Source organism: Lithobates pipiens, unplaced genomic scaffold (genome assembly GCF_037356315.1).
Source record: "Lithobates pipiens isolate NorthernLeopardFrog02 unplaced genomic scaffold, aLitPip1_a1.2 Scaffold_18, whole genome shotgun sequence".
Taxonomy (NCBI): Eukaryota; Metazoa; Chordata; class Amphibia; order Anura; family Ranidae; genus Lithobates; species Lithobates pipiens.
In genome coordinates this window covers 87,065,262-87,353,619 of record NW_027507758.1, presented here as the reverse complement: position 1 = coordinate 87,353,619, position 288,358 = coordinate 87,065,262, and the positions used below count along the sequence as shown (strand labels likewise).

The 288,358-nt window shown below is 43.3% G+C and overlaps 1 protein-coding gene across 2 annotated transcripts; it reads right to left on the bottom strand.

Annotated features, from left to right (window-relative positions):
- Positions 1–52,070: 52,070 nt before the first annotated feature.
- SNAP25 (synaptosome associated protein 25) lies at positions 52,071–242,776 on the bottom strand. Of its 2 annotated transcripts, none has more exons than XM_077485893.1 (8): positions 242,617–242,776; positions 116,810–116,935; positions 110,724–110,765; positions 92,103–92,151; positions 74,900–75,017; positions 68,277–68,402; positions 54,722–54,866; positions 52,071–53,383 (listed from the first exon to the last, which is right to left on the bottom strand). In XM_077485893.1, the coding sequence occupies exons 2-8, from the start codon at positions 116,879–116,881 to the stop codon at positions 53,315–53,317; spliced, it is 621 nt and encodes a 206-aa protein (XP_077342019.1). In that variant the 5' UTR covers positions 116,882–116,935; positions 242,617–242,776; the 3' UTR covers positions 52,071–53,314. The 2 variants fall into 2 exon arrangements, with proteins under 2 accessions (XP_077342019.1, XP_077342018.1); XM_077485892.1 differs by lacking the exon at positions 74,900–75,017 and adding an exon at positions 74,648–74,765.
- Positions 242,777–288,358: the final 45,582 nt, after the last annotated feature.

Here is a 288,358-nt window from a genome sequence, read left to right as displayed (position 1 = left end):
TGGAGCGTACGGCTTATGGTGTCCTATGTACAGATACTCCAGTCTCTGCTGTGGAACTCTCCAGCTCCTCCAGGGTTACCATAGGTCTCTGCTGCCTCTCTGATTATTGCTCCCCTTGCCTGGTCCGTGAGTTTTGGTGTGCGGCCGTCTATTGGCAGGTTTGCTGTTGTACCATGTTCTTTCCATTTGGTTATGATAGATTTGATGGTGCTCCTAGGGATCATAAAAGATTTGGATATTTTTTTTATAACCTAACCCTGACTTGTACTTCTCAACAACATTGTCCCTTACTTGTTTGGAGAGTTCCTTGGTCTTCATGACAGTGTTTGGTTAGTGGTGCCTCTTGCTCAGGTGTTGCAGCCTCTGGAGCCTTTCAAAAAAGGTGTGTATATGTAGTGAAAGATCATGTGACACTTAGATTGCACACAGGTGGACATCATTTCACCAATTTTGTGACTTCTGAAGGTAATTGCTTGCACCAGAGCTTTTTATGGGCTTCATAACAAAGGGGGTGAATACATACGTGCATGCCAATTGTCAGTTTTTTATTTCTGAAAAATTGTTTTATGTATATATATTTCTAATTTTACTTCACCAACTTAGACTAAAAAAACATTGAACTAAAGGATGTAATGTAACAAAATAGGTAAAATGCCAAGGAGGGTGAATACTTTTGCAAGGCACTGTACATAAAAAAAAAATACAATGTAAAATTAACAAGGGACACCAACATAGTTGTATCTTTGACCTTAAAAATGGCGGGGTAATGGTGTTGTGGTAACTTGCCCAAAAAAACAAAAACAAAAAAGAACAAGCATTATAAAGAATATTCTTTATATCACTAGAAAACAAATGCCTTTTAAAATACCTTTGCCATAACTCCATCAGTATCACCAGCAAAGCAGCTTCATTATTATACCATTAAAGGAGAGTGTGCGCTGCATTTGTTAATGAATAACACGAATGTTAATTCTCCATTACGAACGCTAGTTTACAAGACCGTCCACTTCCGGTGTCTTGTCTAATAACGTCCTCCATCGGATAGTGTCCGCTGTGTACTGCGCATGCGCAGTACACAGCAACACAGATTCTGAAAATTGCCGAGGATGAATGGCGCCTGCGCCGTGAGTCCAGGTTCTATCCCCACTATCCAAGTGGACATAGAGTAGGAATAAAAAAGAGCCGAGCGCAGCGAGGCCGAGCCCGAAGCGTGGCGAGCGAAGCTCGCCCGCGAGGGGCCCTTTAATACTCACAACCCTATGTCCACTTGGATGGTGGGGCTACCACCTCCACTCACGGCGCAGGCGCCGTTTAGCTTCGGAAATTTTCCGAAGCTTCGTCTATGATGGCCGGACACTATACAGCAGAACACCGGCTCGCTCCTTGGTTCTGATCATGCATGTTAGTACTTTCAACTTGTGTGATGGATTTGTGTACTGACCATACGAAAATCTGACGCCAAGCCGCTGTCCGCCGAAAATTTACTAGCTTGTCAGCCAACATTTGTTAGCCAAAAGTTGGACAACAATTGTCAAAAGGAGCGTACTAACGGTAAGATTTTCGGAAAAATCCCCAACAGACAATCCCCTCCCAGCAATCGTACTGTGTGTACGAAGTTTAAGAATGGCAATCAGAGAATGCCATTATAACTGCAATATAGAATTTCATATTTACCAGTGATGTTGATGCATGATGCATGAATTATGTGTGATGGCAAGAGTTATAAAGTCCTCCATGTTCTAGAAAGGTATGAAGAAAGATGTATGCATGTTCTAAATTTAGGGGCATATGCCCCTATGTGGAGAAATAATGCAATGTGTGCTGTAGAGGAGGCACGAGGCCATAGATTTTATAGAGCAAAAACAGGCAATATGAGTATAGGGGATATATGAATAATGCTAGCTATACACTGTGGGCAGAATGAGAGAAATCACTCAACTCCCCTATCTACACTAAGCAGCGTGGATAAAGGAACCTGCACTGCTGACTGTACTCATCTGCACTGCTGTACTGTATTCAGATAGCAGTAGCACCTGCAGCTGTCTGAATACCAAAACAGTGCCTGCATTTGCTTGACAATTTTTTTTTCAAAGTTTGCTAAGCTGGATGGTGCCAATGGGGCCAACCATGGGGGGGGGCTTTAAACTTGAGCCTACTCACTGTGTACATAGTCACATATTCCACAGTCCCTGTACCCGCAAAATATACATTCTAGGTTCTGTGCCACAAGTGAGAGTATAGCACATTAAAAAACCACAGCACACAAAAAAATGAAACTCTTATGCCCCGTACACACGAGCAGACTTTTCGACATCCAAACTCCGACGGACTGAGTCCGGCGGACTATCCGCTCGTGTGTGGGCTGCAACGGACTTTAGCTTCGCAAAAGTCTGACGGACTTTAGAAATGAAGCATGCTTCAAATTTTCCCGACGGAACTCCGCCGGACCCGGTCCCCTTCGAAAAATTCGCTCGTGTGTGTGCTACTCCGACGGACTAAAACCGACGCTAGGGCAGCTATTGGCTACTGTCTATGAACTTCCTACGTCGAATCCAGTCGTACGTCATCACGTTCGACTCCGTTGGAGTTTGGTGTGATGGTGTGTGGTCAAGTCCGTTCGGTCGAAAAGTCCGCCAGAACTCCGGCGGAACTCCGCTAGAACTCCGTCGGAAGTCTGTCAGACTTAATCCCTCTCGTGTGTACGGGGCATTACATGACTGTAGCACCGGCTCCTGAAGAGCACGCGGTATGTGTTTTTCTCTATTTAACATTACTAGAACCGCAGTTTGTTTTTGGGTTTAATTATTCCAAATTATGGTTTCAGAACCAGTCTAGCTGGATTGCACTGTGTTCTGCTTGGCCATAGGTGGCGCTGCCATCACTGGCAGGTGTGAGAATGCAGTTAAGCTGGGCGCATTGAGTACCATTCCATCTTGAAACCAACCCAGTGGGCGTTTCATCCTGCTGTGCATTCTGGGAGAGGGTACTTAAGGTACTGATATCACGTGCTTCTGGGTTCCAGCCCAGAAGAGCTTTCTGTCTGTTTGGTCCTCGTCCTCCTGACCAGCCCCCATGGCCCTCATGGCTTGGGGTGCGGATCCATCCAATTCCGAGTCTCAGGGCTGGCTAGCCCGAGGCAAATTAACAGGAGGGAGGATTTGGAGGTGGTCTGGTACCGTCTCATCTGTGGAGAGGCCCAGCAACTGAAGAAGCAACCAGATGAGGACTCTTTGGGGAAGGCCACGCTGAAGGCTATCTTCTCAGAAAGAGCCTGGAGGCTTAGTTGAAAGACCCCAAGTGAATCTACACTCATATGGTATCGCCGGACCGGCTGCAAGATACTGGTACCATATGAGTTCTCTCTAAATTTACCTACATCCTTCAGTTTACTACAAGTGTTCTACAACAGAGTCTGTGGCAGAGACTTTACTACAAGTGTTCTACAACAGAGTCTGTGGCAGAGACTTTATTCAAACGTTCATATGCAAGTCTGTGGCAGAGGCTTCGCTTTATCTGAGCACTCTATCGGTTGCTAGGCCTAGTGAGAGGAGGTCTATCCGATAGCAGTGAGGATCCAGTTGTGAATGGCTATTCTCTGGATTGTTATAGTGAGAGACTACCTACTTTGAATAAGTTACAAGAGTACCTGAACTTTTTACCTGAAACCCTCTACCCCTTATTGAGAGACTGTGTTTTGTCTACTCCCTTTTTGCAAAATAAAATCCCAAAAGTGGATCCAGTGTCAGTTTCTACAATTCTTTGGGCCATCAACCTCGGGAAACCCCTAGACGCACACATGGTCAAGAAGATAACAGTAAGCCCAATAAAATCAGCAGCTCCTTCGAGGGTCAGTGCTACATGCGGGGGCTCGCCCAGGATTTGCCGTTACCTCTCGCAACAAAAGAACTGTACACGTGGTAACTACAGGGTAGAGGGTTGAATTTTTGGAACTGCGCCATTTTGTAAAAAAATTATTGACATCCACTGTTGGCGCATAAACTGTGGGCGGAGTTGGAAAAAGCCTGTGAATTGCGTGACCAGAGGAGCAAGTGGGAGGAGTCTTGCCTATTTCCTCTCCCTACACAAGGCACTGCGGGAAACTGTCGTAGGTGTGAAAGGAAGGAGGTTGTGCTTTGTAGTGGAAGAGAAAAAGATGTTCAGAGTTCAGGGAACGTTACCCCCCATGGGACCCAGAATGCCATCTGTGGGGATCTCTGCGAGTGTGAGACTCCCAGGAACTGTCTTGATCGATATAGGGATTCCCCTGGCACCTCAAGGGCGTTTCCTCCTGTACACGTCGGGAGACATCGAGGCACTGGGGATGCTATGTGGAAAGTGTGAAGGACTGATCACAAACCCTCAGCCATTTGTCTGCTGTCTTCGCTGTGGAGAATATCTGTTTAAAGTGGAACAGCTCATCGGGCCACCGAAGGCATACCGCGTAGACTGGGCCACGGGCGTGGCTACTGAGGAGTGAGGTCCGGCGCAGCTACGATGCCTATTGCTGTCAGCTTCCCGGAGGGAGATGTGACCACCACTACTGCTACTACTGCTATTGTCGGAGGAACCACTACGGAGGTCATGGACACTGCCTCATCCATCATAACAGCTACAACCATGCCTGCTTTGGAGAAAGTGGGACGAACCAAGTCTTCCTGAGGCCGCAGTCAAGGACCACCCAGGATTTCACCTCAACCAGATCGGAGGAAGGAGATTGCATTGGAGAGGTCCACCAACACTGATGGTGAGAAATCTGGGGCCATTCTGTTGGGAGGGACAGTGAGAAATTATTTGCCAGTGGAGGAGTTCAGGGATTCGGAGCTGGACTCCCTTTCTGACGCTGGGGATGATGACCTTTTTGAGACAATGTCACAAGAGATGCTCTGGGCTAACGCGGATGATGTTGCCGCTACCTGCAGTGTTTCTGGTTGATTGGCCCTGAATTCGGGGAGTGTAACGCCACGGGCGGAAACCCCAACCACTATAGATTAAACTCTACCCAAACCCGTGAACTTGCCCGTACTCAAGAAAAGCTCTGATGCCCTGGTGCGCAAGTCCCCTAACTCTTGTGTGCCTCCCGGGAATGTGAATTCCAGAGCTCTGCCTAAACTTGCACGGTCTCAGCGGCTGCTTAACAAGTGGGTAGTAACTGAGTATGGGTTCGAGTTCCCGTATGTGCCGTATGACGTACATGGGGTCAAGAGGGTAACGGTAAGCCCAATAAAATCAGCAGCTCCTTCAGGGGTCAGTGCTACATGAAATATGCTTTTTTACACACATCCTACTTCATTAACATAGTGACTATGAGTATCCAACAACTATAGTACAATATAGCATAAAGTTCAGCTATCAGGAGTATATTCAGCCCAGAGTACAGTGGTCATAAACATATTAAATACAGCCTGACATACTGAATGCAGTGACCAGTAACATGTTGTATACAGCCTGGTGTAAAAAGTGCAGTGGTCAGAGATATGTCATATATATAGCACAGCGTACAGAGTGTAGTGGCCAGGAACATGTCATATAGAGCCTGGTTAAAAGAGTGCAGTGATCAGAAGTATGTCATATAAAGCCCAGCATACAGAGTGAAATGGTTACGATTAGGTAATATGGCAGCGCAGGGGATCAAATAATTATTTTCCCCACTGTATATAGCCCAGCATAGAGTGCAGTGGTCAGAAGCATATTCTACACAGTGCAGTGTGTAGATTACAGTGTTTAGAAACATGTCATATACAGCCTGGCGTAAAGAATGCAGTGGTCCGGTAAACTAGCCTATTAGAACCGTGTCAGCATATAATGCACTAGGTATAGAGCAATATCAATCTACATGAGATCACATATAAAAATACTGTCCAATAAAATAAATATCAGCTGTAATCTTACCAACAGCAAAACATATGCACGGTACCCGACAGGAAACAAAAGTTGTAAGAACCAGACTGTCCAGACATCTAGGAGAGAAGGGGTTACAGTGCCTGCCTCCAGCACACCCTGCCATCATCCTGCAGTGCTTTCCCCCGGTTCTGTCTCTGGTTAAAAGAAAGTGTCCCCGGTTTCTTTCTAGCTTTAACAATGGCTTCCCTGGCCTGGGCTGCTTGTAGGCAGGTACAGTCTACTTTCTCCATTGCAGATGCCACTCCTCCACAGCGGTACCGCAGCTGAAGGGGAAGTCCAGAGGAGCAAAGTTCCTCTATGGTTTCCTGGGTCAGTGGGCAAGCACCCAATTGGATGCTGCCACCCCATGTGACTCTGACAAGCCATCTTGGGTCAGGTAGAGCTTATTAAAGGCCCTGACTCACAGGATTGGAGTCCTTTTTGAGAGCTGGTAGAGTAGGGACAGGTACCCCACCTATTAGGGATGGTACTAGCAGGCAGACCCTTGTCATCTCCACATTGTTAGAAATCATGAGTGCACCCAGTTGAGCAGGCGTCCTTTTGGGTTGTTTTGAACAGTCGTTGCATTACTTCAATACAAATCCTCTATTGCACCAGTCTGTGTGAGTTATTGCAGTCGAACACGTGGCACCCCTCCTACATGCTGCAGGGTAATCCATCTTAGCAACATTTCTATTGGCCTGGAGCAGGGGGAAAAGAGGTAGGGATGTGTTTACTCCCAGCCATGTCCAGTGTCAAATGCCGATATTATGTGGTCTTCCCTGTCCCTTCCTTTTTGACTTGTGCAGACTTTGTGGTGGGAGGTAAGGATGTGGGTCATCTGCTGCCTTGCCCTTGCTTGTGATGGTGAACTACAGTGCACACCTTAGGCTGCACTCTTCACTCAGAGCAAAGTAGTCTCACTTTTACCATATTTTGGTCACATCCAACATTTAGTGTGACAGACTTCAAATGCTTCTGCCCCCATGTTGTTCCACCCCGTCCCAACCCCAATAAAAGTGGGCACGATCACTAACGTGTCCCAAGATTTCATGTTTTAAATCTGATCTCCTTACCCAAATCCTCCACCCCATTCCCTTATTTTTTCCAGCTTTACAGCTACCCTTTAGAGTGAATATATGAAAAAAATCTAGAGCAACCTCATTTGAAAGTGTAGTTCAGCATCCTTCTGGCATTTTTCTTGGCCTAACAGATCTTCTGGACCATAAAGGACTAACATTCCAGCAGGACTTGATTAGGCAACTTCTCTATAATGCTTTTCAATTTCCTCAGTGTTGTCAGTGTATCACCTCTTTGTGTCAACTTTTAAATGGCCATCCCCTTTAACTGATAACAATATTGTCATAGATAACCCAGTACAATGAGTCAGAGAAAGTGAAATTAGATTTCAGATCCTCTGAGAACATGAAGAAACGCCGATTTATCCTTCACTGCATTCATCGGGTTGTGTAACAAATTTGGGCAGCATGTACTATGTGTATATCAGGCATTCGGTGCGGCTCCTGTGTTCTATTATTCATCATAGTTTTACAGCACAAAGACAAGTGGAAATATCTGCATTGGATGGTATGAAATGAAACACTAATATGTCTGAGGCTCAGAAGGTAGAAGTGGGTCACAAAGTTCTTTCAGATGCTTGAAGTGCTTGACAGAATTCCTCTTACGGCAGAAAATCCACTGAATACCAATGAACATAATCTGAGGGAAAGGAAAATAATGTCAAAACTGACACATGTTTTAAAGTGTAGGCTTACATCATGTAAAACCTTAGCTGCAAGTTATATTGATTAAAATTCATACCAATGTAGAGAAGTCAGATGCTCAGGCCCCAGGTTGTAGTTCTTCTTTTCAAGCCATAGGCATTATCCTGTCAGCCATTTTCAAAGTTTAAAAGGCCTTCCTAGTAGTATACATTACAGGATGCCTTTCTTTTGTATTTGTAGTGCTACCCCCACAGGGTAGGTACCCCCATACTGTTGTAGATTGCAACAGTGTAGAGGCAGCCAGGCACACAGCCACAGCTCACTCACTCACCAGTGCAGTCTAAAGTCCCATACACACTATCAGTTTTTCTGCTGAGTTTTTCCTTCAGATTTACCAAAACCATGTAGTAGAAGGGCCTGCCTGATTGCATACAAATTGAAACTCCTAAGGTTTGACCTCATATTATATGGTTTTGGTAAATCTGAAGGAAAAACTCAGCAGAAAAACTGATAGTGTGTATGGGACTTTAGGGATGTCTTTTTTTATTTATTGCTTCAAACTTGTTTAGTGCTACCCCCTTAGGAGCCAGAGAGTTTTTGGTACCCCTACAATCTGTACAGCCAGGCAACACGCATTTTCCAACTTGCACCCAGACACAGGAAACAGTCCATGTGCTTGTTTTTGTTGGATAGGGTCTAGGGGCTGGGACACCCAACTTTACTTGAAACAAAACTTCCTATTTCTGTACAAAAATACACAAGGATGGATCCTGTACTTTCTACCCCCTTCAGAGTGGCTTCTGTCTCTTAATGGATCAGTAACACAGCACTTAGTCCCCTTTAAATTAACCTCTTCAGATCCAAGTTAGAAACTGCCCATCCAGCTGACTGTCTTGAAAGTATACCAAGGCAAGGAATTCCAGAACAGACTGGCAGCACTGTACCAGGTAGAACTGGTTGTGTATGGCATCTAGCAGCCCTCTCCCTCATAGGCCCAGGGGGGTGTAGAGGTACTCACGCTGTCCTTGTCTTGCAGCTGTAAGTGAAACTGCTTTTAGGCTTTTCCCTGGGATAGTTTCCTCCATGGCTATGCAGGCTATCCTTCCCCAGTGGACTGCAGGACAGTGGAGCTTCCCCTCTTTCAGCTTCCTTCTTCCAGCCCCCAACCTGAAGGCAGATCCCCCCCCCCTCTTCTCTGGGACCCCTTCCATGCTACACACAGCAGCACACCATATTACACCCGACTCTCCCACTGGCCAGGCTTCACAATATTTATTGGCTGGTTCAGCCACCCCGCCAGGCCTCCTGCCTGGGAATTGGCCAGATTCCCATAAATATTCATATCTCTGTCTCCATACCCCCACCCACTAGCTTCTAGACATTTCAATGAAACCTCCACAACCAAGGGGAAGCAATAGAGGCCTGGTCTGCAGAGCCATACATCCTGACCTGATTAACCCAATTAACAGACTCTTGCAACTACCATGAGTCAAGTAGATTTTCCTAAACCTATTCTAGCACTAGAGGATGTTACACTTGTAACTGGGGAAGACAATGGGGTATGGCGTACTGCAAAACATCAAAACACAGATTTTTCAGAAACTTTCCCTAGGTGATAGCAACACAGTCTTTCACTGCCAGCTGTGGACCAGGAGAATATTGGGCACAGAATTCGCAGATGGACCTCTCCACTAAGCTGTAGCAACACATTTTTTCACTCCCAGCTGTAGACCAGGGGAATTTTAGAGCAAGGAGTAGGACATGTAAGTAGACTGGAGCAGTTCTTGCAGCTGAAGACCACAAGATTGATAGCACACTAGGTGTACTGGAGCAGTTTGTGACATCCATAGCTGAAGACCATAGACAAATTGCAGCTCAGGAGATTGGACTCTACTCCCAGTAGATGCAGGTCCATGGGCTCGATCCAAGGGAGCCAGCCAGGAAGGCTTCAGGGCTTAGCAGTCCCCTAAAGCACATGGTTTTGTTTCTGTATGAATATTGAGGTATGTAAATTAGATACTAAACAGTTATATAGTTACATAGTTGGTGAGGTTGAAAAAAAAACCCACCAGTCCATCCAGTTAAACCTATGATATATATGTGTGTTTATGTCAATAGTACACCAGATATCACTGTGGTGCCCGTCTAAGACCCCTTTCAGATTGAGGAGCTTTACAGGCTTTTTTGCACTAAAAATAGCTCCTGTAAAGAGCCTGTAAACTGCCTCTTCTGCAGCCCCAGTGTGAAAGACTGAGTGCTTTCACACTGGAGCGGTGCGCTTGCAGTGCAGGAAAAAAAGTCCTGCAAGCAGTATCTTTGGGGCGGTGCGAGAGCGCCTTATACACCGCTCCTAAACAACCCCTGCCCATTGAAATGAATGGAAATGAAAAGCACTTTGAAAGCAGCACTAATCTACATTCCCCATCTCAACACCTGGTCTGTGTTTTACAGTGAAGGAGTAATCCTGTAGAGCCAAAAACCACCGGTTCACCCATCTACTAGTCTCCTTCTTTTGGGCCATCCATTTCAGGGGGACATGGTCAGTTATTAAATCAAACTGGAACCCTAGCAAATAGTACCTTAGTGCATCCACTGCCCACTTTATGGCTAAACATTCATTTTCAATGACTACATATTTTTATTCATGGTCATTGTGCTTAGGTACACGACAGGGTGTTCTTCCCCATTGTGTACCTGTGACAATACTGCCCCGATACCTACATCAGACGCATCCATCTGAACCAAAAAATCTTTGGAGAAATTAGGGGAGCCTTCAAGACTTGGAAAGATTCCTCTTCTTTGGGGCATTTCACCATTACAGAGTCTTTCCCTTTCATAAGGTCCGTCATTGGGTAGCTATAGTTTCAATATTCAGAATAAGCCTTCTATAATACCCAGCGATCCCAAGAAAGGCCCTGACCTGCCTCTTGTTTGCAGGACGTGGCCACTCCTGCATGGCTTCTATTTTATTCACTTGAGATTTAATGACTCCACAGCGAATAGTGTAGCCCAAATACCTGCCTTCCTCTAAACCAATGGTACTTTTTTTGGATTTGTCGTAAAACCTTCTTTGAAGAGGGAATCAAGGACAGCCTGGACACGGGGCTTTTTGACAGTCATTTTGTGTATATCCTATACAGCAAGGTGAGAGTTTAGTGAGCACAGAGGTGACACATATGGATTCACTTAGGAGCACTGTGATTGATTTGAAGGTGTGGGATTTGGGACCCCAAGAGCACCAAAGAAAATATATATACTATGGCTACACACTCAGATTTATTTCACTACTATATATACTTGTTCAAATTTGTGTACCTACCTACATTTTATTGATGAATTAAAGATATGAATTTTGGATGTGTTTATGTTTTTAGCTATTTATGGTAGTTGTTAGCAGTAACTTTTGTTTTGCACACTGATTTGCAGAGCAGCACACCTTATATTATTTAATCGGCATACTGTGCGAACACGTTTGTGACTGCAGAATCATCATTCATTTATCCTTGTAATTTTTATTTATTTATTAGATTTTTGTCTTCTGTATCGGTTGTTGTGGAAATTTCATAAGATGTATTTTAATGTATTGTCATAAGAGTCTCCCAGTGTTAGCATTCCCACAGGCCACTCTAAAGAGCAGCCTGGGGCAGACTGACACTGGTTGAAGATCCGTTAGGTAGTGGAAAACGTATCAAATCGGCCTAATGTGAATGTGGGCTGAAGAAGGAATAGGAGGAGGACAAGCGACCAGCCACTGAAATAAGAGTATAACTGCAGACACTGACCCACCAATGCCCTTCCCACACCAAGTTTGAAGAGGGGGGCCACAGCAGTGTTGCCAACTGTCAGTACTTACTGGCAGCCAGTAGAAAACAGGCCATTTTCTCCTGACAGTAAATGCCAGTAAAATTAAAAGGCTGCCAGTAAAAACTATGGCTGTGACGCTCAGCTTGGTCCGGAGCCAGCTGAGACCATCCGAGTGCCTGCTATAGTTTGATCGAGCGGCTCTAGCGGAGGCGGTGCCTGAGCATGTTGTGTGATGTCAGTGCAATGGAGCCAAGCAGAGCAGCCAGAGCCTTGTGTATGGGAGCAAGACAGGCTGGGACCATCAGTGCTGTTTATACTGGAGTGGACTGGAGGAAACGCTTGGCTTGGAGAGAGACTGTCATTGTGACTCAGGAGGGGTTGTGTCATGTCAGTGAAGCGTTATCATCTTCTGTGCTGCTACCAGAGCTGGGCTGGTCTACTGGGATAACGGGAAATTTCCCGGTAGGTCGCCTGCCCTGGGACTGCTTTGAGAGGTGACTGCATCGCTTTCCTCCCTCTGTCCTCCTGTGCTCGTATATCACGGAGCTGAGTCTGTGTGCAAGGTCCCGTCCCCCTAGACCGGCTCGTGTGATAGTAGATTGAATCCGTGTTCCGCCTATCACATGAGTCGGTCTAGGGGGTGGAACCTTGTACACAGACCCAGCTCCGTGATATACGAGCGCCAGAGGACAGAGTGAGGAGAGCGCTGTGTTTATCAGAAAATTGTAAGACTGACACTATTGGGCACAGAGGCTGCATTCATTTGCACAGTGAGGCTACATTGGTGGGCACAGCGAGGCTGCAATTGGTGGACACAGAGGCTGCAATTGGTAGGCAGAAAGGCTGCAATTGGTGGGCAGAGAGGATGCAATTGGTGGGCACAGAGGCTGAAATTGGTGGACAAGTGAGGCTGCAATTGGTGGACACAGAGGCTGCAATTGGTGGGCAGAGAGGCTGCAATTGGTGGGCAGAGAGGCTGAAATTATTGGGCACAGAGACTGAAATTGGTGGGCACAGAGAGGCTGCAATTGATGGGCAGAGAGGCTGCAATTGGTGGACAGAGAGGCTGCAGTGGTGGGCATACAGAGGCTGCATTGGTGGGCACAGAGAGGCTGCATTGGTGGGCACAGTGAGGCTGCAATTGATGGGCAGAGAGGCAAAGTGGGCAAAGTGAGACTTCATTCATGGGCACAGTGAGGCTGAATTGGTGGGCACAGCGAGGCTTCATTGGGGGACACAGTGAGGCTGCAATTGATGGGCAGAGAGGCTGCAATTGGTGAGCAGAGAGGCTGCAATGGTGGGCACACAGAGGCTGCAATTGGTGGGCACAGTGAGGCTTCATTCATGGGCACAGCGAGGCTGCATTGGTGGGCACGGTGAGGCTGCATCGATGGGCACAGTGAGGCTGCATTGATGGACACGGTGAGGCTGCAATTTGGGGGCACACAGAGGCTGCAATTGGTGGGCACAGGGGCTGCAATTGGTGGGCACAGAGAGGCTGCAATTGGTCGGCACAGAAAGGCTGAAATTGGTGGACAGAGAGGCTGCAGGGGTGGGCATACAGAGGCTGCATTGGTGGGCACAGAGAGGCTGCATTGGTGGGCACAGTGAGGCTGCAATTGATGGGCAGAGAGGCAAAGTGGGCAAAGTGAGACTTCATTCATGGGCACAGTGAGGCTGAATTGGTGGGCACAGCGAGGCTTCATTGGGGGGCACAGTGAGGCTGCAATTGATGGGCAGAGAGGCTGCAATTGGTGGGCAGAGAGGCTGCAATGGTGGGCACACAGAGGCTGCAATTGGTGGGCACAGTGAGGCTTCATTCATGGGTACAGCGAGGCTGCATTGGTGAGCACGGAGAGGCTGCATTGATGGGCACAGTGAGGCTGCATTGATGGACACGATGAGGCTGCAATTGGTGGGCACACAGAGGCTGCAATTGGTGGGCACAGGGGCTGCAATTGGTGGGCACAGAGAGGCTGCATTGGTTCGGCACAGTGAGGCTGCATTGGTTTGGTACAGTGAGGCTGCATTGATGAGCACAGTGAGGCTGCAATGATGGGCAAAGGGAGGCTGCATTGATGGGCACAGGGAGGCTGCATTGATGGGCACAGGGAGGCTGCACTGATGGGCACAGGGAGGCTGCATTGATGGGCACTGATGAGGCTGCATTGATCTCTTGTATCATGTCTGCAGTCTCTGGCCATCTCTTGTACTATGTCTGCAGTCTCTGACCATCTTTAGTATGATGTCCTCAGTATCTAACCATCTCCTGTACCATGCCCGCAGCCTCTGACACCTCCTGTATCATGTCTGCAGCTTCTGACATCTACTGTATCATGCCTGCAGCCTCTGACCATGTCTTGTATCATGTCCTCAGTCTCTATCCATCTCTTGTATCATGTCCTCAGTCTCTAACCATCTCTTGTATCCTGTCCTCAGTCTACCCATCTCTTGTATCATGTCCTCAGTCTCTAGATATCTCTTGCATCATGTTCTCAGTCTCTAGCCATCTCTTATATCCTGTCGTCAGTCTCTAGCCATCTCTTGTATCCCGTCCTCAGTCTCTAGTCATCTCTTGTATCATGTCCTCAGTCTCTAGCCATCTCTTGTATCATGTCCTCAGTCTCTAGCCATCTCTTGTACCATATCCTCAGTCTCTACCCATCTCTTGTATCATGTCCTCAGTCTCTAGCCATCTCTTGTATTTTGTCCTCAGTCTCTAAACATCGCTTGTATCATGTCCGCAACCTCTGACTATCTCATGTCTTATATCATGTCTGCAGTCTCTGAGGGGGAATCTGGAGAGGAGTTAAGAGTGGGAGTGCCGCCTGGATAGGGGTCATGGGAGAAGTCAGATGTGTGTGGACTGTGGAAAAGAGACTATAGGATAAAACCAGAGCCACAAACCTGGAGCTGTCTAACTGAGCCCCGCACAGTGCACCTGAAAGGAGGTCAGTGACAGCGCCGCCAGGCAAAGTCTGAGGGGGGGTCACTGATGTAAGGGGGGAGTGAATACAATAATATAAGGGGGCACTGATATAAAGGTTTTCCCCTTATATCAGTAAACCCCCCCACATTCTTTCTGTGGAAGGTGGTCTCTGGAAACCAGATGGACCAATTTTACAATGTTTAACTGGAATTTGCTATATATTTATATATATATATATATATATATATATATATATATACATATACATATACATATACATATAAAGCCCTATGTGCTTTCATATCTGCCTTCTATGCATATATATAAAATACACTCTTCAAACGTACTTTAAAATGCATGGTTTTCTCTTTCATAAACAAGGAAACAATGACGCTATGCTGTTGGGCTGGTATAATAATGCTATGGGGCTGGTATGATATTTTTTCCAGGGCTGGTTTTTATTCCCAGTCCGGCCCTGACTGCTGCACACTGCTGTCAGTGTCACTGTGAGAGTCAGTTTTATGTGTGTGTGCCGCCCATTCTAATTTCCTGCCCTCCCGTATTCTGTCCCTGAGCTACTTATTTACTATATTGAAAATAAAATAAGAAATATCTTTTTTGCCTTATTATCTACCTTGAATCATATTGCTAATTGCATATTGTATTTGTTTGTAGCCTAAATACTCTAATTTGCACTTAAAACTGTAATTTCGTAACTTTTGGAAATGACAGTAAAAACTTGGCTGTGCCGGTAAATTTTGGGTGTTGTGTCAGTAAATTTCAATCTGATAGGTTGGCAACACTGGACCACAGGCATGCATAAGGGAGGTATTACCTCCTGCTACTTACTGGGAGTGTGAGCCCAGTCTGGAGGAAGAGGTGGTTAAAGGATAAGTTCACCTTTTAGAAATAAATAATAAATGCACATTTTTTTGCAGTTAACAAAATGTGCATTTATTATTTCTTTCTTTTGAAGCCTGTAAAGCATTGCACCAGGGATCAAAAGATCGCTGTTGCCATGCAAATCCCACAACAGTAATGAAGCTGTGCAAGTTTGTGGGCTAGATTGTATAAAAATTGTTGCTTTCAAACTGAGGTCCTATTTTCTGGGGTTCCTACCATTTAGAAAGACACCCAGTTTGTAGACATGCACCTTTGCCATTTTGGCTGGGTTCACATATATGCGAATTGGATGTGTTTTAAACCAAATCCCAGTCGCATAACATGTGAATGTGACCGGCTCTCAATGGAGCCAGTTCACACGTATCCAAAGCAGTGAACGCAGTCCGGTTCTGAAAAGGGTCATGTGTGTTTCTAGGTCCAGGTCAGGTGCGAATTCAGGCAAAAATTTTCACCTGAACCAGTGAACAGGAACTCTGGACTCCAGACTGCAAGCTGCAACCATACATGTGTGAACCCTTATGTAGGGGTACTTCTGTAAGGGGTTTAATACTATACTAGTGGAAAGGACTTGGGGAATGGAAAGTCTACAGATTAGGTGGGTGCAAATTACTGGCCTTGCCCCGAGAGCTGATAACCCACGCTACGCCACTGGTCCCGGGGACTTATTTATGTTACGTTTTTTAAGTCTATTTCTGATTCTGTCCTCTGTTAGCCATGAGGGTGCTACCTGTCAGGTGTTAAGAAAATTAACATTACAGCCTTGGTTACTATATCCCCCCATTTCCTTTGTGAAGACTGAGGAGAAGAATTTATTCAAAACCTTCGCCTTCTCTCTTCCTTTGTAGCCAAATTCCTTTCATCATCCTTTATGGTGCCAATATGTTCTGACCTCGCTTTCTTACTATTTATATACTTAAAGAATTTCTTGTTTTTTTACTCACCTCTGCTATGTGGCTTTTGTGTTCTATATTAGCCACCCTGATTGCACCCTCACATTTCTTATTGCATTCTTTATAAAGTTGGAATGCTGGCAATGTCCCCTCGGCCTTGTATTTTTTAAAGGCCTTTTTTTTGATTTTATATGCATTTTTAAACGTTATGTGAACACTTTTGCTTCTTGCTTAAAGGGGTATCTCACCTTTATTTAAAAAAACTGCCTGTGGTGACTGGTAGATAAAAAGAAATACCAAAGGTAAATAATGCCTTTGCTATAAGTCTAGCGCATTTTTGTACCTCCTGAAGCATGGCTGAAAACATTTCCAGAGAGGGCATCATCCTGCCCTGCCTTGTTGATAGGACATTGCTAATAAATTCCCAGCTGTTGCTGCTCACCCCCACCATCAAAGGAATGAGCTCCCCAACCCTTGCATGTATGGCCAATCGCCTCTGTCACTCAGAGCTACTGCAACGTTAGAGAAAATAAAAATAAGGGGGTTTGAATCGGTAGAGCGTGTTTTAGCAAAATCCTAGCAATAAGACAGGACAGGGTGATGCCATCTCTGGAAGTTTTTTGGCCAGGCTTCAGGAGGTATACAAATGGCCTACACCTGTAGCAAGAGCATTATTTAACTTGAAAGCTGTACAGTTTTTATGTACAGGCTCCCCTTATCTGCATAAGCAGTTTTTTGGGGGAAAGGTGAACTAACCTTTTAACATCATTTGAGATACGATTTTGGCCACCTAAGGAGTGCATTAAAGCAGTTTTCTCCATAATTAATTGAGGGAACAAAGCACTTGTAGGTTCCATACCATAGATTATACTGCCACTGGGGGGGGGGGGGGGGGTGAACACTAAATAAAAACCAAAATAGGCCAGCTCCTTATAACTTTGTCTCTTCATCATTCCATAGCTAGGATATGCTCTGTATAGCTAGTGCCACCCTAATTTCATTGTGTTTTAGCCTCCATTCACCCCATGTACTGCATACTGCTGGAGCTAGACATACTATGATTTTTTGACCTATCTGATGTTATGATCTGCACGAGTTTTGGATTAAAGCTTTCTACGATCTGCAAGATGGCATTTGGATCTAGTCACTATCTCCCGATTCTACTGAGACTGTAAGTTACAGCTATCTTGCCACAACTGGATCAGTTATAGAGATCACACTTTCAGTACTTAGATTAGAGAGGCTGAGCACAAGTCATAACCCCACCCCTACCAAGCATGCCTATTTTAGCTTAGTAACCTAAGAGGGTAAGATTTCTCTCTACAACTCCTCTAAATCAAGATGACTAACCTTATTTTTTTTTCTTCAGTCAAGTAACTCATAATTGATTCATGCTGGGTCTCTGAAATTCTAAAGTCTTTCCAGTCAGCCAACAAGCACAACGAGCACAACGAGCACAACGTTCATATTCCTCTGTAATGCTGTGCTCAACTTGAGTCTTTTGGTGTCTCTGTTAAAATTTTGATCTGTGCACAAAACTTCATAAAGGACCTTTTTTGTGACTTGGGTTTCCCCCTAGAAATCCATACCAGAACCTTATCTTTAAAGAGGGGGTGGTATATTGTGGACGGATATAATTTCATGTGTTACGGAACTAATATCAGTCCCAATACTGATGACCATTAGGGTTTGTCTCTTGGGTTATTAGATGATGTAGTGCCTACGCGGGCCATGCGAACAATGTTGAATGTACTCTTTTTTTACGGAAGAAAGGCTATTCTGTTGGCCTGGAAAAAAACAGAGGCCCCAAGCATCTCCGCCTGGAAAGGGCTGGTAAATTCAATGTTACCTTACTACAAAGCTACATATGAAGCTAGGGGCTGTCTGAAAAAATTTGACAGAGTATGGAACTCGTGGTTTAACTCCAGCCCCACTGTAGGGTAACGGAAAGGACGTGATGATCACTGGCATGGGACAGCCAAATCCTACCTCTAGGTGACCTAACACCTAACAATGTTTACTCTGAGGGATAATTCCCGCTAAGAAAGATACCGTAGGATATACACAGTAGCACCAGGCATAAATGAGTAAAAGGAAACTGTTGATCCTCATAATTGACGAGCTGTGACTTGTGGGTTTGGGGGGTAGGATAGTAGATAGAAGGTCTCTGTTAGACAGGTTTAGGCCACCTTGGCCTGGTTATGGATGATGTCCTAGCGGACATGTAGCACTGTTGTATGTTATACATATAAAACTCAATAAAAAGATTAAAAAAAAAGAGGGGGTGGTATAGATTTTAAGCGGGTCCCCACACACACAGAAAAAGAAAGGTGTGGACTTCCCCTCAAAATCCATACCAGACTCCTATCTGAGCATGCAACCTGGCTGGCCAGGAAACAAGCAACAAAAAAGGGTAAAAAGGCCCTTGGAGAACCATTCCCTGTCCAGGCAAAAATGAGTTATGAGGACATGTGGTGACCATGTAGCCCAGCATGAGGAAGACCACTACTACTCAACATTACTACTCTATACAGTGAGAGTGACAATGGGGTGCCTGTGCAGTGTTTTGTGCTATAGATAACAGTGTGTGCACAATTCAAGCCACCCTTCAGGGTAAGGCAAGCCATAGATAATGCAATTATCCATGGGTTGCAGGAAAGAACCATGGGTTGCAGGAAAGAAAACCGCTTGATTCAGTCAACACAGTCAGTGTTAATGGAGGAATCCCTCCCGCAGCACTATTGTGTTTTGCCAACAGGGATTACTCCTGGCGGCTATAGCCACTGACGGTAATCACATGCAAAAATCCAACAGGCTAGTTGTACTATTTAATTTATCTATGACTGGGTTAAGATCAGGGACAGACTACCACTCATTCTGTCACTTTTGATGGATTACATCCATTAGATCAGGTGCCCATGACTATGCCTGCAGAGCAATAGACAATGCTGGTGACAGATCCACTCAGTACCAATTCTGTACACCAACCCCAATCCAGATACTTTAACCAGAAATCATAATTCCAGCTCAGATTTTTTTTAAATAAAATCTGCCTAATAAAAGGACTGCCTGTATGTACAGTATAAAAGACTTATTTCAGTTGAACATATCACGGTTTCTTAATTGATGTGAAAAAATATTGCATTAATATTATAATATAATTGTAATTTTGATATTTTAATGACGATGTGTTCTGATAAGAACGATGCATGATTAATTCCTAGCAGCATTATACTGTTATTACAAAATTAAATAATTAGTGCAGCGCAATATAAGTAAAAGAATGTCCATCCAAAAATGTAAAAGAACTACGAGTCCCAGAATGAAGGATGAGACCCCTCGTGAGAGAGTAGAACATCTGTGGAACATCTGCTGTGCTGGAGAATACCATCATCCCATGGTGGATACAAGCGTAATTGACCTTCTGTTTTATCAGGGGTCTACCTTTTCTGGTAAGAGCATTGGTTTTGTGGTAGAGGTCATCTAGAATCACCAGCGGATTGGATGTTTCCACTCTCTCACTAGGGGTCTCATCCTTTGTTCTGGGACTTGTAGTTTTTACATTTTTGAATGGACATTTTTGTACTTATATTGCGCTGCACTAATTATTTTATTTTGTATACCCATTGAAAGCGATGTGATTAACCTATAGTGTTCAGCTTGCATTTTTCTGTTTAATTTTACTTAATTGTTTGCGCTGATTGTTCTTTGTATATTCATATTATACTGTTATTGTTTCCTCTATCTACGCGTGGTTTAGCTGCCCTTAATCTCAAGGTCGAAGAAGCACATGAATCATCATTTGTCAAGTGATAGAACAATGCTCTCTGCTGCTGAGCTATTCCCCAGCCACTGCAGGAGAGATCTGCATCATGTAAGAAGATTGCTTTTGCCAAACTTTTCCCTAACTCAGCAATGAGATTCAGCACAGGGAGCAGACCCTGCTTCTATTATTGTTCATCCTCATCTGCATAATCTTTTGCTGTATTTTCTGTATCATTTTAAGTGAAATAATACAGTACAAGCTAAGAAAACCTATTCCAATATTCAGACTTCTCGTATTCAAAGAGAACCAATCACAACTGGGTTTAGGCACAAAATCGGAATACTTAGTTGTGTTATTATACCTTGTTTACTTAAAAGATTTATATTTGGCCTTATCTAGCTTTATTTATACTGCTTGTGAAAGCATAATTTCTACTAACAAACTGAGATATCGCAGAAATTCATATTATGGGCTAAAACGGGGGTGCTCAACCTGTGGCCTGTGCAAATGCCTATTCTATTACACTACATGAAGTAATTTTAATGGCCCGCAACCGCACTAAAACTGCCATTTGTGAAGTGTTACCATAGACTTGAATGTGAAGCGCTGAAAGACTTCAAACGCCTCCTGACTTGACATGGGGTTTCAATTTTGAAGCGACGCAATATTAATACTTCATGTTTTGATATTGTGAACAGCACGGTGTGCTGTCTATTGTATATTGTGCATAGGCATTTGAGAAGCGTTTTGTTTTTTTTTAAAGCAGAGATAAATAATGTTTTTACCTTGTCCATAGCAGACAGGGCTTCAGGTGACCAAGAAAAGGAGATGTGTGAGTTGGTAAACTGGATTAGAGGATCGTCGATGGTGGAGAAATCTCAAATGAACCTGCTGTGGAAGTTTGCAAACCCCGGAATGCATTGGATCCAACTCTTATCTTGGGAGCTGGCGAAGACCATGACCACTAAGACCTTTTTGTTTTACAAACCATGGCAATGCCCTTGGTGGAAATGATTAAGCCCAAAAATTGGATGGCCATTCTTTCAAACTCACACCTTTATGGCTTGACCTAAAGTTGGTGAGTATAGGAATGGCCTAACATATGTATGTGGCTCCCAGTGTTCCTCCAGGGAAGAAAAAAAGATTAAAATGTTATCTAAGTACAAAACCATGAAGGTGGTTATGAAATCTTTGAACACATTTGGACAAGATGTTGGATAGTGGTAGAGGCCAAAAGGCATCACAGGGTATTCAAAGTGCCAAAATTTGGTACCGAAGATGGTCTTTCATTCATTTCCATCTTGGATTCTTATTAAGTAATAAGCCCCATGTAGCCCGATGTACTGTAGGTCCAAATCTAGTAGTTTGAAGATTTTGAAAGAGATCAGAGACAAGAGGGTAGCAGTTCTTGATGGTGATCATGTTAAAAGCTGAGTAATTGATGATATGTGATACCCACCTCTGCCGGGGATGTGGATAGCCAGATGAAGCTTTTTTTCAAGTTCTCCCCAATATATTCCTTAAGAGTAGCTAGTTCGGGTTTGGATAAGGAAGTGTTTTTTCATACAGCCATAGGTGTAGTATGGAGGGAGAGTATCTGCTACTTTTTTGCCAGACATGCAGAAAGTCATTGTATGCTTGGGGAATATTTTCTTTTCCTGAGGTCCAATTCATGCCAGATAGTAGCACTGGTGTCAGGACTTGTGTCATTACCTGGGTCACCTGCTGGTGGCACTGTTGTCCTGGGAGTCGAAGGGCACAGTTCAGGTGGCCACCAGCAGGTGTCTCCTAGCAGCCAGGCTTTCCAAATAATTAGGCTGCACCTGATATGGGCTTCTGGGAGGTATTTAAGCCCCTCCATAACTGAGGTTTAGTGCTTCAGTGTTTTTCCTGTGATGCCATGTCCCTGCTTGATCCTGGTTCCTGTATGTTTTCCTGTGCCTGATCTTGATCATTGTTTCTTGTTCCTGTGCCTGATTCTGTGACCTGCTTGCTCCCTATACCCTGCTCCCTTGTTTCTTGTCTCAGCCCTGACCTTGCCCTGCTTATGTGTGCTCCCTCAATTTTCTACATTTGACTACAGTTTGATAATCGTTTTGGGTTTCTGAATTGTTGTATTCATTTTGTTACTTCACATTGTTTATGGTTTACTGGTGTTGGGATTGGTGTTGGAAGTGTGTTATTAATAATAGTAAATTAAATTTAACTTCATTCAGCCTGATTCCTTAAGGTACAGCCCACTGATTTGGTCATCCTTGCAGGATACCTCCATGCTGTTTCCCGGCCATCACGGACGTCGGTTTGAATCCCAACCTTGACACTACCTGTCTGGAGTTTGCATATTCTCCCTGTGCCTGAGTACTCCAGTTTCCTCCCACATTCCAAAGACATACTGGTAGGTTAATTGGATCCTGTATTAATTGGCCCTAGTATATGAATGTATGAATGTGAGTTAGGGACCTTAAGATTGTAGGCTCTTTAAGGACAGAGACTGATGAGAATGTACAATATATTTGTAAAGTGCTGTGTAAATTCATGTAAATTAATGGTACTCTCCATCTGTTCTGATGAGACAGTGGTCAAGAGGGGGTTTCTTACGTCACAGGCTCAAACCTAATGGTAGAACCATCAGCCAGTCGGATGGGTGGTAATGAGATGGTCCTAACTAACAGACGAGGGACTCATCCAAAAACCAGGTACATGCGCTTGAATCAATGAAGCCAGAACTTCAAAAGTCACTTCTAGGCCCAGAAGGGACAAGAGTGATGAAGCATGAGTGGAGGAAGTCAACAAGGCCAGGGAAAGCTGGCAGATGACAGTGGCTTCCTTACCGGGTTGCAAAGGAGGCAAAGGTTAGCCTGTCATTGATGAAAGTGCTCCACTGGGATCCAGGCTGGTCAAGCTAGGTCCAGCTACTGCAGTTCAGATATGTCAGTAGATATCGAGGGTGCTGGAGTCAATGACATCTCAGGCGATATAAAGTGGGAAACCCTGGAGAGATAGTAAACCCTCATCTTTATCTACTTCTGCTCTTTGAATGTTGATCTAAGTAGTAAATTGGATAATCTCGTTCAGCATGTTGGGGACTTCAACTCTAGCAAGTATGTCCTTTAACTGTTTCAAGAAGCCGAGACATAACTGATGCTTGAGGACAGTATCATTCCATTAATTGTCAACACTCCATTCTCACAAATAGAGAGGAAACACTGGTCGAAACCTTGCTTTCCTGTTCTATAACATGAAATGTCCAAGCGTGAGGCTCCCCCCCAAAGGAGGAGACTGTGTTGCCCATTCCTATACGATCATCAGTGAAGGTCCTGGGTTGTGGAGAATAGTAGAGTAGACAAGCGCTGCGAAAGACCCTGAACTGAGACAAGCACTGTGAAAGATACTGGCTGCAGTTCTCTGAGCAACAATCTGAAAGAGGTACTTTGAGTTCATGTATGAAAGGGCAAAGATGAGGCAGAATTAACTGAAGGACTGGCAGAGGCTGTAGCTGAACCAGACAGGAAATAAATGCAAACCTTCAAGTGATAATACCCCCTATGGACCTGTTGTACAAAAATCTTGAGTGCAGAATTCTGCTTACAGAATTAAATAGGTTGAGAGCTGCCTCCAGCAGGCCAGCTGCAAGGCTGTGTCTTACTGTTATGGTACCCTTTGGCAGAAGACACAAGCTCACTCAAGGCACAGAATCTAAGTGACAGTTGGTCTTTACCGGAGCACCCTGTAAGTTGCGGTGGGTCCTAAACCATAATGTGCTGCAGTTACCTTTGCTGCATCAGGTTTGGCTCTCAGGATTGCCTCACTTAGGGATTGTAGGACAGAAAGTTTGATAGTCTGAAGGCTGCTCACAAAGCGGCAGACAAAAGAGTAGTCATTTTCAGGTACAGGCAGGCAGCAGGCAAGAGAGTGGTCAGGTCCAGGTAGAGGTCGAAGCACATGGTGAGCAAGAGATAGAAGTTAGGTCCAGGCAGGGGTCGAGAAAGAAAAGAGAATTATCAGGTTAAGCAATCTGGGTTTTCTACAGGCAAGCAATAGCAGATTCATTATTATCCATTCCCGTCTGCCGTACGTTTATAAACATCCTCGGACGGAAAGGGTGATATCTTGGTCATCGCTGTAGCTGCAGTATTGGTTGAGATATTATGTCGTTGGGCCAGTGACTCTGCACAAAGTAAAAGTAAGCCGAGCAGTTAACAAGCCAATGAAATACTTGTACAGGTGGCGGAAGGGGGTCCCACCCCCCTCCTGCCACCTTTACCAGGCTCTCCCATGCGATCAGAGAGCCCAACAAGGTTGCAACCGGCGGCATCCAGCTCTAGCCACACAGCAATAGAAACAGATGTTGTTTCTCCCACTGTGTGATGTCAGAAACAGGCTAGGGAAGCATCCAATCAGACCGATCTCTGTCTGATCGGCTACATTGGAGGCCAGAGGAGAGATTTGGGGTCTAATATACTCCAGATCTCTCCATAAAGAGGACTTGTCACAGCCCATGCTATTGCAAGGGATGTTGATCATCCCTTGTAATAGCAATAAAGTTGAAAAAAAAAAAAAAAACCCCACCTGCCCAGACCATATTTCAGCTTTCAGCATTGTCATTCTTTGAATGACAATTGCGCGGTCATGCAATACTGTACCCAAATTTAATTTTTATCATTTTTTTCACACAAATAGAGCTTTCTTTTGGTGGTATTTAATCACCATTGGGGTTTTTATTTTTTACTAAACAAACAAAAAAAGACAGAAAATTTATGAAAGAAAATTCATGTTTCATAGTTTGTTATAAAAATTTTCAAACAGGTAATTTTTCTCCTTCATTTATATGCGCTGATGAGGCGGAACTGATGGGCACTGATAGGCTGCACTGGTGGGCACTGATAAGCTGCACTGATAGGCATAGATAAGGCGGCACTGATGGGCACAGATAAGGCGGCACTGATGGCCACTGATAAGATGGCCTGATGGGCACTGATAAGTGTTACTGATATTTTCCACTGATAGCACTGATGGGCACTGGGTAGGTGACACTGATGGGCAGCACTGTTGATGAGGCGCTGATAGGTGGCACTGTGGGCACTGATAGATGGCACTGTGGACACTGATGGGTGGCACTGGTGGGCACTGCTAGGCACCACTGTTGTCCACTGGTAGGTGGCACTGGCAAGGGGCACAGGTGGGCACAGATGAACTGGCGGCTGCTTTCCTTGATCGGGACTGATGTCCCTCTGACAGCCGCTGGTGAGCGGCTTTTTTTTTTCTCTCCTCACACTATCAGCACGAGGAGAAAAAATAGCCCATTACAGCTCTGTTTCCATCACATTGGCTGACAGCTGATCACATGGTCGCTATCGATCCCTTACTCCGATTTGTGATCCAGCGAGTTTAATGGACTCGCTGATCACAGAGCGCGCCATGTGTGCCCTGAAGGGGGTGTGCAGGCCACTCGAACAAGGGAGGACGTCTATTGACTCCCTCCCGGCAAAGTAGGTCCACGCTGTAGCCATCATTTGGCTATGGCGCGGATCTGAAGCAGTTAAAGCGCCCCTTCCCCTATGCTCATGCGCAAATGCAAGCGTACACATAGTTCCTGCATGCATATGTAAACTGCGATCACAACACCCCAAACCGCATGAGGTATCGTCGCAAATGTTAGAGCGAGAGTAATCATTTTAGCGCCAGAGCTCCAGTGTAACTCTAAACTGGTAACATGTAAAGTCTTTTAAAGACTTGCCAATGGAGACATTTAGGTTCCATAATTAGGCGCCGTTCTGCAGGCAGATGCAATTTTAAAGCATGACATGTTTGGTATCTATTTACTTGGCGTAACATCATCTTTTATACTCTACCAAACAATTACCGGTAAGTATTATGTTGTGTTTTATTTGTGTTTGAAAAACCCCTGCGCAAATATCGTGTTACATAAAAATATGCAATGCCCACCATTTTATTCTCTAGGGCCTCTGCTAAAAGTCATTTAGGAGTGAGATGCCAGAATTGGCCTGGACGGGAAGTGGTTATAGCAATCTAGCCTTATGGTAACTTTTGTTAAGACTCAGATTGGTGTTTACATACCCTCCTGGTCAGCATCGTCAATGTGCTCCGACACATACTGTTATGCACACAAAGAGGTACCCTGGAAATCCTGAAGATACAGGTTATCCTAGAACTCCTGGACATACTAGAAGAGTAGGTACTATAACATTAGGCCTTTGTAACCAGAGGTTTTTTAGGCAAAGTATTGCATTTGTTAGTATTTTTTTTTTTTGTTTTAACTAAAGCACTGTGATGTACCCTGGCAAGGTACAATGCTTTCTTTCTGTAGACTGCAGAAAATATTTTTTGTGTTCAAAGCAGTAAATAAATTTGCCAGAAACCAGAAAAAGTATTGTAAATATGAAGCAGTCGTGTCATACCGCACATGCGATTGCTGCACAATTTGATTTGTAAATCTGTAGCATATTCCATATACCTTCGTACCAATGTCAGAAATTGGAATATTACTGTATATTATATGTGAATGCTCAGCCAGTTTCATATCTCAGCCAGGCCTTGAATGTCTCCTTGTCAGGCAGGAGGCTCTCTTATGAGCTGCCCTAAATTCCCTGCCTGCCATCAGAATACAAAAAAATCTTTACAATAAGTGATTCAGACTCCCTGGATCAGAAGAAAGGTCATGTTTAGATGTGTGGCAAAATTGCTGAACCTCTGAAAAGTGATTCTTGTTCAGATTGCTTTACAGAGTTGTTTGTCAGGCGGTTAGGAGGAGATATGTCGCTTCCTCACTGCCTATTTTAACCCTGTAAATAAATACTGCATCACTGCACTGCAAAAACATGCATTGCACACAATTGCAGGGCGGTTGCAGAGAGCAGCCCCATTTTCTTGAATGGATCACATTTAATGGCGGTGCTACCTGATGAGTGTGATGAGTGAATAACTTTTGCCACAACTGCAAAGCATCACTGTCAAGGCATGTGAACACTTCCATCTATTGTCTTTGCATCCTAAAGGGAGGACAGTTGGGGGACAGTAAAAACAGAGCTAAACCATGTGTTATTACTAGTAGTATTTATAGATTATCCTCGCGCCACAATGTTTCAAATAAAGGAACAAACAAGGAAAAAGAAAATTGTAGCTGCAGCAAAACACCGACAGGGGTTCAAACCCTCCCCTAAATAGATAGACTGTGTATGTGTTGAATGGTGTTGCGCACCACACTTAATACAAATAGATAAATTAAATAAATATAAATATATATGTCAATATACAATGCGCAAATGATAATATAATAACTGCTATCTCTTTCAAATAGTGAGTAAATGCTCTAAACGCATGCAATCTATCATATAATCCCTCTTACACTAAAGTGCATCTAGTGACAATAAACAATAAAGTGCATCCAGTGCCAGACAATAATACATATAATCAAACTCAAATTCTGTATATATATTAAATACAAGGTATAATTCGATCCATAATGCATATAGTGTAAAACACAGAATTTAAAATTAAATAGTATGAAAAAATGTATGTAATATCAAAAAATAGCCAAACATTTGTTAACATTTGATAGAATAATTTATTCTACTTGATGATTAATGATAAATTATTTCAGATTCTGGAACCTAAGATTACTGGTTTGAGCAATGCTATAGGATTTTAAATACCGTATTTGCCGGCGTATAAGACGACCTTTTACACTAAAAGAAAACGGCCAAAAACCGGGGGTCGTCTTATACGCCGGGTATAAAGCAGGGGTCATTTTCTATGCAAGCCGCCCGCTGGATGGCAGCCTACTGGATGCTCGCAATAAATGCGGTAATACTGTATACAGTATACACCGCTGAGCCAATCCTGGCAAGCGATGTATTCTATTAGTGAATACAAAGCCTGCTCGGATTGGAGTAACCACCTCTGCCAATCCGAGCAGGCCATACGGTAGCCTGCTCCGATTGGCTTTGAGAGAGGCGCGGGCTGATGATGTTACAGCCCCTGCCAATCCGAGCAGGCTTTGTATTCATGAATAGAATACATCGCTCGCCGTGATTGGCTCAGCGAGGTATACTGTATGTATACTGTGGGACAGTGTTAACTGTTACATCGAGCAGGCTGACAGACTGGTCGGAAGGGGGTCGTCTTATACGGCAAGTATAGCACAAACCCAACATTTTAAAAGAAGTTTAGGGGGTCGTCTTATATGCCCAGCCTGCCTTATACGCCGGCAAATACGGTACTATTAAATTTTTTAGGGTTGGCTGTCTCAGTGGCACTAATATTGAAATTAGTAGCTGATTTTATTTATATTATTGTCTATCTGGTTGTTATTGCATATTTTACATTCGAATGGTCGCCGGCGTTCGTTTGGGTATTCTAATCTATTGTACTTGTAATTGGGCGATGGGAAAATGGCCGCGGGTGTGATCTGTGACCATAGGCGTGACAGTGAATGGCGAGCTACAAAATATGGCCGCCATAGATACCGTTGTGTCAATCTATACTATCTACTAAGATATGGCCCTGGGCCTTTCCATGTTTGAATGCAATTAGGCTAGGACGGTGAATGGCGAGCTACAAAATATGGCCGCCATAGATACCGTTGTGTCAATCTATACTATCTACTAAAATATGGCCGTGGGCCCTCCCATGTTTGAATGCAATTAGGCTATGGGAAAATGGCCGCGTGTGGGGTCTATGACCCTCAGCGTGATGTTGAATGACGAGCTATAAAAACATGGCCGCCATTGACGAACCTACATAATGAGATGTTATGGGCTACAGGAAGATGGCCGCTGTTGTCTTGGGCCATATGCAGCGGACTATGGGAAAATGTCCGCTAAGCATATTTTACCATATGGGCCACAGGAAGATGGCCGTTGGTGTTCATTATGTACTTAGTGCTATGGTATTCAGCGGACCACAGGAAAATGGCCGTGATCCGCATCTGGTATTTAAGGGCTAGCTTTCCTCCTATAGTCTATTCCCTGATGAAGTCACATGTCCAAGTGACGATACACGTAGGATTGGACTAGGAGGATACCGGAAGTGACGTCAAGAGTACGAACGTGGTGTCCGTTCGTTTGATGCTGTTGCTTTGTTTATACTCTGCCTATATATTTCATTCTAAATTTGAGTACCCAGGACTATGTCCTTTATAGAATAAAGTTTGATTTTATTACATACTTCACTATTGGAGCTCCTTCTTTTCTCGTATGGATGTGAATAATGGTTTGTGGCTGAGGACCTAGAGGGGACCACCCATATTGCCTATACCATCTATTTGTTGAAAGAAATATCTGCTGTTTACCTTACAGCAGTGAGGTAAGGTAGCCATTGCACCTAGTATGTGGACACCTATTCACGAGATCACCGGTGGAATTATTGTTTGCTCACAGAGTCATCTTATGTCTATGACACAGAGTGGATACACAAAGTGCATGCTTTGATATGGACTGTGAATTTTTCTTTTATAGAAATAGACACTATCACTATTGGATACGAATTACTTCGTTGCACTGATTATCAAATGTTTGGCTATTTTTTGATATTACATACATTTTTTCATACTATTTAATTTTAAATTCTGTGTTTTACACTATATGCATTATGGATCGAATTATACCTTGTATTTAATATATATACAGAATTTGAGTTTGATTATATGTATTATTTTCTGGCACTGGATGCACTTTATTGTTTATTGTCACTAGATGCACTTTAGTGTAAGAGGGATTATATGATAGATTGCATGCATTTAGAGCATTTACTCACTATTTGAAAGAGATAGCAGTTATTATATTATCATTTGCGCATTGTATATTGACATATATATTTATATTTATTTAATTTATCTATTTGTATTAAGTGTGGAGCGCAACACCATTCAACACATACACATGTGTTATTACTGCCCCCAAATGCAAGTTTAACCACTTAAGCTCCGGAAGGTTCACCCCCTCTTCATGACCAGGCCATTTTTTGTGATCCAGCACTGCGTTAATTTAACTGACAATTGTGTGGTTGTGCGACACTGTAACCAAATAAAATTGATGTCCCTTTTTTTCCCCACAAATAGAGCTTTCTTTTGGTGATATTTGACCACCTCTGCAGTTTTTTTCTATTTTTTTTTGCTCAATAAACAAAATAATGCTGACAATTTTGAAAAAAATATATATATTTTTTACTTTCTGCTACAATACATATCCAATAAAAAAATGTAAAAAAATCGAATTTCTTCATAAATTTAGGCCAATAATCTGATACATATTTTTTGGTAAAACAAAATCCCAATAAGCGAACTACAAACTATGGGATATATACTGGAATTTTAATTTTTTTATATTTTTTTTACTAGTAATGGCGCAATCAGCGACTTATAGCGGGGCTGCGATATTGCGGCGGATAAGTCGCAGAATAAGTGACACTTTTTGGAGACCACTGACACTAATACAGTGATCAGTGCGGAAAATATGCACTGTCATTGTACGAATGACACTGGCAGGGAAAGGGTTACCATTAGGGGAAATCAAAGAGTTAAATGTGTTCATAGGAAGTGCTTGCTAACTGTGTGTGTGTGGGGGGGGGGGGGGGAGAGTATGGGAAGACAGAGATCCATGTTCCTGCTTTATATGAACACCGGATCTTAACCTTTCCTCTTCACAGAATGGCGATCTGCCTTGTTTACATAGGCAGACCTCCATTCTGCCTGTGTCCCGAATGATTGGCAGGTCCCGGCGGACATCTCATCCGTTGAACCCGCTGTGTCCTCCCAGACCCTGGAAGTGCAGGATCACGTACCTGTCCAGGGGAGCCACCTTGCCGCTGTATATTTACTGTATACATTCGGCAAATGGTTAAACAAGCTCTCAGGGCCACTAAGACTGGCCATACATTATACAATATTCTTGTTCAACTTTCCTTTAGATTTACCAAATCGATACCTATACTAAGGAAATGTACAAGCATGCCACAGGGCATGGTAGTGTGTTGCATTACGTCTGATTTTTGGCACAGCAGTGTGCATGGGCAACCCATTAATTTCAATAGGCTGCCTTAAGACACAGTAACGTGTGATATAACACGCATTAACACACGTTACTGTACCGTATAAAACGAATTGGTCTCTAAAAGACTGTATAGGAGGAGCTCATTAATAATAGAGATGAAGCAAAATTAGAGTGATATACTTATACCAATATAATTGGAGCATAAACAGTACTCAGCATTGATTTATTAAGGTAATTTAAGGAACAGGCCACAATATGTCTTGCATCAGTTTCAGAGGCTCCCACATCCCAGCCATCCCAGCCCTTCATTTCTTCCCTGAAAGCAGTAAATCAATACACCTGCAAGTAAAAGCCTTATCAGTTACATTAATACGCTTGTATTATTATAGTAAGTGCTTAGCTGGTATATATTGGATTTGTGGCCACAACCATGAATATATTGTGCTACTCTTATGAATAGTCAGCATATACTGAACGCATCTGCCTCTAACAGCAGGGAAATATTCTTCTATGCTCAGCATTTTTATACACTTACTACTTGACACCTGATACTGATATATGTGCCAGGCTATTTGTTCCTTGATTCCTATGATGCCATAAAAATCCTGAGTACAAACATGGCCTAGTAGGGAATGGCCACATAGGGCTCAGCTCTTGTACATTGTAACTTAAAAACATAACAGTAAAATAATCTCATGGACACTGACGCCCAATTAGCCATTTTCCCTCTCCGGTGTCATGTGACTCGGTAGTGTTACAAGGTCTCAGGTGTGAATGGGGAGCAGGAGTATTAAATTTGGTGTTATCACTCTCACTCTTTATACTGGTCACTGGAAGTTCAACATGGCCCCTCATGGCAAAAGACTCTCTGAGGATCTGAAAAAAAGAATTGTTGCTCTACAAAAAGATGGCCTAGGCTATAAGAAGATTGCCAAGACCCTGAAACTGAGCTGCAGCACGATGGTCGAGACCATAAAGAGGTTTAACATCACAGGTTCCATTCAGAACAGGCCTCGCCATGGTTGACCAAAGAGGTTGAGTGCACGTGCTCAGCATCATATCCTGAGGTTGTCTTTGGAAAATAGACGTACGAGTGCTGCCAGCATTGCTGCAGAGGTCTGTATGCCCGCTCACCATGCAAGACTCCATTGCTGAGGAAAAAGCATGTTGAAGCTCGTTTAAAGTTTGCTACACAACATTTAGACAAGCCTGTAAAATTCTGGGATAATATAGTCTGGTCAGATGAGACCAAAATGTAATTCTTTGGATGCCATAATACGCACCATGTTTGGAAGTCAAATGGCACATCACCCCAAAAACACCCCCATACCAACAGGGAAGTTTGGAGGTGGGAACATCATGCTATAGGGGTTTTTGTCAGCATACGGTACTGGCAGACTTCATATCGTTGAAGGAAGGTTGGATGGAAAAATGTACCAAGACATTCTTGATAAAAATCTGCTGCCATCTGCTAGGATGATGAAGATGAAATGAGGGTGGACATCCAAGCAAGACAATGATCCCTAACACAAAGCCAAGGAAACGATCAATAGCTTTCAAAGAAAGAAAATAAAGCTGTTAGAATGGCTCAGCCAATCACTGGACTTGAATCCAATAGAAAATCTATGGAAAGAAATAAAGATCACAGTTTATAGAAGAGGCCCAAAGATCCTTCAAGATTTGAAGGCTGTTTGTGTGGAAGAACGGGCCAAAATCACCCCTGAGCAATGCATGTCACTAGTTTCTCCATAAAAGAGGCTTCTTTAAGCTGTCATTACCAACAAAGGATTTTGTACCAAGTATTAAATAGATTTCAGTTACCGTATTCAATACTTTTTCCCTGTGCCATTCCATTTTATTACACAGAACTTCATTTCTGAACTTATTTCTTTTGGTTTCTTTGTATGTATGGATTGCATGGGTTGTTACTGACATGTGGTGAACTATATATATATATATATATATATATATATATTTATATACATATACTCTTGTAAATACGGTATAGATATGTATATATATATATATACACATATATATATATATATATATATATATATATATATATATATATATATACGCATACTGTATTTCCAGCAGAATTCCTGCCGGGACATAATCATTCATCTCTCTTCTATGCTTTCAGATTATTTTACACTCTGCTACGGTTAGATGATTTCTGCACATAGCACTATTGATTCTCACTTTTCTGAAATTCTCATTTTGTTCATAGAAAACACAATTATTGAGAGCAATAACAAAGCTTTCTGGCATACAATGTTTTGTAACACCCATACAATGTACACTTACCTTTAAGTGCAAATTATATTTTTTTACTTCTATGCAAGTATTTTTCTAAAAAGTAAAAGGAGAAGTGCAGTCTCTATTTTCAGCAGTTTTGACAAATTTAGATGAATCAAACTCAGATTAAAGCCTAAATCCAGCCTGGCGGGGTTGGAGAACACATGGGTGGGGGCAAGAGCAGGGGGGAGCGGGGAGCTCTGGGGGGGAACTTGGGAGCACTGGGGGGGGGCAAAAAGAACACTGAGAGCATGGTAGGCTGAGTGCACTGGGGGGGCTAAGAGTGTGGGGTGACGAAGAGCACTGGGGGGGCAGAAAAACAGGGTTGGAGAGCACGGGGGCTGGAGAGTACTGGGGGGGTACAAAGAGCGGGGGGAGTGGAGAGCAATGGGGGGAGCTTGAGAGCCCCAGTGGGGGCAAGAAAGAACAGAACAGGGGTGGAAAGAACGGGGGACTGGAGAGCACTATGGGGGGTGGAGAGCACAGGCAGAGTTGGAGAGCACATGGGTGGGGGCAAAATGCAGGGGGGAGTTGAGAGTAAAGGGGTAGGGAGTGGAGAGTGCTAGGGGGAGCCAAAAAGAACAGGGGTGGAGAGCACGGGGGGCAGGAGAGCGATGGGTTGGGTTTCAGAGCACCAGGGGGGCAGAAAGAAAAGGGGTGGGGAGATTGGGGGGCTGGAGACATGGTGACCCCGCTACCTTACGATGTCACAGTCCCGGAGGATGCTGGGACTGTCGCCATGTGACATCAACCCATGTGACATGAACCCATGTAATATCCACCGAAGACCCCGCCCCTTGTCCCGATATAAGTCGCCGCGTGCCCGTTCCCTGTCATTGTGAGCGGAGGACTCGGCGAGGCAACATCTGAAGAAGAAGAGAACAACAGAAGAACGGAAGGCGGCGGCGACAGAAGACCGGGCCACCGCCTGTAAAAGAGCTATAAGAAGGCGCGGCGACCCGGCAGAAGAACCGAAGAGGGGGACAAGACCCCCGAAGTTGGAAGAAGAGGACGGCGGCGAGGAAGAAAGCCGGACTCCTCCGCTAGCAAAAGAGCTACAAGAAGATAGCGGAGGAGTCCGGCGAGAAGACCCCCGAAGACGGAAGACCCCCGGAGCTGTGCAATAAAGTATTTTATCTTGTGTGTTGTGTTTTTTTGTACTTTTATTTTACAGGTGAATGGGTAGGGGTACATTGTACCCCATACTCATTCACATAGGGTGGGGGGCCGGTATCCGGGGGCCCCCTTATTAAAGGGGGCTCCCGGATTCCGATAAGCCCCCCGCCCGCAGACCCCGACAACCAACGTCCAGGGTTGTCGGGAAGAAGCCCTTGTCCTCAACATGGGGACAAGGTGCTTTGGGGTGGGGGGCCGCGCGGCCCCCCTTCCCCAAGGCACACCCCATGTTGAGGGCACGCGGCCTGGTACGGCTCAGGAGGGGGGGGGCGCTCGCTCGCCCCCCCTTTCCTGGCCGGCCGGGTAGCGTGCTCGGACAAGGGTCTGTTGGGGACTTGGGGGGGACCCCCACGCCGATTTTTTTCCGGCGTTGGGGTTCCCCTTTAAGTCCATACCAGGCGGCGGGGCCAGCGACGTCTGCTTCGCGGGCCCCGCCTACCTGGAGACCCGCTCGAAATGAGCGGACTTTCCTCTGCGTGTGTGGGCGAGTCCGTTCATTTCAAAAGTAGGGCGGATAGTACGGCGGACTTAGTACACCGTATTAGTCCGCTGAAAAAGTGCTGTGTGTGGGCAAGTAGCCCGTTCGGAAAGTCCGACGGACAGTCTGGCGGGAAGTCCGCCAGACTAAGTACGTCGGACAGACGGCTACGTGTGTACGCGGCTTTAGGCGAAACAAAATTAGGAAAGGCTGGTGTTACATACATATTTATTCATGTGTACTCTTCAGAATGTGAACAATCCATGGATCAAGCCATGCCCATGGGTTCTTGGGAACGGAACCTCTTACTGCAAAAATGTCCCATGATTGGATCTGCAAGATCACAAAAACTTTAGTGTGGTTTCTCTTGCCATGACATTGTATACATAAGTGAAGGAAACATATACATCAAACTAACATTTAAAGTGTATATAAACTCCACCACTAAAATCTCATATACCGTGCCTTGCGAAAGTATTCGGCCCCGTTGAACTTTTCAACCTTTTGCCACATTTCAGGCTTCAAACATAAAGATATAACATTTTTATTTTTTGTGAAGAATCAAAAAATTGCAAAATTATTCGGCCCCCTTGCGTTAATACTTTGTAGAGCCACCTTTTGCTGCGATTACAGCTGCAAGTCGCTTGGGGTATGTCTCTATCAGTTTTGCACATCGAGAGACTGAAATTCTTGCCCATTCTTCCTTGCAAAACAGCTCGAGCTCAGTGAGGTTGGATGGAGAGCGTTTGTGAACAGCAGTTTTCAGCTCTTTCCACAGATTCTCGATTGGATTCAGGTCTGGACTTTGACTTGGCCATTCTAACACCTGGATACGTTTATTTGTGAACCATTCCTTTGTAGATTTTGCTGTATGTTTGGGATCATTGTCTTGTTGGAAGATAAATCTCCGTCCCAGTTTCAGGTCTTTTGCAGACTCCAACAGGTTTTCATCCAGAATGGTCCTGTATTTGGCTGCATCCATTTTCCCCTCAATTTTAACCATCTTCCCTGTCCCTGCTGAAGAAAAGCAGGCCCAAACCATGATGCTGCCACCACCATGTTTGACAGTGGGGATGGTGTGTAGAGGGTGATGAGCTGTGTTGCTTTTACGCCAAACATATCGTTTTGCATTGTGGGCAAAAAGTTTGATTTTGGTTTCATCTGACCAGAGCACTTTCTTCCACATGTTTGGTGTGTCTCCCAGGTGGCTTGTGGCAAACTTTAGACAAGACTTTTTATGGATATCTTTGAGAAATGGCTTTCTTCTTGCCACTCTTCCATAAAGGCCAGATTTGTGCAGTGTACAACTGATTGTTGTCCTATGGACAGACTCTCCCACCTCAGCTGTAGTTCTCTGCAGTTCATCCAGAGTGATCATGGGCCTCTTGGCTGCATCTCTGATCAGTTTTCTCCTTTTCTGAGCTGAAAGTTTAGAGGGACGGCCAGGTCTTGGTAGATTTGCAGTGGTCTGATACTCCTTCCATTTCAAAATGATCGCTTGCACCGTGCTCCTTGGGATGTTTAAAGCTTGGGAAATCTTTTTGTATCCAAATCCGGCTTTAAACTTCTCCACCACCGTATTACGGACCTGCCTGGTGTGTTCCTTGGTCTTCATGATGCTCTCTGCGTTTTCAACAGAACCCTGAGACTATCACAGAACAGGTGCATTTATACAGAGACTTGATTACACAGAGGTGGATTCTATTTATCACCATCAGTCATTTAGGATAACATTGGATCATTCAGAGATCCTCGCCGAACTTCTGGAGTGAGTTTGCTGCACTGAAAGTAAAGGGGCCGAATAATTTTGCACGCACCACTTTTCAGTTTTTTATTTGCTAAAAAAGTTTAAATCATCCAATAGATTTCTTTCCACTTCACAATTGTGTCCCACTTGTTGGTGATTCTTCACAAAAAATTAAAATTTTATATATTTATGTGTGAGGCCGCGTACACACGCGGGGACTGTTCGCCCAACTTTGTCCGTCAAACAGTTTCGGCAAACAGTCCGCTCAAAATTAGCATGGACGGACATGGCCACACACGACGGACGAACAGTTTGCTGAAACCGTGCGCGATGACGTGAACGGCACGTACGACGGGACGAAAAATACGACGTCCTATACACTGCATTATAACTTTCGGCGTGTAAATCCTTTCTGAGCATGCGCGGAACTTAGTTTGACGAACAAGCCTACACACGAGGGGACTGTTCGCTGAAACAAGGTTTCAGCGGACAGTTTTTTGGAATTTCCGAAAAACCTTGTTCAGCGGACTGTTCGCTGAAACTGTCCGCTGAAAGCCCACACACGAGCGGACTGTTTGCCGAAACACTGTTCAGCGGACAAAGTTGGGCGAACAGTCCCCGCGTGTGTACGCGGCCTGAAGCCTTAAATGTGGCAAAAGGTTGAAAAGTTCAAGGGGGCCGAATACTTTCGCAAGGCACTGTAGCTTTACCATGTTAATAATTTCAAAAGTTATTTTCAATCTTTGTAAATCTGCATCTTTCATTAATTAATAGGTTGTAATACTTCCTTGAAGGTATTTGTTCAGGCACTTTTATCCACACTATAGCCAAGAGATGGTTACAGCACAGTACTATAGTTTGGAAACCCTGATCCCTGTAGCATCAGGGTAAAGAGCCAATAACAGCAGCCCTTTACCATGTGGACAGCTGTGTCCAATCACAGCCGATCACATGTAAACAGACTTGTCAGTTATTAGCAGCTCTTCCCTCACGCACTGTATCTGTGTGAGGAAACGCATGCTGATAACCAGCAAAGTTGTCAGCACACTGTTTACACTGATTGTAAGTGCAGCCGCATCAGTGCCAATCAGTGCTCATCGGTGTAGCTTACCAATGCCCAACAGTGCAACTTATCAGTGCCTATCAGTGCAAGTTATCTGTGCCGCCTATCAGTGCCCATCAGTGCCACCTCATCAGTGTCCATTAGTACAGCCTATCAATGCAGCCTCATCAGCGCACATCAGTGAAGATCAAAAGGTACTTATTTGCAAAAAATTTAAAACAGAAACTAAGAAACATTTTTTGTTTTACCAAATTGTTTTTTTTTTTGTTTGTTTAGCAAAAAATAAAAAACCCAGCGATTATTAAATACCATCAAAGGCAAATCAATGAATAAAGTAAGGAGCTAATCTCATATACCAAACAATACTTTGATCTAAAAATGTGTTAACTATAATCATGTTGAACCTCCTGTTCAAGCCATATTCCAAGTGTAAAGCCCCATACACACTATCAGATTTTCTTCTGATTTTTGTCTTCAGATTTATCAAAACCATGTAGTGCAAGGGCCTGCCTGATTGCATAGAAATTGAAACTCCTAAGGTTTGACCTCATATTATATGGTTTTGGTAAATCTGCGGACAAAAATCAGCAGAAAATCTGATAGTGTGTATATGGGGCTTTTAGCCTCTGTGATATAATCAATATTACAATCCAAAATATAAATTCATGTAAAGAAAGAAAAAAAAAACACAAAAAAGAAAAAAAAAAGAAAAAAGGAGAACTTTACAACAATAATATTCTCAAAAATATATATAATATATAGGTGAAATATGTCCCAAGGTCATGTAGTTCTAGAATAAAATCCAATATGGTTTCAGCTTTTCAGTACTTCCCTTCCACCATACTGTGCATGAAAAATCTTGAAAAGAATACATTTTCTTCACGAAACAGTGCTCCACCACGTGAAATAAATGCAAATGCACTCACCAGAACCCTATGGTCAAAATCATTTTTGTTACACCAATACGGTCAGATGTACTAAACTTTCTCCACAATATCCGCACACTTCTCCAATATAGGTATTCTACCCTCAATAGTTATCACCAATCGCCAACCAATTGCCAAGAAGAAAAATAATAGAATGATCGTGCAATACCGTTTATTAAAAACGTACATTTACATTGTAAAGTGCCCAGACCAGCACCAGCTCAATCAGCCTTTATTAGTATTCACTCTCAGTCAGGTAACCCCTACAGCCGCACTGCCGTTACCTTCCGACTGTGTGTTCCACTGTACCAGGATATGATGTCACTTGTTGAGTGATGTCCGGGCATGGAGCGCACGTGGGGACTTGTAAGGTAATGGAGGTGCGGCCGTAGGGGTTACCTGACTGAGAGTGAATTACTACATCTGACCATAGGACTCTGGTGAGTGCATTTGCATTTATTTCACATGGTGGAGTACTTTTTGGTGAAGAAAAAGTATTTTTCCAAGATTTCTCATGCACGGTATGGTGGATGGGATGGACTGAAACGTTGAAACCATATTGAACTTTATTCCAGAACTGCATAACCTATATATTATATACACTCATCAGCCACTTTATTATGTATACCTTGCTAGTACCGCCTTGGACCCCCTTTTGCCTTCAGAACTGGCTTAATTCTTCATGGCAGAGATTTAACAAGGTTTCGGAAACATCCCTCAGACATTTTGGTCCAAATTTACATGATAGCCTCACACAGTTGCTGTAGATGTCGGCTGCACATCCATGATGCAAATTTCCTGTTCCAAACATGTCCCAAAGATTGAGATCTGGTGACTGTGAAGGCCATTGGCATACAGTGAACTCATTGTCATATTCAAGAAACCAATGGTGAAATGATTTGAGGTTTGTGAAATTATCCTGCTGGAAGGAGCCATCAGAAGATGGGGACACTGTAGTCATAAAGGTTTGGACATGGTCAGCAACAATACTCAGGTAGACCATGGCTTTTAAACAATGATCAACTGGTACTAAGGGGACCAAAGTGTGCAAAGAAAGTATCTCCCACACCATTACACCACCATCAGCAGACTGAACCGTTGATACAAGGCAGGATGGATCCATGCTTTCATGTTGTTTACACCAAATTCCAACCCTACCATTTGAATGTCACAGCTGAAATCAAGACTCATCAGACCAGACAACGTTTTTCCAATCTTCTATTGTCCAATTTTGGTGAGCCTGTGTGAATTGTAGCCTCAGTTTCCTATTCTTAATTGACAGGAGTGGCACCCAGTTTGGTCTCTTGCTGCTGTAGCCCATTTGCTTCAAGGTTCCATGTGTTTTGTGTTCAGAGATTGTATTCTGCATACCCTGTTTGTAACGAATGGATATTTGAGTTACTGTTGTCTTTCTATCATCTCACACCAGTCTACCTATTCTCTTCTGACCTTTGACATTAACAATGCATTTTCCTTCACACAACTGCTGCTCACTGGATATTTTCTCTTTTTTGGACCATTCTCTGTAAACCTTAGAGATGGTTGTGTATGAAAATCCTAGTAGATCAGCACTTTTTGAAATACTTAGACCAGCCCGTATGGCACCAACAACCATGACAGGTTCACAGTCACTTAAATCCCCTTTCTTCACCATTCTGATGCTCGGTTTGAACTTCAGTGAGTCATCTTCACCATGTCTAAATGCCTAAATGCATTGAGTTAATGCCATGTAATTGGCTGATTAGCAATTTGTGTTACCAAGCAATTGAACAGGTGTACCTAAAAAAAGTGTCCGGTGAGTTTATATTTTTGAGCATACAATATTATTGATGTGCAAGTTTTCCTTTTTTTCCTTTTTTATATTTTTTTGTGTGCTTTTTCTTTCTATACATGAAATTATATTTTGTATTGTAATATTGATTATATCACGGAGGCTTTACACTTGGAATATGGATTGAACAGGAGGTTCAACACAATTATAGTTAACACATTTTTGGATCACATTATTTTTTGGTATATGAGAATAGCGCCTACTTTATTCATTGCTTCATATTGTAGTGTTATTTACACTTAAAGGGGCATCTGTCTCATTAATGCCTGTAGGCACCCAAGGTTGGCACCCTTTATAATTGGATTTTAGACCACCAAGAGAAAACTCTGTCTGTCTGTAGCAGGCATTCTGTCATTGGCCCACTCAGGACATGCATAGATTATAATGTAAGACTATCTCTTATGCAGTTTCTCCTTTTAGCCACAAGATGGCGATAGGGAGATTCTGCTTTTTCCTTCCTGAACATGATCAGTTACAGAGGACACTGGAAAAAAGGGGGGTTTCAGGAAGTACTGCAGTGTTTTTTTGAAGGAAGAGAGTGAGAGAGAGAGATGGGACATTACTACCAGAGAGAGAGAGAGAGACTGGAGCCCCACGCTGTAACTTGTGAGCCAGGGGACAGAGCGACTGTGAGGATATCACCCCATGCAGTTCAAGTTGCTGGTGTCGCCACAGACTGTGTCGCTGAGAAACGTAGGTGTCCCTGGGAAACACAAGCTGGCCGATCACTGGAAGTCACAGCCTTATATTATCTATAAACAGCTGCCAGGACTACCAGTATACTAGAGCCACCCAGAAGGAAGCACGTGCCCACTAAAGACCTGGCACCGTAATCACCTTCTGCTGTTATCAGAAGCAGTTCATGTGCCTCAACAACCAGCTCCACAGCCTACTCAAACTACCTCTCAGAGATCATGTCCAATAACCAGGTCTCAGTCTGTGCCACTGAACACAGATGAAGAGGACAGTAAGGATGAAGAACTGGGCATGGACTGGCTGTGGCAGTCTATGCGATCAGAAACTAACAATCTTCTTTCTTCTAGAGAAGCCGATACTGGAACCCTCAGAGCCAACAGGGTTAATACCGCAGAGCCAATCATAGACAGGCCAGGAAGATCTTCTGATTTCCCTAACTGAAGAGGACACAGGGACTCTTCAACCATCTATGGTGGAAGAGGCTGCTATATCAGAGCCCAAAGAGCAAAGGGACAAAAAGAACAATTCACCCCCCAAAAAAACTGACTTACAGTATGATACTTTAGGCAAAAGTTCTAAGGAAGCTATCTATACCTCTCAAAGAAATTCACAATACTCCGACCCTTCCCACTACAAGTTTAGGGGAGGGCGACTCCAACTCACTCCCTGGCACATCTAGGTGGGCCACCCAAATATCAGTGGCTTGTGGGCAAGACAACCTCACCTCTTATGACAAATGGTGGGAGATTCCCATGCCAAGTTCATATGTGCATGCCAATTGCTTATTTCCGTACATGTACTAACCTGTTTTTGCCTCCTGTTTGAAAGCATGTAACAGGTTGCAGACATTATATGTTGATGGACTTTATCCCTCATTTGGGGACCAAAGGTTCCTTGGTGGGGGAAGTGTGTAGCAGGCATTCTGTCAGTGGCCCATTCAGGACATTCATACATTATAATGTAACACTATCTTTTATGCAGTTTCTTCTTTTGGCCAAAAGCTGGATACAGGGAGATGCTTACTTTTTCCTTCCTGAACATGATCAGTCACAGAGGACACTGGAAAAAAGGGGAGTTTCAGGAAGTGCTGAGGAGGCTGAGGTTTTTTTTTTGAAGGAAGAGAGAGAGAGAGATGGGCCATTACTACTAGAGCGAGAGACTGGAGCCCCACGCTGTAACCTGTGAGCCAGGGACAGAGCAACTGTGAGGATACCACCCCTGCAGTGCAACTTGTGGGTGTCGCCACAGGCAACCGAGAGTGAGAGGACATCTGTTTGGAGAAATGGTTGGTGCTGTGTCGCTGGAATTGGTGAGAGGCCCTTGCAGCCATTATCTGTGACATTATCTCTGACTGTCACCAGAGACTACACAGTCAGTCACATATTATCTCTAACACCTTAGAGACTGCTTCAAAGAGCTCCAACGTCTTAGCTGGCCGAACAGTCAAGACCAAGGGATGCCCCTAATCTTTTGCCCATTTACTTTGTTTTAAAGAAGTACCACACTTTGCCCCCCCCCCTTTTCCTTAGAGTGCACTCTAAGCCTGTGTAGTTATATATACGTTGTGCTGTTCATAAGGGTTTTTCCAGTTACTTATTGGAATACTCTTTACTCGGGTATAGTGAAATTCTGTATAGCTGATTATTTTTAGCTTGTGTGAGCCTATGTTAACTCAGACAGTCTTTATTTAAAGTGGTTTCAATATACCAACTTGCTTATTACTTAACAAGTGTGTATGCATTTACTATAGTAACATACAGCCAGGTGTGGGGTATTTTCTGATTGTGTCTATATGTGTGGTTGCAGAGGTCTCTCCATTTAACCAGGTGTGTCAGAGGGTCTGAGTTTGTTCTTGGAGCTGAGGCTGAAGACAGAGGACCGAAAACGTAACCAGCGGCTGCTTCGGGAGTGGCGCTATATGTCTAAAAAAAAATTGACAAAAATACAAATACACCACAACACATGACATCACTTCCGATTTTTTTTTCTGTCACACGAGTATTTTTGTAACTTTAGTAACCTATTCAATTTCTACTTGCGACTAGTAAGCTGAAAAAGTCAGACGATCTGTCGTCCGATTTTCAGATCGTGTGTATGGGGCATTAGGCTTTCATTATTTTTATCTGAAACCTGGCAATTAGGTAATCTTTTCTTGCTAAATTATCGACTATGGCATCTCTCTTAAGTCTGAAGTTTAAAGAGGAACTTCAGTCTGCTCATATAATTTGTAATAAAAACACCTTTCTGAAGCTTCCCTCCAACCACTTTGCATATTATTTTATATATACTGTGATTCTACTTGCCAAAGATGCTGCAGAAATCTCCCTCCACTAAGTCTGGCTGCAATCATTTTTAACTGTGGGCAGCTGAAGCTGCTGCCTGTTCACTTCCTGGATTTACACAGACACACAGAGGCACACCTCCAGCTCTGCAGCTCTAATTGGCGCTGTTATGACTCATCCCCACTCCCTTCCAGGCAAAGTCTCATAAAAGCAAGAGAGAGAACTGTGCATTATGTCATAAGCCTAGGCTAAGCCCTTGTACACACGGTCAGACAATCCGAAAATGTCCGATCGGACCGCGTTGTCGGATAATCCGACCGTGTGTGGGCTTCATCAGACTTTTTCCGTCAGAATGTCCAACCAACAAAGTTTGAGACCCCAGATGACGTCTTTTGAGGACGAAACGCGTCGGGACTCCTACTGCAGCTGTGTTTTTTATGAAATAAGCGCTTGATTCATTGCATACATGTAAGTTCATTACTTGTTTTATTAAATTTTCTTTTAAAATGGAATTACACTATTGTGGCCCTCATTTCCTTTCTGTATGAGTTCTACAATGTGAGCTGGATTATATGGCTGAAGATCTTTTCATTATTTGAGTACTGGAATGGAATAGTCTGATCTGAAAGTTCCCTGGAGAGTTTACTTCTGAGAGATCTGCATATGAGTGCATAAAGCCTGTATGATCCTTCGAATATATATTCGCTTGGATCTAATAAGTCTGGTAAGCCTATATTATAATAGGTGATGGAAATACCATGTGGTGTTTGCATGCTGTCTTCATATAAAGAAGGTGGACGGTGATTTTTTTCTTCACGTGTGGATTGGATCTATATCTATAAGAGACTTTTGTGTATTTCTTTTTGGACTTTTTTTTGTATCATTTTATGTTTTTTATTTTTTATTTTTTCGCATTTAAAAATTGTGCACGTAAGGTGTATTCGGATGAATATTATTTTCAAATGAATGTTATATAATCCTGATTTGATATTTATATAATATTGTGAGATCACTGTGTGGTTACATACAAGGTCACTTTTCTTTTTTTTTTTTTGCGCTACACTATAGCTTAATATTAACAAAGTTTGAGAGCTGGATATAAAATTTTCCGACAACATGATCCGATCGGACTTTGTCCGATCGTTTGTAGAGAATTCCAATCGGACAAAGTGCCACGCATGCTCAGATCAAATTCCTAGACCAGAGATATTGGCTACTAGCCTGAATGTAGTCCCATCGCAACTAAATAACGTCAGGTTTTTAAAATACTTTATTAGACAGCTCCGGGGGTCTTCCGTCTTCGGGGGTCTTCTCGCCAGACTCCTCCGCTATCTTCTGCTCTTTTACTAGCTCTTACTAGCCCCATGCTCATTCACATAGGGTAGGGGGCTGGAATCTGGGGGCCCCCTTATTAAAGGGGGCTCCCGGATTCCGATAAGCCCCCCGCCCGCAGCCCCTGACAACCAACGGCCAGAGTTGTCGGGAAGAGGCCTTTGTCCTCATCAACATGGGGACAAGGTGCTTTGGGGTGGGGGGGCCACAGGGCCCCACTTTCCCCAAGGCACCCCCCATGTTGATGGCATGCGGCCTGGTACGGCTCAGGAGGGGGGGGCTCGCTCGTCCCCACTGCCTTTCGTGACCGGCCGGGCTGCGTGCTCGGATAAGGGTCTGCTATGGACTTTGAGGGGACCCCCACGCCATTTTTTCGGCGTAGGGGTTCCCCTTTAAGCCCATACCAGGTGACGGGGCTCGCGAGGTGTCAATCTCGCCGATGGAGGCGGCAACATTGACCTTCTTCGCTAGTTCCGTCTACCTGGAATCACGTTCAAAATGAACTGACTTTTCTCCTTGTGTGGGCAAGTCCATTCATTTCAAAAGTCTGGCGGACTAGCACACAGACGGGAGTATTGTCCGCTGGACTGCCGAGTCCGGCGGCCAATTTTGAGTCAAGACTTCTTTCTAAGTCCGCCAGACTTTTGGGAACAAAAAGTCAGCCGGAGTCCACACACGGGCAGATTGCCCGGCGGACTGTGGTCCGTCGGATAATCCGATAGCGTGTACGCGGCATTACTATTAATTTTCTTTAGAAGCAGCCACAGTAGAAAAGCCTGTCCCTTGCCAGCATGTTGTAGAAAAGGATCCTTGCTCTACGCATGGTAACAGTAGTCTTTGCGCAGAGGTCTGACATCTACTTTCATGGATCAGACCTATAGCTCTGCACATGTTCCCTGCTGATTGAAGTACTCTAGTTCTGATTCAGCAGAGGGGCATGTCAGGCCTCTGCAGAGACCTCTGGGAAAGGACAGCATGGATGGAAGTGTAAGAACACATTAAACCAGGGGTGGCTGCCAACCGCAATTAAATGAAATGGAACTGAATTATTTTTTTTATTTTGAATAGCATAAGGGAGATTGTAAACAACAATCAGGATCAGCATTTTCCATGAGGCCAATCCCCGTTGGATTTTTACCCACTATTAGATCTTGTGGGTGTGGTGCACTTCCTGAAAAAGCATTAAAGCTCTTGCATTCAGAAGTTTTGGTGAGCTTACCCGGAGGATATACAGTGGGGAAAACAATTCTTTGGTACCCTGCAAGTGGATCACTTTCCCACTTACAAAGAAATGAAGGGTCTATAATTTTTTATCATGGGTGTATTTTAAATGATAAAGACAGAATATCAACCAAAAATCCAGAAAAAAACACATTATCCAAATGTTATAAATTGCAGTTCAGTGAGTAAAATAAGTATTTCATCCCCAAGCAAAACATGACTTAGTACTTGGTGGAAAAACCCTTGTTGGCAAGCATGGGGGTAAGACGTTTCTTGTAGTTGATTACCAGGTTTGCACACATCTCAGGAGAGATTTTGGTCCACTCCTCTTTACAGATCTTCTCTAAATCCCTAAAGTGGGAGTAAACTCCTATTCATAATTTGTACCTATAGGTAAGTCTTACCTATAGGCACTGTAAATATTTCCTAAACATACAACGTTTAGGAGATACTTACTGTACATGCTGCCGGTTAAATCACCGTTGCATGCGCTCTGAAGGAACGGCCACCCAGGCCATTCCTTCAGAGTCCTGTGCCATAAATGGTGGCACCCACACGCATGCACAGGAGTGACGTCATCTAGGCTCCGACCACTCACACAATCGCAGTCCACGAATCTGGAAGGAAGATGGGTGAAGATGGAAGCCTCGTCAGCAGTGACAGCTCTCCGCTGGAAGGGCTTCGTGCTAAGGTAAGTTTCACATAATGATGCATACTAGCACATTAAGGCTTTACTTCGCAGGTTCCAGAAAAAAAAAAAAAACACACAGCAGTTTACTACCGCTTAAGGTTTCTTGGCTGTTGCTTGGCAACGCAAAGTTTCAGCTCCCTCCATAAATTTTCTATAGGATTAAGGTCTGGAGACTGACTAGGCCACTCCATGACCTTAATGTGCTTCTTCTTGAGCCACTCCCTGGTTGCCTTGACGACCCATCTTCAGTGTTCTGGCTGAGGAAAGAAACTTCTCTTTCAAGATTTTACAATACATGGCCCTGTCCATTGGCCCCTCAACGCAGAAAGTCGTCAGACTGTACCTTTAGCAGAGAAACAGCCCCAAAGTACAATGTTTCCACCTCCGTCGAGGGATGGTATTCTTAGGGTCATAGTCAGCATTTTTCTTCCTCCAAACATAGCAAGTTGAGTTAATTCCAAAGAGCTCAATTTTGGCCTTATCTGACCACAGCACTTTCTCCCAATCCTTCTCTGAATCATTCAGGCCGCGTACACACGGGCGGACTGTTCGCCCAACCTTGTCCGCTGAACAGTGTTTGGGCGGACAGTCCGCTCGTGTGTGGGCTTTCAGCGGACAGTTTCAGCGGACAGTTGGACGGACAAAGTCTTTCGGAAATTCCGAAAAACTGTCCGCTGAAACTGTGTTTGAGCGAACAGTCCGCCCGTGTGTGGGCCTGTCCGCTGTACTTTCGAAATGAGCGGACTGTTCCCGCTCGGAAAGTCCGCCCATTTCGAGCGCGTGTACAGGTAGGCGGGGCCCGCGAAGGAGACGTCGCGGGCTCCGCCGCCTGGAATGGGCTTAAAGGGGAACCCCAACGCCGAAAAAAATCGGCGTGGGGTTCCCCCCAAGTCCACACCAGACCCTTGTCCGAGCACGCTACCCGGCCGGCCAGGAAAGGGGGGCGAGCGAGCGCGCCCCCCCTCCTGAGCCGTACCAGGCCGCGTGCCCTCAACATGGGGGGTGCCTTGGGGAAGGGGGGGGCCGCGCGGCCCCCCCACCCCAAAGCACCTTGTCCCCATGTTGATGAGGACAAGGGCCTCTTCCCGACAACCCTGGCCGTTGGTTGTCGGGGTCTGCGGGCGGGGGGCTTATCGGAATCCGGGAGCCCCCTTTAAGAAGGGGGCCCCCGGATACCGGCCCCCCACCCTATGTGAATGAGTATGGGGTACCTACCCATTCACCTGTGAAATAAAGTACAAATAAAAACACAACACAGGGGGAAAAAATATTTTATTGCACAGCCGGGGGTCTTCCGTCTTCGGGGGTCTTCTCGCCGGACTCCTCCGCTATGTGTGTGTAGCTCTTTTGCCAGCGGAGGAGTCCGGCTTTCTTCCTCCCCGCCGCCGGCCTCTTCTCCCGACTTCGGGGGTCTTGTCCCCCTCTTCGGTTCTTCTGCCGGGCCACCGCGCCTGGTCCGGTGGCCCGGTCTTCTGTCGCCGTCTTCCGTTCTTCTGTCGCCGCCTTCGGTTCTTCTGCCGGGCCACCGCGCCTTCTTGTAGCTCTTTTACAGGCGGTGGCCCGGTCTTCTGTCGCCGTCGCCGCCTTCCGTTCTTGTTCTTCTTCTTGTTCTTCTTGTTCTTCTCCAGGCGATGTTGACTCGACGAGCTCTCCGGCCGGAATGCCGGGGACGCGCTGTGCGGTCACTTATATAGTGACAATGGGGCAGGGTCACATGGTATATGTCACATGGGTTGGTCACATGGGTTGATGTCACATGGGGACTATGACATCGTAAGGGGGCGGGGTCACCATGTGACATCAACCCATGTGACATATACCATGTGACCCCACCCCATTGTCACTATATAAGTCACAGCGCAGGGCGGCTCTGGCATTCCGGCCGGAGGGAGCGACGTGTCAACATCGCCTGGAGAAGAACAAGAAGAACAAGAAGAAGAACACGAACGGAAGGCGGCGACGGCGACAGAAGACCGGGCCACCGCCTGTAAAAGAGCTACAAGAAGGCGCGGTGGCCCGGCAGAAGAACCGAAGGCGGCGACAGAAGAACGGAAGACGGCGACAGAAGACCGGGCCACCGGACCAGGCGCGGTGGCCCGGCAGAAGAACCGAAGAGGGGGACAAGACCCCCGAAGTCGGGAGAAGAGGCCGGCGGCGGGGAGGAAGAAAGCCGGACTCCTCCGCTGGCAAAAGAGCTACACACACATAGCGGAGGAGTCCGGCGAGAAGACCCCCGAAGACGGAAGACCCCCGGCTGTGCAATAAAATATTTTTTCCCCCTGTGTTGTGTTTTTATTTGTACTTTATTTCACAGGTGAATGGGTAGGGGTACATTGTACCCCATACTCATTCACATAGGGTGGGGGGCCGGTATCCGGGGGCCCCCTTCTTAAAGGGGGCTCCCGGATTCCGATAAGCCCCCCGCCCGCAGACCCCGACAACCAACGGCCAGGGTTGTCGGGAAGAGGCCCTTGTCCTCATCAACATGGGGACAAGGTGCTTTGGGGTGGGGGGGCCGCGCGGCCCCCCCTTCCCCAAGGCACCCCCCCATGTTGAGGGCACGCGGCCTGGTACGGCTCAGGAGGGGGGGGGCGCGCTCGCTCGCCCCCCTTTCCTGGCCGGCCGGGTAGCGTGCTCGGACAAGGGTCTGGTGTGGACTTGGGGGGAACCCCCACGCCGATTTTTTTCGGCGTTGGGGTTCCCCTTTAAGCCCATTCCAGGCGGCGGAGCCCGCGACGTCTCCTTCGCGGGCCCCGCCTACCTGTACACGCGCTCGAAATGGGCGGATTTGCCTCCTCCTTACGTGGGCGAGTCCGTTCATTTCAAAAGTTGAGCGAACTGTTTGCCCAACCTTGTTCGTCAAACAGTCCGCTCGTGTGTGGGCAAGTCCGCTCATGCAAATTTTGAGCGGACTGTTTGACAAACTGTTTGCCGAACAAGGTTGGGCGAACAGTCCGCGCGTGTGTACGCGGCCTCAGATGTTCATTGGCAAACTTCAGACGGGCCTTTATATGTGCCTTCTTGAGGAGGTGGACCTTGCGGGTGCTGCAGGATTTCAATTCATTGCGTCGTATTGTTTGGTTTGTTTTGTGACTGTGGTCCCAACTGCCTTGAAATTATTCACAAGCTCCTCACTTTCCTCATAATTATCTTTACCCCATTAAGCAAAATCTTGCATGGAACTCCAGACCGAAGGCAATTGATGGTTATTTTGTATTTCTTCCATTTGTGAATAATCACTCAAACAGTTGTCTCCTTCCCACCAAGCTTCTTGCTGATGTGCTGATGGTCTTGTAGCCCATTCCAGCTTTGTGCAGTCCTTTGACAGCTCTTTGGTCTTCCCCTTTATGGTGAGGTTTGAATGGAAGAAAGAGATTCCATGGACAGGTGTCTTTAATACACTAGTTGTCATTAGAAGCACCTTCTTAAATTGACAGAGCTAATCTGTGTACCACACAAGGACATACTGTAGCCAGTCTGTGGGAGCCAGAATTATTGTTGGTTGGTAGGGGATCAAATACGTAATTTTACTTACTGAACTGCAACTTGTGTTTTTTTCTGGATTTTTGGTTGATATTCTGTCTCTATCATTTAAAATACACCTATGATAAAAATTATAGACCCTTCATTTCTTTGGGGCTAATTTACAAAATCTGCAGGAGATCAAAGAATTATTTCCCCCGCTTTAATAGAAGTCAATGGCTCAGTGCAGCTAACCTGCAGGAAAGCAGCCCAATAATCCTTTTATTAACCACTTACAGACCGGACCATTTTGCTGGTCAAAGACCAGACCACTTTTTGCGATTCGGCACTGCGTCGCTTTATCTGACAATTGTGCGGTCGTGCGACGTGGCTCCCAAACAAAATTGACGTACTTTTTTCCCACAAATAGATCTTTCTTTTGGTGGTATTTGATCACCCCTGCGGTTTTTATTTTTTGCGCTATAAACAAAAATAGAGCGACAATTTTGAAAAAAATGCATTATTTTTAACTTTTTGTCATAATAAATATCCCCCAAAAATATATAAAAAAAACATTTTTTTCCCTCAGTTTAGGCCGATACGTATTCTTCTACATATTTTTGGTAAAAAAAATGGCAATAAGCGATTATTGATTGGTTTGCGCAAAAGTTATAGCGTTTACAAAATAGGGATAGTTTTATGGCATTTTTATTAATAATTTTTTATTATTTTTTTTTTTACTAGTAATGGCGGTGATCAGTGATTTTTATTGTGACTGCGACATTGCGGCAGACACATCGGACATTTTTGACACATTTTTGGGACCATTGTCATTTATACAGTAATCACTGCTATATAAATGCAGTGATTCCTGTGTAAATGACACTGGCAGTGAAGGGGTTAACTAGTGGGTGGCAGTGTAGGGGTTAAGTGTTCCTAGGGCTCTGTTACTAACTGTGTGGGGGGTTGGGCTTTCATTTAGTGAACACTGATCTCTGCTCCAATCACATGGAGCAGAGATCAACGTCACTAGTTGCTAGGCAGAATGGGGAAATGCTGTTTACAAGGCATTTCCTCCATTCAGCCATCCCGTGAGACTCTGCGGGACCCGCGACTGGACTCACGGGGGTCCAGAGCGGCATGCAAGCGCGCCACCGGCAGCGCGCTCGCGATGGCAGGGCGGCATTGAAGATTGAACGTACCTGTACGCCAATATGCCTGCCCGTGCCATTCTGCCGATGTACATCGGCGTGCGCTGGTCGGGAACTAGTTAAACATGCTCAGATGCCCTTTCCAAATCTATGTGATTTTTAATGAACTAATCGTTTTGTCTTTCAACTTCTGTTGGCATTGCTAGGCTGTTTGAAAGAAAGATTCCTGTCCAAAGCAGAGTGATACCAAATGCACTTCGCCTGGGACAGGGGACATTGATACAGAAGAAGCATCTCATTTGCGGCTCCTTCCGCGCAACCACTTGCTTTCTCACTTGCTTTGACTCCACTCTGATGCTCTGGGATTGCAGGTTGGCTTGCCGATCCGACATCCTAGAGCATGAGGTCTCGGGCCACATCAAATGGCCCTACAGGCCATGGGCCACTGGTAGAGCACCCCTGCATAAACTGCTCCCCTTTCCATAGACTTTTCATAAAGACTTCCGTTAACCTTCCTAGAGAAAGACAATACAAAAAACCTAACGGGCTTTTTTGTATGATCTCCACGGGTGATCTCCATCTATCAGTCTGACTCCTCTGGCACTCTAATTTTTCAAGGGTCCAAGAATCAGAAAGCAAATGGTTGCCCTGCCTTTTAGACCATAGTTCTTTCATTAACACCCATTTTATTTATTATAACGTGGATGAACATTTTACCACATGCACAGAACAAGCAACCCGCCCACTAATTCTACACGTAGGTGGAAACCAGTAACACACAACCAAGACAAGAAAAAATACAGAGACCTTTAGATTTATAATTTTTAATTGGTTTTAAACTAGCTACAAAATGTCAATCACGTCACAAACTGACAGGAGACAGAAGGAATTTTAATAGTACATGCTTGCAATGATTTTGATAATCACAGTTTATCTAGAAGTCATTCATTTAGATTATTGTCTTAATTTAAATCTACTTAAACATCTCAGCAATTTGGTGTGCATAGCTCTAGGTAAGCAACAGAGAACATTACTTTTAAAAGAAAAGTAAAATAAAACCACGTGGGATAAGTGGCTAACCATACCCAGCCTTATAAAAATTACATATCTGTACCATTTTATTGTAGACTGTCATCATTTCCTCACAAAGAGGATCCTCAAAAACAGTATCCAAACCCTATATTACAACCGTATTTGTATTTTTTTTATTTATTTTTTTAACTTTTTTTTAATATATCGCCAGCAATGAAAAAAGCAACATATATTTTTTTTTCTTGCTGGATATGTGCCAAGTCTGTCCTTTATTTGAAATAAAAAAAGCATGATTATGGTTAAATAGAACAATATATTGACAGAAACGTGGCACTACTGCAAACTTGCTGGTATAACATAGTCCCAACAGTGTCCAAATACTCAGCATGCTTTTATTGAATGTGCTACTGCCACGGGGAAAAGGTCTTCTTGTATGTAGGCATCTAAAATGTCTATTTTTTCCATGCATAAATGCATAACTCACATCACTTGTTAGTGCAATGCTTAAGTATAGTATATAGTTTCACGCTCTAATCATGAAATTATAACAGATGGAAGCAACATTGAACCCAGGACAGTTCCACAGCTTAGGTATCATGACACCAAAAAAAGGATATAGGCAGTAGTTCTGTGAAATGTCACAGATTTACAAGAACAATACTGTATAGATCAAGGTCAACAGCACATTAAACATTCCTACACTGTTGTCATTCGGCAAACATCATAAAAAATGATAAACATAAAAAAAAAAGAAGAAGAAAAAAAAAAAAAAAAAAAAAAAGAAAACGTATAGTGAGCTAGCGTAGATCACTATATACAACCTTTGGAAAGGAATATACTTAAAAAAAATAATTACAAGTATATCTTTTTGGAAAGCTGACATACTACACAGGACAACATTTACAATAGGGAAGGGTGATATGTGCATGTGTGCAAACCTAGTATGTAAATACCATGGTAAAAGCATGAAAGTACTGTCTAGCAGGACAGTTTGGAGCAGATAATAAAGTCTTGAGGCGTCTAGCCACTGCCCAGCATCTTTGTGGCACGTGTGTTGGCCTCGTCGATCCTTGCTTTGTTGGAGTCGGCCTAAAAGGAAAATAATGATGTTAACAAAGTACATATTTCTCATTTATTCATTTGTTTCGCTAGCACTAATATCTTGCGGTTACATGGTAAGCTGAATAAATAGGCAGGCCAAGAGTTTCCTCTGCCCAACCAATGACTCCACCCATTCCTGCCTGTTCCAAGGCATTTACCTGGCAGCTGGTATATATAATCCTACTAGTACATTCTGAATCTACTCATGAAGCCTTAACCCAGTTAGGTGTACCAGGTACAACTCCCAAGGGAACTTCGCAGAGGACACTTATCTACATAAGATGCTAAATCCACATTAGCCAGCACCTATTAGTTTGAAGGTATGGTGGCTTTATTATGAGACTCTTCTTCATTAGTCCTAGGCAGAATAATCCTAATGCTTATACAAAGAAACCTAAGCTGTGCCTCTTGCACCAATCCCCTTGTTTTTTTCAGTTATTACAAAATTTAAAAATTATAATTTAAGACAGACATGTAGACTAAACAAAAGCATAAACCTCCCAGAAGTGTTTCTTAGCAGACTTCAGAGGACCGATCCTGGTGATCAGAGTAGCATTCGTTGGGCACCAGGAAAGATGAGTATTTACTGCCTTCTCTTATAGGCAAGAGGGTTTTAAAAAATATATTTGATATGGTGGCTTTAACAGATCTTTGGTTGTTTTGGATTACTGCACTATGCTCATCCTATTGACTCCTATAGCTTCAGAGTCTGTTCCTCCCCTAACATGATTTTAATAGCAGCTGTATAAATGACTGTATAGATCTCCATTCATGCTCCAGTTTTGAGACAAAGGTAAAACAGATGAGACAGTTATGTACATTTTATAAGCATATGCACATAATATGAACTGATGTGATCCTAGCTCCCTTGTTACCTCCTCCCATGCTCGCCTTCAAGACTTCTCCAGAGCCTCTCCCATCCTCTGGAACTCCCTGCCCCAGTCTGTCCGATCAGCCCCTAGCATGTCCACCTTTAGGAGTTCCCTGCAAACTCATTTATTAATGGGAAGCCTATCCCACACCCATCTAACTGTTCCCGAGCCACCCCCATCAAATCATTCTCTACAGCTATTACCTTTTGTACCACCACCTCCTCCCTTTAGAATGTAAGCTCTACGAGCAGGGCCCTCCTGTGCCTTTTGTATTGTACTGTAATTGTGTTGTCCCCCCTATACATTGTAAAGCGCTGCGTAAACTGTTGGCTCTATATAAATTGTGAATAATAATAATAATAATAAATAATAATGTGAACATTTTTGTGAATTTTGTGCCATTATTTTCCACCACACAGTAGTAAAACATCTGTTTATAGTATTCTTCACCCACCTTCTCCATGATCCTGTCGATCTGGCGGTTTTGTGTGTCAATCTCATTGCCCATATCCAGAGCCATGTGACGGAGATTTCCAATAATGCCACTGACTTGCTCAAGGTTCTCGTCCATCTCTGTTTCTCGAGCATCATTTGTTACTCTGAAAAACAAGTAATAAGACAAAAATTTGAAAACTTGTAGCTTGCTGAGGGTGGTAGGATAAGCGCAGATATAGAATATCTCCATACAATAAAATGTGTCCTCCAGATCCTAGGCCAAAAACAACAACAACAAAATATGTAGAATTAAATATTGCAATTCTGTACCCGAGGGAACAGCCGGTATATGTCCTATTAAGCTAAACAAAAGTAATAAATAACCTGGCTATGGCTTAACCTCATGTATCTAAAATAATGAATGGTAAACCAAGTAATTAACCTTTATGTGGGAAACCCAGAGGAAAACTCAACATGTATATGTATGTTTAAAAAGCACAATCCTTATTAGAAATGTACCTTAAACATACAAAAACCAACTACCTCACCCATAAAATCATAACTGGACAATTATAAACAATAGCAGCTGTGGTAAAAAGTATTGTAAGCCTACCCTCTGACGTGTATATAAGAAGATGTACTGGAAATTTGTATCGTCCAATGGAGGTTTAGTCCATGCATGTATAGATCAAATATCCTTATATATATATATATATATATATATATATATATATATATATAAAGAAGATCAAATGAGATTAAATCCTGTATATACACATCCAAAAATATACTATGGCAAGCAAAGATAGTTGATGCCAGAAGACTCCATGGGAGGAGGTGCCCAATGATTGCCCAGTATTAGCATAGTGTATCTTCATATGGCATGGCAACTTCTAGGTTAGGTAAAGTCCCAAGCCATATAAAACCCAATCAAGCAAAGTCATTCTCAGCCATCACATGGATCCAGGAGGTCCCATCTTGGCCAAGAGGGAATGATGATCTGCAAACTTGTGTCTGTGAGTCTATAGTTCCTTCAGTAGGAGGAGGTATATGGAGAAGAGGGGTATGCTAAGGAAACCAGAACTAAAACACCTGGCTGGTTTCGCGGGCTGCATCAGACGTAAGTGTATAGCATAAGCTCTTTTTTTCCAACAGCTGCTATTGTTGATAATTGGCCAATATGATTTTATGGGTGAGGTAGTTGTTTTTTGGATGGTTAAGGTACATTTCTAATTAAGGATTGTGTTTTTTTATATATACACATACATGCATGTGTTGAGTTTTCCTCTGGGTTTCCTACATAAGGGTTAATTACTAGGTTTACCATTCATTATTTTGTATACATAAGGTTCAGCCTTAGCCATGTTTTTTTATCACTTTTGTTTAGCTAAGTCCACCTATACCTGATCATTGTTTAAAAAAAAGTATATGTAAAGTTAATTTTCTTTTTATCACTTATTATAATGTTAAAGACCCCGTCAGTTTTTCTTTTTTTAGTTTTTTTTTCGCTGTCTCAGATACACAGCAGGTGGTAGGAAAAGATCTCTCCAAACTGAGGGTTTAGCCTCTCTTAAGCCTAGTATGCATGGCCCGAATGTTGGGCGACATTGGCTGGTTCAATAAAGACTGGCCGACATTTAGCCCATGTGTATGGTAGCCAGTCCGACAGAAGCAGCCGTTTGCCCAGCTTCTGTCAGACGAGTATGCTGGAAAACCAGCGATTGACCAGCTCTCAATCAGCGCTCTCAGCCAATGGCTGAGAGCACTGCCAGGAGTGTTCTGTTGGGGGGGGGGGGGGGGTGTGGCCCCCCTGTCAGAACACAATCAAACAGCAGGAGAGATCACTGCACTGATGTTGGATTGTTAGTACAGCTACTTTGAAACGCAAGAAGAACTAGTGGCGTGTACCAGGCTTTAGACACCACAGAACAGGTTGCTCCATTGGAAGATTTCCCCTTTCTTGCTGTTCTGGTGACAACTCAAAATTTAGCATTTAGAGAGGTGAAGCCCCCCAGCTGGGACATACTGTAGAAAGCTGGAAAACACCTGACAGTTCTAACCATTTAACATTCTATCCAAATTTAAAAAAGAAAAAGTATGGTTTTACACACACTTGAAGGAGGTGTGAGGAAATTGGTTGGCTTGGATGTATGCATCAATAGAACCAAGCTTGTAGTGGAAGCCTGCTCTGTGAAGTTGGGGGGGGGGGGGGGGGTAACAGGAGTAAAAGAGTACAGGGTAGGCATCACTAGTAACAGGACTTTCATTAATATTAACATAAACAGGTCATGAAGTCTACACTTAAAATAATTAGATGTTACTGTCCACAATGTTCTACCTGGACCTCTTTATTCAATGTGTTAAAACTGATCTCCAGGAAATGAGCCAAATACACCAGAAAAATAAATATATAGATGCTGCTGTGCCTACCAAAGGATTTGGCATTTTGTCCATTTGAACCTGAAATTTACATAGCTGTGCCAGATAGCATGGTCATCTGACCCCCTTCGTTGTCTGCTCATGCTCCATATTCCATATATATGCCCCAACCAATGGCTGAGCTGGCAACCTCCTCTAGCGGTGACCCCTACACTTACCCTCTACTACAGCTTTCTTCACATGATGGTAATCAACTGCAAATAAGCATGAATTTCTTCATAAATCCTAATAGTGAAGCCAGCTTGCAGGTTTTTAGGTCCCTCAAACAAGTAAGGATTGAGCTCTGTCGTCTATAATGCAATTTAATGGTTGGTTACATGAAGTAACAAGCAAAACAGTTGACGCGTTTTGTCAACAGCCTTAGTCATAGGTTCCCCACTTTAGCCTGTGATTGGGCTATTAAGAAGCATGAGTAGACTGATGAGGTCATCTTTCTACACTGCCAGTGTGCTCCTTGCCAGCTTATAAGCATGTGACAAAATGTGATTAGCCTCTTTCTCTCTAAATAAACTAATAAACTAATCTAGGCTGGTATTAAGTGACACTAAAATCTGAATGAAAGAAAAAGACATTTATATAAAATTATATATTCTTAACTCAAAAAATTCATGTCTATTGGCATCAGCCTCCTCTAAATCTCCATATATTTGTTCTCCAAGGTCCCACGTATGTGTGAATGTAGTCACACTCTTTTGCTCACTCATGAGATGAATTGGGACTATGGAGTATGGGATGTGTAGTGTGCATGATCACAACTAATGTGCACTGCTTGTTCCAAATAAATGGAAGTTAGGAAGAAATGTACAGGTTCAGGAGCTCACAGTGGACGTTACAAGGTGGCAGAAGAACACAGTAAGGAACAATTTAATGAAAAAAAACTGTTTACAGGGCCATTATATTGTAGATGTATATGGTAGACATGGGCCCTGTAAAAAAATCTGTTTTGTTTTGTTCCATGCGAAAAAAAAATAGTATTTTGTAATTCCTGTACGAAATTCAATTCGGATTCGTACGAAATACGAATTTTCGTTAGATTCATAAACTTTTCATTAAAATAACGAAAGTTTGTTATGATGAATTTATCATTATGAGGGGCTCCCACCATCCCTGTGCTGTGCTGACTTCCTGGGTTTTTAACTTTTAGTTTTGTGAACTTTTCGTAAAAATAACAAAAGTTTGTTATGATGAATTTATTATTATGAGGGGTTCCCACCATCCCTGTGCTGTGCTGACTTCCTGGGTTTTTAACTTTGAGGTTTGTTAATTTTTCATAAAAATTAGGAATGTTTTTTATGATGAATTTATCATTATGAGGGGTTCCCACCATCCCTGTGCTGAGTTCCCGGGTCTGAGAGTACACCCGCTGTGCCCATTATGAGGGGTTCCCACCATCCCTGCCCTGTGCTGACTTCCTCTGGTGAACAAAACACCAGTCATATTTCTGGTAATTTGTATCCGAAATTCGTTAACGGAATTTCGTATTTGGTATGGAATTCGTAAGCATAGAAATTCCCATAGGGTTCCCACCATCCCTGAGCTGAGTTCCTAGGTCTGTACACCTGCTGTGTGTCCATTATGAGGGGTTCCCACCATCCCTGTGCTGATTTCCCAGGTCTGAGTGTACACCCGCTGTGCCCATTATGAGGGGTTCCCACCATTCCTGTGCTGTGCCGACTTCCTCTGATTGGTGAACAAAACACCAGTCACAATTCTGTTAATTTGGATCCAAAATTCGTTAATGAAATTTCGTATGAAATTCGTAAGCATAAAAATTCCCATAGGGCTCCCACCATCCCTGCGCTGACTTCCTGGGGTTTTAACTTTTAGGTTCGTTAACTTTTCGTAACAAATACAAATTTTCGTTTAGATGAATTTATCATTATGAGGGGTTCCCACCATCCATGTACTGTGCTGACTTCCTGGGTTTTTAACTTTTAGGTTCGTTAACTTTTCGTAACAATTACGAATTTTCCTTATGAATTTGGATCTGAAATTCATAAACGAAATTTCGTATTTTGTATGAAATTCGTATGCATAAAAATTTGTATTTCGGATTCATACGAATTTCCGTAAATTCGTATGAATTTTTGTTTCGTACGAAACTAATCGCACATGTCTAGTATACGGATTGTTTTTGAGAATATGAATATTGTGTAGTGTCACTTAAAATCTGTCAGATCTGGGCTCAGCCCTTCCTCTTCTGAGCTGGCCGCTCAGCTGTCAGTTAATTGGCAGCTCCTATCTCTCCACAGTGACTCACCTGTTGATGATATCCTGCTGGTCAGTCCTGCTTACTTAAGCCGCCAAGCCGAGATCTTCTCTGCCTTCGCCTAGTCAACATCACAGACTCTCTCTCCTACATGCCTGTTAAAGACTTGCTTGGCTGACATCCCTTCTGGTTCCAGATCCTGCTTGCTGTTCCACTACGCCGATCACTGGCTTCCTGGCTTGTCTGACTATCCGTTCCAGTTACTGAACTTTGGCTATGTTTTGACTACATTTGTTCTATTTACTTTTATTATTATTAAACAAGTGTGATTTAACTGTACATCGTCACATGATGTCACAGACTTTGAATGGTGATATCTGAATGATGCCTGCAGTTACAGGTTAGTTGTGGAAACTAACTAGTGTTGGGTGTTTGTATATAGTGTATACCACATTTTCCACTGACTAATGCAGAGTCAGCTAAAAGTAGTTGGATCTGTATGTGCGTTATAATTAATCGAAATTAGTTGATTAATCGATTAAAAAAAACGATTAATCGAACACGAAAATTTTAATCAGTAGCAGCCCTAATTTAAAGCATTTGTACTTTAAATGATCAGCAAACGCGTAGCAATGCAGTTTAAATTCTCTTGCATATCTGCAGTTGTGGTCCAGCAGTTACTGGGATTTCCAGGCTACCAGTAATTGTGTGGTGCAAATCATATTTGACCTTTAACTAGAGACATCTCATTGTGATGCATAATGCCATTTTTGGTCATTACAGAACAGCAGAGACTATTTTATGTCAGAAAAGATTAACTGACCTGCACATCATTCTCTATTGCTGCTGAAAACAGTAAACAGGCAGCTCATTGTGATAGGTAGACAAGCAGATGTAGATACAGAGAAGCACTTCTTATTTAACTATTTAGATATATAAACCGTTTAACTTGTTGATGTATTTGGGGCATATACAGTACCTTGAAAAGGTATACAATTTTCCACATTTTGTCATGTTACAACCAAAAACATAAATGTATTTTATTGGGATTTTATGTGATAGACCAACACAACAAGGAACATAATTGTGAAGTGGAAGGAAAATGATAAATGGTTTAAGTTTTTTTTTTTTTTTTTTTTTTTACAAATAAATATGTGAAAAGTGTGGTATGGATTTGTATTCAGCCTACTTTACTCTGATACCCCTAACTAAAATCTAGTGGAACCAATTGCATTCACAAGTCACCTAATTAGTAAATAGAGTCCACATGTGTGTAATTTAATCTCGGTATAAATACAGCTGTTCTGGGAAGACCGCAGAGGTTTGTTAGAGAGTTTGTAAGAACCTTAGTGAACAAACCGCATCACAAAGGCCACAGAACACACCAGACAGGTCAGGGATAAAGTTTTGGAGAATTTTAAAGCAGGGTTAGGTTATACAAAAATATCCCAAACATCTCACAGAGCACTGTTCAATCCATCATCTGAAAATAGAAAGAGTATGGCATAACTGCAAACCTACTAAGACATGGCTGTCCACCTAAACTGACAGGCCGGGGGGAAGGAGAGCATTAATCAGAGAAGCAGCCAAGAGGCCCATGGTAATTCTGGAGGAGCTGAAGAGATCCACACAGCTCAGGTGGGAGAATCTGTCCACAGGACAATTATTAGTTGTCACTCCACAAATCTGGCCTTTATGGAAGAGTGGCCAGAAAAAAGTCATTTTTGAAAGAAAGCCCTAAAAAGTCCTGTTTGCAGTTTGTAAGAAGCCATGTGGGGGACACAGCAAACGTGGAAGAAGGATGAGACCAAAATGTAACTTTTTGGTCTAAAAGTAAAATGCTATGTGTGGTAGAAATAACACTGCACATCACCCTGAACACACCATCCCCACCGTGAAACATGGTGGTGGCACAGCATCATGTTGTGGGGATGCTTTTCTTCAGCAGGGACAGGGAAGCTGTTCAGAGTTAATAGGAATGTGGATGGAGCTTTAGCGCTGACATCCTTGCTTATTGATGTGGTTATGTATACTTCAATGTAAGGTTAATGGACATTACGGTGGTTCCATAACAGAGCCTTCTAGTGACCAAATATGGGTAACGCACCTGTATATTATTACCTAGAACAACCTAAAGACTTGGACAGGAAGTGACTGTTGTTTTGATTGAGAAAGTTTAATTTGTTACCCAGGAGTCTGTGTGACCTACCCAAGAACACTCGCTTACGCAGTGCATGCTGGGTAGGATATAAAAAGGACAGGAGCGGACATCTTAGGGCTCTTGGGATCGCATTGCCTGCCTGTGCGGATCTGTGGGGAGGCTTCCCAGAGACAGCGGCCTGTAGCCATCGCGGAACATCAGCCTGTTTGGTTGTGAAGTGACCTGATGGAGCCGGAGAGACGGAGACTGGACTGAGTCAAGGAGACTGAGTCAAGTTAGTGGGGTTTCTCGGTAGAGTACAGGCCCAATTCAAATCAGCAGCTCCTTCGGGGGTCAGTGCTACAGGGCTAAATACAGGGCAATCTTAGAAGAAAACCTGTTAAGAGTCTGAAAAAGACTTGAGACTAGGGCAGAGGTTCACCTTCCAGCAGGACAATGACCCTAAACATACAGCCAGAGCTACAATGGAATGGTTTAGATCAAACCACATTCATGTGTTTGAACGGTCCAGATCGAAATCCAATTGAGAATATGTGGCAAGACTTGAAAATTGCTGTTCGCAGACGCTCCCCATCCAATCTGACAGAGCTTGAGCTATTTTGCAAAGAAAAATAGGCAAAAATGTCACTCTGTAGATGTGCAAAGCTGGTAGAGACATACCCAAAAAGACTTGCAGCTGTAATTGCAGAAAAAGGGGGTTCTACAAAAGTATTGACTCAGGGGGACTGAATACAAATGCGTGACACACTTTTCATTTATTTTGTAAAACAATTGAAGAACCATTTATCATTCCACTTCCTTCCACTTCATGTGCCACTTTGTGTTGGTCTATCACATAAAGTCCCAATAAAATACATTTACGTTTTTGGTTGTAACATAACAAAATGTGGAAAATTTCAAGGGGTATAAATACTTTTTCCAAGGCACTAGATGTGCTGACTCACATAGGAAGCATAAGAGCTACAAGCATCCATGTTTCTTCTACTACAGCATTTCTAATGGCATTCCAGCAGGCAGTCGTGAGAACACTCCTTACATGCATCCATGAACATATACGAAAGTTTGCTTGTGATTATACTGACCTACTTCACAATGACAGAACAAACCGAGAGTGAATGACAAAGAACTAGTAAAAGCCTTTTGAAAATGTCAACTGCTTAATGCCTAAATGCAGCAAAAATCAGACAGAAGGTCAGCATGAGGGACATAACTTACAGTCAGTGTGATGTGCTGATCACTCTTCTGTTAGTGAAAATCTTCCTCCAACCTCCTCCACCCACCCCTGTAATCTTCTGGTGTGGCAGGGGTTAATACAACTAACAGGCTGCCATATGCTCTCATCAAGAGTGCCCAACTATGCCCACCCTTTCCACCTGGATCTACCATTCACAGAAACTGTACTACTTCTATGAATGCAAAGGATCTATGAATGGAGGACGGACAGGTGATTGATAGAAGCTGTACTACATCTGTGAAAGGAGGGGGAGGAGCTATCAATCATCTGTCCATCCTCCATTCATAGATCCCTTCCATTCATAGAAGAGTTTCTGTAAATGTCAGATCCAGGCAGAAAGGGTGGGCATAGTCAGACTCTCTTTATAACAGCCTGTGATAGCCTGTTACTGTGTTACTGCCAGTTTAAAGCCATATAGTTTTGTGTGCGTTACTGACAGTTTACCGCCATATAGTTTTGTGCGTTACTGCAAGTTTAACGCCATTTACTTCTGTGTGCGTTACTGCCAGTTTAATGCCATATAGTTCTGTGTGCATTACTGCCAGTTTAACGGCATATAGTTCTGTGTGCGTTACTGCCAGTTTAACACCATATAGTTTTGTGCGTTACTGCAAGTTTAACGCCATTTACTTCTGTGTGCATTACTGCAAGTTTAATGCCATATAGTTCTGTGCACCACTGTATGTTTGGTGCATTATATTGCAGTATATTATAGTGTATCCCTGAAATGTTGCTATCTGCAAACTGTGTCTCAGGCACATCAAACGTGTCAAAAACATCAGCCATTTGGTTACCACATGCTTAACAAGGCATTTAACGTCCAACCACTCAGCCCATTGGCAAGAGCACCTAAAAGCCACACAAAAGGGGCACAAATCTGTCCTTCCTCTTCCTTACCCACTTCAGTCTGAGCCTGCTATACCGATTCATTACCTCTCAGTAGCCTCCACTGACAGGGATAATGGTATAGCAGAGGGTGTCCCAGGTCCTAGCAGCACACCACCAGCTGTAGACTGTAGCCAGCAAATTTCTCTGCCCCATCTGCTGCAGCGGAAAAAAAACAACAGTCCCTGCCACCCACATGCCCAACATCTAAATGCAAGCTTGTCAAAGCTGTTGGCTCTCCAGCTTCTGCTCTTCAGCCTGGTGGATTCTGCCCCTTCCGTGAATTCACACAATGTGCTGTACCACAATGACAGGTTCCCAGTCAATACTACTTTTCACATAAGGCCATTTCATCTCTCTATCCTCATATGGAAGGGAATGTTCTGGCATCGTTGGGAAAGACAGTCAGCCATAAAATACACATTACTGATGACACATGGTCCAACAAGCATGGGCAGGGACAATCTATTTCATTCACAGCACACTGGGTAACTTGCAACTCCAAAGGATGCAGGACAGGAACCACTCCGGAGCAGAGATTCTTGCAGCTCTGCAGGGACAGGCCCAGAGGTGGTTCACACCACGGCAGCCGGAGCCAGGAATGGTGGTGTGCTATAATGGCTCAAACCTTCTGTCTGCCCTTAGACAGGGAAAGTTGACACATGTGCCATGCCTGGCACATGATCTCAATTTGGTGGTGCAGCGTTTCCTAAATATGCACCCAGGGTTGCAAGATGTGCTAAAGCTGGCCAGAAGAGTCTGTAACCATTTCAGGTGGTCATACACAGCCAGTGCTCGGTTGGCTGAAATTCAGCAGGAATTCCACCTGCCCGTAAACCCCCTGATTTGTGACATGCCCATCAGGTGAATCTCGACTTTGGCAATGCTGTAGCAGCTATACATGCAGCAGAGGGCCATCAATGAGCATCTGCGCGAGTATGGCACGACGACAGTCTCAGGCCTGATGCCAATGTCACTGATAGAAGTCTTTTTAGGATGTGGAATCTCTGCAGGACTTCGAGGCTGCCTAGCTTTGAGGGTGTTCAATCATTTCATCTGGAAGAATGTTTTTGGTATAGGTTTCATAGGCAAAATTAACACCCAAAGACCAATTTTTCTGCACCTGTTTGACAGGTGCATATTATTGCAATTTTTTTTGCCTTCATCAAGAGCACCTCTATAGGATTATGGTGGGAAGGCGCCCCCGACACCCAAAGAGTTATTTTTGTTCACCTGTTTGACAGGTGTATATCGTTACAATTTTTTACAGCAAGGCCAATTCTTGCTTTCATTAAGAGTACCTCTATAGGCTTACAGAGGGAAGACGCCACCGACACTCACAGACCAATTTTTCTGCACCTGTTTGACAGGTGTATATCATTGCAATTTTTTACAGCAAGGCCAATTCTTGCTTTCATCAAGAGTACTATAGAGTTACAGAGGGAAGGCGCCACTGACACCCAAAGACCAATTTTCTGCACCTGTTTAACAGGTGCATATTATTGCAGTTTTTTACAGAAAGGCAAATGCTTGCTTTCATCAAGAGTACCTCTATAGGGTCACAGTGGGAAGGCTCCACAGACACACAAAGACCAATTTTTATGCACCCGTTACTTCTATCCAAAGTCAAAGGGACACCAGAATGTATCCAAAAAATCTCTAATCTTGTTCCCAGTCCACTGTGGCCTACACACTGGCTCCCCAGCTGTTGCTGAGCAAAATAAAGGCAGCTTGCAGGGAAAATGTCATTTTTTTGGCTTTATAAATGCAATTATTTCTGCAGCAGATTCTAGACATGGTACAGATCTGACACTTTACAGGTAGACTAAGGGGACCCCCAGGCACTATATTGGAAGGAATTTTTCATTTTTACGCTTTTACTGTTTTTTTTATTGATACATGCCCCCCAGGGCAGGACCTGGACCCCTATAACCATTGTATGCCCAATTACTTGCATATAAGCCTTCAAAATGGGCACTTTTGATTTTTGACATTCGGGTCCCAATGACTTTAATGGGGTTTGTTATTTGGGTCCGAACTATTGCTGTGTTCGAAATTTCTGCTGTGAACTGAACAGAGGTCCGTTTGGCCCATCCCTACTCGCTGCCAGTTTTAACCCCACTTTACCAACAAATGCACTGTAACTGCATGCATTGCACGTGGTTGCGAGGAGTTTGCGGAGCTTCCCCTTGACATGAATATATAGTGTTCAGCGGACAGCATCACTACAAGTTGGGTCAACTTTGCAGAGGACTCAAAGCGTCACAGCATCAGCACCGTGCCCATTGCCTATCACAGCTTAAAGAGGAAGTATACTTCCTCTGCTGACAGTTACCTATAGGTAATGGCACACGTTTAGGAGTAATCTACATTACATGCACCCAGTGACATCACTGGAGCATGCGCTGTGAAGGAATGGCCACCGGTGCCATTCCTTCCAAGCCCTGTGACATCATCGCGGCTTCGGCCAGTCACAGAGGCAGAGCCCACGAACTTCGGAAGCAAGACGGGTGAAAATGGAAGCGGCTGAAAGGTTGACATCCTGGCGCTGGAACAGCTTTGTTTTAGGGTGTTTCACATAATGTGCTAGTAGTATGCAATGCATACTAGCACATTATGTCTTTACCTTGCAGGTAGAAAAAAAACAAAAAAAGTCAAGCGGTATACATTTGGCACTTTTTGGGGGGGGACCTGGTTTTCCCAGATACCTGCTTCCACTTCTGGGTAAGATCGCCATGGCGATCTGTGAAGCTGTTTGGCACCTCCTGTTAAGAGAAGTAAAACTTTTTTTGTCCATTTTAAAAGTGACTGGCGCCCATCTTTCCATCTTGCACTACACACACCATGCCTAGTAACCGGCACCCTGAGGAGGAATGTCAGCCCTTCCGGCCTCTGGGGGTCACCACCAGGCCCTTGGAGGTTGGGGAGACCACTACAAACAGAACACCAATGCATCTGCATGCGGGAAAACATGGCCCTTCATGGGCATATACTATAGCACACCCCATTGAATGAGTAACTCAATTTTGATTTTCACCATTTCGCAAAAAGGCGCACTTTAAAAATCAACAAATATTTGTTATTTATTAACTCAATATAGGTTAAGCGTTTATGTTTAGCAGGAATTTTGTAAAATTTGCTGTGTTTTTATCTGCTAACAATGATTTTAGTGTGTTTTTATCAAAAATATCATTTTGATAAACATTTGCGCAAATATCACGGAGCCTTAAAAATCAGTAGCACCTTTTTTTATTCTATTGGTCATGTGCTTTCAAAAATATATCGTCTGGGGGTTCTTTTACAAACCCTGGAAGGGAAAAATGAGAAAATCCAGATTTTTTGAAAATTTGGACATTTACATTTTTCTGTTTGTATCTGCTAACAATTTTAGTGTGTTTTTAGTGAAAATATTGTTTTGATAAACATTTGCGCAAATATTGCAGAGCCTTAAAAATCAGTAGCACCTTCTTTTTACTCTACAGGCCATGTCCTTTCAGAAAATATATGGTTTGGGATTTCTTTTACAAACTCTTAAAACTGTAAGTGAAAAATTAAAACCTCCAGATTTTTAGGGAAATGTGGATATTTACATTTTTGTGTATGTTCGATTTTAACCGTTTTACAAAAAGACACTATTTAAAATGTACAAATATTTGTTATTTATTAATGCAACACAGATTAAAGGAGAAGTACAGCCAAAGCTCGTTTGGCTGTACTTTTCCTGTGGATCACAGGAGTGCAGTTCGTTCTGAACTCCAGTGACCATTTTTCAGCAGACAGCGGGGTGAAGTCCGCTGTCTGCTGACATCATAGATCTGGTCCAGGCTCGGGCAAGATCACGACAATGGAGTCAGGATCTGCCCATATGCCTGGACCAGCACCTGGCTCAGTACCTCAGTAAGCTGCTGAAAATCCGAGCCAGCTGCTCCCACCCCCTCCACAGCCCAACACTATAGCGAGTGTGGGGTGGCAGAGCAGAGAGCCGGTGACTGACAGTCACCAGATTTCTGCTCAGGGAGCTGTGAGAACCAAACAATCTGCAGTGATTGCTGGGTTCTCAGTCTTAGAGGTGCTGGGGGACAGATACAGCATTGGACCAATGCTGCATCCAGCTAGGTAGGTATGATCCTGGAAAAAAACATAACCCCATACTTAACTATAAGCTTTTATATTTAGCAGGAATTTTGCAGGAAGTTAGTAAAATTTGCTGTGTTTTTATCTGCTAATAATGATTTTAGTGTATTTTTAGCGAAAATGTTGTTTTGATAAACATTTTTGCAAATATTGCGGAGCATTACAATTTAGTAGCACCATTTTTTTATTCTACAGTATGATTTCAGAAAATATATGGTTTGGGGGTCTTTTACAAACTCTGAATCTGTAATGGAAAAATAATAAAGCAATGGAAAAATTGCAAAAATGGTCCAGCCAGCTTAGTTTAAAAGTGGTGCACAGGGCCTGGCAGCGAAAAGGTTAAATACTACATTTTCATAGAGGTCTATACATCAGGCAAAAAAAGAGGGACAGGGGATGTGCTTTTAAAAAAAGGGACAGTTCCTGCAAATGAAAGACAATTGGGAGTTATACAAAAAGTGTCTGTTTTAATTTTCATAAAGACATTGGAAATACATAAGAAAATGACTTACCTACGAACAAAGCCACCGCTAATAGCCATCTGTTCACGTTCATCCACGACACGGGCGGGCTGACTTGCTACCACTCCATCTTGATTATTACCCCAAGCTTTTTTGTAAGCATCACTTGATTTAAGCCTATAGAAAACACATTGTCAATGACCTCTAAAAACATGGCAAATATCAGTGAGAAATGAAATGCCACACACGCCATGGCACAGAGCCAATAAGAGCTGATTCAGGCAAATGAGCGACCAACAGAGCATCAGCTTATACCGATATATATCATATACCCAATTACCTAGCACTGAAGTTCATCAGCTGTGAAATCCTGAAATTGTATTAATTCATTCAGAACTTCGCCTAACTGGTATAACATATATTTCATTTTTTTTTTCATCCAGTAAATAGGAAAACAATCTTTCTTTGACATAAAACACACATAGAAAGACAAACCGGCAGACAAACATAAAACAAAACTGCCAAGTATAGTGTGTACATCACATCACATGGACATTGGCGTCACATAAATTCACCTACATAGTAGATTGGCACTATGCAATGGATTAGGTTGCATAGTATATTTGAATAATAAATATCTTAATATAGGATGAGTGAAAACAGCTATTTCAGAATACCTTGATTATTCTGATCTCTATTTTGTTTTTGGATAATATATCGGTACTATAACCATACATCGAGAGTTGATGTACAAACCTTCGTCAACAAAGACAAAAATTAAAAAAAATAAAAATAAAAAAATAAATAAGTAGAGTGGAATGAATGCAGCAGCAAACAAAACAAGCGTTGTAGCATCAATGTCCAATATACCTTGTTCATGCACAAGCTGGTGGCATGAATAGGATGTGAAACACTCTTCAACTAAGCACAACTGCTCCCATGGTTCACTATTGCATTAATGCACCATCAGTAACAGCTGTCACAGAGCCCAAACCAGTCAAAAGTGGACTTCTTGCCTTCTCTGTTTTAAAAAGCGTAATGGTTAAAAGGGTTTTCCATCTTTTCATGACTTTTTAGACATCTCTTTGCCTTGTACACCATGTTCTCTCAGAGGTCCGTTCCCAGCCATTTTTTTTTCATTCCTGTTATGCTGTTCCCTAGCTTCCTGACTTTCTGGCTTGTCTGACTATGCATTCTGGTTACCAAACTTTGACTATGTTTTGACTAGGTTTGTTCTATTTAATTGTATTATTAAACAAGTGTGATTTAACTATACTTCTGTCTCAGTCTGAATCGTGGTTTCTGACACCTTTTCACTTCTCTGTTTTCCCAATGATGGGTGTCCCACAGAAAAGGAGGTTAAGGAGACAGCAGTAAAGACAAATTTTAAAACAAAGATACACTCACTCTTTCCCCATCTACTGTGTATCACCACTGCGCTGAACAAAAACTTTAAACTAAGCCCCCACTTTATAAAAACAAAATGTGTACAATAATCTTTATCTAAACGATAGAATAAGCAGCGCTAAATATAATATAAATCCACACCAGTGAATTAAAAAATATTAAATACTATAGATCCACTCCAGTGAACATGAATTACTAAATGTTACTTCACATCATGGATTAAGTCAATTGTGTGACGAAACATGTCGGATCATGGATCAAGTCAATTGTATGATGAAACATGTCAGATTTTGGCTACTAGGCGAAAGAGAGAGGTACATATAGGATGCTGAACATCTTACATTGATCTTTGCAAAGTGGCGGTACAGTTAAGGAGCGGTGAGAGACTATCCATCATTCCCGCATATCCTGGGTCCGCCGTGACCACCTATGCTTCAGTATGAGCTATTCAAGAGTGCTGTGACTTTTTATATTTGGCGTGTTTACTCATCCTTTGAAGTGAGTGCAATGTGAGAGGTTTTTTATGTGTGATTAAAAAGTTTTATACTGTATCACGCTATGGAAGCAATTTTTTTCTTTGTTGCATGAGAGCATCTATGGGAACAGCCATGGCATCTATGGGAACAGCCGTGGCATCTATGAGAACAGCCGTGGCATCTATGAGAACAGCCGTGTCACCAGCCCTGTATTCTGAATTGGAAATTTGGATATCCCATTTAAACCCTGTAAAGGGGAAAAGCGTATCCAGCCAAACACGAAAGTGTGAGGCATACACAGCGGGTGAGTGTAACCACATAAGGGGAGAGGAGTCACATCTAGAGCGTCTAGAGTGTGGTGGAGGAGTGTAGATGTAATCTGCTTTTTATTCAAGAGACACTGGTTAAAGTTTTTTTTCATTATTTCTTCACTATTTCATTATTCGGATTATGATCCGAAGATTCAACATATGGACTATGATTTCACTGGGTTACATTATATTATGTTCTCAGGAAGTTTCACAGTGGTGATTGTAACAATTTGTTTAGGACGTGGACACTGTCTGATAGAACTTGAAACAATTCACTTGATTCGCGTTCTCTGTTTATTTATTTTCAGTGTTGAACAATATTTAGTCACAGGGTGATTTGTTTCAATAGATTGTATGTATTTGCCATACTATTCATTTGGTGACATGAAATATATAATAATTTGTGTTAATTGATTTTGATACAAGTTATATATATTATTTTTTTATAAATAATATTTTTTATTTTTTTCTCGTTCTGTATGCACAGGGCAGGGTTTGCACAGTGAAGTAACATTTAGTAATTCATGTTCACTGGAGTGGATCTATAGTATTTAATATTTTTTAATTCACTGGTGTGGATTTATATTATATTTGGCGCTGCTTATTCTATCATTTAGATAAGGATTATTAAAGACAAATTGCCTAGTAAACTGAGGAAGGTTTAGAACCTCTGTCAAAAATGGGTTGTCTGTGCCTCATAAAAAAAGTCACCTCACTTCCTGTCCACGTGACTTGTGTAAAACAGAACAGGAAGTGAGGGGAAATCCTCCAAATCAGAGATAACAAGAAAAAAAATTGCATGTCCTAGTAAAGTAAGGAAGGTTTAGCACCTCGTCCAGAATGTTGTACGTATACCCAATATAGTATATTGTACCTCTCTTCCTGATGGGTGTCAAACAGAACGGGAAGAAAAGATAAATGTCTTCTATAGGGACACAGACAGCATTTGAAATCTCAAAAAATCTCTTCCATAAGGATATATCAGCACATAAATCCTGACAGAGGTTCTAACCCTTCTCCAGTTTATCCAAAAGTGAAATAAAACAGTTCTGGCTGGAGTTAAGCTTGCATTGGCTCTTCTGATTTTCATTTTCAGGCTGGTGTTTTTATAAGCAAGCAGCATTGTTTAAAGTGGATGTAAACCCTTACATATACCCAGTGACGCGACTGGTGATACACAGAGATGAAGCAAATTTGTATACAGTGCTCCTACACTGCCCCAAAGATGCTGCTTGCAGGAATTTCTTTTCCCATCCCGCAAGCTTTCACACTGGGGAGGCATGAGAGATGCTTTTCAGGTGCTTTACAGGTGCTATTTTAGCTCTAAAACGCCTGTTAAGCGCCTCAGTGTGAAAGGGGTCTTACAGATGCTTGTGCTCTCAGTCAAAATGTCAAGCCATCAAATGGCGGGTGTCATAACTGATCAAATGTACAGCATCATGGCAAACAGAGCCTAAGATGTCAGCTTCCTTGGCTGTAAAGAAACATAGGGTTTGGTTCCACTTTAAAGTCTGTGTACATGGTTCAATAGTATTGGTTTTGTCTCAGTGGAACATTGCCCAGCGACTGGTAAATGCTTTATTGCTGGCACTGCACATAGGGTTCTATAAATTTAATAAAGGAAGTGCAATGCAACATGTGGTAAAATAAAGAACCAAGGTAAAAAAAGATAGCACCCCATGGGTACAGAACTTCATATGTCCTGCAGGAGTTCTGCTGACTTCAATGTCTGCCCCACACATATAGTAAGCCCAGCCATGGTTTGGGAGGGGGGGGGGGGGTCAGGTGACCTTAACTGACCTATCCTAGAGGACCCACTAGAACATTCCCAATTAGCTGACCTTTTTTGATGTATCACAACCCCCCCCCATTAAAATCAATCAATGGGGGGCTTCAAACTCCTACCTTCACAATCCCATGAGGGCAAGGGGGTATTAAAACATGCCTTCCCCTTTTCCTTACATTCTTTTGCTTCTGTTGTGTGATGAGACACCTAGCTAGCAAGTGGAAAGATTCACTTTCCTCATTCACTGTGTGTGCTACTAGTAATATGGTCATGTCATAGCTTACTGAGTTTCAAAGAGAGAAAATTGTTGGTGCCCTCTTAGCTAGTGCAGTGACTGAAGTTACCAATTTATTTGCAGTGTCATGAGGTAAAATATCAAAGGTTATGACGGCATATACAGTTTCTGTGAAAACGCTGTCTGATAAGCAAAAGGACAGTTGACATCTGAAAGAGATGTCAACTGACTGAAAGAAACAAAAAGGGCATTGCGCAGGACTTTGACCCGGAATAATATTTGTCAATTCCCAGGAGAATTCAGGCCATCTTGGATGCCAAAGGCGGTCCAACACCATATTAGGTAACAATTTAATTATTTTACCTTGTGTTTCCAAATTTTTATCCAATCCCTGTAGAAAAGCTCTATCCCTGCATTGGTGCTTTCATACATGCCCTGCAGCACTCTATATCCACACTATTGGAAGGAAGTAGATTGACATTTTCCTTGGACAACCCCAGAGCGGATATTCCTTCGGTGTCATACAGAAGTAATTTTCTTTTACATTGTGTAAACTGACACAGTAGTTAGTTGGTCTTCTGCTTTCCTCATAAGAATACATAAGATACTGTATATATATTTATTTATATTTATTTCTAGCTTTTCTGTATCTATCCAGTGTTCAGCAAAATGCAGCTCAAAATGAAATAAACTATACCGTGTTGCCTTGGGATACAAATATATTTTCAATGAAGAAACCATTGTGACACCCAATAATTAAATCTGCTTGCTAAAACCACCAGCTGTAAAATAATGCATAAAAAAGTAAAATACATAGAAAGAGAAGATGATGTAAAGGCAAATAAATTAAGGTCACTCAAAAGTGGATCACCCCTTTAACATGACCGTCCCCACTCCCGTTACCCCAAAGCCATTTTTGACTGGGTTGCCGTAGCAAGAACCATTAAAATCTAGGCATGCCTGCAGTGGCAGATGTTAAAATGTGCAGCATTATCTGGGATTCTCTTCATATTAATCTAGTCAGGACATCATTTACTCAGTTGACAGATTAAGAAGCCTTCAATAATATTAATAATATCCGCAATAATCCGCAGTAGCTCTTGGGTTATATCACCTTGGACTTTGGCAGATCCACCAAAAATTTCTACTATATACGATCATGAAGATCCTTTTACACGTGTGGTTTTTCAGGGCTTCATCTTGAATAATTGTTGAATGTCCCTGGTTTCATATTTATATATATTAAAAACATTACATTGATAATGACGAAAATTAGGCAGGAAGGTGATAGTATTATTAAGAGGTTCCGCTGATCTAGTAATGGTGCCTGAGACTGTAGCACACATTTGGTACAGTTTCGCCAAATAAACTACCCACTATGCTGCACATGACCTACTAATTACATAACTGTGTCAAACCCCATTACATGCTGGAAACAATCTCCATTGTACTCTAGACTAAAATAGACTAGTTTGTATGACTGCAGAGTGTCAGATTTGCATACTGTAAAAATTTGGCTTTATCAGCGCAACAGCTGTGGCAGATGGTATTAACAGTGTCATCTAGGTCACCAAGACCACATTTACACAATTACTAACAGCCTCTGCCTTAGAGAGAGCAAAGATAAAACTTATCATTGAGAAATTTTTATTGACTGAATTTGGCATAAATCTCTGCAATACAAGGTAGTCTATTCTGCGTCTGAAAGAGGCATAGAATTCATTTCTAGTATCATTTCACTAATGAATGAAAATATCCAGTGAACCATTTAGAAAACTTTCAGGAAGCCCAGCAAGCTTCTAGGGAAAATTATCTACATGCAACAATCGAAAATTTCAACATTTCCGTCAAGAGCATCATAAAAATAAAAATTTTTGCATTTAAAAAAATATCAACTTATTTGACAAATTTTTTTTTTATGCTAATAATTCTGCTTTTTGTGTTTTTGTAGTTTATCATTGAACGATTTTTTTTTATGTAACGGAAATGTTGAGGTTAATGTTATCGTGAAGGGAAATGCAGTGCAACCTTCACTGCAGAATGCCCGATTTTAATACGTCTACTTCCCACTGTCTATTCTATGAGATGAATATTGATCTCTCTGCATGCCACATGCTTTTTCCTGCCCATGTGTCTAGCAGCGATGATCTCTGCAAGGCTCAAAGACCAGCCTTGGGTGCTCAAAGACTTAGGCAGGCAGAACCTACTTGTTACATGGACAGACACATAGACCACAGAATTTTCCTAGGTCCGTCAAATTCTTTTCTGCTTCTTTCATGTCCTTATTGATTTGCTCCATCCCTTCCTCGATGCGTTCCAGTTGTTCTGATTAAATATAAGCATTATATCCCCACAGAATGAAGCAGATGGAAAAGGACAAAAAGAAAGACAAAAACTTCAGACATTCACTGTGACAAAAAAACGGACACCACAGAGCAGAGTCGGTACTCAGTACCTACTTGTTACAAGGACATATGAAAAGGCCACAGCATTTCCCTAAATCTTTTAAATTTTTCTCGGCCTCCTTCATGTCTTGGTTGATATGGTTCATGCCTTCTTCAACACGATCAAGTTGTTCTGGTCAGGACAAAGGGATGACAGTATGGAATGAAATTTTATTTTGTCTTAAACAGAACATGATAAAGGACTATGTCAATGGAAAGTGCAAAGTTACTTCAATGCATTACGGAGATGGATGCATTGAGGCTGAGCAGATGCTGATCACTGAAGCCAATTTTTTTTTCTTCTGTAAAATGGAATAAAATAACACTGACTATGAAATATTAGAAGTGAATACATGATCTGATTTGTTTAAACAGATAATGGCATGGGACATTTATATTTCTGTCTGTGAAGGCTCAAGACAATCTATGGACAAGGACTTTTAACAACATCTAGTTAAATAAATAAATGTTAAGGATTAAAAGACCCTAGTTGTCACACAAACCAATGAACAAAGGCATCCTAAAAAAAGAAACGTGTTCGTTAGTGTTGGTTAGCAATTAACAACTAGTTGTAGACAAGAGTTAATCTAACAAGCTGGAAAATAAATCAAGTCAATACATTTTTTATTTTTTTTTGTAATCCCTCAGTTACAACAATATATGAAAAGATAGCATACTTCACATTTAATACATTTAGATGTTAGATACGGTTATCATCAATCTTAATTTTGCAAAACTTATTGTAAGAGCTATACATGTCTATTTAAAAAACATATTTATGGAAAGTTTGGACTTTATTAAATAGCAAATAGTTTACACATATTTAAATTGTTTAAAATGATTTATATATTATTTCAGTGTTTTATTTTTGAATGTGTGTGCATACTGTGAAATTCCAAGGCTGCTTAAAAGCAGAATAAAAGAAAAAATAAACCTGACCACACTGTAAAAGAAGTAGCTTCATAATTAAACTTCACTGTTTTGAAGAGTTCTGGGCACCACTGCCACTGCCACTTTTGGATGTGTCTGATAGTATAACCCCAGCTAAGCTTTGTGAATCCTCCCAACAACTCCCACATCATTGCAGGACATTTTAATGGCCACCTGTCACGTGGTTCAGAAAAGTAAAATAAAATAAGTCTGCAACAGCCACTCTCCACTACTGCAATGCAAAGCTCACCCTGCTTCATTTATTCTGTAAGTTGGTGGTTCATCCTCCTCTCCTATGGGTTCCTGGTCATTACCCTTCAGTTATCAGATCACCATTTAGGGGAGCAGTTTTGATACGAGGAATCAAAACCATGCCTCTACCAAAATGGCCTACTCCACGAGAAACACAGTGTGGAAAAATGCATAAGTCAGTAATAGGGAAAGATCAGCTGCAGGGACTACAGGCTGGTGATTAGTCCATAGCACTTTGCTTGCCTCCTTTAGACATAACTTCCACGGTAAGTCTTCTTTAAACTACTGCTTCCCTTACATGACAGTAAGTTTGTACCATTTGCAGACTAAAGCAGGTTGTAGAACACCAAAGCTCTCTGTATTGGAACGTATATCATGTTCCAATAACAAAAAATATTTCATTAGATTAAGCATGTCAAATATATATTATAGTCATCCTAAAATGACTACAGTGAAGGAAAAAAGTATTTGATCCGCTGCTGATTTTGTATGTTTGCCCACTGACAAAGAAATGATCAGTCTATATTAATGGTAGGTTTATTTTAACAGCGAGAGACAGAATAACAAAAATAGCGAGAAAAACTAATTTAAAAGAAGTTATAGATTGATTTGCATTTTATTGCGCAAAATAAGTATTTGACCCCATCGTAAAACATGATGGTGGCAAAACTCGTGTTGCCAATCACAGAGGTCAGATGTTTCTTGTAGTTAGTTGGCCACCGGGTCTGCACATATCTCAGGAGGTATTTTGTCCCACTCCTCACTGCAGATCCTCTCCAAGTCTTTAAGGTTTTGAGGCTGATGTTTGGTAACTCAAACCTTCAGCTCCCTCCACATATTTTCTATGGGATTAAGGTTTAGAGACTGGCTAGGCTACTCCAGGATCTTAATGTGCTTCTTCTTGAGCCACTCCTTTGTTACCTTGGCTGTGTGTTTTGGGTCATTGTCATGCTGGAATACCCATCCACGACCCATTTTCAATGCCCTGGCTGAGGGAAGGAGGTTGTCAACCAAGATTTAATGGTGCATGGCCCCGTCCATCGTCCCTTTGATGTGGTAAAGTTGTCCTGTCCCCTTAGCAGAAAAACACTGCAAAGCATAATGTTTCCACTTCTATGTTTGACAATGGGGATGGTGTTGTTGGGGTCATAGGCAGCATTCCTCCAATCACGACGAGTTGATGCCAAAGAACTTGATTTTGGTCTCATCTGACCACAACACTTTCACCCAGTTCTCCTCTTAATCATTCAGATGTTCATTAGCAAACTCCAGATGGGCCTTTCTTGAGCAGGGGGATCTTGTGGGTGCTGCAGGATTTCAGTCCTTCACGGTGTAGTTTGTTACCAATTGTTTTCTTGGTGACTATTGTCCCAGCTGCCTTGAGATCAAGATCAAGATCAAGATTCTCCCATGTAGTTCCGGGCTGATTCTTCATCATTCTCATGATCACTCCACGAGGTGAGATCTTGCATGGAAACCCCAGACCGAGGGAGATTGACAGTTAATTTATGTTTCTTCCATCTACGAATAATCGCACCAACTGTTGTCACCCTCTCACCAAGCTGCTTGGCGATAGTCTTATAGCCCATTCCAGCCTTGTCTAGGTGTACAATCTTGTCCCTGACATCCTTGGACAGCTTTTTGGTCTCGGCCATGATGGAGTATATGGAATCTGATTGATTGCTTCTGTGGACAGGTGTATTTTATATAGGTAACAAGCTGCGATTAGGAGCACTCCCTTTAGAACACACTTGGGAGCCAGAAATCTTGCTGATTGATAGGGGATCAAATACTTATTTCACTTATTAAAATGCATATCAATTTATAACTTTTTTTAAATGCTTTTTTCAGAATTTTTTTGTTGTTCTGTCTCTCACTGATAAAATAAACCTACCATTAAAATTATAGACTGATCACTTTTTTGTCAGTGGGAAAACATACAAAATCACCAGGGGATCAAATACTTTTTTCCCTCACTGTATAATATTTTTAGATTTATAAGTAATTATGTATGCATGTGTGTTGACCTCATTGTATGTTTGTAAGTCCATTAAGTTTAGGTTTAAAAAAAAAAAAAAAGTTCTAACTAGCAAATTAGTTCCAGACTGCTGTTGGTTACTTATTTTTTGAATAAGTCTGAATTTTAATTCAATGTTTTTTTTCTGCCAGATATAGGGTCGGCTAAGGCTAGTGCTCATGTTATTTCCCATAGGAAAAGGTTTTTTTGTATCTTGCTACATTATTTATGGTGCATATTTTATCCAGCAAAAGCCACAGCATCACCATGTGCCAACATTGTATTACAAGTGCAAAGAGAAGGATGAGAAATGCAGGAAGGGGAGGGCAGCACAATGTCCAGGAAGAGTCCTGCTTGATTTTCACAAAAATATAGTATCTAGGTAAAATAGGTGCCATACAAAATGTAATACTGCAGGCAGGGAATGGTGATGCTTGCACACACACATCATGTACTTGCAGCTAGAGCAGCCACAGGTGCCCAGTAACTTGACCAACTCAAAGTGTTAATCATTTTTGGGTAAAGGGAAATTGTAGTCATTCCCCATGTTTTCCAAAGGTTCATAACGATTCTGTTTATTCACTAAATGCAAACCATTATACCCTGAATTATTAGGGGAGTTCATGGGCTGGGAAAAAACATTATTCCTGCCTCTGGGGCGTTGTTTGTTGCCCCTCCCTCTGTTATTCTGGGTTGTCGGCATTGGTCTAGCATCTCTGTTTAGAGCCTTTACAGGGGGTGCTGTTATATTAGATCTATTCCCATTATTGACCAAATCTATTTTATTCCCCACTATAGTGGAGCTACCCTTTAAGTCCAAAAAATGACTGTCTATAATATAAGTGAAAACACTTTAAAGGCAAAAAAACACCAAAAATACATATAAGTAATCAAAACTTAATAGCATCCCAAAATACACATTGTAAATACAGTAAAGGTTCCTATACACTGACTGAAACTTGGGAAATTGCTTACTACTCTAGTATGTACTGGGTAATTACTATGTGTCTAGGGTACAAGGGTAAAGCCTCATATACACTATCAGATTTTCTGATGCTTTTTGTTGATTTACCAAAACCATATCATATGAGGTCAAACCTTAGGAGTTTCAATGTGTATGCAATCAGGCAGGCCCTTGCACTACATGGTTGTGGTAAATCTGAAGACAAATATCAGCAGAAAATCTGATAGTGTGTATGGGGCTTAAGGTATCAAGGCCAAAATTTACAAAGTATGAATATATTTTCTCTCTTCTAGTCATTTCTGTCGTGGATACCTTTAGCAAAGTAACTATTTGGAAGGTACACCCAGGGGATGTTTAGAAGACCACTATGGTTCAAGAAACATAAATCCATCTCTCCTTTCTATTGTTTGTTGGTCTGTATGGTGAAAATTGACTTGTGCATATAAAGCAGGCGGTGTGATGTCTTCAATGGTTCTAGTATACGAATATTAGTTTTCACTACAATAATTGCATGATACAAGCTTATATAAAAGGATGTTTTGGGGGTAGCAAGGTGTCTAACTACAGCTCCTGCTGGAGAAAGCTAGCCATGTGCAGGAACATGCTCTATTGACATTGAAGGTTGCTAGACTCCAACAAATTTTAAATATATTTCTTTAAGTGATATTATAAGTCACTTTTCATTTTATGTTTCCGGGTATTAAAACGACACTGTATTGTTTAGATTCTGCTGTGAATCGTATTTTAAATACCACAATACAGAGCAAGCTGAAAACTGACTTTCTCTGTATTCTGATGATATAATGACTTCTTTCGAATTCTGAATAATTTAACAGAAAGGAAGAATGAAGCTTTTAGTGATGCTGCTAAGTGCTTCATTGTATTGACCAGTGTCAATTAAACTGAGGGTTTACTATATATTTACTCATCTCTGGACAGTCAGATGAACAAGCATCAATTACTCACTTGGCTTTATTACCAGCTACATCTTTTATTTATGTATGGTGTACACTACCGCAATGCCACCTATCAGAAGGTATAGTATTTTTCAGAACAGAAACAATTAATATTATTTATAATTTTATAATGTTAATATTATTTATAATATAATTTATAAACATGTAATTTAGGTTAAAGATCTAATAATTGCCCAGTACACTCCACTGCTGGTAATGCACTGAATACACAAGATGGCTTCTGCGCTGTCATCTGGAACAGCATGTGACATGATACGATAATGCTAAGGGTAGAGAATAAACAGTGTGAATTATTGCCAATTTGTGTAATTGTATTCTGTGATAAGTGAGACAAACCCCTCTGTTAGCCATGGGTATGATTCATTCTCTCCAGCAATTATACAAATAATGACCATTTGCATATTCATTGGCAATTTACTTGTTCTGAATATAAATACATTGTTTACTTTGTAACAGATTACGAGGGTTTACAGTTGGGTGATTGTGTAACATTTGCTAGTTTATTATGATTTTTAGTAAATATATATATATTTTAAATAAAAAATAAAAAGATACATTACAGAGTTCCATTAGTTTTGCTTTCCAGTATTGGAAGTGATAAGTATGGTCAACAGAACGGTCAAGGTTGTAGTAACATCACACATGTTGTATTTTTTAATTTTTATGCTCAAAGTTTTACTGAAACCTGTCAATGTGTTTAGGTGAAAACCTTTGATGGGTAATCATGTAAAATCATGGAATGTAAAAAACATATAATCCAGGTCATCCTGGAATCCAGACATACATAAAAAATGCAACCTAATGCAGTTATGTATTCTTTTAAAGAGGAGTTCCAGGTATGGATATTTTACATATAGTAGTTACTTTGGTCCAGCTTGGTGCAATGTAACTATGTATATACCATACTTGGCTGATGACCCTGCAATCTGGAAATTACAGAAGCAGACACCACTATTCCAAAAAATCGTGATTCTCATTTTAGCCAGAATCGTGCAGCTCTAGAAGGTAGTGGAGTTACTACCTTCTAGAGCTGCACGATTCTGGCTAAAATGAGAATCACAATTTTTTTGCTTAGAAGATAGATCTCGATTCTCTCACGATTCTCGTGGTGTAACATCATCTTTCACATTAAAACAAAAAAATGTTGCTAACTTTACTGTTTTTTTTTATTTTTTTATTATTGAAGTGTATTTTTTCCCAAACAATTGCATTTGAAAGACTGCTGGCCAAACACAGTGTGACATAAAATATTGCAGCAATTGCCATTTTATTCCCTAGGGTCTCTCCTAAAATTATATATATATATATATATATATATATATATATTATAATTATTATTTTTTTTATTAATGTTTGGGGGTTCCAAGTAATTTTCTAGCAAAAAATATTGATTTTAACTTAAGAAAGAAGTGTCAGAAAAAGATTTAGACTTTAAGTGGTTAAACTTCCTGCATTTACACGTGGTTGAAAGCTTGGCAGACTGCCCAGATTATTTGTTTACACAAGAAGTTCTATGCCTTTGATCTAAGAAGTTAGTTACAATGTTTCATGCAAGTTCTAAATTTGGCAGATTGGGATGCTTTATTTTGACAGCTGAGTGAGCAGATAATCTCTCCATATATGAAAGAATCGCCTATTCTCAGTGGGAGAGATCGTCAAAGGATAGAATCGAGATTGCGTTTTTTTAACGATTAATCGCGCAGCTATACTACCTTCCAGGTCCAGTGCTAATCAGCTTGCCTTCTGTATTCTGAACATAGGAGGGTGGTGGCTCAGCATGGGCACCATTAGGAGAAAGCTTTGCATTTTCTGAAAGAATGCAAAGCGTTCTCTGATTGGATGAGGTGGAGAGGTGGGACGGTGATGTCATAATCCACACCTTGTCCAATCATAGAATGCTATCCATTTATTTAGAAATTGCAAAGTATTCCCTGACTGGCATCTGTCCTGCACCTCCTGTGTTCACAATGCAGCAGGGCAGCCACTTGGCACAAGTAGGGATCCATGGAATAGCAGTGTCTATTTCCAGCTTCCAGTGGCATCAACCAGGTATGGTATATACATACATTGGTCAAAGCTAAGACAGTGTAGCTTTGTATTAAATATCCATACCTAGAATTCCTCTTTAACTCTAATCTTCTAGGCAGCAGTCCCTACCACTGCTCAGAAATGAAACCTGCAGTAGATAACTTTTCAAAGGGGGAAGTAGAGCAGAAGCTTTCAGAGGGTGTTACTTCCAGCCAAAGCTGGATCTTGTATTGAGATACCATGCCACACCCACAAGCGAAGCATTCGACTTCAACAGGCAAATTTAACAAGCCAAGTTCTCATTGTGCCTGTGAAGCCAAATGCCATGGTTGTGGCATGTGTAAGACCCCCTTTAGCTACGGGTTATATTTTAGGTGGAAGGTCAGGGGACGGTAAAATTGTGGGTCATCCACCTGTTTTTATGGAATGGGTTGTTATGTGTGTTTTACTGATTACAAAATGAATGAAAGACTCTAGGGGAGCTGCACCAGTGCTGTAAATGGTTCCTTTTCGCTGATTTTACTGCCCCCTCGCTGCCTGTGTAAATGAGGCCTAACAGAGCAAGTGGTTTCACCCTCCTGGCTGTGCTGTCTGTAGAAATGTATAAACCACAGCATTCGTCATCCTTTGGCAGATGGAGTTCAGCTTGAAGCAACTGGATCAGCACAACAGCTATTAAGCTAAGTCTTTATTTAGACCATAAAACTGGCTTAAATTACAAATACTTATGTTACAAATAAAAAAGCAAACATGTTGCATAGCAATCAGATGTCAATGCAGAAGATAAAAATTAAATTAAACAATCAATTTTCCAAACATGACACATACTGAGGTTCCTACTCCTATTCAAGGCTTTTAACAGTGGCAATCGCTCCATTAGGGGTGCAGGAGCGCTGTCCCCTAATCTACATGCAGGGCGCATGGATTTCAATGTTTTTTTTTTTTTGAAGCACATGATTGGAGCCTGATTATCTTGATCGTGAGGAAGGAGGCGTGACCTTGCCTCCCAAATGCATTCTGATTGGCCAACACAGAGGTAGTCGGTACCCATGTTGACAGTTCCTGAACACCTCCATGCCAAGAGACCCTGCTTATGTCTTCCCAAGTCTCCCTGAGGCTTCAGCTCCTGCTGACATGCGGTGCTCAGGGATGACATCCAAGGATCCCCCGGCGGCTTCTTCTGTTGCTGTACCTGACATGTCTTCATCTATTGAGCACATGTGAGTGCATTTTACTTTGTCTGGCCTGGTGCTTCTTTCATTTTTTCCCTGCCCTTTTGTTTCCACGTCTCTGGGTTGAAGCAGCCTCACCATCATTAGCAGCTCTACACCAGAGACTTTGTGAACTGGTTTAGCCCCTTATGCCGCGTACACACGAGAGGACTTATGTCCGACAGACCTCCAAAGGAGTTCCGCCGGAGTTCCGACGGAGTTCCGCCGGAGTTCCGACGGACTTTTCGACCGAACGGACTTGGACACACACCATCACACCAAACTCCGACGGAGTCGAACGTGATGACGTACGACTGGATTCGAATAAGGAAGTTCATAGCCAGTAGCCAATAGCTGCCCTAGCGTCGGTTTTAGTCCGTCGGAGTAGCATACACACGAGCGGATTTTTCGAAGGGGACCGGGTCCGGCGGAGTTCCGTCGGGAAAATTTGAAGCATGCTTCATTTCTAAAGTCCGTCAGACTTTGGCGAATCAAAAGTCCGTTGCAGCCCACACACGATCGAATAGTCTGACGGACTCAGTCCGTCGGAGTTTGGATGTTGAAAAGTCCGCTCGTGTGTACGGGGCATTAGACTTTTACCATAAGTGACTTTTATTCATCTTTTAAGATTGACGTTTAAAAAAAAAATGTATATAAATAATCAACAATATCTATGGACTTTATAAACTACTTTGTAGTTCTTAGGTCCTAGTGCTGAGTTCCACATTGGCTTTGTGTGCATCTGTTGCCTGAGTATAGGCATTAGAAGTAAAAAAATACATTATTCAGGCTACGGGCAGGGGGACTGCAGGAGACGGGCAGGGGGACTGCAGGAGACGGGCAGGGGGACTGCAGGGGACTTGTGTTTGGCCTTCCTCTATTCAAATTTTTGTTTTTGGACTGAAAAAAAAAAAAACTAGGATAGATAAATTGAAAAAGCTGCTGGGGAAGGAAGGTAATAGGAAAACTGTGGAGCATTTGAAGGTTCAAAAATATTAATTAACTGGCACAGGCATTTTGTTTAAAATACACAGAAAATACACTGAAAGAAGGAGTAAGTGGTAGGCTCTAAAGCAGCACTTTTAGGAAAAAAATGAAATTCACCACCTTGTACCCAAGATATCAGCCAGATTCACACTATGCAAACCTAAATAGACTCAAGAGATCTAGAGTAAATTGTATAGGCTGCCCAGCAGACTGGCGCCACCAACGTTGTAGTTAGACCAACTTTACCAACACCTCTGCTGTTCATAGAATATAATCTGGAGCAGGGATTAGATGAACACACCAAAGAACACCGGAGATGACAACAGAGATGTCTTTATAAAATACTTCAAATAAGAAATAAACAAGGAGCATTAACAGACTTTACTGGAGTCATACTGGATCTTGATAAGGCACAATCTAACCCATGTAATAAATCATGGCATGGCACAAAAAACTGGAGTGTTTTGAAGCAAGTGCCTCAAGACTGAGTTCACCTCCGCTCTCCATATTCGTGCTATCGGTAAAAAGTATTGCATCTTGTGGTGCACATACCTCCTAGCCACTTTTGACTTTATTGTTCAGCCATTTTCCTATAGCCTTGGTGGTGTCAGTCTGCTGGGCAGCTTATACAAATTGCTCTGGACTTCCTCTGTCTATTTAGGTTCGCATAGTGTGAATCTGATTTGATTTTAACCTTTTGGTTGGTTCTATTTTTGGGGTCCAAGTCTTCCTTTATAAAGTTGGACCTATTGGTCATTCAGTTTTTGGTTTGCTCAGCACTCTGATACAGCTAATTGTATGGGTAACTGTACAAACTATGGCTTGTTTTAATACGACCTTTCATTGGCACATGTGGCATATCCCAGTAAGTGGTAGAGTCTATTTTAAATATTTTTTAACTTGGCTCTTCACAATCAAAAATTGGTGAAATAAAAATGTTTTGATTTTTTTTTTTAGCTATATGTTGATATTTATTTATAATTCTTGTTTTTTTCTATTACTTGTGACCCAATAATCTTTTATGCTTATATCACCTTTATTTTGTAAACTAAGCAACATTGTAAGACAATGATAACTTGTCATCCAGCCATTCTACATTTGTGCAAAAATCTCCACAAATAGCTGGATGACCATCTACCTGTGGTAAACAAATTCAAGTTAGAGCAATGTCAGGACACAAGATCTTCCTTGTGTATAGACAGAGTTGATGACTGGACCACAGGGCTGGACTGGGACAAAAATTTGGCCCTGGACTTCATCCAGACCGGGCCACTTTAATTTTGTGAACACGCACAAAAACAGTATATATATGCTGTGGGGTGGGGGTGGAGGACACAGTAGAACACCGTGGGGGGGGGGGGGGGGGGTGCAGGACACAGTTGGGCACAGTGGGTGGTGGAGGACATAGGGGGTGGAGGACAAAGGGGGACACAGTGGGGGGTGGAGGACACAGGGGGACACAGTGGGGGGTGGAGGACACATTGTGGGTGGAGGACACAGTGAGGGGTGGAGGACATAGTGGGGGTGGCGGACACAGTGGGGGGTGGAGGACACATTGTGGGTGGAGGACACAGTGAGGGGTGGAGGATATAGTGGGGGTGGAGGACACAGGGGGACACAGTGGGGGGTGGAGGACAGTGTGCTTGAAGGACACAGTGTTAGGTGGTGGACACAGTGGGGGTGGAGGACACAGTGGGGGTGGAGGACAGCGTGGGGGGAATCATGGGGCCTCCTGTGATCCTGTTGGAGCCATTACTTTGGCAGGCTGTCACTCAAAGTGGCCCACTGAGCCATCGGCCCACCGGCAAACTCCCGGTAGTCCCAATGGCCAGTACATGCCTGCTGGACCAGCATTCCCTGTTTATTCCTGATTCAACAGAAGCTCAGTCCAAAGTTTAGCTGCAGTTCCAAAACTGCCATTCTGTCATGTCACCTGAAGAGACATATACTATGGATCAAATACTGTAGATTATTTTAAAAGCTGACATACCTTGAGGGTACAACCAGTCAGAGGCGGCTCTCTAATTAGGCAAATTAGGCGATGGCCTAAGGCCTCACCCTCTCAAGGGCCTCGCCACCGCCTAGTTTGCCTAAAGAGCTGCCTCTACTATCATCCTGCATCAATTCTAGTACAGTCAGCGCAGGGGAGCTTTGTGCCCGCCTCGTTCAGTTTACAAAAAGTCTCCTTCTCTCTGCTCTGTTACACCACGCCCCATGAGATAACTGCCCAGTCTCCATTGGAACAGCAGGCAGAGACTGACAACTGCCCCGCCCCTCACAGTCCCGCCAGCAAAAACTGTCCGTCCCTTGAGCTGATACCTTGTGCAAAGGCTGGGCACAGCTAGCACCTCAGCAGGATTGCGAGTCCACCCTCCTTCCAGGGCGGGGCTTCTGTGGTGGAGGCGGAGCCAATTCCAGTTCTCTCGCTGTAGCCTATCTGTGTGCAGTCGACTGACTACTGAGCTCAGTGAGCTGAGGATGTGCTGACTGAGCTTTGAGGGGACAGAACATCTATGTGTGAGTACATATGACTGGGGGGTGTGCATGTGACGGGGTGACCGTGTGATTGGGGGTGTATTCATGTCACTAGGGGGGTGACCATGTGATTGGGGGTGTGTGCATGTCACTAGGGGGGTGACCATGTGATTGAGGGTGTGTGCATGTCACTAGGGGGGTGACCATGTGATTGGGGGTGTATGCATGTCACTAGAGGGGGTGAACATGTGATTGAGGATGTGTGCATGTGACTGGGGGGGGGTGACCATGTGATTGGGGGTGTGTGCATGTGACTAGGGGGTGACCATGTGATTGGGGGTGTGTGCATGTCACTAGGGGGTGAACATGTGACTGGGGGGTACATGCATGTGACTGGGGTGTGTGCATGTCACTAGGGGGGTGTGTGTGCATGTGATTGGGGGGCTGGGCATGTGACTGGGCAGGTGTGTGCATGTCACTAGGGGGGTGAACATGTGACTGGGGGAGTGTGTGCATGTCACTAGGGGGGTGAACATGTGACTGGGTGGGTGTGTGCATGTGAATGGAGGAGGTGTGTGCATGTCACCGGGGGGTGTGTGCATGTGAATGGGGGAGGTGTGTGCATGTGATTGGGGGAGGTGTGTGCATGTGAATGGGGGTGGTGTGCATGTGAATGGGGGAGGTGTGTGCATGTCACTAGGAGGTGTGTGCATGTCACCGGGGGGTGTGCATGTGATTGGGGGAGGTGTGTGCATGTGATTGGGGAGGTGTGTGCATGTCACTAGGGGGTGTGTGCATGTGATTGGGGGAGGTGTGTGCATGTGATGGGGGAGGTATGTATGTGAATGGGGGAGGTGTGTGCATGTCACCGGGGGGGTGTGTGCATGTCACTAGAGGGGGTGAACATGTGATTGCGGGTGTGTGCATGTGACTGTGGGGGTGTGTACATGTCACTAGAGGGGGGACATGGGATTGGGGGTGTATGCATGTGACTGGGGGGGGGTGTGAATGTGACTGGGGGGGTGTGCATCCCATTGGGGGGGTACATGCGACGGGGGGTGAGCATGCAACGGGAGGTGTGAATGTGTTTGGGGGGGTACATGTAACTGGGGTTTACAGTAAGGTCTGCTCAGTCCTCTGCCAGTGTCCCAATGTGCCTGCCTGTGATTGACCACCCGTGTCCTTCTGACCTGACTCCACCCCACCCTCATCCCCAGCCATCCAGGGCTCCACTGCGGTGGTCGGGAGGTCCCAGCTCAGTCCAGTGTGATCCTCAGCCATGGTGGGCAAGGCGCTCTTCATTCTGCGCTGGCACTGCTCATGATCGGCTTCTCTGTGGCTATCTTCCACCAGGAGCTCTTCCACTGAGGAGTCCGAGGGGACCTACTGCTTCCCAACAGGGATGACGAGAGAGACAGAACACTGACACCAGCACTAGCAGAGTGTACACAGATACCAGCACTGAGAGAGACAGAACACTGACACCAGCACTGAGAGAGACAGAACACTGACATCAGCACTGAGAGAGACAGAGAGCTAACACCAGCACTGAGAGAGACAGAGAACTGACACCAGCACTGAGAGAGACAGAGCACTGACACACTCTCAATGCTGGTGTCAGTGCTCTGTCTCAGTGCTGGTGTCAGTGCTCTGTCTCTCTCAGTGATCTGTCTCTCAGTGCTGGTGTCAGTGTTCTGTTTTGCTCTGTCTCTCAGTGCTGGTGTCAGTGTTCTGTCTCTCTCAGGGCTGGTGTCAGTGTTCTGTCTCTCTCAGTGCTGGTGTCAGTGTTCTGTCTCTCTCAGTGCTGGTGTCAATGTATACTCTGCTAGTGCTGGTGTCAGTGCTGTCTCTCTCAGTGCTGGTGTCAGTGCTGTCTCTCACAGTGCTGGTGTCAGTGCTCTGTCTCTCTTGGTGCTGGTGTTAGTGTGCACTCTGCTAGTGCTGGTGTCAGTGTTCTGTCTCTCTCAATGCTGGTGTCAGTGCTCTGTCTCTCAGTGCTGGTGTCAGTGCCCTGTCTCTCTCAGTGTTGGTGTCAGTGTTCTGTCTCTCTCAGTGCTGGTGTCAGTGCTATCTCTCCCAGTGCTGGTGTCAGTGCTATCTCTCCCAGTGCTGGTGTCAGTGTGGTGTCTCTATCAGTGCTGATGTCAGTGTTGTGTCTCTCTCGGTGCTGGTGTCAGTGTGCACTCTGCTAGTGCTGGTGTCAGTGCTCTGTCTCTCTCAGTGCTGGTGTCAGTGTTCTGTCTCTCTCAGTGCTGGTGTCAGTGTCCTGTCTCTCTCAGTGTGGTCTCTCGCAGTGCTGGTGTTGGTGCTGTCTCTCTCAGTGCTGGTGTCAGTGCTCTGTCTCTCTCTGTGCTGGTGTTAGTGTGCACTCTGCTAGTGCTGGTGTCAGTGTTCTGTCTCTCTCAGTGCTGGTGCCAGTGCTCTGTCTCTCTCAGTGCTGATGACACCAGCACTGAGAGAGACAGAGCACTGACACCAGCACTAGCAGAGAGACAGAGCACTGACACCAGCACTAGCAGAGAGACAGAGCACTGACACCAGCACTGAGAGAGACAGAGCACTGACACCAGCACTAGCAGAGAGACAGCGCACTGACACCAACACTGAGAGAGAGCATACTGCACTGAGATGGAGTTCCCTGACACCAGTACTGAGAGCATGCCAGCCCTGACACCAGGTTTGAAATAGAGGACACAGACACCAGTACTCTTAATATGCAATTCAATTTTATTGCTTGAATTATTTTTTCCCTTATGGACGTGAGTGGGACCTCATGTCTAAGTTATGCCTAAGGCCTCACAAAGCCTAGAGCCGCCTCTGCAACCAGTCATACATATTAAAATATTACTTGTTTTTTTTAAATTGTGTTTATGATGAATATGCAAAACATAGTGGTGGACATGGGTGGGAATGGTTTCCTTTGGTTTCCTTTGTTAGTGACAAAAAAGTAAATAGACAATTTTGTGAATATCCTATTTAACTGTTTCGGATTGGGTCTTAAAAAAAAATGTAAAGCCATGACTTTGGTACAATTACACAGTATAAAAAAACCTATATACATTTTAAACTTTTGCATTTCTATGACCTTTTTTTTTTTAAAAGTCCTCTCCAATCATCTGTATTTTTCTGGCTGAAATATCTCTTGATTTGCAGTTGTGTTGTTTTTTTCTCAGCTGCCTACTAGCTAAAGCAACAAGGTATAAGTTCCAGAAGAAGGAAGGACTCACCTCTGCTGTTCCATAGGGACAGCTATCAGGGGACGGTGTATTTTTTTTCCAACTGCAAACATGTCTGGGCCTATTATGTGGCAGGTTAAATAGTTTTCAGCATTTGTTTTGAATATTGACCACTTTCTTTCCCAGATTTTCCAAAACGAAAATATTTTCTGGTGGACTGACCCTTTAAAAGGTGAGTCAGCCCTAAACAAAAGTTACTTTGTGATCAGGCCACAAAAATAACAGTCAATACCTTTCTAAGATATCTGAATTCATTTTACATTGATTTGTCTGTTGTACTTGAATAATAGCTGCTATGGAAGGTTTGGGAGAAATGTCACTGTTGCCAGTATTTCTCTAATGGGAAAATGAACAGGAAGTCCGCACCCATCTTTACCATTTCCCATCTTTATTTAACCCCTTGGCGCCGACGGCATGCAAATATGCGGCCTCTCGGCGGGCGGGCCTTGGCGCTGGGCTGCATATTAGCGTTATACATTACGAACACACCTGTGCCAAGATTGCGTGCCCTGCATGCTTCCGGCACAGTTACCGGCAGCTAACAGAATCAATCATGGCGGTCACATAATCATAAACCCCACCCCGTCTCACAGCATCTGAAAATCCTTAAAGGGCCAGGAGGCGCCAGTGCCAGTGGGTTAAAGGTGCTCTCTAGTCAAAGTTCAGTAATAAACATATTAATGTGGTTATATAGGCTTAAGTTTTTTTACCTTCTGTATCCAGCTCCCCCCCAAAACCCCACGCCTTTTACCTACCAGAGCCCCATCGCGATCCAGTGCTGTGCATGAGCCTCTCTCTGCTTTGTCCCTTCTCACATGGCAGATTCAGAGCAGCTGGATCGATTGGCTCCTTCTGCTGTCAATCAAACTCTGTGGGACAGGGACATGTCCTGATGTCTGTGTCAATGGACACAGAAAGCAAGGTTAGGAAGCGTGCCGGCACCAGCAGCGCCCCTATAGGAAGTCGCTTCCGATGGGGACACTGGGTGAAGAGGGGGAGCCAGGAGTGCCAGCTGGGGACCCGAGAAGAGGAGAATCGGGGTTGCTCTGTGCAAAACCACTGCATAGTGCAGATAAGTATGATTTTTTACCTTTAGAAACACTTTAAATTAGTGTATTTTTTTTTCAGTCTGGTCCGTTCATTATAAAATCAAATATTAACGACAAACAAAATTCTGAAGTGCTCTTGAATGACGTTTGACAAGGTATCAAATGTATTGAGAATTTTCGTACAAATATTCATACCAATTTTTGTTTGAACGTTCATTTGAAAATCTACTTGTGTGTGGCCAGCTTTACTTTATAGCTCTATCTTTATGGCATTTGAGCATGTGATAGTGTCTGCAGACAGGTCAATTTGCTTAGGAAAACATTCACATGTGAACGATAACAACAGAGGAACATGAGTGACCTCATCTCTTATTATTCTGCAAGAAAAGTTTATCTTTTTTTTTACTTTTGTGAGTTTTACATGGCTAAAGTCCTACTTTAAATATATATTCACTTCTGCACTGGGGTACTTGTTTTCTGCACGGAGTTTGCATGTTCTCCCCATGCTTGTGTTGGTTTCCTTCCACATTCTAAAGTAGGAATATGCAATTAGCGGACCTCCAGCTGTTGCAGAACTACAAATCCCATGAGGCATAGCAAGACTCTGACAGCCACAAGCATGAAACCCAGAGGCAGAGGCATGATGGGACTTGTAGTTTTGCAACAGCTGAAGGTCCGCTAATTGCAGATCCCTGCTCTAAAGAAAAGCTGGTAGGTTAATTGGTCCTTGCCTAAATTGTGTACAAATTCTATGCACATTCGTAATGTCAGTCTCAAATCTGTACAAATAGGGAGGGTTGAGAACAAACCTGGCAACCTACCTCAAAAAATCTGCCGAGAAAATTCTATGCAAAAAGCTTTTAAGTGTATCATACATGGTACCCCATGGGCATAGAATTACTGGGAGTGAACGGATAACACACACACACCTAAGCAGTTGCAAATATTATTTTAGAGAAGCATATTGTCCAAGCGGCGTGGGTGTGCAACTCTGGGAAATATAACACTTCTGAATGGTTCATCATATAAAGTCACATATTGAAAGTAAAAGCTTCTTAAAATAAATATTTCTCCTAAGAAAACTGAACTTACCTCCTTGCTCATCCAACATAACCAAAGTCCTGATTCCAGCATCTTTACTCTATATCCCCAAGAAAGGTGGCACAGCAGAGAGAAAGAAGACAGAGAAAAAAAGTCAGAAAGTGAAACCAACATTTAAGGCTAAGCAAATAAGGTTAATAAGATGGAGAGCGAGCTAGAAATTCAGAACGAGGGATGTCAGTTTTGATGTCTAGCTTATAATAACAATATCACTTTCTGCAAGCAGCGTCTGTATAAATCAAATAGTTATATAAGAAACATCCATGGGTAAAATGCATTGGGCTGTTATGTTTTTATATCTTTAAGGATCTGATCTTGAAGGGGAAGATAATTATAGTCAGGGCTGCAAAAAAATAAATTAAAAATATCTAGTTTTTTTTTTAAGTAAATATGAAACATTGCTTACATTTTGAGCTAGCAGGGGCAGCTTTTCCTTTTCCAGGCTATCCCTTTGCTTCTTTGATGTAAAGCCTGTCATTTACAGAATAAAGTAGCTCAATCTGAAATTTGTATGTGAATGACTTATTGCAGTGATTAATCACTTGTAAGATGTCTAGGTCCATAGTTTAAGGGAGAAGTCCAGCCTAAGCTTTTTAGGCTGGGCTTCTCCTATGGGTTACAGGAGTGCAATTTGTTTTGCACTCCAGTGACCCATTTTTAGCAGAGAGTGGTCTGAAGTCCGCTCTCCACTGACATCACTAGAATCAGTTCAGGCAGCACATCATCCTGAGAAAGTCTGGATCTGCCAGGTACCTGGACTGATGGCAGGTGCCTGGGCTGATGGCAGTCTCAGCCTCGCTCCCCACCCCACCACAGCTTAGTGCTCCAATGAGTGTGGAGGGGCTGAGCAGGAGAGATTCTGACTGACAGGCAGCAGCTCTCTGCTGGGGGGGGGTTGTGTGAGAGAACTGAGCCATTGGCGGTGTTCGGTGGCTCGGTTCTCAGTGAAGAGGCGATGGGGGGCAGATGCAGCATCAGTCTGATGCTGCATCCACCTAGGTAAGTATATATCTACAAAAAAATCAAACAAAAAACGTACTTCTCTTTTAAGTGAAAAGAGCAAAGTCACGCAAAGGCAGCACGTCATCCCGAGGAAGTCTGGATCTGCCAGGTACCTGGACTGATGGCAGGTGCCTGGGCTGATGGCAGTCTCAGCCTCGCTCCCCACCCCACCACAGCTTAGTGCGCCAATGAGTGTGGAGGGGCTGAGCAGGAGATATTCTGACTAACAGGCAGCAGCTCTCTGCTGGGGGTTGTGTGAGAGCACTGAGCCATTGGCGGTGTTCGGTGGCTCGGTTCTCAGTGAAGAGGCGATGGAGGGCAGATGCAGCATCACTCTGATGCTGCATCCACCTAGGTAAGTATAAATCTACAAAAAACAAAAACAAAAAAACATACTTCTCTTTTAAGTGAAAAGAGCAAAGTCACAAAGCAGAAACTATGTGTTGTTCTGTCTCTTATAAAACTCATAGTCCTCTTTTAACCATTTTCCTTATATTATATATTTATTTTTAAAACAAAGATTGTATTAAGATAGCAAAAACCAAATTTAAAACAGTTTAAAATATAATTAAATTTTTTTAAAACCCTAGGCCTGGGAACATTAACAAAGTAATGTTGTTGGAAGATCTCACCCATTCCCTATGCAATCAACAAACCCAATGACAAATTCCACTTGGTACTGCTGTGTATACTTCAGAAGCACACTGGAATATCAGTCTCTTTTAACCAAACATTGCGAACCTAAGACTCTCCCCTATTCCCATCTTTCTCTAATATTAATTTTCTCCCCCTATTTTGTTTTTCTAATAACGCCTGCTTCACTTCTCATGCCCCTTTAGAGCCCAAGCTTACACCCTCCCTTGTTTTTAACTTCCACTCACTTCCACTTTGTCACAGTCAGGGGTCAGGCTTGAAGACCATTAGCTATAGCAGTAGAGAGGCTCCCACCAACTAGCTGAATAAGTGCAGCAGCAGGTCACCATGGTATGATATGGGCTCACCCAAGGTGGGAAGTCTATACACTAACCAGTGTTCACCAGAGCAGAGCTCCGGATGGTGGAGATGGGTTTTGTTGTGAGTGAATACCAGGTCAAGGTGCCCATGATTGCCTCACCAGGAGGTGAGCAAGCCAGTATCAAACATCAGATATAGCAGGTTGGGATCAAGCAGAAACATAGTTGAGGAACAAGCCAAAGATCAGTAATGAGTGATAACAGAGATACAGACAGCAGCAGGAGTGACAAGAGTGAGATAAGGCTGTAGACAGCACAGTAATCTGGCAACCAGATTAACAAAGGCTAGCAGGTTTATGGCAGGAGCAAAGGGTTTAAATTTCAAAGAAACAAGGTTTGAGGCAGCGTCATTCAAGAAATTGTCCAGGGAGCTGTCCAGCATCCCAGGTGGCTCAGCAAGATGAGACATCACCAGACACAGCAGAAGTGGCGGGTTCAGACCTGGGTCCTACTCTTCTTGGTAGATTATTGTTAACCAAGATTTTATATAAACTGTTTGGATTCCCACATACCTATACTGATACTTATGTGCATATGTCAAAATGGCTGATTTGGTGCATAGACAATGGTGTTGATTTACTAAAGGCAAATATACTGTGCCCTGCAAGGGCACTTGATCCAGAGCTTAGTAAATGAGGTAAAGCTTAATTTTGCAAAGAATACCCAATCACATGCATGGAAAATAAAAAACAAAAAAACAGCATTTTAGTTTGCACATGATTGGATAATAGAAATCAACAGAGCTTCCCCTCATTTCACACTCAGACATCTGAGGATTACATGTTTTCAGCAATTATTCAGTTCTGTGAACATGCTAGAATCTTTTTATATCCACAACAAGGAACTGTTCAAGTAAATGGCAAAATCTGATTTCCTCACTAAATGTCTTTTTGTACCAGTTTTTTTTTGTAAATGTACAGTTTTCTTGCCAACACATCACTCACATCCACATCCCTGCACTCATCAGCCTAATGCAGCGTAATTTAACATTGAGCAATAGCCTTTCTGATCAAGCCTGAAGCTACATCGACCCATATATATATATATATATATATATATATATATATATATATATATATATATATATATATATATATATATATATATATATATATATATATATATATAAATATAAAACACCCCTATTAAAATGTCAGGTTTCTGTGATGTAAAAAAATGAGACAAAGATAAACCATTTTAGAACTTTTTCCACCTTAATGTGACCTATAAACTGTACAACTCAGTTGAAAAACAAAAAAACAAACTGAAACAAACTGAAACAAAACTAAAATAATGGGGTTGCATAAGTGTGCACACCGTCTTATAACTGGGGATGTAGCTGTGTTCAGAATTAAGCAATCACATTCAAACTCATGTTAAATAGGAGTCATTACACACCTCCCCTCTTTTAAAGTTCCTCTAATTAACCCCAAATAAAGTTCAGCTGTACTAGTAGGTCTTTCCTGACATTTTCTTAGTCGAATCCTACAGCAAAAGCCATGGTCCGCAGAGAGCTTCCAAAGCATCAGAGGGATCTCAGTGTTAAAAGGTATTAGTGAGGAGAAGGGTACAAAAGAGTTTCCAAGGCATTAGATATACCATGGAACACAGTGAAGACAGTCATCATATGGCACAACAGTGACATTACTAAGAACTGGACGTCCCTCCAAAAGTTATGAAAAGATGAGAAGAAAACTAGTCAGGGAGGCTGCCAAGAGGCCTACAGCAACATTAAAGGAGCTGCAGGAATATCTGGCAAGTATTGGCTGTGTGGTACATGTGACAACAATCTCCCGTATTCTTCATATGTCTGGGCTATGGGGTAGAGTGGCAAGATGGAAGCCTTTTCTTATGAAGAAAAACATCCAAGCCCAGATAAATTTTGCAACAACACATCTGAACTCTCCCAAAAGCATGTGGGAAAATGTGTTATGGTCTGATGAAACCAAGGCTGAACTTTTTGGCCACAATTCCAAAATATATGTTTGGTGCAAAAACAACACTGCACATCACCAGCAGCGTCATGCTTTGGGGCTGTTTTTCTTCAGCTGGAACAGGGGCCTTAGTCACGGTAGTGGGAATTATGAACAGTTTCAAATACCAGTCAAAATTGGCACAAAACCTTCAGGCTCCTACTAGAAAGCTGAACATGAAGAGGAACTTCATCTTTCAGCATGACAATGATCCAAAGCATACATCCAAATCAACAAAGGAATGGCTTCACCAGAAGGAGATTAAAGTTTTGGAATGGCCCAGCCATAGCCCAGACCTAAATCCCATTGAAAATCTGTGGGGTGACCGGAAGAGGGCTGTGCACAGGAGATGCCCTCACAATCTGACAGATTTGGAAAGTTTTGCAAAGAAGAGTGGGCCATGCTGATAGACTCATACCCAAAAAGACTGAGTGCTGTAATAAAATCAAAAGGTGCTTCAACAAAGTATTAATTTAAGGGTGGGCACACTATGCAACAATCATATTTTAGTCTTCTATTTTTTACTTCCCTCCACCTAAAAGATTTCAGTTTGTTTTTCAACGGAGTTATACAGTTTATAGGATACATTAAAAGTGGAAAATGTTATGTAATGATTATCTTTTTACATCACAGAAACCTGACAGGGCTTTTAACAGGGGTGTGTCGACTTGTTATATATCCACTGTGTGTGTGTATATATATATATATATATATATATATATATATATATATATATATATATAGATCTACATATATATATTTTCCTCTTTGAAGATGAAAGAAGGCAAGATAACATATGTGTCCAAATCCACTAACATGTCACATAAAGTGAGAGTACAATGGATCATAAGTGTGAAATCAAAGACATTCTTTGTGTAGAAACATAAGCAGCAGGTTGTATATGTCTACAACCCATGCAATGGATGAGCAGGAACCGCACACCAAATATCTTTTCCTTCTTTATTGAAACATCTATAGTATGGCTGCTTTCATGATGTTCCTGCCCAGGTGGTTGCATTTACCAAAAGACACTTGCTACTTAAAATAAAAGTAAAATAAAGTTGTCAATTTATGCTTTTTTGCATATTAGAGTGGCCTTTTATTGTGCCCAGCCTAAGGCACACCTGTGAAATAATCATGCTGTCTAATCAGCATCTGGATATGCCACACCTGTGAGGTGGATGGATTATCTCGGCAAAGGAGAAGTGCTCACTAATACAGATTTAGACAGATTTGTGAACAATATTTGAGAGAAATAGGCCTTTTGTGTACTTAGAAAATGTCGTAGATCTTTAAGTTCAGCTCATGATAAATAGGGGCAAACACAAAAGTGTTGCGTTTTTAATTTTGCTCAGTGAAGTTATCCCATCTCTTCTGTAGGCTATTGATAGACTATGCATTTTGAAAGGGACTCAGAATATAAAAAAGGAACACAACATGCTCCATACAATAGTGATTTCTGTTTCTGATAATGATCCAGTTTCATGGCTGGTAACAAGGGCAAAAAAATTACCAACATTCATATGGACTTGAGGCAGCATGTTGGCAAGTGACTTTATAAAGCAATGTTTAGAAGAATGATGAATATAAAATTGTACAAATCCTTCCCTGACCTGGTGGGTGCTATAGAAATGTATCATAAGCTGCTTATTCCTGCAGCTGTAAAAGTCTTTAAATCAGAAATATCCACTTTTAAGGAGCTTATTTTAGGCAAGACTGATTGCTTGACAGCACAAAATATAGGTGATGACATCATCAGTCAGGTCATTTTTAGATATGTTAAAGAGCAGCAGCATAGTCAGGAACAACGAGGTAATCTGCTTACTCCCAACACCAGGGGAAAATAAAAATCCTCCTTTGCAGTGGGATTGCCCCACACTGCAAGGCTGAAATGGTTGTTAAAGAGGAAGTAAACTCTCCCAATCTGATGCTTCTTTTCTTTTAGTCCATTGTAATAAGTAATTATCAAACCATAGCCACTGTAATCCAGCCCAAATTACATATTACTTACTGTTTAAAGAAACTTAAAAAAAAACTTGTTTCCAGGGGTTAGGCAGCGCCATCTTAAGTATTGTTTTCTGAGTCCACAGTGGAGTGTATTTCCGCCCTTACATTGAGCACTTCCTGTACTGTTAACCAAGCCTCCTTCTCAATCCAACAATTCTATGGCAACCCTGCTTCCCTGTTCTTAGCTGACTTGTTTTATTTCATAGTATTTACTTGTGCCGATTGTCTGTTTGCCTTTGTCAGTCTTATCAGCTTCAGCTGATAAGACTGCAGTAATGACCAGGTTTACACTGCATGTGAGGTCGCATGGTCACACTGTGTGTAGGAGGAAGCTCTGAATGATTCTGCAGCCTCCTGGGATATCAGTGGTGTGCCGTAGGAAGTCCTGATAACAGACAAGCACATAGAGAGTAAATCAGGGGAGATCTGGGCATGCTCAGTGAAGTCATTCTAAAGAACAAAATGGATTACAACAATACAAAGCAAGTAAGGAGATATCTAAAAGCAGTGTTCATTAGGGTTTTTTTATGTTGATTTACATGGGACAAAGTTGTGGAGGAGAGTTTACAACCACTTTAAGGTCTAGGGGGTTAAAAAAGTAATTGTATTGACCCGATCCCTTGATCTTGCAGCAGCCGGAGCTCCCCTATGCTCCAGCAGTAAATTGTTTCCCGCTGTCCCTACTTCTAATGCAAGGCCATTGGTCCTGCATTTGCCTCGATGATGTCAAAGCACCTGCAACTGCCAGGGCATTGGGGAGAAAAGGCTGCAGGGACTGGTCTTACAGCACACAGGGAACCTACAGGGGCAAAAGTGATGAGTATGTAAAACTGCATTTAACCCTTCGGTGCAAGGGCAGCCTCACTGTAAAGCCCCGTACACACGAGAGGACTTATGTCCGACAGACTTCCGAAGGAGTTCTGCCGGAGTTCTGCCGGAGTTCCGACAGAGTTCTGACTGACTTTTCGACTGAGCGGGCTTGGCCACACACAATCACACTAAACTCAGACGGATTCGAACGTGATGACGTACGACTGGACTCGAATAAGGAAGTTCATAGCCAGTAGCCAATAGCTGCCCTAGCGTCGGTTTTAGTCCGTCGGAATAGCATACATACGAGCGAATTTTTCGGAGGGACCGGGTCCGGCGGAGTCCCGTCGGAAAAATTTTAAGCATGTTCCATATTCTAAAGTCCGTCAGACTTTGGCGAATCAAAAGTCCGTTGCAGCCCACACACGATCGAATAGTCTGACGGAATCATTCCGTCGGACTTTGGATGTTCAAAAGTCCGCTCGTGTGTACGCGGCATAAGGGAGCATTTCTAGCTTCCCTGGGGTTCATTCTAGCTTTTATTTTAAAATGCACCTATTCTTTTATCTTAAAAATAATTATAATGTGCCTACTAATACAATATATCCAAAACTATTGAATCTCTTCACAAAAAATGATAAATATCCTGATGGCTATTTCCTGCAGAATTAAGGTTTCTGGAAAAAAAAATTCTGCCTATAAAGCACAAAAGCATATATACTGCATATGCAAAAAAATGTGCAGTTCTTGTTTTTTCTATAGGAACTTGCAAAACATTGCACCTACAATCGGTGGATTCTGGATACAATGCCATGGTCCTGTAGACTCTCCCTCCAAGCTGTTCATACTGAGGTTCAGGCTTTCAGTTGTAGAGCTAGAGGAAGTCTCCATGAACTAGTACAGTTATTTTCACACTTGTGGTCCACTGATAATAATGAATTTGTATGATGTGTGTTCCTTTTATGTTTGATACATTACCTTTCAACTCTATCCAATTAAAAAAATGTCATTGCTTTTTATCCAATGTTTGTGCAATAAAAGTAAATTTTTGCAAATTCTTATGCCCTGTACACACAACTGGTTTTCCCGTCAGAATAAACTCTGAAGGTTTTTCTGACGGAGTTCCACTGAAACTGTCTTGCGTACACACGATCACACCAAGGTCCGACCGTCAAGAACGCGGTGACATACAGCACGTACCACGGGACTAGAAAAAGGAAGTTCAATAGCCAGTAGCCAATAGCTTCCGTCTCGTACTTGCTTCAGAGCATGTGTCGTTTTTGGTATATCGGAACAGCATACAGACAAGCAATTTTCCCAATAGAAATTGGTTCCGTAGGAAATATTTAGAACATGTTGCATTTCTAGGTCTGTCAGAATTTTCAAAATAAAAAATCCGATGGGGCATACACACGATCGGAATATACAATGAAAAGCTCCCGTCTGACTTTTTCTGTCGGACATTCCACTTGTGTCTACACGGCATTAGTCTTTTCCAACCTATTTTGGGACGTTGGCACATTGCTACTAGTGTATTCATAGTGTCACCCTGTGAGGATACATGTTAAACTCCATTTTTTGTCATCCCTTCAACATACACAGATGACTTGGAGATCAAAGTATAAAGGTAACTTGTTTTTTTTTTTAAAAAGAGTTTAATTTTAAAGCAGTTACTGACTTGAACAAACCAGGCCAGATGTCATATTAGACTTGGCCTATTGGCCTTATGCTTGTTCTAGTTCAGTGACTCAATTAATAGAAAAAGGATGAGAATGAGAACCTCAAAGCCTGTGCTTTTAAAATACAAGTCGGCTCTTATATGTCTATCCTTACATGTCCCCTTTTACGTTCAAAAACTGTCTTCTGGCTGGTTATGTAATATCCCAGGGTCCTACCATTTCTCCTCTCCAGTGGCACCAGTGGGTGGACACAATGACATCAGTGCCCAAGGCAATGTAATGATGTACCCCCTAGAACAGGGGTAGGCAACCTCAGCCCTCCAGCTGTGGTGAAACTACAAATCCCATCATGCCTCTGTCTCTAGAAGTCATGCCTGTGATTGTCAGGGTCTTGCAATGTCTCATTGGACTTGTAGTTTCAAAACAGCTGGAGGGCCGAGGTTGCCTACCCCTGGCCTAGAGGGTGTGTCCATGATGATCTGGGCTCTCATGAAGTGTGTTGAAGGATTCTGGGCATCATTAAATGGGGAAAAGGCCCAGTCGTCAAGCACATACCATTGGGTACTGCAGAGAAATCAGATTTTGTATCTTTCTAAAATATAATGGGCTACTTTTTTTTTTTTTTTTTTAGTTTAAACTGGAATTGTCCATTATGTTATAAGTATGCATACAAAATAAATGTGATGGCTGTGTATCTCTGCTTAAAAATAAAACTTCTAGAGGATTTTGAAAAATATGACTAAGATAAAGATGTGTGCTGACACAATGACATGTCCTACGGTAATGCAAGACCCTGAGAAAAAGTGTTGACAGCCCAGAGACTCATAGACATTATGCAGACAAGACATCGTGGTTTAAAGTCACTGATTAAAAGTGAAAATTCCCAATGACCCAACTGTGTCACCGAGCATTGTGACACAAAAATTCTATTTATAATTCTAGCCAAACATCACGTGATCTCAGCAGAGAAATATAGTTAATATTACAGAAGACAAACACGGGGGTGAGCATCAGGGTAAATGATGTCTAAGTGGTCTATTGCACAAAAAAAAAAATTGACAATGCAAAAGCAAATCAGACCCCCAATATTGTTTTTATTGGCTCTAGGTGACCATATTTGCCACAGGGCCTTATCTGCATAGCCATGGCCACCTTACAAAAATAAGAACATCTGACATCTGTACTAAATGGTCATACAGTAAAGACAGACAAGAAAAGTGGCCTTAAGCACTTGCGGACCACCCACCGAAGATATACTGCAGCACGGTGGCCGCTCTGCACCAGATCACATACCTAGTATGTAATTTGACACATACAGATCTCGCGTGCTGCCTGCGACTGGCTCCCACTGTGATCACACACAGCAGGAGCCCAGCGGCGGGTACCGTGGACTCGATGTCCGCTGGCACCCACAGATTACACAGGCAGAAAGACAATCTGCCTATGTAAACAAGGCAGATCTGTCAGAAGAGAAGGCATTGATCCTGTGTTTCTGCTAAGCAATTGCACAGATCTTCACCTTCCCCTAGTCAAAGTCCCATCCCCTCAGTGAGTCAGCACAACTTAGGCACACGGTTAACCCTTTGATCACCCCTGATGTTAACCCCTTCCCAGCCAGTGTCATTTGTACAGAGACAGTGCATATTTTTAGCACTGATCACTGTATTAGTGTCACTGGTTTCCAAAAAGTGTCAAAAGTGTCCAATTTGTCCTCTGCAATATCACAGTCCCGCTGATCGCCACTATTACTAGTAAAAAATAAATAAACAAACATATCCTATAGTTTGTTGACGCTATAACTTTTGTGCAAACCAATCAATATATGCTTATTCGCAGTGCTTAGTCATTACCCATTTCCACAATCATCTGTTTTTAGTGAACAGGATTGGATCAGTTGTCAGCAAGTGTCAAGGGGAAATGGTTGGTCAGATCGGGTCCGCCTAAAAAACTGACAGGCGGACCCGATGGGTCTGCTCGTGTGAAAGGGGCCTTATGGTTTGCTTTCTACAAAAATCAGCCACCGCTTTAGTCTGTCCTCTGTCAGCTGAAGTGAGACCCTTGCTTTCTGTGGGGATCTTCAAGATCATCCTGAGGCAGTGCAGAAAGCTTTGCAGGGAATCCAGGCTGCAGGTACCAAGTACAGAGACCGATACTAGCTGGGAGCTTTACAGTGTCCAGGGCACAGTGAGTACTAGCCTTAAGGATCCTAGAGACTTTATTTGCCACTTTAGGGAGAGCTCATCACAGTTCATTAAGGACCATACTCCTGCTGGGTGTAGTGTTTTGAGTTGCTCCAACATAGAGATATGTACTACTGTACACTGGACTCCATACAACAATTGGATAGTATCAGGATGGCTTATAATATGATCCGGCATATATTCATTTCAACATATATTTGTTTAGGTTTTTTCCTAATTTTTTGTTATATATATATATATATATATATATATATATATATATATATTTCTTTATATATTTTTTATATTTTTATTTGCCATTTATTATTTATTTTATATATATATATATATATATATATATATATATATATATATATATATATAAAATGTTTTTATACTTTTAATTGTATTTCTATATACATACATTATTTACATTATTTTATTTATGTACAGTATTAATATGCTGTTTCTTGATGTGCTGCAATTAACCTGAGTGGAATGACATAACCTGTTTATATGCGGCCGCTACTTCCGGCTCCATAACCATAAACACCAGGCTAACCATTCTATCTTTAGCTTAACAAAGGAGTGTGCATGCTCATACACAGCATGGTGCATGCTCCGAAATGTGTCACACAGCATCCTAGGACCTGTGACGTCAGCACCCCACATACCATCCATGCTACGCTGCGGTCCATTCTGGGTCCCGGAACTGCTAGAGGGCTTCAGAGGACTTCCTCCATTCACAAGCTCTGTTTTCCTACAGCATGACACATCCGGTCTACCCAGCGCACAAGGAGTACACTGACAGGGGGGCTATAATAAATTGTACCTAATATTACACTTAATGGCGCTTCGTTCTCTTCTTTTTATCTGTTGAGGAGTTTCTACATTGAAGTTGATTTAAAGTGTTTGTAACCCCTTAAAAAAATTGTGTTGCTAGCTCTATAATGTATATTAATGTGCTCTGGGGCTGCTACCTCATCCCTTTAAATGGGAACACATATTAATTATACAGATTCTGTGTCTGATTAAGGTGGCAATTAAACTCACCCAGTGCCTTATCTGCATTAAATTAGCCTCAGAACCTGTGTAATTAATATATGTTTGGGTTTAAAGGAGTTGTAAACCCTTGTTTTAAAAAAAAAAAAATTACAATAATACTTACCTCCACTTGGCAGTCCGTCTTGCACAGAGTGGCCCCGTCCTCCTCTTCTGGGGTCCCTCAGGGGCACTGGTGGCTCCTCCCTGCATCGAGTGTCCTTGTTGGAGAAGTGCTCTCCTTGGTGGACACCCGTGTGCGGTGTGGGCATGCTCCAGAGTCCTGCATCTGTGTCCACTCACACAGAATGAAGGACTTGGCCACGCCCCCCCGGCACCATGTCATTTGATTTGATTGACAGCAGCGGAAGCCAATGGCTGTGCTGCTATTTATCCAATCAGGACACGAGACACCGGCTAGATCTAGAGTGCTCGTTCCCAGATGGTAAGTAAAAGGGGGGCTGGAGCACTGCAGAGGGTTTTTCATCTTAATGCATAGAATGCATAGAATGCATTAAGGTGAAAAACCATGAAGGTTTACAACCCCTTTAAAGGGATGAGGTAGCAACCCTAATGTGCTCCTTAATGTCAACTTTTTTCAGGCTGCCAATGTTGTGTAATACCTGGTTGATCCTGCCTGTGCCCCATCTACTGAGAGTAAACGGACTATGCGAACATGGCTGCCGATCCAAGCTAGCGTGGTCAGATTACGTCTTGTGTCATCCCGCTGTTCAACAGCACAGTGTGCTTGTACCTTCCATAGTCAATACTAAGCTGCCACCCCCCCCCCCCCCCCCAACTCATCACTCCTGGCTTGTGTTACTATGCATTTCCCTCCAGCCGCTCCTCCCCTGACACTTGCCATCAAACGTAATTTCCTGAAATGGCAAACAATGTCCCACAGTGTGCACACCCACCAGCAGGTCTGTGACTTGGTTGGGAGCAGAAAGCAATCACGCGACCTGGTTTTTAAAGAAAGTAAAAAAATAAATAAAAAAACCCCAGATTGGAAACAAGGCTAGATGACTCTAATGAAACATGTTTTCAATTTTCATTAAGGTTACAGCCACTTTAACCTTTACATTCAACAGAATGGTTATACTCTGAAGGAGCAGATCAGCTTTAAGCCTTGTACACACGGTCGGAGAATCCGTCGGAATGTGTCCTATCAGACAGTGTCGTCGGATAATCCGACTGTGTGTGGTATGCATCGGACTGATTCCGTCCGAATCTCCGTCGGACCCAATTTTCCAACATGTTGGAAATATTTCCCGACCAACTGGGCCAGTCGGACCTAATCCGATCATGTGTAGAGCATTTTGATCGGACCAAGTGCCCCGCATGCTCAGATCAAATTCCTACATCAAAGCTATTGGCTACTAGCCTGAATGTAGTCCCATCGTAACGAAATTACGTCATCACGTTCTGAAAGATCGGATTTTTCGCCAACTTTGTCCGACCGTGTGTATGCAACAGTTTCGGACAAGATCCGACGGACAAATTCCGACGGGCAGAATCTGACGGATTTGGTTGTGGAAATCTCCGACCGTGTGTACAGGGGCTTAGTGTGCTCGGTTACACTTCTCATGGTTCTTTTGGGAGTATTCCAAAGCCTACCCTCACCATATCCAAGTTAATCCAGCAAATAAATCTCAAAAAACATGTACAGTCTGTTTCCTGACTTGAGTGACTGTGAGCTTCTGTGTGTCTGGCTACCATGTGCCCATCAGAGAAGAGAACCTGAGACCAAACAGCCAGCCTGGTCTAGGGTCTGTGCTACACAGGAGTTGCCTAAAGATGGCTAAGCATGGACTGGCAGAGATTTGAATCATCTAGGCAGGCTGATTTACCCAAGTCGATCCATCTATCAACTTGGGTACAACCAGTATGTTGGATGTTTACATATGATTATTGCCAGCTAGTATAGCCGCTAGCAAGAATCACTGTGTTCTTCCAGCAGGGACGGCTCCCCACCCCTGCTAGGATAACACAATAGCTCCACGTGGTTCCAGGAAAGAAAATCGCATCATCTATGGCCTGCCTAAACCATTGAACACTTATTCTTTTGATGCACTTGGAATGAATTTAGAAAATTTAAACTGAGAATTCAATTTGGCTTTAAGGTGGTTATAAAGCTCAGACATGAAACATGAACAAAGCATATCCCTCTATAGTGTGTACTTGTCTCAATTAAGAGCACTAAGTGTCATTTCTGTCTGCTGCTTTGTTCCCCTTCTATCAGCATGAATCACTCCTGACAAGTTTTCCTGACACCAAGAGAAAAAAATGTGACAAGGGAGGGATCTTCAGTTGACTGACAGTCTCAGCTCTGTTTCTGTGTGCTGTATGGAGGGGGGGGGGGGGGTCCCTTCCCTCCAATCAGTTCTCATAGAGCTTCTTTTTTTTGACAGCTCAGACAAGGTTTATAAATTCTGGCCTGAACAGATGTGCTGAAGAGAAGACTGTAGATAAACAGGTACACGTTTTGTAGGAGGATTTGTTTCATCTCTCTGGATCACCTGTGGTTAGGTACTTCACTGGGTATATGTAAGGTGTGTGACGTTGGTGGGCGTGTGGTGGCTAGGGTTGAGCCGAATACCCCCCCGGTTCGGTTCGCACCAGAACATTCGAACGGACTGAAAATTCATACGAACTTTAGAACCCTATTAAAGTCTATGTGACTCGAATGTTCAAAATCAAAAGTGCTAATTTAAATTTAAAGGCTAATATGCAAGATATGCAACAGACAACACCAGCAATAAGGGGTATCTACAGGTGTATACTGTGCTGGAGGCACACAACACCCACTAACTCCTGCAGATGGCTGTATTAGAGAACAACAGCAATAAAGGGTAGATACAGATGTATACTGCGCTGGAGGCACACAACACCCACTAACTCCTGCAGATGGCTGAGAAAAGAACACACTGTCCCTGCCTATCTAGCTCTTTCCCTGCACCACACTACACAAGGCCACCACACTGGCGGCCTTATATAGTGTGGGGCGTGTACTAAACCCCCTGAGCTATAATTGGCCACAGGCATCCTGCCTGTGGCCAATTATGGCTCTCCTCGCTGCTGGCACTGTGATTGGCCAAGCATGCGGGGTCACAGTGCATGCTTGGCCAAACATGAGCCAGCAATGCACTGCTATGGCATAGTGCGTTGTGTGCTGTTCGTGCCACACGAATTTGGTGCAAACGGTCCACAAAGTTCTGAATTTGCCGAACAGACAAACGGCCGGCGTTTGAGTCGAACACCGAGCTCATCCCTAGTGGTGGCTATGTCCTTATAGGCTCCATTCATGAGAGATTGAATCAACTTGGTTCTGTCTACTCTCTACGCTTCCCCTTTTTATCACTCTGGACTGGAAGTTTACAGTTCAGTTTCAGGTAATTTTCCTTTCACCATCTTTTTCATTTGGCCCTTTAAGGTATCTGGTCTCGATCCAACTTCTCGCATGACTTTATGTAACCTCTCTGCACCTGCTTGGACTTCACTGACACTTCTTATTATAATAACAATATTATCTGTCCTGCCCTTTATCAAGTACAGGACACTTTGCACAATACACAAATTGTACTATTCTTATAACAGTCCTTGTTTGGTTTCACCACCCATGGCTATTCATGATTACTGTTCACTAGGGCTGCAACGATTAATCGATATTATCGATAATAATCGATAATGAAAATCGTTGTCAACTTCTGCAGAGGGGGGGGAATAAAAGTGCCCCATTGGTGTTTCTGGGGGGGGGGGAATGGTGCTCCATCATTGGTGTCCCTGGGAGGAGTAGCGCCTCCCAGGGACACCAATGATGGGGCACATTCCCCCCCCCCCCGGCTGAAACACCAATGTGGCACTATTATTCCCCCCCGGCTGAAACACCAATGTGGCTCTATTATTCCCCCCCACCCGAAACACCAATGTGGGAGGAATAACGCCCCATCATTGGTGTCAGTGGGGGGGGGATAGTGCCCCATCATTGGTGTCAGTGGGGGGGAATAGTGCCCCATCATTGGTGTCAGTGGGGGGAATAGTGCCCCATCATTGATGTCAGTGGGGGGGAATAGTGCCCCATCATTGGTGTCAGTGGGGGGGGATAGTGCCCCATCATTGATGTCAGTGGGGGGGAATAGTGCCCCATCATTGGTGTCAGTGGGGGGGATAGTGCCCCATCATTGGTGTCAGTGGGGGGGAATAGCGCCCCGTCATTGGTGTCAGTGGGAGGAATAGTGCCCGTCATTGGTTTCCCTGGGAGGAATAGTGCCCCGTCATTGGTGTCCCTGGGGGGAATAGTGCCCCATCATTGGTGTCCCAGTTTTTTCATTATTACTTTTAAATAAACGAAAAAATTGAACATTACGTTTTTTTTGTGATTTTATCCAATTAATCGATTAATCGAAAAAATAATCGGCCGATTAATCGATTATGAAAATAATCGTTAGTTGCAGCCCTACTGTTCACGTCTTGGTAATCTACCCCACTGGATGCTGTCCTTGCTGGGCTTCGGGCTGCTCTACGTCACCTCAGCTCCTAGTAGCGATGGTCTTAGTGGGTCTCCAAATTGTAGTGCCACACTCCTACCATATAGTAACATTTGTAAGTACTTTAGATTGTGGGGACTTTTATGGGTTTAATCTTCATTCATACTTCTTATTATCAACCTCTTTCCTTGGCAGGGTCAGACCATACAGATGTCTCTACTATCATATATTACATAATTTAAGTCACTTGCAAGCTCCTGAAGATTGGATCAATCCATGAAACGCGTAGAGCTATATAATGCCACGTCTCTACCCATTATACACAAATTATACGGTATCAACTGTTTACCCTATGTGATGATCTGTTTTTATTACATGTAAACTTGTGTATATATATATATATATATATTAACTGCATTGATTCCATTACGTATCATGATTTCCATTATGTACCAGAATACTGATACTATTATCATTGTTAAATTATTTTTGTATAGCTATTGTTTCATTTAAAGTCCCATCTCCCTTTTCCCCATTCTTATTTAGACAGGGATGGAGGCACTGGATCTTACCAGGGCACCGCCTCATTTAAAGTTCCAAATTGTTTTCTTCTTTTCTCGGGTATATGTAAGGGTTTACAACCACTTTAAGCTTATATTTTTTACCACTTCAAGACCAGACCATTCTGAAATTTCTCACATACATGTAAAAACCTGCATTTCTTTCCCAGAACAATTATTAGAACTCCCAAACATTATACAGTATACAGTGGAGAAAATAATTATTTGATCCCCCTGCAGACTTTGTAAGTTTGGCCACTTACAAAGAAATGAAGGGTCTATAATTTGTATCATAGGTGTATTTTAAATGATAGAGACAGAATAGCAACAAAAAAATACAGGAAAAAACACATGATACAAATGTTATAAATTGAGTTGCAGTTCAGAGAGCAAAAAAAGTATTTGATCCAAAAGCAAAATATGACTTGGTGGAGAAACCCTTGTTGGCAAGCACAGAGGTCAGATGTTTCTTGTAGTTGGTGACCAGGTTTGCACTCATCTCAGGAGGGATTTTTGTCCATTCTTTTTTACAGATCTTCTCTAAATCCTTAAGATTCCTCCATACATTTTCAGCTCCCTCCATACATTTTTTTTAGGATTAAGGTCTGTAACTGGCTGGGCCACTCCAAGACCTTAATGTGCTTCTTCTTGAGCCACTACTTATTGCCTTGGCGGTATGTTTTGGGTCATTGTCATCCTGAAAGACCCATCCATGACCCATCTTCAGTGTTCTGGCTGAGGGAATGTTCTCATCCAAGATTTTACAATATATGGCCCCATCCATTGGCCCCTCAATGCGGCAAAGACAGTCTGTACCTTTAGCAGAGAAACAGCCCCAAAGCATAATGTTTCCACCTCAGTGCTTGACTGTAGGGATGGTGTTCTTAGGGTCATAGTCAGCATTTTTCTTCCTTCAAACATGGTGATCATCAGACCCAAACACAAACCCAAAAACACAGACACAGACCCAAACACAAACCCAAAACTCTCCTCAAGAAAACACATGTTTATTCACGCCAATGAACATCTAAATTATTCAGAGAAGGATTGGGAGAAAATGCTGTGGTCAGATGAGACCAAAATTTCGCTCTTTGGCATTAACTCAACTGATTGTGTTTGGAGGAAGATAAATGCTGACTATGGCCCTCACACTAATGTATCACAAGTTGTAGATATACCATTTTTTAGCAAGGGTTCCCTGATACCAAAAAGTTACTTTAAGGTTTCCTCTATGTTGTAAAGGTTGAGAAGGGCTGGTCTAGGTCTTCAATCAGCTAATTTCCATGCCTAGCTATTGTTGGTGGGGCCAAGACGTGACCCTCTAATGTATTCCACCACTGTCGTACCCAGTTCAATAAATGTTGCCGGTTTGAAGTATAAAATATAATGCAATAGTCAGAAAAAAAACAAATTACACATTTGTACACACACGTAAATGTGTTCTCAGCTAATACAATTTTATGTAAGCTGAAAAGGAAATGATTATCTAAAGTGGATTATATGTAATACATTAGACCACAGGTTATGTAAAAATAGACGATGTGCGCAAATATGTATAAACATCATGACTCACTAATCGAGAGACTCCAATGACTATTACAAATATATCATCAACTTATAAATGCTAAATGCTATTAGGTGGAATTTCCAAATCTACTCCATGATAAAGATATAAAATAACATTGTGGTGTTTTTAAATGTGTATCCATATTAGGAAGGTTAATGATTAAATGTCTCAGATGACGTGCGCGTTTGCTTGTTTTTTTTTATTTTTATTAGTACACTATTCACTTTTTATCAGAATGCAACTGTGGATTTTAGCTAGTAAATGTCTTCAGAAAATAAAAATACATTTCTTACCCCTTCAACATACTGTAGCATTCGGCGGGTGCTTTCCAGTGACTGAAAAAGAAACAGATAGAAATTATTACCATAAGAAAGATACTGATAGAAATGAATGTTGTTATTATTTTTCTTATTTGTGTGATTTTATTTTAAACCAGTGTAGGTCTAACAAACAGATGGGGAGGGTGGGGGTTGGGGTATGTGGGGGGGGGGGGTCCTCATATGTCTGGATGCGGGGTCCGATTTGTTCCTGTTCACCGGTTCAGGTGCACATCAGGTCCAAATTTTTGCCTGAATTCGCACTTGAATCTGACCCAAACGCGCACAGGACCCTATTTGGAATGCAGACTGTGTCCGCCCCAGGCCTGTGTGAACCGTCTCCATTGGGAACCGGTCACACTCACATGTCATGCGATTTGGATGCAGTGAAACTCACATCCTCTTCGCACTAGAGGTCGACCGATATGGGTTTTTCTCTGGCCGATGCCGATATTTAGAAATCATGGCGGCCGATAGCCGATATATGATGCCGATTTTTTTGGGCCGATATGTTAGGCCAATTTTATTTTATTTATTTATTTTTTTCCTTATTATTTTTTATTTTTTTAATCCCCCTTGATCTAACACACCTTTCCCACTGGGGTGTTTTTCAGGCGCTTTTGGACTAAAAATAGCGCCTGTAAAGTGCCTGCAAAATGGCTCCCCTGCAGTCTGTGTGAAAGACAGAGTGCTTTCACACTGAGGCGATGCGCTGGCAGGATCTTAAAAAAAAAAGTCCTGCAAGCAGCACGTTTGGAGTGGTGTATACCGCTCCTCCACCACTCCTGTCCATTGATATGATTGGGCACCACTGCCGAAGCGCATGCAATGCGATTTGGCAGCAGTGCTTCATGGGCACATTTAACCTCTTCCTTGGCCGCTAGCTGGGTTATATGTGCCCCACTAGCAGGAAAAAAGCACCGCTAAAATGATGGTAAAGAGCCGCTAAAACTTGCGTTTTACCATCAACGCCTGCCCGCTCCAGTGTGAAAGCAGTCTTCATAAGTGATACAGAAAATTTCTTACATTTAAACATTTATTAAACAAAACAAACCTCCAATCAGTTTACTTGTATGTATGATTTAGATAAAAAAAAAAAAAAAAACACCTATATATTAAATAAAAACAGGTAGTCAAAACTTTTGGACGAAAAAAAAAATGGGCTAACTTTACTGTTTTTATTTTATTTTTATTTTTTTAAATAGTGTATTTTTTTCCAAAAAAAATGCATTTGAAAGACCTCTGTGCAAATGCCGTGTGACATAAAATATTGCAACAACCGCTATTTTATTCCCTAGGATCTTTGCTAAAAAATATATATATCATTTTTGGGGGGTCTAAGTGATTTTCTGGCAGAAAATACAGGATTTTTACTTGTAAGCAACAAGTGTCAGAAAAGATTTAGTCTTTAAATGGTTAAACTGAGAACATCTACACACCAGATGATTTCATTCATTCAAGTGTAAACATTGTATCTTTCTGTTCTTTTCTTGGCAGCCTGCCCAGAGAGGAGGAAAGACGTTTCTAGGATGACTCAGGCAACTTAGGGTCCTTTCACACGGGGCGGATCAGTTCTGATCCGCCCCGTGGATGTCCGTTTGCTCAGCGGGGATCACTCCGCCGATCCCCGCTGAGCAGGGAGATGACAGGTCTGTCTCCGCACACTGTGCAGGGACGGACCTGTCACAGCGCCGCTCTCCCCTATGGGAGATCGGATGACGACGGACCGCAGTGCCCGTCGTCATCCGATCCGATCCGCAGACGGATGGAAAAATAGCTTTTTCCTCCGTCACACTTTTTCGGATCGGAGCGGGTCGGATGTCAGCGGACATGTCACCGCTGACATCCGACGCTCCATAGAGCTCTATGGAGCACCCGTTCAGGTCCGCCTGAAAAACTGACAGGCGGGCCTGAACGGGACGTTAGTGTGAAAGGGGCCTTACACTGACTTCTATTACAGAAGTAATTTCAAAGTCCCGCTGTAGTTCTAAATCGGCTTTTTATCAGCACAATCGGCCGATGCCGATTATTTAAAAAACGGCAAATATCGGCCGATATATCGGTCGACCTCTACTTCGCACATATGTGAACCTGGCCTCAATGCTTCTCTGGGCCACTGGAATGGTGGAAGGATAATCATCAACGCTGCACAAGCTTAGGCAATACAGACATAAAGTGTTATTTTTTGTAGCACCTTTGTTTGTCTGATATCAAAGCCCCAAATAAGCAATAGTTTGGTAGATTAAGGCTGGGTTCACACATATACGAAGTGGATGCCGGGTTTCCCCACATCCAATTTGCATGACATGCGAGTGTGACTGGCTCTCAATGAAGCCGGTTCACACACGTCCGGGGCGGCCGTGGTCCGGATTGAAAAAAGGGTCCTGTGCGTGTTTGGGTCTGACCCTGGTGCTAATTCAGGCAAAAATTCGGACCTGATTCGCAACCTGAACCGGCGAACAGACATGCACCGGACCCCAGGTACGAACACATGGCCGCACATGTGTGAAAACGGCATTAAATTGGAAAAATAGGCTAAACATTTATTTTTTTGGATAGAGTAAGGGAGGTTTATAACCCTTGTCAGTTTTCTTTTGCCATCTGTGTCCCATTGGAGAGATGTCCCTTCACTTCCTGTCCCAAAGCCAAAACAGGAAGTGAGAGGAAATCCCTGCACTGTAAGGGAATCCCTTGGGACCATTTAGGTCACCAGAACTAGTGTCCCCATTGGAAGATTTCCCCTCTATTACTTTTCTGGGGAAAACCCAAAAATGTGAGATTTTCTTTTACTTTCAATGATAATGGTAAACAGGACAAACATAGAGGGCAAATTTCTCCAACAGAGGCACAGACAGCAATAAAAACAGGTGTTCTAACTCCTCTCCAGTCTATCCAAAACTAAAAATAAAGTTTTGCTCTTAGTTTGAATTGAATTTTCAGTTCTACAGGAAAGAAAACAATCTATTTCTCTTTCTTGAAGACAGAGCTTCCCAAATACAGGCATACCCCACAAGTACACAATGGGGTTTATTTACTAAAGCTGGAAAGTGCAAAATCAGGCTCACTTCTGCATGGAAACCAATGAGCTTCTAACCCCAGCTTGTTCAGTTAAGCTTTGGTAATAAAACCTGGAAGCTGATTGGTTTCTATGCAGAAGTGAGCCTGATTTTTCAGCTTTAGTAAATAAACCCCATTGCGTACTTAAAAGTGGGGTATGCCTGTATTACAAATAATGCATTTTTTTCTTTCCCCCATAATTCCTGTTACTGCAGATGAGGACCTCTCTTACTATGGGCTACCAAAGCAATTGAGTACTTGAGGAATTGAGTGTTCTTATTACTTTTTTCTCTTTTCACTAACATCCAAATTTTCAATACAAGCTTTTGGGGTGTACCCTCTTCTTCAAGTTCCAAGCAGTACTAATACCGAAGGTTTTAGCAGAATGTTAAAGCGTTAGTTAACCCCACTTGGTCATTTTTACTTACAGGTAAGCCTATAATAAGGTTAACCTGTAGGTAAAAGGAAATTCTCCTAAACGTGAGCCGTTTAGGAGATATTCACCCTGCATGCAGCCAGAGACATCACTGGAGCATGCGCTCTGAGGGTCCGGCTTACCTTGCTGATTGCATATAGATTCAAAGTGTTTAGGTTTGACCTCATATTTTATGGTTTTGGTAACTCTAAAGGAAAATTGTACAAGAAAAATGTATAATATATGGCCAGCCTAACAGAGGTTCTAATCCTTCCTCGCCCATTGTCTGAATGCCTGAACAGTGCATCCGATAGGATGCAGTCACTATTCCACTGACAATTTTCCATCCAGCTCAGCTGATTTTTTGATCGACTTTCGTTGAGCTGGGTAGTACTGATAGGGTCATCCTTGGATCGAATATCGGACAATCCAGCAGAAATCGACTGGAAATCGAGCCATGAATGGCTAGTGTTGATCCCTACCATACTACTGAACTAAGGCCATTCTTTAAAGCAGAGTTCCACTCACTTTTTTAATTTTTTCTTATTCAATCTATTAATGCCAATAATTTACTCATTGATCATTTTTTGTTTTTGTTTTTTTCAGCTTACTTTGTTTCAAAGCTGATCAATTTCACTTCCTCCTTCTCCCACCCACGGCTAATAACGTCATTTCCTGCCGGCGCACTGTCTCCTGGGTACTTAATAATTCCCAGGAGTCAGTGCGTATCACCACCGCTCAGCATCGCAAGATTTCAAAACCGGAAGTGACGCAATGACGCAATAGAAGGCGTTACCAAACCCCATTTTCAATGTGAGCAACCAGTGCATAGAATCTTCGTTGCCATCACAATAGGGTGGGCACTACCGATGCCGCGGCACATTGTGTGGCAACATCAGAAGTTGACGGCGATACGAGCCAAATATACTGTGCATGCGCGAGAACGGGCGGTGCATGCTGGTCGCTCAGCAGCACCGTATCCCGGAAGGTAGCGCTTGTGGGCTTCACATGCCCACAAGTAATATGGAACATGCCAGGAGACAAGAATAAAAGATATATTTTGATTGCAAATTGCCAATCGAGCGGCGATAGAGCCTAAAAACGTGGGTGTTATAATTGTGTTCTAATCCAAAAATATTCATTATAAAATTTTTTTTTTTTAAATGATATACAGTTGGAACTCCGCTTTAAGGAAGAAATAAAAGGATCAAAAGGAACACCTGAAAAGTGAAATAGATGATTAGCAAACACATCCCTGCCTATGTCCACCTGCTTCACCTGTCACATGTATAGAACGTGTTGTATCTATTTACATCAAACAGTTGGGCAGAGACAGATGGGAGAGGAGTCAGCTGAGGGCTCAGAAAAAACGGAATGACACACTGCATACAATAATGAACACTCAGGTAAATGGTAACCAGACAAATACTCACTGCATTGTAAAACGTGCAGATATCAAGACAAGCAGGATGTAACACTTCCATTTTCTGAGTTATAGCATTATTATCTGTTATTGTAAGTAAAATAATTTAAAGGATAAGTTCACTTTCTCAGGAAATCAGACTATTGGGCTGATTCACTACTGCCCCATACACACGGTCGGAAATTCCAACAGAAAAAGTCTGATCGGATTATGTTGTGGGAAAATCCAATCGTGTGTGGGCTCTATCGCACTTTTTCTGTCGGAATTTCCGACGGAAAAAATTTGAGAGCTGGATCTAAAATTTTCAGACAACAAAATCCGATCTGACTTTTTCCGATCGTGGGTAGAGAATTCCAACGCACGAAGTGCCATGCATGCTCAGAAAAAAATTTGAGACGAAAGCTATTGGCTACTGGCCTCTACGTAGTCCCGTCGTACGTTTTGTGCGTCATCTCATTCCGAACGGCTTTTCCGACAACTTTGAGCGACCGTGTGTATGCAAGACAAGTTTTGGGCAAAATCTGACAGATTTTGTGTTCAGAATGTCCGACTGTGTGTATGGGGCATAAGAGTTAAATAACGGAGAAAAAAAAACGGCGTGGCGTGATTTTTGTTTTAAATTTTGGCGTGGAGTCCCCCCAAAATCTCCACACATAATTTTTAATTGCCAGCTTTTTTTTTTTTTTTACAATCAGCTGTAGCAGGGAAGACCGCTGTCAGCTGATGAGTTGTCAGTTGTTAAGGACACGGCGGCCCCCTCCTTAACAGCCAGCTATTTGTCAAGAAACAGCCTGGGGGTTCCCCGACCCTCAGTCTGTTTTTTTGACAAATACTGCAACTTTTTTTTTTTTCTGTAAATACCGCATAAATAGTATTTTTCTTTTTTTTTCTGTGAATTGGACTTACTTTACCACATGCGATAATGTATGCAAACGAGTAATATGGTACCCTTATTGCATGCAGTAAAGCTTTGTGAATTGACCCCATAGTTGCTCCTGGAATGCTGAAAGCGAGATCAGGACTAATGCCGCATACACACGACTGGACTTTCCTTTTTTAGTACCGTCTTACTTCATCACGTTCAAAACGAATGGACAATAATATAGGCAATAATATGAAACCAGTGTATGTACCCAAAGAGGAGTCATAAAAAAACATAACACTCACCTCATCGGCCAGCTGGTCGGCACGCCGTTGCATCTCTTCGAGCTCATTGCGCATGTCAGCGTCCTCAGCCATTGTGATTGGATGTGTGCTTTGGGGTAGGGGAACTTGAAATGTGCAACCTCAGACCTGTAAAGTAACAGAGTTCAAATATTAGACCTTTATGAATCATTTTTTATATTTTAAAATCAACAATCACCTTGATTAGAACGTATTTTTCATTGGGAATAGAGCAATGTATAATAATATACTGTATGTAGGATGTGGTGAAAATCTATCATTAAAGTGATATTAAAGCTTGTTTAAACAAAAAACAAACAAACTCCGATCCTCCTATTTTCAGGACCCCCTGCTGGTGCTCTTGGCTCCTCTCCCTTGAGCAGTGTCCCCAGAGAAAGCCCCTTGCCCTGAGCCCCTGCTCTATGCGTCCACAAGACATATAGAGCCGCAGCTCAGCCCCAACCCCCCACTCTCTCCTCATTGGCTGTGATTAACAGCAGTGGGAGCCAATGGGCTCCTGCTGCTGTCTCAGCCAATGGAGAGGAAGAGTCCCCATACAGCCTAGGCTAACGTGAACATCGCTGGATGGGAGGGGGCTCAGGTAAGGATGTTGTGGGGGGGGCACTGCACAAAAAAGTTTATGCATGAAGGTAAAAAACCTTTAGCCTTTAGAACCACTTTAAAGAGTGTAGTTAAAAAAAATCACATGGCTGTTCTTCTATCAAAACTGCATGCAGATCATGTAAAATGTAAGGTTCTCAGATTATATTCTCTGCAGATCGAATGTTCTTCATTGAAAAAAAGCTGTGTGGATAATGAAAAAAAACACATTATGGCCCCTAGATGAAGCTGATGAGCATACTTGTCCCTCCCCATGATACTTAGCACCATCTAGTGACCATAAGAGAGTATTTTCCCCATTCACACTTTTGTTTGCAATAATATTCGATCTGCAGGAAATATAGCCTGAGAATATCAGATTTTGTCCTATTCACACAGAATGAATTTACATGCAGTTTTGTTTCAATTTTGTTTGATTAAGGTTTTCAAATATAGAAAAAAAAATAGAGCTTAAATTTACAATAGACTAAGAAGTTCCATTATCGAAAAACAGTTGCATACATTTAAGAAAAGGGAGTAACATTTAAATCTTAAAAGGCTGCTTAAAAGCACCAAATTTTAATGAGTAAATATGAGGATTTAGTCACATAATATGGCCATACCATGCGCAGGCGCACTGAGCGCGGCATTCTCAGCGACGGAGCTGCCGCATGTGTCGGCTCCCGTGCGCATGCGCGGGAGTGACGTCATCGCGGCTTTGCCGAATGACAGCGGCGGAGCTGCGAGACCCCACCAACAAGATGGATGCGGCGGAGTACAGGGGACAGCGCCGACTTCGCTGGCTCCTGTGTCAGGTAAGTGACACATAATGGGCTACTATGCGATGCATAGTAGTCAATTATGCTTTGCCTTTGCAGGGAATGAAAGAGGAAGTAAACTCATCAGGGTTTACTTTCTCTTTAAACTGCACTATAAAGGGACTCAGGGGAGTTATTTATGAAAGGCAAATACACTTTGCACTACAAGTGCAAAGTGCACTTGGAAGTGCAGTCGCTGTAAATCTGAGGGGTAGATCTGAAATTAGGGGAAGCTCTGCTGATTTTATTACTCAATCATGTGGAAGCTAAAATGCTGTTTTTTTTATTTTCCTTGCATGTCCCCCTCAGATCTACAGCGACTGCACTTCCAAGTGCACTTTCAGTACAATTTCAATTGCACTTTGCACTTGTAGTGCAAAGTGGATTTGCCTCTTTTTTTTATTCAACAAGGCCTATGATGAAAGGTACACCATTCCTACTGTGAAACATGGAGGTGGATCGCAGGGCCATCTTAATAGCGATATGGGCCCCTGGGCAAAGTATTGCACGGGGCCCCTACAAGAAATTAGATTTTGTTATACTGTTATAAAACAAATCAAATAAAAAAAATCGAATTTCTTCATAAATTTACGCCAAAATGTATTCTGCTACATATCTTTGGTCTACAAATTATGGGATATATACTGAAATTTACACAGCTATGCTGGTGCTAACTGTACCAATGACACTGGCAGGGAAGGGGTTAACTATGTGCCAATCAAGTGTAATGTGTGTTGCTTTTACTTACAGATCTGGTTATTTTTCCCCTTGCTTCCACCCAGCATTTTGAGGGGGTAAAACAGGTGGGGAGGGCCTCCTTACTGTCTGTCAAATACCTCTGAAAAACAATCCATGTGCAGATTGCTTTTCAGAGGAGTGGAACCCACTGGTTTGCAATCAGGGACTCAGAGCGGTGGAGACGAGGGAAGGGCATATGCAACTGTAAAGGTGGGGGATGAGGGGTGTTTGGACACTGGAGTCACGCACCAATTTTGAAGGATCTAGTAGTGTGTTTGTCCTGCAATTTCAAGCCTGCTGCACAGCACATGCACCTTCCATAGTTTCAGCACAGGGATGTCTGTGCATGTCCACATCAGGGGTGGAGCTGCTGGCACAGGCACAGCAGGGATTGGCTACATTACAAGGAGGCGGGACAAAAATGATTGGCCTCTCCAGCACCCAGCGCTGTTCACTATGAAGCCGGTCTTAATATATCACATTTGTGTGAGTGAGATATGGAGTAACAGGATCAACAAAACCAGACACAGAGAGCACTGTGCACTAGTTTCCAGCCAAAAAGAGCACCGTGCACCCGTTCCCAGCCACATAGAGCACTGTGCACCTGTTACCAGCCACAGAGAGCACCGTGCAACCGTTCCCAGCCACATAGAGCACTGTGCACCTGTTACCAGCCACAGAGAGCACCGTGCAACCGTTCCCAGCCACATAGAGCACCGTGCATCCGTTACCAGCCCCAGAGAGCACTGTGCACCTGTTACCAGCCCCAGAGAGCACTGTGCACCTGTTACCAGCCACAGAGAGCACTGTGCACAGTTACCAGCCACAGAGAGCACTGTGCACAGTTACCAGCCACAGAGAGCACTGTGCACCCGTTCCCAGCCACAGTGAGCACTGTGCACCTGTTCCCAGCCACAGAGAGCACTGTGCACCCATTCCCAGCCACAGAGAGCACCGTGCACCCATCCCAAGCCACAGAGAGCACTGTGCACCAGTTCTCAGCCACAGACTTCTGGCTGGGAGGCGGATGGAGCAGTCGACTTTTGGGCAACGATTACAGAGGCTCAGGTGACAGCTTGGAGTCTGAAGATGGCAGACAGATGATGCCACCGCCGGACTGATGCCTTCTTAGCCTGAGCTTTCTGTGGACACATTGGGGGCCGCCAATCTTCTGGGACTATAGTTCTCATGATGCATCCCCAGTGTCTTCTCTGCTGTGGCCAATGGGGAAAGCAGACAGGTAGGTGGGCATCGCAGAGAACCAGATTGGAGCCGCTCTCTCTTCTCCCATTCGACTGACAGTAGAAAGGGGAGGGGGCGAGCGGGGGGGGGGGGGATATACCCGCAGCAAGCCTCTCCTCTGTCACATCACCGTGCAGTGCATGCTGTAACCATGGCACCTGACCTCCATACTGCATCCCCCTAGATCGGAGCCGGCCCTGATGGTGCCCCATGAGCACTTGGGTCCACTCGATAAGACGGCCCTGGTGGGTCGCTGATGTTTTGGGGATGTGTGAGCTATAAAGGCACAGGATATTAGGTCAAAATTGATGGCAAGATGAATGCAGTATGCTATCAAAAAATACTGGAGAAACATTTGCATTCATCAGTCAGGAATCTCCACATGGGACGCACTTGGACATTCCAACATGACAATGATCCAAAACACAAGGCCAAGGTGACCTGTCATTGGCTACAGCAGAATAAAGTGAAGGCTCTGGAGTAGCCATGTCAGTCTCCTGACCTCAATATCATTGAGCCACTATGGGGAGATCTCAAACGTGCAGATCATGCAAGACAGCCCAAGAATTTACAGGAACTGGAGGCTTTTTGCCAAGAGGGATGGGCAGCTTTACCATCTGAGAACATAAAGAGCCTCATCCACAAATACCACAAAAGACTTCAAGCTGTCATTGATTTTAAAGGGGGCAATACACGGTATTAAGAACTGGGGTATGTAAACCTTTGATCAGGGTCATTTGGGTAGCTTATGTTGCCATTATGATTTAAAAAGCGTAAACACAGTTGATTGATAATAAATGGCTTCAGCCAAACACTAACCATGAGTGAAAGAAAAGTTTTGTGTCATTCATATTCTCAGAAAAATGGCCAAGAAATCATACATAACGCCAGGGTATGTAAACTTATGAGCACAACTATATATATATATATATATATATATATATATATATTGTTCAGGACTACTTTTTGTTTCAACGAAATGTGTACTACACCAATCATTGTGTCTAGGAAAGGCCAATTCTCTTTTATCAGGCAGTTACCTACATTACATTATGGGGAATATTTCTGTAAATATTTGAACAAGAAAAAAAATAGGTGATGATGCCGAGTGTGCTTGACAGCTGTGCTGAGGGTAAACATTGGTGAACAATGTATGCGTCTCTAACTGACCTGGGGCTGTATACGGTGCTCTGGAGTATTTCTATTGGATGGACCTACTCTATAAATAATGCAACCCCTCTGTGTGATGATAAAAATAACACTTTAATTATATCTCAGCGAGATCTGCTAGCAATACCTTCAATAATTATGCTTTACAATGCTAAATGAATTTACCTCTATGCAAGGTTCAGTGATAGACATGTTCATCAAACATTTTAATGTTACACACAACTTAGTGGTTGTTAGAGCTGGGAAAAAAAAACTGTGATTTAAAGAAAAAAAACTCGATTCACGATTCGAAACAAGTTTGTTTTTTTATGAACACCGCACCGATCCTGAGGAGCTGCGGGCAGGAGGTTTTAGGCGAGGCCACGGCTTCGGCCTAGTCCGCAGGACCGGACGACGCGGACTAGGACGAAGCCGCAGCCTCGCCTAAAAACGTATTATATTATATATTTTTTGTAGACCCTAGAGAATAAAATGGTGGTTGCTGCAATATTTTATGTCACACTGTATTTGCGCAGCGGTCTTTCAAATGCAATTTTGTTTGTAAAAATTACTTAAATGCATAAAATAAATAAATAAATAAACTAACCAGTAAAGTTAGCTCATTTAAAAAAAAAAAAATTTTGTATAATGTGAAAGATTTTACGTCGCGAGAATCGTAATCTTTTTATCCTAAGCAAAAAAAATCATGATTCTCATTTTGGCCAGAATCGTGCAGCTCTATATCAGAGTAAAAGATGTTTTATGATAGTGCTTCTTTCAGGGCCCATATACACAGTTGCATTTTAATGCTTGCTTTCTGCCTTGCTAAAATGCATGTGTCATGGTTCCTGATAAAAAAGGAAAGTGTCTGCCCCCATCTAAGCATGTTTTAAAAAAAAAGAGGCATATTCAATTTTTTTCTCCAACACATCACAATGCATATAACATGCATTTTGATTCTTTGGCAGTATGTATTAACAGGCCTTGGTCAAGGGCCTATCCTATCTATCAACCCTATCCATTCCAACTTCTAAACTCAAAAATGCACTGAAAACAAACTTCAAAATGCATATTAATGCACAAAGAAAATGCATGTTGGCACATGGTAACACACCCGCCTAATGCTACAAAAAGAAAAGCATACCTCTATGCACAAACATAGATCCAAATGGACCCTTAGGGGTTGATTTACTAAAACTGGACAGTGCAAAATCTGGTGCAGCTGTGCATGGTAGCCAATCAGCTTCTAACTTCAGCTTTTTAAATAAGGCTTTGACAATAAAACGTGGAAGCTGATTGGTTTCTATGAAGAGCTGCATCAGATTTTAGTAAATTACCCCCTAGCATCTCATTTAAAGTGATCCTTCGGACAAACAAAGAGACACAAATCAATGAATTAGTAAGATTCTTTGATGAAACTTCTGTTTTGCGTGTCCCCTTGTGTGTCCCCCTCGGATCTACAGCGATTTTACTACCAAGTGCACTTGCAGTGCAAAGTGGATTTTCCTTTAGTAAATAACCCCCATAGTTTCTATCAATCAGTGAAAAGGGTTGAGCTTGCTGCAAACCTTATTACTGCAGTGGTTTAATGTAATAAAAGCAATATTTTTAAAGGTGGCTTCTGGTTTTGTGGGCCTCCAGGATTTGAAGCCTTCCATTGAATGGTTCTCCGAACAGAGTATGTAATAACTCATCTCAAGAAACTGTAGTAATGGTGTAGTTTGTGGATATAAGTGACTTATGAAGCCTGCCATACTGTCAGTTTTCAAAGCACTAGCAATCTATCAAGATTGCTTTAAAGGAAACATATAGCTGATTGTATGTATTTCTTTATTATGTTCAGGAATAAAAAAAATTTAATGTTTAAAAACTATTTCATATGAAATATAGCATAATAATATGCAATATTCTATCCAACCAGCAAATGGCGCTGCAGTCTCTTTCTCACCTATTCAGCTATTTAAGTTTTCAGCTGTGCTCAAAGAAGCATGTGGTTTGAAAGGAGGAATAAATGAAACGTTTTAGTCAGACAATACTGTCTCTTCAGTAACCCATCATACATTTGGAATCTTGCTTGTCAGTCGTTAAACCTTTTCATATATATATATATATATACATATATACACACACACACACGCACACACAAACAAATATATACATACTCTATTACCAAAAGTATTGGGGCGCCTACCTTTACACGGACATGAACTTCAATGGCATCCCTCTCTTAGTCTGTAGGTGTTTTATCAGGTTGAGGTCAGACCTCAAGTTCCTCCACCCCAAACTGTCTTTATGGACCTTGCTTTGCACACTGATTCAAATCATTTGGTCGAGGGGAGATTATGGTGTGGGGTTATCTTTCAGGGGTTAGGCTTGGCCCCTTAGTTCCAGTGAAGGGACCTCTTAAGGCGTCAGCATACCAAGACATTTTGGACAATTTTGTGCTCCCAAATTTGTAGGCACAGCTTGGGGATGGCAACTTCCTGTTCTAACATGACTGCGCACCAGTGCACAAAGCAAGGTCCATAAAGACATAGATGAGCGAGTTTGGGGTGGAGGAACTTGACTGGCCTGCACAGAGTCCTGACCTCAACCCGATAAAACATCTTTGGGATGAATTAGAGGGCAGACTGCAAGCCAGGCCTTCTAATCCACATCAGTGCCTGACCTCACAAATGCACTTCTGGAAAAATGGTCCAACATTCCCATAGACACACTCCTAAACCTTGTGGACAGCCTTCCCAGAAGAGTTGAAGCTTTTATAGCTGTAAAGGGTGGGCCAACTCAATATTGACCCCTACGGACTAAGACTGGGATGCCATTAAAATTCATGTGCGTGTAAAGGCAGGTGTACCAATACTTTTGGTAATTTAGTATATATACTGTATACTGCACAGCTAGCCAATAGAGACTTTACAAATCCCCTTTAATTTGATACCAATAATATGTTACACAACTACAGAAATCCACCTAATACAGCAGGCAATCATCAGTTGATGGTCTTGCCTTTCCTTATCATCAGTAACCTTGATGTAAACTGCAGGCATGGCCAGGGGCGGACTGACCATTCGGGCATTCGGGCACTGCCCGAGGGCCCAATGCCACTAAGGGGCCCCATCAGGGTTGCCAGCCTCAATAAAACCAGGGAGAGTATGTAAAAATCTGTGTTTTTAAAAAAATCCCAAGGTTATAGCTGCCCCGCCTCTCCAGTACCTTTTCAGTGTGTGTATGTGTATTTTGTGTGTGTATACTGTGTGTGTATATTGTGTGTCTGTGTGTGTATACTGTATGTGTGTGTATACTGTGTGGCCCCATAATCTTTTGCCTGGGGGCCCCATAATCTCCTATTGCCCGGGGGCCCCATGAGTTGTCAGTCCACCCCTGGGCATGGCTCATGGCAGCAAACAACTTTTGAATATTTCTCCCTTGGCATAGCAGACATTTCACAAGATTATTACACTATGGGATATATCTGATAAGGTACACAGCGATGTACAAACTACAGTACCTTAGGGCGACCTATGAGAAGTCATCTTGACAATTCAATTGGCAGCGCCACACATAATTATTTATATAGGTATAGAAAATACATTATATGCAGGCCGTTCTTTTCCACTGTTTCAGCTTCAGGGACTGCAGCAGCAGCAGATCCTCATTTGGTTTGGGGGATAAGCTTCATTCATGCTTTATTTTAGACTTAGTTCAGAGTACTATGCAGCATGGCAAAGATTAAACAGAATGGAAGTAGAGGATTTATGTGACAACTAAAAAAGGATCTGAGATTCCCCGGACCAATCAGCTAAATGTGACCAGCTGGATGATGTAATAAGCACTACGCTTTTCCAGTCACATGACGCAAAGATTAGAGCCCACATTGTGAAATCGCTCTGCCTGACAGTCTTTGCGGGAAGAAAAAGCTTGTTCTCATGCTGCTTAGCAATGACAGCGACTGCGGATTACCTGCAGCAATTACCCTATTTCTAAATGTGAACTGTAATCAATCATATCCAATTCCTACTACGCTCTGCTAATACGTAAAATGTTGGGATACCAGACTAGTGCTACTTAATATTATATTAATATTCATGTGGGAGATTTTATCATTTTTTTTAATCAAATCTTTGCTGCAAAAAAATGTTTGCTGATTTTAAGGCCTCATTTTTTTTACTTTTATTTATTAGAGGTACTCATATAAGGCGTTCCAAAGGAAAAAAACTACACTAATGAAACTTGAAATAAAAAACACAAATACAAAATACAAAAATGAGTGAAAGAAAATCAGTAGTGATCAGTGGCTCACCCCTCCACAGCACGGTCCCCCCGTACTCACCCCTCCACAGCATGGTCCCTCCGCACTCACCCCTCCACAGCACGGTCACCCGGCACTCACCCCTCCACAGCATGGTCCCTCCGCACTCACCCCTCCACAGCATGGTCCCTCCGCACTCACCCCTCCACAGCATGGTCCCTCCGCACTCACCCCTCCACAGCACGGTCACCCGGCACTCACCTCCCCACAGCACAGTCCCCCCGCACTCACCCCTCCACAGTATGGTCCCTCCGCACTCACCCCTCCACAGCATGGTCCCTCCGCACTCACCCCTCCACAGCATGGTCCCTCCGCACTCACCCCTCCACAGCACGGTCACCCGGCACTCACCTCCCCACAGCACAGTCCCCCCGCACTCACCCCTCCACAGCACGGTCACCCCGCACTCACCTACCCACCTCCCCACAGCACGGTCCCCCCGCACTCACCCCTCCACAGTATGGTCCCTCCACACTCACCCCTCCACAGCACGGTCACCCGGCACTCATCTCCCCACAGCACAGTCCCCCCGCACTCACCCCTCCACAGCATGGTCCCTCCGCACTCACCCCTCCACAGCACGGTCATCCGGCACTCACCTCCCCACAGCACAGTCCCCCCGCACTCACCCCTCCACAGCACGGTCACCCCGCACTCACCTACCCACAGCACGGTCACCCCGCACTCACCCCTCCACAGCAAGGTCACCCCGCACTCACCTACCCACCTCCCCACAGCACGGTCCCCCCGCACTCACCCCTCCACAGCACGGTCACCCCGCACTCACCTCTCCACAGCACGGTCACCCTGCACTCACCCCTCCACAGCACGGTCCCCCCGCACTCACCCCTCCGCAGCACGGTCACCCGGCACTCACCTCCCCACAGCACAGTCCCCCCGCACTCACCCCTCCACAGCACGGTCACCCCGCACTCACCCCTCCACAGCACAGTCCCACTGCACTCACCCCTCCACAATACAGTCCCCCCGCACTCACCCCTCCACAGTACAGTCCCCCTGCACTCACCCCTCCACAGCACAGTCCCCCCGCACTCACCCCTCCACAGCATGGTCCCCCGCCCCCTCAACGGCATGGTCCCCCCGCACTCGCCCCTCCCCAGCACGGTCCCCCCGCACTCACCCCTCCACAGCACAGTCCCCCTGCACTCACCCCTCCACAGCACAGTCCCCCCGCACTCACCCCTCTACAGCATGGTCACCCCGCACTCACCTCCCCACAGCACGGTCCCCCCGCACTCACCCCTCCACAGCACGGTGAACCCGCACTCACCTCTCCACAGCACAGTCCCCCTGCACTCACCCCTCCACAGCACGGTGAACCCGCACTCACCTCTCCACAGCACAGTCCCCCTGCACTCACCCCTCCACAGCACAGTCCCCCCGCACTCACCCCTCCACAGCATGGCCCCCCGCCCCCTCCACGGCACGGTCCCCCCGCACTCACCCCTCCAAAGCACAGTCCCCCCGCACTCACCCCTCCAAAGCACAGTCCCCCCGCACTCACCCCTCCACAGCACGGTCCCCCGCCCCCTCCACGGCATGGTCCCCTCGCACTCACCCCTCAACAGCACAGTCCCCCGGCACTCACCCCTCCACAGCGCGGTCCCCCCACACTCACCCCTCCACAACACGGTCCCCCCGCACTCACCCCTCCACAGCGCTGTCCCCCCACACTCACCCCTCCAAAGCACAGTCCCCCCGCACTCAACCCTCCACAGCACGGTCCCCCTCCACGGCATGGTCCCCCTGCACTCACCCCTCAACAGCACAGTCCCCCCGCACTCACCCCTCCACAGCACGTTCCCCCGCACTCACCCCTCCACAGCACGGTCCCCCCGCACTCACCCCTCCACAGCACGTTCCCCCGCACTCACCCCTCCACAGCACGGTCCCCCCACACTCACCCCTCCACAGCACAGTCCCCCCGCACTCACCCCTCCACAGCACAGTCCCCCCGCACTCACCCCTCCACAGCACGGCCCCCCACACTCACCCCTCCACAGCACGGTCCCCGCCCCCCCCACGGCACGGTCTCCCCGCCTCCTCCACGGCACAGTCCCCCCGCACTCACCCCGCTATGGCACGGGCACCCCGTTCACTTCACTAGGTATATGTGAGGGTTTACATCCACTTTAATGGTAGTTTATTTAAAATGTAGAATCACGCCAATGGAGAAATAAAAAGCTAAAGCTGTCTCGCCAGCCAGCATAGAGAAAGCAACCCACACTTCCAGGAACCGAGGTATGCAATAACAGCAGCATGCCGCTCCGCTTCATATGATTTTACTTTTATAACGCCGTCAGTTTATAAAGCACTTTATGCATATTTATTATACATTGACATCAGTCCCTGCTTACAGTCTAAGGTCCCTAACTTACATTCATACTAGAGCCAATTTACCTACCAGCATGTCTTTGGAGTGTGGGAGGAACCCACGCAGGCACAGGGAGAACATGCAAACTCCAGGCAGGTAGCACCATGGTTGGGATTTGAACTGATGACCCCAATGCTGCTAGGCAGAAATGATAAACACTTAGTCACTGTGCTGCCCATGTAGTGTCACAGTTTGCTGCCTATCACAGGATGCTGCGGAAGTGACGTTGTTGCGTACTGCGCATGCGCGATGCGTTCCAAACACTCGCGCCGTGCGTTCCAACATAGTTTCGGCAATACAGTTCAGGGAAACCATCACATAATGTTACGGAAGTGATGTTACACACAACACAAACACTGGGCCGTTCGTTACAACACTAATACTTCCCTTGTTACCTAGTAGGTTTTGCATTGCTGGGACTTGTAGTGCCTATCCTGAGCTACATGCTTCAATGTTCAGTGTCCTCATCCTTATCCCCGAGCTTCAATGTTCAGTGTCCATCCTTATCCCCCAGCTTCAATGTTCAGTGTCCATCCTTATCCCCGTGCTTCAATGTTCAGTGTCCTCATCCCTATCCGCGAGCTTCAATGTTCAGTGTCCTCATCCCTATCCCCCTGCTTCAATGTTCAGTGTCCTCATCCTTATCCCCGAACTTCAATGTTCAGTGTCCATCCTTATCCCCGTGCTTCAATGTTCAGTGTCCTCATCCCTATCCGCGAGCTTCAATGTTCAGTGTCCTCATCCCTATCCCCCTGCTTCAATGTTCAGTGTCCTCATCCTTATCCCCGAACTTCAATGTTCAGTGTCCTCATCCCTATCCCCATGCTTCAATGTTCAGTGTCCTCATCCCTATCCGCAAGCTTCAATGTTCAGTGTCCTCATCCTTATCCCTGTGCTTCAATGTTCAGTGTCCTCATCCCTATCCCCATGCTTCAATGTTCAGTGTCCTCATCCCTATCCGCAAGCTTCAATGTTCAGTGTCCTCATCCTTATCCCCGAGCTTCAATGGTCAGTGTCCTCATCCCTATCCGCAAGCTTCAATGTTCAGTGTCCTCATCCTTATCCCCGAGCTTCAATGTTCAGTGTCCTCATCCCTATCCCCATGCTTCAATGTTCAGTGTCCTCATCCCTATCCGCAAGCTTCAATGTTCAGTGTCCTCATCCTTATCCCTGTGCTTCAATGTTCAGTGTCCTCATCCCTATCCCCGTGCTTCAATGTTCAGTGTCCTCATCCCTATCCGCAAGCTTCAATGTTCAGTGTCCTCATCCTTATCCCCGAGCTTCAATGTTCAGTGTCCTCATCCCTATCCCCGTGCTTCAATGTTCAGTGTCCTCATCCCTATCCCCCTGCTTCAATGTTCAGTGTCCTCATCCCTATCCGCGAGCTTCAATGTTCAGTGTCCTCATCCCTATCCCCATGCTTCAATGTTCAGTGTCCTCATCCTTATCCCCGTGCTTCAATGTTCAGTGTCCTCATCCCTATCCGCAAGCTTCAATGTTCAGTGTCCTCATCCTTATCCCCGAGCTTCAATGTTCAGTGTCCTCATCCCTATCCCCCTGCTTCAATGTTCAGTGTCCTCATCCCTATCCGCGAGCTTCAATGTTCAGTGTCCTCATCCTTATCCCCCTGCTTCGATGAGGACACTGAACATCGAAGCATGGGGATAAGGATGAGGACACTGAACATTGAAGCACAGGGATAAGGATGAGGACACTGAACATTGAAGATCGGGGATAAGGATGAGGACACTGAACATTGAAGCACTGGGATAAGGATGAGGACACTGAACATTGAAGCTCGCGGATAGGGATGAGGACACTGAACATTGAAGCACGGGGATAAGGATGGACACTGAACATTGAAGCTCGGGGATAAGCATGAGGACACTGAACATTGAAGCATGGGGATAGGGATAAGGACACTGAACATTGAAGCACAGGGATAAGGATGAGGACACTGAACATTGAAGCTCGCGGATAGGGATGAGGACACTGAACATTGAAGCACGGGGATAAGGATGGACACTGAACATTGAAGCTCGGGGATAAGGATGAGGACACTGAACATTGAAGCATGGGGATAGGGATGAGGACACTGAACATTGAAGCATGTAGCTCAGGATAGGCACTACAAGTCCCAGCAATGCAAAACCTATTAGGTAACAAGGGAAGTATTAGTGTTGTAACGAACGGCCCAGTGTTTGTGTTGTGTGTAACATCACTTCCGTAACATTATGTGATGGTTTCGCTGAACTGTATTGCCGAAACTATGTTGGAACGCACGGCGCGAGTGTTTGGAACGCATCACGCATGCGCAGTACGCAACAACGTCACTTCCGCAGCATCCTGTGATAGGCAGCAAAATGTGACACTACACCCACACTGGTGATGTCAACCCTGTGTTCATATGTATCTAGAAGACATTTCTAAATGCATATAAATTCATGTAATGATTTGTCAATGGTGTCATTCAAACTTAACACCTAAACACGGGTAAATTAGGTGCAGTCAGTTTAATAGTGTTCAGAGAAGATAGAATTCTGTGCTTCCAGGATCCAATGAGAAACTCTTAATGCTGCTAACTACATCTAAACGCACCAAAATGGGGCTAAATCTGCTTTAAAGCAGGAACATCTAAACACAAGAAAACGTGATCTGGGGTGGAGTTGTTTCAATTTCCCAGATTAACTCTTCTGCGTTTTAAAGAGCTAAACGCAGGAGTGCCAATACAAAGGAGGCGTAAGAGACTGTAAATAAAATAATTTCTGCAGATATAAAGTGCAGGCACCAAATTGCAGCAGCTTTCAAATCCCTGCCATTACAACCAAACCCTGGGCAGTTCTGGCAAGTTTCAAGTCCTGATAGTAACAAAGGATTCCTATTGTCCAGTAAGGCAATCCATCATAGCTATGGGCCAATAGGAATGTGTAGGGATGGGGATGGGAGGGAACGCTCAGCTCTAATGCTGTGTACACACGGTCTGACTTTTCGACAGACGGACTTTAGGTTTAGAACATGTTTCAAATCTTTCCGATGGACTCAAGTCTGGTCAAAAAAAATGGTTGTCTGTATGCTAGTTCGATGGACGAAAACCGACACTAGGGCAGCTATTGGCTAATGGCTATGAACTTCCTTATTCTAGTCCAGTCATACGTCATCACGGGCAAATCCATCAGAGTTTGGTGTGATTGTGTGTAGACAAGTCCGATTAGACGGAAGTCCGTCGAAAAGTCAGACGGAATTCAGTCCAACCAAAAGACCGATCGTGTGTACACGGCATAACACTACCCATGCTTGTCTGAGATTTGGCTGTCCTTGGTTTCTGCTTGATTCTTAATTCCTGTTGAAATTTTAAACCAACACAAGTATGACAAAGCTGACAAACTAAAGCTAGCCTTAGATCAGTAGAATTTCCATTGACATTTTTAATTTTCGGAATGTTTGTTTGCTTTTCTAATGCCGCTTACACACAACTGGTCTTTCCGGCAGAATAGGTCCAACAGAATCATTCCGTCGGATATTCCGATTGTGTGTGAGATAAATTTTCTTTAAAATTTCAGACGGACCTAGAAATAGAACATGTTTCAAATGTGTCCGGCAGACTCAATTCCTATCGGGAAAACCGTTCATCTGTATGCTGGTCCGATGGATCAAATACGACGCAAGGGAAGCTATTAACTGCTGGCTATTGAACTTCCTTTTCTAGTCCCGTCGTACGTCATCATGTTCAAAACGAACGTATTTTAGTCCGTTGGTGTGTGGACAAGTCCATTCCTTCGGAAGTCCATCATAACTCTGTCAAAAGTCTGTCGCGAAGACCGTCAGACCTTTTCTGCCGGAAAGTCCGGTCGTGTGTATGCTGCATAAGAGTTTAATGGGGACAAACTGACAATCATTCTCAAGCAAAAAATTGAAGATGAATGGTGGAAAATTTTCATACATTCTTAGCCGAGCGAACAAAATTCTCGTGTTACATAATTAGTCAGGTTGAAAAAAGATACAAGTCCATCTAGTTTAGTTCATAAATAAAATTAATGTAAATTTAAATGTGGCTCCTAGATGGGAAAAATTGTAAATAATGTAACGCTCATTTGCTTGGAAAACTTTAAATAGGTTTAAATAAATTAATATTACATCACTTTCATGCATCCCGAAATAGAACGTTGTAATTGGACATATTGGCAATCAAACAATTTATCATACAAAATTTGTGAAGTCCATGATGGTACTATAGAGTGCTCTGATGAACAATTTTGCTCAATTTTATGATAAATGTCTGCAAGAGATTCCACTGGTGTATGGCTACCTTAAGGGTGATTTCACACTGGGTGCGTTGGCGGGAAAGCGCTGCTAGTTTTAGCGGCAATTTACCGCTGTTTTAGCTGTGTTTTTAGGTCGCTAGCAGGGAGCTTTTAACCCACGCTAGGAGTTGAAGAAAGGGTTAAATGTGCCCGTGTTGCAGAACTTTTTTTCCCATCCCGCAAGCACACCACCCCAGCGTGAAAACGCTCAAGCTTTCACACTAGGGAGGCATGAGAGGCACTTTTTAGGCGCTTTACAGTCGCTATTTTTAGTGCTATATGCCTGAAAGGCGCCTTAAACCTTCAGATTTACCAAAACCATGTAGTGCAAGGGCCTGCCTGATTGCATACAAATTGAAACTCCTAAGGACTGACCTCATATTATATGGTTTTGGTAAATCTGAAGGAAAAACTCAGCAGAAAAACTGATAGTGTGTATGGGGCTTCAGTGTGAAAGAGGTCTAAAGCTAAAGTTTAGCTAAAAAAAACTCTACAGGTGTCATCACATCACTTACCTGTTGGAAAGTATATTTCAGGTTGTGAAGGCAGCTGGATTCTGGATAAATATTCACTGTAGGAAGCCTGCTCTCTTCCTGCCTCCAGTGGTGGTGTGTCCGTAAGGGCTCACGGGCACCGCCCCCTCTCTTCTGCCACTCCCACTAGCACCAATAGATAGATTCATGCATTGCATGAATCCATCTATGGCCACCGCTGCCACCCCCTATTCAGGCGCCCGACCCCTTTTCAGGTGGCAGGCGTCTGAATAACAGCGGCGGGTGGGGGTGTATTTGAACCACATGATTAGAGCCACAGGCTCTAATAGGCATCAAAAAAGGTGACCTGCAAGCGCCACTCAGCTGTGTTAGAAAATCAAATCAGTATTCGCTTTGCTAACACTAAACCGCCTCTCCACCATTCAGGTGCTCAGATTTGTTACCCGTCATCTGATTGACTGAAACAACAGGTGCTGTGGTTGAACGCCTATTAGGCATCCAATCATAGCAGAGGACGGAAAGAGAGGACGGGAGAAGACATTGAGGAGCATTGAGGAGCTGTCCCACGAGACAGGGTAAGTGCAGATGGCAGGCGGGGGGTACACTGGCAGCATTTGATATGGCACACTGGCAACATTTGATATGGAACAGTGGAAGCATTTGATGGGGCACAGTGGGAGCATTTGATGGGGCACAGTGGCAGCATTTGATGGCACAGTGGGAGCATTTGATATGGCACAGTGGCTGCGTTTGATGACACAGTGGCTGCGTTTGATGTGCACAGCGGCTGGTTTTATGGCATAGTGGCTGCGTTTAATGGAACAATGGCTGCATTTAATAGGCACAGTGGCTGCGTTTGATGGCACAGTGGCTGTGTTTGATGGTACAGTGGCAGCAATTGATGGGCACAGTGGCTGCATTTGATGGGCACAGTGGCTGCGTTTCATGGCACAGTGGCTACAATTGATGGTTACAGTGGCTGCGTTTCATGGCATAGTGACAGCAATTGATGGGTACAGTGGCTGCATTTGATGGCACAGTGGGTGTGTTTGATGGTACAGTGGCGGCAATTGATGGTACAGTGGTGGCACTTGATGGGCAAAGTGGCAGCGTCGATGGCACAGTGGTTGAGTTTGATGGTACAGTGGCTGCGTTAGATGGCACAGTGGCTGCGTTTGATGGCACAGTGGCTGCGTTTGATGGCACAGTGGCGGGAATTGATGGGCACAGTGGCTGTGTTTGATGGTACAGTGGCTGCAATTGATGGGCACAGTGGCTACATTTGATGGGCACAGTGGCTGCGTTTGATGACACAGTGGCTGCATTTGATGGCACAGTGGCAGCAATTGATGGGCACAGTGGCTGGGTTTGATGGCACAGTGGTGGCAATTGATGGGCACAGTGGCTGCGTTTGATGGCATAGTGGCTGTGTTTGATGGTACAGTGGTGGCAATTGATGGGCCCAGTGGCTGCGTTTGATGGTACAGTGGCTGTGTTTGATGGCACAGTGGCGGCAATTGATGGGCGCAGTGGCTGCGTTTGATTATACAGTGGTGGCAAAGGATGGGCACAGTGGCTGTGTTTGATGGTACAGTGAGGCTGCAATTGATGGGGGTTTTTTTTCAGAAGTTTTCAGTTTGTTTGCACCCCCCCCCAAAAAATTTTTTGGAGCACCAGCAACCACTGCCTGCCTTTGAACATCTACTGTAGCAATGGGTAACAGCTTTGGGTCTTCAGGCAGAACAGCAGTACAGATGGGCCAATGGAGACACACACACCCTCTTCCCTCATTAAAAAAAAAATGGTTTGATTAATTACACTGCCTGTAAAACGATCTGCGAATGGGGAAAGTTTGATAAGTCGCAGGATTCTCTCCTCCAATCACAGACTGTGTTACATGCATTGTTATCAGTGGAATTCACTTTTCTTAATGGTGGAGAAGAAAGGAGGGGTTTGTTGGATCATCTGTACTGCTGCTCTGTCTGAAGACCCAAAGCTGTTAACCATAGCAGTGCTGGAAGTTCAGAGATAGGAAGAGGACAGGGTGCAGTGAAGATTTCTACAGAATTATGCTGCCTTCATAATGTGGGTGTAGAGAATAAGTATTTATGGCAATAAAAATAATAAAAATAAATAAATATTAAAAAGCTGCCTTTCCTTGCGGGCTCTGGACAGCGCTGAAAAGTCATATTTCACATGTGACAGCACTTTTACTGTATGTCTTGACCATCAAGTCAACCCATACCCACCTATCATCACATTCTCACTTCCCATTGCCAGCCTGATTTCAGCATACATTCAGAATGCTGCAATTCAATATGAAGCTTATATAGATTTCAGGCCATTACATTCACTCAGAATAGAATACTAAAAATAGAATTTACTAGGAATAAATACTAAAATGTTTTACATATGATTTTTTCCTCCCCCACGTGCCCCTTCCCTTGACCTCTCTGTCAAAATCGATGGCACAACTATCAGCTCATCCCTGCATGCCAAGGTTCTAGGTGTAATCCTGGACTCGAATCTATCACTTGAGCCCCACGTCCAATCACTGTCCAAATTTTGCCCCCTCAACATCTCCAAAACATGCCCCTTTTCTAACCAATGACACCACTAAGCAGGGGCGGACTGATGGGGCCCCTGGGCAATAGGAGATTATGGGGCCCCCGGGCAATAGATAGATTTTTTTTAAAACACAGATTTTTACATACTGTCCCTGGTTTTATTGAGGCTGGCAACCCTGATGGGCCCCTCAGGGGCATGGGGCCCTCAGGCAGTGCCCGAGGGCCTGAATGGTCAGTCCGCCCCTGCCACTAAGCTTTTACTTCACTCGCTGGTCATCTCTCGCCTTGACTACTGCAAGTCCCTTCTCATTGGATTACCTTTACATATTCTATCCTCCCTTCAGTACATCATGAATGCTGCGGCCAGACTCATCCACCTTATCAATCGCTCAGTGTCTGCTACTCTTCTCTATCAATTCCTCCACTGGCTTCCGCTCACCCAACAAATTAAATTCAAAATACTAACAACAACTTAAAGAGCCATCTACAACGCCCCTAGCTACATCACTAACCTTGTTTAAAAATACCAACCCAATGGTTCTCTTCATCCTTTCTATTTGTTCTGTTTACCATTATCATTGAAAGTTAAAGTAAAAGAAAATCTAAAGTTTTGGGTTGTCCCCAGAAAAGCAATAGAGGGGAAATCTTGCAATAAGAACACTAGTCCTGGTGACTTGGGGGTCCCCATGGAATTCTTGTTGCAGGGATTTCCTCTGACTTCTTGTTTAGTTATGGGACAGGGAGTGAAGGGAAATCTCTCCAATAGGACAAAGATGGTGAAAAATAAACTGACAAGGGTTATCACCCCCCCCCCCCCCCTCCTTAGTCTATTCAAAATGAAGAACACTTTTGCCTATAGTTCTACTTTAATGAGTGAATTTGATATATACAGGGTATCTAGAGAGAAGTTCATGCAACACCTCCTTGGATCAAGTCTCCTGCCTTAAAACATCATATATATCTTTAAATTACGCATTGATCAATATTATGCTAATAATGATGACTGATAATCATATATTGCATCATTTGCTTAGGCCTCACCCAGGCAACAGATAAAAAGTCAAGGAGCTGATCATTTTCTTTCTATTCCCTAAAGTGGAGTTCCACTCAAAAGTGGGCGCTCTGCTTATCTGCTTCCTCCCCCCCTCTGGTGCCACATTTAGCACCTTTCAGTGGGGTAGGGGGAACAGGTACCTGTTTTTGACAGGTACCCCATAGCTCCCAACTGTCCCTGATTTTGAGGGATTGTCCCTGGGAGCAATGTCCCCCTGTCCCTCTTTCCTCCTCATTTGTCCCTCATTTTGGTCTGATCTATATAGATTCATATAAAATGCACTTTTTATCTATCAAAAAGTGTTTTCCAGCGCTAAACCTTATATCTGATTTGTAAATTCCAAAAGCCAATATAAAGGAATAGTAGTGGTAAAAAAAGCACTTGTGGGTTTGACCCATCTTATTTTTCTTTTGTACAATTCTCCTTTAAGGGGGCGTGGCAAGGGGTGTGTTCTATGCCTGCATACTTTTGCTGATAGGTGTCCCTCATTCTCATCTCTGAAATTTGGGAGGTATGGGTACCCTTCCCCACTTTCAGGGGAGGTTCAGCCCCCTCCTCCTTTCTCCTTACCATGAATGGCGGTGGCAGCACCCAAGAGCCGATGCGAAAATCAGCTGGGGTGCTGACATTGCAGGAACCCTGGACAGGTAAGTCCTGGCATTAGTAGCTGCTGGCTTTTAATTTTTTTGTGTGTAGGGGGGGGGGGGGGGACGACGACGACTTTTCTTTAATATGTCATATCGAGGGGAGTCCCCCCCCGAAAGGGGATGGTAATTTTTTTACTTTTTGGATTCAATTCTCTTGTGTATACTAATAAGCCTATACACTATTGGTGATACATTTCAACATTAAAATGGCTGTGTCAAAAAAATGCAATAAGGGTCCCCAACCTTTCATAGTCCTTCTATAAACCACAGTGGACCTCCAATTTGATATAGTTAAGCTGGCCATACACTGAACTAAATTTGGTTACTTCAGCTAGACTAGCTATATTTTTGATCAGTGTGTGGTTGCCCTTGCTCATCAAAAGTTGACTGTTTTATCGACTTCTGTTGAAGGGACAGAAGATTTCTCTAAATCATCGGCTGCAGCTGCTATTCAGTGAATACTGATAGCGGCGGGTCCCACTGTCAGAATATAAAAAGTAACCTCCTATGGCCAGCTTTACAGCATGTGATGTAAATATTACTGTGCTGTCCTGACCATAGGTGTGTGCAGTCTATTGCATTAGTCTGTGCACCCCAAAGCTCAAACACATATGCCTTTCTCTGCAGTCTCAGCTGCATTGGACCGTGAATGAATGAAATGTGCTCTGTGCTGAGCAGCTTCCTGTTAATTCACAAACTGAAGCATGGTAAACACAGTTTACTATGCTTTCGCTATGAATGAACACAGCGAGTGACTGCGTTTACTGTGTTCATTTAGAAAAGGAAGGGGCCGGTAAATTACATACTTACCAGCCCCTTTCCCCATTCTCCATCCTGAAATATTCAGTGCAGCAGCCAAGAGGAAAGGAAGGAAGCCAGCAGCACTGTGTGTGTGTGTGTGTGTGTGTGTGTGTGTGGGGGGTCAACACGGGGGGAAGCCCCGGACATTAGGGGAATCGGCACCGCACGTAGTGATTATGGTGTGCCTAGGCACATCTGACACACCCCTTGTGCATGCCTATGGTCCTGAATTATGCAGGATCTCACAAAAGTGAGTACACCCCTTACATTTTTGTAAATATTTCATTATATCTATTCATGTGACAACACTGAAGAAATGACACTTTGCTACAATGTAAGGTAGTGAGTGTAAAGCTTGTATAACAGTGTTAATTTGCAGTACCCTCAAAATAACACCCCGCCATTAATGTCTAAACCGCTGGAAACAAAAGTGAGTACACTCCAAGTGAAAATGTCCAAATTGGGCCAATTAGCTATTTTCCCTCCCCGGTGTCATGTGACTCGTTAGTGTTATAAGGTCTTTGGGGAGCAGGTATGTTAATACTGGTCACTGGAAGTTCAACATGGCACCACATGACTAAGAACTCTCTGAGGATCTGAAAAAAAGAATTTTTGCTCTACATAAAGATGGCCTAGGTTCTAAAACGATTGCCAAGGCCCTGAAACTGAGCTGCAGCACAGTGGACAAGACCATACAATGGTTTAACAGGAAAGGTTCCACTCAGAACAGGCCTCGCCATGGTCAACCAAAGAAGTTGAGTGCACGTGCTCAGTGTCATATCCAGGGTTGGCAGTGGAGGTGAAATTGCTTGATTTCATAATTACTTGACAGGAAGGTGTCTTTTTTATTTGTAGAAACAAAGAATTCATTTGGATTGATCCTTGTATTCCCTATTTAATATATTTAGCATACATAGTATCTCACAAATGTGAGTACACCCCTCACATTTTTGTAAATATTTTATTATATTTTTTCATGTGACAACACTGAAGAGATGACACTTTTCTACAATGTAAAGTAGTGAGTGTACAGTTTGTATAACAGTGTAAATTTTCTGTCCCCTCAAAATAACTCAACACACAACCATTAATGTCTAAACTGCTGGCAACAAATGTGAGTACACCCCTAAGTGAAAATGTCCAAATTGGGCCCAATTAGTCATTTTCCCTTCTTGGTGTCATGTGACTTGTTAGTGCTACAAGGTGGGAATGGGAAGCAGCTGCTTTAAATTTGGTGTTAGCGCTCTCACTCTCCCATACTGGTCACTGGAAGTTCAACATGGCACCTGATGGCAAAGAACTCTCTGAGGATCTAAAAAAATAATTGTTGCTCTACATAAAGGGTCGACAACCCGAGGGCCACACTCGGCCCGCCACCACTAAACGTCTGGCCAGTCAGTACCCATGATTAATTCACGGGCACCCAGCCCACGGCCGGTATCGTCCCCCATCTCCTCTAGTAACGGGAACCCAGTTTTCCCTAAGGACAGAGTCCCCATCTCCAAACCATGCTGGCTGGCATAAAGATGGCCTAGGCTATAAGAATATTGCCAAAACCCTGAAACTGAGCTGCAGCACAGTGGCCAAGACCATAAAGTGGTTTAACAGGACAGGTTCCACTCAGAACAGACCTCACCATAGTCGACCAAAGAAGTTGAATGCATGTGCTCAGTGCCATATGCAGAGGTGTTTTTTGGGAAATAGATGTATGAGTGCTGCCAGCATTGCTGCAGGGGTTGAAGGGGTGGGAGATCAGCCTGTCAGTGCTCAGACCATATGCCACAAACTGCATCAAATTGGTCTGTGTGGCTGTCGTCCCAGAAGGAAGCCTCTTCTAAACATGATGCACAAGAATGCCCACAAACAGCTTGCTAAAGGCAAGCAGACTAAGGATGTGGATTACTGGAACCATGTCCTGTGGCCTGATGAGACCAAGATAAATTGGTTCAGACAGTGTCAAGTGTGTGTGGCGGCAACCAGGTGAGCAGTACAAGGACAAGTGTGTCTTGCCTACAGTCAAGCATGGTGGTGGGAGTGTCATGGTCTGGGGCTGCATGAGTGCTGCCGGCACTGGGGAGCTACAGTTCATTGAGGGAACCATGAATGCCAACATGTACTGTGACATACTGAAGCAGAGCATGATCCCCTCCCTTCAGAGACTGGCCTGCAGGGCAGTATTCCAACAAGATGACCACTGCCTTGCTAAAGAAGCTGAGGGTAATGGTGATGGACTGGTCAAGCATGTCTCCAGACCTAAACCCTATTAAGCATCTGTAAGGGATCCTCAAAAGGAAGGCAGAGGAGCTCAAGGTCTCTAACATCCTCCAGCTCTGTGATGTCGTCATGGAGGAGTGGAAGAGGACTCCAGTGGCAACCTGTGAAGCTCTGGTGAACTCCATGTCCAAGAGGGTTAAGGCAGTGCTGGAAAATAATGGTGGCCACACAAAATATTCACACTGTGGGCCCAATTTGGACATTTTCACTTTCACAGGGGTGTACTCACTTTTGTTGGCAGCGGTTTAGACATTAATGACTGTGTGTTGAGTTATTTTGAGGGGACAGCAAATTTACACTGTTATACAAGCTGTACACTGACTACTTTACATTGCAGCAAAGTGTCATTTCAGTGTTGTCACATGAAAAGATATAAGAAATATTTGCAAAAATGTGAGGGGTGTACTCACTTTTGTGAGATACTGTGTATCAAATATACTTTTCGAAAACAATAAGGCCCCATATAATGACATTTCTTGCTGTTTGAAATTGTAACATGAAAATAGTGAACACCACACATTCTATTATTAGACCAGCTTTTGTTTCTTCAACCCAAGTGCTCTGTATCTCAAGTAGAGCTCAAGGCTAAGTGGAATTCTGAAGTGTTTTTATACTGGTAATCCAGCATTAACTCTGTTGATCTCTCACACAAATCTCAAAAGTGAACACAGTTTGTCACAGCCAAGGAAAAAAAAGACGTTAAAAGTCATGTTAATGACAATAAAAGAGGATACTGATATTATATGACAGAAATTTTTTTTTTTTACTGCCCAGGACAATTTTCAGCTTCCAGCACTGTCGCAATTTGAATGACAATTGCGCGGTCATTCTACCCTGTATTCAAACTACAATTTTATCATTTTCTTCCCACAAATAGAGCTTTCTTTTGGTGGTATTTGATCACCTCTGGGGTTTTCATTTTTGGCTAAAAAAAACTAAAAAACACAGACATTTAAAAAAAAAATGTTTTTCTTTGTTTCTTTTATAAAATGTTGTTTTCTGCTTCACTGATGGGCACTGATGAGGCGGCACTGATGGGTACAGATGAGGTGGCACTGATCAGTTGGCACTGATTAGGGCTGGGTGATTCCCCCCCCCAAAAAAAATCTGTTATTTTTTAATAAAAAACTCGATTTACAATTCGAATCTATTTTTTTTTTCAAATTATATTGATTAAAGTGCATCAACAAACAAAATTTCTCTAACTGAAAAGTCATGGAGCAAGTAAAGCGGCGCATTAATACACATACTACAGGAGAGGGTCAGAGAGTGCAGACATAATGCAGGAGATTACCAGAGACTGTGGACATACTGCACAAGATTATTAGAGACTGTGGTCATACTGCACAAGATTACCAGGGACTGCAGACATACTGCATGAGATTATCAGAGACTGCGGATCAACTGCACAAGATTACCAGAGACTGTGGACATACTGCACGAGATTATCAGATACTGCGGATATACTGCACGAGATTATCAGAGACTGCGGATATGCTGCACAAGATTACCAGAGACTGCAGACATACTGCATGAGATTATCAGAGACTGTGGATATACTGCATGAGATTATCAGAGACTGTGGATATACTGCATGAGATTATCAGAGACTGTGGATATACTGCATGAGATTATCAGAGACTGTGGATATACTGCATGATATTACCTGTGAATTGGGGCCCCGATGACAGCTTTGCAGAAGAGGACACAGGAGGCTGTATTTGCACGCTGGGAGGGGCTGGGAGCTCCATTCATAACAGAGCGTCTGTAGTTAGAGCAGTGATCAGAGTGGGCGTGTCAGTGGAGCTTCTGGAGCTTCCACTGACGCACCCACTCCGATCACTGCTCTAACTACAGCCGTTCTTTTCTGAGCATACAGGCTACATGGGGCAGAGTCAGTGTGTCAGTGGATCTCCCGGCCCCGTCCCCTCACTGTTGGCTAGATAGGGAATACAGCCTCCCGTGTCCTCTGTGCGCTCTGCAAAGTCACTTGTTTTTCCTGTCCTGTTGCAACGGGCCTGCGGACATACCCCCTGCTACGGAAACTCTGAAGGGAAAAAAAAAATTTCCCTAGCCCTGATAAGGTGGCACTGATGAGGAGGTACTGATATGTAGAACTGATGGGCACTGATAGACAGCACAGATATGCAGCACTGATGAGCACCGATAGGTGGCACTGATGGACACTGATAGGCGGCACTGACAGGCGGCATTGATGGGCACTGACAGATGGCATTGATGGGCACTGACAGGTGGCACTGATAGGCGGGCTAGATTGGCACTGACAGATGGCATTGATGGGCACTGATAGATGGCACTGATGGGCAGCACTGATTGGGCATGTACTGACAGGTGTTAATGCTGAGCACTGATTGGCACTATGATGGACACTGATTGGCACTACGGTGGGCACTGATTTGCACTGTGGTGGGGGCTGATTGGCACTTTATTAGGCACTGACAGGAGTTTATGATGGGGCACTGACTGGCAGCTGCTGGGCACTGATTGACTGCTGATGGGTACATTTGATGGGGGCTGTGCTGATAATCAATGTGCTGGATATTAGCACAGACCCCCCCCCCGACAGGGAGAGCTGCCGATCGTCTCTCCCTGTCAGTGTGAACCGAGGAATGACGTTTACTGGCACTTCCTTGTTCACGCGATGATCAGCTGTGATTGGTCACAGCTGATCACGTAAGTTGATCCGCCAGAAGCTCCTTACCATGATCAGAGATGCGGTGTGTCAGACTGACACGCTGCACTGCGTGCTTCTGCAGTCGCGCGCCGGCATGTTATCCTGCTGGACTTCATATGACGCACAGTCAGGATAACAGGACCACCGCCCAGCAGTCAATCTGCTATAGGCCGGGTGGGAAGTGGTTAAATTTCTTGGTAGTTTCTCTTCAGCAAAGAGACTTACATATGCAGTTCTTTAGACCTGCTTAAGCAATTTCGACCAAGTGCAAGTATTCTAATAAAGGCTGTTAAAGCGGAGTTCCACTAGTTTTGTAAGTTTATTAAAAGTCAGCAGCTACAAAAAGTGTGATGAAACCAAAATTTTGCTTTTTGGCCACAACCATAAATGCTACATTTGGAGAGGAGTCAACAAGGCCTATGATGAAAGGTACACCATTCCTATTGTGAAACACGGAGGTGGATCACTGATGTTTTGGGGATGTGTGAGGAATGCAGTATGTTATCAAAAAATACCGGAGGAACATTTGCATTCATCAGCCAGGAAGCTGTGCATGGGACATACATAGACATTCCAACATGACAATGATCCAAAACACAAGGCCAAGTCTATCTGTCATTGGTTACAGCAGAATAAAGTGAAGGTGGCATCTCAGTCTCCTGACCTCAATAACATTAAGCTACTCTGGGGAGATCTCAAACATGCAGTTCATGCAAGACAGCCCAAGAATTTACAGGAAATGGAGGCTTTTTGTCAAGAGAAGATAAAGAGCCTCATCCACAAATACCACAAAAGACTTCAAGCTGTCATTGATGTTAAAGGGGGCAATACACGGTATTAAGAACTGGGGTATGTAAACTTTTGACACACATACACCTACACCGTTTTTAAGGGAAAGAAGTGGAATATTATGCAATGGCCAAGTCAATCACCTGACCTGAATCTGATTGAGCATGCTTTTCACTTGCTAAAGACAAAACTGAAGGGAAAATGCCCCAAGAACAAGCAGGAACTGAAGACAGTTGCAGTAGAGGCCTGGCAGAGCATCACCAGGGATGAAACCCAGCGTCTGGTGATGTCTATGCGTTCCAGACTTCAGGCTGTAATTGACTGCAAAGGACTTGCAACCAAGTATTAAAAAGTGAAAGCTTGATGGATGCTTGTTAATCTGTCCCATTACTTTTGGTCCCTTAAAAAGTGGGAGACACATAAAAACAGTTGTAATTCCTACACAGTTCACCTGATTTGGATGTAAATACCAATTTAAAGCTGAAAGTCTGCAGTTAAAGCACATCTTGTTCGTTTAATTTCAAATCCATTGTGGTGGAGTATAGAGCCAAAAAGATTAGAATTGTGTTGATGTCCCAATATTTATGGACCTGACTGTATTAGTAGAACTCGGTTTGAAAAAAAAAAATTTTCAGAATGTTTCTAATTGCTTCTAAAGGTTAATTGGGACAAACAATTTTGACAATAGGTGAGAAAATGTAAAGACTCAAGATTTATTAATTAAAATTATTGTTTTTTTCTTATCATGAAATGCATGAAATTCCACCTGTTATGTGACCCTCGGTTGGGAAAAAATCATTTGTATTGTATTTCTATACTACAAATATCTTTGAAAATTTAATGTAAACATTCTATACATTGTAGAACTGCACAATTCTGGCCAAAATGAGAATCACAATTTTTATGCTTAGAATTAAAGATCACGGTTCTCGCAGCGTAACATCGTCTTTAACATTATACAAAAAAATTGGGCTAACTTTAATGTTTAGTTCTTTATTAATTCAATAAAGTGTGTTTTTCCCCAAAAATTACGTTTGAAAGAATGCTGTGCAAATACAGTGTAACATAAAATATTGGAGGCGCGAAATCGGCAGGTGCATGCTGGGGATCCAGCTGCACCTAGTCCCGGAAATAGATACCAGGGGGTTTCAGATGCCCACAGTGGATATGGCCCCTGTCAGCTTCCAAGATCAAGGTAGTCTCTTTATTTTAAACTGAAATTCACCAGAATACACTATAGGCACTAGCTAAATGTGGCAGATAAAGTTTAACAAATGGCAAAAAAGTTTAACAAATGGCAAAAAAAAATTTGACTTTGTTAAACTTCCCTCGTTTACAGTCCGAAGTTTATCCCTTTGATCAAAAAAGGATGAATTGTTACAATGGGGGTTATTTACTAAAGAAAAATCCACTTTGCACTGCAAGTGCACTTGAAAGTGCACTAAAAGTGCACTTGGAAGTAAAGTTGCTCTAGATCCCAGGAGGGACATGCAAGGAAAATAAAAAACAGCATTTTAGCTTGCACATGATTGGATGATAAAATCAGCAGAGCTTTCACTCATTTCAGATCTACACCTTAGATTTAGAGTGACTGCACTTCCAAGTGCTCTTACAGTGCACTTTCAAGTGCACTTGCAGTGCAAAGTGGATTTGCCGTTCGGAAATAACCCCCAATGTTTCTCATTATCTCCATCTAATGTTGTCATAAACTTGGCAGGCTGCGTTTTTTTGTTTTTTTTAGACTGTCAACTGTGAGCAGAGAACTCTGCATATAATCTGGAAATTGCTTTGTTAAGATTGTGTGGGGGAAAAATTGCGATGTGATTCTTTAATGATTAATCGCGCAGATCTAATACATTGGCATGACAACCAAACTATGTTTTTAAGACCTTTTGAAGGAAATTCACTGACTCCATGTTGACATCATTGAATTATCTAAACCAGGCATGTCCAAAGTCCGGCCCGCGAGCCATTTGCAACCCACGTTCCGGTTTGATGTGGCCCCCACTTGGAATTTGCATATATATACATCCGTGGCCCCCAAAGCTCGATAGTGTTATGTTTTTTATGCTGTTAATATATCTTCTTTAGCCTGATAAATCCCAAACGCTGCGCTCATTCTTAGTATAAGCCGGGACGTGTGGCTGGGCGTGTTCCCAAGTCTATGTGCCCAAGCCTCTATGAAGCTGACAGCGGGAAGAGCCAATCACAAGCATTGTGACTATTCTCGATCTCTGCATCTGCGGACTGCAAATGCAGAGATTGGGGAAATGTCACAGTGCCTGTGATTGGCAGTGGTGCTGCGTGCTGTCAGCTTCCTTGTGGGCTCGGGCACATAGACTTGTGGACAGGCCGTGCCCCTGCTCATACATAAGAATGAGCTCGGCGCTCGGGATTTGTCAGGCTAAAGAGGATAGATATACCAACAGCATAAAAAAACATAACATGCTTGAGCTTTGGGGCCACAGATGTATATACTTGGGGGCCACATCAAAACAGAACGTGGTTCCTATCCTTTTGAGAGAGAAATAGATAGATAGATAGATAGATAGATAGATAGATAGATAGATAGATAGATAGATAGAGAGAGCTAGAGATTTATATATTTTTTTAAACATAACACGCCTGAGCTCATTGTTACCCTGAGCAGAGAAGAGAAGAGAAGAGATATATATATATATATATATATATATATATATATATATATATATATATATATATATTATATATCATCATATATTGTCATCAATGTTATGAAATGAATAGTATGTCGTTTGCAATAAACTTTGCATAAAATATTTAATTCGCATTTCATTTTAATGGTTCAAAAAATGTCAGGCAAAATGGTCAGCCCTCACGCATGTTCACTTCAAGAAATCTGGCCCTCTTTGAAAAAAGTTTGGACACCCCTGATCTAAACCATTTGAGCCATGTGAGGAGGACATCTGATCAACATAAGCAGAACAAACAACATCTAACCTATGTGAAAAAGAGAACTGAGAGGGACATTTAAATAGAAGGGACACAGTGATGTGAGGAGGATGAGCAAAAAGTTCCTTTCAGCAGAGGAAGTGGCACTTTCCCCATGTCAGGAGGAGGACTAATGCCGCGTACACACGAGCGGACTTTTCAACATCCAAAGTCCGAAGGACCGAGTCCGTCAGACTATCCGATCGTGTGTGCGCTGCAACGAACTTTTGACTCGCCAAAGTCCGAAGGACTTTAGAATATGGAACATGCTTCAAATTTTCCCGAAGGAACTCCGCCGGACCCGGTCCCCTTCGAAAACTCCGCTCGTGTGTATGCTACTCCGACGGACTAAAACCGACGCTAGGGCAGCTATTGGCTACTGGCTATGAACTTCCTTATTCGAGTCGGGTCGTACGTCATCACGTTCGAATCCGTCGGAGTTTAGTGTGATTGTGTGTGGCCAAGTCCGTTCGGCCGAAAAGTCTGTCAGAACTCCGTCGGAATTACAGCAGAACTCCGACGGAACTCCTTTGGAAGTCTGTCGGACATAAGTCCGCTCGTGTGTACGGGGCTTAAGAAGGACATGTCAGGACAAGAAGTGAAGTGACACCTGCCTCATGTGAGGAAAAAGACTAAGAAGGACATGTCAGGAAAAGTGACACCTGCCCCATATGAGGAGAATAAGTGAGGATGACATGCCAGAAAGAGAAATAACACCTGTCACATGTGAGAGGAAGGACTAAGAAGGACATACCAAGAGCAGAATTGACACCTGCCGCATGCATGGAGGAGAACTAAGAAGGACATTTCAGGAGAAGTAACCCCTGTATAATATAAGGAGAAGGACTGAGGATATGTCAGGAGCAGAAAAGAAACCTGCTCCATGCAAGGATGAGAACTAAGACAGACATTTAAGGAGAAGTAACATTTGCTCCATGCAAGGAGAGAACCAAGAAGGACATTTAAGGAGAAGTGACACCTGCCCTATGCGGGGAGGAGAACCAAGAATGACATAAGGAGTAGAAGCGACACCTACCCCGAGCCTGAAGGAGAACTAAGAAGGACATTTTAGGAGGAGAAGTAACACCTGCCTGATACAAGGAGGAGGACTAAGAAGGACATATCAGGAGCAGAAAAGAAACCTGCTCCATGCGAGGAGGAGAACTAAGACAGACATTTAAGGAGAAGTAACATTTGCTCCATGCAAGGAGAGAACCAAGAAGGACATTTAAGGAGAAGTGACACCTGCCCTATGCGGGGAGGAGAACCAAGAATGACATAAGGAGTAGAGGTGACACCTACCCCGAGCCTGAAGGAGAACTAAGAAGGACATTTTAGGAGGAGAAGTAACACCTGCCTGATACAAGGAGGAGGACTAAGAAGGACATATCAGGAGCAGAAAAGAAACCTGCTCCATGCGAGGAGGAGAACTAAGACAGACATTTAAGGAGAAGTAGCATTTGTTCCATGCAAGGAGAGAACCAAGAAGGATATTTAAGAAAGAGAAGTGGTATCTGCCCCATGTGAGGAAGAGGAGTGGGAAGGACATGCCAATGAGAAACTGACGCCTGCCCCATGTAAGGAAGAGAAAAAAAAGAACATGTCAAGCAGAAAAACAATATTGTGTTTGACTAAGAAATGGATAAACACCGACAAGAAGACTTTTGGAGTGGAGGGGTGAGTTCTGGCAGGAATGCAAGGAGTAGACAGAGGTATAATCTAAAATGTGCACCATAATCATATTCTCTTCCTTAGTCAGAGACATGTCTGATGTTATAAAATAATACTGTAAGTCATACATTTTGCATGTACCGAAAAATGTAACTATTTCTGTTGGCAAAGATTTACATATAATTGTAATTACATTTCTATAAGGAAAAGTGTGTTTTAAAGGTTCTTCATACCAAAAACATGGCCGCGCTTATGACTTCCCAACATTCACAGTGTGATATATCTGGCCCTATACTTCACCCTTATTTTCAATCTCAACAGCCTCAAGAATTTGTTAACCAACGTTAAAATTAGCTTTTAGGATCACTTACGGTAATTATTTTAAGCCCTGGTTATAGTAATTGGAAAATGCATGAAAAAGTCCAAACAAGACAATTATCACACTATGAGAGGGAGACATGTTGGCAAGTAGGTGTTTTTTTTCAATTGCCGTTCATGAAAACTCCAGGAAAATGTATTTTAGTTAGAGCAGGGAAGAATTATTATTATTTTTTTTTTCCAATAAAAATTTGTATTAAATAGATAAGCAATTGCAGAGAGAAAATCAAAGGTGCAACATTGTACAGAGCTTGAACGCCATTTTTCAACAAATCCACAGGGATCAGGACTTTACAACAGTGGTCCCCAACCTTTTTGGCACCGGGGATCGGCGCTGTTGAAAAAAATTGTGCCAAGGCCCGGGGGCGTATGCGGCTTTTCGCGGACAATTTATCGGGTCAATGGCTGGCGTTGGCGCTTTAATCATCCTGGCACCATCATTGATATGATGTCAGGATGATTGAAGCGCATTATTTCTATTATTACATTGTAATATATAATGAAATAGTTCAGCTCACCGTAATGCAGAATGTGTCAGAGTGTCACTTTCCACATTGCCTGTCACCAGATGCAGATTGTCACTTTCGACGTCGCCTGCCTTCAGATGCAGCTTGTCACGTCGCTTGTCACCAGATGCATTTTGTCCTTTGCCACGTCATCTGCCACCAGATGTGGATTGTCACTTGCCACGTTGCCTGCCTTCAGAAGCAGCTTATCACTTGCCACGTCGCTTGTCACCAGATGCAGTTTGTCCCTTGCCACGTCACCTACCACCAGATGCGGCTTTTCACTTGCCACATCGCCTGCCTTCATATGCAGCTTGTCCCTTGCAACGTCACCTGCCACCAGATGCATTTTGTCCCTTGCCACGTCACCTGCCACCAGATTTGGATTGTCACTTGCCACGTCACCTGCCATCAAATGCAGCTTGTCATTTGCCACGTCATCTGCCACCAGATTTGGATTGTCACTTGCCACGTCACCTGCCATCAAATGCAGCTTGTCATTTGCCACGTCGCCTGCCACCTGCCAGTGGTGGCAGCACAGGTGTGTGCATTAGTTCAGAGGCAAGCCTGGAGTAGTGGGTAGTAAGGGAGAACAGTGGTAATGGGGGGGGGGGTGGGGGGCGCCGGTAGTGAGAGATTATCTCATCTCTCTGCTCCTTTGCCTCACCTCCAGCATTATAGAGCCCCGCTGTGAGCCTGGAAGAGCGGCGATGCAGGCAGGCGGTGAGAGATGATATCATCTCTCTGCTCGCTTGCCTCAGTATAGCGGCCCTGCTGTGAGCACGGAACAGTGGTGATGCGGTCGGGCGGTGAGAGATGATGTCATCTCTCTGCTCGCTCCGCCGCCGCTTGTCAGAAAGTGCAGCCTTCGCGGCCCGGCTGCATACAGGCTACGGCCCGGCAGTGGGCCGCGGACCGGGGGTTGATGACCCCTGCTTTACAACACAGAAGCGGTAAATGGTATAGAACACATGTGTCAAACACAAGGCCCGCAAGCTGAATCCAGCCCTCCAGGCCATTTCATGTGGCCCTCACATGTCTTCTGCAGCTGCGGCACTCCCCTCGTCTCCATCTCCACCCTGTATCAGCAGTAAGAAGCAGAGAGGACAGATCCTGTTCTTCTCTGTGCAGTTGCAGAGAGGATTGCCTCTGACCCCCTGTCTCAGCAGTTGGCAGCAGAGAGGAGGACAGAACTCCTCCTACAAATCTTGCAACTCTCTGCAGCATATCCTCATCTCCACATCCCCTGGTCTCAGCATTCAGCAGACTCCAGTCCTCCTCTGGTCCTACTTCAGACCCTGCACTTTCTGCTTCCCAGCCCAGCCCCCAGCTTCTTCAGCAGCACAAGGTGTAAGGGAGGTACACTGTGATGTAAGGGAGGGTGGGGGGAAGCTTTACTTCTGATGGCAGGTGGATCATGACATCTGATGTAAGATGGTGTGGATTGCTCTGGACATCTAGTCTTGCAGACACAACCGGACCTTTGAGGGCAACCATATTGCTGATGCGGCCCGCTATAAAATTGAGTTCGACACCCCTGGTATAGAACATACAAACTGTGGTCTAAACAAGTTCTGCCTAAGTACCACAGATTATCCATTGATAAATTATAAGGTGTAAAAAAGAATAAAATAAATTAAAATAATGTAATAAAATGAGACATAAACCAGAATCAGTAAGATTTCTCAGTGAAGTTAACTGAGATCAGTGTGGTCAAGCACCATAGTAGTAGGGCAAAGCTTTATTAACTAGACCAGTCGGTAATAAGTGGGAAAGGGATTGGGCAGAGTTTACTCAATAAAGGAGTGAAAAAAGATGTGACCAGAGTGATACTAAGATTTTAGCCCATATCCAATTGTATATAGCTGTCAGAATTAACGAAACACTAGCCAAGATGACCAAATTTTATGAAACTTTTCAGTGGACTCCTTTGCTATAGCTACCATTTCTTCCTTATTGTAAATTTCGTCTATCATACTGAACCATTCGGAAATTGTGGGTAAAAAAAACATTTTTAACAGCTGTGCATTACTAGGTCCTTTTGGGGAGCTTCCTGTCCCTTAATTCTGGGAAAGCAAGAAAGGGGACATCTCTCCAACCAATGGAGACAAAAGACTAATAATATACCTTTTTACTAGAGTAGAGTAAAAAGGAACTTTGATCAGGTTTGGATGCTGTCTGTATCCTCACGGCAAAGATATTCTCCTCATTTGAGGTTTCTGCGAAATTGGTTCACGTAGGTCTTAAGCGGTCCACTTTAGGCTCAAGTGGAAAACCCGTCAGCCCCCCTCCCCTCATGCTCCAGCAGTCACAAGTCCTCCAATATCATTAAGTCCAATGAAGAGCCCATAGTCCTGCACTGGCATGTGGATGCTCAGGGACAGTCCACTGCTGCAGCATAGAAGAGTAATTAAGAGCACCGGCTGCCAGGGGAGCAGAGGAATGAATGAGTAAAGTAATGAGTACTTATTTTTCGAGTTCCACCCCAAGATCTAAACAAACATTGAACCCTCATAGTGCAGGGGCAGCCCCACTGCAAGGAATCATTTTTCTCTTCTCTGGAGATGGGCTTTAAGCATTATTATTTGGACTGTGTGCACATTATAATGTACACTTGACTCTGTATAGCCCTGCAAATTCTGTGGGTGGTGCTAAATATATAAACCAAATTTTATATACAGTACATGCTGTACACATGCATAATCTGAGTAACACATTTGCAGGAATATCCACCTTGTATTGCCCAGTTTCTCAGATTTTAAATTCGTTATTTTAACCACTTTCAGACCGGACCAATTTGCTGGTCAAAGACCAGACCACTTTTTGCGATTCGGCACTGCGTCGCTTTAACTGACAATTGCGCGGTCGTGCGACGTGGCTCCCAAACAAAATTGACGTCCTTTTTTTCCCACAAATACAGCTTTCTTTTGGTGGTATTTGATCACCCCTGCAGTTTTTATTTTTTGCGCTATAAACAAAAATAGAGCGACAATTTTGAAAAAAACGCATTATTTTTTACTTTTTGTTATAATAAATATCCCCCAAAAATATATAAAAAAACATTTTTTTCCCTCAGTTTAGGCCGACACGTATTCTTTTACATATTTTTTGGTAAAAAAAATCGCAATAAGCGATTATTGATTGGTTTGCGCAAAAGTTATAGCGTTTACAAAATAGGGATAGTTTTATAGCATTTTTATTAATAATTTTTTATTATTTTTTTTTTTACTAGTAATGGCGGCGATCTGCGATTTTTATTGTGAATGCGACATTGTGGGGGACCCATCGGACATTTTTGACACATTTTTGGGACCATTGTCATTTATACAGTAATCACTGCTATATAAATGCAGTGATTCCTGTGTAAATGACACTGGCAGTGAAAGGGTTAACCAGTGGGTGGCAGTGTAGGGGTTAAGTGTTCCTAGGGGAGTGTTACTAACTGTGGGGGGGTTGGGCTTTCATTTAGTGTACACTGATCTCTGCTCCAATCACATGGAGCAGAGATCAGCGTCACTAGTTGCTAGGCAGAATAGACAAATGGTGTTTACACAGCATTTGCTCTATTCGGCCGCTCCGTGAGACGATCGCGGGGATGCCCGCGGCGATCGAGTCCGCGGGTCCCGCGACCGGACTCACGGGGGTCCCGACCAGCGCGGGTGCGCGCCGCCGGCGGCGTGCTCCCGATGGCAGGGCGGCATCGAATATTGGACGTACCTGTACTCCAATATGCCTGCCCGTGCCATTCTGTCGACGTACATCGTCGTGCGCTGGTCGGGAAGTGGTTAAAGAACAAGTTAAAGTAAATTTCCATATGGTGCAACAGATACTGTACCATTTCAACTAAATTAAGGACAATTTAATTTAGTTTTGTATGCATAGAAAAATGTCCATGGGGAAGAACTACCTCTTGTCCTTGCTTTGGTTAAATTGGTAGGCCACTTTTTATGCAAAACCAATAAGTAAAATAATGAACCACATAAGTGGTAAATTCAATAATTAATGAAACAACAAAGCTGCAAGCAAGCTAAGTGATATCTACCTTAGCAAAAAATATCCATAAAAACAATGTGCTGAACTACGATGAAAGAAAGTGTTTCTTGTGCATATACACAGTAAAAAACCTTGAAATGTGTGAAAAAAGACCACTTATAACTTAAAGTCAACTTTTTAAATTGCACTATTCACTCTAGAAACAAAATAAGATGTGCATCCCACACCAGTAAACTAAGCCGTCACCAAGGGTATATTTAAGGCTTACCAGAATTCAGTGACCCCCTAATTTAATAGAAAGGTCATGAACAGCATGAATTAATCTCCCACGCTTCAAGGAAAGCACCAACTTGATTGCAGATCACAAAGCCCACAAAGGAATTCCAATAGTTGTTTTACAGGATGCTTATGATGGTTACCTTCGGTAATAGGCATCCATATGCATACACTCAGAGGAAACACAAGAAGAGACCCTTGCTCCAAATAGTGTAAATCAGTCACCACTACTTTATTAAAAATTAAAAATACACTCACATGTAAAGGTAAAACACAGCACTGTACAAACACATAAATCCCAATCTCTTCTTGGTGGCACTTCCGGTGCGCAATGACGTCAAGTGTGTAGCTCCTCCTGCCACGTTTCATTAGAAATTACATTCTCAAAGGGCCAGAAATGCCAGTACAGTCATCGATTATATATATATATATATATATATATATGTATATATATATAATATATATATATGTATATATATATAATATATATATATGTATATATATATAATATATATATGTATATATATATATATATATATATATATATATATATATATATATATATATATATATATATATATATATATATATATAAATCTCGGATGCTTGGGATGAACATCGGCACTTTTTATGCAGCGTTAATATTGTTTTGTCCTGCAGAACCTTCTTAACACCTTCTATCTCTTTTAGCATACCTCCTAACTTTGGAACATGAGAATGGGGGCACCCTGAACATGCAGCACGCTTTGTACATGTGGTAAAATCGTGTACAGATAAATTTGCAATGAATATTGGTCATGGCTTAAAGGAACATGGTCTAAGAGTCTGACCTAAGAGTCTAATAAAGTTTAGGCTTGCATATAGTATAGACTGCACACTGTCTGCAGTCCTTGTACCCACAACATAATTCATAATTACTGTATTATTAGTGACAGTCTCATTGCATAACCTAAAGGATCAATAAAAAATAGAAATAAGTAAAACTGAATAAACACAGCTCGCTAATGCTTTGTTTGAGCCTACTTTAAAGTTGCAAGCTACACTGGAACAAGCACACCAGCACAGTCCTAATCCATAAACTGGTATTTTGTTACAATCCCATGACAGTGCCATGGATTCTAGGATGGTTGAGGGGTATGGTCTGTGATCCTCCCTTCACCCCCACCAAATCTTCCACCATAGTTGGCACAAATCCAAACTCCATCTCCACTCCAGGAGATTTGGAATAAGATTTGGTAAGGCTATGACATAGGGAAGGAAAGTGTGTGGTACAGGACAAGGCATGATAAGTCAGCAATGGGTAAGGATCAGCTGACTAGCTGCTTCATGTTGTTTAAATTTCATGCATTACTGTACCATATTGTTATTGTACTATAGCAAGGAGGAGGTAAGTAACCATAAAAAGAAACTGTTTGTAGGTTATTTATTGCTTTATTTTCCTAATATTAGTACCCCCATAGAAAAGCCCAGATGATGTCTCATTAGACCAAATGCATCATTGAGTCCTATCCAGGCCATTGCGAACTACATGTTTGACAGATTTATGGATTTTACTTTTTGAGCGCTTAATCGTCTGATGGAATGTAAGTGTTCTGTACTTTTTAAATACATTTTGCTATCTTATGGTTTCATACTATGTGGAGACATTTTGTTTTTTTGGATGTTTGGACCATATAATATTACCAAGAGAATGGTATCTTAGCTACAGCATTGCAATGCGAGACCCCTGTAGCCACCCAATGGATTACTCCAGTGGAGATTTATCTCCTAGTCAGCCTGTCTGACTTAACACTGTAAGGTCCAGGCTTTCTGGTAAGCAAATTTAGTTTTTTCCAGTGGTGGATACCACTACCTTGTTGGTCAACCTGAGGTCTTATATGGAATTGCCTACTATCAGAGGATTATTTACACTCTGAAGATTTATATATTTATGTATGCATCATTTAACACTGGACTGTTTACACTATTCAATTTGGGACCATTATCATTTTTTTTTTGCGTTATATGCACGTTGCACTTTAACCACTTCAGCCCCGAACCATTTTGCTGGCCAAAGACCAGACCACTTTTTGCAATTCAGCACTGCGTCGCTTTAACTGACAATTGCGCGGTCATGCGACGTGGCTCCCAAACAAAATTGACGTCCTTTTTTTCCCACAAATAGAGCTTTCTTTTGGTGGTATTTGATCACCCCTGCGGATTTTATTTTTTGCGCTATAAACAAACATAATTATAATAAATATCCCCCAAAAATATATAAAAAACATTTTTTTCACTCAATTTAGGCCGATACATATTCTTCTACATATTTTTGGTAAAAAAAAAATTAGCAATAAGCGATTATTGATTGGTTTGCGCAAAAGTTATAGCGTTTACAAAATAGGGGATAGTTTTATGGCATTTTTATTAATAATTTTTTTTTTACTAGTAATGGCGGCGATCAGCGATTTTTATTTAGACTGCGACATAATGGCAGACACATCAGACATTTTTGACACATTTTTGGGACCATTGTCATTTATACAGCAATCACTGCTATATAAATGCAGTGATTCCTGTGTAAATGACACTGGCAGTGCAGGGATTAACCAGTGGGTGGCAGTGTAGGGGTTAAGTGTTCCTAGGGGTGTGTTACTAACTGTTGGGGGGTGGGCTTTCATTTAGTGAACACTGATCTCTGCTCCAATCACATGGAGCAGAGATCAGCGTCACTAGTTGCTAGGTAGAACGGGGAGATGCTGTTCTCATTCAGCCGCCCCGTGAGACGATCGCGGGGATGCCTACGGCGATCGAGTCCGCGGGACCCGCTACCGGACTCAAGGGGGTCCTGACCAGCACCTGAGCGTGCCGCCGCCGGCGTGCTCGCGATGCCAGGGCGGCATTAAAGATTGGACGTACCTGTACGCCAATATGCCTGCCCGTGCCATTCTGCCGACGTACATCGGCGCGCGCTGGTCGGGAACTGGTTAATGCCCACTTGTGTGGATTTTTTTAAACATTTGTTACATACATTTTCTTATTCACGTGTAACACTTATTTTGATACAATGGTGTGTATGTCATATATGTAATCTTTATTTTTTTCGCCTTCCTCTGAATCAGCTTTGGGTATAGGATTGGGTATATGGGATTGTACGATATTTTTTATTTTATTTATTTATTTTTTATGGTTGAACTGGATGGACTTGTGTCTTTTTTTCAGCCTAACTATGTAACTATATAAAATCAGTGTATATATTTAGCATGTTTTCTATTTATGATCACAGTTGAGATATAATTGTGTGGTTTCTTTTAGTGGATCACTGATATTTTAGAGCAGCACTTTATCACACAGACTTCTTTAACACAATATTTTGTCTATTGTAGTGTTCTGCGGCTTCCTAATTTTAGACCATTAGCGCGGTAATTTCCATTATTTATAGAATAGGACAACACCACACCGCATAGAGGTGTCCTAACAGCTGCAATCACCTTCCACATATATCTGCAAATTTATGCAATCATTAACACGCTTTTAAATTTGAAAACAGATATAACTTGAATAGGTTCTCTTTGCTATTGATACTAAGTGATCACATAAACAATTTCTTCTATGTCTTTTAATTAATGAAGGTTGTCAGTTGGGGAGGAGAGAAGGCTAGTTTTAAAACATGGGAAATAAATTCCAACATGAAATAAGCACCTTTTTATTAGTGATGAAAATAGGTCCTTACAGAATAATTGTGATCGCACTGTCATTTTAATTTCTGCTTAACTAATAGCGCCCAGAGCTCAGGACTTCCTGTATGTGACAGTATGCTTCATTATCTAGCCAACGGAGCTCTTGAATGATGTCCTTTTGGCCCAGCAGCAATATGAAATGAAGGAGACTGACTGTGCTTAGAGGTTTTTTGTTGTTTGTATGGGTTTTATTTAATGTGGAGATTGTTGATGACATAGTTACAGCTCTAACTAACTTTGTGCTCTGTTGTACTGCAACATTCTTGCCACCTAGAGATTGTATATAGTTGACATGTTTGGTGCACCAGAATTGCATATTTAACATCTAACAGAACTAAGATGTCTCCAACCGCATACTTTAGCTAACTGACTTTTTTCTTAACTCCCTATAACCTTTGATTACATTTATCAACTGGCTATTTTTTAACAAGTTGGCACCCAGAGGTGGGGGGGGGGGGGGGGGGGTAATCTTGGAGCTTACCTGGGGGCATGCTGTGTGATCTTTTAACACAATGATGACCTATTGTGATCATTTGGGTCTGTAAGTCTACTTTTGATGTGTGTTTACACAGATTGACACCAGATAAAGTACTATGTGTTTATTATAGCACTGTAAAATGTATTTTACAGATTCATCTTTCCCCTAAGGAAGAAAGTATTTTCAAAACGCGTTCGTTTTCAAAGTGTTACTAAACCCAGGAGCCTGCATTCACTATATCTGGTCTCCCACAGTACACAGAACATGGAAATGCAATCATTTTAGTAAATATAAACTGCTAAATACCTTTACTCATCATCAGTCTATAGCAGTCTTGTGACTTCTATCAGTGTCTGGTTAAAACTTGTAGGAGGAGTTTTCATTCTCCTCTGACTATCCTATGAGGTTGCATGACCCCTGACTTTCTGTCTGGACAGTGCTGATTGGCCCTGTGCTGATCATATACACCCTCCCAAGAAAAAAAAAACTCTCTAGCAATACACGCCAAACTGAGCATGTGTTTTATCAGGAGATTGATTGGGGACAGTGGAAAGAGGGAGGATCAGAGAAGACAGGATCAAGTAGACCTTTTACACAATGCAGAGGATTAACTCCTTAGGTTCTACAGTGAGTATAACAAGCATGCTTTTGTTTTTAATAAAATACATTTTATGTATAATTATGTGTGTACAGAAATGCAGTGATAGCATTTCTCAACCAAATTCAGAGGTTTCTAGAGGTTCCTTAAAGTTGATGCATTCTATGCATTAAGATAAAAGCCTTCTGTGTGCAACAGCCCGCCCCCCCCCCCAAATACTTACCTGAGCCCATCTCTATCCAGCGATGTCCACGAGTGCCTCAACCTTCTAGGACTTTCTATCCTGATTGGCTGAGACACAGCAGTGGCACCACTGGCTCCTGCTGCTGTCAATCAAACTCAGTTAGCCAATAAGAGAGAGAGAGAGGGGCGGGCCCAAACCAAGGCGAAGGCAGAGCTCCTCTGGACTGGATGGCTTAAGTAGGCAGGACTGATGAGCAGGATATCAACAACAGCTGAGTAACTGTGGAGAGAGGTGGGAGCTGGCAATTAGCTGACAGCTGAGCCGCCAGCTCTGAGAAGGAAGGGCTGAACCCAGCCCTGACAGATACTCTGTTTGCCTTGTGGTGTAATGCAGTTCAGGAAGCTCTGGCCTTTACTTTTTGATGTGATACTTTTCCCGTTTGCTAGGAAAACTTTATCTTTTGCACTGTAATAAATGTTTGTGAAGAAGGTCTCATCGCTAGTCATGTGGCTTGTCGCACCAGAGTCTATGCACCAGCCACGTGGCTTGCCGCTCTGTATCACTCCATGTGTGCCACTCCAGGATGTGTCTTCAGTTTCCTTTGTGGCTGCTTTCACTCTTTTTGTGGATAGCTCTATCTTTTGTTGTTGGGCTTTCCAGATAGAACAGTCCTTTTTTTAAGTGACCAGTCCTTTTACAGTGATAACAGGCTCTGCTTTCTTTATTGTGCTTTGTTCATTTGTACATCTTAAGAGCTTTGTCATCATGGTGCCTATTTTCTTTCCTTCTGTCATATTCATCAATTAATTTGCCTTCAACATATTCCAGTGTCAGCTTCTGCTCAGGTCTGGTTTATAAAGTTTTATTAAGAGCAGTATATGTCTATGGAAGACTGCAGAGGAGCAGGGCAACAGTATAGTTATCTCTGATGACCTCTCCAATGGTGCGTAGTTGCTCTATGATCTCTAGTATAGCTTTCAGGTGGTTACACATTTGATGGCCTTCTTCTAGTCTCATCTTATATAGCTTTCTTAGTAGAAAGAGATTTCTGTTTAGACTTGAATGCTCATGCAGTTTCTGCAATTGAAGTACGCATACCTTTGGCTATTTTCTCTGCTCTTATGTGGATAGTCTGGTCATATTCCACTAATAAGCTTATAGTCGCTCTTGCCTGACAGTCTTTTCTGTCCTATTTCTCCATCTCTCTGTTTGTGAGTCTGTCTGTATTCGGCACTTGCCACAAGTCATCCTTGTTCTGAAGCATTTCTAGCTTGAACTTCCACAGCTGGTAATTGCCATTGTTCAGCTTTGTTATTGCAAAGTTCACATCTGAACTGCTTGCCATCTTTCAGTAGCTTGTATACTCACTGACTCACTGTAGAATTATCTTTCTAGTGCATGGGTGCTGCTGGGCTGCCTGAGCCCATAATATGTTGTGCAGAGTATTGAAATCATGCACTAGAAGCTTCGTGTTTGCAGCAATAACTTTGCTTTTATGGAGGAATATCAGAACATGAGAAACATGAAACAGGAAGAGAACACAAACGAGTGCACACAGAGGAAAAACAGTACTTCCTCCCATTACATCACATTATAGAATGCATGAACTATACATCATAATATTACAGTGCCACCTGCTGCATAGATAGGTATAATGCATATAGTAGGGATAAAGAGACAAAACAGAGGAACATAGTGTCTATAGACATTCCAATTTGAGGAACAATTCCATTTTTAACCCTAAAGCACAACATAATGAAAGCATAACAGTGTTCAAAAAAATGGTGGAAAGAGATCTATGAGAACTGGAAATTACAAGATCTAAAAGTAAGGGCATATGGAAAACCATCAGGCAACTGGAGAAGAAAAAAGATATAGTAATTAGGCCGGCAGACAAAGGGGGGGGGGGGGGCTGGTAATATTGAACAAACAGGATTATATGAACGAAATGGAGAACTTACTAAATGTACCAGTCACCTACAAGAAACTGAAGGGAAATCCTAAGAAGAAATATGAAAAAACTTTAAAAACATATGTTAACCCCCCTAGCGGTAATCCCGAGTCTGGCTCGGGTTGGGATTTTACTAACAGGAGCGGTAACCCTGAGCTAGACTCGGGATCGCATCGCTGGATGCAGGGGAGGACACAGGGAGAGTTACTTACCTTGTCCCCTGGATCCAGCGATGTCCTCCGCGTTGTGTGATCGAGCTGTCCTCCGCTCGATTCACAGTCCCGAATGCCGCCGAGCTCTGTTCCCTGCCGAAGTTACGGCGCACGGGAGCGGAGAACGGCGGCAAATTCAAAAAAGATAAAAGACACAAAACACACACAGCACTGTAATCTTACAGATTACAGTACTGTATAAAAAATACACACCCCCTTTGTCCCTAGTGGTCTTTGCAGTGCCCTGCATGCACTTTTATATTATAAATACTGTTTTTTATGGCTGGAATTTGGAGATTGTCCATAGCAACCAAAAAGTGTCCCTTTTTCAGTGTTTTAGGATTTGATTACATTATTGAATAATTTTTATTATTATTTATTATATTATAAACTTTATCACACCCGGGATGTCTGCTAGACTCTGGTTTGAACAGATTTAAGAGAGTTATTCCTAAGAATCCGTATTTGCCGGCGTATAAGACGACGTTTTACACCCGAATTACACAGCCAAAAACCGGGGGTCGTCTTATACGCCGGGTGCAGAGGCTGCAAGGCATGTTTACCTGCTCCGTTAATGGGGTAGAGGCCGCCAGAGGGAAGTATAAACAGTCCGGTTTTCGGGACCGGGTGAAGAGGCCGCCGGGTGCGCTGTATCCATACACTGTGCGCCGCTGAGCCAATCCTGGCGGGCGATGCACTGTTTTGCTGATGCAGAGCCTGTTAAGCCTGCTCGGATTGGCAGGTTGTTTCTCCAATCTGAGCAGGCATGAGTCGGAGCGGCGCGGGCTGATGATGTCACAGCCTCTGCCAATCCGAGCAGGCTTTGCATCCATCCAAGAGATAGTAAAATGCATTGCCTGCCGTGATTGGCTTAGTATTCACACTGTATTCGGATATACAAAATAATACCGGTATACTGTATGGTACACTTCTTCCTGTGATTTAAAAGCCCTATCAGTAACCTAACCTTTTACCAGTGAGGAAGTGACAACTTGGCAAGCTTGCAGTAACCATCATAATACTGTACCTACTAACAAAGCATCATATACAGTATATGGTACAGTATACGATACTGTACCTACTAACAAAGCATCATATATATCATACTGTACCTACTAACAAAACAACAAAGCATCATATATACCGTACCGTACTGTACCTACTAACAAGGCAACAAAGCATCATATATACCGTACCGTACTGTACCTACTAACAAAGCAACAAAGCATCATATATACCGTACCGTACTTACCTACTAACAAAGCATTATATTCCGTACTGTACCTAGCAACAAAGCATCATATACTGTGTCTTCCTGGCGCTACTGTTACGGTATATTACAAAGCATTACCATATATACTGTGAGTACCTAGCTCTACTGTACATATCGTAACAAAGCATCATATACGGTACTTTGTGTACTGGTAGCCAACATCCTGTACTGCACATCCAGCTCCAGATCTCCCCTTCATATAAAATACTGGTATGATTTATGGTGCTTTGGAGGAGAGGAGTCATTGTTGCTACCTACTGGTACGTTACCAATTGTAGGATCTCTGGGACTTGCAGTTCACCAGTTTCCTTTTTGATTACATAAAAGTGATAGCGTAATACCTGACAGATTACAATACCTGACAGATTTTAGATTTCCTGTAGTGGGAAATGGCTGATAGACAGGGCCCCAGCATGGCTCCAGCAAGGAGAAGGAAACATGAAGCCAGTTTCAAGCTCAAAGTTGTAAACTTTGCCAAGGAAAATAATAACTGCGCTGCTGCAAGACAATATGGAGTAACGGAAAAGATCGTCCGAGACTGGAAAGCAAAGGAAGATGCATTAAAGAGTTTGCCAAGGGCTAAGTGTGCATTAAGAAGAGGCACCCCACATTGGCCAGAACTCGAGAAGCATGTAGCAGACATGGTGCATGAGCATCGTCACAATGGTTTTGTAGTGACACGAAGCAGCATACGGATCTTTGCACTTCAGTGGGCCAAATCTAACCCAGATCACAGCAAAGGATTTAAGGCCACTATATCCTGGTGTTCTAGGTTCTTGGAAAGGCATGATTTGGTACTGAGGCAAAAGACCAAAATTGCACAAAAATTACCTGCAGATCTCAATGGCAAAGTAAGCAATTTCCATCGATATGTAATAGAGCAGCGCAAGAAACATGGCTATGCGTTAAGTCAGATTGGAAATATGGTTGAAACTCCTATGAATTTCGATATGGTTGGAAATAAAACCGTCAATTCAAAAGGTGCCAAAACTGTGTTAATTAAAACAACAGGACATGAGAAGTCCAGTTTTACAGTGGTACTAGCATGTACAGCTGATGGTGCCAAACTAAGACCCATGATTATTTTCAAAAGAAAAACAATGCCGAAAATAAAGTTCCCCGTTGGAGTATTTGTACATGTGAATGAAAAAGGCTGGATGGATGAAGAAGGGATAAAGCTATGGCTTGAAAATGTATGGAGTAGACGACCCGCTGGACTTCTTCGAGAACGTAGCCTACTGGTGTGGGATATGTTCAGGGCTCATTTAACTCCCAGCACAAAGGAAAGGCTGAAAAGAATAAACACAGATGCAGCGGTTATTCCTGGAGGATTGACGTTGTTGGTACAGCCACTGGATGTGTGCCTAAATAAGCCATTTAAAGATCGAATTCGAGAACAGTGGAATGAGTGGATGGTTAGCGGCGAAAAGTCATTCACAAAAGGAGGAAACATGCGTGCTCCACAGTTGGATGTTTTGTGCACCTTTGTCATAAAAGCCTTGAATGATATTGATGCAGAAAAAGTCATCAAGTCTTTCAAGAAGTGTGGCATATCAAATTCATTGGATGGTATGGAGGACGATGACTTGTGGCAAGATGAAGAGGAAGCCAAAGCTGAAGCCACACCATCTGATGTGGAATTGGATCCATATGATGATTGTCTTACGAATGTACCACAAGATGTCATTGATGAACTTATGCTGTCAGAGGATGAACATGAAGAGGATTTTGAAGGATTTTAAGTACCAGAAAGTCAACCATTTTCATTAAAATTACCGAGTTTAAATCAAATCTGATGTTAAGTCTGATGTTTTTTTTAATGTTTCTGATGGTTCATTAAAATGACCGTGTTTAAATCAAATCTGATGTTAAGTCTGAAGTTTTTTTTTAATGGTGTTGCCTCGGAAGGGGGTAGTCTTATATGGCGAGTATAGCCCAAAACCTAAGTTTTCACTGGAAAAATAGGGGGTCGTCTTATACGCCCAGTCGTCTTATACGCCGGCAAATACGGTACAGGACTACAATATAAAACGCCAGATTTCCATGCAAAATAATTGTACCACTTTCAGCACCTAAAACCAGACTGAATCATACCACCAGGGAGGTTAAGAAAGGAGAGAATAAGGGGATTTTGAACAAAAAAGAAGCCAAGTACCTAACAACCTAAAGCAGCCAAAACCCTAGTAATATACTATGTCCCCAAAGTGCATAAAAATCAAACCCAGCCACCTGAAAGACCAATTGTTAGTGGCATAGATTTATTGTTCTCCAGACTTGGGGCCTATATAGATGGATTCCTTCAGCCCTTAGTCATGGAGGGCAAATCATACTTCAAAGACAGGCAGTTGATTGGAGAATTAAGAAATATAGACGTAAAGGAGGAGGATATTCTGGTAACAATAGATGTCAACTCACTATATACGAATATTAAACAGAGTGATGCAATAAGTAGTGTAGAATGGGCATTACACCAACAGTTCGATTTAAAACAGGAACAGATTAAATATATTTTGGAGGATCTCCAACTGGCTATGGGCCACAACTATTTCTGGTACCAAGGTACATATTACACTCAAACCAAGGGGGTAGCCATGGGAGCAAAGTATGCTCCCAGTGTGGCAAACCTCTTTTTAAACCGATGGGAAGAAGAGCAAATTTATGGTGTACCTAGAAAAAATCGTAAAATGTACCATAGATATGTAGATGATATCATCATTATTTGAAGAGGCTCAATGCAGGAATTACAAGATTTTTTTGATGAGATCAGCCAGAACATATATGACATCTCTTTTACCAGAAACTGGAATCAGCACAGTATAGATTATTTGGATTTGCAGATTTTTAAACAGGGTGGGATAATAGGCACGCGCACTTTCTTTAAAACCACAGACCGCAACGGGTATATCCCTACCAACAGCTGTCACCACACCCAGTGGATAAGGAACATACCCAAAGGGCAACTGATGCGGTTATATAGAAATTGTAGTAAGGAAATGGACTTTGAAATACAGGCGGAAGAGATCATACAGAGATTCATCAGAAAAGGGTACAAAGAAAGGGAATTACGCAGCCTAAAAGAGAAAGTAAAAAGGATAGAAAGAAACAGTCTGATTGATGGGGTACCGAACGTCAGACGACAAAAGAACAACAAAAGGTTAGACGTTGCATTCCTTATAGGATACATCAGACAACATAAGGCTTTGGAACATATTATTAGGAGACATTGGCCCATCCTGCAATCCGATAATGTTTTAAAAACTGTACTACCCAACAAGCCCTCTTTAATTTATAGGAGAGCACCAACCTTGTGAAACAAGTTGGTAAAATTTTTTATAGATCCTCCTAAACAAATAAAGATCTTTGCAAACTTAAAAGGGTTCTTTAAATGTGGGAGGTGCCTCCCCTACAAACTCAGTAAGAAAACCAATAGAAAAAAAATCACATTTTATGTCCTTCACAAATGGAAACGAGTAAAAGATCAATGAGCTAATTATCTGCAATAGCACTTTTGTTACGTATGTTATAGAATGCCCTTGCCGTAAACAATATGTAGGAAGAACTACAAGGCAACTACATGTAAGAATTAAGGAACACATCACAAACATAAAAAATGTATTCAATAAACATAGTGTTTCTAGACACTTCCGAGACCATCATGGCCGGGACCCCACATGCATGGTATTTTATGCAATTGATCAGATAAAAGGGCATTGGAGGGGAGAAGACAAAAGAATAAAGGTGTCACAAAATGAGACTAAATGGATTTTTAATTTAGAAACCCTCCAACCCTCAGGCCTAAACATCGACTTAGATTTGAATTGCTTTTTAACAAATTATTAGATTAGATTCCCATTTCCCTAACTCCTTTCATGTTGAATGTAATGTGTTTATATTTATTCGATTTTTGGGGATATGGATAAAAAACATAAAGGTTTTGGTTAGGGTCGAATATGATATATTCATAAAATTATCAGAAAATCTATATATAGAAAAATCGAACTCCTAACAACTAAGGTCCCTTCTTTTCATTAAAAAGAAAAAGAAAAAGATTCACCTATTTAAAAAGAATGCAAAAAATAAGAAGAATTTGGGGCTTTGGGTCGAAGGTAACACATTCATATAACTATTAAAAAGAACGTACAGAACGACTGGGTTTTATCTGACTCAAGTTCCTCCCATGTTCCTCATGTAAGTCCACTCTCTTTGTTAGTAAAGATTTAGACACAGATTGGGAGTCTTTTTACAAAAATATTTTTAATAGGATATGAGTATAATAACTCCCAACATATATAATTACATCACCAGTTTTTTCCCAAAGTCAATTTCCTTTTACCTTCCTTGGATTTTTCATCAGAGTCTTTTATTAGCTGATTCCATTCCCAATTTAATTTTAATTTTATATTTAATTTTTACATTTTTATTTTTATTTGTATATATTTCATTTTTCTATTTTTTATTTTAACTTTATTTTTATTTTTACTTTCATTTTTATATATACATATTTTTATATATACATATTCTTCTTTCAGATATAATTTTAGATATTTTTTCTATATTATACTTCTTTGGGATTCATATAGGAGTATATACATTTATTCTTATATTGTTTTAAATATCTCATATCGTTATTTTTATTAACTGGTTTTATATGTAAATATGGAATGTATGTAACATCTGTTTATCTATAAGCACATGTATTTATGCCATCAGCTGCAGGGTATATTTTCTGCCTATAGTATAATGTTAATTGATTTTTGGAATAGTTGTGCTGAATGGTTATAAAAAATCAGGAGAGGTTGTAGCCGTACTTGAGTGGGATGTAGGGCAATGCCACCTGCATAGACACAAACATAATAGACGCCGCTCCAGCGCCATATGGTTGCATAGGCAATGCGGAGCAATAGCAGGAAAGTTCCCTTATTAAACATGGCGACCGAGGGTTCGCACAGGCGCGGTATGGCACTACACCATATAAATGGGAAGAGGTGTACCAAAATGCCTGCTCCAGAGGACATCGTATGACAAAACGCGTAGGGCGTGGCCTAGGACGTACACAGACTCTTCCTTAAAGTGGCAGCACTTGACTATATCTGTACACTGCGTTTTTTTAACTTCACCTTTGTGAGTAGTTTTCCTATTTTATTAATAAACATTGGATGCCTGTTACATTATCACACTATGGGCGGTTTTCTTTCCTCAGCAACACATCCCTGAGGCGAGAAGCAGATCTTTTGGACCGACAGATAGTACTTGGACCAGCGTATAGCGACACGGGCTAACACTGTGGAGGCGCTTCTACCCCTGCAGGGGCAGGGAAGTTGGTGAGTGCAAAATTCGTCCTTTGCACGAAAATCGCACCGGGTTTTTTACCCCCCAAGGATTATTTGCACCAGGCACTTTTGGACTTTTTTTCATATTTTTTAGCACTGCTGGTTATGGACACTGGTTAAAAGGCTAGCATTGTTATCACTCAATTTGTGTAATTCTATGGCCGCGTACACACGCGGGGACTGTTCGGCCAACTTTGTCCGCTGAACAGTGTTTCGGCGGACAGTCCGCCCGTGTGTGGGCGTTCAGCGGACAGTTTCAGCGAACAGTCCGCTGAACAAGGTTTTTCGGAATTTCCGAAAAACTGTCCGCTGAAACCTTGTTTCAGCGAACAGTTCCCTCGTGTGTAGGCTTGTTCGACAAACTAAGTTCCGCGCATGCTCAGAAAGGCTTTACACGCCGAAAGTTATAATGCAGTGTATAGGACGTCGTATTTTTCTTCCCGTCGTACGTGCCGTTCACGTCATCGCGCACGGTTTCAGCAAACTGTTCGTACGTCGTGTGTGGCCATGTCCGTCCATGCTAATTTTGAGCGGACTGTTTGCCGAAACTGTTTGACGGACAAAGTTGGGCGAACAGTCCCCGCGTGTGTACGCGACCTATAGGATAATATTATGCACTTGTCATTTTAAATGTAATTGTGGATATTAACACAATAACAATTTTTATTTTTATATTTATTTCCATCTTTATTTTTTTTTTTTATTTTTTTTTTTTTTTCACTGGGTGCAATTCAACTAAAAGTAAAAAGTACTTATTATCACTAATACGTACTAGAGTCCATTAGATAATTAAGGAAAATTAAGGATTTGTTTAGGTTTATATACTGAGAAACGCCTTGGTTCCTTTTTTTTTTATTTTTTTATTTTTTAATGCAATTTACTGGAATTCACCAAGTTTTCACATCGCACTTTATACTATGGCACAGGTTTTTAAATGAAGCACTCATAAATGTTCTTTTGTTTATCCTTTGGAACTACGGGGCATTTAGGATTAGAGTAGAGCGCCCTTACTACCTACATTTATATATTTTTTTATTGTATACTGTTCCAACTTTTGGTTGTGAACCTTGGGTAGTGGCAGCCCTCTTGTTTTTATAGTATTCTCTGTAGTCCATCCATAGCGCAAACCTACTATTTCTTGTCATAATGCATATAGTATTGTCAGTTTATAAGCTTAGAAAGCTATCTGCTGTTGTTTTTCCAAAAGATAGGAAGTCAAATAAAGGTACTCACACTGCTTGCAATAAAAACTGAATCTAATGATGTTTTAATGATTACAGAGCTGCATTATTTTGTGTCTTTTGCCTGGAATATAGCTTTAAAAAGAAGTGCATTCTTTCTTTCAAAATCATACTTACGTGAGTGGATATCTGTCCCCCGATGGCTCTAGGACTGTGAACCAAGCGATCAAAGACTGCTGTTTGCTCAGTTCTCTGTGAGCAGAGAGCTGGTGACTCTCAGCCCCTGGCTCTCTGCCCCCCCTGCACTCACTGGAGTGCTGGGCGCTGAGAGGCTGAGCCAGGTGCTGGTCCAGGGTTGTGGGTGGATGTCGACTTTATTGTGATGATCTTGCTCCAGCCCGGACCAGCTCTGTGATGTCAGCCAACAGCAGGCTTCAGCGTGCTGTCTGCTGAAAATGGGTCGCAGGATCTTCGGCTGTACTTCTCCTTTAAGATTATCAAACAAGCACATACAACATATATACATAATCCCTAAATCTGGAGGCATTGTGTTTATATTATCTATCACTATCCTATGAGTAATCTGTAAAGAGTATACTACTGCATAAGAAGATAAAGTTCAAAACTCAAACTCTGTGTTCCAAATTCTGTAAGAAAAAGCACAGCGCACAAATGTAAACCTAGTCTTATGCTTGATTCAGGCAGCGGGGCAGTGAATTGAAAACAGCCCAGGATCCACAGAACCGATAATCTACTGCTGAGATATAGGAAGTCAGCACGTGATTCAACTTGCCAAAATATCGGTTTTGGATGGAGTTGGATAATGAAAAAGCCCCTGGTTACAGTACATGTAAGAATTCCTAAGTATCACCCATCTTGTTTTTTTTTTTGCACCCGAAACTATGATTTTTTTTTTTGATTGCTGAATTTTCCCTGCTCTTTCCACGACTGTAACAATAGGCTTCTAAAATCCTCCTTTAATTGAAAAGCCTAGCAGCAAATGTTGGCAGTCTTCCCATATATGTGCAGTGGAGGTGCTAAATTTTAAATTGTATCCCTTTAATCTTTAAATTACACAAGCAAGGAGCTAAGCAGGAAGTTTCATGACAGCCTTGTATTTTGCTAACTGTAAAAGCATACATTTTTAATTTGCTGTAAGTACGGTTTACAAAAATGTATTTGTAAGACCACGTGTATAATTATTGTACGAGTGATAAAAATAAATGTTGTGGTTAGCAAGGTCAGGGAAGAACTAATTCTTGATAGGACTCATGCACACAGGCCCTGTAGCTGTATTTCCACACACGGGAGACAGAGCTGCGTAATACAGCCGCCCATGGTAATGAATGGCTGAACTATAGTTGTATGAGTATAGGCCATGCTTGTGTAAACATATGGATGGGCAAAAGCATAAATACTAGGATTCTCAGAAGCCATGCCCAGGAATTTATGCACGTGCACGTGTTTACACAAACAAGGTATATACCCGTGTACAGCTAGCATGCATTCATTCATTCATTACTATGGGCAGTTGTATGCTACAGCTGTGTTTCCTGGGAGTGGAAGTATGCTTGCAATGTATGTTGTATGGCCGCATGTGCCCATCTGCAGGAGGCCATAAGTGTACAAAATAAAAATGTTTAAATTATAACAGTCATTTATAGATAGTTGTGCAATTCATGTTCCAAAGCATATTGGTGTACTCCATGGTATCCATACCACCTGACTTTCTAAGATGACAAAGAGAGAAACTTTTTAGCACAAAATATAATGGCAACGGATACACTGTAGCCCCCTTACCAATTACATGGCACACAAAGAATGATTACAAAAAAAAAAGAGAAATTAGTTCAATCTAAAAAAAATTTTTATTTATTTTTTTTACTATTATATTTACTGTATACTGTTTTTCAAAATAACAAATGCAACCATTTAGAAGATGGGGGGAAAGTTTCAATTAGTTGGTAGTCAAATAGTCAATTTTTGTAATAGTTTATATATCAGGTGTAAAAGAAAGGCAAATTGGAGAAAAGAAGAATAGATGGATTTCATGCTAAAAGTGGAGGAATCCTTTCAAATTAGGTAGCTACGCCATCCTATATGCCACCTTTGCTGTGTTGCTTGATCTAGATGTATGGGTAACCATGGATGGAAATAACTAAAACATGCTTTCCACCAACAGCACACCTACAGTAATTTGCTCTTGCAATCTAGTTACATCTGTCAAGCCCAGTTTGTTCTCAATTTTTAAGTCCTTTTAAACATTAAACTAAAATTCTTGTCAATGCCATGTAAAACGGATTAGTCTTGTACAATATCCCATGTACATCCCCATGTATTGTTGAGCAAACTCTGGGACATAAAATTTGTCTAAATTCACCAGGATTTGTACTTTGCATTTTCCACTTTAATCCTCAAAATGTGTTTTGTTTCCACTAATATGGAATTGTATAATGGAAATAGAATGAGATTTCAACTGTTACACCAATAACTTAGAATACATTATTAATAATTAAATATGAACTAATATCTAAAAATAGTTATTATGCATTTTTTTATTAAGTCCATCGTGAATAATATATAATGGATCTCCTTATAAAATGGTGTTCTCTGGGGACATTGTCATGGGGTTAATTTAATTAAGATTTTACCCTAAAATGCTCAAACTGGCAAACTTCACCTCACTGGCTTATTCAGAGCTCCATTTCAACATTCCCATCCAATTTGGCTTTTGAAGTTTAATGAGTACAGGGAACTGGTACAATAAAGAGAATCTAAGACTCAAAACACAGATTTAGATGGGCAAAAAGCATCAATAAATTCAATCAAATGTAAATAAAACATTAAAAATTCACTATAAACTGTGAGCTAATAGTAAAAGTATTTCCAGCTTGATTAATGTGCATGTAGGCTACTATGCCCATATAAAGTGAGCTGTGAGGGTCACTTGCTATGTTAATACCAACCGGTGTGGCCTTTAATCTTGACTGGGGGATTTGACAAGTGGGACCCCAAAATATGTAGCACTTTGCTCATTTTTGCTAGATGGAGTGGATTTGGAGTTATCATGGTCGACAGTGTGCTCCCTCCCTCCTTCTCTGTCCAACCATGCTGCTCTGTAGAAGACAAATACTTAAATAGCGGCAATTACCAGGGATGATCTCCATCAGCAGACTCATGGCTGAAGACCAGTGCTGTCAAAACCCATGTAGAGGGAGGAGGTGGGTCAGCCAGAGGAAAAAGGCTTTCCAGCATGAAAAATGGCCATGGGTGCTTTGCCTCATCAAATCTGCCACCTCTCTATAGAACATATGAATGGGCTTAGTCATAGGAAATTTGTTGCTGTTCAGCACACAAAAAAAATAAAAGTAACAGCGGTGCATAAGTAAGTCCATCTCTGTCTGCTGCCACTAGAAATACATAGGACTTTCAGGCAGGTGTGTTCAGAGCAGAGAGGGGGGAAACAGCAGAGCTTGGCTTGAGCTTCACAAAGGGAGCACCCACAAATGGGGCTTCAAGCAGGGAAGGAGATGACAGGCAGTAATAACAGCCAGAATTGTTTAAATTACTGCAGAATTGTTCAGTGTTTCTTTTTACAAATAAAGATAAGTACTGAAGCATGAATTAATAGATGTAAAGAGGAACTTCACTCTCACACCTTCCATTTCCACTCATTATCTTCTCTGCTGAGTTTTCCACAAACTCAGCATAGTCACATGCCCAGCGACCCAGCAGTGCCACTGCTGCACGCAAGGTCCAGTGGCACTATTCTCTGTAATGTCATCAGGGGACCAGCTGTCTTTTCCAGGTTCTTGAAACCCGCCTCTTGATGACAGGGATGTGCCGTGGCATGTCATCAGGGGCTTGCTGCAGGAACCAAGCAAGAAGAAAAGGCTGATGATGCAGTGCATACACAGAAGTATCACCCGTGGCCTCCTGGGATACACAAAGTGGGTATCCTAGAAGAGTGCAGACAAGCGAGACATCATCCTCACCTAAGAAAGAATTCAGAAAGTAGTCGAAATTCCACCAAAAAATGTAAAATAAATTATCAAGTTTGAGGGGGGGGGGGGTACAGAAATACTATTCATGTGTGTCAGCTTTGTACTTCATTAGCATTTAATAAAGGAATGTATTAAAAATTGTATCGGCCCATCTGTTTTATAAATGCACTTACAGCACTTAGAGGCTGTGTTTGTGCACGATGCGACCAAAATGAAACTCCCCATTTTTATACTTACCGTATATACTCGAGTATAGGCCGACCCGAATATAAGCCGAGGCCCCCAATTTACCCCCAAAAAAACTGGCAAACTTATTGACTCGTGTATAAGCCGAGGGTGAGACATGCCTGTCCATCCCTGTGTGTGTGTCCGTCCATCCCTGTGTGTCCGTCCATCCCTGTGTGTCCGTCCATCCCTGTGTGTCCGTCCATCCATCCCTGTGTGTGTGTGTGTCCATCCATCCATCCATCCCTGTGTGTGTGTGTCTCCATCCATCCATCCATCCATCCCTGTGTGTGTGTGTCTCCATCCATCCATCCATCCCTGTGTGTGTGTGTCTCCATCCATCCATCCATCCCTGTGTGTGTGTGTATCCATCCATCCCTGTGTGTGTGTGTGTCTCCATCCATCCATCCATCCGTGTGTGTGTGTCTCCATCCATGTGTGTGTGTGTGTGTGTGTGTGTGTGTGTGTGTGTGTGTGTGTCCAGCCTACCTGCACCTACACCCGCAGCAGATCGCAAAACGCAGTGCGGAAATGAATAGGGTTTGCAGTGTTAGCTGCATGGCAATATAGTGTGAACCAGGGCTGAGGACCCATTCACTTTGGCAGGGAAAAGGGAATAGTTGAGTCGCAGATTTATTCCCGCTGGCCACCCACACAGAGAAGACCATCCAGCAGCCACTTTGCGTCATAGCCACGACAAAAATCCCATCATGTTTAGTGGGCAGTACAGGTGTGTGTGTGTGTGTGTGTGTGTGTGTGTGTGTGTGTGTGTGTGTGTGTGTGTGTGTCCAGCCTACCTGTGTCCCGAGCCTTTGTCCCGAGCCTCCGTCCCGTGTCGTGCCTTGCCTTCGTCCCGTCCCGTCCCGTGCCGTGCCTTGCCTTGCCTCCGTCCCGTGCCCTCTTCGTCGGCGGCCATTGTAAAATTCAAAAGCCGCGCCTCCTCCTTCGCCTGTGATAGGCGGAACACTGAATTTCCCAGCAGCCTGTGTTCCGCCTATCACGGACGTCGTATCATCCTCGTCCGTAGTACGAGGATGAGACGATGCCCGTGATAGGCGGAACACAGGCTGCTGGGAAATTCAGTGTTCCGCCTATCACAGGCGAAGGCGGAGCCGGAGGCGCGGCTTTTGAATCATAGAATGGCCGCTGTCTGTCTGCTCGACACGCTGATCGAGCGGGCAGACAGCGATGACTCGAGTATAAGCCGAGGGGGGCACTTTCAGCCTCAAAAAAGAGGCTGAAAATCTCGGCTTATACTCGAGTATATACGGTAGTATTGGCTTGTAGCCTGTAAAAGATACCTGGGTGTGGTCAGGGACTGGGTTTGGGTAACCTTAGAAAGCAATAATTTTAAGCTTTGTTTCATCTATTTTGTTTTCCTACATCAATGTCAGATCATATAGACTACTGTTTATCATACATAAATAAAGCAATGAAACAGACCCACCTGATGACATGTTACACTTGATACAGACAGTGTTTGCTAACATTGCCTATTGTATTGCATCATAACAGCTTAACCAGAAGAAGAAAAACTGAATATAAATCTAATATAATGAACACTATATTTTGTACAATTAGTTGAATTTGACTAAAAATTTTATATTTTACTACATATTAGGACTTACATTGTTATGTAGATGGAGACAATAATATTTGTATGTAGTATTTACTGTATCACCTATATATAGTAGGCTATTGAAGAATTAGATGATGCTTAAGGGCCCTTCCACATGGGCTGATCGATCAGGTCCGCCTGTCAGTTTTTCAGGCAGACCTGATCGGACCCTCCATTTACCTCTATGGAGCGGCGGATGTCAGCAGACACATGTCCACTGACATCCCCCATTATCCAATCCTATTCTGTCTGCAAAATCTAGACAGATAGTGGTCCTATTTTCTATCCGTCTGGCAGATCAGATAGGATCAGATGAAAACAGACAGGCGGTCTGTTTTCACCCGATCTCCACACAGAGCAGAGCAGGACTGGGCCCATCTCCGCTCCGCTCAGTAAAGCCCCATTCACACCTGAGTGTAGTGTTTTCAGGCAGAAAGTCACGTGATTTTACAGCAATTTTGCCACGGTATTTATGACGTTTTTTGACGCAATTGTTTTGCAAGTCAAAAGGTCACCAATGTTAAAAGCAGAAAAACGCCCAAATCTGCCTAAAAAAAAAGTCCCAGAACTTGTTTGAGCTTCAGGTGTTTTGGAGCTTCTGGCTTCAGGCATTTTGGAGTGGAGATGTGAACCATCTCCATAGAGAATAATTGATTTTTTACCCTCCAGCGTTTTGTAGCTTCAGACTGCAAGCTACAAAATGCTCAGATGTGAATGGGGCCTAAGCTGAGATGGACCTGTCATCTGTCTGCTCATCGGGGATCAGCGGAGCGATCTTCCGCTGAGCAAGTGGAATACGGAAACGGAGACACCTGTGTGAAAGACACCTAACAGGATTTGTTTACTTTTGTTTATTGTCTCCTAACCCTAATCAGTCTTATTTATCATTTGTCTTGAATTGGTAGCGTAGGAAAAAAGCTAAATTTGTAGTTAAAATATATAAATGCAAACTGTTTTTTTTTTGTTTTTTTTTTGCTAAAATAAGTATACTTGTTTTCAGACAGATTTCCAATCCAGATTTTCCTGTCTGATATCACAATTGGGTTCTGACCTCACTTTAGTTATTGCCATACGCCTTGATCACCTTCTGCAGACTGAAATCAGATGGGCAAGGAGCAACAACACACACATTAGGTCAACTTTGTCCTACCACGTCCTGTCAGTCATCTACCTGTGCAGTGTGCAATATAGCAGGGTCCATATTAGGGTTAGACCGATACTTGTATTGGTGCCAATACCGAGTATTTGCACAAGTATCAGTACTCGTGCAAATGCACCAATACCTGAAACCAATACTTTCAGGCTCGGTTCTTTGAGCTGTCAGTGGGTCTCCATGTTGACAACTGAAGTGTTAAAGAAGTTCGGTAACTGGAGCTGTCAAAAAAAAGCAGTCAGCAATGTTTATTAACAACATTACTCAGCCGCCTGAAACACTAAAATAAAAAGAAACATTGTTTATTTTTGAACCTTTCTGTTTCTTTATCTGCAGATCAAAGAGATGAACAAATGTTCCTCTGTTTAACCCCTTATAAACCCTTAATTTACTCTAATCAGCATTAATTAACTCCCTATTCTATTTATTTTCCTACTTTTTTTTGTTCACATCTATTTTATAAACCATAAACAATTAAAACTTTTTTTTTGTTTGCTTTGTTAATATATATGTGTAAAAATATTCACTAACATATTTTTGCACATTTCACATTAAAAAAAGCGCAAAATTAAAAAGAAATTTATTTCATTTGTAAATAACTTTTCAATGCTTTGTACAATTGCTGACAGCTGAAGTGAAAACAAAACAGTTGCGGTAGGTATCGGTAATTGGTATTGAGGCGTACTAAAAAAAAGTATCGGTACTCTTACTCGTAAAAAAAAATGGTATAAGTGCATCCCCAGTCCTTATACTCGTCCCTCATTGTTGAACTCCTTGTAAGCTATGGTTGTTGTGCCGACCCCTGGCTTAGCTACTTTCTAAGTCACTTATCTAAAATCCAAAGTAGACAGAACAGGAAATAATAAAGAAAAATAGGGAGACTAAATGATTTTACGATGTATGCGATTTAAAGCATGACAGCCAAGCAACTAACCTTTTCAGAAGCAAATCTTATTTGGTGACCCCCAATAACTCATCTCTACAGGAAAGCCTATCATATCTCCACCTAAAGAATGTATTTCTACACATTTATTACTTTTTTATCACTTTCCCCTCCCTTTCAGATTGTAAGCTCTCACAAACAAGGCCCTCCTTGTATTGAATTGTATACAAACTGAAGGCACTACATAAATTCTGTATTATTATAATAATAATAATGGTAAGCCTCTCTATTTCCCTTTTGACAGATTTAATATTTAATATTACAAAACAAGCTTTATCATTTATCTGTTGCTACCTACAATTTAGCATTTTCATCATACTTCAATTTTTTTTAGTAAAAGTAAAAAATAAAAATTATAGAAAAGAAAATATTCAGTTCATGACAATGTAATCACATTTCAATGAACAATTCTGCTCAGTGCACATAGTAAAGAACACTGCTGTCACATGGGACAGTCTGAAATACCTCTTCCCCAGCCACAGATCCCAGCCCTTGCAGACTGCAGAGCCACTTCAAAAATACAAAAACATCATCTACTACAGCCAGGTATGGAACCAATAAGTTTTTGTAAGCAAAGATCATCAGAAAAATAGTGACAGACTTAACAATGCCTTAGTGCATTTAGCACAAAGGGTTGTTCTGCTGCTGATTTTTGAAAATGAGTTTGTTGAGTATGGACCTGGCTGCAGTGGATCATGATTTGTCCTTTTGAATACCAATCCATACGAAGCAGAAACATGTTGGTTACCTGGCTAGATGCTTCAAACTAATCTGCTACCATCACGATTGATCAGGGCCTGGATCTGAACCCAGGACCTCTGCTGTGTCTGACGATGTCTCATCTTGCTAAGCCATCTGAAATGCTGGATAGCTCCCTTCACAATTCCATCAACGATCCTGCCTTGTATCTTGTTTGTTTTGAACCTTGAGCTTTTTGCTCCTCTCATAAACTTCCTGATTTAAGCCATGTCTCTGTACTTCCTGTTTGCCAGATTTTTGGGCTCTCTCCAGCCAATACCTTGCTCTTGTCTCTCCTGCTGCAGTCCATATCTTTGCTACCATTCATTACCCTCTGTCTTGTTCCTCACCTACATGTCTGCTTAATCCCAGCCTACAACCATTTGTTACTGACCTTTGGCTTGTTTACTGACTAAGCATCTGCTTATCCTTACCTGCTATATCTGCTACTCTACCCCTGCTTTCTCATCTCCAGGTGGGGCTATCCTACGGACTGTGATCTGGTAATAACATGCAGAAAAACCCATCTCCACCATAAGGAGCTCTGGGGAATACAGGTTAGTACTTAGGCTCTACACCTCGGATGAGCCTGCGTCATCTGCTAGGGTGACCAGCTTGTATACCTGTCCTGCTGGTAGATGGGTGCTTCTCTACTGCTATAGCTACTGGCCTCCCAGCCTGACTCCAGACTGTGACACTATGGGGTTGAATTACTTAAACTGGAGAGTGCAAAATCTGGTGCAGCTATGCCTGGTAGCCAATCAGCTTCTAACGTCAGCTTGTTCATTTAAGGTTTGACAAATTAACCATGAAGCTGATTGCTGTTGCTTGAACCAGATTTTGTACTTTGCTGTTTTAGTAAATCAACCCCTATGTCTTGACTTACAAGTGCATTTAACCTTCTTTTGGCTTTCATAGAGGATTTGACCCCCAATACTTAGCCTTCCATTAAATCTCAACTTCTATTCAAAGTCAAGAACTGCAACATGCCCCAAAATCCCATCAAGTCTTCTCAGCTTGTCAACATGGCTGACAGAGAACCACTGGCTTTGAACTGTAAAATAAAATAGGCATGCCATCTCTTGATGTTGGCTGAAAGGTAAATGTTATATAGTGTGGTCATTTCCAGGGATGTCCAACACTCTTTTGTGATTAAAAAGGGTCTGTGAGGGCACCCTCAGGTACCTTTTATTAGGGAAGAAATACAGTAAGAACTGTGGTATTTTATAACAGGTTCCTTTAAAATAATGTCCCTTTTCAATGGTAACCAACTAGCATTTTTACCCTGTATTGTCTTACCAATAAATGTTTTACATTTTCTTTGTGTATTCTATCATTCTGCAGTTACAAAGGTCCTAATTTACAAGATTTGGAACTATACCAAATTATATGACTGGATCATAAAGAGTCATATTTAAATGGAAAACAAAGATTGCATAGTTTAACGGGTGGAAATTTTGTTTCAACAATTCCAACCCACACATCTACCACTGTGGTATTATTTTTACTACGCATCTGGAAATCAGAACCATTCAAAGACTTGTAACTCCAAAACATCATATATTATATTACCACACCATATCGTTTAAAGGTTCTTGAGAATGTAGAGATTAGACTTGAAAATATTACATATATTCGGGCCAAACATGTTTTAGGAAAAAGGAATTCAAAAGGCTATGTGCATATGGATATTTTTCAATCGTAAAATATAATGCACGCTAACTTGCTGCAATTTGATCCTCCTTTTCTTATAAATATATTATCAGTATCCATTATTATTACCCGATTTGCTGATTTTTTTCAGCGTTCATTGTTTTAAACCCCTTTTTCTAGCTTATTTTTTTCAACAGTTATTGCACCAAAGTAGAAAATGCAGATTGAAAATGGCACGAAAATAGAATTAAAATAAACCCTGCATTTTTTATCTGATTCACACAGATTACGATGTGCAAAGAAAGAAGAGGTATTGAACCTACGACATGTAACAGTTTTCGAAAATACACCCCAAATGAATAGAGCTATACCAGGATTAATAACAAACCATGTATGTGTATACAGTATATACTGTAAATCAACATATAAACAATAGCATTCATAAAACATTATTTCTTCATGATACAGAAAGTCCACATATTACATGATGTATTATTGGATTATATGAATCCAATTGTTTGTTAATAGTGTTATTAAGCTATGTAGATGATTTTGAATTTCCATAAAGATGACTTCACCACATTCATCAAAGAAATGCATGACATTGTGAATGCTGTACAGTCAAAGCGTGCGCCCAGTGTGATCACTGACCAACGCCTTTAGGAACCAAATAAGATGGGCCTCAAATTATAAAGTTCATATGGTACACATTGATTCCCTTACAAGGGTCTCCAGATCTCAAAGGCAGGATATATCTCATTAAATTCCTCTAACTCCATGAAATGACCATTGATCGCAGAAGTGCATGCACTGCAAAGAAGCAATCTACATTACCATTTATTGAATTATAATAGTTTTAAAACAGGAAAGAGCACATAATGTGTGAACAAACTACACTATGGTACAAACATCTTACATCTTTTATAAGAATAAAAGAATTAAAGAGGATCAAAATCTAAAGTTACAGATGGTCAAAAGCACATATGTTCAAGTGATTGTAAAGTCCCCTTTAAAAAAATAAGAATAAATAACAAACATGTTATACTTACCTCTTCTGTGCAGTTGGTTTTGCACAGAGCAGCCTGGATCCTCCTCTTTTCGGGTCCCTCTTTGTTGCTCCTGGCCCCTCCCTCATATCAAGTGCCCCCTGAGCCAACAGTTTTCTATGGGGGCACTGGAGTTGAGACAGAGCTCCTTGTATCCATTCAGACATGGAGCCCTGACCTGACCCCATCCTCTTTCTCCCCTGATTGGCTGAATGACTTTGATCGACAGATGCGGGAGCCAATGGCGCCGCTGCTGTGCCTCAGCCAATCAGGAGGAGTGTCCCGGATGGCTTAGACATTCATGGACATCACTGGAGAGAGATGGGGCTCAGGAAAGTAATTAGGGGTGGTGGGGAGGGTGCTATACACAGAAGGTTTTTTTTATCTTAATGTATAGAATGCATTAAGATAAAAAAAACCTTCTGCCTCAACAACTCCTTTAACCTCCCTGGCAGTATGATTCAGTCTGGATTTAGGTGCTGAAAGCGGTACAAATATTTTGCATGGAAATCTGGCGTTTTATTTTGTAGTCCTGTAATTCTTAGGAATAACGCTCTTAAATCTGTTCAAACCAGAGTCTAGCAGACATCCCGGGTATGATAAAGTTTATAATATAATAAAGAATAATAAAAATTATTCAATAATGTAATCAAATCCTAAAACATTGAAAAAGGGACACGTTTTGGTTGCACTGGACAATCTCCAAATTTCAGGCAGAAAAAACTGTATTTATAATATAAAAGTGCATGCAGGGCACTGGACAGACCACTAGGGACAAAGGGGGTGTGTCATTTTTTAATACAGCACTGTAATCTGTAAGATTACAGTACTGTGTGTGTTTTGTGTGTTTTTACTTTTTTGATTTTGCCGCCGTTCTCCACTTCCGTGCGCCGTAACGTCGCAGGGAACGGAGCTCGGCGGCATTCGGCACTGTGAATCGAGCGGAGGACAGCTCGATCACACAGCGCGGAGGATATCGCTGGATCCAGGGGACAAGGTAAGTAACTCTCCCTGTGTCCTCCCCTGCATCCAGCGAAGCGGTCCCGAGTCTGGCTCGGGGTTACCGCTCCTGTTAGTAAATTTCCAACCCGAGCCAGACTCGGGATTACCGCTAGGGGGGTTAAGGACAACAAATGCGTGGGGACACCTGGCTGAGACTATGATGGCATATCATCTAAAATATTAGGCAACTTTACAAGTTTTATGGTTTTCAATGAACTGAACTATTTTTTTTTTTTATATATTCTGCATGAAGACAAATCTTGCATTCTTTTACTGATGGAAAAGATGGATTCTCAGCTGTATCACTTCACATACTGTTAATATTGACATTAGAATCTGGTATTAACAACCTATCTATTCACTAATTCTACTAAGATAGCGTGCATGAAGTCCCACAGATCCTTCTCTTGGGCTTTCAAAAGAAGAGCTAAAAACTGTGTGGAGCACTAAGCCTGCACATAATAAACTCCTCTTGGGACTGATGCCATTGACCAAACCAACTGCAAGACCAATGTAGGTCAACAAGTGGCCAAAAATCATTAACCTGCCTTCTTTGTGAAGTACTTGCTTAATTGTTGAAGTAAGTCCAGTCAAGTTTGAACATTAAACCTGCATTATTATAGCCTGTTTAAAAAAGTTATTAAATTGACTCTATTAAGAGAAAAGTATAGAGGCTGCCATTAAATTGCTTCTGTTGAGAGAAATGTATAGGGGCTGCCATTGCTTGCCCTCTTTGGAAAATGTTAGTTTCCTGGCAGACCTGAAACAATCATGCCATACATGAGTATCAGAAAACTGTCAGAATTCCTTATGTATACTTGTTCTGGGTTAGAGACTCAGAAAGCATTGCAACAAAAGCGTCAACAAGACAGCCAGACAGCTAACATTCTCAAAATGGAGGTCAGCAAAGTCAGTCCTCATGCATTTTTCTGAGCCATTTTAAAGTGCATACTCTATTTCCCTGGCAAAAAAATGTAATCTACAGAATGAAATATTTGAAAAGCACAGCGTGCATACTAAATTAACTGTTTCAAAGCATATGATATATTAATGTTCCTCCACTGCAAAAATGAACTAAGCAAATTCTGAATACCATTACATGTTGTTTATCTATTCTATACATTGCCTTATAGTGTGCAGCTGACAAGTACATTGTAACCTCTGAGCTAACTATTAATCAACATGATGAGGCATAAGTGAATCATATAAATTGCACATTGTGGGGACTTTCCATGGACATTGAAGATTACAGCTGACCTATTTCTAGGATTTGAAATAATCATAAAAAATTGCTTCAATCAAGCTTTTTTAGCATACAGCAATACTGCCAACGTGTTAAAACCCATTTAATATATATGCTAAACATAAGATACTTTACCTTAGTAAAGTATCTTGTCATACTCATAACTTCTGTTCACTTTTCAAATTTCTCAGGTATCAAAATGGTTAGTGGTGGACCAATTTTCCAACATAGTCCACTACAAAAGGTACAAATGAGTCTTGTACTTCTCTCTGACATTTAAGTTTTGCAACAAGGGTCCAAAGCACAAGCTATTTTAATCAGAAAGCCAGTGAGCGGCTTGAGACAGAGCATGTTCTTTATTATTGAGGGGGTCATGTTGCAAGCCGTGGTGAGCATAGGATGTGCGGCAAAAAAATGGAAGTTGAGGAGCCCACATGAGGCCAGAAGGAAATGGACCATTTAAAGTGAGAGTCTAGGCCAGCCTTTTTCAACCACGGTTCCTCCAGATGTTGCTGGGATTCCTAGAACAACAGCAATTCATGGCTCTCTGATAAGCTACCACTAACATCAGTGATTTTTTTTAGGTATCTGTAAGTTGGCATTCTTCCCACTGACCACCAGCTTACAAAGATTATTGACCATGAGAATAGGAAACTTCTCCACTGACTATCAATGTAAGGGCTCTTTCACACGACCAATCCGTTCAGGTCCGCCTGTCAGTTTTTTAGGCAGACCTTAATGGATGCATAGACCTCTATGGAGCGTTGGATGTCAGCGGTGACATGTCCGCTGACATCCGACCCGCTCCGATCCAAAAAAGTGTGATAGAGGAAAGACCTACTTTTCCATCTGTCTGCCGATCGGATCGGGTGAAGATGGACTCTGCAGTCCGTTGTCATCCGATCTCCCACAGGGGAGAGCGGCACTCTGACAGGTCCGTCCCTGCGCAGTGTCACAGATCCGCCACGTGTGAAAGAGCCCTAAGAGGTACCTTTTTAACTGAGCTGACTAAATGTTAGGGAGTACTACAATTTGCACTGTAAGTATTTATTTTCTTATCATTATTTTTGTTTTATACTATTATTACTGAAAATAATATTGTTATATAGAGAAGCCTTGGGTCCCTAATAGGTGAAGTACACTACATTCCCTATTCTTTAATTTTCATTCTTATGCCTAAAACTTGCTGTTTACACTTGTGAGCAGTAGATATAAAAATTATTAGCAGGGGTTCCCTGAGACTTGAACGATAATTCAAAGGTTCCTCTGTGTTAAAAAGCCTGAGAAAAGTTGCTCCAGACTTTCTTCTGACAAGATGAGGCACAACCACCAGCATATTGTAAAAGCAAAAACTGCACTACCTAAAAAGTGACAAGCTGTGGCTCAAAATGTTATACAACCCAATTATAAAATTTAAAAGGAGCTGCGCTAAAACATGACGGCACTCATCAATTCAATTATAGTGCAAAAAATATACCATAATCACACTCAAAATTGACTATAACGTGCAAATTATGCATAAAGTGCTCTGAAAATATAAAGTGCAAAAAGTGACATAAAGTGCTGCAAAATTATCAAATATATAAATTGCAAATCAACAGTGTTGGAGAAGGTGGATCCTCACATTCAGTTCGTCTACGTGTACAATGGCCACCTGACATCAAGAAGAAAAATATTGCTTCAATATTTTCTATGGGCGGATCCATCTGATGCTGTCACTCTTGCCTCGGCTCCTGTATGGTGCAGTCCCTTGTGGTGGATGGTTTAAATCAGCTATAGGAGTCCCTCATTGATAATATCCAGTAAACATAGGCAGGAAGAGCTTCTAGTCTTCTGCAGCTGGTCAGAAATAAATTTGTTGTTCAAACCCCCCCCCCCCCAAAAAAAAACAGCCTTTGGAAAACAGAGTAAAATAAATAAATAATATCACTATACTGTTTCAAATTGTCATATATATATTTCAAATCAAATATTTATTATTTGTTGGCAATAACATGATGTGGGTGGATTTCTTCCAGTCACAGACTGTGTCACGCCTCTCTATCCTGTATCCTAGAATAAGAGGGAGGTGAAGCCTCCATCAATCTACATATAATATCCCACTCTCATTGTGTATAGCTGGTTAGTGTGCATGGAGGAGGAGGGGGCTGTCATTAACCACTATGTATATACCCACATGTGTGACTCTATAGTCACATGGGCTGATCAGATGTGATAGGGAGGAAATTCTCAGCATAGAAACTCACTGAAAACTGAGCATGTGCAGAGTTGCCAACACTGCTCTGCAAAATCCTGAGCTGTATTGGGGACACGAAGGGGGAGATAGAGAATAGCAGGATCAATCAGTTTTTTTTTTGCAGAATACAGAAAGCAAATCTCATAGTGACTGAGTGAGTATGAATTGCATGTAATATACCATTTATTGACAGTTTTTGTGATGTGGGTTTAGTGACACATGTGCAGTGACAGGCCGGTTGTACATGAAGATCTCTGCAAAGTGTTATAGGTAATTATATATAACATATACTAATACTATGCTATGGGAGAAGGCATATACAATGAAAAGTCCACTGACAGTGTGCTTATTTCTCCCACAGTTGGGGAAGCAGTGCAGATTACAGCACTGGGATGTCACTTGTGCTCATGCAAGATTTTTTTTTAATTATTGCTTTGTTTCAAATCTTCTTTTTATTATTAATTTTTAGAAAAAATAAATAAAATAATCAACCATAATACATTCTAGTACATTTACAACATTATACATAAACCCCATTCAATATATACCACCTTTATTATCATCAGCATACCCCCATACACACAAAAAAAAATAAAAATAAAAAAAATAAAAATAAAAAAAAAAATCCACCTTACCCTTCTCTCTCCTCTTACCTCTCCCTCCCTTTTTACATTATAAATATTCCCTCAGTCCATTTGAGAGCCTGAACTCTTCCCACTGCTTCCACACCATTGGTAACTGATTATTTATATATCCTTCTTCTCTTATTTGTTTTTCCATGTAACATATTTCGTTCAATTCACATACCCATTCCCACACTGTTGGACTCACTGTTTCTTTCCATTTACGTGCTATTATTGTTCTAGCTGCTGTTGTCATATGTTGTATTATCCCATTTTTCATACTATCCACGGTATCTGATGTAAGAGAGAATAATGCTACCTTCACATCTGGAGCCAATTTTTTTCCAGTCACTTTTTGATATATCTCAAAAACATTTAACCAAAAGTTTTTTAGTTTTTTACAGCTGAACCAAATATGTTCCATTGTCCCTTTTTCTATCCCACACCTCCAACAGTTCTCTGTATTTCCTTTGTTAATTTTTTTTAATGCCACTGGACTCCAATACCATCTCATTGTCACTTTATAATTTCGTTCTTGATATTTTACCGCCGTTGAGGTTTTATGTATTATTCCTAAGATTTTTTTCCATTCCTCTTCTGTAATTATTTCTCCTAGTTCTTCTTCCCATTTTCTTATTCCTATTAAATCTCTAATATCTCCTGTAGGTAACAGCGATACATATACTTTAGATAGTTTATTCTTATGATTCTGCTCTTTTAATATTATCTGCTCAAATTTAGTTAGTGGTCTATTTATTAGGTTTTTATTTGTTTCAACAAATGTTTCTAATTGATGATATTGTAGCCAGTGTTTTTTTACTTCTAATCCAAAATCAGTTAGGTTAGGCATATTTCCATCCACCAGTATCTGGACCAGTCTTATATTCTCCATCTTATTCCATTTCAAATATCTGACGCTTTCCAATGCTGGCTTAAATTCTGGGTTGGACATCAATGGAGACAAGGGTCCAGTCCTGGAGGATAGCTTGCCTTTTTTTAACACAGCATCCCATATTTTTAAAGTAGCTCTTACAAAAATTGGCAGATCCCTATTTTTTTCCCTTAATTCAGGTTTTATCCACGGCAAAAATTTCAGCTGTGTCCCCGCAATATCTTCTTCCAAAACAACCCATTGTTTATTTTTACCATCGTGTTGCCAGTTTATTATTCTAACCAATGAGGCCGCCTGCATATATTTTACAAAATCAGGTAGTGCTAAACCTCCATTTTCTTTTGTTCTAGTTAACGTTTCCCTTTTTATTCGGGAGTTTTTTTTTGCCCATATAAAACTATTTATGGCCTTCTTTAAATCTATCATTATCCTCTTAAGTGGAACAATGGGTAGTGTTTGGAAGATATATAAAATTTTTGGTAATAGCTCCATTTTTATTATATTTATTCTCCCTAGCCATGAGTATGTTATTTTTTCATATTTTTGCAGTTGTTTTATTGCTTTACGTATAACCACATTATGATTTAATTCCTGTAACCGTTTCAGATCCCTCGGGATCATAGTACCCAGGTATTTGATCGCCTCTTTCTGCCATTTGAAAGGGAAATCTTTTTGTAAAAGTGATTGCATTTCTTCTTTTAGAGTAATATTCATCATTTCTGATTTATCGTAATTTACCCTAAAATTGCTCAGTTCCCCAAATCTATCCAGTTCTTTTATTATATTAGGGATTGTTATAATAGGGTTTGTTATATATAGCAATAGATCGTCTGCATATACTGCCAACTTATATTCTTTATCCTTAATTTTAATCCCTTGTATATCTTTATTATTCCTTATTGCATTAATTAAATGTTCCATTACTATTATGTATAATAACGGGGATAGAGGGCATCCTTGACGGGTCCCGTTTGACACTTTTATATACTCTGAAAACATCCCGTTTATTCTAACTTTGGCCCTTGAATTGGCATATAATGCCATAATCCTGCCTAACATTCTAGGGCCTAGTCCTATCTGTAATAGTGCCTCCTCTAAGAACTGCCATCCCACCCTATCGAAAGCTTTCTCAGCATCTATAGTTAGTAAACAGGCTGGGATGGCGGCCCTCTGAGCATGCTCCATCAGTGTGCATGTCTTTATTATGTTGTCCCTGGTTTCTCGCCCCTTTATAAACCCTGTTTGATCTAGGTTTATATATTCTGGCATTCTTAAAGTTAATCTATTAGAGATAATTTTTGAGTATAATCTAATGTCAATGTTTGTTAATGAGATAGGACGAAAGTTTTTACTTAAAGTATGATCTTTTTCTGGTTTTGGGATAAGTATAATATGTGCTTCCGTACTTTGTGGTACAAAGGTTTGTGTTTTAGTTATAGAATTATATGTTTTTTTGAGTAAGGGTATAATTAAATCTTGAAATTCTTTATAAAATCTTGCTGTATAGCCGTCTGGTCCTGGGCTCTTTCCCAGGGCCATTTCAGCTATTGCCCGCTGTATCTCCTCCCCTGAAATTTCTTCTTCCATTTCCTCAATTACTTCTCTAGGGAATCTAGGCAAAGCTGTTTCGTTAACGTATTTTCCAATCTTTTCCGCCCTTTCCTCTTTTTTATTTTCTTGTTGAATTTCTATATTATATAATTTATCATAATAGTTTTGGAATGTTTTTATAATTTCAGTTGGGTCGTATGTTATTTCCCCGTTTGTTTTTAAAATCTTTACTATAGATGTTGTGGGCTGTTGTTCCCTCAGTGTTTTTGCTAATAATTTCCCCGTTTTATTTCCTTGTTGGTACCATTGTGTTCTATTCCTGTCCCTTATACGCAGAGACTCCTCATCAAGCACGGTTTGCAGCTCAATTCTTTTATCTTTTAAGAGTATATTATCCTCTGCCTTCAAATTCTGTTTGTGTTTGCTTTCCAATCTCCCGATTTCCAGCAACAATTGAGTTTTCCTTTGTTCTTTTTCCCTTTTTAACCTACAACCGTGCTTGATGAACAGTCCCCTTAACACACATTTTAAAGTTTCCCACTGCATGGGGAGTGAGGTATCATCTTTATCATGGATTAGCTGAAATTCCTTTATCGCTTGTTGAATATCCTCCACACATTTTTTTTCTTTAAGCAGATTATCATTCAAACTCCATCTTCCTCTTGTTTTTTTATATTCTGTTATTTCTAATTCTAGATATATCGGTGCATGATCAGACCATAAAAATCCTCCTATGTTTGTTGTTGGATTCATCAATAGCCCAGTTTGATTCAAAAAGAGATAGTCTATCCTATGATAAGAGTCGTGAATATTTGAGTAGTATGTGTAGTTCTTATCCTTTTGATGTTGTACCCTCCATATATCAATCAGTTGGTGTTTATCTAATAGTTCTTTAAATTCTTTTAGTTGTTTATTTTTTCTTTGGGAATTAGTATTAGTGGTGTCCCTTTTCATATCCATTATAAAATTCAGGTCTCCCCCAATTATTATTGTTCCTTCTGCACTGTCCAGTGCCTCCCTCAGGATTTTTATCCCTGTCTTAATTGGTTCATAGTTTGGTAAGTAAAGATTGATAATTGTAACCATCCTCTCAAATAATTTAACCTTTACCACTAAAGACCTACCATCCTTCCCTTTATATTTCTGAACTATTTGATGTAACATATCTCTGTGAAATGCAATTGATACCCCTCTTGATTTGGAGTATGGGAATGTGTCGTGAATCCAATTAACATAGTTCTTATTAGTTAATTTCGGAATGTGGTCAGAACGGAAATGCGTTTCCTGTAATAGGACTATTTTTACCTTTTGTTTATGGAAGAAGTTTAAGATTTGATTTCTTTTTGAGGGAGAGTTAAGGCCTCTTGCATTGAAAGAACAGATTTTTAACCCTTCCATTTTATACTTCAAGGAGGAGGTGTACTATTCCCCAAGGGGATCCTCTCTAGTATTAAAAAGAGGGGGAAGGAAGAAGAAGAAGAAAAAAGAGAAAAAAAAAAAAAAAAAAAAAATTATATTTATTCTACACACTTAAACCTAATACACTTTATCCCTACTTTCCTCCCCACCCCCTAAATCTCTACTCCATTCGCTCCCCACCCCACTCACTCCTCATTCACTTCCCTATAACTAATGACTTCAATAAGTCTAACTTACTTAATAAGTAAGGTCCCTATTAGGAGGGGGAATATCGGAACCACTGGTTCAGGTTAGTTGTCCGTCAGTTTTTCCCATACCGCTTATGCTACCTATCTATTCTCATCTATTTCTGTACTTATGGCTTCTATTGCTAATCACCTTATCCCTTATTTTATATCCCTAGGCCTCTCCTCTCTCTCCCCTCTCGCCCTTGATCTCCCAATTATATTCTGGGAGCAGATGACACAAGTATGAGGCAAGGGGGGAGGGAAAGAAGAGGGGGGGAGAGAGAGGCAAAAAAAAAAAAATAAAAAAAAAAAAAAAAAAAGTAAAAGGAACGCCAAATAAATAAATACATAAATAAATTGATGATAATTAACATATTAAAAACCTACTCACCCATTTTTACCCCTATTTATAGTGGATAATAAATAAAAAATTTCTTTTTTCCCCTCTTTTTCCTTTCCCTTTTAAATTCTATATCTGTGTGTGTACACCCATATATATGTATTATTTTTAATAATCGTTTTTTTTTATTTCATCTTCAATTACTCTTTAGATCATACCCACCTCCCTTTTAATTAATCTTTTACTTGTGAAAGAGAGGAAGGAAAAGAGAGAGAGAAAAAAAAAAAAAAAAAAAAACGTGTTTTATACCACCCTTATTACTCTATAGGACACCCCCATCTCTCACTATTAAATCAATTAACAGTGAGAGATAGAAAAAATAAAAAAATAAAAAAATAAAAAAGAAAGAAGAAATAGTAAAGAGAAACATTCTCCTTTCTTTTTCCCTTTTTTTCCCTTCCTCTGTGATACTTCAGTAAAAAAAAAAAAAAAAAAAAAAAAAAAAAAGGTAAAAGGAACGCCAAATAAATAAATACATACATAAATTGATGATAATTAACATATTAAAAACCTACTCACCCATTTTTACCCTTATCTATAGTGGATAATAATAATAAAAAAAAAAAAAAAAAAAAAAAATAATAAATAAAAAAAACCCTGCAGGTAATTTATAATACTACAACATATTAAAATCTATACCTATACACTCCTTTATCCCTTTATTTATGGTGAGGCCAACAACAACAAAAAAAAAAAAAAAAAAAAAAAAGAAAAACTTTTTCCTTCCCCTTTCTCTTCACTCTCCTTTTTAAATTAACAATACTTCAGCATATCGAAAACCTGTTCCCCCAATTTACCCCTAGTTGTGAAAAAATTCTTAACCTTAATTCAACATATCAAAACCTACATATCCTTTTAACCCCTTAAAAAAAAAAAAAAAAAAAAAAATAAAAAAAAAATTTAAACCATAAATCGCAAATCAAGCCTCCCTTTCGTAATCTCCCCCTCCCCCCTCCCCCCACCCCATTCCTCAGCTCCCTATACATCTTTTACTCATTTTCTGTAAGGTTTTGGCCATTCTGGTAAATCTACTAGTGAGAGACCAAGAGTCTTTACAAATTCCGGTAGATCTTCTAAATTCCTGTAGACTACTGTCAAACCTTCATACTGAATTTGTAATTGAAATGGAAATTTCCATCTATACTGTAAGTTCCTTTTTCTAAGTTGTTCCAGCAGCGGTTTTAACGCTCTTCTTTTGTCCAAAGTATATTTAGATAGATCCTGAAAAAATGTCAGTTGTTTCCCATCGTATTCTATATTCTCTTTATGTCTTATTGCAATCATTATTTTATCCTTTGTTCGTGCATAATGTAATTTACAGATAACGTCTCTAGTTCCACCAGATTTTTCTCTTCTTACTCCAGCTATTCTATGCACCCGATCGATCAACAGATCATCTATGGACAAATCCTCGTCCAGTCCTTGGAAGATCCCCTGTAAAACCGGGGTCAGGTCCCTTGAGTTCACCTTTTCATCCAGACCTCTAATTCTTATATTATTTCTTCTGCTTCTATTTTCATATTCATCTAAAGCAGTTCTAGCTTGTGATAGTTCTTTTTCTTGTTCCTGTAATCTCTCTTTTAGTTGAAACATCTCTTGCTCCATATTTGTCATTCTTACATCCAATCTACCCATTGACTCTTGCGTTTTTTGGGTGGATGTTTTAACCTCTTGTATTTCAGCTCTATAAGTATCCTCCAATCTGTGTACATATTGATCCATGTCCACCCTAGTAGGGAGGGAGCGAATATATGTCCTTATGTCCCAACTTTCATTATCCCCTTCCCTTTGTTCTGTTAATAATCCCGTTATCTCTATCGGTGAGCTGTTCCTGGGGTGATTTGTTGTTTCTTCTCCTAGTGTCCCCAAAGACGCTGATGTTTCTGTTTCTGTCATTTCTAGTACTTCCTGCGATATTTGTAATGTATGTCCTATATGTGGTGTTTGTTGGGGAGATTGAGATTGAGGTTGAGATTGACCCTGTATCTCTTTCTGTGAATGCATTTGCTGAAAAAACTCCTTAATATCAGTGGTTTGAGTGGCTTGGGCCTCTGTGGTACCTTTAATTCCTTCTTTTTTATCCTTTTTATTTTTTTGGCTTTGTGGTGTTTTGCTACCCTTTTTTGGTGCCATATTTTATCCTTCAGTATTTCTATGGAGCTTTTCTGTAGGGGTATCGGCCTTTTTCTAAACACCGTTTTTTTTTCCTTCTCCCTTCCTTCCCTTTCTCTGCACTGTTTATCAGCAGTAGTCTTAAATAATTTATCGACCGTCCAGTATACCATCCAGCATATCACAATAGTACTTTAGATATAATCCTCTTGTATGTATATCTGGTTAACCAATCCGTTATGGGTCATTCCTAACTTATACCAAGTCCTTTCATTTTGAACTTTTTTTTTTTTTTTTTTGGTTTAGTTGGCTTACGATTAAACTCCCATAACTAGAGCATTAGACCCAACAACAAACATCCGTCTAAGATTTAAACACTTTTATGTTTATGTTTAAGTAAACTCCTCCTTTTTACTTTTTTTTTTTTTTTTTTTCCCAGGGTCTTTTCTCTTCTTCTTTCTTTCTTTGTAATTTTAAATAATATTCATACAATTCATTTATCTTTATCTTATCTTTAGAGCCAAAACAACAGGAAAGGTAGATAGGGAAAAAAAAATTTTTTTTTTACTGTGTCTTGCTGTGTCCACGCTGTGTCTTTGAATCCCTCTGGAGCTTTAATCCCTCATCTGGGGCTCCTCTGAGGATCTGCGGTTTCTGCTCTCCCCCTCCACCATGGGCACCTCCGCTGTTCCCCCTGGGGTCTCTCCTGGTCCCCGCTGGTTCCTCCGGGACCGCCCTGCCGCGTGGATGGTCAAACAGCTATCGGCATCGGACGCCGGCTTCCACCCGCGCACCGATGCCCTCGCCGGACCTCCTCCACCTCTTCGGCTCAACTCGGCTCAACTCGGCTCGACTCGGCTCAGCTCGGCTCGCGCCGTTCCGCGGTGCTCTGCACGCTGGCGTGTTCCACACGCTGGCTCCACGAGTCTCACAAGCAGGCTCCGGTCCTCTCGGCTCACTTCTCCAGAGTCCGCACAGCCCCCCGAAGGAAGATACAGACAGCCGCTGTTGGTCCACAGGTATGCTAGGGTTTGAGGGTCTTTTTCTCTCATCAAGGCATATTAGGGTAATGTCCTCATCCCTATGCCAATAGATTTGGAGTCCTCTAATATAAATTACATGGTTAATACATCCGCACTCCACTACACCGCCAGCCATCAATGATATACCTACATGTTATGCCGCATATACACGATCGGACTTCATCCGTTGTACAATCCGATTGTGTGTGGGCTAATCCGATCTTTTTTCATTTTAAAAATCCGACGGTCCTAGAAATAGAACATGTTTCAAATCTGTCCGATGGACTCAATTTCTATCGGGAAAACTGTTTGTCTGTGTGCTGGTCCGACGGACCAAATACGACGCAACAGAAGCTAATGGCTACTGGCTATTGAACTTCCGTTTTTAGTCCCATCTTACGTCATCAAGTTCAAAACGAATGGACTTTCGAATGGACTTAGTCCGTTTGTGTGTGGGCAAGTCTGTTCGTTCAGAAGTCCACTGGAACTCCGCTGAAAAGTCAGTCGGGAAGACCGTCGGGCCTAGTCTGCCGGAAAGTTCGGTTGTGTGTACGCGACATTAGATGTCTCCACACAGGAAAACCACTCTTCTGAAATGTGTTTCCCCACAAGGGCTTGATCATAAGGATCCCTAAAAAAGTTGCATGGTACTGACGAAATGCGTCTGTGCGGAGCCAATGACGTAATCACATTGCTGGAGTGACATCCAGAATAACAGGAGAGGTGAAGCCAATATTTCATTTCTTAAAGGGGCCAGTATCTGATATATCTGTTTTTGTTCTGTGTGGACTGAATTTAAGTGCACATATAAATGTGTGAGTGCATTTTATTTGAGCTTTTTAATAAATGAATAGTTTTATTATTTTTTTGTAAATTTTTATTTATTAACAGTTTTATCAACACACACAGTACAACACACATATACCAACCCCCCCCCCTTAATCCCTTGTGCAGCCTTCCGACCAATACTAAATCACATTCCATATTTCCAACTATAACAAATATTACATGTCTAAGACATCCATAACAGTACCGTCCAACCCGCATACAGAAAAATATCATACTCATATCACTCCCCCCACCCAGCATAGCAAGCCTGAAATCAAAAACCCAGCCCCAACACAATGGATTAATTCACAGTACCATTAGCGTCTAGCCAACATTGCCACACTTTCTCAAATTTTTTAGGGCATCCCCTGCTCAAGTAAGTAGCTTTATACATTGGTAGCGATTTGTTAATTATACTTTTCCAGAATGACACCGTGGGTGGCTCTGGACTCTTCCAACACAACAGAATAGCCTTACGGGCATAGAACAAAGAAAGAGAAATCATAATTCTTTGTGCCCTTCTGGGCGCCAACTCCTCCACCAGCCCGAGTAAACAGATCGCTACCATAACAGAAATCGGCACGAAAGCACCGTCTGTATAGTGTGTGTCACCCCCTTCCAGAATACCTGTATCTGCCGGCACCGCCAGAACACATGGTCGAAGTCAGCATGATTGTCCGGGCAGCGCCAGCACACTGCCGCATCTGTGCCATATATCCCAGCTATCCTTGCCGGGGTATAGTACACCCTGTGTAAAAGCTTAAATTGAATGAGCCTATCTCTGGCTGATACTAGCGTCTTGAATGGGTAATCCCACATATCATCCCAATCCTCCCCCCCGAAATCCGTAACCAATGCACTCCATGTGTCTCTACACTTTGTAAGCATTTTTGGCCTTTCCACAAATAGTTCTTTATAAACTGCAGAGAGGGGTTTTATCAGGTCCTCCCTTCGCAGCATGCTCTCCAGGGGAGACACACCCAGTTCCAAAGTATCAGAACCAAACTGAGTAAGGAAGGCGTGCCTCAACTGGAGGTAGCGAAAGAAATACCAATTAGGAAGGGTATATTTTTCTCTCAGTTGATCAAATGTGTACAGCCTTGTCCCCCCCACTATATGTTTCAATTGTTTGATGCCGACTCTGGCCCAAATTACTGGATCCGGAATCGCACCAAAATGAGACAGTCTGGGATTAAACCAGAGAGGGGTGTCCTGTGACCAGCTCCCTGCCTCTGTTTTCATCAAAGCCTGTGCCTTATCCCACGCGCGTACTGTCATTCGCATGGAGGCGGTCAAGGGTGAGACAGTCTGTGGGCCCCTATAGACTAGATAGGACAAACTCTCATAAGAACCTAGACGGGCTGCCTCCAATACTGTCGCTGAATCCCCAGCGTCCTTCGTCAACCAGCGCCTAACAATCACCATCTGTCCCGCTATAAAATATTTGAAAAGATCAGGTAGCGCCAATCCGCCCTGACCCCAGGGTTCCTGTAAAGTACGCAAACTTATCCTGGGATGTCCAGTGGCCCATAAAAAGGAGTTAAAAAGACTATTAACCCGTCGAAAAAAAGAACAGGGAATCCAAATCGGAGTGTTCCGCAAAAGGTAGAGAAAAACCGGCAGGATTTTCATTTTAAGTAGGTTAACCCTACCAATCAGAGACAGCGGCAGATGTTTCCATGCCTCCAGTTGTACTTTGACCCTGGTCAATAATGGTAGAAGATTAAGAGACATAAAGTCCCCCACTCGGGGTGATATATGTATCCCCAAATACTTAAACTCCTCCACCCAAGCTATGGGGACCCTGCTGGATGCAAGAGCCCTGGCACCCGAGTCAATAGCCATCACCGTGGACTTCTCCCAGTTAACTCGGAGTCCGGAGAACGTGGCAAATTTGTCAAGCACCCCGAACACCGCTTCCAATGACGGCCCTGCATCACGCAAAAAAAGAAGAATGTCGTCCGCGTAAAGTGCAAGGCATTCCCGAATGCCCCCTACCTCCAACGCCCCTACTTCGGATGACCTCCTCAATGCTATGGCCAAGGGCTCTATCGCGAGTGCAAATAAAAATGGGGACAGCGGGCACCCTTGGCACGTGCCCCTACCCACAGGAAACTGAGAGGAAACTGAGGTGCCTATCTTTATGGCCGCTTGAGGGTTACTGTATAGTAAGGAGATCCAAGTCATGAAGACGTCCCCAAAGCCCATGTGTCGTAGAACTGCCAACATATACTGCCAGTCCACAGAATCAAAGGCCTTGGCCATGTCCAGAGACACCACCACCCTAGTACCCATCCTATCGTGTTCCATCTGCAAATGAGCAAACAGTCTGCGAAGATTTGTGTCAGTAGATTTTTTGCGGTATGAAACCCGTCTGATCTATGTCAACCAAGGTGGTAATGACCTGGGAGAGTCTGGTAGCCAATACCTTTGTCAAGATTTTTAAGTCCTGGTTCAACAGCGCTATGGGTCTATAGGATGAACAGGACAAAACATCCTTGCCTGGCTTCGGAAGAAGAATCACCTGCGCTTCAGCTAAGGAATCAGGGAGGCATCGGTGCTTGAGACAGTAAGAGAACAGGGTTCTAAGCCTAGGAACTAAGTCCTCCATATGCAGCCTATACCATTCAATACTGAAACCATCAGGCCCAGGAGATTTGTGAGGGGGGAAAGCCCTTATAGCTGCCTCAATTTCTTTTTCGTTTATGTCAGCCTCCAACGCCTCCCTATCCCCCACCGACAGCACAGGGATTTCAAGGGATGTCAACAGTGCATCCAATTCTGGGGAATCATAAACCGGAATAGGAGCATACAGTGTCTTGTAATATTCCACAAACGTGTCCATAATATCAGTAGGGTTAGTGAGTACATCCCCCCCTAGCATTCCCAATACAGGGTATATTGGTTTGTATTCTCTGTTCTGCCACCAACATTGCCAGTAGTTTACCATTTTTATCCCCTTGCTCAAAAAGGGATTCTGCAGATTTTGTTCTAGAGGTATGTGTCAAGTCAGCGAAATGGAGTGCGAGTGTGCGCCTGGCCTCCAACAAGGCCTCATACGTGACATCAGACTGGTCGTTGGCGTGAGCCCGTGCACAAACCCTTTCCCTATCCTGCAGCTCCTGCTCTTTCTTATTATGGGACCTGCGTGCCTGCTTAATGGCTGAAATATAATGGCCTCGCATACATGCCTTAAAAGCATCCCACACCACTGTGGGAGCAGCAGACCCTGCATTATCATTCCAATAGTTAGCATAATGTGGGGCCACCTGGGATGATACCTCCTCCACCTCTAACCAGCCCGGATTCAATCTCCATGCCCCTCCTCTAAAAACCGAAGGAGGAAGAATGTGTACCGAAAGTGGCGTGTGATCTGAGATGCCCCCTGCCAAATATTTGGCTCCACCCACCAACTGCAACATGGATGCATTAGCAAAAGCCAAATCGATTCTGGAGGAGGATCTATGCGTTTTGGACAAATGAGAATAGCATCTAGTGGAGGGGTTCTTCCACCGCCACAATTCTGTGAGGGAGGCCGTAGCCGCCCACGCAGAAAGGTCAACCGATGCCACCCTAGACGTATTAGAGGAATCCAACGTTGCAGAGAGTATGGCATTAAAATCCCCTGCTATAAGAATTGGAAGATGTATGTATGGTGCCAATTTGCCTAATAGATCATACAATATCTGTACTTGAAAAGGGGGAGGTATGTAAACGTTAACCAAAACCATCTTGCAATTACTGAGATCAGCAACAACAATCAAAAACCTGCCTCCCGGGTCTGAGATGACATGATGAATGGTGCAGGGTACCGCTTTACTAATAAGAATAGACACACCCCTAGAATAAGTGGAGTATGTCGCATGCAGCGCCCTCTGTATCCAAGCTCTGCGTAAAGCCAGCACTCTGCTCCCATCCAGATGTGTCTCCTGCAGAAACACCACATGCGGAGTGATCGTTTTCAAATATTGGAACATTAAGGCTCTACGAAACTTGTCGTTCAGGCCTCAGATATTCCAAGATACCACATTAACCATAGACCCTGCCATTGTTACCCGTCAACTTAATAAACATTAAACGGTACCCTTGTAAGGATAGGAGGAAATACAGTTGGTTATGATTTTCAGTCATACAACAGATCTGCGAAATAACAAAAAAATTGACATGGAAGGCTGCACATACTAAGTATACTAACCCCTTATTCCCGTAAACTCCCTGCCGCTGTGTAGCAAACCAAAACAACAGGTACACGCAGCTTTTTCCCAAACCTTGTCCAAAAAAGTTCCTGAAGGGCATGACCATACTACAGGTCAAACGAACCAGCATTCCCAAAAAGAGAAAAAACACAGAAACAAAGAGTGCAAAAATTTTTAACTTGCATAAACACAGTGTCCGCGTCCATAGAGCTCCCCGATGCCTGTCGGCGACCCGTAACTCACCCAAATGGGCAGCACAAGGTGCGTCCCTCCTCAGTCCCAGGCTTTGTAGGTGTCCCAGTGTGATGGAGAAGCATATGACACGACAGGAGTCCCCCGGAGGTGCGGACAGAAGGCACCCCGAAACTTGAGTATGAAGGAGAAGTATAACCATGTCCCACTTCTCCCCCCCCCCCCCCACCCCGGACAGGATAAGTCAAAATATTCTCAACTTTAAATACCTAGGGGAGGTCTCGGGGGTACTCAACCTGGAACATGAGTAACAAACCTGATGAAGGGAAACCAGAAAAAAAAATAAAATAAATAAAAACCCCAGCAGCCGCCGAGGCTGCAACTGGACAGGTGGGCCCAAACAATTATCTCAGGGACAGCAACCAGGAATCTGCCTCCGCAGGAGAATCAAAAAACTTCACTGAGCCTTCATGCTGGACCCGTAGGCGACTAGGATAAAGCATGGAGTATTTCAGATCCCGTTCCCTCAGCCGTCTTCTGATATCCGTAAAGGTTTTGCGTCGTCTCTGGAGATCCGCCGAGAAGTCAGGATAAAGATGTACCACCGTATTCTCAAAGGGCAGAGTTGGATGCTTCCGAGCCTCCCGGAGGATGCGGTCCCGGTCCCGGTAATTGAGGAATCGCACAAGGAAGGGCCTCGGCGGGGCCCCTGAGGTACCCCGACCCGTTGGTACCCTATGTGCCCTTTCTACCACGTATGTAGGAGGTACCTCAGTCAACTTGAGAAGAGTCTTAAAGAAGGCCTCCGCGAATTCGGCTGGGTGATCCCCTTCCGCCCCCTCCGGGAGACCCAGGACCCTGACATTATTCCTTCGCATGCGATTCTCAGCATCATCGGATTTGGCCACTAGCGATTGCACAGTGCGCTGCAGGGTATGAATGGCGTCATCATGGCGGGCAGTAATGTCCTCCGTGGCAGATATTCGCGACTCAGTTTCAGAGAGTCTACCCCTAAATTTGTCTAGGTCTGCTCTGATGAGATTGCATTCCTCCGCTAGATGATCAATGCGGACCAACAATGAGGTTCTGCTCTGTTCAATTGCCGCCAAAATAACAGTGGTATCATTCGCTGGCGGAGTCACCGGCACTGAAGGCTCAGCCGATGCCGGCGCTGCCTGCTCCATGTCCGCTAACAGTGCTTTAAATTGATTCAGAATGTCACTGGGGCAAGGTGCAGGCTGAGTGGAGGCCTTCTTAGATGCAGATTTACTTCTCGATGGCATAAGCAAGCAGACCAACAATGTGCAGGATGAAGTTTAAAACAACAGGGTGTTCCCCTTTAAGAGTTCACAGCAGAGAAGCACAGCTCATAAGGAGATAAACAGGGACTGTTTCACAGCAGGCCACCTTGTCCCCTATTCAAAGACTCTGCCCGGCAGTGCTGGATCCTGGCCCCAGAGATAGGACTCACCTCCCCTCCTGGCAAGGTAGGATGGCTCCACAGGCCTCAATAAGGCACCGATTTCCGGCGGTATGCTGCCGGCCGCGGACGGCGGCAGCCAGCTAATCGTCCGTCCCTCCTCACAACCGCTCCTCCACAGGGGCTGCCTCGGTCACGCCCGCACTCCGCGGCCCTCCGCGCCGCGATCGCCGCACTTTAGAGCGGTCTTCCGGAGGCTTCACCGGTCCGCACAGGCCTCAAGATGGCGGCCGGCCGCACCAGGCTGAGTAGGCCGCGACTTCAGTTTCCGCACGGAGGCGCTCAGCCCAGCAATAGCCGGCTCCTCCGGTACTACGGATGCCCTGAGAAAGGCAGGGGAACTTTCCAGGCTCCTCGGGTCGCCGAACAGGGAGGATGGCAGAGGATTCTCTATGAGGATGAGCGGAGCTCTACAGCGGCACGTCCTCCCTTTTTCACATCCGGACACGCCCCCCGAATAGTTTTATTATTAATAGATAGTTTAAATAATCAGCATGATGATGGTCTTGCTTTGTTCCTTTTTTTGTGTTGATGCATACCACATTTAACGTAATGGATGCAACTGGGCACATCAGGAGGAGAGTCGGCCATTGCAGTTTTTGATCCCATTTAAAGGGGAAAAGCGCTTTTGACCTATTTAACACACACATCAATACGTGAAGCTGAGCTGCTAGGGTGTATGGTGGAGGATATCCCGTGATGTTTCATAATCAATAATTGCACTATTCTACTGTTTGAGAGAGTACATTTAAATGCAAACTGTTTTCTCAAGAACCCATACATGTACTTGTGCACTGATAGTTTTTGTTTTTTTTATGAAAGAAAGCAATGTTTGATGAAAAGTTGTTCATCCAGTGGGATATTGTCATTATAAATCAAGAGCACACATTGTTTTTTCATTTTTCAGTTTGGAACTTATTTGCTTTTTAAAAAAAAAAATATTATTTTGCTTAAGAGAGTGTCACCATTATTGCGAATATGCAATCAAATGTTTAAAGTTTACCAAGGTATCGCTGCATTTTATTTCTGTATGTTTGTTTTGTGATGTGGGAGCACGTCAATGCTGGCTGCTACATATTAATTGATTCTTATTAGATTAAAGTGTTACTAAACCCACAACAATAAAATCAGTCTGTATATGCAGTAAAGCATGCTTGGTATACTCACTGTGGAACCAAATACTTTATGGCTATATATCCATTATATATTGCATTCTTAGAAGTTTGATTTATTTTCCATCTAGCACTAACAAATGTTTTTGGAGCAACACTATCTGTTCCTATCTTGGATCCCTCACCCCCTGGTTCCTCCTCACCCCGTGATACCTGGCTATTTAGCCTGTTTTTGCAGGAATTATAGATACGTAGATCCTATTGTTTGGCTGTCCCTTCCCTTATCGTGTCTTTACCCTATTCTCCTTCTTTTTCCCTTCCCCCTCCTCTTCCTTTCTTTTCCCTCCCCTTCTTCCTCCTTTCCCTTTCTTCCTTCCCTTCCCTTATCCCATCCTTACCCTATTCCTCTTATTTTTCCCTGCCCCCTCCTCTCTTTCTTCCTTCCCTTCCATTTCCTTCCCTTCCCTCTCCAACCATCTCACTTTCCCTCACTCCCCTCCTTCCACCCCCCCCCCGTAATCCACTTTAAATATTTAAATATTCTGGTAAATTCTCTCTCAATACCCAGATTTGTGACAGTGTCCACTTTCCGATGTGGGCAATTCTCTGAGGGTTTGGAAAGATTTCCCTTGGGCCAGTCAGGCTATCACCAACATATGATGCACTATTTTACAGGTGACCACTTTTTTTAACTAATTATGTCTTATTATGAAGGTTATTATCTTCTGAATTTTATCATTTTGAATTGAAGTAGATTATATTATTTTGATCTATTCACCCTCTATGTGAGCATTCATAATAGATATGATCTTTCATGATATCACTTGTTGAATGACTTTGAGACAAGACAATGCCATATAATATGTCATACAATATGTGGTTTACTAATCGTTATTTCATATACGCTTTTTGTATGTTATTGCAGTACTAGATAACACCTGAGGCCCTAATGAACGGGTCAGTCCGCGAAGCGTGTTGGCCTATTAAATCGGATCTGAAGGCCATCATAACATCACCTGTTATGACTGTTTTGAGGATATGTCTTTAAACAAACCATTTTTAAGACTTTGTGATACTTTGAATAAAAATGTTTAATTTTTATAATTGATTGGTTAGTGTTTTATATATATATATATATATATATATATATATATATATATATATATATATATATATATATATATATTTATTCGGTTTTCATTTAAAAATACAAGATTTGTTGATGCAGAAGTAGCCTGCCAGGCAAGGCAATAAAGTAATAAACATAATATGACATAGTAACCAGGATACAACTTTGTGGTTTGGAGCCTACAAACATTAACGTGATAACTAATAGAGAAACTAACTGGTCACGTACCTGGTGTTTGAGCCCAGAATGCAGGGAGCCTCTGGCTCGAGAACCCCTGGTAGAGGAGACAGGGACTCAAGAGTTCAGAGGGCACAAGTGCCTGATAGATGGCAGGTGTAGGACTGGTCCGGACCTCTGAAGTAGCAGTAGAAAGGCAGTCAGAAATAGCAAGCTGGAACTGGTGACCGAAACACCGCAGACCGCTGGGAGGAGTTCTGTAGTGCAGCAGGAGCGCAGGATCTGCAGGCTGCAAGTGGTGCACAGAAACTTGGCAGGAACACTGGAACAGCGGAAGTATGGAGATGCCTGAGCTTGGCAGGAACTCAGAAACAGCTGGCCGGGTCGGTAACAGGCGGGCATCGATCAATCCAAAGGAAGAGGCAGAAGCATAGGCAGGCAGGCCGGGGTCGGAGGCAGGCAGCAAACAGACGTCGTCAGGAGCAGGCCGGGTAGACAGGAATCAAGTCAACTGGTAACAGTTAACAGGATCACAGGAAACGCTGTAGACTGGACAGCAAGGATGCACAGTGACAGATTCCCTTAAATAGCCTTCTGGGTGCCAAAAACAGTCACACGGCGCGTCTGCGCGCACCTGCGTGCGCCCGCGCGCAGCCGCGTGCACCCGTGTGCGCCCATTCGCGTCATCGCGCAACCGCGTGTGCCCGTTCGCGCCATCGCATACCCGCGTGTGCCTGTTTACGTCATCGCGCACCCGCATGCACCGTTCGCGACATCGCGCACCCGCGTGCGCCCGTTCGTGCTAACGCGCACCCTTGTGTACCGGTTAGCTCTTAGGATAGGGATTCTGGGGGCAGGTCTTCCATATACCGCTGGATTACCGGGACGCCCTTGACATTGCCCCCCCCAAGGGCAGCTTCCGGATGCCCAACTGTGCCATCTTACTTGGATGGAACTTCTTAAAGGCAAGAATCAATCTCTTGGCATGGATGTTGGACTCCGGCTCCCAGGAGTTTTCCTCAGGCCGTACCCCTTCCATTTCACCAGAAACTGAACTTGATTGCGTCTTTTCCTGCAATCCAAGATGGATTCAACCTCATATTCAACTTCTCCATCGATGATCACAGGTTCAGGGGGACCGACCTTCCGGTTGGGAAAGGGATCTGGAACTGCGTGTTTGAGTAGGGCCACGTGAAAGACCGGGTGAATCCGAAATGATTCCGGTAACTACAGCTCATACGCCACACTATTAAGCTTCCTTACAACTGGAAAGGGACCCACGAATTTTGGGCCCAATTTCTTGGACGGGCATGCCAATTTCAAGTTCAAGGTAGATAGCCAGACCTGATCCCCAGCTTTGAGATCAAGCTCCCCCTTCTTTTCTTGTCAAACACCTCATTATTGTAATTCTGAGTCCTTGTCATGGTCTCCTGCAGAAGCTTGATGTTTGACTAAAAGAAGTTTAGGTTCTCTTGGACGGCTGGTACCGGACACTCTGGGAGGTAGTTGGACAGGAACAGAGGATGGAAACTGTAATTTGCAAAAAATGGGGATTGTTTCGTGGCAGAATGAACAGAATTATTATATGCAAATTCGGCAAGAGGTAGAAGAGGAGCCCAATCATCCTGGGAGAACGAGGAAAAGCAGCGCAGATACTGTTCCAGCGTCTGATTTGTTCTCTCCGTCTGGCCATTTGTTTGAGGGTGATAGGCAGAGGAGAAGGAGAGGTCAATCTTCAGAGCCCCACAAAGTGCCCTTCAAAACTTGGAAGTGAATTGTACACCTCGATCTGATGTAATATTTGCAGGGATGCCAAGGGGTCTCACTATCTCCTTGATGAATGTCTTGGCCGTCTCCACGGCAGAGGGTGTGCCCTTCATTGGCAAAAAGTGAGCCATTTTAGATAATCTATCCACCACCACAAAGATTGTAGTACAATTTTCTGAGGGTGGCAGCTCGACAATGAAATCTATGGAGATCATCCTCCATGGTCTCTCCGGGATGGCTAATGGCTTCAACAGACCCCATGCTTTAGACTTGCTGCCCTTGTTCTGGATGCAGGTAGCACATGCCTCCAGCTGACTATAGCCCTCTTGCAGGCTCTTCACCGCCTGAGTGAGTCCAGCAAGGTGGCGGCAGAGCTCGTCCATAGGAGAGGCTCCCTGCGTGGGCTTGGACATGGCTGTCCAGTACTGTCACGTACCTGGTGTTGGAGCCCAGAATGCAGGGAGCGGCCTCTCGTAAGCCTCTGGCTTGAGAACCCCTGGTAGAAGAGACAGGGACTCAAAAGTTCAGAGGGCACAAGTGCCTGATAGATGGCAGGTGTAGGACTGGTCCAGACCTCTGAAGTAGCACTAGAAAGGCAGTCAGGAACAGCAAGCTGGAACTGGTGACCGAAACACCGCAGACCGCTGGGAGGAGTTCTGTAGTGCAACAGGAGCGCAGGATCTGCAGGCTGCAAGTGGTGCACAGAAACTTGGCAGGAACACTGGAACAGTGGAAGTATGGAGATGCCCGAGCTTGGCAGGAACTCAGAAACAGCTGACAGCAAGGAGGTGTCCTGTAGTACGGCAGGAGGCTGGAACAGCAGGTAGCAGGAAGGTACTCAGAGGTCAGGCATGAACACAGGCAGGGTCAGACAGGCCGGATCAATACTAGCGGGCAGAGCAGGTACCACACAGAGGCAGAAGGGTAGTCGAGGTACAGGCCGGGTCGGTAACAGGCAGGCAGCGATTAATCCAAAGGAAGAGGCAGAAGCGTAGTCAGGCAGGCTGGGGTCGGAGGCAGGCAGCAAACAGACGTCGTCAGGAGCAGGCCGGGTAGACAGGAATCAAGTCAACTGGTAACAGGTAGCAGGATCACAGGAAATGCTGTAGACTGGACAGCAAGGAGGCAAAGTGACAGATTCCCTTAAATAGCCTTCTGGGCGCCAAAAACAGTCACACGGCGTGTCTGCACGCATCCGCGTGCGTCCGCACGTGCCCGTTCGTGTCATCGCGCACCCGCGTGCGCCTGTTCACGTCATTGCGCACCCGCATGCACCCGTTCGCGCCATCGTGCACCCGCGTGCGCCCATTCCCGCTAACGCGCACCCTTGTGTACCGGTTAGCTCTTAGGATAGGGATTCTGCGGGCAGGTCTTCCATATACCGCTGGATTACCAAGACGTCCTTGACATAACTGGAGGTTATGCCAAAGTGGAGGTCAAAGGAGTGGAAGCATGTGAACATTCTCCCTGGCAATGGGTAGAGATATCACTACCATTATGAAGAAATATCAGCTATTTCACATCAAATAATGTACAACCTAAACAGATAGATTAGGTGGAATGCCTGGGGGGGGGGGGGATATGTGGATAACATTCAATTACAATATAACTTGTGTCTCGATTGTATACGCTATAATATTTTTTCTTTATTTGCTATTTTTTTCCCCATGAAAGTGGAGTTAACCTTTAAAGTGTTACTAAACCAATAACAGTAAAATCAGTCTGTAAATGCAGAAAAGGCACGCTTGTTATACTCGCTGTGGAATTTAAGGGGTTAATCCACTGCATTGTGTAAAAAGGCTGTTTGATTCTGTATTCACAGATCTTCCTCTTCTTGCATTGTCCCCATAACATGTCCGGATCAAACAGAGTTACTGAAGACAGGCTGCACATGCTCAGTTTGGTGTGTATTACTAGAGAGTTTTTTTTTTGGGGGGGGGGGAGGGTGCATGTGATCAGCACAGGGCCAATCAGCCTCATAGGACAGTCAGAGTAGAATGAAAACTCCTCCTACAAGCTTTAACTAGACAGTGATAGAAGTCACAAGACTGCTATATACTGCTGATGAGAAAAGATATTTAGTAGTTTATATTTACTAAAATAATTGCTTTTCCATGTTCTGAGTACTGTGGGAGACAAGAAATAGCTCCTGGGTTTAGTAACATTTTAACCACTTGCCGACCAGCCGCCGTCATTGTATGGTGGCAGGTCGGCTTGATCCCGTGAATCGCTGTATCTGTATGGTGGTCCCGTTAACAGCTACAGCAGTGTGTGCACGGCGGGGGAGCCGATGCACGTGGCCAGCAGCCACGATGTCCGCCAACCACCCACGATTGCCCCAGAGAGAGCCAGTCCAGGGATCTGTTAATGTAAACAAACAGATCTCCGTTCTGTCAGGAGAGTACAGAGTGATTGTCTATTCCTTGTGATTAGGAACAGCGATCTCTCAGTACTCCCAGTCAGTCCTCTCTTCCTATAATTAGAAACACCTCCCAGGTAACACATTTAACCCCTTGATCGCCCCCTAGTGTTAAACTCTTCCCTACCAGTGACATTTATACAGTAATCAGTGCATTTTTATAGCACTGATCGCTGTATAAATGTCAACAGTCAAAAAAATGCATCCGATCTGTCTGCCAAAATGTCGCAGTCCTGCTAAAAATCGCTGATCACCGACATTACTAGTAAAAAAATAATAATAATACAAATGCTAAATATCTATTCCCTATTTTATAGATGCTATAGCTTTTGCACAAACCAATCAATATACGCTTATTGCGATTTTTGTTACCAAAAATATGTAGAAGAATACATATTTGCCTAAACTTATGAAGAAATTCGTTTTTTTTTGGGGGGATATTTGTTATAGCAAAAAGTTAAAAATATTACAAATATAAAGTTCCTGTGAGCCCCCTCTGATTATAAATTGCCTAATTGGCACCGTGAAACAGCTGCGAGCGTTAAACACGTCTCCTAAAAACATGCAGATAAAAGCAAAAATAAATAAATATATATGTTGCACTTTCAAATATGCACTGCGCTATTTGAAAGCGCAGCGTATATATTTATTCTTAAAGAGGGATTCCACCTACAAAAAAATATTAAAAGCCAGCAGCTATAAATACTACAGCTGCTGACTTTTAATAAATGGACACTCACCAGCGATGCCGGCAGCCGAGGCCGATCGATCGCTCGGCTCTCGGCTGCTGCTGCCACCATTCTAGGTGAGGGAATCAGGAAGTGAAGCGAATCGGCTTCACTTCCCGGTTCCCTACTGCGCATGTCTTTGACAGGTATCTCCACCCCCCTCCCCCCTGAAAGGTGCCAATTGTGACACCGGAGGGGGGGAGGGTTCCGATCAGCGGAAGTTCCACTTTAGGGTGGAACCCCACTTTAAGTAAAAAATTGTGTTTTTGTTTTCAAAATTGTCTTTTTTTTGTTTATAGCGCAAAAAAATAAAAACTGCGGTGATTAAATACCAACAAAATAAATCCCTATTTGTGGGGAAAAAAAAGCACATACATTTTTTGTTTGGGTACAGCGTCGTACGACCATGCAATTGTCAGTTAAAGCGATGCAGTGCCGTATCGCAAAAAAAAAAAATGCTCTGGTCATTAAGGGGGCAAATCTTCTGATCCTTAAGTGGTTAAGTGTGGTTGCGCGGTTGTTTTTCTTTTGTTTGTTTTTTTACTTTTTTTATTTAACCACTTCCCTACCGTCATATGACGTCCTCCCATTCCCGGCTGCCTAGGGGGCGCACCCGCGATTGCCCGGGAACACAGCAGGACCATGGATCTGTGTATGTAAACACACAAATCCACGTCCTGTCAGTGGAGAGGAGGCCGATGGTGTGTTCCCAGTACAGAGAAACACTGATCGGTCTCCTCCCCTTGTGAGTCCCCTCCCCCCACAGTTAGAATCACTCCCATAGGGAACATATTAACCCCTGCAGTGCCCCCTGGTGTTAACCCCTTCCCTGCCAGTCACATTTACACAGTAATCAGTGCAATTTTATAGCACCGATCGCTATGTAAATGTGAATGGTCCCAAAAATGTGTCAAAAGTGTCCGATATGTCCATCACAACGTCGCAGTCACGAAAAAAAACGCAGATCACCGCCATTACTAGTAAAAAAATAAAAAAAATGCCATAAATATATCCCCTATTTTGTAGACGCTATAACTTGTGTGCAAACAAATCAATAAACGCTTATTGCGATTTTTTTTTACCAAAAATATGTAGAAGAATACGTATCGGCCTAAACTGAGGAAAAAATTCGTTTTTTTTTTTTAAATGGGATATTTATTACAGAAAAAAGTAAAAAATATTGTGTTTTTTTTTTTTAAATTGTCGCTATTCTTTTGTTTATAGCGCAAAAAATAAAAACCGCAGATGTGATCAAATACCACCAAAAGAAAGCTCTATTTGTGGGAAAAAAATTACATCAATTTTGTTTGGGTGCAACGTCGCACGACCGCGCTATTGTCAGTTAAAGCGATGCAGTGCCGAATCGCAAAAAGTGCTCTGGTAAGGAAGGGGGTAAAATCGTCCGGGGCTGAAGTGGTTAAAGCTCATTGTAGTAATGGAAAAGGGCCTTCGCGCTACTATATAAAAAATATAGATAAAAACTGAGTAGAAATACCTCTCCAGCTAATCAATGGGAGTAAATGTAGAAAATATGAATAAATAATCAAAAAGTGCACGTGCAAATATAAGGTGCAAAAATTGCAGCAAAACCTGATAGTATACACAAACTACCCAATAAAGTGACAAAAGTAAGAAGGTCCTGCGCAAATATGCCAAAAAATAGTCCTTGGAACAGCTAAGTGCAAAATTAATAAACGAATAAATATATATAGATAAAACAAAAAACTATATTAAAAGTCCATATAATATAGATCACAAGCATCAATGGTGAAAATAAGTGGATGAAAACAGTGGTGTTAAATCCCAGGATTCAGGGCTCTCAGAACTCTCACCTCAAAAAGAAGAAAAACGAGCACATCAGAGAAAAGCTATCCCACTCCACTCCTCGTCTCCAGCCACCAGGGGGGTCCTCATTGTACCCTTAAAAAAATGGCTTTGATGTACCCTTCCCCAATGACTCCAAAGTATTTCACCAACATTTTAACTTAGACACAGGATTGCGGTGGGCTAAGTGCCACCCCTGGCATCACATGCCCTAGGGACCGGTCTATATTAGCTAGAATATTAAAGTGGAGGGCCACCCTAAAAAAATATATATATATTGATATTCTTAATAAAATATAAAAAAAAAATTGACAAAAAAAAAATAAAAATTTAATCACCAGAAACCCCTGTTGCTAGGCAGTCTTCCTAATCTGCCTCTTCCTATTACGCGGTGCGGTTTCTTCAATTCTTCTTCCTTGGCGAGTGGCCTCGTTGTCTTTTGGGACATGTGTGTGTCCTAGGAAATAATGGGCCATTCACAAAGCATCGCACAGCTCGCGCAAGCGCAGTAGGAAACGGGCAGTGAAGCCGCAAGGCTCCAATGCCTGTTTCCCTTAATTAGGATGGTGGCGCCGGCCTCGGGGCGGCTGACATCGTAGGCTCACTGGACAGGTAAGTGTCCTTATTAAAAGTCAGCAGCTACAATGTTTGTAGCTGCTGAGTTTTTTTTTTTAAATGGCCGGAACACCCCTTTAATTCAGCCACTTGCCGCCCGCCCTATAAGCAAATGACAGCTGCAAAGTGGTTTCAAAATCCTGACTGGGCGTCATATGATGTCCTCAGGATTTTGAGCCGCTGTGTGCCCCTGGGGGCGCGCATCGCGCCAATCGTTGTTGCGGGGTGTCAGTCTGACACCCCTCAACTACGATTTTGGTGAAGAGTCTCTGACTGAGACTCTTTACCACGTGATCAGCCGCGTCCAATCACGGCTGATCACAGTGTAAATAGGAAGAGCCGTTGATTGGCTTATTCTCACTTGCGTCTGTCAGACGTGAGTAGAGGAGAGCCGATCGGCTGCTCCTTTGACAGGAGGGGTCTGTGCTGATCGATTATCAGCGCAGCTCCCCCGAAGATGCCCACACTGGACCACCAGGGATGCCACCAGACCACCAGGGATGCCCAGCACCAGGTATGCCCCCCTAAACCACCAGGGATGCCAGTCAGTGCCCACAATGGATGCCAGTCAGTGCCCACTATGGATGCCAATCAGTGCCCACAATGGGCATCACTGATTGGCATGCATTATTGTTTGGCACTGATTGGCATCCATCCGTACAATACTGTACACTACAATGCTGCCTATCAGTGCCCATCCGTGCTGCCTATCAGTGCCCATTCATGCCGCCTATCAGTGCCCATCCATGCCCATCCGTGCCGCCTATCCATGCCCATCTGTGCCGCCTATCCATGCCCATTCATGCCAGCTATCCATGTCAATCCCTGCCAGCTATCAGTGCCAATTTGTGCCACCTATCAGTGTCCATCCGTGTCGCCCATCAGTGCCACCTATCAGTGCCCATCAGTGCCGCCTATCAGTGTCACATATCAGTGCCCCTCAATGCCACCTCATCAGTGCCACTTCATTGGTGCCACCTCAACAGTGTCCATCAGTGCTGCCTTATCAGTGCCCGTCAGTGCAGCCCCATCAGTGAAGGAGAAAACGTACTTATTTACAAAGTTTTGAAACTGAAACAAAAAAAATTTTTTTTCAACATTTTTGGTCTTTTTTTTTTGCTTAGCAAAAAATAAAAACCGTAGAGGTGACCAAATACCAGCAAAAGAAAGCTCTATTTGTGGGAAAAAAATTATAAAAATTTCATTTGGGTACAGTATAGCATGACCACACAATTGTCATTCAAAGTGTGACAGCGCTGAAAGCTCAAAATAGGTCTGGGCAGGAAGGTTTTTAACCGGTTCGCCGACCAGCGCACGCCGATGTACGTCGGCAGAATGGCACGGGCATATATTGGCATACAGGTGCGTCCAATCTTCAATGCCGCCCTGCCATTGCGAGTGCGCCGCTGGCAGCGCGCTTGTGTGCCGCTAGCAGTGCGCTTTTGTGCCGGTCTGGACCCCCGTGAGTACGGTCGCGGGTCCTGCGGACTCGATCGCCGTGGGCATACCCGTGATCGTCTCACGGGACGGCTGAATGGAGAAGTGCCGTTGTAAACAGCATCTCACTGTTCTGCCTAGCAACTAGTGACGCTGATCTCTGCTCCATGTGATTGGAGCAGAGATCAGTGTTCACTAAATGAAAGCCCAGCCCCCCCACAGTTAGTAACACACCCCTAGGAACACTTAACCCCTACACTGCCACCCACTGGTTAACCCCTTCACTGCCAGTGTCATTTACACAGGAATCACTGCATTTATATAGCAGTGATTGCTGTATAACTGACAATGGTCCCAAATATGTGTCAAAAATGTCCGATGTGTCCGCCATAATGTCGCAGTCACAATAAAAATCGCTGATCGCCGCCATTACTAGTAAAAAAATAAATAATAAAAAAATATTAATAAAAATGCCATAAAACTATCCCTATTTTGTAAACGCTATAACTTTTGCGCAAACCAATCAATAATTGCTTATTGCGATTTTTTTACCAAAAATATGTAGAAGAATATGTATTGGCCTAAACTGAGGGAAAAAAACGTTTTTTTTATATATTTGTGGGGGGTATATTATAATAAAAAGTAAAAAATAATTTGTTTTTTCACAATTGTCGCTCTATTTTTGTTTATAGCGCAAAAAATAAAACCCGCAGGGGTGATCAAATACCACCAAAAGAAAGCTCTATTTGTGGTAAAAAAAGGACGTCAATTTTGTTTGGGAGCCACGTTGCACGACCGCGCAATTGTCAGTTAAAGCGACACAGTGCTGAATCGCAAAAAGTGGTCTGGTATTTGACCAGCAAAATAGTCCGGTCTGTAAGTGGTTAAGTGGTATTGAGGTGGTAATTATTGCTTTGTAATCTAATCAGATCATTAAATGTAACTTTAATGTAGTTACCGCTTGAAAAAATATATAAAGCTGCTTCCCAGTGGCTTGCAAGTATATGAGGATGTTGAAAATATACAATGCTCAGCTTATATCTGTATGTAGCTTTAAACTTTTCACCCCTTGCAGAAATTCCCTGATCGCTGTGCACATGATGTGTCATGACATCTCTCGGCTTAGGCAGGATTTCATTTTCCCCACCATGAGAATATCAATGTATTCCAGCAAAAACTCAAACCGCCGCACATACAGAAGCAGCTACTGTATTTATTGGCATATAACAAGCACTATTTCACCTTGAAGATCGGGTGCAAATAGTGTGTGCGTGTTATACGCCAATACTGAAAATTGGGCTGCCTAGGAGAGAACGGGGAGGGGAGGGCGGGACGAGCGCCGTCAGATTACATACAGTGAGAATCTCCTGTTTACTCAGCAGCCTCTGTAATAGGACTTCCCATCTCCTGGGCCGGCATTGGACCACTGTTCTGTCTATCATAGTAGCTGGTCCAGGAGGCGGGACTTTGTATTAAAGAGGCCGCTGAGTAAACAGGAGATTCTCACTGTATGTAATCTGATGGCGCTCATCACGTCCCCCCCCCTGTCCCCGTCGAGGCAGCAGTAATCTGCAGTGAGGCTGCAGATGGGCATTGATCAGGCTGTAGATGGGCATTGATCAAGCTGCATTGATGGGCAATTGTGAGGCTGCAGATGGCATTGATCAGGCTGTAGATGGGCATCTATCAGGCTGCAGATGCTCAATGGTGAGGCTGCAGATGGCATTGATCAGGCTCCAGATGGGCAATGGTGAGGCTGCATTGATGGGCACTGACCCTTATTTTGCTCTAAAGTTCTTTATTTAAAATTTGAGTTTTTTTCCAGAAACTTCCTTCCTAACATGAAGGTGCATGTTATACGCCTGTGCGTGTTATATGCCAATAAATACAGTAATTTCTCCAATATACTAATGAACAAAAACAAGGAAATTGAACAAGAAAATTGTATAATGTATGGCCAGCCTTAGACTTGTCTGCAACACATCATTTTGTATAAATTGGTAATATGCCTGAAACAGTGGAAGTAGGAGCCACAACAGATCTAAAAGCAACAGGAACATTTACTCTTAGGCCGCGTACACACGGGCGGATTGTCTGCCAAACTAGGTTCGTCAGACAATCCGACAGACAGTCCGTCCAACATTTGAATGAACGGACTTGACCACACACGATGAACAGACAGTCCGCTGAAAGCTTGCGCGATGACGTGTACAGCACGTACGACGGGACTAGAAAAACGACGTCCAATACACTGCAATGCAACCTTCGGCCGTGTAAATCCTTTCTGAGCATGCGCCATACTTAGTCCGTCCAACTTGCCTACACACGAGCGGACTGTCCGCTGAAACCAAGTTTGGACGGACAAAACCAAGTTTGGACGGACAAAATTACGGAAATTCTGAAAGACTTAGTCCGTCAGACTGTCCGCTGAAAAAGTCCGCTGAAGCCCACACACGAGCGGATTGTCCGCTGAAACACGGTTCAGCGGACTAAGGTGGGCAGACAATCCGCCCGTGTGTACGCGGCCTTACAATCCAATTGGCCCGTGGAACAACAGGTTATTATTATAATTTGTGGGCTTCTTTCTCGCAGTATCACAACGCATTATCAAAGTTTAATGTAATGATAAAATAGAATGCAAAAAAAACTTCAATACTAAAACCCACATTCCCCGAAACCCTTTCAGTTTCTGTATCTCCAATTAACCCCAAAATATATCCAAAAATTGACTTCAGTCATGTGTTGGTAATAAATTGGTCAGTGTCAGACAGTAAAAGGACACTTTAGTATGCAGCAAATAGAAAGAACTTTGTAGTGTGGGCCTTCTCTAACATTTCTTCTGCCAACAGGCACCATAGTGGTTTGCAGTCTATGCCTGCAATGTATCAGCAATTGTAAAATTTACAGGCCTTTTGGCTTTTTTCGCCGCTAATGTGCCCTTACCCCATCCCCCCAACTACAGTAGGAGAGCTAGGGCGCTGCCAATGAGAAGATTGGATGTGCTTCTGGCATTGAGAAGGAGCAGTATAGAAAAATGTAAAGATTGAACTCCCCTTCCACAGTGCAGGGGGAAGGGCAGGCAGCATGAAGAAGGGGGGAATTCCATTGTCAGGGGGAAGGGCATTCAGCATGAAGAGGAAGGGAAAATTCCATTGTCAGGAGTAAGGGCACACAGCATGAAGAAGAAGGGGGGAATTCCATTGTCAGGGGGAATGGCAGGCAGCATGAAGAGGAAGGGGGGAATTCTATTGTCAGGGGGAAGGGCAGGCAGCATGAAGAGGAAGGGGGGAATTCCATTGTCAGGGGGAAGGGCAGGCAGCATGAAGAGGAAGGGGGGAATTCCATTGTCAGGGGGAATGGCAGGAAGCATGAAGAGGAAGGGGGAATTCTATTGTCAGAGGGAAGGGCAGGCAGCATGAAGAGGAAGTGGGGAATTCCATTGTCAGGGGGAAGGGCAGGAAGCATGAAGAGGAAGGGGGGAATTCCATTGTCAGGGGGAATGGCAGGAAGCATGAAGAGGAAGGGGGAATTGCATTGTCAGGGGGAAGGGCAGGAAGCATGAAGAGGAAGGGGGAATTCTATTGTCAGGGGGAAGGGCAGGCAGCATGAAGAGGAAGTGGGGAATTCCATTGTCAGGGGGAAGGGCAGGCAGCATGAAGAGGAAGGGGGGAATTCCAATGTCAGGGGGAATGGCAGGCAGAATGAAGAGGAAGGGGGGAATTCTATTGTCAGGGGGAATGGCAGACAGCATGAAGAGGAAGTGGGGAATTCCATTGTCAGGGGGAAGGGCAGGAAGCATGAAGAGGAAGGGGGGAATTCCATTGTCAGGGGGAATGGCAGGAAGCATGAAGAGGAAGGGGGAATTGCATTGTCAGGGGGAAGGGCAGGAAGCATGAAGAGGAAGGGGGAATTCTATTGTCAGGGGGAAGGGCAGGCAGCATGAAGAGGAAGTGGGGAATTCCATTGTCAGGGGGAAGGGCAGGCAGCATGAAGAGGAAGGGGGGAATTCCAATGTCAGGGGGAATGGCAGGCAGCATGAAGAGGAAGGGGGGAATTCTATTGTCAGGGGGAATGGCAGACAGCATGAAGAGGAAGTGGGGAATTCTATTGTCAGGGGGAAGGGCAGGCAGCATGAAGAGGAAGGGGTGAATTCCATTGTCAGGGGGAAGGGCAGGCCACATGAAGAGGAAGTGGGGAATTCTATTGTCAGGGGGAAGGGCAGGCAGCAGAAAAAATATTTAATCCAATGATCGCAGGTTGCCTGCCCTTCCCTAAATCTTCTTTATGGGGCAAGTGGCCAAAGGCAGTGTGGATCGGATTCTTGGCTGCCATAGACTGGATGTTGTGTTTGTGACTGTTATATTAATATTATTTACATATTATTATTATTATTATTATTAATAACGATTTATATAGCGCCAACAGTTTACGCAGCGCTTTACAATGTATAGGGGAGACAACACAATTACAGTACAATACAAAAGGTACAGGAGGTATATTTACTTCTTTATTTTTGTTACTTTTTATTGATATTAGTATTTTTTCTTTTACTTGTAAGATTGTCCCTACCCTGGTAAAGCAAACATGGGCAGGGATGGTAGTGAAAGTCGGGTCCTCCCATAACAAATAATAATAATAAAAAAAGTGAAGAGGGGAAATTCTACAGCCAGGAAGAAGGGCAGGAGCAGCAAAAATGAAGTGTACAACCCTACACCCAAAGGATGCCTGCTCTACCTCAAATCTCCCTTCATTGGTTTAAACAATATCAGAGAGGTGGTGTGGAAAGGCCCTGGAGAGTTGGAATCTTTAATCCCTCAGTGGAGATGATGATTAAGCCTCTGGGCAAAAAAGTTTTTCCATGCAGTGGGGGCACAATCAACTGCTTGTTTTTTTCTAGAGGAGAGGATAAATAAGATTTACTTACCTAGCGCACAAGACAGGTCTGACACCCCTGCGCTCCAGCGGTTTTTAGTTTTGGATTGTTCCTGACATCATCAAGCCCAAAGCAGGCTCCGTAGACCAATTGGACTGTTGGGGAGCGTCCAATGAGCAGTTGACCTGTGCAGTCCCATTGCATATGAAAATGTTTTCTTTGCTCAGAGTTGGGCTTTAAAATATTTATTAATTCAACATTTCATATTCCTGGTATGTGCATGCTATACCATCCTGTTCTCTTTGTATTGCTTCCCTTTGTGTGACATCCCTGGTGTTCCTGCCAGTCCCTCTGCTTTCCTATCAAAAACTGACCACACTAGGCAGGAGAACACACCGTGGTCAGTTCTCTAGCTGTGCAAAGAACTTAGCCTGCTCTCCTCCAATGATCAGTCTTGTCCTGACACACCTCCCCTGCACAGCCTGTCACTGCAAAGTTTATTAGTGTGCTGTTGATTCTCCTCCCCACAGCTCTTATGCAGCTGAGAACAGAGGTAACAGAGGGAATATGATCACTTATAAAAAAAGGAGAAAAAGGAATTTATAATATTTTTTTATATCTATACACAAATGTTTTGCCTTTCATTCCTATTTTATACTGAATGGGTTGTTTTACAAGGTGATCGTTTACAATCACTTTAAGGACTTGGCTGAAACACATTAGTGATTTGCAGACTTTATGGATGCTCTAGATTGCTTACCCTTTTGTTAGTACCGGGTATCATTCAGGATCAGAACCCTCATTTTAATAGACAGTGGGCTGGAGCGTAGGACAATATTGTCCCTTCTAAGCCATCTGACCACAGTTCAGAGGCCAGGAAGTGCATTATTGGTAAATGGTTGCTATAGCTGCAATTAGATAAATTATTTCACAGCTTTTCCTGAAATATAAATGGCTTGAATTCCGGTTTGAACTCATGATGGACCCGAACTGGAAGTTTGTCTCTATTGCTGATCTCTCTTTTTAGGAATGTTAGTTCTCTACCTGTCAGGCTTTAGTAAAGTCCTAAAGCTCATGCTTCCGGCTGAATGGGATGCTCTGGCTCTAAGGTTTTTTTTTGTTTGTTTTTTTGGTTAAAGGTTTTTTGGTTGAAGAAATACTTGCATATGTGTTTTACTTCAAAAAGGACAGTTTATTTGTGAGTAGGCAGGTACATTTCAAAAACACAAAGTCAAATTAACAAGGGACACCAACACCAAACAACCTCCTTGAGATTAAAAAATAAAACAATAAAATAAAAAGATAATAATGGTGTTGTGGTAAGTTGACACACAAAACACACCAAAATAATTACGAAGATTACCAAAATTTCAAGAAAAGGAGATCTTGATTAAAAAAGCAACCTCAACATTTAAAAATAAAATAAAAGATAAAAATCCAAAATGATACGAATAAAAATATTCTATTCATGAAATCAGGAAAAAAGAATAAAGAAATAAGTTTGGGAGAAGTCTGTGTGAATATGAGCAGCAAAACAACTTCATTCTTCTAGCATTATAAAGAAAAAGAGAATGCGCCACATTAAACTATTTTTAACATTGCAGCGTGACGAATGAGCTATATCGATTACGAGTGGTAGTTTTACCTGACCAAGCGCTTCCATCTCAGAATTTATTCTGAGCATGCGTGGCACTTTGTCTGTCAGACTAGGCTACAGATGATCAGAATTGATGCGATCGGATCATGTTGTCGGAAAATTTGAGATCCAGCTCTCAAACTTTGTGTGTCGGAAATTCCGGCGGAAAAAAAACAATGGAGCCCATACACGGTCGGATTTTCCGACAACATGATCCGATCGCACATTTTCCGTCGGAAAATCTGACCGTGTGTACAAGGCATTATACTAACTACTATGTAAAAGGAAGATGCATATACTTGCCTATTTCAAGAGCACTCTGGTCATGTGATCAACCCAGTGTCTGGCTTCAGGGGAGAGGGCAGAGCGCAACGGATGGAATGCCTTACAGGTAACGTCACCCTTTGCTTACTATGGGGCATCAGTTATCAGGTGTCCCACCTCTCTCTTGAAGCTAGCACCTGGGAGCTGATCAAATGACCTGAGGGGAGCGCTCTGTGAATAAGTATGTTTAACCACTTTAATACCAGGCACTTTCCCCCCTTCCTGCCCAAGCTAATTTCCAGCTTTCAGCGCCGTTGCACTTTAAATGACAATTGTGCGGTCATGTAACACTGTACCCAAACAACATTTTTATCATTCTGTTCCCACAAATAGAGCAGGTTTAAAGTGGTTGTAAACCCTTACAACCAACTTTGACCTACAGGTAAGCCTAGATTAAGGCTTACCTGTAGGTCCAAAAAATATCTCCTAAACCTACACGGTTTAGGAGATATTTGCCGAAAGCCAGGCACCACTGTCTACGGCGCATGCGCCGTAGACAGCGGCGTGCAGGCGCACTGAGCATGCCGCTGTCAACAGCAATATGCCGTGAGTGGTGGCTCCCTTGCACATGCGCGGGAGTCATGTCATCGCGGCTTTGCCGAATGACAGCGGCGGAGCAGCATGACCCACCGAGAAGATGGATGCTCCGGACTACAGGGGACAGCGGTGACTTCGCTAACTCCTGTGTCAGGTAAGTGACACATAATGGACTACTATGCGATGCATAGTAGTCCATTATGCTTTTACCTTTGCAGGGAATCAAAAAGGAAGTAAACTCATCACGGTTTACTTCCTCTTTAAGCTTAGTTGGTTCTAGCCTGGACTTGTACTTTAAACCTACATAATTACCTATAAAATTCAATCTTCATTTTCAGGCACATGAGAAATACTGCCTGAGAGATTTACCATACTGCAACACATACAGTCCCCAGACCATGCAGATACTAATTGGTTTGTCCTTCAACACTGGTTGGATGCTTTGAAAAAAGGGCTCCAGCATAATCAAACACCTACATCAAAGCAGCCTCCCTTTACTGTCACACTGTACACCATTCATATGTTTGGTGTTCAAGGTTGTTAGGGGAAGTTAACTCAGTTCTCAAAAAGAAGAGAAGAATACTAAACAAGAAGAAAAAAAAACAACTTGTGACTAGATTAATTGAAAATTTAAATACTAGGAAAGATGGACTTTATAGGCACATGGGTAATAGATCTAAAGAACTGTGAATATTTTTTATCTTATTTTATTAGTAAAAAGATATAAAACTGGGGTACAGTTATTTCAAACATATATATGTACAAAACAAGAATAAAATGAATTATTAATATTCCCTACAGATGTAGATATTGACACCACATAATATCTTATATAACCACATCCATAAATTTGAGCCAAATATTGAGCCAAATATGTTCTCAAAATGTCTTCCAACAAAAATATGGATATCCGGGAAGCTGTAGGTCCTGATCTAAGTCCGGGTATAGCAGATTTTTTCTCAAGAAAAGAAGAAAATTTAGAAAAAATCTGCTATACTGTGCTGCTACTGGAGACAACCCACAATTGGGGATTTTCTTTCATTTTTGGTGCCGATGCTAACAGGACAAATAGCAAGGAAATAAAAGAGAGCAATAAAAAGATAATAGGTGTTCTAATCCCTTTCCTATCCAAAACTAAAAACTAAAAAAAAAAAAATTGGTTATACTGTAAGTTACCCCTAATTTCATTGTGGGCCGCATCAGCAGTATGGTTGTCCTCAAAGGGCCAGTTGTATCTGGGGTGAACGTACAGAATGCATGTGTTTAGGCGTGCGTTATGCAGTCCAGAGTTTCAGGGGTGCGCTATGTATGGAGTGTAGAGTTTAAGGGTGTGCTGCATAGAGTGCAGGGTTCAGGAGTGTGTTATGCACAGAGTTCAGGGGTGTGATGTGAACAGAGTGCAGGGTTGAGGAGTGTGTTATGTACAGAGTTCAGGGGTGTCATGTGTACAGAGTGCACGGTTTAGAGCTGCACCTTATAAAGAGTGCAAGGTTTAGGAGTGTGTTATGTACAGAGTTCGGGGTGTGATGTGTACAGAATGCAGGGTTTAGAGTTGCACTGTATACAGAGTGCAGGGTTGAGGAGTGTGTTATGTACAAAGTTCAGGGGTGTGATGTGTACAGAGTGCAGGGTTTAGAGCTGCACCGTATAAAGAGTGCAGGGTTTAGGAGTGTGTTATGTACAGAGTTTGGGGTGTGATGTGTACAGAATGCAGGGTTTAGAGCTGCACTGTATACAGAGTGCAGGGTTCAGGAGTGTATGTACTAAGTGCAGAGTTCAGAGGTGCGCTATGTACAGAGTGCAGGGTTTAGGGGTGTGCTATTCATAGTGTGCGATCCCAACCCCCCCCCCCCCCCCCAAAGCATCTTCACATCTCTCTCTCCTACCTTGCCAGCTCTGCCTTGCCTTGCAGGTAGACCATTCTATCTGTCAGATCATGGGGATGTGTCCCTGCCGTGCCCTGCTGTGTGTGCATGCAGGGATCTGTTAGTTCCAGGAGCTTCTGAGAAGGATACTGTGTTTATAAATGACAGCGGGCAGCAGAAACAGAGGGTTAGAGCCAGAGGTAGTGGAATGAAGTTTTACCGCATTCCGGCTGCAAAACTGGGTCCGAGGGCCTGGCGGCCCAGATTCGACCCACGGGCCTTGTGTTTGACATACATGCCCTAGAGTAATACCCGCGGTTTTAAGCAGTTCACCCCTGGACTTGGTTCATTTGTGTAGTGTTATGCCCCATACACACGGTCAGACATTCCGACCACAAAATAGATTTTGGACGAAACTTGTCTTGCATACACACGGTCGCACAAAGTTGTCGGAAAATCCAATAGTTCGGAACGAGGTGACGTACAAAATGTACGATGGGACTACATAGAGGCCAGTAGCCAATAGCTTTCGTCTCCAAATTTTTTCTGAGCATGCGTGGCACTTTGTACATCGGAATTCCCTACACACGATTGGAAAAAGTCTGATTGGATTTTGTTGTCGGAAAATTTTAGATCCAGCTCTCAAACTTTTTCTGTCGCAAATTCCGACAGAAAAAGTCCAATAAAGCCCACACACAATTGGAATTTCCAACAACATAATCCGATCTGACTTTTTCCATCGGAATTTAAGACTGTATGTATGGGGCATTAGTGCTCCAAACCATGCCTGGGTGTAGTTAAGCATGTTGTTCATTTGGAAGAGTAGGTGTGGGACCCAGTTCACTTTGGCGTTAGCTCAAACTGTGCCTGAGAACAATATAGCGATATAGCTATAGGGACAAGTATTCTAGCTTTTCATCTGGGCTCATTGCAGACTGTGGGCATCAGGGCCTAGGGGAAAGATGCACTTGGCCAGTCTTTTAGACAAAACAGAAGACCTGAGAAAGCATCGAACCCTACCACTGTACCAAACTAATTTTAATGACGTCCTATACCAAAAAAATGTTACTGGAACAATGCTGCTTTCTGTCTTTGTGATAGACAAATGCCTAGGAAGCCCTGACAAAAATGTCATGTTGGCCACCTGTTATGCAGATTGATGCACGAGTAATAAGTATATTCAATAGAGCAGTAAACATCTTCTGTCATATTTTGTTTGTGATGGTTGAATTTGCTTACTCAACTTTAATACAATATAATATAATGAAAGGTATAAAATAATATGTGCCATCTGCACGAAAGCTTTTGTGTGTATGAATGTGTGACTAATGAAGTGTGTGTTCAGTTCAATTAACACAACATCACCTCTAACAACATGATTTCAATTGCTTATGACGCCAACACCATGAATTAGAATAAAAGAATTCACTTATGTTTGCATCCTCACAGCCCCGAGGCTTTTACTTTTCACTGGAAAAATGGAGCATTTAAAAAAGTGGAGAATTTACATTTTTTTTAAAGGATACAATATGGTACGATTCAACTTCAAATGTGTAAGAAAAAAAAAAAGTAAATATAGACATCCATTAAATGTATTGTAACTAGGTGACTATGATGTGCTGTACTGCTTGACATGGAATATTTGTGATCTATTATCTGTGCAAATGATTGAATATTCTCAAGAGAAGATTGATCAATATAATTTGTATTTAAATCTTTTGCCCCCTTGTCTCTATGTGCTTTCTAACCCCAGTTACAAGGTTCAACATTCTCTCCTCTCCTCCTGCATTGGCCAATCTAACAACAGCTATGAAGGAGATGGCTGATTTATAGCTGCAGCTTGTCTTGGCTGTGAGTACTTTCCCAACACAAGCAATGACAAGAGGAATGCAGAAGCTGACACACCCCCTTCCCTCTGCATTCCGCTTGCTGGTGAATGTCTCAGGAAAGTGCTCACAGCCAAGACAAGCTGCAACATCGTATCACCTGTCTTCTTTGTAGCTGTTGTAGGACATCATAAATAGGGTTGGAAAACACTTATGCCAGGTACACACGATCGCACATTCCAACAACAAAATCCATGTTTTTTTTTCCAACGGATGTTGGCTCAAACTTGTCTTGCATACACACGGTCACACAAATCTTGTTGGAAATTCCAAATGTCAAGGACGCGGTGACGTACAACGTGTACGACGAGCCGAGAAAAATGAAGTTCAATAGCCAGTGCGGCTCTTCTGCTTGATTCCGAGCATGCGGATTTTGTTGTCGGAAAATTTGAGATCCAGATCTCAAATTTTGTGTGTCGAAAATTCAGATGGAAAATGTCCGATGGAACAAGCTCCCATCGAACATTTTCCATTGGAAAAAATAGCAAATAAAGAAAAAATAATATAGCACATATAATTGTTATTAAAAATGGGCTTTCCTTTTCAATCTGCAGCCACTGTAATTTTCTAAGAATGCATTGCAATATGGCTACATGGAGGTGTTCTATACACAGTGTGTACTGACCACACCCCAGAAACATAATTTCCTGCTTGTGTGATTGGCTCACCAATTTTCTCAGAAGTCTGCTTAAGATACAAGTCAGATTTCAGACATCCCCTGCAACAAAAATGTCATTTTTGGAGAGATACTTTCAATAGGAACACATCCAAAGGAATGCAGGCCCAGCAGATTTCCTCATTAGTGCCCTGCAGCTGCACACCTGACAGTTAATTATGAAACCACTTCCATTGGACCCACTTAGTAAAGAGGCACAGACAAACACACATGGATTACTTCAGAATAACAAAAGGTAGGAATCTGCAACAAAGGTTGTTATAATCCTTGCAATATACATAGATCACCCAGAGGGGAATGTTTTTTTTTTATCAACAAAGGTGGGGTTACACTTTAAATTAAACGTCTATCAGTAAGGACTTAAAACGAATGTAAAATGGCAGAACCATACAATCAAGAACACTTAAGAATTTTGTCATCACTGCAAAAACATAACTAGAACTACATTATTAAAGGGGTTGTAAAGGTAAATGTTTTTTCACCTTAATGCATTCTATGCATTAAGGTGAAAAAACATCTGACACTGCCGGCGCCCCCAGTCCCCCCGTTTTACTTACCTGACCCCTCGAAAATCCCGCGCTCGCCCCCGCCGTCCTCTTCGCCACTCAGCCTGGCCGCTGATTGGCTGGAGTGGATGGATTGAAAGCAGCGCAGCCATTGGCTCGCGCTGCTGTCAATCACATCCAATGACGCAGCGCGCCAGGGGGCGGGGCCTTGTGATACAGCGAGCGGCTATAGCCGCCGGCTGTATCACGGGAGCGTGCCCGCAGGTGCTTCTCACCAATGCGAGGGAGCTCGCATTAACGTGAGAAGCACCTGCGGGAGGAAGCAGAGACAGCCGCCGAGGGACCCCAGAAGAGCAGGTTCGGGGCCACTCTGTGCAAAACGAGCTGCACAGTGGAGGTAAGTATAACATGTTTGTTATTTTAAAAAAATTAAAATTTTTACTTTACAACCCCTTTAATATCCTATCACAAAATCTGTTATATCACATATCCTAAATTCAGTGATGTCACAAGGCTGTATAAGGTATTACACCATAGCACAGTATATACTACAAATAGTATTCTTTGGTGCTAATAATAAAATATGTGGTGTGTAACAATATAAAAAATGTTAGTGGCTGGTGAGGCACTGGCTAGTAGAGTCAGATACACACAGGTTACATGCGCCCTGAACGTTAGAGCGAGAGCAATAATTCTAGCACTAGACTCATCTGTAACACATGTAACCTGAAAAAACTGTTAAAGCATCGCCTATGTGGATTTTAAGTACTGAAGTTTGGCGCCATTCCACGACTGTGCGCAATTTTAAAGCGTGACATGTTAGGTATCTATTTACTTGGTGTAACATCATCTTTCACATTATACAAAAAACTCGGGTTATCTTTAGTGTTTTTTTTAATACATATTCATGAAACAGTTTAAAAAAAAAAAACATTTAAAAAAAACGACTGTCATTTTATTCCCAACAATAAAAAAACAATATATATAATATTTGGGGACTTTGAGTAATTTTAGAGCAAAAAATTCATGATTATTACATGTAGGAGATATGTGGCAGAATTGGCCTGGGTGGCAAGGGGTAAATTACCATAAGTGATATACAAATAATTATTATATATTGTTTTTAAGGTAATTTACTATATTTTCAAAAACTGAACTCAAGCTGGTGGCTTAACGGACAAATTATAACTTAAATCCGGCCCAGTAATCTCACAGTAAATAGATAAATAATAAATTATTTATTGTGATAAAACAGCACTAATCCCACTGATAGAGTATCTATATATATCTAATGGTGAGGAAAATCATTCAAAACATATAATATGTATCCAATTAATAAATCTCACACATTTAATGTATATACACAACATTAAAGTGCAAAAGTGCTTGTGAATAAACATATAAATTCAAACAAATACATTTTTGTGAAAAATAAAGTCCATAATAATTTTTTCCAAAAAATGTAAGAGACGTGAAAAAAATGTGTATCAATCAAAATAATATGTGGAACTGATCGATAAAAAATATATATAAAGACAGTTCTTCAAACATCAATCCGCAACAGTGCCATGCAGTGAAGACTTGTATGCTGATAAAAACTGTGACAGTTACACCCAAAGAAATGTGTGATCCTCCACCCACCGTACCAAACTGACTCACCAGATCCAATAGCTGCTCAAATTATAAACGTAAACCAGCAGCTGCGCCTTTTTGCAATCAATGCTTGAATCAGAGATATTCGTTGGCAAGTGCACCAGGTCATCTCCAACAAATCATGCCAATATATTAATATACTGTGTATATATATATATATATATATATATATATATATATATATATATATATACATACATACATACATACATACATACATACACACACAAGAGGGAAGAAGAGTACTGCAATAGTGTGGTGCCGCTTGTAAAACACGTTTATTTAAATCAGTTAAAATTTACACTCACACTTTGCAAGTGTCAGACCCGACACTAGGGATTGCAAGCATAGAAATGTATCCAAATTTTCTCCAGCCCCTTTGGTCTATCTGTGAGCTGTGAGTACAATCCTGGACAGCATGTTGGCGTCAGCATCATAACCTCTCCCTACGCATTTCGTCATATGACGTCCTTCACCACGGCTGGAGAAGATTTGAATACATTTCTATGCTTGAAATCATAGTGTCGGGTCTGACACTTGCAAAGTGTGAGTGTAAATTTTTAGTGTTTTAAATAAAAAAGTTTTACAAGCGGTATGACACTATTGGAGTATTCTTCTTCCCTCTTGTGTATATATATATATATATATATATATATATATATATATATATATAACGGCATGATTTATTAGAGATGACCTGGTGCACTTGCCAACGCATCCCTCTGATTCAAGCATTGACTGCAAAAGGGCGCAACTGCTGGTTTATAATTTGAGCAGCTATTAGATGTGGTGAGTCAGTTTGGTACGGTGGGTGGAGGATCACACATTTCTTTGGGTGTAACTGTCAGTTTTTATCAGCATACAAGTCTTCACTGCATGGCACTGTTGCGGATTGATGTTTGAAGAACTGTCTTTATACGTATTTTTTATTGATCAGTTCCACATATTTTTTTGATTGATACATATTTTTTTCATATGCACTATTTTTTTACGTATCTTACTTTTTTTGGAATACATTATTATGGACTTTATTTTTCACAAAAATGTATTTGTTTTCATTTATATGTTGTTGATTCACAATGTTCTGTATATACATCAAATGTGTGTGTATTATTAATTAAGTATAGATTACTGTATATGTTTTGAATGATTCTCCTCACCATTATATATATATAGTTGGATCAGCAATCTTTAATACCAGTTTTTGGTCCTGCCATTAATCAGAAAAGCTGTGATCCATAAGCCGCTAATCACTACAGCTTTCTGTTTAGGAATCTTTGGTGCTGTATTGCATTTTGTTTTTTTTGTATTTAAACTGGCTGCTCTGTATATATACAAGGAGCCCCGTATCTCTGGGAACCATAGGACATTTTTTTACCAGTGGTGGGGTAGGACTTAGGCTACCTACCCCCCAAATTTGGGGTCTCTGTGACCTCAGGTCGCTGAGCTATGACCCTTGAAGCTCATTTTATCTATTTTTTAATGTTCATGGTGGGTGAGGCTCTGCCTCACCTACCTCCCCTGACTGCACGTCTCTGACTAGACAACAGCATTGAGCAAATCAATAAAGTCTGATTGGCCCACACTGCCAGCACTCCCGTTCTGAACCTTATATGTGTATTAACACAATGATAGAGTGTACGTGTTTTCTGCTTTTTTCTTGCATGAGATGAGCTTCTCATCAGCATGATGCAGTCAAGGGTTGGTAGGTACCCATAATGGTATATGTACAAAGCAGCAAATCACTGGTTCACCAGTAATGTCCTTATTTGACACAGGATCGGATCTTACCCTATAGCAGAGGTCTCCAAATTTTCTAAACAAAGGCCAGTTTACTGTCTTCAGGCTCTAGGGGAGCCGGACTGTGGCCAGTGGGAGTAGAGAATGCCCAGTGGGAGAAACCAATGTCCCATCATTGGGTATAGGGGGAGGAATATGGATTTATTGTTGGCATGAGTGGGATGAATAGTGCCCCATCGATTGGTGTCAGTGGGAGGAATGGTATCTCATCATTGGTATCATTTGGAGAAATAGTGCCCCAAGGGCTGGATAAAGGCAAGCAAAGGGCCACAGTTTGGAGACCACTGCCCTATAGTAATAAGTTACAGTGTTCACTAGAACAAGTTGCATTTGCTATCATTCATGTGGATGCCTCACCCTTCAATGGGAAATTCAGCTCTCACAAAAGAATAATTATTTACTTATTAAAAATTGTGAGAATGTTATAGAGGCTAGATAAGAACATGTCGCTGTTTTTAGATAATGATGGATTTTTAGTTCAGTGCAGTCAGTCTTGGGATCCGGACAGCTCTGTCAGACAGTTTAGCCAGGTCCTCAACCATCACTGCTGCAGCAGAAGTATAGATTGGTTAACAGCGCACTCCCAGCCTGCTGATTGGACAATTGAGAAACGGCAGCACACTGATGAGATTACACTTTGCTTTACCCCCCTGTCAACATGCACTGCAGCAGATTGGCTCTTTGTAATGCCTCTTCCTCTCTCAGTCTACATATTGCTAAACAAAGATTTGCAAAACAATGGGATAAAGGAATATTCCTGAACAGTGTTTTATCTTATGGTCACTGTGAATTTGTGTGAATGCAACAATGCAGTTCATGTTATCTCAGCTTGCAGAGCTTGGATTCATTGAATGAGTTTACCAAAAATGTAAATATTGCAGAATATACAGCCTCATGCTACATAACTAAGCTCCATTTCATGCTGACTAAACTCAATTATTAATGTATCATAAATAAAAAAAACGATCATTAGATAGATTTTTACTTCCAAAGCATTTTATTAAAATAAATTTGATAAAAATAAAAAAATCGATTTAAATTTTAAAAAAAAAATGTTTTTTTTTAATTTTTTTTTTTTTAAATCATTGACTTTTATCCACTCTGGTGGGCCGGCTTAGAAAATGCAGAGGAGGAAGTCAGATCACCAATAATGTCAATGAGTTTACCAAAAATGTAAATATTGCAGAATATACAGCCTCATGCTACATAACTAAGCTCCATTTCATGCTGGCTAAACTCAATTATTAATGTATCATAAATAAAAAACTATCATTAGATAGATTTTTACTTCAAAAGCATTTTATTAAAATAAATTTGATTAAAATTTTTAAAAATCTGATGTAAATATAAAAAAAAATCTGATTTAAATTAAAAACAATTAAAAAAAATCTGATTTTTAGATTTTTTTTTTTTTTTTTTAAATCTTTGATTTTTATCCACCCTGATCAACAGTCATTGAGCTACTAAAAATATATGTGAAATGCTCAGAACAAATAGAGAACGATCTCAGCCACCGCACACCATACACTCCCCTTGTGTAATAAGTGATAGCAATCCTCAGGCTTACTCCAGCCAGGCAACCCCCCAGCACGATCTGCCCCACCCACAAAGCTTAGTCATGGAGCCCCGTGGGTGGGGCGAAACATGTCGGGGGCATGGCCTGGATGGAGTTAGGCTGAGGCTGCTATCATTTATTACACACTGGGCTTGTGTAGTGTGGGATGGCTGATATTTTTCTCTACTTGTTCTATGGATTACATGTAGTCAGGACGGACTCCTAGCCTGATTTGCACCCCCAGAGGAACACACAGAATGGGGGGCATAGATGCTGAAGCGGAGACCCTAAAGTCGGTTTAGGTTCACATATGGGAAATGTGTCATGTTATCAGATAGTACATACAATCCTATGCAGCTGGATTAATCTGGTTTCATTAAATGATTATTGGTCGGGCTGCAGCCTCTTGTCACATGATCCCGTGGTGAGAAACTTGCTCTTACAATCCAATTTGTTTGGGTGACGCTAAAGTGGGCTAAGAGGGGAGGCAATGCTTGAATCATTGTACCCCCGACATGCATTTTCACCGTTTTACATTCACGGGCATTCTGACGATGGAGATAATAGCAGGACTAGGCTGAGTAGAGAAACCAGCTTTACTGTGTCCCATGAGTCAGTTTAAAAGCAAAATGTTAATGCTTGACCAGATCACTCCTTAAAATTTCTCTTCTACATGAAAACGATCATGTTTGTTTTTGCCTGTCACTTTGAATGCTCAGCTTGCATCAAATTGCTCAGTTGTCATAAACTGTATTCTGCTTATTATCCAGGCCAGTGCAGATACATAACATCTCGGGTACTCACTGCCTTATCATAGGCAAACTGCTTGAATCAGTTATTACTGCAGCCGTTTATTGCATCACTATCCTTCTTGGAATTTGTTCTGACCTTCATTTAAATCCATTAAATATGTATGTTGCCGATTTGACATTTTCATACCATGCATAAAGCAGGAGTAATGGCCGTATCTTCCTTCTTTTACCGATGATGAAACCCTATATAGCTTTTAGCTTGAGTTACACATAAGTAATATACAGTATATATAATTCTTAAATGTCCAGTTTGATTGAATGTGTATTGATCTGCTGACTATGCAAATACATCTGACCTTATTTAATAAATGCTGCTAGGAAAATGACTACATAATATTTTCCTCTTAATTACATTTTGCTAACACAACCAATAAATAAACGAGACATAATGGCTTCAATCCACTGTCTCTGTTGTGCCAAGATTCCTAATAAAGGCCAAGCTGGCTACACTTAAGCCGGCCATAGATGGATCGAATCCAGGCATGTACTGGCCATTGGGACTACCGGGAGTTTCCCGGTGGGCCGATGGCTCAGTGGGCCACTCTGATGTAAGGGGGTGCTGATGGGACACTCTGATGTAAGGGGGCTGGTAATGGGAAACTCTGATGTAAGGAGTGCTGATGGGACACTCTGTTGTAAGGGGGCTGGTGATGGGACACTCTGATGTAAGGGAGTGCTGATGGGACACTCAAAATGTAAGTGGGCCGGTCTGGATGAAGTCCAGGGCTAAATTTCTGTCCCAGTCCAGCCCTGATCGAATCCGGGCCAGTTCAGCAGGGACTGGCCAAGATTCAATCCATGTATGGGCAGGCTGGTTGCACTGAAGTCGATCTGAGCGATTTTCTTTCTTTCCACCCACAGTAGAAAGAAAGAAAATGATATAATCTGTGGCTTGTTTTAGGGGCATATTTTTAAAACTGTGGATGGGAGTGGCACGCAGGCGCACTGAGCATGCCACTGCTAACGGCAATATGCCCTTAGTGGCGGCTCTCGTGCACATGCGTGGGAGTGACATCATCGTGGCTCCGACCAATCACAGCCCCGGAGCCACGATACCCAGAAAGAAGATGGACGCTCTGTGGAAGAGGGGACAGCGGTGACATCGCTGGCTCTTGTGTCAGGTAAGTGACACATAATGGACTACTATGCGATGCATAGTAGCCCATTATACTTTACCTTTGCAGGAAGACAAAGAGGACATAAACCCAATATTAGAATTCTTCTATAGCCTATGGGCGGAGCATTTGACCATAAATGTCCGCTCACGGTGACTGCTTCGTCAAATATTTTCTATCTATGTAGAATAATCTTGGACTTATAGAGTTAGGTTAGGTACATTCAACCTTTTTTGCTATTGTCTCTATAATGTCGAATCTTTTCTCTTTATGTCGAATCTTTTCTCTCTATGTAGAATAATCTTGGACCAATAGAGCTAATGTTAGGCACATTCGACCACAGGTTCGATGGACACAGATCGCTAACAAGCGTCATGTCGAATCTCCTATCCATATCCAACTGTTGTCACAACGAAAACAAAAATAAAGCATTTGTTTATTTCGGATCTTTCGTTTTTCGGATTCTGCATGTACATTATCGTTTGTTAAAATGATAACGAAAATACCCAAAATTTGGATGAAAACGAATGCATATGTCTAGATTCCTTGCAGAACAAATGCAAAAAAGAGGTTTGCCTCAACTGAGTTTATTTAATGGATGCTGGCAGTTTAAAGAGGAAGTAAACCCTGATGGGTAGAAAAGATTCGACGAAGCAGTCGCCGCGATTGGACATTTATGGTCAAATGCTCTGCTCATAGGCTATAGAAGAATTCTAATGTTGGTTGACTAGTAATAATAATTAATAAATATAATTATTACTAGTGTCATACAACATTAGAATTCTATTATAGCTTGTAGGCGGAGCATTCGACCGGAAATGTACGATTGCAGCATCGTACAGTTTAGCTGCTCCGTCGAATCTTCTTAGAACATTCGTCAGACACCATAAGCCTTCAATGACAGATTCAACCTTAATTATTTCGGATTTTCAGACGAATTTATTTTTTAACAAAACAAAATAAATAAAAATGAATTTTAGGAGTAACTAAATAAATTTATTTTTTGGATATTCCAAAACAAAATATTTCAGTGTGCACATGTCTAAAGGAATCCCCCCCCATCATTTCTAAAACTGACATTATTGGTGATCTGACTTCCTCCTCTGCATTTTCTAAGCCGGCCCACCAGAGTGGATAAAAGTCAATGATTTTTTTAAAAACAATCAAAAAAATCATTTTTTTTTTAATTTAAATAATTTTTTTTATTTTTAACAAATTTATTTTAATAAAATGCTTTTGGAGTAAAAATCTATCTAAAGATAGTTTTCTATTTAAGATACATTAATTATTTAGTTTATTCAGCATGAAATAGAGCTTAGTTATGTAGCATGAGGCTGTATATTCTGCAATATTTACATTTTTGGTAAACTCATTTAATGAATCCAAGCTCTGCAAGCTGAGACAACATGCACTGAATTGATGCATTCACACAATTTCACAGTAACCATAAGATAAAACAAAGTTCAGGAATATTCCTTTATCCCATTGTTTTGCAAATCTATGTTCACTACAAACTGTATGATTGAATCAGTTCTGATATCACTGTTTTACTAACCTTATTATTCTAAATAGAAAACCTTAATTTTGTTTGTAAATATTAAAGATTTAAACTACCAGCAAGAATAAGTCCTTACATTTAAAGAGCACTTGTCATTTCAGATCCATCATGGCAGTGCCTGTTAGCGGGCATCCACTCACCTGCTGCCACCACATCCCTCACCTTGTTGTGTCACTGCCATATCACCAGCTGTCCCATTAAAGTGAATGGGACTGTTGGTGAGTCAACAACGGGTCAAAGGAGGAACAACTACGGGACAGAGATGACAGTTGCTCTTTAAAAATTATGATTTAAATTGAATTGATTTAAATCAAGCCTTTTAACTAATAATTTAAATCATAATTGAAATTGAATTGATTTAAATCAAATCAATCCTGCGGCCCACCAATGACATATGAATTAACTCAAAAAATGATCATGTGAGATTACCTGTCATCAGTGCAGAGGAAAAAAAGATTGCCCTTTTTTCAAGATCTTATGCAATTTACTGAAAACTCCTGAGATCTCTCCCTATACACAGAAGAGGTGTCTGGAAGGCACTGGTGACGTAGCCTTCCCAGGGGAACATGTCAGCTTACATCAGCAGCACCTCCAGAAAAGGCAGAAAGTTGATACATTTTAAGTGCACAATAACAAAGGATGTAATGTCTTCTGGTTCAGCACGCAGATCTGCATGCACTTGTATTTTTTTAACTTTGGGGAGTAAAGTCTGCCTAAAACACAGGCACTTGGAAGACTCACCTGCAATGCATGTTTGGTGAATGCCAGATTCACTACTCTAAAATATACTGCTTAAAAGAGATGTATGGGATTTTTTTTATTTTGGAGTCATACTTACCTAGGTGGATGCAGCATCGGTCCAATGCTGCATTTGTCCCCTGCCAGCTCTAAGGCTGAGAACTGAGCAATCAAACATCGCCGATCACTCTGTTCTCACCGCTCTGTGAGCAAAAAGCTGGTGTCAGCGGCCCTCTGCTCTGCCCCCCCCCCCCCTCAGCGGCTTGCTGAGAGGCTGAGCCAGGTGCCAGTCCAGTCATGTGGGCGGATCCCGTCCATATGGTTTGCGATTTTTCCCCGAGCCTGCTGTCTGTCTGCTGGAAACGGGTCACACGAGTGCAGAATGAACTTCACTCCTGTAATCCACAGAAGTACAGATAAAAGAGCTTTGGCTGTACTTCTCCTTTAAAGTGGTTCAAAAGGCTAAACATTATCCCTGTCCCTGCATTAAAGTGGAACAGAGCCCTCCTATCCTTTTCAGCCAGGGAAGCTGCCATCTTGGTCTCGGTTCGCCATGATGTCACACCTTCCTCCCTGTCCGTCCATTAAAATCCTCCTCCTGTGTCCTCTTGTGTACAAGGCACCATCGTATGTGACCAGGCAGGTCTGCGCCACACGTCCGTGCCTCTCCTCCTCGCCTCTCCTCTTCTCCCCTCCTCCTTGCCTCTCCTCCTCGCTCTCCTCCTCGCCCCTCCTCCTCGCTGACCTCAGCTCCCCACTGATCTTCTCAGCCCTGCCCGCTGCTGCCTCGAGGTAGCAGAGGCGAGAAGCAGCTGCGAGGAGAGCCGAGCTGCACACTGTGTGTGAAAGGTAGCAGCTAATGGCTAGTAATAACACAGTAAAAACAGAAACTCAGTACCTTATTTTTTATGACAAGTGCCCCATGAATGGTCCTCCTAACTAACTCCTAAGTATTCCTAGGGGGGGGGAGTGCCCCATCATTGATATTCTGGGGGGTGGGTGTAATAGTACCCCATCATTGATTTTCCTGGGGGGGTAGTGCCCCATTGGTGTTCCTGGGAGCGGGAGGGGGGAATAGTGCCCCATTGTTGTTCCTGGGAGGGGGAGGGGAATAGTGCCCCATCATTGGTGTTCCTGGGAGGGGCAGGGGAATAGTACCCCATTATTGGTGTTCCTGGGAGGAATAGTGCACCATCATTGGTGTTTCCAGGAGGAATAATGCCCAATCATTAGTGTTTCCGGGAGGAATAGTGCCCCATCACTGGTGTTCCCTGGAGGAATAGTGTCCCATCATTGGTGTCCCAGGAGGAATAGTGCCCCATCATTAGTGTTCCCGGGAGGAATAGTACCCCATCATTGGTGTTGCCAGGAGGAATAGTGCCCAATCATTGGTGTTGCTGGGAGGAATAGTACCCCATCACTGGTGTTCCCGGGAAAAATAGTGCCCCATCATTAGTGTTCCCAGGAGGAATAGTGCCCCATCATTGGTGTTTCCGGGAGGAATAGTGCCCCATCATTGGTGTTCCCAGGAGGAATAGTGCCCCATCATTGGTGTTCCCTGGAGGAATAGTGCCCCATCATTGGTGTTCCTGGGAGGAATAGTACCCCATCATTGGTGTTCCCGGGAGGAATAGTACCCCATCATTGGTGTTCCCAGGAGGAATAATGACCCATCATTGGTGTTCCCAGGAGGAATAGTGCCCCATCATTGGTGTTCCCGAGAGGAATAGTGCCCCATCATTGGTGTTCCCGGGAGGAATAGTACCCCATCATTGGTGTTCCCGGGAGGAACAGTGCCCCATCATTTATGTTCCGGGAGGAACAGTGCCCCATCATTGATGTTCCCGGGAGGAATAGTACCCCATCATTGGTGTTTTATTCTGCAGTTTGAGTGTAACACTCAATGTTTTCATTATTACTTTTAAATAAACAGAAAAATGGCATATTATGCCTTTTTTATGATTTTATCCAATTAATCGAAAAAATAATCGGCCGATTGATCAATTATGAAAATAATCTTTAGTTGCAGCCCTAGTTGAGAGCACAACCAATGTGACAATTACATTACTGGCACATGCCAGGAATGTAACTGCTTTTTGCAATGTCTGCATATGGATGCACACAGCTTAGCTCGGGATCGAGCCTGCAGGTGTGCCACCATAACTTGTATGAAAATATCCAGAGCATTCCAATGTTGTTTTTAAAGATTTTGTTTGCTTCTACCAATGGTGGCACACCAAGAAGAGGAGGAACCAGGAGCTTTGGCACAGGACCCCAGAAAAGGAGGATTGTGCCACTCTGTGCAATTCCATTGCATACAGCAGATAAGTATACTATGTTTTTTATTTAAAAAAATAAACTTTACAATGACTTTAAACTGGGCATAGACTGGTAGAATTTTGAACTAAGATTCTTAGGAAAAGTTTTAAGAAAGTTTGTTAGTTTTTCCAATCATTAGTGGTTTAAATCTTTATTCCTTTTTCACAACAGTGACAAGAAAATTTAAAGGATGGAAAATTGTTCTCTAATAAACACATTTCTAACAGTGCACAAAGTTGATGGAAAATCCAATGGTTCGGAACGAGGTGACGTACAAAACGCACGATGTGGCTACGTGGAGGCCGGTAGCCAATAGCTTTCGTCTCCAAATGTTTTCTGAGCACGCGTGGCACTTTGTGCGTGGGAATTCTCTACACACGATCGGAAAAAGTCAGATCAGATTTTGTTGTCGGAACATTTTAGATCCTGCTCTCAAACTTTTTCCGTCAGAAATTCCGACAGAAAAAGTTTGATAGAGCCTACACACGATCGGACTTTCCAACAAAATAATCCGATCGGACTTTTTCTGTCAGAATTTCCGACCGCGTGTATGGGGCCTTTCACACTGAGGCGCTTGAAAACGACCCCAAAAAATGGTGAGCACTTTGCAGAACTTTTGAGGCGCTTTTCCAGTGCTTCTGAAGGCCACATGACTCAAAAGAACCATTTTGAAGCTCTTTTCAGGTGCCTCCCATTTATTTCAATGGATCGTGGCGTTTTGAAGCACTTTTTTATCACTTCAAACGTGCTGCAAAGATGCTGCTTGCAGAAAATTTTCACCGCCTTGCCAGCGCACCACCTCAGTGTGAAAACATTCATTGATTTGAATGGAAATTCATTTTCGGGAGATTTTCAGGGACTTTTTTTAGCGTGAAAGCACCTGAAAAGCGACTCAGTGTGAAAGGGTTCTAAGAGTTCTCTTTTTTTCCCCCATATTCAATAAATCAATACTGTGTTTAAAACCTTCTGTAAACAGCTACTAATATCCTTTAGACTCTATAAACTAGTGGCGGCTGGTGCTCAAAATTTTTGGGTGGCCCCAAACAAACTGAAAAATTCTGAAAAAGAACCCATCAAATGCAGCCTTGCTGTGCCCATCAAACGCAGCCACTGTTCTATCAAACACAGCCATTGTGCCATCAAATGCAGCCACTGTGGCCATCAATTGCCGCCACTGTGTCCATCAAACGCAGCCACTGTGCCCATCAACTGCTGCCACTGTTCCATCAACTGTCCCACTGTACCATCAAATGCTCCCACTGTGCCTATCAAATGCTCCCACTGTGCCCATCAAATGCTGCCAATGTGCCCATCAAATTCTCCCACTGTGCCATCAAAAGCAGCCATTGTGCCCATCGAATGATGCCACTGCCTCCCCTGCTCTCTGTCTGCCCAGCACTTACCCTGTCTCGGTGGGGCAGAGGGTGACAGCGATGGGCGGCGAGCGGTGTCCTCCATGCTCCCCCATGTCCTCAATGTCTTCTCCCAGCCTCTCCTCTCATCCACTCCTATGATTGGACGCCTGTTATTCCAGCCAATCAGGTGATGGGTAACAGACCCAAGCACGTGATTGGCAGAGAGGTGGTTCAGTGTTAGGAAAGTGAATATTCATTTGCTTTTCTAAGAAACTTGGGTGAAAACTTGAGTAACCTTTTTTGACGCCTATTAGAGCCTAGGGCTCTAATTAGGTGCTTCAAAAACACCCCCGACACTGTAATTCAGGTGCCCAGCACCCGAAAAGGGGCAGAGTGCCTGAATAGGGGGTGGCAGCGCGGCCATGGATAGATTCATGCAATGCATGAATCTATCTATTCATGTTAGAGGGGGTGGCTGGAGAGAGGGGGTGGCGCCTGTGTGCTCTTATGGATGCACCGCCACTGCTTAGACCCTTGGTGACCAACCTGTAACCCAGGGGCATGTGCATGCCTGCAGATACTAATATGTGTTTCCCTATTACTCTGTTATAGTAGTGATTTCTAGCAGTCTGGTAATATGTCACCAGTCAATGACTGTCTCCTGAAGCCTATCTCCAGTCCCCAACAAACCCTATAGCGTGTTTTCCATCTCTGACCATCTCTTTTATAAATTCTGAAGTCTCTGACCATTTCTTGTATTATGTATTTGGCCTCTGACCATCTGTTGTATCATGTCTGCAGTCTCTGACCATCTCTTGTATCATGTCTGTGGCTTCTGACCATCGCTTGTATCATGTCTGTGGCTTCTGACCATCTCTTGCATCATGTCTTTGGCTTCTGACCATCTCTTGTATCATGTCCGCAGTCTCTGACCATCTCCTGTACTGTGTCTGCAGTCTCTGATCATCTCCTGTACGATGTCTGCAGTCTCTGATCATCTCCTGTACGGTGTCAGCAGTCTCCCACCATCTCTTGTATTATATCCACAGTCTGTAGCCATCCTTGTATCTTGTCTACAGTCTCTGCAAATCTCCTGTATCATGCTATTAGCCTTTCACTATATCCTTTTATGTGTCTTCTGGCTCTGACATTGAACATTCACTGAATAATATGTGTGGCTCTAAGGTGATTTTGGGGGCTACACTTGAGGCCCACCATATCAAAAACGTTGACTACCACTGCTTTAGACTATGTAGAGTGCTGGCCTGATCCTTTGTTACAAACTGAATGGATGGTTTAGGTAGGCCCTCACATCCTACAGTTTTGAAAAATCTCAAGACAATTGTAAAGTGATTGTACAAGAAGACTGCAACATGTATAGCCAATATAAAGAAAGGACTACGATTTGTCTGTATCCTACACATGCATTGATATTTTATCCTCAGATTAGTAACCGGTAAGAGTGCTCCAGGCTTCTTCTCTTCTGAGTGCTCAAGGGTACATTTTTTTTAACTGCGTAGGACATGTAATTAACTTTTTATGACATCTGCCAAAACATTAATGAATGAATTAGTTCACAAGTAGTTAATCTCATTCAAGCTCCTGAGCTATTAAACATTTCAAAAGCAGCTGAGCTCTAAAGCTTACTAAACTCTTCTTACATTACACAAATGTCCACCAATGTGCTGCGAGCCCTGGCCTCCTTCACATCTTCACACACTATGGTACTGCATCCTAGCAATCTTTATATCAATCTGAGAAAGGGATCTAAAAATCCAATATACATTGTAATACATTGTTTGCCCAATGAAAGTGAACACTGTTTGGTCAATCGGTCCTCGGCTCATCGTGCTCCTGTAACACACTGCAGTATTTGTTCGGTCATGGCTGTAGTTACACCACCACCGAATTAGAAGTCAATTAGTCACAACTCACAGAACCCCTAGCAACCTCTGGAGGAACCCTACGGTTCCACAGAACCCTTCCACAGAACCCTGGTGGAAGTTTACCTGCCTTATGAAGGCTTATTGAATAAAGACCACTGAGCTCTAAAGCTTTATAAACTCTTCTTTCATTACACAAAGTTTATATAAGTCCTCCAATGAGCTGTGAGTTTTAGCCCCCCTCCACATCTTCACACACTATGGTACTGCAACCTAGCAATCTTTATCTCATTCTAAGAAAGGGATCTAAAAATCCAATACAATGTATACCCAATGCAAGTGAACACTGTTCCATCAATCAGTCCTGGGCTCATTGTTCTCTTGTAACACATTGCAGTATTTGGTCCGCCGTGGCTGTAGATACACCACCATCGAAAGGGAGGTCAATTAACCACAACTCTCAGAACACCTAGCAACCTCTGGAGTAACCCTATGGTTCCACAGAACCCTGGTGGAGGTTTACTTGCCTTGAGAAGGCTTATTGAATAAAGGCCACTGAGCAAAATGCAGTAACCGACGGCAAACAATGATCATTCTCCAGATACAGAACAGTCAGAAAGATTAAAGAGAATTGCTTTTAAATCAATACAGGTTGTTATAATTCGTACATTGCTTTTCATTTCAATACATCAGCCTAATGCTTGCTTATTTTATTAGTTTTCCTTGTTTAAACTAATAAAAGGTGATTAGTTGTTTCTGCTGTGTACACATCATGATTGCTTTCTTTTTGCCTTCGTATATTAAAATTTCCAGGCTGTGCATTGGTTTTATATAATTAGAAAAGTGAACTATCTGCATGGAATGTTAATAATACTCCTGAGTTATCATCACTCATTGAATGTCCCGGTGGGAGTTATTTTGTGCTGGGTGCTGACCTATTGATCTTTACCAGAAGACACAACACACAATATCTATTACTGCAGTTCCTTCTCATTCCCTCTATGTGTGCCTTGCACTTTGATAACTGTTCTCACATCTGCAATGTTGCACCATATGATGCATCGCAAAAAAAAAAAAAAAAAAACCCACATGTTCTTCATTCTAATAATCCATAGCCTTCCTCTCCTTTGTCATGTACATCAAATACGATCTGCTTCCTTATATTTAATGTATATGGCCATAATCGCTGCTTGATTTGTCCATTTCTATTGTTACATGTCCCCATCCGAGATCAATAATTTACTACAACATCTTGTCAACGTACCATTTTTTCAGACCTAAATGTATAGAACAGCAGAATAATAAAGCTATGAATAAATGTCAAGCTATGATATTCTCTGTAGGTGGTGCTATAATAAAAAGAAACAATCGCCTTTAAAAAAAAAAAAAGTATAATTATTTGACATTCAAAAATCAACGCATAAAAAAAAACGTTATTGGGACTAGTCATTGACAGTCTTGTCATCTTTTCATACAACAAATCTTTTGGAAAGTGTTATTTATAGAAAATGGGGCTAAAATGCACAGAATAATATCTATGTACTATATATATATATATATATATATATATATATATATATATATATATATATATATATATATATAGAGCAAGAGAGAGAGAGAGAGAAAGAGCATAGTCATCATATGTCACATGCTGTTTTTTTTTTAATTATTATTATTATTTTATTATTATTATTATCGATATATACAATCCAACACAATCCAAAATACTGTTGCGTTTGCCATTCAAAAAAAGGAAAACAAGCTGGCAGATCCCTGCGATCCTTAATGTAAGTTTATTCCAGAGTCGCAGTACTGGGGTGGGGTCCTCCCTGAGAATATCACCGATGTGACTACTGCTCTCCCCCTCCTAATTATAGCAATCTGTTTGCCTAGCACCTGCAGATTAATGGCTGTTTTCAAGGCAATTGGCAATATGCCCATTAAAGGTAGCACACAATGCCAACACACTGACGCTCACCGATGCCCAGCAGCCCTTGGGGTGATTATACAATCAGTATTTCACCTAATAAAATAATGGATAACACATGAAGAGCATTTCAAGAAGGATTGAGGCTAGCATGACGTCAACTGTGAACCCAACAAGACATTAATGATGTATGGATGTGACTGGCAGCAAACACATCTCTTTATAGACAAACCTGCATCTGTAGGATGGAGCCTCCAGAACGCCTCCTAGAGGGGCAGCTCTGGCTTTGCCCCCTCCTCCCATCCCTTACTCGAGCTGTAATGCAGATCCCCTCCTCCCTCGCTTTCTCACTAGTAGGCAACAAAACCAGCAGTAATTACTAATGCCCCAGCACGTAAATCCATCAGCTTCGCAGGCTTTTAGAAGCAAGTGCGCAGATCTGTCTGTACCCTCCCTACTGCCTCTCCAAATATAATGTCAGTCATACATGACATTTTGGCCAGCAGATTGTAATGCCTTGCAGTTGACTGGGGAGGTCTGGCTGCAAGTCACAGCTGACCAGACTGCCCATTCTGCAAAGATTGGATTTGTAGTAGGCTGAAGCAGATCAATCAAGGATACCATCATCCAGCTCTGGGTTTGATCTGCCTGGTAGCTGGCTAGTAAGCTCCTCTTTGATGGTTAGTAGATCCCTCTATGCTGGCTAGTAGATCACTTCTGTGAAGGCTGGTAGGTTGTTTCTATGCTGCAAGAGATTGCCACTATGCTGCTTTGTAGACCTCCTCACTGCTGCTTTTTAAATCACTTATATTGACGACACTTTATATAACATGCAATCTACTTAAGTCCTTACAATGTATCAGATCTCCTCTATGCTGCCTGGTAGATAACCTATATGCTGCTTAGTAAGTCCCCTCTATGTCGCTTAGTAGATCTTCTCTATGCTGCCTGGTAGATCACCTCTATTCTGATTAGTAGATCTCTATGCTGCTTATAAGATTTCCTCTATTAACAGAACATATGTATCATGCAATCTACCTAAGCCCTTACTAAGTTTCAGATCTCCTCTATGCTGCCTGAAACATCTGTAGCTAGTATATCTCCTCTATGCTGCTTTGTAGATCTCCTCTATGCTGCCCGTTAGATCTGTAGTTAGTAGATCTCCTCTGTGCTGCTTTTTAGGTGCCCTCTATGCTGCCTGGTAGATCACCTATATGCTGCTTAGTAGACCACCTCTATGCTGCCCAGTGGATCCCATATATGATTCTTAGTAGATTGCCCCTATGTTGCTTAGTAGCTCTCCTGTATATTAGTGAGCAGATCTCTTCTATGCTACTTATTGGATCTCCCCTATGCCAGTTATATCTCCTGTAAGTAGGTGAGTAGGTCTCATCTATGCTGCTTAGTAGATGTCCCCTATGCCAGTCAGATCTCCTGTATGTAGGTGAGTAGATATCCTCTATACCAGTTAGATCTCCTGTATGTAGGTGACTAGATCTATATGCTGCTTAGTAGATGTCCCCTATGCTGATCAGATCTCCTGTATGCAGGTGAGTAGATATTCCCTGTGCCAGTTAGATCTCTAGGTGAGTAGATTTCCTCTATGCTGCTTAGTAGATGTACCCTATGCCGGTCAGATCTCCTGTACATGGGTCAGTAGATGAGCTGTATGTGGGTGAGCAGATCTCTTGTATGTAGATGAGCAGATGTCCCCTATACTGCTTAGTAGATGTCCCCTATGCCAGTTAAATCTCCTGTATGTAGGTGAGATGTCCCCTATGCCAGTTAGTTCTCATGTATGTGGGTGAGTAGATGTCCTCTATGCCAGTTAGTTCTCCTGTATGTGGGTGATAGATGTCCCCTATGCCAGTTAGTTCTCCTGTATGTGGGTGAGTAGATGTCCCCTATGCCAATTAGTTCTCCTGTATGTGGGTGAGTAGATCTCCTGTATGTAGATAAGCAGATGTCCCCTATCATGCTTAGTAGATGCCCCCTATGCCAGTTAGATCTCCTGTATGTAGGTAAGTAGATCTTCTGTATGCTGCTTAGTAGATGTTCCCTGTCCCAGTCCGATCTCCTGTATGTAGGTGAGTAAATGTCCCCTATCCTGCTTAGTAGATCTCCCCTATGTCAGTTAGATCTCCTGTATGAAGGTTAGTAGATCTCCTCTAGGTTGCTTAGTGGATCCCCTGTATGTGGGTGAGTAGATGCTCCCTATGTGGGTGAGTAGATTCAACCTATATGGGTGAGGTGTAGATGCCCTGTATGTGGATGAGTAGAAGATCCCTGTATGAGGAGTATATGGTGCAGAGATGGCCGCACTGGCTCTGCAGTGGAGCTGTCCGCGGTGCTGAATCCGCCCACCAGGCAGCGCAGAGCCCGCACTCCGATCCCCATCAATCACCCCGGGCTCCCCGCACTCCGCTCCCCATCAATCACCCCGGGCTCCCCGCACTCCGCTCCCCATCAATCACCCCGGGCTCCCCGCACTCCGCTCCCCATCAATCACCCCGGGCTCCCCGCACTCCGATACCCATCAATCACCCCGGGCTCCCCGCACTCCGCTCCCCATCAATCACCCCGGGCTCCCCGCACTCCGCTCCCCATCAATCACCCCGGGCTCCCCGCACTCCGCTCCCCATCAATCACCCCGGGCTCCCCGCACTCCGATCCCCATCAATCACCCCGGGCTCCCCGCACTCCGCTCCCCATCAATCACCCCGGGCTCCCCGCACTCCGCTCCCCATCAATCACCCCGGGCTCCCCGCACTCCGATCCCCATCAATCACCCCGGGCTCCCCGCACTCCGCTCCCCATCAATCACCCCGGGCTCCCCGCACTCCGCTCCCCATCAATCACCCCGGGCTCCCCGCACTCCGATCCCCATCAATCACCCCGGGCTCCCCGCACTCCGATCCCCATCAATCACCCCGGGCTCCCCGCACACACTGATCCCAGGCTGACCCTCCATCCCCCGCACACAGCACTGCAGAGCCCTCCATACAATCTGCTTATCACCATCGCACAGCCTTCAGGTTAAACAGCAAGCTCAGATTTGTCGGCTGCATCAGCTGTCAGATAATAGGACTTCCTTCCCATGTAAGCAGCTTAGCACAATAGAGGCAGAATAAACAAAGACATCTTTTCGCAGACACAGACCGTCCATAGAGGAGAGGCTCCATTACCTGGTCTCCTAGGATGAGGGATCCAGCAGCAGAAGTAAAGTCTAGATCATTCAATAACCTTATGGAGGACGGAGCTGCAAGGAGGTGAGAAGCAGCGTTCCTGACCTCCCCGAGTCTTCTTCTTCAATGGAAAAAAGGAGCTCTGCCCTTATCAAAGATGGCCGTCCTTCTTGACGTCAGCAGCTTTTAATAGACATCTATGATGGGGCGGAGGATGGTGGGGAGGGGGCAGGCTGGGGGAGCTTGAGTCATCGTCTGCTCTACAATGCTGCAATACATCGCATTTTCTTTTTTTTTTTTACAATACATGTTTTGCTAATATTTGTATTTAATGATCATAAGGATGGAGGCAAGCAAGGATTGCATGGTGTATGGGGGGGGTTGGGTTGCCTTGTGGGTTTGGATGGTTTTTGGATAGGATTGAGCCAATGCAGCACTGATTTATTTTCGCCAAAGGGGTGGTCCAAAGGGATATCCCCTCTCCTGTGTGTACTCCATATAAGGATAGCCTACGTGGGCAACTAATATACACAAGCCTTCAAGTGATTTCTATGGCTTGATGGCTGTATATGCTCACACCATTCATGTTATCAATCTGCAATGGTCATCTATGGAGCAGGGGAAGCTACAATCAGAGGACTAGATTTAACTCTCCACTATCTGGAAAATGCAAACTACTGATACACAGGGGTCCATTTCTAATTCCGCTCACCCGATGCAAGGATCGGGACATAGGGGGGAGATTTACTAAAACTGGAGAGTGCAACATCTGGGGCAGCTCTGCATAGAAACCAATCAGCTTCCAGGTTTCATTATCAAAGCTTAATTAAACAAGCAAAAGTTAGAAGCTGATTGGCTACCAGGCACAGCTATGTCAGATTTTTGTACTTTCCAGTTTTAGTCAATCAACCCCGAAGTGTCTCATTTGCTGTGCCAGGAACTCATCTTTTAATGCAATTTTATAGTTATGCAAAATTGTATTGTCCTACATGATAACAGCCTAGGCAGGAGGCATCATCAAGCTTGGTGCAGGGAATGTGATTGTGAAGAATATATAATGCAATGCAGGTAGTCCCTGCTGGTAGGCAATACTGTCCAGGTGGTTTGGTAACCATTTATTTTACATGTTGCTTTAACCCCTTCAGCCCCGGACCATTTGGCTGCCCAAAGACCAGAGCTCTTTTTGCGATTCGGCACTGCACCGCTTTAACTGACAATCCCAAACAAAACTGACGTCCTTTTTTCGCCACACATAGAGCTTTCTTTTGGTGGTATTTGGTCACCTCTGCGGTTTTTATTTTTTGTGCTAAAAAACAAAAAAAAATGACAATTTGGAAAAATAAGCAATATTTTTAACTTTTTTGCTATAATAAATATCCCCCAAAAACATAAAAAAAAACAATTTTTTTCCTCACTTTAGGCCAATATATATTTTTCTACATATTTTTGGTTAAAAAAAAATCGCAACAGGTGTATGTTGATTGGTTTGCGCAAAAGATATAACATATACAAAATAGGGGATAGTTTTATGGATTTTTTATTATTATTATTTATTTTTGTTTACTAGTAATAGTGGCGATCTGCGGTTTTTATCAGGACAGCGACATTATGGTAGACACTTCGGACAATTTTGACACATTTTTGGGCCCACTGACATTTTTACAGTAATCAGTGCTATAAAATTGCATTGATTACTGTAAAAATGTCACTGACAGTGAAGGAGTTAACCACTAGGGGGCAGTGAAGGGGATAAGTGTGTCCTATTGTGTGTTCTAACTGAAGGGGGGAGGGGACTGTGCAGGGGAGATGACAGATCACTGTTCATACTCTGTATGAACAGAAGATCTGTCTGTTATCCCCTCAGAGAACCGGAAACTGTGTGTTTAAACACACAGATCCCGGTGCTCTGTATGCCCCGAGTGATCGCGGGAGCCCGGCGGAGATCACGACCGCTGGGCACTCGCAGTGGCACCGTGGGTGAGCAGGAGGTGCGTACATGCCCCCTAGTGGCCGTCTATGGTACCGACGTACCATGACGGCGATTCGCGCAGCCGAGCCATGTTGCCGCAGTATAACTGGTCGGCATACAGTTAAAAAAAATGACAGATTTTCCTAAACCAAAATGATAACAAGGGAAATCATATTTTAGGAGAGCAAAAATAAACATCATGGTGAAATATTAGAGAATACCTACTCATCATTTCCCTGTCTTCATGAATACCACCCAGACTGATTCAGACCCCTGATTTTATCTTTTGAGTTCTGGGTTAAACCACAGATTTCATTCTTCACATGATCAAATATTTCACAAATGTATCCAGAGTTAATCTTAAGGAGGAAGTAAACCCTGATGGGTTTTACTTCCTCTTTGTTCCACTGCAAAGTAAAAGCATAATGGGCTAGTTTGCATCACATACTAGCCCATTATGTGGCACTTACCTGCAAACGAAGCCCGCGCTGTCCCCGCTGGTGGCCACATTCATCTTCACCCCTCTTTCTTCAGGGGCCACCGACTTCGTTTCTGTGACTGACCAGAGCTGCGTAACGTCACTCCTGCGCATCCACGTGGGAGCCATCAGTCAAGGCACTTGCGAGTAAAGAAACGGTACGGGGGTCCGTTTCTTCACAGCGCATGTGCCGATGACATCATCGGTGCAGTATACAGCAAATATCTCCTAAACAACGCACATTAAGGGGATATTTCTATTACATAATAGGTAAGCTTTATTCTAGGCTTACCTATAGGTAAAAGTCACAATCAGAGGTTTACAACCACTTTAACCAGTTGCCGACCGCCACACGACGATGTACGTCGACAGAATGGCACGGGCAGGCATATGGGCGTACATGTATGTCCCTGCCTTCCCGCGGGTGGAGGGCCCGATCGCCCCCCCCCCCGGTGCCAGCGGCGGTCGGAATCCGTTCAGGAGCGATCCGGGATGAGGGGGCGGCCATTCGTTCATGGCCACCCCCTCGCGATCGCTCCTGACGAATGGAAGTGCAGCGTGACATCACTTCCTCTCCTGTAATGTAAACACAGGCAGAGGAAGTGATGTAATCTCTCCTCCGTGTCGGTATTTTTCGTTCCGGCACCGAGGAGAGAGGATCGGTGAGTTGCACCAACACTACACAATACAGTAGAACATGCCAGGCACACTCTCACCCCCCCTTCACCCCCCGATCACCCCCCCAATCACCCCTGCACCCCCAGTCACAGTGACACCAATTGCATTTTTTTTTTTTTGCATTGGTGTCATTTGTGACTGTAATAACTGTTAGGGCAGTTAGGGTTAGCCCCTTTTAGTTCTAGGGTACCCCCTAACACCCCCAATAAAGGTTTAACCCCGTGATCACCCCCCGTCGCCAGTGTCACTAAGGCTGGGTTCACATTGCAGCAGTTTATGAGAACGGATGTGATTCGCACCGCACTGCAGTGCAAATCACATCCGATCTCTGTGCGATTCGAGTTCAGCCATACAGATAGTATGGCTGAATTCGCATCGCACCCGCCGCACCCGCCGCAAACTCACACGGGACCCTTTTTTTGGTGCGCAGCAGAATCGGATCGCATGGGTGTTCACACCATGCGATCCGATTCCTGTCCGAGTTTGCAGATCGCACTGCGATATGCGAGCTGATCTGGGGGTGTCATTAACATTTCACTGACACTCCCAGTAGTTCGCATAGGGCAGTGTGATGCGGGAACCCGCCGCGGATTCGTGGCGTTCCCGCATCGCTCCAGTGTGAACCCAGCCTAATAAGCGATCGTTTTTCTGATCGCTGTATTAGTGTCACAGGTGACGCTAGTTAGGCAGGTAGGTATTTAGGTTCGCCGCAGCTTTTTATAGTGCCAGGGACCCCCATATACTACCGCATAAAGCCCCCTGATTGCCCCCTAGTTAACCCTTTCACCAGTGATCACCATATAACTGTTACAGGTGACGTTGGTTGGTTAGTTATTTTTTTATAGTTTCAGGGCACCCGCCATTTATTACCTAATAAAGGTTTAACCCCCTGATCACCCGGCGGGTGATATAGGTTTGAGGGTCAGATAAGGTCTGCGTCGCCCCAGGCAGCGTCAGGTTAGTGCCAGTACCGCTAACACCCACGCACAAAGCATACACCTCCCTTAGTAATATAGTATCTGATCAGATCTATATTAGCGTCGCCAGCAGTTTAGGTTTCCCAAAACGCATTGTTAGCGGGATCAGCCCAGATACCTGCTAGCACCTGCGTTTAGCCCCTCCGCTAAGCCCAGCCCAGCCCACCCAAGTGCAGTATCGATCGATCACTGTCACTTACAAAACACAACACACATAACTGCAGCGTTCGCAGAGTCAGGCCTGATCCCTGCGATCGCTAACAGTTTTTTTTTGTAGCGTTTTGATACAGTCGCTGACAGCCTAGGTGCTTTTTTTACCTGTGAGTCTCACTAGTGTACCCCTAAATTTAGGGGTGTCTACTTTCCAAAATGGGGTCATTTGTGGGGGTTTTGTGCCATCTTGGCATTTTATGGCCTTCAAAACTGCGATAGGTAGTGAGGAGTAAAATCAAAAATTTACACCCTTAGAAATCCTGAAGGCAGTGCTTGGTTTTCGGGGCCCCGTACGCGGCTAGGCTCCCAAAAAATCCCACACATGTGGTATCCCCGTACTCAGGAGAAGTAGCAGAATTTATTTTGGGGTGTCATTTCACATATGCCCATGGCATGTGTGAGCAATATATCATTTAGTGACAACTTTGTTAAAAAAAAAAAAAAAAAAAAAAGTTTGTAATATTCCCGCAACTTGTGGCAAAATATAAAATATTCCATGGACTCAACATGCCTCTCAGCAAATAGCTTGGGGTGTCTACTTTCTAAAATGGGGTCATTTGTGGGTGTTTTGTGCCATCTTGGCATTTTATGGCCTTCAAAACTGTGATAGGTAGTGAGGAGTGAAATTACAAATGTATGCCCTTAGAAATCCTGAAGGCAGTGCTTGGTTTTCGGGGCCCCGTACGCGGCTAGGCTTCCAAAAAGTCGACCACATGTGGTATCCCCATACTCCCCGTACTCAGGAGAAGCAGCAGAATGTATTTTGGGGTACAATTCCACATATAACCATGGCATGTGTGAGCAATATATCATTTAGTGACAACTTTGTGTAAAAAAAAAATCGCTTGAGGCAAAAAAATAAAATATTCAATGGGCTCAACATGCCTCTTATCAATTTCCTTAGGGTGTCTACTTTCCAAAATGGGGTAATTTGGGGGGGGTTTTGTACTGCCCTGCCATTTTAGCACCTCAAGAAATGAGATAGGCAGTCATAAACTTAAAGCTGCGTAAATTCCAGAAAACGTACCTTAGTTTGTAGATGTGACAACTTTTGCACAAACCAATAAATATACAGTTATTGACTTTTTTTTTACCAAAGACATGTGGCTGAATACATTTTGGCCTAAATGTATGACTAAAATTGAGTTTATTGGATTTTTCTAATAACAAAAAGTAGAAAATATCATTTTTTTTCAAAATTTGCGGTCTTTTTACGTTTATATCGCAAAAAATAAAAATCGCAGAGTCAGTCAAATACCTTTAAAAGAAAGCTCTATTTGTGGGAAAAAAAGGACGCAAATTTTGTTTGGGTACAACATTGCATGACCGCGCAATTACCAGTTAAAGCAGCGCAGTGCCAAATTGTAAAAAGACCTCTGGTCATTGACCAGCAAAATGGTCCGTTCTGAAAGTGGTTAAAGTGACACTCAACTTTTTTTTTTTTAATCACTTCACTTTTTATTGTTGTTTCTTTTTTTTCCTCATAAAAACAACAGTAAAAAATAAATAAAAATGCCACTCCAACACACAATGAAAATACATACCAACCCCCCTAAAAAACCCACTAAATTCTGATTAAAAAAAAAAAAAACATATTCTACTTAAAGAATACCACAAGAAATTAAAAGTCAGCAGCTACAAATACTGCAGCTGCTGACTTTTAATATATGTACACTTACCTGTCCAGGAAGCATGCAATTTTGGCACCCCAGCCTGTCGGGTGCTGCCACCACCATTCCTGGTAAGGGAACCCGGCAGTGAAGCCTTCTGCACATGAGCGAAGAGCGTTGCGCTTTCTAATTGGCCCAGCGGCGAAGGAAGAAGGAGGGGGCCGAACTTCAGAGAGATGGCGCCGCGGACCCATCTCTCGGAAGTGGGGAAGGGTACCTGTCAAAAACAGGTACCTGTTCCCCCCACCCCCTGAAAGGTGCCAAATGAGTTACTGGAAAGGGGGGGGGGGGGGGGGTGGGGGTGGATAAGCGAAAGTTCCACCTTTGTGGTATCCTACCAATAGAATCTTGGATCAGGCAAAGTCAGTGTTTTCCCCTGAGTGTCCACCGTAGTGATAAAATAGACAACGTTGTCCTTTCCAGTCCGGCAAATAACAACCTTGTCTGAGTAGATGTGTCTCCCAAAGCTCCAATGCTGAAGACATCCCGTGAAATGTTCGTACATATCAGTGGAACATACTTGCTTCCTGAATGGTTTAGGCAACTTCAGATAATCCCATAAATCATTTGCATACCAGCCCTCTCGATTTTCCTCAATTTCCTTCATAATCTCTTTAGGAACATAGGGGTACTCCAGTCCATACTCTGTTGCCACCCGCTTATTCAGCAGCCACTGGGGCCATGCGAGCTTGGGCAGAGCTCGAGCACTTCCATTCCTGGGAGGCACACAGGAGTTTGGTGATTTGCACACCATTGGAAAAGTAATTTTCTTGGGTTCAGGTAAATTAACAAGTTTTGGCAAAGTCAAGTCTATAGTTGTAGGGGTCCCCGACGGAGGCGATACACTCCCCGAATTAAGGGCTAGCCAGCCAGAGACATTGCAATTTGCAGCCACATCATCCGCGTTTTCCCTCAACATCTCCTGGGACAAAGTCTCAAACAGATCATCATCCCCCAACACATCAGAGCGGGAGTCTATCTCCAAATCCCCCAACTCCTCTGCTGGCAAATAGTTATGTACAGTCTCGATTAACACAATTGCCCCAGATTTCTCACCGGTATCCATGGTGGACTTCTCGGGAACAATTTCCTTCCTCTGATCCGATCCGGGTGAACTCTGGGATGGTCCTCTCATGCGGGCCGCAGGAGGCCTTGACATAGCCCACTTTCTTAGAATCAGATGTGGTAGTTGTGGTAATGGTCAATCAGGCAATGTCCATGACTTCCGGAGTGGCTCCTCCCGTAACGGTGGTGACAGCATCTCCCTCCAGGACACTGGTAGCAGTAGACAGCGTAGAGGTTGTAGGCCTCACCACAGCAGCGCAAACAATAGACTCCTCGGTGGCAACGCCCGTGGCCCAGTCCATGCGGTATGCCCGAGGTGGCACGAGGGGTTGTTCCACCTTGAACAAATACTTTCCCCACAACAAACAAACGCCCAGGGACTTGCAAAAAGTTCCTCGCACTTGCCACAGAGCATTCCTAGGGCCTCAACGTCTCCCGCCATGTACAGGACAAAACGCCCCTGTGGTAACAGGCGAATTCCCATATCCGTCAATACAGTCCTAGGCACACACTTGTGGGATTCCCCACCAAAGGCATCCTGGGTCCCATGATGGACGATGTTCCTGGCACTTGGAACATTGGCTCCTCCGGTCACGCACTTTGCGGGCTTTTTCCAACAGTTTACGCGCCAACAGGGGATGTCAATCATTCCTTGCAGAAATGGCGCAGTCCAAAACATAACCCTCTACCATATAGATTCCACGTGGATAGTTCTTTTTTCCGTTGCGAGGGGTAACAGTAAATCCCGGACTCGAGCCCCCACATGTAGCACTGACCCCCGAAGGAGCTGCTGGTTTTATTGGGCTTACCGTTATCTTCTTGACCTCGTCTCCGTCGAGGGTTTCCCATGGTAGATGGCCCAAAGAAATGCATAAACTGACACTGGATCTTTCTTTTGGGTATTTATTTAGAACAGGAACAAGATCTCTCAGTTTAGGGTAGAGGGTTAGGAGGAAGTTCAGGTACTGTCAAAAGAGGAAAGTCTTTATAGAAGGAATTCCATTGAATAACCGTTTAACAGCTGGATTTTCACAGCCCCCGGATAGACCTCCTCTCACTAGGCCTAGCAGCCGGTAGGGTGTTAAGTAAAGTAAAGTCTCTGCCACAGACTTGAGCGTAGAATACTTAAGTAAAAGTCCCTGTCACAGACTTGAGCGTAACTGAGGGACATAGACTGCGATCTACCACTTACAGGCGGTGACAGCGACACAATGGAGGCCAAGGAGAACCCAGTGCAACCCAGCTGGACTGGTACTGAAATCATAATTTTGTAAAATTAGCCCTAAAAGCCAGCTGTGGTTTCAGGAATAACAATTCTGAAAAACATATAGTGCATGCTCGTCAGGAGCCAGTGCTACAGGTAAAAGTGTAGCCACCCTCTCTTTCTTGCTCCCGAGATGGACAAGAAACTATGGGTTATGGGATGTGTAGTGTGCATAGAGCACATGACTGCAACTAACATGCACTGCTTATTTCAAATAAACAGAAATGAGGGGGAAAAGGAGAGGTTCTGGAGCTCAAGAAGGATGTTAAAAGGAGGCAGAAAAGCCTGCAGCTCTCATTGGCCCTCTTATGACTCTTCCCCCTTCCTTCCTGGCAAACTCTCACAAGAGTGAGAGAGAGCTGTGCATGATGTAATAAGCCTAGGCTAATGAACAGACAAGAAACAGGAAGGGGGCTGTATAAGGGATTTACTGGCACAAAAAAAACTGTTTTAGTATCCAAAGTTAAAAAAATAAGTGCAGAAGATTTAATATATGGGATATGAAAAAATGACTGAAGGTCTGCTTTAAATGCCAAACTCCCCCTCCAACCCCCCTCCTCCCTACCCCCCACATTAATATCCAGATATGACCCATCTCGTTCTTTCCTTGTTTTTCTTTTCTTCCCCCATATGAACATGATGTAACAAATTCCTATTTATGTATCCTAACTATCTGTTTATAGGATATAGTTTATAGTTTCTCATATATTTATTGTTACTATGCTTGATGCAACCTTGATTGTTATGATCATTATTTTTTGTAAAAATTTTAAGATCAACGGGATGCTGCGCATGAGCAGAGCTTTAGGAGGAACCTAACAGGCTCCACCCACTACAGGCTACCTGCAGAAAACTACAGGAGGGGGCGGAGACAAGACCAGTCACCTGCACAAGGAGAGAGAGCAGCAGTGACCGGTCTTTATTACAGGAAGCTCCTGCACAGAGGAAAAGTGTCACGCTGGATTACTGCACAGATCTGGAAGAAATACACAAATCACACCATGATTCACACTAAGTAAGAATACACATGCCTCTTGTATTTAGATATGTTTGCGTATCATGAAGTATAGCTTTAAAGCTCCACTGTTTGATCCAGCAACCGAACAATCAATTGGAAAAACTGCTGTCAACAACACTTTGGGAGTCGGAACTCAGGAGTACATGTGACAGAATCAGTACACTGGAACTCACTCCTAATCTTTAATAGAGTAATATTAGCCTGTAGGGTAGACTGCAGTTCATAGTATGTGTATGTATATTGCCCATTGAGGTGCAAATGAGTAAGCCAAGGTGAAGCCATTGCCTCTTGGTTGGAATATTCAGGTACATTCAGAAAATAGTCATTGGTCTTGTACCCATAATCTCAAAATAAAAGGACCAGCTTCCCAATGGGGAACCATCCAGATTTGATTTTCTAAAACTGTAGAGTGCAAAATCTGGTACAGCTCTGCACAGAAACCAATCGGCTTCCAGTCTTTATTGTCAAAGCTTAATTGAACAAGCTGAAGTTAGAAGCTGATTGGCTACTATGCACAGCTGCACCAGATTCTGAGTGTTTCAGTTTTAGTTAATTCACAGGCTACATATGAAGACACACAGCCTGCATATGATGGGCACACAGGCTGCATATAATGGGCACAGGGGCTACCTACGATGGGCACAGAGGCTACATATGATGAGCGCAGGCTACATATGAAGAGCACACAGGCTACATATGATGGGCACAATCTGCATATTATGGGCACAGGTGCTGCATATGATGGGCACAGGTGCTGCATATGATGGGCACAGTGGCTGCAATTGATGGCACAGTGAGGCTGCAATTGATGTTTTCTTAGTTTTTTTCAGTTTGCACCCCCCCAAAAGATTTGAGCACCAGCCGTCACTAGAATACAAGCTGGATTCATGTGAACTGAGTTTGTTTCTAAGATACTTATGAAGAACCCCGAGCGGCAGTGGCTTCACCATGGCTATGTACAGTAGACTGAGAGAGGGAAGGTCTTTACTTCAGTCAGCTAAATAGGCTCTGCTGCATGCAGATACAAGGAGCGAGGAGAGATTTCTATGCTGCTGCCACTTCATTGTCCAATCACAGGCTTGGAACCGGAAGGTGACCAACCTGTAAACCGAGGTCCCCAATTGAGAATTGCTGTCAGGGATGTGTAAATTTTAGGATTATCTGGAAAAAAAAATGACAAAACCATTGTAAAACCAGTTCTTATATATGTATTCCAGCTGTATATTTAGTTATATCTTTGAAATCATTAAAATAAGCCAGGTATTACTAACAGGATTAGGAAACCAGGAGAGAACAATAATTCCACTTTTTCCTCAAACTTCCCTGATAAATAGAAATGATGAATCTGGTTGTTTTGGAGAAAGACTTCACCTATTGCTACTTTGATTTTTATAACCATTTTTGAGGTATTTAAAGTGATATTAACCACTTCAGCTCCGGACCAATAAACACCTTAAGGACCAGAGGTCTTTTTGCAATTTCGCACTGCGCTGCTTTAACTGGTAATTGCGCGGTCATGCAATATTGCACCCAAACGAAATTTGCGTCCTTTTCTTCCCACAAATAGAGCTTTCTTTTGATGGTATTTGATTGCCTCTGCGATTTGTTTTTTTTTGCGATATAAATGGAAAAAGAGCGAAAATTTTGAAAAAAAAAGATATTTTCTTCTTTTTGTTATAAGAAAAATCGAATAAACTAAATTTTAGTCATACATTGAGGGCAAAATTTATTCAGCCACATGTCTTTAGTAAAAAAAATGTCAATAAGCGTATATTTTTTGGTTTGCGCAAAAGTTATAGCGTCTACAAACTAGAGTACATTTTCTGGAATTTACACAGCTTTTAATTTATGACTGCCGATCTCATTTCTTGAGGTGCTAAAATGGCAGGGCAGTACAAATCCCCCCCAAATGACCCCATTTTGGAAAGTAGACACCCCAAGGAAATTGCTGATGGGTATGTTGAGCCCATTGAATATTTATTTTTTTTGTCCTAAGGGATTGAATAATGACAAAAAAAAAAAAACTAAATGATATATTGCTCACACATGCCATGGTTATATGTGGAATTGCACCCCAAAATATATTCCGCTACTTCTCCCGAGTATGGGGATACCACATGTGTGGGACTTTTTGGGAGTCTAGTCGCGCACGGCACCCCGAAAACCAATCACCACCTTCAGGATTTCTAAGGGTGCAAATTTTTGATTTAACTCCTCACTACCTATCACAGTTTCGAAGGCCATAAAATGCCAAAATAGCACAAAACCCCCCAAAATGACCCCATTTTGGAAAGTAGACACCCCAAGCTATTTACTGAGAGGCATGTTGAGTCCATGCAATATTTTATATTTTGCCACAAGTTGCGGGAATATTACAAACTTTTTTTTTTTTGCACCAAGTTGTCACTAAATGATATATTGCTCACACATGCTATGGGCATATGTGAAATGACACCCCAAAATACATTCTGCTGCTTCTCCCGAGTACGGGGATACCACATGTGTGGGACTTTTTGGGAGTCTAGTCGCGCACGGCACCCCGAAAACCAATCCCCACCTTCAGGATTTCTAAGGGTGCAAATTTTGGATTTAACTCCTCACTACCTATCACAGTTTCGAAGGCCATAAAATGCCAAAATAGCACAAAACCCCCCCAAATGACCCCATTTTGGAAAGTAGACACCCCAAGCTATTTACTGAGAGGCATGTTGAGTCCATGGAATATTTTATATTTTGCCAAAAGTTGCGGGAATATTACAAACTTTTTTTTTTTTGCACAAAGTTGTCACTAAATGATATATTGCTCACACATGCTATGGGCAGAAGTCAAATTACACCCCAAAATAAATTCTGCTGCTTCTCCCGAGTACGGGGATACCACATGTGGGGGACTTTTTGGGAGCCTAGCCACGTACGGGACACCGAAAACCAAGCACTGCCTTCCGGATTTGAATATAAAATGCTATAAAAAACAAACTAACCAGAGTCACCCGTAACACTTATACGGTGATCAGTGGTGAAAGGGTTAACTAGGGGCAATCAGGGGGTTCAAATTTTTATTAGGTAGTATATGGGGGTCCCTGGCGCTATATAAAAACCTGACGGGGAACCTAAATAACTAACTGGCTAACCAGCGTCACCAGTGACACTTATACTGTGATCGCTGGTGAAAGGGGGTGAAAGGGTTAACTAGCAGCAATCAGGGGGTTAAAACCATTATTGGGTAGTATATCGGGGTACCTAGCGCTATAAAAACCTGGCGGTGAACCTAAAAAAATAACTAGCTACCTAGCGACACTAGCGACACTGATGCAGCGTTCAGAAAAATTATCGCTTAGTGACACTGGCAAAAGGGGGTGAAAGGGTTAACTAGCGGAAATCAGGGGGTTAAAACCATTATTGGGTAGTATATCGGGGTACCTAGCGCTATAAAAACCTGGCGGTGAACCTAAAAAAATAACTAGCTACCTAGTGACTGTAGCGACACTAATGCAGCGATCAGAAAAACGATCGCTTAGTGACACTGGCAAAAGGGGGTGAAAGGGTTAACTAGCGGCAATCAGGGGGTTAAAACCATTATTGGGTAGTATATCGGGGTACCTAGCGATATAAAAACCTGGCGGTGAACCTAAAAAAATAACTAGCTACCTAGCGACACATGCAGCGATCAGAAAAATGATCGCTTAGTGACACTGGCAAAAGGGGGTGAAAGGGTTAACTAGCGGCAATCAGGGGGTTAAAACCATTATTGGGTAGTATATCGGGGTACCTAGCGCTATAAAAACCTGGCGGTGAACCTAAAAAAATAACTAGCTACCTAGCGACTGTAGCGACACTAATGCAGCGATCAGAAAAACGATCGCTTAGTGACACTGGCAAAAGGGGGTGAAAGGGTTAACTAGCGGCAATCAGGGGGTTAAAACCATTATTGGGTAGTATATCGGGGTACCTAGCGATATAAAAACCTGGCGGTGAACCTAAAAAAATAACTAGCTACCTAGCGACACATGCAGCGATCAGAAAAATGATCGCTTAGTGACACTGGCAAAAGGGGGTGAAAGGGTTAACTCTAGGGGCAATCAGGGGGTTAAATCTTTATTGGGGGGTGATAGGGGGCTACCCTGGACCTAACACTAACTGTCCTGACAGTTTTTACTGTCACAACTGACACTGAATGCATTGATCAGTAAAGAAATGATCAATGCAATCAGTGACACTGTGACTGGGGGGGGAGGGGGGGCGGGGGGCGATCGGGGGGGGGGTTTGTGTGCCTGTGTGTACCTACATGTCAGTGTAGTGTTGGTGCACACTTACTTTTAGTCTTCTCCTCGTAGTCCGGTCAAAAAGACCGCCCCGAGGAGAATGACATCACTTCCTCCTTCCTGTGTAAACAATACACAGGGGAGGAAGCTTCTCATTGGCCAGAGGGGGTGGCCGAAAACCAACGGCCATCCCCTCATCACGGAGCGCTCCTGGACCGAATCGGACCGCCGTAAACAGCGGGAGGGGGTCCGATCGGACCCCCCACCCGCTGGAAGGCAATCACGTAGATGTACGTGATTGTGCCTGCCTGTGCCATTGTGCTGACGTACAATGGCAATACGGCGGTCCTGAAGTGGTTAAAGGTATTTTTTTAAAATAACAAACATATTATACTTTCCTGCTCTTTGAAGTGGTTTTGCACAGGGCAGCTCGGATCCTTCTCTTCTCGGGTCCCCCGCTGGTGCTCCTGGCCCCACCCTGCCGAGTGCCCCCACAGCAAGCAACTTACTATGGGGACACCCAAGCAGGCTCGCTCCCGAGCCACTGCTCATTATGTCCATTCATACATGGAGCACACATTGCCCCCCACCCCCGCTCTCTCCTCATTGGCTCACTGGCTGTGATTGACAGTAGCAGGAGCCAATGAGGAGGAAAAGACCCCGGAGAGCCGCTGCTCTTGTGCACATCGCTGGATCGAGGTGGGGCTCAGGTAAATATTAGGGGATGCAGCACACAGAAGGTTTTTTTATTTTCATGTATAGAATGAATGAAAGTAAAAACCTTGAGCTTTTACAATCACTTTAATGCTTATGAGTGCATCTTCCATTAGAATCCCAATAGCATACAGGCTGGGCTTAGAACTGATCAATGTACATCTTTTCAACATTTGGCAGTTGGCCACTCTTACTATATTAAAGAGGAAGTAAAGCCTCTGAAAAAAAGTACACCCTGCAAGACAAAGGCATTATGAATTACCTGAGATCGAAGCACCCGCACCACCCCTCGTTTGCCTCCTCCGACGCCGCCATCTATCCCAGAGATGACGTCACTCCCGTGCATGCGCGCTAGTGCCGCCACTAACGGCATGATCGCCGTTAGAAACGGCACGCTCAGCGTGCCTGTGCACGATGTCTACGGCACATGCACCGTAGACATCGGTGCCACTATTTCTGCAAATATCTCCTAAACCTTTTAGGTTTGGGAGATATTTCTTGCACCTACAGGTAAGCCTAGATTAAGGTGGTTGTAATGGGTTTACAATCACTTTAATGCTATTTTTTTATATCTATCTATAGAAGCACAATATATATATATATACAGTGGTGTGAAAAAGTGTTTGCCCCCTTCCTCATTTCCTGTTCCTTTGCATGTTTGTCACACTTAAGTGTTTCGGAACATCAAACCAATTTAAACAATAGTCAAGGACAACACAAGTAAACACAAAATGCAATTTGTAAATGAAGGTGTTTATTATTAAAGGTGAAAAAAAATCCAAACCATCATGGCCCTGTGTGAAAAAGTGATTGCCCCCCTTGTTAAAACATACTATAACTGTGGTTGTCCACACCTGAGTTCAATTTCTATAGCCACACCCAGGCCTGATTATTGCCACACCTGTTCACAATCAAGGCATCACTTAAATAGGAGCTGCTTGACACAGTAAGGTCCACCAGAAGATCCTTAAAAGCTACACATCATGCCGAGACCCAAAGAAATTCAGGAACAATTGAGAAAGAAAGTAATTGAGATCTATCAGTCTGGAAAGGGTTATAAAGCCATTTCCAAAGCTTTGGGAATCCAGCGAACCACAGTGAGAGCCATTATCCACAAATGGCGAAGACATGGAACAGTGGTGAACCTTCCCAGGAGTGTCCGGCCGCCCAAAATTACCCCAAGAGCGCAGCGACGACTCATCCAAGAGGTCACAAAAGACCCCACAACAACGTGCAAGGAACTGCAGGCCTCACTTGACTCAGTTAAGGTCAGCGTTCATGCCTCCACCATCAGGAAAAGACTGGGCAAAAATGGCCTGCATGGCAGAGTTCCAAGGAGAAAACCACTGCTGAGCAAAAAGAACATCAAAGCTTGTCTCAATTTCTCCACAACACATCTTTATGATCCCCAAGACTTTTGGGACAACATTCTGTGGACCGATGAGAAAAAAGTGGAACTCTTTGGAAGGTGTGTGTCCAAGTATATCTGGCGTAGAAGGAACACTGCATTTCATAAAAAGAACATTATACCAACAGTAAAATATGGTGGTGGTAGTGTGATGGTCTGGGGCTGTTTTGCTGCTTCAGGACCTGGAAGACTTGCTGTGATAAAAGGAACTATGAATTCTGCTGTCTACCAAGAGATCCTGAAGGAGAATGTCCGACCATCTGTTCGTGTACTCAAGCTGAAACGAACTTGGGTTCTGCAGCAGGACAATGATCCTAAACACACCAGCAAGTCCACCACCCAATGGCTGAAGAAAAACAAAATGAAGACTTTGGAGTGGCCTAGCCAAAGTCCTGACCTGAATCCTATTGAGATGTTGTGGTATGACCTTAAAAAGGCCGTTCATGCTCGAAAACCCTCTAATGTAACTGAATTAGGACAATTCTGCAAAGATGAGTGGGCCAAAATTCCTCCAGGACGCTGTAAAAGCCTCATTGCACGTTATCGCAAACGCTTGGTTGCAGTTGTTGCTGCTAAGGGTGGCCCAACCAGTTATTAGGTTTAGGGGGCAATCACTTTTTCACACAGGGCCATGATGGTTTGGATTTTTTTTCACCTTTAATAATAAACACCTTCATTTACAAATTGCATTTTGTGTTTACTTGTGTTGTCCTTGACTATTGTTTAAATTGGTTTGATGTTCCGAAACACTTAAGTGTGACAAACATGCAAAGGAACAGGAAATGAGGAAGGGGGCAAACACTTTTTCACACAACTGTATATATATATATATATATATATATATACACTGTATATTACAGAAATTGGAAAGGTAAAAGTGCTCCTTTGCACTGGGGCTGTACCTGCACTGCAAGGGTTAACTGCTCAGTTTTATTCTCCTGATAGTCCGCTCCCATAGGATTCCCCACACTGCAACACTGGACCCGCAGTCTCTTCTCTCCTGCATTCTAGTGGTCTAAGGTCCTCTAACTGATGCAAAAATAAGCCCAGCCCTGTATTGGACACTGAGGAACAGCAGTCCACCAGTGGCAGCTGGTGCTCAAAATTTTTTGGGGGAGAGGGGAGCGGCACAAACACATATACCCCCGCCCCATCCACAGGAGGGTTAGAGCCTCTGGCTCTAATCACGTGCTTAAAAAAAAAATGTAGATTAGAGGGCCAGAAGCATGGATGGGGGGGTGGCGAAATCTCATTTACTCTAGAGAGTAAAGAGTGCCCCCTTGTCCTCTGTGACCTTAAAGTGAATAACTCAACACCAAGTTCACTATATGGCCCCCTTATATATTTGTACATGTTGATCATATCCCCCTTAATCTCCTCTTCTCAAGAGAGAATAAATTCAGTTTTTCTAATCTTTCCTCATAGCTGAGTTCCTTTATGCCTCTTATCAGTTTGGTTGCCCTTCTCTGCACTTTCTCCAGTTCCCTGATATCCTTTTTGTGAACTGGTGCCCAAAACTGAACTGCATATTCCAGATGAGGTCTTACTAATGTTTTGTATAGGGGCAAAATTATATCTCTATATCTCTAGAGTCCATACTTCTCATAATACAAAATGGACTTTGCTCGCTTTCGAAACCGCAGCTTGGCATTGCATGCTATTATTAACTACTTGATGACCGGCTCACGCCGATATATACGTCGGCACAATGGCATGGGGATGCGCAAAACGACATACCCGTACATCACTCCGTCATCAGCGGCTAGTGGGCGTATGCACGTGGTGGCCCACAATCGGGGCACGGAGAGGCAGAATGGGGAGATGCCTATGTATACAAGGCATTGCCCTGTTCTACCTAGCAACATGACAGGGATCTACTGCTCCCAGTGATCGGTTAGCCCATCCTCCCTACAGTTAGAACACACAGAGGGAACACATTTAACCCCTTGATCGCCCCCTAGTGTTTAATCCCTTCCATGTCAGTGACATTTACACAGTAATCAGTGCATTTTTATAGTACTGATCACTGTATAAATGTCAATGGTGCCAAAATAGTGTCAAAAGTGTCCAATCTGTCCACCGCAATGTCGCAGTCACGATAAAAATCATAGATCGCCACCATTACTAATAAAAAAATAATAATGCTATAAATCTATCCTCTATTTTGTAGACTTGATAACTTTTGCACAAACCAATCAATATACACTTATTGCAGTATTTTTTTAACAAAAATAGGTAGAAGAATACATATTGGCCTAAACCAGGGATATGCAATTAGCGGACCTCCAGCTGTTGCAAAACTACAAGTCCCATCATGCATCTGCCTCTGGGTGTCATGCTTGTGGTTAGCAGAGTCTTCCTATGCCTCATGGGACTTGAAGTTCTGCAACAGCTGGAGGTCCGCTAATTGCATATCCCTGGCCTAAACTGAGGAAGAAATTTGTTTTTTTTTATATATTTTTTGGGGATATGTATTATAGCAAAAAATATTGCTTTTTTTTCAATTGCAACACAAATCATGTTGTAATTGATTGTTATTAAAAATTACCTTTCCTTTTTAATCAACAGCTCTGTCATTTTTTGAAAATGCAATATGGCTACCTGGAGGTGTTCTGTACACAGAATGTGTACAGAACGCCCCACAGAAACATCCTGCTTGTGTAATTGGCTCTCTGATTTTCTCAGAGGTCTGCACTAAGATCCCTGGAACAAAAATGCAATTTTTGGTGAGATACTCCCAATAGGAACACATCTAAAGGGATGCAGGCCCAGCATCTTTTCTCATTAGTGCCCTGCAGGTGATTGATAATTATGAAACCACTCCCATTAGACTTACTTACCCACATGGGCACAGAGAAACACACAAGTATTTCTACAGAATAACAAAAGGTAGAAATCTGCAACAACATTTGTTAAAATGCTTGCAATGTACATAGATCACTCAGGGGGGAATGTTTTTTTTCTCAACAAAAGTGGAGTTGCACTTTAATCACTTTCACCTTAGAGTGGTTCTAAAGGCAGGAGGTTTTTGACCTTAATGTATTCTATGCTCCCTCCCCAGTCCCCGCTTATAGCTACCTGTGCCCCATCTTGATCCAGCAATGTGCATGGAAGCAGCAGCTCTCCTGGGTCTCTCTCTTCTCATTGGCTCACACAGCAGCAGGAGCCTAATACAGTTTTTAATCCTTAACTGGTTCCCGACTGGCTGCCGCAGTTAAAAAGCAACAGGATGGCTCCCCTGAGCGAGCCGCTGTAACTGTATGTCGGCCCATTTAAGACGCTGTAGGAGGCGAGTGCGCACGCAGCATGTGCCCGGAACCCATGCGAGTGCCCGGCTGGTGCAATAACTGCCGAGCACCTGCGATCGCCCGTGAGGGAGCAAGAACCTGGATTTGTTTACACATACAAATCCCCGTTCTTTCAGGGGAGAGGAGAGAGATTGTGTGTTCATAAGTATGAACACTGATCTCTCTCCTTCTCTAGTCAGTCCCACCTCCCCTACAGTTAGAACACACCCAGGGAACACAGTTAACCCCTTTGTCGCCCCCTAGCGTTAACCCCTTCCCTGCCAGTGAAATTTATACAGTAATCAGTGCATTTTTATAGATATTGTGTTTTTTTCAAAATTGTCGCTCTTCTTTTGTTTATAGCGCAAAAAATAAAAACTACAGAGGTGATCGAATACCACCAAAAGAAAGCTCTATTTGTGGGAAAAAAGGACTTAAATTTTGTTTGGGTAAAGCATTGCATGATCGCGCAATTGCAGTTAAATGATGCAGTGCCATATTGCAAAAAATGGCCCGGTCATTGAGCAGCCAAATCTTCCGGGGCTGAAGTGGTTAAAGCTGTACATGGTATTTTACAAATTCTCTTGCTAAAATGGCTTCAATTAATATTTTGCACCTTTGCACCATCTATGTGGCTTTCTGGAGCTAAGAATATATATATTAGATATCCAGCTACAGACCAGGGGCACAAAGCACACCTCAGAAACAAATTCATTCAAAAAAAAATTCATAGTGTTTAACTGAGCTTTTTGTGGCTTCACTTTTGGTAGTCTGTTCACATGGGCAGGTCAGGGGGGCACATTTTTACCACCTCCTGGACTGCCCACCTGAGCCACATTTTTACCACCCCTGGACTGCTCACCTAAAACCTAACATGTAGCCGGCGGGCTACCGCAAATTTCATGGGGCTTGTCAAGTTGACAGGTGGTACCATCTGTACCATTCAAGTCAATGTCAAGTCATTCAAGTCAATGGGGCAGCTACCCGCAGAATGTTAGTTCAATTTAAAGTCACTGGTGGACAAATTAACCAATTGACTTCCAGAAGTTTTTACCCACTTCATGATTAGGGTATTTTTTGCTATTTAGCACTGTGCTACTTTAAAGCGGAGTTCCACCCAAAAATTGAACTTCTGCTTTTCCTCCTGTCTAATACACTTCAGGGCATAGGTACTCAAGCGACTTCTGGAGCCTTCTCTGCCCCCCCCCCCCCACTGTCTTCTGGGAGACACACAGGTCCCAGGAGACAGCAGGGACCAGTGGGATCGTGCAGCACAAGTCGCGCATGCACAGTAGGGAACCAGGAAGTGAATCTGCAAGGCTTCACTTCCTGATTCCCTTACTAAAGATGGTGGTGGCAGCAGCACCCGAGAGCCAAGGGAAAGATCGCGGGTGTCCTGGACAGGTAAGTATCCTTATTTTAAAAGTCAGCAGCTGCAGTATTTGTAGTATTTTGCAGTATTTGTAGATTGTTGTAGTTGTAGTTGAAAGTTGTAGACTTTAACTTACAATTTCACGGTCATGCAACACTGTACCCAAATGAAAGTTATATAATTTTTTCACACAAATAGACTTTTCTTTTGGTGGTATTTGAGCACCACTGTTTTTTTTTATTTTTTATTATAAAAAAAGAAAAAAAATAGCAAAAATTTTGAAAAAAAATATTTATATTTTCTGTTATAAAACATATCCAATGTACGGGTGTGTTGTGGTGCCTGAGAGAGCCCCCTGCTGGTGGTTGGCAAGTGGTTAAAAAAAAAAAGTATTCTGGAGGAGGCAGGATTGCCTCGGGAAGTCGAAGCCACTGTTTAGCTGCCCTGCGAAATGCAGTCCAATGTGGATCACTTTTCAGAGGATGTTGCAGTGTGAACAAAATCACAAAGTGGGTATTTCTTTTTTGTTTGAAAGAAAAATTGTATACTTGCATGTAGAATTCAGCCACAATGCTTCCCCACTTCACAATAGTCAAACAGTTTCAATCAGCTGAAGTAGAACATTTGTATCTGTTCTACATTCTCAGCATAGCCTCATGTAAGATCTAAGATGGGACTTCCGCTGCTTGGTAAGGTTTAATGGTTGAAGGACTGTCAGGTTTTAGCTGAAAGTGGAAACCCCTATAATAAAGAGCCACTGCATTCCATACTGTGACTTCAGGGGTAGGCAACCTTGGCATGCCAGCTGTGATGACACTACAAATCCCATCATGTCGCTGCATCTGGGAGTCATGCCTGTGGCTTTCAGCATCTTGTAAAGCCTCAAGTGTAGTTTCACCCCACTAGGAGTGTCACAATTACCTACCCCTAGAAAAAGCAAGTTGTACTGTTTAAGACATCATCACATCTGAGACATCATTCTGCAAGGTTTCAAAATATTGTCTCTGAAAGGATTAGCGTCAAAAGAATATCTAGCTCAGCCTTTTTCAACCAGGGTGCCCAAGCACAAGGGATGTGCAGTGAGGGGAGGCAGGTGAGGCAGAGCCTCACTTGCCACGAATATAAAAAAAAAAAAAAAAAATCGAGCTTCGAGGGTCATAGCACAGTATCTCTAAAATTTGAAAAAGCACATTTTACTGAGCCTAGGATGATACACACAACTGTCTTGATGGAATTAGCATAACATCAGAAGGCCCTCTTTACATCAGAAGTCCTCCCATCACATCAGAGCCCCCTTCACGTCAGTGGCCCCCCTTCACATTAGACGCCCCTCCTTTACATCAGATGCCACCTACTAGTTCAGAGGTCACCTCATCACATCACAGTCTCACCTTCATGTCAGAACCCCCCTCACCCTTCATCACATTAGAATCTCCCTATACATGAAAGCCCCTCCATCACATCAGGGTACCCCCATGACAGAGTCCCCTATTACATCAGAGCCCCCCATCACTACAGGGTCCTCTCTTCACATCAGAGTGCCCCGATCACATACTTCCCCCATCACAGAGTACCCTCAACACAGAGTACCCCCATCACATACTTCCCCCATCACAGAGTCCTCCCATCACATACTTCCCCCATCACATACTTCCCCCATCACATACATCCCCCCATCACATACATCCCCCATCAAACAGTCCCTCGATCACAGGCCCTGATCCAGGGCTGGGTCCCTGGGTCCTGTGCTTGTGGCACCCTAACGGTATACTGCTTGGGAAAACCCACAATAGTTTTGCCACTTTGCAGAATGTTGGCTGCTGCAAAATTGTCAGGCCCTTTAATAATATCTCCCTTTCTAACATTTCATTACAGATAGTACTTTGAAACTTTAGCATATTATTTCATGTAGCAAACAGGACCCATAAATTATATCTGGAGCCTCTACAGCATCAATATATCACTTTTCATCATCTCAGCATTTATAGTAATTATCTGCTGGCTTCAACAACACTAATAAAGCTGTTTTTTCTTTTTTTTGTGATAAAACATACTTGGTGTTTAATGGCAAGAAGGTGATAGTAGCAACCAATTATTTTGAAAAGAGCACAGAGCTCGGGAAGATTGATCATACATTATTAATGAAACCTTAATACTTTTTAAGGCTCCATAATTCTGAGAAGTGTAAACAGTTTGCAGCATTTTTGCAGTGTGAATTAATCTAGTATATTGAAAAGTGCTAACTGTTTATATTTAAAAATAGAATGCCACCCAGGGTGTAGTTACAGCCGCTGCACTGTCTGGCTCCATAATGGTTTAAATAGACATTAACAGAATATGTCAGATAAGGAGATATAGGACACATTAACCGCTTCAGGCCTGGAATATTTTACCCCCTTCCTGACCATAGCACTTTTTGCAATTTGGCACCGCAACGCTTTAACTGACAATTGCGCGGTCATGAGACCTTGCACCCAAAGAAAATTGATGCCCTTTTTTTCCCCACAAATAAAGCTTTCTGTTGGTGGTATTTGATCACCTCTGCGGTTTTTATTTTTTGCGCTATAAACAAATAAAAGCGACAATTTTGAAAAAAAATCAATATTTTTTACTTATTGCTATAATAAATATCCCCCAAAAATATATAGAAAAACTATTTTTTTTTCTCAGTTTAGGCCGATATGCATTCTTCTACATATTTTTGGTTAAAAAATAAAATAAAAATAAAAATCGCAAAAAAGCGTATATTAGTTGATTTGCACAAAAGTTATAGCGTCTACAAAATAGGGAATAGTATGGCATTTTTATTATTATTTTTGTTTTACTAGTAATGGCAGCCATCTGTGATTTTTATCAGAACTGCGACATTATGGCGGGCACATCGGACAATTTTGACACATTTTTGGGACCATTGGCATTTATACAGAAATCAGTGCTATAAAAATGCATTGATTACTATAAAAATGTCACTGGCAGTGAAGGGGTTAACCACTAGGGGGCGACCAAGGGGTTAATGTGTTGCCTATTGTGTGTTCTAACTGAAGGGGGGAGGGAACTGTGCAGGGGAGAAGACAGATTTCTGTTCATACACCGTATAAACAGACGATCTGTCTGTTCTCCCCTCAGAGAACCAGAAACTGAGTGTTTACACACACAGATCCTGGTTCTCTGTGTGCCTCGAGAGATTGCAGTGATCGCGACCACAGGGCACTCGCAAAATATTCGGCCACTAAGGGGCGCGTGCCCCTTGCTCGCCCACGGAGCCGGTGCGAGTGCCCTGGGGTCGTGATCACCACGATCGCGACCACAGGGCACTTGCATCGGCTCCGTGGGCGAGCAAGGGGCACACACCCCTTAGTGGCCAAATATGTTACCAATGTAACATGAAGGGGATTCGCGCAGCCGAGCCATGTTGCCGCAGTACAACTGCGGTGGCTGGTCAGCAAGCGGTTAAACATAAAAGAAGATATATACCAATCATCTATGACCACCTACCATAACCCATTCAGGCATGGACTCCTCTAGACCTCTGAAGGTATGCTGTGGTACCTGCCACAAAGTCACCAGTAGCAGATCCTTTAAGTCCTGTAATTTGGGAGGTGGAACCTCAATGGATGGAGATATGGAGATCTGAAGAATTTGAAAGCCACCTCAACACCGCAAACGCATTGTGTGGTTATATGAAAAAACACTGCTGTGAACAAGTGTATACTGTATTTTTATTCAAAATATCTGTCAATACCACATAATTGTAATAATGTGTAGCCATGCTAGTGCTACTGCAACAATGTATCCTACCCAACTCATGTAATCGGATACACAATTGTAATTAATTCTATCAAGCTAAAACTAAATGTGACTAAATTGTAAATATTAGAGTTGTGAGCTACACTAGTGTACTAGGTCTGCACACATTCAATAATAACATGCAACAAATAAATTAAAATAAAAAAATAAAGATTTAAAAAAAAATAACCCAAAAAATATAAATAAAATAAAATAAAAAAATAAAAATACATTTTATTTTTTATTTGTATTTTATTTCATAATGGTAATATGTGCTACAATAATAGTGAAAAAACAGTGAGGCACTCAGGATTTTCATGGTACAACCAAACTCACAACACTAAACTTCAATTAGGAGCATAGTATTAATTACTCCATTTTGGTTAAAAATACCGTTGACATATTATTTGGTTCGTAACAATCAAAAAAGCACAAAATATTAAAACAGCTATGTTGCCCTTCAGGTACTGGATATTGTAGTATGGTGACCTCTCAACCAGAGGAGATCTATATTAGTAGGAATCCAGTCTGGTATTCAACATGTTTCGTAGAGAACCTGCTTCTTCTGGTGTTTTAATAGAGGGGATATTGATCTAATAAAAAATTAACATTGTAAAAGTACACAAAAATTTACAAAATATTTTTATATGCATGAGCTTGCATGTGTGTCTGCACATTGAGAAATCACAACGTGCATGCCCTCAGAGTGAGATAAATAGAGAAACCTCCCTAACCAAGACATATACCATAGAGAAAAGCATAATAATTGGTCTACGACATTCCCCAAACCAAGCGGATCAGTCAGAGGCCAGGGAAGAGAAGAAGAGGAGAAGGGCAGGGGAAGGGGGAGAAGGGAAGGGAAAGGGGGAGAAGGGAAAGGGGGAGAAGGGAAAGGGAGGGGGAGAAGGGAAAGGGAGGGAGGGAGGGATGGGGGCAGAAATGTATTATTTTTTTGTATTTTTATTTGTTTTATTTTGGTTAATTTGGTTTTATTTTATTTTGTTTTTTTTGGTGGTTATTTATTGAACTGCACGAATGAACATTCACAGAGAAGAGTTTTTTCTTTCTTTATTTTTAACATACTTTCAAAAGTTCAACATTTTTGATGAAGGAAAAACAAGTATTATTAACTATTTCAGCCATTCTGTGAGAGAAAAGATCTCTCTCAAAATAACATAGAGGACAGTACAAAGGCCGCTGGAAAAAACATCCAACTGCTCCTAAACGTCCGTTTAACAACCTCAGTGTACATGAGATACAAACAAACCCAAGGATAAACCGAGGAAAAAATCAAGCTTTACTTACCCCCAGCCCACAGACAACCAAGTAACCTGTCTAACAGTATGCGTTAAAAACAGGGGTTTAGTCTGCACACATTTGCAAATGCATGCATAAGCCACAGAGCCGCGCCAAGGCACCCCAATATCTGTGGTACCTAACACTAACCTATAAGTGTCCCCACAGTGGAAGCACATGCATTCTGATGGATAGGTGAGAGCAGGTGGACTGAAGGGGAGCCACCCCTTCTTAGCCCTTGTACACACGGTCAGAGATTTCGACGGAATGTGTCCTATCGGGCCGTTTTGTCGGATAATCCGACTGTGTGTGGTATGCATCGGACTGTTTCCGTCTGAATATCCGTCGGACCCAATTTTCCAACTTGTTGGAAATATTTTCCGTCAAACTGGTCCGATCGGACATACTCCGATCATGTGTAGAGAATTTTTATCGGACAAAGTGCCACGCATGCTCAGATCAAATTCCTACACCAAAGCTATTGGCTACTAGCGTGAACGTAGTCCCGTTGTAACAAAATAACGTCATCACGTTCTGAACGATCGGATTTTCCGACAACTTGGTCCGACCGTGTGTATGTAACAGTTTCGGACACAATCCGTCTGAAAAAATCCGTCAGACAAAATCCAACGGATTTGGTTGGCATAATGTCCAACCGTGTGCACAAGGGCTTAAAGGTACAGGAGCACACTGAACACCCAGCACAATGGCAACACAGGTGTCAGTGAGATGCCTGACCAAAAAATACGACAGTGACGCAAAAAGACGTCACCCGCTCACACCTATAGCTGGCTATCAGTAAGAAACTTGGAAGGCTAGCAACAGATACAAACAAACCCAAGGATAAACTGAGGAAAAAACCAAGCTTTCAGTATACATGAGGCCTTAGATGTGTGCAGACCTAGTACACTAGTGTAGCTCACACCTCTAAGCCCTTGTACACACGGTTGGAGAATCCGTCGGAATGTGTCCTATCGGACCGTGTTGTCGGATAATCCGACTGTGTGTGGTATGCATCGGACTGATTCTGTCGGAATATCCGTCGGACCCAATTTTCCAAGATTTGGTTGTGGAAATCTCTGACCGTGTGTACAGGGGCTTAGGCCTCATGTACACTGCTGCTGGTAAACGGATGTTTAGAGGCAGTTGGATGCTTTTTTCAGCTGCCCCTGAACTCATCCAATGTTATCTTATGTCTACATGTACACAGGTTTAGGGACAGTTCACACTGGACGCAGTTCCGTTCAGTTCCGTGCGCTTTTTTCTGCACTAAAAATGCATACACAGTGTTTTCCATGTATTCCAATGGCTCTAGTTCACACCATGCAGTCAGTTTCTGGTCAGTTTCCAGTCAGTTTCTGGTGCAGAAAATGACCGGAACTGACTGTATTGGTGCAGAAAAAACGGAACTGCATCTGGTGTGAACTGGCCCTAAATGTCGTTTTTTAGGCAATTGAGTTTAGAGGCCTTTATTGGAAAGCAAAAAATGAGTTCAGACGCTGAGTTTAGTGGCATTTCAAGCGCCAAATGCTTCTAAACGCATCTAAGCGTGGCAACTCGCCTTTAGTCGCATTTCGTTTACAGGTGTTTTTCATTTTTGGCTATTTTGAAAAACAATTTAATTTAAACGCAAACTCGGCTAAACGCGGCTAAATGCGGCATGGAAATGTGGAAAAACTGATGTTTTAAATGTGGGCTACTATCTGTCAAGTTAAATCATTCAGGAGAGGTTGTAAAAATGTCCTGTGTACATTAAACCTTAGGCCTCATGTACACTACAGTTGCTAAACTGAAGTTTAGGAGCAGTTGGGCTTTTTTCAGCAGCCTCTGAACTCTCCCCTATGTTATCTTATGTGTACATGTACACTAAGGCCGCGTACACACAGGCGGATTGTCTGCCCAACTAAGTTCGTCAGACAATCCGACAGACAGTCCGTCCAACTTTTGAATGAACGGACTTGACCACACACGATGAACAGACAGTCCGCTGAAAGCTTGCGCGATGACGTGTACAGCACGTACGACGGGACTAGAAATACGACGTCCAATACACTGCAATGCAACCTTCGGCGTGTAAATCCTTTCTGAGCATGCGCCATACTTAGTCCGTCCAACTTGCCTACACACGAGCGGACTGTCCGCTGAAACCAAGTTTGGACGGACAATATTACGGAAATTCCGAAAGACTTAGTCCGCCAGACTGTCCGCTGAAAAAGTCAGCTGAAGCCCACACACGAGCGGATTGTCCGCTGAAACGCGTTTCAGCGGACTAAGTTGGACGGACAATCCTCTCGTGTGTACGCGGCCTCAGTCATTTATAGTAGTTTAGAGGCAGTTGAGGCATTTTTTAGAAAGCAGAAAAATCACGTTCAGGACAGTAGTTTACTGGCATTTTAAATGCCAAATGCTTGTAACGAAGTGTAACCGTGGTAAAACATTTATGATAATTTTTTAACATATAAAAATGTTGAAAAAACACAAATTTCACCACATGCTGTTGCCAGAATCAATGGATATGTCCAGTAGCGATGATCTCTGGTCCTCTAGCGCAATGTTCTATGTCATCGGGGCCTCAGCAACATCAGGAGTATTTCCTCACACATACCCATGATGGGATCCATAGTGAAAACACAAAAAATAAGACCACCTATCTACAAGCACACTGCTCTCTCTTCTCTCAGACAATGGCTGAATTAGTTAATACTTTACTCGCTTTTCATGCATTGTGGACATTTGGGAGGGTCTCCTGTGGTTATCCTTAACCACTTAACAACCGGCCCATAGCCGAATGACGGCTACAGGGCGGTTGTTTAACTCTGGGATGCCGTCATATGACGTCCTCCCAGAATTCCGCTCTCGCACGCCCCCTGGGGCGCGCACTCGAGAGCATCCGTGACCGCCGGGTCCACGGATCACGGTAAACGGTCGCTCGTCAAATGATGGAGTGATCACTTGTAAACAAACCGGCGTCATGTTATGCATCTGTTGCCCACATCGCTGCTCACGGAAATTTAACCCCTCAATTACCTGCCAATACTCTGCAATACCCCCCAATACTCTACAGTACCCGCAAATACTCTGCAATACCCACAAATACTCTGCAATACCCACAAATACTCTGCAATACCAGCCAATACTCTGCAACACCCGCAAATACTCTGCAACACCCATAAATACTCTGCAATATCCACAAATACTCTGCAACACCCGCAAATACTCTGCAACACCAGCCAATACTCTGCAACACCCGCAAATACTCTGCAACACCCGCAAATACTCTGCAATACCTGCAAATACTCTGCAACACCCGCAAATACTCTGCAACACCCGCCAATACTCTGCAACACCCATAAATACTCTGCAATACCCACAAATACTCTGCAACACCCGCAAATACTCTGCAACACCAGCCAATACTCTGCAACACCCGCAAATACTCTGCAATACCTGCAAATACTCTGCAACACCCGCAAATACTCTGCAACACCCGCCAATACTCTGCAACACCCGCAAATACTCTGCAATACCCGCCAATACTCTGCAACACCGGCCAATACTCTGCAATACTCGCTAATACTCTGCAATACCAGCTAATACTCTGCAATACCCACTAATACTCTGCACTACCCTCCAATACTCTGCAGTACCCGCCAATACTCTGCAGTACAATTCCAGCCAATACTCTGCAATACCCTGCCATAAATTGCCATACTCGGAGATACCCAGCCATACCCAGCCATAGTCGGTGATACCCAGCCATAGACATCCCCCCCCTCCCGCCGCCCTCCGGTGCTTCTACCGACTCGCCAATACGATCAAAGCCAGAATCTTTTTTTATTTTTTATTTCAGGCTTCCCAGCTTAGAGGTGAGATGCGGGGTCTTATTGACCCCATATCTCACTGTAAAGAGGACCTGTCATGCCATATTCCTATTACAAGGGATGTTTACATTCCTTGTAATAGGAATAAAAGTGATCAAAACATTTATTTTTGGGGAAAAAAATGTCAAACTAAAATAAATAAAGTAAAATGAACAATAAGAAAAATATATTTTTTTTAAAGTGCCCCTGTCCCCATGTGCTCGCATGCAGAAGTGAACGCATACGTAAGTCCCGCCCACATATGAAAACGGTGTTCAAACCACACATGTGAGGTATCACTGCGAACGTTAGAGCGAGAGCAATAATTCTAGCCCTAGACCTCCTCTGTAACTCAAAACATATAACCAGTAAAAAAAATTTAAAGCGTCGCCTATGGGGATTTTTAAGTAGCGACGTTTGGCGCCATTCCACGAGCGTGTGCAAGTTTGAAGAGTGACATGTTAGGTATCTATTTACTCAGCGTAACTTCATCTTTCACATTATGCAAAAATTGGGCTAACTTTACTGTGTTTTTTTTTTAAGCACAAAACTGATTTTTTTTCCCAAAAAAAAGCATTCGAAAAATTGCTGCACAAATACCGTGGGAGATAAAAAGTTGCAACGACCACCATTGTATTCTCCAGGGTGTTTGCTAAAAAAACATATATAATGTTTTGGGGTTCTATGTAATTTTCTAGCAAATAAATGATGATTTTTACATGTAGGAGAGAAATGTCAGAATTGTCCTGGGTGCTCCAGAACGCCTGATGGTGCTCCCTGCATGTTGGGCCTCTGTATGTGGCCACACTGTGTAAAAGTCTCACACATGTGGTATCACCGTACTCGGGAGTAATAGCAGAATGTGTTTTGGGGTGTAATTTGTGGTATGCATATGCTGTGTGTGAGAAATAAACTGATAATATGACAATTTTGTGAAAAAAATAAAAAAGTAAAAAAAATCTTGATTTTGCAAAGAATTGTGGGAAAAAATTACAACTTCAAAAAACTCATCATGCCTCTTAATAAATACCTTGGAATGTCTTATTTCCAAAAAGGGGTCATTTGGGGGGTATTTGTACTTTTCTGGCATGTTAGGGTCTCAAGAATTGAAATAGGCCGTCAGTACTTCAGGTGTGATCAATTTTCAGATATTGGCACCATAGCTTGTGGACTCTATAACTTTCACAATGACCAAATAATATCCACCAATTTGTACTTATTTTTACCAAAGATATGTAGTAGTATAAATTTTGGCCAAAATTTATGAAGAAAAAATTACTAATCTGCTAAATTTTATAACAGAAACGAAGAAAAATTCATTTTTTTATAGAATTTTCGGCCTTTTTTCTTTTTTAGCACAAAAAATAAAAAACCGAGCAGTGATTAAATACCACCAAAAGAAAGCTCCATTTGTGTGAAAAAATGACAAAAATTTCATATAGGTCCAGTGTTGCATGACTGAGTAATTGTCATTCAAAATGTGAGAGCACCGAAAGCTGAAAATTGGTCTGGTTATTAAGGGTGTTTAAGTGCCCAGTGGTCAAGTGGTTAAAAAATTCTTCTAGCCTTAAATGCTCAAAACTGCTGCTAAACATGCATAAAACTGACATTTTTTTATTGTTGGTTTCCAGCTGTGAAGTTTCCAGCGTTCAGAAGAGGTATTCAACTGCCCTGCGAGCATGGGCCCTAATATTCACATGGTTCACAATTTGTTTCAGCTTGATAGAAATATTTACACTATCTGAATATATGAGTCAGGTAGGATACATTGTTGCAGTAGCATGGTTTAGGCCCCTTTCACATGGTCTGTCCGATCAGGTCCACCTGTCAGTTTTTCAGGCGTACCTGATCAGACCCTCCATTGAACCCTATGGAGCTGCGGATGTCAGCAGTGACATGTCTGCTGACATCCGCCGCTATCCGATCTTGTCCGCAAAATCCAGACAGATGGATGTGCCATTTTCCATCTGTCTGGAGGATCGGCTTGGATAGGATCGAGTGAAAAAGGACAGAAGGTCCCTTTTCACCCATCTCCCCATAGAGGAGAGCGGGACTGGGTCCATCTCCGCTCTGTACAGTGAACGTAGACTGATCTTTCATCTGCCTGCTCAGCAGGGATCAGTGGAGCGATCCCCCTGCTGAGCAAGCGGAGTCCGTCCAATGAAGGCGCCCATGTGAAAGGAGCCTTACACATTATTACAAATATGTGGTATTGACAGATTTTTTTGAATAGAAATACACACTTGTTCACAGCATTGTTTTTTTATAGGCACACATTTAGGCAGAGTACATCTCAGCAAACACAGCAGCAGTGCAACATATTCCCACTTGATACATCATCTCCCTCATACAACTGCAAACTCATTGTTGTCAAACCATTCTGGAATTCATTGGACTGGGCCACCTTCTTCCACTGCTCCGTGGTCCAGTTCTAATGCTCACATGCCCACTGTAGGCACTTTTGGCTGAGGACACAGGTCAGCATAGGTAGCCTGACTGGTCTGTGGCTACCCAACAAACTTTCATGCACTGTGTGTTCTGATATCTTTCTATTGGAACCAGCATTACCCCTTTCAACAATTTGAGCTACAGTAGCTCTGCTATTGGATTGGAGTACATGGGCCAGCCTTCACTCCCCATATGCATCATTACGCCTTGGCTGCCCATGACTCTTTCCTCAATTTTCTGGTTTTCTTTCCTTGGGTCACGTTTGGTAGGTCCTGACCACTGCAGACTGAGAACCTCCCACAAGAACTGCAGTTTTGTAGATGCTCTGACCCAGTGATCTAGCCATTACTATTGCCCTTGTCAAAGTCTTTCAACCCCTTACACTTACCCATCTTTTCTACTTTCAACACATTAACGTTCAACTTGTTCAGTTGCTGCCTCATAAATCTCACCTACTTTAAGGTGTCATTGTTACAAGATATTCGACAGTGGTTATAATGTTACTGTATGGCTGACTCGTGCATTTAGCTATAAAATTATACAATTTTCCCACCACACCAATAAGACTGATATAATGCTGCTGGGTGAGACATGCTGTAATCATTAGTGATTTTGTGTTGATAAACCTTCCAACTGAAAACAGAAAAAGGGAACTGATTTGGTTCATCCATTCATTGGACACATCTAAATACTGCCATGCTGTTGCTGAAAGCAAACAGCATCCTCAAATGTTAAAGAGTAATTGTTCCTCAGCAAAGATATTTTCTTCTCTGTCCCCCTTATGTAGTCGTCCCTCTTCCACTCCAGTACAGGGAATTAAAAGATACTGAAATTTAGTAGGATTCATTTACTTACACTGGTTGCATTTAGAAAAATAAATGTAATCATTTATTAATGAACATAAAGCAACTTTAATATGTGTATTTTAAATCTGCCTGGCTAGAGGGTTTGAGTATTGCCAGGGATTGCCATGCAAAGTTTGAGTCTTAGGCCATCATAGAGTCTAATATTGGATGCAGATTTATTTTTACAGCACCCTGTACTCTTTTTTCTGTGTCGGGCTCTACTGCTACTAAGAAGTTGTGGGTTCCCCAATTCTCAAGGTTGTAACAACTGCCGCTGCTGGTCCAAGGGAGCCTCCATACCTACATTCACTGAGACACCTATCTATCCCCTGTGAGAATCTGACATTGATACACCACACCAAGATTTTATCATCCAGCTGCTGATGTACGTAACAGCTTGGTAAAAAAAAAACACATTTTGTATTGGTCTAGTACAGTGGTTGCCAGCCAGTGTTCCATGGACCGCTGATGATCCACGAGAAAGTTCTGGTAGTCCCCAGGTGTTCTGCCACAAATCAACGTTGTGGCTGATATATATCACCCAATGTTGTTTCCGGTGTTGTTCTCAATGCATGCTGACAGTCAGTACTGTGTATTCCTCCTCTGTAGTTCCAGCTCCTGTGCATTCAGAGGGAGGTACCAGGAGTAGTGCAGAGAGCAGGAGGTGAAGAAAGAGGGCACTTCCAATGGTAGTAATCACAGAAGTGTGGAAGGGAGCACAGAGATTGAGCACATGTCCGGAAAAGAAGTGAAATGAGTCTGTGTAAGGCAGCAGTGTGATGCAGAATGCGGGGGTTGGCAGAGAGCCGGAGCATTGTGTGTAAAATTTGCGTTAGTGGGTTTCAAAATTGTGAGTTTAGTGGTCAGTGAAGTCCGACAGGTTGGGATCCAATGGTCTAGTATATATTACCTTTCATTTCAGGCCCCGATGAAGAGGATGTTCTCTGACATGTTGGTTTCGTGATGAAGTTTTTATCTTAATTTGGAATAAATCTGTATCTGGATGATTACATTTTGGTGTGGTGCTTCAATCTCTAATTCCCTAAAGGCTGATACACACAGGCAAAATCGACTGGGTGAACAGAAACCCACTGACTTTTGGCCCATGTGTACAGCTGTCCTTCCTACAGAAGCCGGTCTAAGGACAGGCTTTTGTTGAAGGCACGTTAGACCCCTTTCATGCTAAAAATAGCGCCTGCAAATCGCCCTGAAAGAGCCGCTCCTCACACTCCAGTGTGAAAGCCCGAGGGCTTTCACACTGGAGTGGTGCACACTGGCAGGACAGTAAAAAAAAGTCCTGCTAGCAGCATCTTTAGAGCGGTGAAGGAGCTGTGTGTATACCACTCCTTCACCGCTCCTGCCTATTGAAATGAATGGGGGAGCGCAGCTATACCACCGGCAAAGCGCCGCTGCAGCAGCACTTTGCAGTGGTTTTAACCCTTTCTCCGCCGCTAGCAGGGGGGTAAAACCACCCCCGCTATCGGCTGAATACCACTGCTAAAAGGACGGTAAAGTGGTCTGCCCTGCCTGCCTTTGCATTTCCTTGTTGATGACTTTGGATCGGATATTGACTACTCTTTGAACTCTGCATGCCTTTTGATTACAGATTTGACCCAGATTATTCTGAACCTTACCTCCCTTGTACTTGGACTGTTTTTGAACCACTTTGCCTGCCTGCTAACTGTGAATACCTGTTTAATTGCTCAGTTTACGCCTGCCCCGGCATGGTAGTCAGGCACGATAGCATTTTGTATAAGTCATGGGGGCAACCGAGTACCTATAGGCCTGCTTGCCTTATGGGAAAGGGGGCTGCTATAGGTGAAGGACACAGAAACCAGCTAAAGTGTCTGACCAACTGCATTGGGGTAATTGTGACATTATCACAAGCCTAACAATTACATTTTTCTGTGAAGATGGACTCTACACAGGCTCAATTATTTGCTGAGGAAATTTGCAAACTGATACGCCAAGTGCAGGAACTGTCTGTACACGTAAATGCACCTCCAGCAGTAACACAGGAACCGCAGTTTAAAGTTACCCCACCTGATCCTTTTTCTGGTGACCCAATATGTTTTCCAACTTTAAAAACAGTTGTATACTATACTTTAAGCTTAGGCCATGCTCTTCTGGTTCTGAAGCACACAGACTTCCCACAAACTTTCTAGCTTGAGGTCAGTCGAATAATTTTTCAAGGCCCTGGGTTTACTCTACAATGAGTCTAACCATGCCCACTCAGCTGAAACTAACCTTATGTCATTACGTCAGGGTAAACGCACCACTGAACAATACTGATCTTATTTCTACTGCTGGGATCCTGACTCAGGGTGGAATGACCCAGCTCTAAGAAGCCAGTTCAGGTTAGGCTTACCAGACTCCTTCAAGGACTCCTTAGTACACTATCCTGAACCGAAGTTGTTGAAATAAGCCATCCAAGTAGCCATCCCTATAGATAGGCGTTTAAGGGAGAGGTGTACAGAGAGGTTTGTTCCCTTGCTCCCTGGCACTCTGCCTGTCACTTCCCCATCAGCCCTTCCTGGGTCATCTTAACCTATTCAGGAGGATCTCATGCAAATGGATGCTACTCATTTATCCTTTGGGAGAAGGCTAGAAGAAGATCCCAGGGACTATGTTTGTACTATGGCAACCACAGCCACTTTGTCGCCAGCTGCCCTAATAAGCCAGGAAACACTAATGCCGTGTACACATGAGCGGAATGTCCGACAGAAAAAGTCAGACGGAAGCTTTTCATTGTATATTCCGATTGTGTGTATGCCTCATCTGACTTTTTTTTACAAATATTCTGATGGACCTAGAAATAGAACATGTTTTAAATCTTTCCAACGGAACCAATTCCTATCGGGAAAACCGTTCGTCTGTATACTGTTCCGACGGACCAAAAATTATGCATTATGCATGCTCTGAAGCAAGTATGAGATGGAGGCGATTGGCTACTGGCTATCGACCTTCCTTTTTCTAGTCCCGTTGTATGTGCTGTACATCACAACATTCTTAATGATTGGACTTTGGTGTGATCGTGTGTATGCAAGATAGTTTCAGCAGAACTCTTTCGGAACTCCGTCGGGAAAACCTTCGGAGTTTATTCCCACGGGAAAACCGGTCATGTGTACACGGCATAAGAGTTTAGTGCGGGTGGGGTCTGCTTCTTTAGACTTTATGGTGCCCAGTTCCCCAGAGAAAGTATTTGTTCCCACACAATTTAGTTCTGCCAAGTTTTTTCATCACTTCTCTTTTTTTATAGGTTCTGGTGCTCAGGGCCGGACTGGCCTACCGGGATACCAGGAGATTTCCCGGTAGGCCGCCTGCCATGGGGCCGTTTTCAGCTGCACTGCTCCTCTCTCCTTCTGTGTATCACAGAGCTGGCTGGCTGTGTTCGGCAGCCGTGCTATAACACGGCCCGCCCCCCTAGACCTGTTTGTGTGATAGGTGGAGTATTGATTCTATCTACTATCACACAAGCAGGTCTAGGGGGCGGGGCCATGTTATAGCACGGCCGCCGAACACAGCCAGCCAGCTCTGTGATACACAGTAAGAGATGCCGCCCTGTGTGCCTGGATAGGAGGAGAAGCAGGACATATAGAGGAGATGAGCTCTCTATATTTCTCCATGCAGCCGCTGCTTCACCTCCTATCCAATCCAACTTATTTTACTGCCCCATCCAGTTATCCTTGTGCTCCCTGCCCCCCCCCCTCCTGCTCTCCTCCCTCACCACACTCTCCAGCCCCCCCCCACAGTGCTCTCTAGCCCCCCCCCACAGTGCTGTCCACCCTCCCACAGTGCTGTCCACCCCCCCCACAGTGCTGTCCACCCCCACAGTACTCTCCAGCCCCCCACAGTGCTCTCCAGCCCCCCACAGTGCTCTCCAGCCCCCCCACAGTGCTCTTCAGCCCACACCCCACAGTGCTGTCCACCCCCCACAGTACTCTCCAGCCCCCCACAGTACTCTCCAGCCCCCCACAGTGCTCTCCAGCCCCCACAGTGCTGTCCACCCCCCACAGTGCTCTCCAGCCTGCCCCCACAGTGCTCTCCAGCCCACCCCCACAGTGCTCTCCAGCCCCCCACAGTGCTCTCCAGCCCCCCCACAGTGCTCTCTAGCCCCCCACAGTGCTGTCCAGCCCCCCCACAGTGCTCTCCAGCCCACCCCCCACAGTGCTGTCCACCCCCCACAGTACTCTCCAGCCCCCCACAGTGCTCTCCAGCCACCCCCCCCACAGTGCTCTCCAGCCCCCCCACAGTGCTGTCCAGCCCCCCACAGTGCTCTCCAGCCCCCACAGTGCTCTCCAGCCCCCACAGTGCTCTCCAGCCCGCCCCCACAGTGCTCTCCAGCTCGCCCCCACAGTGCTCTCCAGCCCGCCCCCACAGTGCTCTCCAGCCCCCCCCCCCCACAGTGCTCTCCAGCCCGCCCCCACAGTGCTCTCCAGCCCGCCCCCACAGTGCTCTCCAGCCCCCACACTTCTCTCCAGCCTCCCACAGTGCTCTCTACCCCCCCAGTGCTCTCTACAGCCCCCCACAGTGCTCTCAACCCCCCCCCCCCACAGTGCTCTCAACCCCCCCCACAGTGCTCTCTAGCCCCCACAGTGGTCTCCACATCCTCCCACAGTGCTCTCCACCCCCCCCCCCCCCCACAGTGGTCTCCAGCTCTAACAGTGCTCTCCAGCCCCCCATGCTCCCCACCCCTGTTCTTTCTGCACCCATCACTCTCTGCTCCTGTGCTCTCCAACCCTGTTCTTTTTGGCTCCCCTCCAGTGCTCTCTCAAGCTCCCCCCCATAGCGCTCTCCAGTCCCCCGTGCTTTCCACCCCTGTTCTTTCTGGCCCCTACTGGTGCTCTCAAGCTCCCCCCATTTCTCTCCACTCCTCCCTGCTCTTTGTACCCCCCCAGTGCTCCCCAGCCCTGTTTTTCTTCCCCCCAGTAGTCTCAATCTCCCCCCAGTGCTCTTCACCACCCCACACTCTTAGCCCCCCAGTGCTCTCAGCCTCCCATGCTCTCCACCCCTGTTCTTTTTTTTGGCCCCCACCATTGCTCTCAAGTTCCCCCCCAGAACTCTCCACTCCCCACCCCTGTACTCTCTACTCCCCCTGCATTTTGCCCTGTAAAAAGTGAGTGTAAGAGAGTAAATACAAATGTAGTGGAAACTCTACATACTCACAGGGGCGTTTCTTAATGAATAGCTTAGTCTTTGTGTAATATGTGAATCAGTATCCCTTCTCCAAAGGGTGTGTAGCGGAGATATGTATGACTTCATCCAAGGCATTTCAAACGTACTTTCAGGAGTAGAAATTGAAGAATCCTTCATCCGTTCAATAGTTGGTTTATTGTTCAGAAAGATAAGCAAAGACAAGATTGACATCTGGTAACATATGGCATGGTGATGGCTTCTAAGGTGGTACTTCTGGTGTTACATTTTCAAAGTATTCTCTTCCCACCGATCTTCCTCCTTCTCTCATAATCTTACACCCTTCTTATACTTTTCATGATGTTATGTCAGCATATCCTAATAACTCCCACATTTGCATATATACCCAATATGGTTCAGTCTATAGATAAGTAGCATAACTCCACCCATTGTCCTGACTAACTTAAAAATAGAAATACCTACTCAGCAAAACCACTCCTATCTAAACTCTGTGTTGTTCTGTGACCTTCAGAAACCATCACTTCTTACCAAATATATAACTTACATATATTTTCAGAAACTTTTATCACTTAAAATATTAACTCAAAAACTTCTAACATGCCCCCACCCATATGCTCTCCAACCCCGCCAGTGCTCTCCGTCCTCCATAGTGCTCGCCAGTCCCCCGTGCTTTCCACGCCTGTTCTTTCTGCCCCCCACTGGTGCTCTCAAGCTCCCCCAATTGCTCTCCACTCCACCCTGATCTTTGTACCCCCCAGTGCTCTCCAGCCCTGTTTTTTGGCCCCCCAGTACTCTCAAGCTCCCCCCCAGTGCTCTTCGCTACCCCACACTCTTAGCACCCCCAGTACTCTCAGCCTTCCGTGCTCTCCACCCCTGTTCTTTTTGGCCCCCACCATTGCTCTCAAGTCCCCCCCAGCACTCCCCACCCCTGTGATCTCCACTCGCCCCTGCTCTTTGCCCCCACCCATGTGCTCTCCAACCCCACTAGTACTCTCTGCTCCCCCTTCTCTCCAGCTCCCACCCAGTGCTCTCCACTTCCCCAGGACCAGGGGACAGGCTGACTGGGGCTGAAAAATAAGGACGGCTGAAGGTGCAGGTGGCCAAGGACTACTCCATCTCACAGCAAACAGATCCTCTGGAAGGAGCACCGTCCCCATCCAAAACGAGAACAGGCTCTGGCTGCTGCTGGCCGTCATGGATATCCTGCTGACATGCAAGGTACTGTACCGAGCGTCAACAGCACACCTTCCCACAGACAGGGACTGCAGACTGGGACATGCGGCACAGGAGAGGCTGCAATGATGGGCAGAGTAAGGCTGCAATGATAGGAACAGGAGAGGCTGCAATGATGGGCAGAGTAAGGCTGCAATGATGGGCACAGTGAGGCTGCAATGATGGAATGATGGGCACAGTGAGGCTGCAATTATGGGCACAGTGAGGCTGCAATGGTGGGCACAGTGAGGCTGCATTTGATGGGCACAGTGAGGCTGCATTTGATGGGCACAGTGAGGCTGCATTTGATGGGCACAGTGAGGCCGCATTCATGGGCAGTGAGGTCGCATTCATGGGCACAGTGAGGCCACATTCATGGGCACAGTGAGGCCGCATTCATGGGCACAGTGAGACCGCATTTGATGAGCACAGTGAGGTTGCATTGATGGGCATAGTGAGGCTGCAATGGTGGGCACAGTGAGGCTGCATTTGATGGGGACAGTGAGGCTGCATTTGATGGGCACAGTGAGGCTGCATTTGATGGGCACAGTGAGGCCGCATCCATGGGCAGTGAGGTTGCATTCATTGGCACAGTGAGGCCGCATTCATGGGCACAGTGAGACCGCATTTGATGAGCACAGTGAGGTTGCATTGATGGGCACAGTGGGGCTGCATTTGATGGGCACAGTGAGGCTGCTTTGATGGGCACAGTGAGGCTGCAATGGTGGGCACAGTGAGGCTGCAATGATGTGCACATTGAGGCTGCAATGGTGGGCACAGTGAGGCCGCCTTCATGGGCACAGTGAGACTGCATTTGAAAAGCACAGTGAGGCTGCATTGATGGGAACAGTGAGGCTGCATTTGATGAGAACAGTGAGGCAGCATTGAAGGGCACAGTGGGGCTGCATTTGATGGGCACTGGTGAGGCTGCATTGAGCTCTTGTATTATGTCTGCAGTCTCTGACCATTTCCGGTATTATGTCTGCAGTCTCTGACCATCTCCTGTATCATGTCTGTAGTCTCTGAGGGAGTCTGGAGAGGAGTCAGGATGGGGGTCAGGGGAGAAGTCAGACTTGTGTGGACTGTGAAGAGGAGACTATAGGATAAAACACTGTGCCCAGCAAACGCCACCTCACTGCGGCCAGCAAACGCCACCTCACTGCGACCAGAAATCGCTGCCTCACTGCGCCCAGAAATCGCCACCTCACTGCGCCAAGAAAACGCCACCTCACTGCGCCCAGAAATTGCCACCTCACTGTGCCCAAAAAATGCCGCCTCACTGCGACCAGAAATCGCGGCCTCACTGCGACCAGAAATCGCTGCCTCACTGCGCCAAGCAAACGCCACCTCACTGCGACCAGAAATCGCCACCTCACTGCGCCAAGCAAACGCCACCTCACTGCGCCCAGAAATCGCCACCTCACTGCGCCAAGCAAACACCACCTCACTGCACCCAGAAATCGCCACCTCACTGTGCCCAGAAATCGCCGCTCAGTTAGACGGCTCCAGGTTGGTGGTTCTGGTTTTTATTCTATAGTCTCTTCTCCACAGTCCATACACATCTGACTCCTCGCGTAATCCCAATCCTGGCGGTGCTCTCACTCTTGATTCCTCTCCAGACTCCCCCATAAGAGACTGCAGACACGTTAAAAGACAAGAGATAGTCAGAGATTGCAGACAGGACACAGGAGGTGGCTAGAGGCTACAGACATGGTACAAGAGGGGGGTCGGAACATGTGCACAGGATACAGGAGGCAGTCAGTGGATGTGGAAATGGTACAGGTGGTGGTCAGAGCATGCAGACATGTAGGGGCAGCAAACAGAGGGGTTCCCCGTGTAAGTTTTGGACACAGAGGGATCAGTCATGTAGGGGGATCACACAGTGGGGTGAAGTCCTTATAAGAGCTGTCACAGGAGGGCCCTCACACAGGACACATGGCCGGCAGGGCAGTGAGGTTGGCGCACACAGGGTGATTGGGTTCCTGTTCTTAGGGGAGGTGGGGTCCTGATCCTCAGGGCAGAAGGGGGCCCTAGGTGAGATGAAGTCCCCGTTCCCAGGGGAGATGGAGTTCCTGTCCCTAGGAGAGAAGGGGGTCCCTGTCCCCAAGAGAGAAGGGGGTCCCTGTCCCCAAGAGAGAAGGGGGTCCCTGTCCCCAAGAGAGAAGGGGGTTCTTGTCCCCAAGAGAGAAGGGGGTCCCTGTCCCCAAGAGAGAAGTGGGGTTCTTGTCCCCAAGAGAGAAGGGGGTCCCTGTCCCCAAGAGAGAAGGGGGTCCCTGTCCCCAGGAGAGAAGGGGGTCCCTGTCCCCAGGAGAGAAGGGGGTCCCTGTCCTCAGGAGAGAAGGGGGTCCCTGTCCTCAGGGGGGAGAAGGTTTCCCTGTCCTCAGGGGGGAAAAGGGTGTCTCTGTCTTGGGGGGAGGGGGTCCCTGTCCTCAGAGGGGGGGAGGGATTCCCTCTCCTGGGGGGGGGGTTGGAAGGGGGTCCCTGTTCTCGGGAAAGATGGAGTGGGATATGGGATGGTCTCACTTACCATGACATGCAGGTCCCTCATTTATGCCCGTCTGGGCTCCCTCCTGCTGGGTGATCAGCATATCCCCAGGGAGCACAGCTACGGCTTGACAATCTGGCAGCAATTGATGGGTACAGTGGCTGTGTTTGATAGCACAGTGGCGGCAATTTATGGGCACAGTGGTTGCGTTTGATGGGCACAGTGAGCCAGCGTTTGCTGGGCACGGTGAGGCGGTGTTCGCTGGGCACAGTGAGGTGTTTGCTGGGCACAGTGAGGTGGCATTTTTTGGGTGCAGTCAGGCGTTTGCTGGGCACAGTGAGGCGTTTTCTGGGCATGGTGAGGTGGCGTTTGTTGGGCACAGTGAGGTGGCGTTTGCTGGGCACAGTGAGGGGCATTTTTTGGGCACAGTGAGGCATTTGCTGGGCACAGTGAGGTGGCGTTTGCTGGGCACAGTGAGGCGACGATTTCTGGGCGCAGTGAGGTGGCGTTTGCTTGGCGCAGTGAGGTGGCGATTTCTGGTCGCAGTGAGGTGGCGTTTTCTTGGCGCAGTGAGGCGGCGCTTTCTGGTCGCAGTGAGGCGCGATTTCTGGTCGCAGTGAGGCGGCATTTTTTGGGCACAGTGAGGTGGCGATTTCTGGACGCAGTGAGGTGGCGTTTGCTTGGCGCAGTGAGGCGGCGATTTCTGGGCACAGTGAGGTGGCGATTTCTGGGCGCAGTGAGGTGGCGTTTGCTTGGCGCAGTGAGGTGGCGATTTCTGGGCGCAGTGAGGTGGCGTTTGCTTGGCGCAGTGAGGTGGTGATTTCTGGTCGCAGTGAGGTGGTGTTTGCTTGGCGCAGTGAGGCGGCGATTTCTGGTCGCAGTGAGGTGGCATTTTTTGGGCACAGTGAGGTGGCGATTTCTGGGCGCAGTGAGGTGGCGTTTGCTTGGCGCAGTGAGGTGGCGATTTCTGGGCGCAGTGAGGCGGCGATTTCTGGTCGCAGTGAGGTGGCGTTTGCTGGCCGCAGTGAGGTGGCGTTTGCTGGGCACAGTGAGGCTGCGATTTCTAGTCACAGTGAGGTGGTGTTTGCTGGGCGCAGTGAGGCGTATTTATTGGCAGAACAATGTACTGTATATGTAGTCAGTGCTATGCACGGGGCCCCGCCCCCCTCTCCAAGCTCTGCCCCCTCTGTAAGCTCTGCTCTGTCTCTCCCTCCCAGCAAGTCTCCGCCCGCTTGAGTCCATAGTTTTGGTCGACCGTGGAACAAATATTCCGCGCATGCGCTAATACAGCTTGAAGCCATAATTTTTCTTGACCAGTGACGAAAATCTTGGGGTGGGCGGGGCTGCTGCTGACGTTCTCACTATCTGTTCAGCTCCGCCCGCCCACCCGCAAGTCTCTGCCCACTCGAGGCTATAATTTTTCTCCACCGTGAAAATAAATCTACAGCGCATGCGCTGTTAATGGCAGGGGATTGGCGCATGCACGGTACAGCTGTTTCAGTGACGGAGCCGCACCGGAAGTGACGGGGTGAGCAAATTTTATAGGTCGCAGGAAATTTTACAACACCGGATTAACATACAGGCTTTGGAGCTGCAGCTCCAGGCCCCTGCCTTAAAATCGGCCTGCCCAGCCAGCAGTATAAGCCCGATTTTCTCCTGTCCATAAACTTCTATGGGACAGGAGAAGCTGTGTGTAAATGTAGGGGTGTCTGGCTGCATCTGTGTTTGCTTACTGTGGTTATTACAATATCAGGAGCTGTGTGAGCCGGCAGATAGAAGGTGAACAGGATATCTCTGAGTGATGAGCCTCCAGGGACCATCCACATGTGAGCACAGTGACTGGTCTCTTATCTCCCTTCCCCTGGTTTTTAACTTTTCTCCAGCAGTAGCTGTTTAAACTGCAGTCAAAGAATTGTGTCATCAGGCTGTGGTAGTGCTTGGTCCCTTGTGCTTTTAGGTGGGTTCACACTGGTTTGCTGTGTTTTGGCCCATTGCTGCTGTATCCGCAGTTTTCCTGCGTTTTACCCACATTCCTATTGATTTCTATTAGGTTGTGTGTTTTTTCTGCATTTTCTGAAAGCGCACCAAAATTACTAGCCATTTGCCCGAAAAATCACCCCCGCCACCTATTTCCCCATCAACCCCAAAACTACATCCCCCCAGGCCCTAGCTGGGACAAGAATCAGGCCCGGGCATTTTAAACTGGGCAGCCCAGTCCCTAGGGGGAGTAGGTCAGAGATGTGGGGCAGGCATTCGCGGGGGTGGTTGGTGACCAAATATTCATCCCGAGAACCATCCTCAATTCTACAAAGAGACATCCCCAAACCAGCAAAGATGACTCCAGACCAGCAAAGATACATCTCCAGACCAGCAAAGAGACATCACCAGATCAGCAAAGAGACATCACCAGATCAGCAAAGAGACATCCCCAGATCAGCAAAGAGACATCCCCAGATCAGCAAAGAGACATCCCCAGATCAGCAAAGAGACAGCCTCAAAGCAGCAAAGAGACACGCAAAGAGACATCCCCAAAAGAGCAAGGAGACATCCCCAGACCAGCAAAGAAATGGCCCCAGACCAGCAAAGAGACGGGCCCAGACAAGCAAAGCGACATCCCCAGACCAGCAAGGAGAGGGCCCCAGACCAGCAAAGAGACGGCCCCAGACCAGACGGCCCCAGACCAGCAAAGAGATGGCCCCAGACCAGTAAATAGACAGCCCCAGACCAGTAGATGGACCCATACCTGTAAAGAGATGGCCCCATACCAGTAAAGAGACGGCCACATACAGACAGCCCCATACCAGTGAAGAGACAGCCCCATACCAGTGAAGAGACAGCCCCATACAGACAGCCCCATACCAGTGAAGAGACAGCCCCATACCAGTGAAGAGACAGCTCCATACAGACAGCCCCATAGTAATAACGAGACAGCACCATACAGACAGCCCCATAGTAGTAAAGAGACAGCACCATACAGACAGCCCCATAGTAGTAAAGAGACAGCACCATACAGACAGCCCCATAGTAGTAAAGAGACAGCACCATACAGACAGCCCCATACTAGTAAAGAGACAGCCCCATACCAGTGAAGAGACAGCCCCATACAGACAGCCCCATACCAGTGAAGAGACAGCCCCATACTAGTAAAGAGACAGCCCAAAACAGAAAGCCCCATACTAGTAAAGAGGCAGCCCCATACCAGTGAAGAGACAGCCCCATACAGACAGCTCCATACCAGTAAAGAGGCAGCCCCAATCCACTCCCTTTCCCCGCCACTCACCCTCCTCCTCCCTGTGCAGCCATCACAGTGTCCCGGCTGGTGTTAGGAGAGAGGCTTCTGCCTGTTTTCTTCAGTGTAGCTACAATGCCAGCACGGTCGGCCCGCGCGGTGTCTGTCCCCTGCATGCACTTCCTGGATGTCACAGGACAGGACCCTTCTCTTTCGCCTTTAGGAATGCCCGTATAGCAGGAGGTGAGCGGCAGCCGCGGTCTGTGTTAACCCCGTCCTGACCGCGGTCGCCGCTTACCTCCCGCTGTGCGGCCCATTCATCAAGAGGCCACTCTTGCTACAACGTGCAGCCCAGGAACCGCGGCCCACCGGGCAAACACCCGGTATGCCCTATGGCCAGTCAGGTCCTGCATCCCCCTCATCTTTTTTTGGAGAGGGGGATGTCCCTGAATGGCAGTTTGGAAATGTGGTCTCCCTATGTTGCTGTTAGTGAGAGACCGCATAGCAGGTGGTATTGGTGGTGTTGCTGCTAATAATACTGATAATACTGGTGAGAGTATATTTAATTTGTTTTAGCAAAAAAATTTTGCATTTTCAGTTTGTTTCCATAAAAGGCCCACCAAAATCCTCAGCACCAGGCCCACAGTGCTCTTAATCTGGCCCTGGTCAGGGATTGCTAAAACATTTTCTTTGGTTTCTCTGGGGCTTTGGTGACCCTCTCTCCGTAAGGACTCCTTTTCCTATGTAAAAGCTTGCAAAACCTGCCCCCAAGTCCTCAAAAGTCAAGTTCTCTGTATTACCCCTACCTTTGCCTGCCCAGGCTAACTTGTCCTTAGGTTTTGCCTCCTCTATACCTGCCAATGCAGTCCAGTCTGTCTCTGCACCAGTTTTTCCAGTCTAGCCCATGCCAATTGAGCCTCCAGCTTTCTCACATTCAGGACTTTAAGTAACCTGGCCTCACCCTACCACAACTACATCTGCTCAAACCAATCTAAGAAGCTCCATCCATCTTTTGGATAGACTACCTAATTCGTCCAGGTGGGACCTTCGAC

What these genes read in the sequence shown, in the direction of transcription:
- SNAP25 (XM_077485893.1), bottom strand. Translation starts at nt 116,881, where the DNA reads ATGGCTGAGGACGCTGACATGCGCAATGAGCTCGAAGAGATGCAACGG. An exon ending in CCGACCAGCTGGCCGATGAG is followed by an intron (nt 110,766 to 116,809) that starts GTGAGTGTTATG and finishes TTTCTTTTTCAG; the next exon opens with TCACTGGAAAGCACCCGCCG. An exon ending in AGCGGTGGCTTTGTTCGTAG is followed by an intron (nt 54,867 to 68,276) that starts GTAAGTCATTTT and finishes CTTGTTTTTCAG; the next exon opens with AGTAACAAATGATGCTCGAG.